Source organism: Manis javanica, chromosome 3 (assembly GCF_040802235.1).
Source record: "Manis javanica isolate MJ-LG chromosome 3, MJ_LKY, whole genome shotgun sequence".
Classification (NCBI taxonomy): Eukaryota; Metazoa; Chordata; class Mammalia; order Pholidota; family Manidae; genus Manis; species Manis javanica.
Window position 1 is genome coordinate 143,631,638 of NC_133158.1, and position 288,358 is coordinate 143,919,995.

General features: G+C 38.2%; 5 protein-coding genes across 27 annotated transcripts; 2 read left to right on the forward strand and 3 right to left on the reverse strand.

Moving 5' to 3' along the window:
* The first annotated feature begins 27,185 nt into the window (after positions 1-27,185).
* On the forward strand, positions 27,186-38,781 carry TRIM59 (tripartite motif containing 59). Of its 8 annotated transcripts, none has more exons than XM_036997852.2 (3): positions 27,186-27,293; positions 28,154-28,228; positions 35,631-38,781. In XM_036997852.2, the coding sequence occupies exon 3, from the start codon at positions 35,634-35,636 to the stop codon at positions 36,837-36,839; it is 1,206 nt and encodes a 401-aa protein (XP_036853747.2). In that variant the 5' UTR covers positions 27,186-27,293; positions 28,154-28,228; positions 35,631-35,633; the 3' UTR covers positions 36,840-38,781. The 8 variants fall into 8 exon arrangements, with proteins under 8 accessions (XP_036853747.2, XP_073088251.1, XP_036853750.2 ...); XM_073232150.1 differs by having other exon boundaries at positions 28,154-28,224; positions 31,675-38,781; XM_036997855.2 differs by having other exon boundaries at positions 28,154-28,224.
* A 248-nt stretch (positions 38,782-39,029) lies between these two features.
* Positions 39,030-73,119, reverse strand: SMC4 (structural maintenance of chromosomes 4). Of its 3 annotated transcripts, XM_017675942.3 has the most exons (25): positions 73,099-73,119; positions 72,889-72,987; positions 71,596-71,739; positions 70,552-70,728; positions 69,899-70,090; positions 68,205-68,381; positions 61,263-61,427; positions 60,898-61,025; positions 60,286-60,426; positions 59,431-59,581; positions 57,925-58,089; positions 56,826-57,059; positions 55,278-55,463; positions 53,898-54,059; positions 52,584-52,809; positions 52,425-52,504; positions 51,404-51,556; positions 47,965-48,091; positions 44,229-44,418; positions 42,734-42,878; positions 42,291-42,464; positions 41,685-41,867; positions 41,299-41,531; positions 40,642-40,825; positions 39,030-40,170 (listed from the first exon to the last, which is right to left on the reverse strand). In XM_017675942.3, the coding sequence occupies exons 1-25, from the start codon at positions 73,102-73,104 to the stop codon at positions 40,018-40,020; spliced, it is 3,975 nt and encodes a 1,324-aa protein (XP_017531431.2). In that variant the 5' UTR covers positions 73,105-73,119; the 3' UTR covers positions 39,030-40,017. The 3 variants fall into 3 exon arrangements, with proteins under 3 accessions (XP_017531431.2, XP_036853740.1, XP_017531432.2); XM_036997845.2 differs by lacking the exon at positions 69,899-70,090; XM_017675943.3 differs by lacking the exon at positions 73,099-73,119 and having other exon boundaries at positions 70,552-70,730; positions 72,889-73,028.
* Positions 73,120-73,344: 225 nt separating this feature from the next.
* IFT80 (intraflagellar transport 80) lies at positions 73,345-219,783 on the forward strand. Of its 5 annotated transcripts, XM_036997847.2 has the most exons (21): positions 73,345-73,501; positions 84,759-84,840; positions 87,306-87,528; positions 103,260-103,370; positions 104,820-104,888; positions 112,563-112,672; positions 115,954-116,043; positions 125,679-125,816; positions 148,754-148,933; positions 165,200-165,318; positions 168,888-168,962; positions 171,590-171,753; positions 180,103-180,167; positions 183,559-183,694; positions 184,786-184,933; positions 186,000-186,171; positions 187,115-187,204; positions 187,306-187,478; positions 195,920-196,043; positions 202,037-202,100; positions 204,588-205,026. In XM_036997847.2, the coding sequence occupies exons 2-21, from the start codon at positions 84,805-84,807 to the stop codon at positions 204,623-204,625; spliced, it is 2,325 nt and encodes a 774-aa protein (XP_036853742.2). In that variant the 5' UTR covers positions 73,345-73,501; positions 84,759-84,804; the 3' UTR covers positions 204,626-205,026. The 5 variants fall into 5 exon arrangements, with proteins under 5 accessions (XP_036853742.2, XP_073088248.1, XP_073088247.1 ...); XM_073232147.1 differs by lacking the exons at positions 202,037-202,100; positions 204,588-205,026 and adding an exon at positions 219,686-219,783; XM_073232146.1 differs by lacking the exon at positions 202,037-202,100.
* Positions 206,228-229,473, reverse strand: C3H3orf80 (chromosome 3 C3orf80 homolog). Of its 10 annotated transcripts, none has more exons than XM_036997923.2 (3): positions 228,319-229,473; positions 224,619-224,699; positions 206,228-213,744 (listed from the first exon to the last, which is right to left on the reverse strand). In XM_036997923.2, exon 1 carries the CDS (start codon positions 229,340-229,342, stop codon positions 228,644-228,646), a length of 699 nt encoding a protein of 232 aa, XP_036853818.1. In that variant the 5' UTR covers positions 229,343-229,473; the 3' UTR covers positions 206,228-213,744; positions 224,619-224,699; positions 228,319-228,643. The 10 variants fall into 10 exon arrangements, with proteins under 10 accessions (XP_036853818.1, XP_036853816.1, XP_036853812.1 ...); XM_036997921.2 differs by having other exon boundaries at positions 227,930-229,473; XM_036997917.2 differs by having other exon boundaries at positions 227,800-229,473.
* Positions 229,474-250,445: 20,972 nt separating this feature from the next.
* On the reverse strand, positions 250,446-258,394 carry LOC140848466 (uncharacterized). Its single transcript, XM_073232152.1, has 2 exons — positions 257,969-258,394; positions 250,446-252,915 (listed from the first exon to the last, which is right to left on the reverse strand). The coding sequence occupies exon 2, from the start codon at positions 252,852-252,854 to the stop codon at positions 251,298-251,300; it is 1,557 nt and encodes a 518-aa protein (XP_073088253.1). The 5' UTR covers positions 252,855-252,915; positions 257,969-258,394; the 3' UTR covers positions 250,446-251,297.
* Positions 258,395-288,358: the final 29,964 nt, after the last annotated feature.

The window sequence follows — 288,358 nt, forward strand, 5'->3', positions numbered from 1 at the left end:
CTGAATGTATTCCTTGTGGATTGTCATAAAGTTAAATCAGATAATTTACCTATGGATACAACTTTTTACATGCATATTTAAAAAATTGAAGTGAAAAAGATTTTGCTGAGAAAATATTTTGAAATGTTAAAATAACCTATCAGAAAATTTGAAATATTTTGGTTATTACAATAAGAGCTAGGAATAGGTTCAGTAGGTAATTTTTTTCCCCTGTGGTAACTATCTTGTCAATTGCAAGTGACATAGGCACTTTGGCACACATATATATGGAGGCCAGGAAGAAGAACATGTCAACTACATAACAACCTTAATTTTGTTCTTCAATGGTCCTTTCAGACCATCAATGGGATATGTTCTTCCCCTGATCTTGATGAAAATATAGATACATCTTCATAATTACACATCTTCATAATCTAAGATTGAGTTATAAAAATAATCCTGTCAGTCAAATTTGACCTACTTAGAACACTCTTAAGCTGAATAGTTTTGGATAATAGAAAGCATCCCAGTTTTATGAAATCCAGACCCTTGTTCTGTTGGAAATGTCATCAAATCATTGTTGGTAACCTGCCCACTAATCTGGCACTATCTACTTTTGTCAGGCCTACAGATGGATTGAGTAGACTTTATGAACAAGAATTCAGAAACTGGGACCCGAATGCAAAGCTTTATAACTCCCTAATAACCACGAGGAACCAGAAGCATTGAACTGTAGTTAAGCAGTCTCATGGTTGACGTGAAACCATACACGTCAGTTTCATGGTTTTGACAGCTATGTAATTTGTACTGAAAAGGAAAGACTATCTTTATAAATGCACAACTCATTTTTGGTTTCTGTCAAGTGGTGCAGAATGAAAAAACATGGGGGTCTCTTCAGTTGGTGCCTGAATTGCTATTAGAGAAGGAACCTTTTTTTTTTTTTGAGAGGGCATCTCATATTTATTGATTAAATGGTTGTTAACAACAATAAAATTCTGTATAGGGGACTCAATGCACAATCATTAATCAACCCCAAGCCTAATTCTCAACAGTTTCCAATCTTCTGAAGCATAACGAACAAGTTCTTACATGGTAAACAAATTCTTACATAGTGAATAAGTTCTTACATGGTGAAGAGTGCAGGGGCAGTCATCACAGAAACTTTCGGTTTTGACTACGCGTTATAAACTATAAACAATCAGTTCAAATATGAATGTTTGTTTGATTTTTATACTTGATTTATATGTGAATCCCACATTTCTCCCTTATTATTATTATTATTTCTAATAACATGCTGAAGTGGTAGGTAGATGCAAGATGAAGGTAGAAAACATAGTTTAGTGCTATAAGAGGGCAAATGTAGATGATCAGGTGTGTGCCTATACACTAAGTATTAATCCAAGCTAGACAAGGGCAACAAAACATCCACGGATGCAGAAGATTTAGAGAAGGAACCTTTTATCTTTTGTTTCTGGAGAAAACAACACGACTCTGTGAATATGGAAGTCAGAATCCTATATAATAAGAAAGGGCTAAGCTGCTGCCTATGGGAAAGCGAATAGCTGGGTTCTGCCCCTGAGGGAGGGCAATCAAAGAGAGGCCTAGAGCCACTGAGGGAGGCGACGGCAGTGTGCGGGAGCTGTGGGAGTCTGATGAAGCCATCACAAGCTAGCACACATCTCTGCCAACATTGTCCCACTGTAACAACCATCTTTTTGTTTAAGAGCAATAATCTCCAATTGTTCACCAACAGGTGGTGCAGACTGTGGCATTTGTTTCGAAGCGCACTGTAACTGCTAACAGGAACAAGAACATGTCAACTATATACATAGCAACCTTAATTTTGTTCTTTGATGGTCCCTTTAGACTGTACGCGATGGGGTAAGTTCTTCCCCTGATCTTGATGAAAATGCCAGCAGGTCCGACTTTTCTGGTCACTGTTTGGTAATACAGAGTCCCAAGGCCCTTTTAAATTGCAAAAGTTTCATTTCAGAAACCAGTCCCACTACCGAAGCTTCCACCTTCTCGTGAACCTGTAGCTCCTACCTGTTCCTCAGAGAGGCTCGTGGGCTCCCGGGGAAGGAGCAGGCCCGGCTTCTTCCCGAGTTACCTCCCGTCCACCCCGCGCCCCCAGGACCTCCCGCTCTGGGGCGGAGAGTGGAGACGAAGGCGCTCGCCAGCGCCGCTACGGAGACCTGGCTGGCGGCGTGCAGGCCGGCGGTGTCTGCAGCCGACTGCTCTGTAGTTCTTTGGAGACCTTGGAGGCCTTCCACGGGTTCCTCGGAGTCCCTGCCTGCGGACTTCTCATCTGCTGTCGGGGCGAGGGGATGGGCCCCCTCGGCTCCTGGGGTGCGCTCCCCGCAGCCTCCAGGGATGCTAGTACCTTTGGGGTTTCCCCGCAGGGGCCTGTTGACCCTCAGCGGCTCCTGGGGGCAGGACCGCTTGCTGCCTGCTCCCTGCTCCTTGGGGACACTCGCGCCTGGCGCCCTGCGGGTCTCAGAAGGCCGGCTAGCCCCAGGGCAGCAGCAATTCTCCTTCAGCGGGGCTTTCACCTCGTAATTTCCTGAGGATTTGATAAATGCCAGTCCACTCAGTCCCTCTAATGCTGGGCAGACATAGCTGAGCCCGTGTGGGGCTTGCAGTGAGGGGCAGACACGGGGGAAGAGAGGCAGGACCAAAAACACCCTTCTAGAGGGAGCCCTCCTGTAGGTCTGGGGAGAGGAAATCCCGGGGCAAAATACCTCTAAAAATCGAAATCAGTCAAAGGAAGAAATAAAGTTTAAAATTTGATATTGCTCACAAACTGCAGTCTGGGGCCGTTTCTCTCTTTAAGGCTCCAGCAGAAGCCAAAAACCGCCCTTCCCCTCCCCTCTTAGGTACAGATAAGCAAACAAGCCCTCCTGGCCCAGGTAATTATCCATTGATAATGGAGATGAACTTCTCTCCACCCCCTTGGAATGATGCAAATGCACTAAAGCCATATTCTTTCCACCTCTGAACGCCTATGTATATGTACTAAAGCCCCCCAACCCTTGAGCCTCTGCTCTGACAGTGGGAGGTTAAGGCCCCCTCACCTTTTCTCAGAGTTGCTGTATTCCATAAGCATCCCACAGTGTTTGGCCTCACAGTTCACTTTAGTATTTGATATTTTGTATCTTGAAGCTGCAACTGAAATTTTTAATACTAATGCCGGGATTGAAAGGAAAGGAGGGACACACAGCAGCAATTCACCGGAGAAATCCGCTTTATTAGGGAAAGGTGCTGGATTATATAGGAAGGGGCATGAGCTGATTGTGGTGTTATTTCTACGGGGCTGGTGGCTGTTGGCTAGGTGCTGGGATTGGGAGGGGAGCGAGAGGTGATTGGGCTTCAGGTGGCGCCGGCTGGAACCGAGGACCCTGAAGAGAAGCCAGAAGTTCGCCATCTTACTGGTGGGGGCCCTTCATTCCCCCCTTTCTCCTCTATGGGGTTGTGGACTTTGCTTTCTCTCTGACTGCTTCCTGCTGAACAGGGGCGGAGAAGGGAGTGAGGGCTTGAGGATTGGGAGGAAAGGGTTGATAGGACTCCCCACAGTAAGGATGAGTAGATGTGGACTCTTCAGGTTGGAAATCAATGAAGGTTCCCTGTAAGCATAGGTCGAGGACCTATTAATTCCAATGGTGCCAAGAGGATATGGGTGTCAGGAGCCGAGTGTCTGCGGCCATTGTTTCCAGGAACAGTTTCCAGCGGAGAGAGGGGTCCATCTCAGCATGTGGTGAGGAGGTTACGTGAGGGTGATGGATCTTCTGTGGCCAGAAGCTGGTAGTTCCTGAGTAAAAGCTGGTTGAAAGCTTGATTAGAGATTTTTCCGACTTGGGATTTGATGAACTTTATTATACAGGGTAAGAAGAGACAGGCGAGAAGAATGATTATTATGGGGCCTGCAATGGGCCAGACCCAGGTAAGGAGGGGGTTTGTTAGTATTGAAGAGAATGGGTTGGAATTGGAAGCAGAGTGGAGACTGGAGGCAAGGTCGGTGAGTTTGGTAATGTCAGTTTCTACAATGCCGGATTCATTGATGTAATAGCAGCACTCTTCCCGGAGGAAGACGCACGTGCCGCCCTTCTCTGTAAGCAGATCTAAGGCCCGCCGGTTTTGAAGGGTGACCTTAGCTAGCGAAGTGACCTGTCTTTGGAGAGAGGCTAGGGAATCGGCAGTGGATGTCAGGGCTCCCTCAAGTTTGGTGTTGAAATCTTTAATAGCCCATAGAGAGTGACCCAAGGCTCCTCCTGAAAACCCTGCCCCAATGGCTGAGGTGGTCAAAGAGATACTGACCATGATGGGAAGGAAAGCAGCCCTTTTTGTGCACCAGGGCAAGGGAGGTTGGAGCTCAAGGAATTCTGCCATGCTGTAAAGTGTAAGCTGTGGGATTAGGGTGACGAGAATGCAGGGTGTGCTGGAGTTGGGAGGCAGTGAAGTGCACTGGAGGGGGGTGGAGTCGGGCCTACACAGTGGTGGATGGTGAGATTATCTGCGTATTCTGGTTCCCATAGTGGTATGTCTGCCAGGGGGCAGAGGGGTTGTCTTTCTGCATGGAAGGAGTAGTTGGAAATATTAAGGGGCACGGCGGCCAGCAGTGGGCGCTGTAGTGATGCACACAAGAAACAATTGGTGCTGTTAAGGGTGTGGTTGAGAAAGATGGTGGTTTCCTGAATGAACTGTAATGAAGAGTAGGAGAAATGGGAAGAGGGGTGGGGATAAGAAGATGAAGAGGTGCCGTCAGGAGTTTGGATAATGACTTTTTCGGAATGTCTGCTATCTGATGCAACTTGAGAGATCTGGGAATGAGAGGGAACATACTTTCGAGAGATATGAAGGGTACCATGGGGGGTCAAGGACCCCCCATAGTAAACTGAGGCTGTGACTCCGGCAGCCCATCGAGAGTCCCAGGGATCTGGGATTGATAAGGAGAATGAGCCATTGGGATATTTCATGAAATGGTTGGAGGAGTAATACTGTGGGTACTGGAAGTTACCCATGTAGTGAATGGCGCAAGACCAGTAGGGACATCTCCTGTAGGTGTCTGGCCATCACCTGCAATAGGATTGTTTTTGGTCATAGAGGAAGCAGAGGTAGGGAGAATAAAGGTAGCTGTTAGTGAACACTTCGGTGGAGGGAGGAAAGTGGAGGTATAAAGGCTCAGAGCAGCTTTTCAGAGGGCAGTCTTGTATGGCAATGAGGGCAGTAACTTTTGTTTGATGCTGTGTGTAAGTCTGTCTGACTTTGAATCACCATACAAAGGAGGCTGGGGTGATGGGGAAGACAATAGGAATGAGGAATAAAAGCGAGAGAGCAGTAAAGGAGGAAAAAGTCATGATTCGGGTATGGATGGCAAAGGGGGTGAACGGGATTTTGGAGGAAAGAGGACAGTAAGGTCAGGAGTCTGGAGGGAGGGAGAGTCTGTAAACTTTTGTAGGTTAAGAGATCTTTTAGGTGATGTGGGGACAGAATGGTAAGGGGCGCCCTGAATGTCAGTCTATGTATGAGCTGCCTTCTGTAAGAGCTGTCTAGCGGCTAATGCTCGTAGGCAGGGGGCCCATCCCTGAACTGTGGGGTCTAATTGCTTGGAGAGATAAGCCACTGGGGCAAAGGATGGGCCATAATATTCGCATAGGACTCCTAGAGCTTGACTGGACCTCTCATGAATGTATAATGAGAAGGGCTTCGACAAATCAGGAAGATGGAGAGCTGGGGCTTCTACAAGGGCTTGATGGAGCTTAATGAAGGAGTGTCGGAGTGAGGAGGATAATGGTTCTTTAGGGGGGCCATTGCTGAGGTCATATAGGGGTCTTGCCAACAGGGAGAAGTTAGGGATCCACGCTCTAAAATACCTAGCCAGGCCTAGAAAGGAAAGGATTTCTGTCTTGCCAGCCCCACTACGGCGGGCTTAGGATGGGGGTTGTTTGTCCAGCCTCCCCTTCGGGTGGTTGGGCAATCAGATCCCCAGTGGCCCTTTTTGTGGCATCTGGGGCATGGGGTGGTAGGAGATCTGGGGGAGGGGCACGCCCTTGACCAATGTCCCTCTTTTCTGCACTTGAAACAAGCTCCTGGGGGGGGGCTTGTTTGTAGAGGAGCGCCCAGGTTGTGGTTTTCTCAGCTGGGCCAACATTTGGAAATTGGCCTGATCAGCCTTTTGTTTACAGCACTCTTTCTCCTCCTCCCGGTTATGGAAGACTTTAAAGGCTACTGTTAGGATCTCAGTCTGTGGGGTAGTGGGGCTCTGTTCTAACTTTCTGAGTTTAGCTTTAATGTCGGGGTAGCTTTGAGCTAGGAAGTATGTCATAAGGACGTGTCTTCCATCAGGCGTTTCTGGGTCAAGGCTGGTATACTGTAATAGGGCTTGAGTGAGTCTGTCTAAGCTACGTCCTGGAGTGGGGGGCGATAATTTTGGGAGGCCCACAGGACCGAGTCTGAGGGGGACTGAAGGGTTCTGGCTCAGTCTGTGGGGGAGTGACGCGGTCTAGCCGCGCCTAGTTGAGCAGGTCCTGAAGTGCAGAAGGGGGGCAAAGAAAATAAAGAAAGATAGAATCTGACCCACATGTCGCCAGCCAGCAGCCCAGCTGCTTGCCTCTGCCACTCTAGTTGGGCTTGAATTCATGACTCTGAGGTTAAGAGTCCCATGCTCTACTAACTGAGCTACAGCAGGGCTCCAGTTAATTGCTTATGGAATGCATAAGCAGAATGTCATTTGTTCTCCATTCCTGCCACATCGGCAAGTGGGGGAAGGGCATAGCTAGAAGCAGGGGCGGTGTTTCTACACATCCTCAAGGTCTCCCTATTTTCAGAGTGAGGAGTCTTGGCTCATCTTCGAGGACAAGATATGTTTTTGTGGACAGATAACTTCCAAGGACTGCACCTGTTGTTCTCTAGCTTGTGCTTTCCCATGCTGCGTTCAGACATGGGGGAAGGTGCTTTCCCATTCTCCCTACAAACATGTGAGAAGACAAAGGCCATCCCTAACAGGGGAGAAACAGGTGATGAGGGCAAAGACAGAGGAGGCCCCTGGGACCTAGTTAAAGGGGGGGCTGAAAGGCTCAGGCTTAATCTGCGGGGGACAAAGGTGGAGGAGGTGAGATGGGGGAGGAGATGGTGGGGGAGGAAGGGAGAAGGGCTGTTGTAGGAGAAGAAGGGGAAGGGAGTGAACGGGAGGCTTTTGTGGGGGTGTTGGCTTGCAGGCTAGGAGAACTTGGGAGGGGGCGGGGGAGAAGGAGGTGGAAAGCTTCGATATAGGGAATCTCCTTCCATTTTTTCAGGCACTGGCAGTAGTTAAAAAGATCGTGAGTGATGTTAGGATCAAGAGTTCCCCCTGCGGGCCATTGGTTGTTATTGTCTAGGGGGTATGTCGGCCAATCTTGGGAGCAATATTTACAGAGAAGTTTTGGTTTTATATCAGGCGTCATGGAGAGGGTAGCCAGATGCTTAAGCAGGCATTCAAGAGGTGAACTTTCAGGGAGGGATGAGGAGACTCCCATGGCTAAAGGACAGAGAAGGAGACAAATAGGGGAAGATGAACGGAGATCCTTGGACTGGAAGCAGACCGCAAGGAGACAAAGGGCATCCCCGATGATCCTTGGTGGTCTGTGGAAACTCGTTTATGAGTCGGAATTTCTTAGGAAGTGTGGGTCGTCACCTAGACTTCCCTAAGAAGGCAGAGTGCCGGAGTCACGAGGTACCTAGTGCTAGGAATTTTCAGCAGACAGAACAGATTTTGGTGGACAGAACAGAAGGAAGGGGGGGAAAGGGAGCATTCTCATCCGCAGAGGAGTCACCTTGTTTATGGCTGTTGGAGGGGGGACCTGAGGGTCTGCCGCAGCTGTGAAGACCTGAGGCGGGGATTTATGGCTGTCGGAGGAGGGGCCTGAGGGTCCGCCACAGCCGTGAAGGCCTGAGGTGGGGAGAGTTCCCTCCTCGTCCCCGAGCGTCAGGGCCTTGCCGGATGATCACAGTCAATGGCACTGCGATAGCTCGGGGAAGAGTGGCCCACCCCGGGGAAATTTTGCTTAAAAAGTTTCAGCACTGATGGAAGGGATGGTGAGTGTGTTTATGACTGTCAGAGGAGGGGCATGAGGGTCCGCTGCTGCCGTGAAGGCCTGAGGCGGGGATTTATGGCTGTTGGAAGAGGGGCCTGAGGGTCCGCCACAGTCGTGAAGGCCTGAGGCGGGGAGAGTTCCCTCCTCATCCCCAAGCGTCAGGGCCTTGCCAGACGATCATGGTCAATGGCACTGCAATAGCTTGGGGAAGAGTGGCCCACTCCAGGGGAAAACTTACCTAAAGGCCAGAGAGGAGTGGTGAGTGTGATGAGCCAGTGCTGGAAAAAGAGGACGAGGGCAAGCTGCTGCTGGTGTCAGGGGGAAGACGGGGCCCAGTTGGGGTGTCCCGTCTTCCGGGTTTCGGCACCAATGAAAGTAAAGGAGCGACACACAGCAGCAATTCTCTGGAGAATTCCACTTTATTAGGGAAAGGTGCTGGGTTATATAGGAAGGGACATGAGCTGATTGTGGTGTTATTTCTACGGGGCTGGTGGCTATTGGCTAGGTGCTGGGATTGGGAGGGGAGCGAGAGGTGATTGGGCTTCAGGTGGCGCCAGTGGGAACCGAGGACCCTGAAGAGAAGCTGGAAGTTCCCCATATTACTGGTGGGGGCCCTTCAGGGGTTCTTGTTCATGAAGGCAAAGAATGAATGAGCTTCACAAACACTCAAGGTAGGAGACCAAGGTACAGGTTTTTATTTAGAAATAAAGTGAGGAAAGAGCTCTTGTCTTATGCCAGGAGGGGACAAGAGAGCCCATGATGGTGCGTTGTCTAGGGGTTTTATAGGCAGCTGAGGATTTTTCGAGAACATCAAAAAAAGGCTTAGGGGTGTGGACTTGTAGCACCTGCCCTGTCCTCAAGGTGGGCTGGGTCATAGTCTGATTGCTAGGGCTGACAGTGGAGTCATGGGTTATGCTTATACCCTTGCAGAACACTCAAACATTCCAGGCCAAATTGCTCCTGGCCTTTTGACCTTTAACTAATCTCTCTGAAGATGTCTATATCTATACCTCAGAGAATTAGTGTGACCTTGACTTTGCATAATGCTTAGCACAGAGTTTCAGTAGGGACTTCTTTGCCCATTCTTACATTGCTCTGACTGTAAATATTCCACCCTGCTTTTTCTGGAGATCCTCACTCTACTCTGACTACACCCACGGTACAACAGCCATCTGAGGCAATGTAGTTTATTTGGAAAATCAGTTAGATTCTAAGATCTGGGCATAATACCTTACCAATTGGCCACAAATACATATAATTATTAGCTTTCCTAGCTATGTGAAGCTTAGTCTAGTAGTGAAAAAAACCTTTTTCCTGGGCCTGAGATCTGAAAGAAATTTGTTGCAGAGACATACTGATAATTGTTTTTATCATTGTAAGATAAATTATAACTGAAATAAGCAGGCAACAAGAGGCAACAAAAGGCCAGGAAGTTCATTTGAGTGCAATCCTGGGCGAGGTTCACCAGTCTGCGCTAATACAGGCTGGGGAAGTCACGCGCAACCATACAGGTGGGGAGTTTTTAAAGAAGATAGGGGGAGGCAGAGCATAGATTTACAGCAGCGTGAGGATTGGCTAGCCCAAGGCACATTTTTCAGGTTGGGAGGGGGGAGCAGCTGGGGACTTTGGCACGTCATCAGTGTCCGATGTGCTCACCCCTCCCTTCAGTGCCTCCAACCTTACATTTCAGCCTTTTGGTTATAATGGGCGCCAACTTTATCTGGCTACTTCTGCCTGAGGAGGGGTGGCGTGGGTAGGGTTGAGGCTGGTGGGAGGCCAGAGGAGGCTTGAAGGGCGAGTACTGATGTAACCACATGGTCTTGTTTACTTCTACTGTCTGACCTCTCTATCGGTGGTTGGAGCTTCTAGCAGATATGTTGTCTTCGTCTCTCAGGACAGATATATCTAGCATGATCACTCAGGCTTTGCCCTGTCTAGTACTCTAGTCAGGATGATGAGAGACAGACTGAGCCTTGTTTGTAACAGGCAGCCTGGATGAAAGAATGGAAAGATGAGCATTGGGCGGGACAAGGGGGTATCTTTCTTAGGAGTGAGAAGTAAGGTAGGTAGGAGAGGTGTCCGGGGGAACTTGAGATAAGAGAGTATAAGGGTTAGGGATGACCAGGTGAAGAGGGACTACAGCTTCCTTGATTATCTGCAGGTTTTGAACAAGCTGTTAGGTTCCCGATGGCTTCTTAACTGGAAGGATTGGAGTGTTACAGGGAGAATTATTTGGTAACAGAAGCCTTTGGGAAAGAAGATGGTTAATGATAGGTAGGATGCCCTTGCGATGGGCTTGGGAAATAGGAAATTGGGGTCTAGAAGGAGAGGAGGATGGGTCTTTGAGGCAGATGAGGACTGGAGAATGATGGCTCGACACTACAGGACTAGAGGTATCTCAGACTATCAGGTTAATGTCGGTCGATGGTACAGGAGGGTCTGTGGAGGGCTCAGGGCTACAACTTATATTGGCTAAGATGATGAGTGAGCTCAGTTGGGGATGACTAAGAGGCAGGGAGATAGAGGCACCAAGCTTGGAGAGATCTCTCCCTAACAAAGGGAAGGGACAGGACAGGATGACTAGAAATGAGTGGGTAAGAAGATGGCTCTCAAACGTGTAGGCTACTGGACCTGTCTCTAGAGGCTTAGAGGGGGTTCCCATGACACCCACAACCAAGACCTCAGAAGGATGTAAACGCCCATGAAAGGAAGGTAAAACAGAGTAGGCAGCCTCCGTGTCCACCAAAAAGGAGATGGACTTACCCACTACTCACAGTGTGGCCCTGGTCTCAGCAAGGGTGATAGGGGTGTTTGAGTCTAGGCATCTTCAGTCTTTGAGTAGGCTCAGCAGGTCCAGAGGGGAGTCCCTTAGGGGGTCTTGCCTCTCACAAGAGGAGGATGACCTTCTCCAACTGGGCACTCTACTTTCCAATGACCTCTCTTACTTCAAACTGGGCAGGGTTTAGTCAGTGTGTTGGTCAGGTTGGGGCATCTCTTTGCCCAGTGGTCTTCTTGGCCACACCGGAAGTAGGGTACCAGAGGCTCAGGAGCTCCAGACCAGTCTTTGGTGTGATGAAACCCCTGTCCTGCTGGCCGCAGGGCCACTGCAAAGGCTTGGGTTTAGGACACTGTCCTCCTCTCATGTTCTTTACCACGGGTATTAAAGACTTTAAAGGCCATGGTTACCAGGTCACGGAGTGGAGTTTGGGGTTCCTCTTCTGCCTTTTTAACTTATGTCTTATGTAACTAATACTTGTTCTGGTGAAATCTAGTTCTTTACTAGTTTAGGAGTAATAAAACAGTGACTATAAATGACAAAGAACTTACAAATGACAATGATTAAAGACCTGATGAGAGCTTACTGTAAGACAGTTGACATAAGGAAATTTGGATATTTTTCTAACACAAAACATTCAGTAACAAAGTTTAGCATCATTCCCCTTGACAGTGCCTTCTAGGCAATTTAGCAGGTAAGTTTGTATCAGAGAAATAAGCTAAATTGGCTACTTTCTCTAATTAGAAAAAAAAGCCAAATTGGCCAAATACTTTCTCTAATGAGAAAAAATTCTTCTGACATGTTCCAGGGGCCCTCTGGAAAATATCAGAGTTAACTAGAGGTAAAAGCACCTTTTTGAATTTGATTTTGGGAAGCTGTTAAAGTTTTTTTAAGGCATTTGTTTAAATAGAATCATAAGTTACTATGAAACAATACCTATTTAACTAGAATGACAAAAAAAGATTTTAAAGGCAAATACAGAAGGTTACACAGTTATTAGCAAAGCTTAGCTTTTAGTTTTTTCATATTAAGATCTCATTATATTAAATATTCAGACAACTCATTGAGACTTTAAGCATGAGAACTGTTTTGATAAAGCAATTAGAGAACCCTTTGCAATCTTTCACTATTAAGAGCAGACTAACAGTTAAGAAAACTTTGTTTTTACAGTGTTCTCCTTTTTTAAATAAATAGCTGTACTTTAGAACAATTACTTTCTTTTACCCTCAACAAAATGAATTTCCATTCTTTATACTTTCTCTTATTAAAACACACATCCTTTTAGCAAGTAGAGATGTTTTCTTCTTAAATAGCTTTAATTAGACCTCAAAACTATTAGGAACTTTAATTTTCAGTGAACACTGAGAAGTGGGCTATTGTAAACCATTGCACTAGCATTCTTTAGATTAACAAATTCATGAACACACTTTATAATTCCTGACACCATGTGCTTTACAGCATAATCTCTAAGCACAAAATATGTCTACTTAACTTAGCAAAACTTTAAGATTTTAGGTCACTACAAAAATTTTCAGGCTGCATGCAGGCACACACACTGCAATACACAATCACTAAGATGTTCACTTGCTACTCCTAGCTCACCCACTCCCAACAACTACACAGACCACTTACAAAGTGGCGGGTGTGGGAAGGGGTGTAGGGTAGGGAGAGAAAGGAGGCAGGTCTGTGCTGGGAGGAGTCTTGTCCGTGGCTTCCAGAACTGGAGGGTGGGAGGAGCATGTTCCAGTGGGGGAAGAGGGCGGTGAAGGTGGAAGGAGAAGGGAGGGGGTGGTGCAGCCACCAGAAGAGGAGAGGAGCAGGAAGACAGCATGGTTGAGAATGTAGGACTTTAGGATGGCAGCAACATGGGGGAGGAAAAAGAACTTAAAGATGGTGGCAGAGAGGGGTGGGGGTAGCAAGCTGAGAGAGGTGGGAGACCAAGTTTCTCTGGCAGATCTGAAAAGGAAGAAGGACTGGGCAGAGTAAGAGGCTGACAATCCTTAACTGGAGATCAGGCCAGGAGAACCCAGGTCATTGAACACTTAACATAAAGGTCTGGGCAGGAGTGCAAAGTCCAAAAAGCCTGCACATATGGGATTTTACCCTACTTTCTGCTCTGGTGGCAATAATTAGTCAAGTTGGTGAGGAGGCCAAGATAGAAGGTTCCCTCAGGGGGCCAGCGAGATTGATTGTCCAAGGGATACTGAGGCCAGACCTCAGAGCAAAGAAAGACTAGCTTCTGTTTGCGAACTTCCTGGGACAAATATAGAGCAGCCAAATTAGAAATGAGACACCGCAGCGAGGTCTGAGCCTCTGCTTTCGAGGGCTGGTTCCCCATGTCTGCATCAGCCTCCCAACTAATCCCACTGAGAAGAGCGCCCAGCATCCCAAGCACGCCAAGTCAGGGGAGACAGCCTAGGAGCCTGGGTGAGGGACGTCTCCCCCACCGCAGGGCCAGGGGTGGGTATCCTGGATGCCCGCAGCCAATGGGCTGGATGCCCCAACCTTGACATAGCTATGATTTCTAACGAACCAGGTGAAAATGGGTTAGGAAGGGAAACAGACCAGGGGAAACTGAGGGACTCACCAGAAAACAGTCCACACAAGTGGGGAGCAGGCTGAAGTCCTGGGTAGGGGAAGGAGGGCGCAGGGCTGCCGATGGCCAGTCGGGGCCCTGCACTCATGGTCCTTCCTGGGTTTTTTTGGCACCAAATGTAAGATAAATTCAAACCGAAATAAGCAGGCAACGAGAGGCAACAAAAGGCCAGGCGGTTTATTTGAGTGCAATCCTGGGCGAGGTTCACCAGTCTGCGCTAATACAGGCTGGGGAAGTCATGCACGACCAGACAGGTGGGGAGTTTTTAAAGAAGGTAGGGGGAGGCAGAGCATAGATTTACAGCGGCGCAAGGATTGGCTAGCCCAAGGCACAGTTTTCAGGCTGGGAGGGGGCAGCAGCTGGGGACTTTGGCATGTCATCAGTGTGACGTGCTCACCCCTTCCTCCGGTGCCTCCAACCTTACAATCATGATTCTTTGACAAATGAAAAACAATGTGAGATGAAAAACATTCTTAAAGACACAATGATATAAATTACCATCCTCTGATCATGAGAAATGGCCTTTGGATAGGCCATCAGGAAGTTTAAGTGTGAACTTGCTGTGTTACCTTGAGCAAGGCACCTCTCCTTTAGGCCTGAGTTTTTCCTGCTGAAAATAAGATAATCTCTGGGATTCATTCTCTACCTAGTTTCCTGTGAGTCTGTTTACCCCTCAACACTGTATCTGTGACAACTACAACCCATAGGGCTCTCAGTGGCACGATAAAGTGAGTTAAAAATTGTGGCCCACCTGCAAAAGGTATGTCTGTATATTAGCCCCAGAATCTGTGAATGTGACCCTATTGAGGAAAAGGGTCTTTGCAGGAGTAATTAAGAATCTTGAGGTGAGATCACCCTGTATTACCCAGGTTGGCCCTAAGTCCAATGACAAGTGTCCTTCTATGAGACAGAAAGGAAGACACACACACATGGAGGAGATGCCATGAGGAGGCAGAAGCTGAGACTGGAGCTGGGCAGCCACAGCCAAGGACTGCCTGGAACCATCAGAGTCAGAAAGAGGAAAGACACTTTCTTTGTGAAGTAAATAAGTCATGGGATGTAAGGCACAGCATGGTCACTATAGTTAATATGTTGTATATTTGAAAGTTACTGAGAGAGCAGATCTTAAAAATTCTCATTACAAGGAAAAAAATGTAACTGTGTGGTGATGGTTGTGAACAAAACTTACTGTGATGATCATTTGCAATGTATACACATACCGAATCATTGTATTGACACATGAAACTAATATAATGTTATAGTCAATTATATCTCAAAAAAAAGAGCTAGTGGCCAATAAAAGTGTATTGGCATTTGAAATAAAACAATTCTTAATGATAGACAATAAATGAAAGGGAAATTAGTTGGGAGGTCAACTACTACTGAACAGCAGGCATCGTTTACCCTTCCAAGTTGCACTCAAAGATACAGCTGAAAGGGCTGTGTGGAAATAAATTCTGTTTATTCTCTAGTGCTTAAAAACCATGTAGTATCTTTGAGACAGGGGCCATGAGCTTAGACAGAATAGGATGAGGGCCTCTGGAAAGAGCAAGGCAGGATATTTACAGTCAGAGCAATGTAACTACATGCAAGGAAATCCCCCTACCAAACTCTGTGTTAAACATTAAGCTCTAGAGTCATTCTTCAGTGAGATCAGTTAATATTCCCCAGATAAAGAGGAGCACATGTTTTTATTATGTTAATCATTTTTAATCATGTGTAAGATTCACTTTAGCATACTAAAGGTCCAGGCCTATGTGCTGTCTTTCCTCCTTCAGACCTGATGAGGTGATTTGCAAACTGGGCAACTAATTTAGCATGCAGACCCAGTTGTAAAGGATATAGTAAAAGGCAGGAAGGATTCCACCTTAAAGATAAGATTGTATTTTAACACCCAGGATGTTTAAGAAGTAAGATTCTTAACTTACTCTTTAGCAAACAATACCTCAGCCCACCGTAGGGGCTGGGCAGGTGGCCTTGTTTGACATGCTCCCAGACCAAGATGCTGGTGTCTCAGGTAGAAATCAGAGCAGGAAGTTGCTTGTGTTAACTGTTAATTCTAAATATTCAGGAACCACTTAACAAGTCCACACCCATAAGCCTTTATCCCCCAAATCCTCAAGTGCCTATAAAACCCCTAGAAAATGTACCACTACGGGCTCTCTTGTCCCCTCCCGGCATGAGCCAGGAGCTCTGTCTGTCCTCTCACTGTATCTCTCAATAAAAGCCTCTGCCCTGACTCTCCTGCCTTGACTGTTTGCTAATTTCATTCTTCGACTCTGCAAACAAGAACCCTGGCATCATTTTTAGGTACCTTTATGTATTTTTATGTGGTATAGGTATTTTTACATACTAATATCAAATTTGGACTCAAACTCAGTTTAAGGCAACACCAACATGATTGGTAGGTTTTCTGTCCACCGAAAATGAGGTTTTTCTAGATTGCCTCTCAGATCTCTTCCAATTTCAAATCCCTGAGCCTGTGAATTCTAATGTATCATATAGCTGGGTGCTTTTTTCCAGATAAAATGACTTTCTCTGAACTGTTAGGCAAATTCTCCTCGCTCATTGTCCTTGATTCATGCCACTGTACTCATGGCCCCAGTTGTGGCTGTGTTTTCTTTCCAGTTGTGGCTGTGTTTTCTTTGAGGTCCTAGGAATGAACCTCAGGCACCCTGTAACTTTGGAAAATCACTTTATCATAATAAATAATGTTCTCTTTATTATAATACTCATGAGGCCAATGGGAGACAACAGAGTGGTATCTGAAATGCTGTAGCTATTTAAACCCCAAGTCAGAAAGTGTTTTAGCTTGCCTACAGGGCCCTTTTCTGTGCTGAGGCCTCCTGTCCTGGTGTTTGAGACAGAGAATGTTTAAGCAGGGAGTCTGACTGGAGCAGCAAAGGTTTCATAAAATTCATATTTTAAAGCTACCTTTGTATAACCTATTAATAACTGCAAAAGCATATCATCTTTTGTCTTTTTCCTATATTCTACCAAAGGAGACTGGTACAAGTATATAGGAAGAGACCCAATGTGTCTGAACTTTCCCCCTTCCCACCTTTTTTTTGGTAGCTAGGCACCTTAGCACTTCAGATTTTTAAGCTTATGAATTTTAAGCATATACTTCTGTATCAGTTACTTCTTCCGTCAGTTTTTCCAGGCCAAAATTATCATCTGTAGAGGTCATGATTCAGTCTGAAAACCCACCTATGTCAAGTTGGCTGTCTCTGCTGAGGTCTCCTTTGGTTTGGTTTGGGAGGCTCCTATAGCTCTGCCACTTCCTGGTCCTGAAAGAGCAATCTTTGGCTTACAGAAGAGTCGGGAACCCATTGGCCTGTAAGCCGGTCTCCCTTTAGAAACAGATGTAGCTCTTCCTTATAGTATCACAGTTTCCTGGCAGTAGAACCTGAGTAATCTCTTTTGAGACTATTGGGCTTTTCTCTTTATGCTTCTTCTAAACATTCAGGCTCTTCCCTTAAGTGTTATTTTCCTCAATAGGCTGAGGCTTTTGAAAAACAAAAGCCAGTTAAGTCTAGTGAGAGCTACTTCTGCTTTCTTGGTACATCACTCTTTCAATAATTTTTCTTTTTGTTGGTACATCACTCTTTTTTTTTTTTTGAGAGGGCATCTCTCATATTTATTGATCAAATGGTTGTTAACAACAATAAAATTCAGTATAGGGGGGTCAATGCTCAATGTACAATCATTAATCCATCTCAAGCCTAATTCTCATCAGTCTCCAATCTTCTGAAGCATAACGAACAAGTTCTTACATGGTGAACGAATTCTTACATAGTGAATAAATTCTTACATGGTGAACAGTACAAGGGCATTCATCACAGAAACTTTCGGTTTTGATCACGCATTATGAACTATAAACAATCAGGTCAAATAGGAATATTCGTTTGATTTTTATACTTGATTTATATGTTGATCCCACATTTCTCCCTTCATTATTATTATTATTATTTTTATTTTTAATAAAATGCTGAAGTGGTAGGTAGATGCAAGATAAAGGTAGAAAACATAGTTTAGTGCTGTAAGAGGGCAAATGTAGATGATCAGGTGTGTGCCTATGGACTAAGTATTAATCCAAGCTAGACAAGGGCAGCAAAACATCCACGGATGCAGAAGATTTCTCTCAAAGCAGGGGGGGTGAGGTTCTGAGCCTCACCTCTGTTGATCCCCAATTTCTCACCTGATGGCCCCCCTGCGACTGTGCCTGTCTTAGGTTGTTCCTCCCTTGAGGAATCTTACCCGTCTCTGGCTAACCAGTCATCTTCCGGGGCCATACAGGGAAATGTAAAGTTGTTAAGTGAGAGAGAAGCCATATTGTTAGAAAAGGTTAGCTTTTTACTTCTTTGCAGATTTATGCCCTGTGGCTTCTATGCCCAGCACTTGTCTCAAGGTATCTTTGCCACCTGGAGGAATTATGATACTCGGTAAATTCGATATGAGGCACGAATTCTATTTAAGGGTTGTAATTAGGAAGGAAGAAGAAAAGCTATAGAGGTAGCATATGGAAGAAAACATGGTATTCTGTGTATTTCCTGTTCCCCAAAATGGATTGTCTCTCCCATTATTAGCACCCCAAACCAGGTGAACCTATATTGACACATCATAATCACCCAAGGTCCATAGCTAACATCATGGTTACACTTTTCTTTTTGTTATCATTAATTTACAATTACATTAAGAATACTAGGGTCCCCCCTTCACCAAGTCCCGCCCACAAACCCTATTACAGTCACTGTCCATCAGCATAGTAAGATGTTTGGCTTTAAATAGCTACAGCAGTTCAGATACCACTCTGTTGTCTCTCATTGGCCTGTGTTGCACAGCCCTCCCCATAGCCCTCCCCCACATTATGCATGCTAATCATAACACCCCTTTTCTTTCCCCACCCTTATCCCTTCCTTCCCACCCATTCTCCCCAGTCCCTTTCCCTTTGATAACTGTTAGTCCATTCTTGGGTTCTGTGATTCAGCTGCTGTTTTGTTCCTTCAGTTTTTCTTTGTTCTTATACTCCACATACGAGTGAAATCATTTGGTATTTGTCTTTCTCTGCCTGGTTTATTTCACTGAGCATAATACCCTCTAGCTCCATCCATGTTGTTGCAAATGGTAGGATTTGTTTTCTTCTTATGGCTGAATAATATTCCATTGTGTATATGTAACACATCTTCTTTATCCATTCATCTACTGATGGACATTTAGGTTGCTTCCATTTCTTGGCTGTTGTAAATAGTGCTGCGATAAACATAGGGGTGCATCTGTCTTTTTCAAACTGGGCTGCTACATTCTTAGGGTAAATTCCTAGAAGTGGAATTCCTGGGTCAAATGATATTTCTATGTTGAGCTTTTTGAGGAACCTCCATACTGCTTTCCATAATGGTTGAACTAATTTGCATTCCCACCAGCAGTGTAGGAGGGATCCCCTTTCTCCACTACCTCACCAACATTTGTTTTTGTTTGTCTTTTGAATGGAAGCCATCTTTACTGGTTTGAGGTGATATCTCATTGTGGTTTTAATTTGCATTTCTCTGATAACTAGTGATGTGGAGCATCTTTTCATGTGTTTGTTGGCCATCTGCATTTCTTCTTTGGAGAACTGTCTGTTCAGCTCCGCCCATTTTTTAATTGGATTATTTGCTTTTTGTTTGTTGAGGTGCATGAGCTCTTTATATATTTTGGATGTCAACCCTTTATCAGATCTGTCATTTATGAATATTTTCTCCCATACTGTAGGGTACCTTTTTGTTCTATTGATGGTGTCCTTTGCTGTACAGAAGCTTTTCATCTTGATGTAGTCCCACTTGTTCATTTTTGCTTTTGTTTCCCTTGCCAGGGAAGATATGTTCATGAAGAAGTCACTCATGTTTATGTCCAAGAGACTTTTGTCTATGTTTTTTTCTAAGAGTTTTATGGTTTCATGACTTACATTCAGGTCTCTGATCCATTTCGAATTTACTTTTGTGTATGGGGTTGGACAGTGATCCAGTTTCATTCTCTTACATGCAGCTGTCCAGTTTTGCCAGCACCATCTGTTGAAGAGACTGTCATTTCTGCATTGTATGTCCATGGCTCCTTTATCGTATATTAATTGACCATATATGTTTGGGTTAATGTCTGGATTCTCTATTCTGTTCCACTGGTCTGTGACTCTGTTCTTGTTCCAGTACCAAATTGTCTTGATTACTGTAGCTTTGTAGGAGAGCTTGAAGTTGGGCAGTGAGATCCCCCCCTTTTATTCTTACTACTGAGGATTGCTTTGGCTATTTGGGGTCTTTGGTGTTTCCATATGAATTTTTGAACTATTTCAGTTCGTTGAAGAATGCTGTTGGTAATTTGATAGGGATTGCGTCAAATCTGTATATTGCTTTGGGCAGGATGGCCATTTTGATGATATTAATTCTTCCTAGCCAAGAGCATGGGATGAGTTTCCATTTGTTAGTGTCCCCTTTAATTTCTCTTAAGAGTGACTTGTAGTTTTCAGGGTATAGGTCTTTCACTTCTTTGGTTAGGTTTATTCCTAGGTATTTTATTGTTTTTGATGCAGTTGTGAATGGAACTGTTTTCCTGATTTCTCGTTCTATTGGCTCATTGTTAGTGTATAGGAATGCCACAGATTTCTGTGTGTAATTTTGTATCCTACAACCTTGCTGTATTCCCATATCAGTTCTAGTAGTTTTGAAGTGGAGTCTAGGGTTTTTTATGTACAATATCATGTCATCTGCAAATAGTGACAGTTTAACTGCTTCTTTACAAATCTGGATTCCTTGTATTTCTTTGTTTTGTCTAATTGCTATGGCGAGGACCTCCAGTACTATGTTAAATAACAGTGGGGAGAGTGGGCATCCCTATCTTGTTCCTGATATCAGAGGAAAAGCTTTCAGTTTCTTGCTGTTCCGTATGATGTTAGCTGTGGGTTTATCATATATGGCCTTAATTATGCCGATGTACTTGCCCTCTATGCCCATTTTGTTAAGAGGTTTTATCATGCATGGATGTTGAATTTTGTTGAATGCTTTTTCAGCATCTCTGGAGATGATCATGTGGTTTTTGTCCTTTTTGTTTATGTGGTGGATGATGTTGATGGATTTTTGAATGCTGTACTATCCTTGCATCCCTGGGATGAATCCCACTTGGTCATGGTGTATGATTCCTTTGATGCTTTTTTGAATTCGGTTTGCTAATATTTTGTTGAGTATTTTTGCATCTACATTCATCAGGGATATTGGTCTGTAATTTTCTTTTTTGGTGTGGTCTTTGCCTGGTTTTGGTATTAGGGAAGATTCCCTCCTTTTCTATGTTTTGGAAAACTTTAAGGAGAATGGGTATTATGTCTTCTCTGTATGTCTGATAAAATTCCGAGGAAAATCCATCTGGCCTGGGGGTTTTGTTCTTGGGTAGTTTTTGATTACTGCTTCAATTTCTTTGCTCGTAATTGGTTTGTTTAAATTTTGTGTTTCTTCCTTGGTCAGTCTTGGAAGGTTCTATTTTTCTAGGAAGTTGTCCATTTCTCCTAGGTTTTCCAGCTTGTTAGCATATAGATTTTCATAGTATTCTCTAATAATTGTTTGTATTTCTGTGGGGTCTGTCATGATTTTTCCTTTCTTGTTTCTGATTCTGTTGATGTGTGTTGATTCTCTTTTTCTCTTAATATGTCTGGCTAGAGGCTTATCTATTTTGTTCATTTCCTCAAAGAACCAGCTCTTGGTTTCATTGATTTTTTCTATTGTTTTATTCTTCTCGATTTTATTTATTTCTTCTCTTATTTTTATTATATCCCTCCTTTTGCTGACTTTAGGCCTCATTTGTTCTTCTTTTTCCAGTTTTAATAATTGTGATGTTAGACTATTCATTTGGGATTGTTCTTCCATCTTTAAGTATGCCTAGATTGCTATATACTTTCCTCTTAAGACTGCTTTCACTGCATCCCATAGAAGTTGGGGCTTTGTATTGTTGTTGTCATTTGTTTTCATATATTGCTTGATTTCTATTTTAATTTGGTCATTGATCCATTGATTATTTAGGAGCATGTTGTTAAGCCTCCATGTGTTTGTGAGCCTTTTGCTTTCTTTGTACAATTAGTTTTATACATCTGTAGTCTGAGAAGTTGGTTGGTAGAATTTCAATCTTTTTGAATTTACTGAGGCTGTTTTTGTGGCCTAGTATGTGGTCTGTTCTGGAGAATGTTCCATGTGCACTTGAGAAGAATGTGTATCCTGTTGCTTTTGGATGTTGAGTTCTATAGATGCTTATTAGGGCCATCTGTTCTAGTGTGTTGTTCAGTGCCTCTGTGTCCTTGCTTATTTTATGTCTAGTGGATCTAACCTATGGAGTGAGTGGTGTGTTGAAGTCTCCTAAAATGAATGCATTCCCTTCTATTTCCTCCTTTAGTTCTGTTAGTATTTGTTTCACATATGCTGGTGCTCCTGTGTTGGGTGCATATATATTTATAATGGTTATATCCTCTTGTCAGACTGACCCCTTTATAATTATGTAGTGTCCTTTTTATCTCTTGTTACTTTCTTTGGTTTGAAGTCCATTTTGTCTGATACTAGTACTGCAACACCTGCTTTTTTCTCCCTGTTGTTTGCATGAAATATCTTTTTCCATCCCTTGACTTTTAGTCTGTGCATGTCTTTGGGTTAGAGGTGAGTCTCTTGTAAGTAGCGTATAGATGTGTCTTGCTTTTTTATCCATTCTGTTACTCTGTGTCTTTTGATTGGTTCATTCATTCCATTTACATTTAGGGTGATTATTGAAAGATATGTACTTATTGCCATTGCAGGCTTTAGATTCGTGGTTACCGAAGGTTCAAGGGTAGCTTCTTTAGTATCTTATTGTCTAACTTAACCTGCTTATTGATCTATTATAAACACTGTCTGGTGATTCTCTATTTCTCTCCCTTCTTATTCCTCCTCCTCCATTTTTCATATGTTTGGTGTTTTGTTCTGTGCCCTTTTGTGTTTCCTTTGACTGCTTTTGTGGGTATTTGATTTTATTTTTTGTCTTTATTTAGTATTTGGTTAGTGTGCTTTCTTTGCTGTGAGTTTATTTTCTCTGGTGACATCTATTTAGCGTTAGGAGTGCTCCCATCTAGAGCAGTCCCTCTAAAATACTCTGTACAGGTGGTTCGTGGGAAGCAAATTCCCTCAATTTTTGCTTTTCTGGGAATTGTTTAATCCCTTCTTCATATTTAAATGATAATTGTGCTGGATACAGTATTCTTGGTTCAAGGCCATTCTGTTTCATTGCATTCAATATATCATGCCGTTCTCTTCTGGCCTGTAAGGTTTCTGTTGAGAAGTCTGATGATAGCCTGATGGGTTTTCCTTTGTAGGTGACCTTTTTCCTCTGTCTTGTTGCCTTTAATACTCTGCCCTTGTTCTTGATCTTTGACATTTTAATTATTATGTGTCTTGGTGTTGTCCTCTTTCGGTCTCTTCTGTTGGGAGTTCTGTGTGCTTCTGTGGTCTGAGCAACTATTTCCTCCCCCAGTTTGGGGAAGTTTTCAGGAATTATTTCTTCAAAGACACTTTGCATCCCTTTTTCTCTATCTTCTTCTTCGGGTACCCCTATAATGCAAATATTGTTCCATTTGGATTGGTCACACAGTTCTCTTAATATTGTTTCTTTTCTGGAGATCCTTTTATCTCTCTCTCTGTGTCAGCTTCTCTGTGTTCCTATTCTTTGATTTCTATTCCATTAATGGCCTCTTTCACCTCATCTAGTCTGCTCTTAAGTCCTTCCAGAAATTTTTTCATTTCTGTAATCTCCTTCCAGACTTCATTCCTTAACTCTTGCATATTTCTCTGAAGATCCATCACCATGGTTATGAGCTTTATTTTGAATTCTTTTTCAGAGAGATTGGTTAGGTGTATCTCCTTCTCAGGGGTTGTCTGGACTATTTTGGCCTGGACTAAATTCTTATGCCTTTTCATGGCGATAGAGGTAGTTGTGGGGAGCTGGTGCCTGTGTCAGCTGGGAGAATGTCCCTTCTTGCTGGTTTGTGGCCTTCCTCTCCTGGGAGAACAGCAACCCCTAGCAGTTTGTGCTGGGGAGCTGTGAGCAGATGGGATCTCTGATTCTTGCCCAGCTGCCGTGGAAGTTCTGCCCAGTTGCTGTTGGTGTGGCCACTGCTGCTGTGGTGGAGTCATGCCAGAGGGGGATTGGGCTGGAGGCTGTTTATCACCATGAGGGGCCTCCAAGCTGTGCTCCCTCCCTGGGGGTTGGGGCGTCCGGAGTTCCCCGGGATTCCCAGCTACTGGTCTGATTGTGCCAGGGCACTTCCGTCCAGCTGTGAGGCCCCTGTCCCTTTAAGATTTTCAAAGGGCACTCACTTTTCTTTGTTCCAGGGGCCCCACTGCGGGGACCCACTCGCACCTTTTACTGTCCCGTTTTCCTACTATCCAGCACACCACGCACTGTGTGTTTGTGCTCCGCTGCGGATGGCTAAGGCTGGGTGTTTAGCAGTCCCAGGCTCCCTCTCCCTCCCCGCTCCGACTCCTCTCCTCTTGCCATGAGCTGGGATGAGGCACGCCTGGGTCCTGCCGGGCTGCAGCTTGTACCTTACCCCCTTCGCAAGGCGCTGGGTTCTCGCAGGTGTAGATGTAGTTTGGCTGTTGTTCTATGTCTTCTGGTGTCTCTTTTAGGAGTAGTTGTATTTGTTGTATTTTCAAAAATATATATGGTTTTGGGAGGAGATTTCCGCTGCTCTACTCATGCCACCATCTTGGCTCCGTCCCCCCATGGTTACACTTTTTTTAAAGAGAATATTTTATAGAATATACAGCATGTATTGCTATGGAAAGATATTCACAACATATTGTTTTGACTGGAAGTTAAAAAGATATCAGGATGACTCCAGTGTTTAAAAAGAAAATGTATGCTCATGAAGTCAGAATGGATATATACTACCATGCAACAGTGAGAATCTGTTATTGCTGGAATCTACATATCATATGCAACCTTTTCAGTAGCTGAATTGAGATTGATTCAGGAACTCACTGATACTGATGCCAGGGTTCTTGTTTGGGGAGTTGAAGAATGAACTTAGCAAACACTCAAGGTAGGAGAGCCAGAGACAGGCTTATATTTAGATATAAAGGGGAAAGAGCTCCTGACTTGCACCAGGAGGGGACAAGAGAACCGGGGTGGTGTGTTGTCTAGGGGATTTATAGGCAGTTGAGGATTTTTGGGAACTGCTAAAGGGCTTAGGGGTGTGGAGTTGTTAAAAGTGGTCTTAGGATGTTTGTCCTTGATGAGACATTAAGTCCTTTATAGCATGCTAAAGTGAATCTTACACATGATTATAAATGACTGGTATAATAAAAACATGGGCTATGCTGAGATACTCTCCTTGTCTGGGAAATATTAAGTAATCTCACTAAAGAATCACTCTAGAGCTTAATGTTTAACATGGAGTTTTAGTAGGGGGCTTCCTTGCATGTTGTTATACTTCTCTGACTGTAATTATCTTACCTTGCTTTTTCCAGAGGTCCTCACCCTACTCTGACTACACCCACGGTCCCTGTCTCAATACTACCTTCATTTATTTTGTATTGTGCTTAGTGTTTTTCTGTAATTTACTGCATAAGGGAGTAAGACCCGAATGTACTGGCAATACACAGAATCCTTGGCTCGTAGTTGTATTTAGCACAGTGGCAAATGACTTAAGTGTAATAAGAGGTGAAAGCTGTGATGGAGCTGGGTGTGCTTGGCAGTGCTTGGGCAGCTGGATCTGGGGTGGTCTCTCCTGGTGCATTAGGTGAAACCTCAACCCTGGCTGGGTTGGGTTTTTGACTCTGATCAAGAAAGAATTCTCAAACAGGTCAGGTGAGTGTAGGGAAGGAAGGAATTCATTAAGTGAGAGTAGTAGCAAATGGCAACAGCCATGCAGGCAGCAGAGAGCAAGGAAGAGCAGAGGGAGGAAAGAGAAGCTCATTGAACATCTGCTTGGCTTAGGGCAAATTCCTTGCCAATTCCTGAAGCCAGGGTCACCTGGTGTCATGTCTGCTTGAATCTGCACAGTTTGGGAACTAAGTCCCTACCACCCCAGGATCTGGGGGAGCCACAGAGCACTGGATGGAGTGAGATGATGTTTTGAAAACTTCCTGAAGCAAAGAAAGGAGATTTTGGGGTAGGCCACTGAAAGAGTATGATCATACAGCTGCAGTTCTTTCTGGGTCACCCAAGCAATGGGAACTTGCAAGTCCAAATCAGAGATCTCAGTAGCCCTTTCCTACTTGTCTGAAGTAGGAGATTGAAGACTATTGAGAAAATTGAATGAAATAGCAAAGCAACAAAGACGCTTACCACTGGAAGAGTGCAGAGACAAAACTCAAGTAAATTGAGCAGTGAGAAATCTTTATTTAAGGCAAAGCACGGGCAACCTCAGAGAGGAGGCATGCTTAAAGGCTTAGGATTCGGTCTTTCAAGGCTTTTTCAGAAGGGTGGGGGTGGGGGTACAGGTGGCATAGGCCTGACAGTTGGTCTCTTGATGTGTATCTCTGGTGAGAGTCATTATGTCATTATCCATAGTCTGTCCTCTAGATATTCTGTAAAATTAACTTAACGCAAGGAATTTATCGATCTTATTTTTCTCCAAGGTAGTGGTTACCCTCAAGCAGTGGGGACATATCATTTAGGACTGCTTGCCCTGCCTTAAGATGGGGTCAGTTAATGTCTAATTACCATAAAAGTTAGGAATCTTATCTCCTAACTCCCTGGTTTTAAAATGGAATCTTAGCCTTAAGACGGAGTCCCTCTTGTTCTTACTATACTATTTGTATCTCAGCATTTTTCATCATAGGCAGGAAAAATTAATCATGATGCTTGTCCCATGTCCCTGCCCTGCTTCAATGAGACTTGAAATAGCTGGAAAGTCTCAAGAAAAAAAGGGAAAAGAAACAGAACTGTATGCTTTCTGATTCTAGGGGCTTCAGAAGGTGAAATAGAGGAGAGAAACTGAATTGGAAGTCAGGAATTCTGTTCAACAGTCGTCATCTCTAGGCAATAATTTGGAAAAACAGCAAGGGGTGGGGTGCTGAAGAGGCACAGCAGCTGGAGGAGACTAGGGACCGAAGCAGGGCAAAAGTACTAAATGAATCCTAAGGTCCCCTAGCTCTTAGAGTTAGTTCTCTTTACAAGATAATTGTTAAGTAATCAGAAGCCCCCACTTCTGCTCAGCGACCTACTCTGGTAGACGCAGGTACCCAGATTCCGTAAACAAAAGGAACGGACTTGTCGTCTAGGGTGCGTGTGTCCTCAGGGCGGGTGGCGACTTCTCGGTACAAAGAACTTGAGTCACAGTGGAAGACGCTGCGCTTCAAACTGTAGAATTAGGATGTGCCAGCTAGGCTCTGTGGAAAGAAGTAGTCCTGTGAATTTTTTTGTGGAAATTTCGGCTGCCGCCAGGCCCCGCCTCTTTCGGGGCCACTGGCGCCATCCCGCTTCCCAAGAGGGACCCCAAGCCACAATGCGGCGCCCGAAGCGCCGCCACAAACTGAAGCACCCCCCGGCAGGCGGGCAGAGCTTCCGAGAGGCGACCGGCGCCTAATGCGCAGGCGGAAAACTGGCCCAGGCCCTCCAGCCCTGCCCAGGTCATCTCCGACCGGGCGCGCGGGCGCTGCCGACGGTTTACTTTCAAACAGCGGCCCCGCGCTCTTCCCCATTGGCTGATGCTGCGCAGCGGAGTGTTGCTGGGAGACTGCGCCTGCGTCCTGAGGCTCCGCGTGGTCCCGCCCCGCCTGGGCACCTGAGGTCCGGCGGGCGGAGGAGGGCGGAGGAGGGCGGGGCGCAGAGCTGCACTCAGCCTCGGCAGATATGACCTGTGGAGCTGCCTTGTCTCCTCCTCCCCGCGGTGCGTTTAAGGAGTTTCTCTTCCGGTCCGAGAAAGCGGCTCTGGCTCCCTCCTCTGTCCCGGCAGCACAGGCTGATAGACTGGGTGTGTTTGGGAGGGGGACGAGGGGCTTACGGTGGGAAGGGTGGGCTTGGGTCCCGCACGTTACCGCCTGTCCCGGGCGTGGGGGTGGGGCTTCGGGGCACGTCGCGATGCTGCAGGGAGGCCCGCGGCGCCCGGCGGAGCTGGTGCCCGCGGGTGTTCGGGGCGGGGGCGCCGAGGTGGTGGAGGACCGTGCGCAGGGGGTCCGGGACGTCTTGTAAGAAGCCTTCACTGAAGGGAAAGGCAGTGCTGCTTTTTTGAGCCACTTTGAGAGTTTTCATGAGACTTAAACAGCGGGTAGGTAATTATGCTCATTTCCCACATGTGAAACCTCAGTTCTAAGAGGCATTAGGTAAAACTGATCCACAGCACTTAAGTGGCAGGACTCAAAGATGAACAGACACATCGATGGGAATAACCTAAACTAATATTTAGAATTTGAAGCTGGCAAGATGTCACTACCGTGGGTGCGTCTTTTAACTTTAAGCAATCTAAAATGACTGAATGCTTTCACCATTGTTGGCTAGTATTTTCGAGAGCTCAGAAGATATTTGACGCTGTAAAAAGAGGGCCCTTGTGACAATTTATTTGGTCACAGAAATGTTGGGATTTTCTGCTTCTGCTCTTTCATCATCTGTTGATATTTGTCACTACTGCTATAAAAACACAATGAAAACGGGGAAGGTAAACATCGAAGACGGTGAAATAACCTGTGATATCGTATTGAATATATTTTTTGAGAATGTAATTCTAAAACATGAAAACTTTTTTAATTTTAGAATAAGAAAAAAAGAATCTTAAAAAAGTTGGAGAAGATAAAGTATAGTCTTCAAACCAGAAAAGCAACAAAGTAGGTAAGCTCTGGAAGATTTAGTGAATAGATAGTTTTCAGTGTATTTTTACTGAGTGTGTCATTTAAACTGTAAGATGAAATTTCAAATCTTTTGAAAAAAGATTTATGTTGGTATATAAAATTCAAACAATATAGGAGCATAACGTGAAAAGTAAACAACTCCCTTATTTAATCTAAACCTTAAAGTTAGTTACTGATAACTCTTTAGTACATCCCATAAATTTTACAAAGATGTGTTCATCTTAACTGACACACAGATGGTATCATTTTTATACAAATATCTGCAAACTGCATTTATTTCTTAAATTACCTGGACACCTCTTTACCGTACATTTACTTATTGATCTGCATTCTTTCTTAATGACCCGGTAGCTCTCTTTTTAAGTAAGGTGACATAATTTAACCAGCCTGTCGAGGTGAAATTTTGATTTTAGGTAATGTTCATTTTGACATTGCCTTTCAGCAAACATTGCTGAATGTTTTCCACTAAATGTATTTTCACTTTGAAAAGTATAAAAAAAGCAATTAAAACCTTAACTTCTCATTTCAGTTCCTGGTAATTCACATGAGTATTTTCTTTTCATTTGGAGTAACAGGTTGATGTCAAAATGCAGGAACAGTACAAATGGGCAGAGTTAAAATCATATCTGACAATAGGATTTTTTTTTTAGCTTGAAAGTGTTTTGGCGATCATTATTTTTGTATATTTATATGTATGAAAGTAAAAAATATTAATGTATACAGATGATACAACTATGGTATTTCTGAAGTAAGTCTTGAATTGCATGAAATGTACATTTTATAATAAGGCCACAAAGACGTGAGATTCAGTCTGGGTGATGACAACTCTTGAATTTTCCCAGACTTAAAAGCTGGCTCACACTATAAATCTTAGAGCAAGTCATCTAAATAGAAAACTTCTCCTGAGAGGTTGTCAGATGTAATGAATGTTTTATAACCATTCATGTTTAGAGATGAAAGGCAATAATGCATTAGTGAATTAAAACTTAAAAAAGCAGTTTACGCAGGAGAATGAGTAATGTTTTGGTACTGCTTAATTTTCCATCATCTTTTATCAGTGCTGACGATCCATAGTAAATGCCAGTTAGACATTTCAGAGGCTCCATAGGAAACGAGCCCTGTAAATCTGGGGAGAGGAAATCCCGGGGCAAAATAACTAAAAACCGAAATCAGTCAAAGGGAGAAATAAAGCTTGAGATCCGTTTATTGCTTACAAATAACGGGCCTTTTTCTCCTGCTGTGGCAGAAGCAAAACCGGTCTTCCCCCTCCCCTCTCAGGTTACGGATAAGCCCTCCGTTGCCCGGGTAAATTACCCATTGATATGCAGATGAACTTCTCTACACCCCTGAGGAATGATGCAAATACACTAAGGCCATACTTCTCTCCACCCTGGAGCACCTGTTGATATGCAGATGTACTAAAGCCAGGCGAGATATTCTGGAAATACTACAGTTTTACCCACAAGCCCTCTGGAGAAAAACTGCATAGAAAGTTTAGAAAGGAAGAAGTCTGGGTTTTTTTTGACACATAAACACAAACTTGTGAAGTAATTCATAAGTAGATGATTTGGTTTCAGGTTTCTTTCTGAAAGATTTTTTTATATTTATATTTCTGGGGGGTCTTTTAAAAGGGAAGCAGCAAATCTTAAAGTTAACGATTTTTACTAGGGCTTTCAGTACTCACTGGAAAATATCTTACATGGGTTATTTTTATATTACTTTTTTTGCTCTTTAAAATACAAAATAGTATAAACTGATTCTAAAATTTGGCACTGGAAAGGCTGGATTATTGACAAGTCACTTTAAATATGTTGGTTTTTTTAAATTGTAAAAATATACATAAAATTTACCATTTTAAACATTTTGAAGTGTACATTTCAGGGGCATCTCAAATTGTTGTACAGCCGTTACCAACATCTATCTCCAGAACTGTATCCTCCCCAAAATGGAACTGTACCCTCTTAGCTCCACATCCCTCCACCCTCGGGCCCCTGGCAACCCCCATCTCACTTTCTTTGTGGACTACCTTTTGGTATTTTTGTTATATGCATTTTTCACATCCACTGTAATCATACAGTTTTTCTCCACTGACCTAATTGAGTAATTTTCTGTTACTGAATTAACTTTGATCATTGTACCAAATACATACATATTCTTTTAATGCACTCTGGACTTGTTTTTACTAATACTGTGTTCAGGATTTTGTAACCATTTTTGAAACTGGTCTGTTTTTAATTTGTATTGTCTTTGTTGGGTGATGGATTCATGTTATACTGTCTTCAAAACAATTTGCAACTTCCTTTCTGTTTTCTGGAACAATTGAACAAGAAATTGTTTCTTGACCATTTGAAAGAACTCCCCAGAGAAGCTTGCTTCCCTCCCCTCTTTTTCAGAGTAATACTTTCCCAACAGGTAATTTTCTCTCTTGGTTTGCTGTATCTTTTCAGGTCAGTTTTGGCATTTGCAATGCCAGAGTAATTCATTTCTTGTAGATTTTCAATATACCAATGGTTATGCAAGGTATCCTCTGTAATCTGGCTTTTTCTCTATTTGGTTTATTTCCTTTCTTCAGTGCTAACTTTCTACATTTGTTTTTCCTTTCTCCTATTGATTAGGAATAGTTCTAATCTATTTTTGTATAACAAATTATCCCCAAACTTTGAAGCTTAAAACAACAAACATGAACACAATTTGTGTGGGTCAGGAATCTAGGAGCAGCTTAGCTGAGTGCCTCTGGCCCAACGTCTCACACTGTAGGATTTCACTGGACCTAAAGTGTTCTGCCTCCAAGCTCATTTATGTAGTTTGCAGGCTTCTTGCTTTGTGTGCTGGGCTGAGAGCCTTATTTAGTTCCTCACCACACCGGTGGAGCTTTGGTCAACTCACAGCGTGGCATATTGCTTCTCTCAGTGACAGTGATCCAAGAAATGGAGAACAAGAGCATTCCTAATGGAAGCAATGGCCTTTTGTTATGAAATCTTGGAAGTGATAAGGTGTCTCTGCTGCATACTGTTTCTGAGAAGGAAGTCACTAGCTACAGCCCACACTCCAGGGGAGGGAATTACAAAAGGGTGTTACTATTAGGTGGTAGAGGTTATTAAGGGCCATCTTGGAGGCTGCCTATCACAGCTAATGGCCTGCTTATTTAAAGAGCCAGCTTTTAGGTTTATCAGCTCTAACAATTACTGTTTTCTGATTAATTTCATCATTTATCTTTGTTCTGCTTCAACTGGGTTTCCTCTTTTCTTTGTTTTAGATGTATGTTTTTATACTCTTTTTGTTTGATAATGGAAGTATAGGGCTTCAGCTCTGCCCTGTATTTTTTTTACCTTACAGATTTTGCTAAGAGTATTTTTGTTTAACATAAATTACATCTTGGCTGGTACAGAATTCTTCAATCTTACCCTTTGCTACATTGTCTTTCAGCATTCCTTACAGCTTTGGAGATGTCAACTTCTAAGGAACATCGGAAGGTCTGCCAAAGATGGTTTTTTCACTCACATTTCTTGATACCTCATTGCTTCTCCACTTGGTCTCTCTTGTCAGCAATCTGGATTTTATAAATAGAGCTTGTGGCTCTAAGAGGCAGTAACCTGGCCAGGTTAGTTAAGGGCTATACCCTGGACTAGCACAGCATTACTTCTGCTGTAACTTGTTGGTCCAAACAGTTGAATGCTCTCCATAGATTTTTTTGGTGGGGAGAATAGATGTAATGGTTTGATGGCTGAGTACCACCAAAATCACACTGCAGAGGAGCATATGTGGGAGATAGTTGTCATGGCCATTTTTGGAAATTACAATCTTCCAAAGGAGAATTCTGAGACTGTTATATTTGTATTTGCCTTTTTTAGATACCTTAATTTTCTGCCTGGATGCTTGTAAGATTGTCTTTAAAATTTTATTATATTTTGAATTGCATGCTAGTAGTTAAAAGTAAAACAGCAGTGTTTAGGTTTGTAATGAAAAACAGAGCCCTAACTCTCACTTTTCCAACTCCCGATTCTTGCTCTCCAGAAGTAATCACTTTCATTTCTTTAGGTATTTGTGCCTGTATTTCTAAATATGCTTTAGTGTGATTTCTTGATTTTTCACGTTTAGGTGCATATTGACTTAAAAGGAAAGATTAAGGTTTAGTTGTTAAACAATGTCTCTTCATAGTTTGGGCTGTTGTAACAAAAATATCACAGACTAGGTGGCTTAAACAACAAATACTTATATATCACAGTTCTGTAGGATGGCAAGTCCAAGATCAGGATGCCAGTCTATTTGGGTTCTAGTGAGAACTTTCTCCCGGTTTGCTGATGGCCATCTTGCTGTGTTGTCAAGGGGTGGAGACCCAAGACTGAGTAAGTCCTTAAGGAGCAAGCAAGTCTTTATAAGATCACTAAGCCCATTTCTGAGGGCTGCATCCTCATGACTTAATTTATCTGCCAAAATCTCCACCTCCTAATTCTATCACATTAAGGGTTAGAATTTCAACATAATGAATTTTGGTGAGGACACATTCAGTCCCTGTAATCATGCTTTTTTAGTAAAAATCAATGTTTAATATTAAGACTAGTATGACACCTGAGCCATATATTCCTCTCTTCATGATTCCATCCCTTTTTAATTTTCTCATTACCTTTCCATATGTTCAGGCACATGAAATATTCTGTCAGTTCTATTTATTTACTTAAAGATGTTCTTTCTGGGTTTCTGTCTTCCTCCTCCAGAATGCTCTAGGCTTGCTGCAAAGTTGTCCTGGACTACATCCTTATCCTGGTGAAATAGCTTACTTTTTCTTCCTAGACTAGCTTCTTTAAGAGAAAGGGTAGGTGAGGGGTTGTTCACTTTTGAGACCCCTTATGTCTAACTATCTTCAGCCTACCATCAAAATTTCTTTTTCTAGGTATAGAATTTTAGATTGGAAGCCATTTTTTCCTGAGAATATTGAAGGCATTGGTTCATTGTCTTCTAGTCACCAGTGCTGTTGTTACATACAGCATAGCTAAATCCAAGATACTTATCCTAGAAAATATATATAGGTAAAATTTTTGCCCCCTGCCACCCCAATCAAAAAAGTCCTGGTTGGCTATGGAAAATTTCTGGTGCATAAATTTTTCTTACTTTCTGAAAGAGCTAGCTCCTAATCATAAACACCTATACCTTCTATTTCTCAGGCAACAACCAAAGCCAGAAAGTTCCTGGCTTTACATATTTTCAACCATGCTTTTGTTAACCAGTTCTGACTTCTCTTGATTTGTTGCTTACAGTCAGTTTCTAATAAATCAGCAGGACAGTAGTCTGAGGATAGAAGTTGTCTCAAGTTAGCCATAATTTCTGATTAAATTTTATTGAAAATTTTACGTACTCATAGTAATTATTGAGACCATATTTCCTTTAATTTTATATAAGCTCAGGACATGTCATTTTCTTTACAATACTCTCATTCTAAAGAAAATTGAGCTTCTGAGGGTCCCAAAATGGGTTCTCAGGGAAAATGTCATTTTCTAGCTTTTTGATAAAATAGGACTTTGGAGGGAAATGTTGGATTCTTTTAGGGTTCACTTTGGTACTCAAACATTAAACAGCTTTAATATTGTCTAAATTGAATATATGTCCACTGCTCAAACTTTGTTCCTTCCTTGAAAAATGCCATTATTTATTCCTTCATTATTAATTCTGATGTCACTGAAATACTCTGGGAAACATGTTTGCTTTTCTTGGCTAGTTTCTGTATGATATCAGAGCTACAGATATCTGATATACCTACAGAGATACATGGTAAAGTCATAAAATCTTTCTAACATGCATTTGATTGAGTTTACCTGCAATGAATGTCATCTTCTGTACTTGCCCAATGACTTTAGTTTCCTGGAATGCTTTACAGTTAAGTTTAGTCTCTTTTCTGTGGCACATCTTGGCTCATTAGGGTTCTGAATATTTGAAGTCTGAATAGAGTATTTTCTGATGAATTTTCCTGTTTAGCTTTTCCTGAGCAAAGTAGAGATTTTGCTATTTAAAAAAGCCCCCAAAACAAATACCTGACGTTTTAATATTGGTCTGTTACTGGTATAAACACTACCCTTACTATTGAGTAAATGCCTGTTATGTGTCAAGTTCTGTGCTTAGATATAATTTCTGCCCTTATTGGCAGACTTAAATTCCAATGCATAGTAAAATTACAAAATTAAAAAAAATAAAATCCAGTTAAGTGCTTGCTATAAAATGGAAGTGCAGGTTACAGAGAGATTAACTGTTTGTAATCTGGGAGGAGCTGGGTTCAAATAGATACTTAAATTTGATTTCCCAGTTGGTGAAGGAGCATAAAACTGAAGTCTAAAGAGGTTTTTATATTTATTAAAAGTACAATTATTTTCAGGTGTTTTCTCAAGCTTTTTAATCATAAAAGTTAGTTTTATAGAGGATTTGGTAACCTTTGCATGAATGACACTTGGGTTTTATGTTTTGCTTTTTAAGTTTCTTTAAACAGTGGAATAAGTGAATTTTTCTTTATCAGGGCTAAGTAGGTCCTGAGGATTGTGGCTTGCATTGAGAGTAGGTACAAAGGAAGACTGCAAGTAGAGTGCAAAACTGTAAGGCTTCTGTAAGTTGGAAATGTCAAAAATAGCTTTACAAGAGTTCAAGTTACCTTTGGGAACATACATTTGATGGGATGCTGCCTGATTCATCGTGAATCGCTTAATAAAGTCAGATCGTAAAAGAAAAAAAAGTTTTTTACCACCAAGTGTTTTAGCAGTCAGCAGTTCATATACAACTAACATTTCACCTTTCAAACAGATTATTATTGCAAGGACTAAATAAAAAATGCTTTTCCCTTTCAGATCTTCAGATTAATTACTTTAGAATATTATGCTATGCTGATCCTGGGCTTTAAGCATGGTTTTTCAATTCAAGAAGCTAAAAAATTTATCATAAGTTACTAGAGGAATTTAATAACTTGGTTTTAGAAACTATGGTTGAGCCAGCTTGGGAACATGGATTCTTTTGAATTAAACAAGTTAGGCTTGGCTTAGCAAAATTATAATTAATAGAAATGTTTAGTCTTGCATGTTCATTATTTTGCAAATGTTTGGTACAGAACAGTCATTGAGTAAACTTCAACAGGACACTTTGAATTTTAGTCTTCATTACACAGAAACATACTTAACTACATTTTATTACAGATGAATTAGGTTTTAGCATTTTTGTCTCAGCAAATAAACTTACAAATAATCATTCAGTATTACATACTAGAATTGCATTATTTAGAAAGCTACACATTAATAATTTCAGTAAACATCTTAATTATCTTTTTAAATAACCTCCAGACTACTAATAGACATAATATGTGTTGTCTCTGTTACGTGTAGACCTAAAATACTTTATTCTCTTGACAGGAAATGCACAATTTTGAGGATGAGTTAACATGTCCCATTTGTTACAGTATTTTTGAAGATCCTCGTGTACTACCATGCTCTCATACATTTTGTAGAAATTGCTTGGAAAACGTTCTTCAGGCATCTGGTAACTTTTATATATGGAGACCCTTACGAATTCCACTCAAGTGCCCTAATTGCAGAACTATTACTGAAATTGCTTTAACTGGTATTGAATCTTTACCTGTTAACTTTGCATTAAAGGCTATTATTGAAAAGTACCAGCAAGAAGACCATCCAGATATTGTCACTTGTCCTGAACATTATGGGCAACCATTAAATGTTTACTGTTTACTAGATAAAAAGTTAGTTTGTGGTCATTGTCTTACCATAGGTCAACATAATGGCCATCCTATAGATGATCTTCAAAGTGCCTATATGAAAGAAAAGGACATGCCTCAAAAACTGCTCGAACAGTTAACTGACACACACTGGACAGATCTTACTCATCTTATTGAAAAACTGCAAGAACAGAAATCTTATTCTGAGAAAATGGTCCAAGGTGATAAGGAAGTTGTACTCCAGTATTTTAAGGAGCTTAGTGATACATTAGAACAGAAAAAAAGAATTTTCCTAACTGCTCTCTGTGATGTTGGCAAACTGATTAATCAAGAATATATACCACAAATTGAAAGACTGAAAGAAATGAGAGTGCAGCAGCTTGAATTAATGACACTGACAACATCTTTACAGAAAGAGTCTCCACTTAAATTTCTCGAAAAAGTTGATGATATCCGCCAACACGTGCACATCTTGAAACAAAGACCACTTCCTGAGGTCCAACCTGTTGAAATTTATCCTCGAGTAAGCCAGATATTGAAAGAAGATTGGAGTAGAACAGAAATTGGACAAATTAAGAAACTTCTCATTCCTGAAATGAAAATTTCTTCAAAAAGGATGCAATGTTCCTGGCCTGATAAGGATGAAAAAGTGGAATTTTTTAAGATTCTAAACGTTGTTACAGTTACACTAATTTCAGTGATACTGATGTTGATCCTCTTTTTTAACCAACACATAATAGCCTTTTTAAATGAAATCTATTCAGTATGTTTTTCTGAAGTCTCTCTATCTGTTTACCAAAGTTTATCTAATGGTCTATATGACTTAAAGAGTATACCGTGTCACGCTGTATATTTACTGAAAGAATTCATGCGGAAAATCGTTTCTTGAAAATTCAAATCTGAATCCTCCAAACAGGCTTCTCCTGTAGAGCAGATTAATAGCTAAATGGAGAGAAACAGGGATAGCACTGATAAGTAGCAAACTAAACTTGACAGTTGCAACAAATATAAGCATATAAAAATATTCAAACCTTTCATACTTCTGTTGGATAACAATATGTCAAAGTTAGAAATAGAAGTGTCTGTAGTTGTCAGACACCTCAAAACCAGAATATAATTACGTTTGTATTAATACATTATCCCATTTTTACTGGCTTTGAGAGGTTGACTTAATGTGACATTTAAGCATTCTTACACCACTGTTGTCTTAGCATTATTATATATACTGCAGTGGTTGCCTTTGCAGTTCTTTATGTATATGTAGCTTTTAGATTAAAAGGTAGTAAAATCCTGAATGTATGTATGCATTTATTTTGATGTAGCTTAAAGCTTTTGAGTGGATAAGGATGGTGAGAAGAGGCTTTAAATTCAAGCATTTAAGTGTAAAAGTAGTAAGGGATTGTTTAAAGATGTTTTTGATTAAATATAACTGATCCATACCTAATGTGTTTTAGATAGATTTAAGAGCCCTAAAATGTTTATCAATGTACATTCCTAATAAAGCAATTGCTTTTGTTAGGGAACAAACACCTAATACTTGTCATATTTAGTGGTTTGTATAAATTTGTTTTTGGATTGTTTGACTCTTGTGACTTGTTTTTATTTAATCTTGTCAGATCAGTTCTTGTATACAAACTCAAACATGTTGCTAGAACAGTATCATATTGATAGTCCATCCTCATCAAATTTAATGTTAACTTTGTCTTAAAAATTAAATATTTTGCCAAACATTCCCCTATGCTAATTGCCAAAGTACCAATTTAATCTTATTTCCTTGAATTTTGCTTAAAAGGGAGGCTACCTTTTAATAAGTCAAATCTCTTTTGATTTAGTTCCCTTATTAACAGGGACTGGAATTGTGCTTTTGAAAGGGTTGCAAGAGCTAAGGTCAAAAGTCCTACAGTACAAGCTCATTTGCATTACAGAAACCCCAAAGTGGCTTTTGCTCTTCAGTTACATGTCTAGCTCTACCTACTTCAGAGACTTTCAGGTCAGATTAGGGAATGCTCCTCCTCCTATAGATTATATATAAATTAGTGTGAATTAATATGGCTGTATTTTAGGGTGCTAGTTATAATAATCTCCTGAGAACAAATCTTAAGGTGGTTGGCTGTTAGGCCAGTTTATGACCAGAATTAGAATACACCTGGTAAAGTGAACATTTGTGTGGGTAAAGAATATTTGGATGGTAGAATGGAGGTGAGGGAGGTATATATATAAAGCTATTGGGAAATACAATTAACTTTAAAGTTATATTGCTTTGATTACTTTAAGTATTAGTCACAAAAATACTATGTACTTTTTCTGAGTACATGTAAACACAAGTGCTGAAATTTGTTGTCAAGCACTTAAATCTCATGTTTCTGAAGTAGGTATTAACCCTCATTTTGTAGATGAGGAAGCAGACACAAAAGTAATTTTCCCAAGGCCATACATATAGCTAGTATATGGGCATATATTTCATGTAAGAGTTCATGGTGTCATATTGCCTTAAGAGGATTTAAAAAACCAAGATTTCTTATTGAATTAGGGCTTCTGATCTGATCATTTATAGCTAAAATTGAAGCATGTGCCTATTACCATTTTAGGTTTGACAGTATTTTGTAACTCACCAGTTTTTACTACACAAAACAAACTTCTTGATGAGTTTTCTGTAGTGTGCATGAAAATACTCAAGAATACAAATAGCTGGTCATTACATTGCTGCTGTTCCTTTGTATTTTTACCAGAAGGATGAAATTGTAGAATTTAAAGTATTTAATTCTGGAATATGTCTAAGTTTTATGTATAGCCAAAGTATGTATTTTAATAAACTCATTTTGATATTTGTATTGGGTGGCTTAATAAAGTATAAGTGGTAGCTTTGGAATTTTCATAATGGGTTATAAGTATTATCTATTTTAACTCTAAAACTTAATACCAAGCTCTGCTAGTACACTGGTTATTAAAATAAAATTAAGTATTAAATCTCATTCACCTCTACTCTCACCAATGAAAAAAAAGCACTTGGATTATAACTACAGCTTTTTCTAGTTACCTTTTCCCTTGCAAAATCTTGATTTAAAAAAAAATGTCCAACTTGAGTTTCATATCTTGCTTTATTTAGGTCCATGCTGATATATTCACATTTTTAATGGCCATGTTATGATACAAACCATCTTCACTGGATTTTTAGTACCTAAACAATGGTCCACTTAATAGCAAGTTAATCAACTCTTAATTCCTCAGAATCAATATCTAGAATTAAATAGCTAGGGTAAGGCTTTTTGATTCAATACCAAAATTCCTTCTGAAAACCAACATATTTCCAGTAACAGCATAACATTTATGAGCTGATAGTTTCAAAACAACAAAAACTGACAATTTGATAGGCAAATAGCATTTATACTGAATTAACCCCTATATAATTCACTCTATAACAACTGTAGTGGGTATTTTTCCTTTTCTATTTATGAGATAATTGTAGTTATGTTCTGACAATGTCTCAGCTTGCTGGCTCTCTTGGAAGTGTTTTAAATAATAAAACATCAAATTTTAGAAAAGCATGCATATATAAGATACTTAAATTCTCATCCTAAATTCAGAATGATTACTTAAAAAAAAGTTCCCAGGATTTGAGTAATACAGTGATTGTCTACATTAGGAAATAATAGTACTTGGCAGGTTTTTCCAGGGTAGGCCAAAGGTCCATGAGGGTACACTGTATCTTGGTAAGACGATCTAGTTTAGTTTAGAACTTTATTGTTCATCAAATAACTAACTTTTGAGTTTGATGGTAGCAATTTGAGACTAAGGGCAAGTCACCTGACCTTCCAGGCATCTTATTTTCTCCATAATCTGCCACTTACAAAATTGTCAGATTCTTACAACTCCCTTGAAGCAGGTACAGAGAATATCTTAATAGACTTGTAACATGTCTCTTAACAGTATAAAAGAAACCAGTTAAATAAGGTTCAGTTTAGGAATATGTATTTTATACAATTTATAATCCTTTACAAATAGAAAATCAGCAGTATGCTGAATCTATATGCTAGCTCAATTCGAGGAAATCCTCAGCATAAACAAGTTTAACAAAGTCCTTTAGATGCAATTTCTTTTGGGTTTACTGCAACACTTTTTGTTATATTGTATGTCTTGTAAATTCCAATAAGTCTATCTGAAATCTCAAACATATTATTTCGAAGAGAAATTATTATGAACTGGGCATTTTTTGTTTGTTCCTAGAGGGAAAGAGAAGAGATAGTTAGAAACACTTAAGTAATAACAGGTAAATCATACAATAAACATCTAAGCTTTACTTCCTTGAAATACTTTTTTGGTGGTAAGTTCAATAAGTTAATGTTGAGTGAACAGGAATGATAGCATGCATAATTCATGGAAATAAATTTGGATTTGAGAGGAGTTTGGTATTTTTGGAAGCATAGTTGCCTAGACGTCTTCTAGAAGAAAAGATCTAGGCAGGAGACTGGAGATTCCACCTGTGTTTCTGCTACTAATTTACATTATACATATTTAACCTTTCCAAAATGGAAATATTTGGTTCAAATAAAGGATCCAGTCTACTTTGATTCCAGAGGACACAGAGAACAAGGAAAAAGCTCAAAAGTAAGAAATAAGTAAAAGAATCCCACGTGTAGTATTTAGAGAACCCATAAAATTTTCAGAATGAAAACATCTACATGATTACTTACATATATATAAAATGCAACAATAGACACATTTTTAAAATCAAGGGCTGCATCAATCTCATCCATGAAATACAGGGGAGTGGGTTTGTAGTGGTGAAGAGCAAATACTAAAGCCAGTGAACTAAGCGTTTTCTCTCCTCCTGAAAGGTTGAAGATCTTCTTCCAACTTTTCTTAGGTGGTCGAACACTGAAATAATTAAAATTTATTAGTAAAATTACTTGAAAAGCTAAAAAAGTTAAAACTGTGATTTGTTTTCCATGATTACTTTTTGAAGTATTTCCCAGGAACTTCTAATTTGCTCTTCACAAAGCTAAACATTTTTGGGAGGATTGAAGACATAGGATCACCTATCAAAATTAATATTTAAACAGTAGGCCAATAAGTACTTCTTGCTATTTTTACCCATCTGCAGTGTAATTTTTTGCTTTCCAATTTTAAAATTCTGATGTTAAACCGATATGGCTAGAAAATTTAAAAAAAGATCATTGCTGCTTGTCCAGAATTTATGCTGTGAACTGCCAATATATAAACAAATTAGTATTTATCATCAAATAAAACAACTTGTATATCTACGCTTCATCCCACCCCTAAAAGTACAGTTTAGAGAACATATAGGGATATGTAACAGGGAGGATTCAAGACTCAGTATTATTACAAACCTGAACATGATTCCTTCAGAGAAAGGATCCAAGCTGTCTACAAGTTCCAGTTCAGCATCACCTCCCAAAGTAAGCATTTGGTAATTTTCCTTTAATTTATTGGTTATTATATAGAAACCAGCCATGAATTCATTAAGCCTTTGTTTCCGAAGATCTTCATATGCTTGTCTAAAATGATCTCTTTCACAAGTAATTTTGTCCAATTCTGCTACCCGTTGTAAATATAATTCTTCCTATAAAAAGAATATTATGAGAAAAATATCCACAAACATCTATTAAGTTAATAAATTTGAAATGAGAACACTACTTATTGTATAAAATTGGAAGTCACAATTTAGGTTAAGGACTAAAAAGAATTCTATTATACATCAACACTTCATTCATACCTTCTTTTTATATTCTGCAATGGCACCAAGGTTTGGTTTCATTTCATGACACCGGGCTTCCAAAAGGGCAATTTGATTTGTTATAGAATCTGGATTCTTAATTGCTTCAAGGTCCTCTGGGCTTAGAACAGAAATCTCTTCAAGAGGATTATCTTCAATGGGATGCAATGATATTTTTGAAATCTAAAAGTTCAGTTTAGGTAAGAGTTAGGGAAGGCACACTACAATTGTGTAAAAACTCCCAAAACCAAATCAATGACAACTTAACTTACTGAAATACATACTAAGGAGTACTGACTAATCATGTATCAACTATTTTTCAAAGGACTTCAAGAAAATTAGTAGTAGTGTTCCAGAGTGAATTCAGGTAGCCTTTTCTTAAATCTCCAAATCACACCTGAGGTGAAAATGTTGACTAAGTCTTAACCATTACCCAGATTTTTCTGTATATAATTTTTCATTATGTCCCCTTATAAACCAGAGAAGTAATTATATTATGGAACTAAGAATCACCACATACCTCAAACACACACAAAACAAAAACCCCAATTTTTTTTCATAAAAGAAAATTTAAAGTTATATTTAACTATAAGGTAACAATCTCACCTCTTTTTGCCAATATTTTATTTTAGAATTATGTTCAGCAATGTGACCATTTATTTGTTCAAGTTGCAACTTAATACTAAGTGCATCTTTTTGAAGGGCATGTTCATTTTCTTGAATTACTTTTAGTTCTTGAAGTAGAGCGCGATGTTCTTTCTGGATCTCTGGTAAGGTCTCCTAAAAACCAAGAACAACCGCTATAGATATGACCATCCCAAATAGAACAGGTATCCTCACATCACAGAGATGAAGTTGGCAAACATTCCCTATGCTTCTTCCATTTAAAAACAACAATTTACAGAAAAGCTACAAGACAGTACTCATTGTACAAATAAAATTAAATCTTAATCTGTTGAGTACATATGATGCAAAGCAGTCATGTCACATACCCAAATCTTTTAAATTGCTTCAAATACCAAGTATTCTTTCCCCTTTCCAAGTCTTACCTTTGCAGCATTTGTATTCTTTATGACCTCTGTTGCTTTGTCCTCAAGTCTTTTCAGTTCTGCTGTTAAGTCACCTACTTCTTTCTCAGTATCTTTTATTTCCTTTTCTGTACGAAAGACGGAGTCTTGTGCTTTTTTAAGATTTCTAAACAAGCAAAATATAAAAAATGTGGTGATGTTGTTATACTGTTTCTGAAAAAACCTACCAAATAACTTTTTGACAATGCAACTTTATTTTCTATTGTAGACTTAAAAATTTGTGATTTACGAAATCATCTTTGAATTGGTTTTTATATGTTTATATATATACTTATGGGATGTTGTATATTTTATAAAATTCTTAAGTAAAATTTAATGAAACTTCCTTATATAAGCATCTAGTATCATTCAATCTTAGACTATGTAGCAAAGTTATCCACTGGATTATTATATTGTCATTTTATGGCAGACTGGAGATTCTTCAATCTTTACACTCATGAAGCTACGCCTTCAAATAAATTATCTCCCAATTCAAGTCACCGGGGCAATAAGTGGTTCTCAAAAGGTGGGAAATGATGACTATTTTTCCCTTAATCAAGTGATTTTCTACTTTGATAAATGTGTTTAGACAAACTTTTTACTCCTAACATGAACAAATGGTTTATTAGTACCTTATCTTTGAGCAAAAGCATAATCATATAACCAATATGCAATCAATTTGTTATAATTTTAAGAAAAGTTAACAGCTTTTTACATTTCAGCATTTCATATACATACTTAACTTTAATTGTTTTACAAACACCAATAGTTTTAAATTAGTTCTAAAACAACAGCTATAAATGGATTAAAAACTTTTTGTGAGTTGGGACAATGGAATAATAGTTAATTAAAAACTAAGTTATCAATGCAATTAATTTTGCTGAGAGCTCATTCTTTTTGTGTGTGTGTGTGGCTGGGAGCCTTTTGCACCATGCTGATTCTGAGATGAAGGTCCATGTTAAGTTCAGATTAAGGGTTCAGAGTAAGCTACGTAAGATGTAGCCCAGCAGTTTCATAATATTATGGATGTCTAAAAGTAAATGCCTCTTTTAAGGCATGCCTTAATAAGAGCACCTTATGTACAAAAATGTACCTCAGTTGGAACTCTCATTATTTAAACTTAAGAGAGCTCATTCTTATCTCTAGTTCTTTAAGACCTAGATCCATTTAATCACCATCTATTCCTTTAAACCAGAGAAACAAAACTGATTTCTAGTCTGCACAACTACTGGGGAGTTATATAACTATGCTTTGCCAAAGCATACCTGTTTACTCATTTCTTAAGAAAAGCTGGTCATATGGTAAGTGTTTATTATAGGTTTCCCCTTTCTAAAGTCCTATTAGGTGAGAAATTGTCAGATAGGCTTAATAAATAACAGTAATAGAATCCTTTAATGGATGTTCAGTTTAAATATTAACCTCTTCCAATGTGAAGGTAGAGAAGAAGATAGGTTAGGGTAGTATATACATACTCTACCTGTCAGCAGTCTTGATTGCTACTTGGGCTTTAGTAATAGCAGAAGCACATTCATCCAATTGCTTATTTATTTTATCAAGTTTGTCTTGTTGGGCCTTGAGTTTATGGTTATTGATTTCTACAATGCTATTGTGTAACCTTTTAACCTCAGCTTCTACTTTACCAGCTTTCTCAGCCACACTGTCATATTCTGAAATAAAAAAATAAAGAACTTAGTGTTTCCAGACTGAGCATGACTTGTTAGATATAAATTTATTCAGTTAGTGACTTAACCGGATACATGCAAAAGAAATTTTAGACATTGGGCGGGGGAGGGAAACACCCTATGTCAAAACAAATGGTGTTAAAAACAATACATGGTTGAATTCCCTGGCTCAGCTGTGAACATAACATTTATTTCTTAATGGCTTCATACTATCAAGCTCTTTCAAATAATCTTTTCAACTTTTTTAAAGTCACCTCCTTGATAACTGGTGTCAGTGATTTTTATCCTTAGGCTTTGTGCCTATTAACTTGCCTATTGTGAAGAAGCTGTAATTATTTTATTCTGTTTAACTAACTTAAAGTACTCAACCACAAGGAAGTAAGGGAGACAGGAAGAATTTTGGCACTTTTTGTGACACAGAAAGAGAAGTTACATTTCTTGGATTCCCTTGTACCCAGGGTTCAGACAATTTAGGTCCACTCAAAACAATTCACATAACTTCAAACACATATATGATGAAATGAGGTATGTTTCTGCTGGCAAGTGGTCACAGAGAAATTTCCTTGGTGGCATTAGAGGTTCTGGTGTCAAGTCAAAAGCTCTGTGACTATCGACAGGCAGTGGCATTAACTTCCAAGTGTAGATTACAGTAGGTGCAATGTGCTTCTGTTGTTGGTAGTTGCAGTGCCAGCTTCCCAATTTGAGGTGATTTCTAATTATGGAAGAGGCATAGCTCCTTTGATGGTTCTGCAGAGTAACTCTACATTTGCTCTTCAATGTTCAATCTAGAATTTCTTTCTTCAGCCATCCTAATTATTCTGTAAACAACCTACTACTCTATTAAAAACACACACATTTGTACTACGCAAATCCCAGTTATATTAACCAAAGTGGGTTCTGTTTCTCTGTATTTGAATCAATCCTCACTATACAACACAGGAAAGAGAAAAGGTAGAAAAGAGGTGAAGAATTCAAGCTATCAAGAACACTTTCTAAACATAAACACTGAGCTAACTTAAGGAGATTCCCATAAAGTTCCTCCAGGACATATATGGGCATTTGGCACAGGAGGATGGGGGTAGGATTTGCTAGGAAATCTATCAGTCCATCATTTATGAGACCACTTGGCTCTTTAAAAACCAAAAACAGCCTCATTTTGGTCTTCTGGATTCCCTTTTCTCCTAATGATATTAAGCATACACATTTAAAAGTTCTAATATTGCCAGTACTACAACTGGTCAAAGATACTATATTTGTTTAAGGAACCATTTTGCTCAGTGATGCTCTCTACAGCTGAAATTCCCTTAGGCTACCTGCATGTTCCATTCACTTGGGGGTCAGGGCACCAGCTGCGGTAGGGGCTGGTACCTCGACTTACACTGGGAAATGGTCCAGGTATGCAGCTGGAAAGAGTTCCAACCTTTGAGACATTTCCTTCCATATTTTCATGTATCTACTACACATTTCTAATATCTACAATAGCATGTCTTCCACAGGAGTGAACATTGTGGTGTATATGTAATCTGTAATTTGAAGTCACTCTTCTATACCACCTTGCCCTCCTTTATTCTCTACATATTAGAGGTATCTTTTTAAAAGCTCAATTAATATAAAATGAAATATTTAGTTTTAAAGATGTCTGCAGAAATGGGTCATTCATATTAGATATTAACAGAGTCTCCTAGTAATAGCCACTGTTCCACGAGAGGAAATATATGTATGGAACTCCTAATAATAATAAAAGTCAAGGCTTCTTTTTCAAAGAATAAAACACAGATTCCTGCAGTCTCTGAAAGTGTTGCTATAAATGACAGATATACATTTTTGGCCTTTCAATTGACCAATATGTACCACTGAAGCAGTTACAACAAATACTGTGGCTATGCATGGGGAAAGAGGAGCAAGGGTGAAATCAATGTGCCTGCAAAAAGAAGGCATAAGCCTAAAATGAATGTAAGATGGAGAAATTGTCAGATGATATGACTCCCCTGTACATCACCCTCCAAAGGGCTATGTCACTTGGAGACATGGCCTGTAAGGACCTATATTATCTGGATCTTTCCTCCTTTACTCTAGTCACTCTGGCTTCCTTGTATTCTTACAAACTCCTAATCAGGAATATGAAGTCCCTGGCTCAGGGACTTTGACTTTTTCTACATTTTTATTGGACTGCTCTTCTCCCAAATATCTACATGGTTAGTACTCCATACTTCCTTTGAGTCTCTGTGCAAGTTATCTCCAGCAGAGCCCTGTCTCACCGTGTGTCTGACCCTTCATCCCACCCTGTCCTGCTGTCATGGCTTTACTTATCAGCTAGTACCACTGAGACAACATGCAATGTATTTGGTTTAGGTTTCCCATCTTAAGTGTGAGATCCTTGAAGAGGGACTTAATTTTGTTCACTGCTCAATCAACAGCTCCTAAAACAAAGCCTGGTCAGTAGCAGATTCTACTTGAGTGACTGCCTTAATATTAACAATGTAGATATTATTACCAAAAAATATTTATAGATTCAGACGAACATCTAATATGCATATAGTGGACATCTGTCTGTGTAACATCTTTTTTACCCCTTTCTTTTGGAAGAAACCTCATTTTTTTGGAGCACTTGGATAAGTACTACAACTTGAGTACAACTAGTTCTTTGGGATGGACCATTGGTATTTGCTTTGTCTCAAGAACCAAATTGTCTTGAGAGAACAACTCAAACAGGGGTCTTTCTTGGGATGTGAGGAAGGTTTACTCTATGTGCTGAGGTCACTAGCTGAGATATGGAAAGCCAGGAATGGGTGATCACCATAACCCATCATTCTCTCCTGCAACAAGATTCACATCTATCTATGTTCGACTGAAGTCAACATGGAAAGAGAAGCCAAGCTGCTTAAGTGCATTATCAGGATTTCGATTTCAAAGACAATTCTGACTGTGAACCTATGAATTCCTTTTGTTTAAATATTCTATTTTGGTAGCACACTTACATGTTTATATATCTAAGAGAAAAACTTCTGGAAGGAAAAATACATGTTCTCTAAATTTTCATATCTTGTTTTGCTTCAATATGTGTACCAAATATTTTCTGTGTGCTTTCACTTATGTGATTAAGTTTCTCGAGATCATCACTTTCCTTAAGCTATGAAACAACTACTATCTTAAAGGTTTCTTGTGATGAGCAGGCCAAAATATACCAAGTATGAAATGAAGAGCATGGGTCCTGGAATCAGATTGCCTTGGTCCTGAATGCCTATCCCACAACATGTTATGTGACCTTTGGCAAATTATAAAAACCATTCTGTGCCTAGGTTGCTTTACCTGTCAAATGAAGTATTTACTTTAATAGTACTTACTTTAATAATATTTTATAACCTTTTGGAATAATAGAAACAAGATAATGAGAGCAGTGACTTGCACATTAATATCTGTAGCTGCTAAATTTTATTCTATAAATTATCTTAAACATTTAAAACATTAAAAAAAACCCTTTGACAAAAAAAAAAAATAAGGAATAAGAAAAGCCTGTATCCTTAAACATACCTGTTTTGAAAGCACTAACATTTTCTTCCAGCAATTTCTGCTTTTTCTTATCAGGAGCTGTAGCAAGTACATTAGCTTCAAGTTCCTTAACTTGGACATTCAAATATTCTTCCTGCTCTGACAAACGCTACAGAAATGTTTTTACATTCAAGGTCAGTATTTTAACTTAGTAACAGTAACATTTTGAATAATAGAAAAACCCCAAAAACAAAATCTTTAAGAAAAAGACAAACACTAACAGGAAAAGGGCAAAAAACATGAACTGATATCAAATATGAAAATGTCCAACACTTAAAATGATATGTAAACTTATTACAAAGACAAGTTAAAAATCCTATTTTTTTCCTACATTAGAGTAGCAAAATTACAACATACTGAAGACTACCTAGTGTTGAAAGACTTGGAAAAGTAATTATTTACATATGTTACTAGAGGCATACCTTAGAGCTGTTGCAGGTTTGGTTTCTGACCACTGCAAAAAGCAAATACCTCAACAAAGTGAGCCAAATGAATTTTTTTGGTTTCTCAGTGCCTATTTATTTTTATCCCACACTATAATCTATTAAGTGTATAGCAGCACTGTACTAAAAAAGCTATACATATACCTTGATTAAAAAATATATTGCTAAAAAACTGCTGTCATCTGAGCTTTCAGCAAGTCATATCTTTGAGCTGGTGTAGGATATTACCTGCTCACTGATCAGGGTGGTGTTTGTGGCGGTGTCAATTTCTTAACAAGATAACAATGAAGTTTGCTGTACCAACTGATTCTTCCTTTCACAAATGATTTCTCTGTAGCATGTGATGTGTTTTGACAGCATTTTGAAAGACAGAACATCTTTCAAAACTTAAGTCAATCCTCTCAAACCCTGCCAGTGCTTTATCAACTAGGTTTATGTCATATTCTAAATCCTTTGTTATCATTTCCAATCTTCACACCACCTTCACCAGGAATAGTTCATCTCAAGAAATCACTTTCATTGCTCATCCATAAGCAGCAGCTCCATTCAAGTTTGATCAGGAGATGCAGCAATTCAGCCTCATCTTCAGGCTTCACTTCTAATTCTAGTTCTCATTGTTTCTACCACATCTGCAGTTCCTTCCTCCCTGAAGTCTTAAACCTTCAAAGTCACCCATGAGGACTAGAATCAACAACTTTCAAACTCCTGTTCACGTCGGTATTTTGACCTCTTCCCATGAATCATGAATGTTCTCAATGACATCTAGAATGGTAAATCCTTTCTAGGTTTTCTATTTGCTTTGCCCAAATCCATGATAGGAATCACTATGTATAGCAGCTATAGCATTATTTAAGAATTACATTGCATAAGACTTTAAAGTTGAAATGACTCCTTGATCCACTGGCTGCAGAGTGCATGTTATGTTAGTAGGTTAGTAGGCATGAAAATAACATGAATTTGTTGTCTATCTATAGCAGAGCTCTTGGGTGACCAGGTGCATTGTCAATGAACAGTAATATTTTTAAAGCAATCTTTTTTCTGAGCAGTGGGTCTCAACAGTGGGCTTAAAATATTCAGTAAACCACATTGTGAACAGATTTGCTGCCATTCGGGTTTTGGTGTTTTTCAGAGCCCTAGAATTTTCAGAATGGTATTTGAGCAGTAGCTTCAACTTAGTCATTCCAGCTGCTTTAGCCCCAAAGAGTCAGCCTGTCCTTTGAAGCCAGGAACTGACTTCTTCCTAGCCATCAATCCTAGAAGGCACCTTCTTCTAATATAAGACTGTTTCCTCTACATGGAAAATCTGTTATTCAGTGTAACCACCTTTATTAATTATCCTCACTAGATTCTCTGTTAACTTGTTGCAGCTTCTGCACCAGTACTTGTGCTTTTATGTTATGGAGATGACTTCTTAAACCTCATGAACCCACCTCTGCTAGCTTGCAACTTTCCTTTTGCAGCATCCTAACCTGTCAGCTTCCACAGAACTGAAGAGTTAGGGCCTTGCAGTGGATTAGGCTTTGGCTTAAGGGGATGTTGTGGCTGTTACCCTACCCAGTCCACTGAAACTTTCTCCCTGTTACTAATAAGGCTGTTTTGACTTATCATTCATTTGTTCAATGGAATAGCACTTTTAATTTTCTTCAGGAACTTTTCCTTTGCATTAACAGCTTGGCTATTTGGTACAAGAGGAGTAGCTTTCTTTTGGATTGTCAAAGCTTTGTCATACTTTCCTCACTAAGCTTAATCATTTCTAGTTTTTGTTTTAAAGTAAGAAACCTGTGACTCTTCCTTTCACTTGAATACCTAGATGCCATTGCAGGGTTATTTACTAATTAGCCTAATTTCAATAGTATGTCTCAGAACAGGGAGGGCCTGAAGGAAGCAATTCGGAAACTGCTGGTCGGTAGAGCAGTCAGCACATACACATCTATTAACTAAGTTTGCCATCTTACATGGACCAAGTCCATGGCACCCCAAAACAATTATAATAGTAAGCTCACTGATCATAGAAGACCACCATTAACAAATACAGTAATAAGAAAGTTTAAAGTATTTTGAGAATTACAAAATGTGACAGAGACACACACAGTGGAAAAACAGCACTGTTTTTCAACAGATTTGCTGGATGCAGGTTGCCACAAACCCTTCAATTTGTAATAAATGCAACACCTGTGAAGTGCAATAAAGTGAAGCACAATAAAACAAGGTATGCTGGTAGCAGTAAATGAAACATCCTTTTGAGGACAATTTGGCATTATGCAATAAATGCCTTAAACATTGTACAAATACTGGGTAATAATTGTAATTTTAGGAATCTAACCTAAGGAAATAATTGGGTGAGTGTATAAGAGTATTTTGAACATAGCAGTGTTCATAATTACGGAAACAGCAACTCGTGGTACAAATAAAATGCAGTAATTGCCAACAAAGTAAATTTACATTGGTTTGGAAAGAAAACTGTAATTTATTAAGTGAATAAAATTTAGTATGAATCATTAAAAATTCAAATGCATATTTAACATGTATATCCGTATCTACCATATACATGAACACATACATGCAAACTAGGCATGTTCATGAAAAGGTTGAAGGATATAAATGAGAAGTGAGGGTGATGTATTTTCTGAAAACTATTTTTGGTTTTGTTTTTTAATAAGATAGTGGCATGCATTGCTTTTTTGTAATTAAGAAAACATTCAACTTTGAAAAAGAATGAAAATAAAGGGTCATATGGTTAAAGGAAGACACATTTCTGTGAAGCACAAATGGAAATCAGGAATAGCTGTAGCTGAATCAACATTGTGGCAGGGCATTTATTCATTAGTACTTAGGGAAACAAAATCATCCCAAGACAGGCCTTCTACTTAGAAGGGAGGAGGAAGGGTCTCTATCTTAAAAAAGTAAGCAAATAGCAAAATGCTTCTGTCAAATTGCTGTTGAATTCCAGTGCTTTTAGTTAATACTGATAAGGGTACCTGGATGCTTGCAGTAAACTTTTCTAGTGTACTCCTCATTTCTCGTTCACTATGCCTTAACTTAACTACTGCTTCTTCCAGTTGTACTTTCTGTTCCTGGATTTGCACTGCTTTTTGAGAGTCTCTCTCCAACTGCGATTCCATTTTATTTACCTACAAAGAAGAGTACTAGTGAAATAGGTTTTCTCCAAGAGCCATTTCAGATTAACAGTAAAGTCAATTTATGAAGAATAATCCAAACTTCTGATCTTAAAGACTATATGGAAACAAAACACCCCAGTTCCAATTTCTAATCCTAAAGCTTAGGAGATGGTCAACTAATTTCTGCATCAGACAATCAGATGGGAAGACAATTTTAAGTGTTGTATAGTTACCTATTACTTCAACAAAGGTACACTATGCAATATTTAAGTGAAAGGATATAAACTATTTCAAAATATGGAAAAAATCAAGACACACCACTTCGGAAAAAATTAGGTATCCAGAATATTCAAGTGTATGTTTTTAAGAAAAAAGTATATACAGCATTCTGAGGGTAATAATGGAACACAAAAGTTTTCCCTGGATATTTGGACATTCTCATATACTTGCGAATAAAATGTTTTGAAATAAAATTTTGAAATATACATCAGAAGTTTCTATTATACTTACACTGTAAGAATTATTTTGAAGTAGAAAAAAACAATTATGTAATGCAGAATTATGAGAAAAACCAAATTAAATGTCAAACAGTTAAGAGAATGGTTGAATTATGAAATATCTGTATGATCCAAATAGGAAAAGATATATATGTTGAGCATATACATTCTAATTCACATGATTTATTCCTAGAACTTTAGTTTTACACAAAAACATCTCAAAGTTTATATATTTGTCATTTATAGAAAGTTCAATATACTTAAAATTTGAGCACAGTATACTTAAAATGGCTGAATTTTATATAGGTATATATATGTCAACAAAGCTATTTTATTATTTTGTATATAATTTTTATGTATGTTATTATTTTATATATGCTGACCTCTTCTTCAGAGATTTCAAGAACAACTGATGAACCCATCCTTCCTTTCATTACTTTGCTTCCACCACCAGTCATTGTACCTGGAGAACAGAAGAGTAAGATTTAGATGTCTCCCCCAAGATTAAATAAACTCAATGGCAGGAAAAAACCACTATTTACCTGACTGTTCTATGATTTGCCCCTGTAATGTTACCACTCGCCACCTTCTATCTTTTTGATATGCTACCCTTGTGGCTTGATCCAAGTTGTCAGCTACCAAAGTGTCCCGTAAAGCAAAGTAAAAAGCTTGGCAAATTTTCTCGTCTTTTACTTTTACTACATCAAATAAGCGAGGAGTATTTTCAGGAGTTTGAATTTTGGTCATTTTCTTTGCCCATACGGCCATCTAAAAGTAAAAAGTATGTATTAATATATAATTTCTTTTAGGTATCACATAAATAATCTACACATATAAAATGTAAGGACAAGTATACAAGGTTCTGATTATCTGCAAAATTCAGTATTAATTCACTTATTTTAAAAAATAAGTTATTGGAAAACTATATTCACTGATGACATGATCTTACACGGAATAAGAAATTTACACACACAACTATTAAAATTAATGAATAAAGCAAAGTTGCAGGACAGAAGATCAATATACAAAAATTAATTGTATTTCTACACACCAGAAATGAATCTGAAAATGAGATTAAGAAAATTCCATTTATAAGATTTTTAAAAACAGGAAACCTAAATTATCATATAATCAGACCTAAATAAACAGAAAACATCCCAGGTTTATGGATCGTAACATTTAATATTGTTAAGATTGCAATACTACCACCCAAACTGATCTATAAGGTTCAATGCAACCTGTATCAAAATCCCGGTTATCTGTACCTTTTTCTTTTTTGTGCAGAAATTGACCAGCTTATCTAACAATTCATATGGAAATTACAAGGATGCAGAATAGCCAAAATAACCTTGATATAAGAACAAAATTAAGACTCCTGGTTTCAAAGTTTACTATCAAGCTACAGCAGTAAAGGCAGTATGGTACAAGTGTAAGGATAGACATGTAGATAAATGGGTATGAGGTTTCTTTTTTGGGGTGATGGAAATATTCTGGAATTGGACAGTGGTTGTGGTTGAACAACCTTGTGAATGTACTAAAAACCCACTGAACTGTACATTTTAAAATGGTGAATTTCATAGATGTGAACTGTATCTCAATAAAGGTTTTATTTAAAAAAAAGTTACTGATTAAAGTTAGAAATGCAATTTACCAGTCACTCTAACATTGGAATGTATAGTCCTTTAAGGGAAGCATTTCAAGATTTTTTTCACAAGTATGTAACCCCAGAGCCTAAAACAATTCTTAAAACCTATCAGGTGTTCACTGAATAGCTATGAAGAAAAACCTAGGATGCAAAAATTAACACACACTTGGAACTTGAAAATTAAATTGCATGTATTATTTCAAAAACTCACCTTATCCAAACCTATGAAGGTTGCAACTCCAATATTTTGTCTTTTAAGGAAGTTTACACATTCTTGAGCTGTATCAATAGAATCAACAACAATGTAGTCTAATGCATGGCAACAGGATGAAATAGCAACATCATATTTTTCATCAATTGCTCCTAAGTCCCCCTAATGATTAAAAGGAGGGGGGAAAATCATTGTATAAACAGCAAGGAATTATGTACCATATCATTTCATTACTATTCCTACAGATTTTTTCAAGTCATTTTTAATTGAAAAAAAAAATTTTACTTTACACATGGTTTCAAAAAGCACAATTAACAGTACACACACACACAGAAGTTCCTTTAACTCAATCCTCCCCCTGCTTTGCAGAGGCAATGGTTACTAGAGTTTTTCTTTAACCTACCTTAAAAAAAAATGCATGGATACAGTTTGAATTTTTAATGAGCATAAAATGAAAACTGTTCTCATTGCATGAAAATGGTTAACATAATATGAAGATTTGAAACCTAAAATTACTATAAGCAAAATATAAGACTTTGAATTATTGAAAGCCAACAGATTATGTAAGTCCTGATGAAACACATTTGCCTGCTTATTAAAAAGTCAGCTATCAAGCAGCGTTCATTGACTAGCTTCCTTTTACTCAAGAGCAAATGAAACGCATCAAGTTGTTTATCTTCAAGAACATAAGGTAGGAGTTACTTGACATGTAGACATGGAAGCAATCATGTTCATTAATTTTCATTTGCCCTTCTGAATCATTCTCTCTTCTTCCTTCTACCCTGCTTCCAGAAGGCTAACTCAGGGACTACACCAACAGGCACCTTTGACTGTCTAGCTTTAGCCAATGTGAAGCACCTGCTAGTGATGGCAGGGTAGGAGATGAATTGGATTGAAATATTTATTTTCCCCATTTCCTCTTGGCCACAACTTACTTCTACCTTCAGGCTCAGGAATGGTTGGGTCTCCACTATTGTTACTGGGTTTTTACATATTCTCTTCTTGATTTACCTTAACTCTAGCCTCAACCTTCAGTGAAATGGTATAAACCAAAAATATAACTTAACAAATTCTTTTTAGAAAAAGAACAAAGTAGTTTTGGTAAGTTTGCTTATTGCTACTAGAGTTAGTTTTATTCTTGGTATTAAAATGATTATAATTATTTAAGACAAAGCAAAAGAAAAAAGCTTTTCAATATGAGATACATACCACAAAAAATTTTATCATGTCTGAGCTTAAGAACAAAATGTTTAAAAAGGAATGTTGTTTAAAACAATCAATATTTTATATACAGTGACACTCTATATACAGTTAAGTCATAAGAAAACTTGTTACAAGGTCTGAGAAAAATGTAATCATTTCCAAATACATCCACTTTACCAATCTTCCAAATATTCCTGGAATCCTGCCAGATTTTTTTTCTTGAATTATTGCATCAAGGACTTTCCCCCTACTTCGACTCATTGCTAAGGAACTCTTTGCTTCTTCAACTTTTTGGAAAAGATCACGAACCAAACTTTTGAAATTAATTTCTTCTTGTGTAAGTTTTTGAAGTTCTTTTTCCTTCTAAAAGTAAAAAATAAAGAAAATGAATCCCAGAAGCAGTTAGCCCGGCCACAGCACAGAATTAGTTGCAATGCCTCAAATGAGACAGAAAAGATCAACAATAAAAAATTGAACCAGTAAGGTGCCATATTGCAACTGCCAGTTTGATTTTGACAAATATTAAAGTTTTACAGAGGACACAAATTTTTGGGGTCAATTGTAAGGAATATAAGTATAGTATGGTTCTATGAGCAGTACATTGACAGAACAAGTAAAGATGGGGCTGTGGAAATTCCACTGCAGCACCACATAGTTATGTATAAATAAGTGTGTCCTAATTCTTCTGCACTAATCAAACAGACCATGGGCCTTCCACCATGTGAGGACAGAGAGAAGGCACCAGCTATAAAACAGGAAGAGAGCCCTCATCCAACTATGTGGGCATCCTGGTCTTGGGCTTCCAGCCTCCAGAACTGTGAGAATTAAATATGTTGTTTATAAAAACCAAAACCAAAAAACACGAAATAGACCTTGGTGGAGGACCCTAGATATGGGTGACTGGGCAGCGCTATACTGCTAACAAGAGAAGAACCACACATACACACAGAAATCCAACCTCTGTTTCTCAATATTTAAGTTAGGGCAGCCACACTTTTCTGGCTGACATTCTTCCTCATCTCCTAGCTTACAGTTATTACCTTTACAACCAGTCATACGTAAAAGCTCAAATTACAGATACCCAGTATCCAAATACACTGATTTACCAGGAAGATAGAAGTTGTCATTGGCTTAAGTTCACATTAAATTCTACATGGTCATGAAATCCCTGATGACCAGACTGCGCATTTACTAAAGTGAAAGACTTTATGAAATCCCTTGGGTATCTAATTCCCTTAATGATGGGAAGGGGAACTGATGAGTCAATTAAGCTAGACATCTTGATTAGTTTGAAATGATTTGCAGTACCAAAGAAACTATATAAATTCAAACCCAGAAAAAATACACTAAGGAAGTTGGGTTTGCATATTCATATGTATATTTGTGTTTTTCATTTATCCTCATAGAAGTTATCTACTCTTAGATTTAGGTAAACACAAACTTTTGTTAAAAATATTTCCATGGTAAATTATGGTGGTTGTGGCAGTGTTATTTGCTGTTTGATACTTCTGGGGAAGTATGTGGTTAGTTTTCTGATATTAATTCATGTCAGATGCAATACTGAAATACTAACCCCATTCATTTGTATGGGGAAGATTAAATGCACACACATGCACACAAAGCATATACCAGTCACCCCAGATGTTGAGACTAAAAATAAAAAAACCGATATAAGGCTGCGGTTGATAAACAATGTTCAGATAAAATGCAGAAGCAAATATTTACCTCCTTTAACTTGTGTTCAGTTTGAGGGAGTTTTGCCTCTATATCTCTGATAGCAGTTTTCCTTTCTCTAAGTGTCTCAGAAGCTGCAATTAGAGCTTCCTTTGCCTTACTTAATTGAGACACTGCAGTATTATGACGACTGAGATAGATATCAAGTTCTGATTGGGCTACATCCATCTTTGAACGTGCTTCATTTACCAATTTGCTGAAATCCATAAGTTCTTTCTCTCGACTCTGTTAAAATGTGACAGACTCTATTAAATCTGAAATACATGTTTTCAAACCTAAATTGAAATGAGAACAATACATTGTTTTTAATATGTGATTTTAATTAAAGAAAACATGAAATCAATGGACTATTATATCAAAAAAGCTGTAGTGAATATAAGCAAAGACAGCTAAACTTTGTGCTTGTAACTCTGTTGGGTAGGTTAAGACTTATCAATGACAACCTCACATTTGCTTGTTTTATTCATGAAGTGCTAAAATAACCAGTGGCTAACACTTACTAATTTCTTACTTTCTAGGCATTTTATATAAGTATTTATGAATTTTATTTCCACAGAGATTGACAAGATTGGTAATATTTTCTTCCTCATTTTGAGAAAGGTGACTTGGAGACATAACAACTTACACAAGAGTAGAGATAATAAATGACTGATACAGGACTTGAACCAAGAACTGACACAGTTTTAACCATAGTTTTAAACTATTATTCAAGAAGTACAGAAGCAAAGATCTCAACTAGTGATCAGTGTAGTCCCAGGTTTTTACAGGTAGCAACGAATTAAGTCATCAAGAAAATAATGAAAACGAAAATTTGATGATGAAAGGAATGGCATATATAACAAACTATTTGACATGTCATTATTTTTTGTTACCATTATAAATTGTCATTCAGTTAACTTTTCTTTTACAATGGAAAAGCAGAAAACAAAAATAGGGAGAAAGATACTATGCTATTTTTAAAAATGTTTGATACTAAAAGTCCAAACTTCTTTCTCTAATATTTCAGTTTTTACTATTACTACAAAAATAACTGTCAAGTTAAAAAAAAAAAAAGCCACTGAAATAAATAACAACTGAGAAAGATTCTTACTTCTTTTTCTTTCTGAAGACCTTGCGTTTCCTGTTTAAGGCTATCCATAACTTCCTTTAATTTCTGCTCTTCTTTCTCTTTCTCCTTTTCAAGGGCACTGTTTCTAGTTGTTGTCTCAGTTATGATATTCTCACTCTTGGCCGGTATACCTTTAAATTCTTCAACCTAAGAAAATAAACCAAATTAAAGTTACAGGACCATGTACTTTTTAAGGTTATCCAATACATCAATATTTGACTTATTTAAAAGTATTTCTCAGAGTATTATAGGTCTTTATGGTTTTCTTTGTAATAAGGTTTGAACTAGCTGGCTTTAACAAGGAGTACTTTACAATTCACTGAAATTTATATATTACCTCAGTCTAATGATAAATAATTCTATGAATTCCTAATTCGTTATGAAAGAAAATACTCCTGGCTGGGCATCAAGTCTTTCTTCCTTCTGTTTCATTTTTAGGCTTTATTATCTTTCTTCACCTATTAATATGCTCTGACTACATGGTATTTCCTAAATATCCCTCATAGTATATTACAACTTACTATAAATTACCTTCATACCCCTGGCCTTTCTCAAATCCTAATCTTCCACAGCTTTACCCTTCTAGCATCAACATGTAGACTAACATTTTACTCCATTAATATCTTCTGGTAATAATCACTTATCTATATTTGATCCCGAAAGTTTAATACCTCTGAAATAGTTAAATTTGGCTTAGTCTGTATACTATGAGGGTTATTCTCAAATCCTCTATTTTGTTTTTTTTCTGATTGTTTAGTATCAAAGCTCAGTATTTCCCAAAATGGTGTCATGTAAGATTTGTTACTGTACTGAGAAGAAAGTATTTTACAAACAATACATATGGAGAACACTTAAATAAGATAAAAAGGAAGAGCCTATATTTCATATATATTTACATGGTATAACACTTTTTTGGGGAAAGAGGGTTTAGGTGTCATATCTTCTAATATCTGATAGAACTATGAATGTTGTTACAGACCCCAAACTAATTGATTATTTGAGGCTGGCTCCTAGTAAGTTAGCTATTCTTGTCTAAGCTTCATCTTTTTTTAAAACCTCAGAATACCTTATCAACCCCTTGTTGTAAATTATGAGCTTCCCCTTTTCTCCTTTTTAAGGGGAATTACTGCTCTGACACTCTTAAATTTATCCTTATAGGAGGCAGGAACATTTTTAAAGGTCTACAATACATACCCAAAAATGTTTTCTTAAACTATTATCCTAGGAAAATCATTTATCAACAAAATAGAAGCACTGATGTCTTAAACGTTTCCCCAATAACATGTATCATAGAAATATAAGTTCTAAAGCTCAGTCAATGGATGCAATATTTCATTTTGGGGAAAAAGTCAGGTTCAGAGTACATCCTAAAACATTTAACATTCAGAATCCCAACTATCTTAGGTTATAAGGGGCAAGCATATCCATGAAAACTAGATCTGATATTCAGACATGAAATTTTAAGAATTTTTTTGCCCTAAAACCTACCTTTTCTTTATCTTTTTGAAGTTGTTTCTCCAGTTTTTTGGCTTTACTTACAGCATGTTTTAATTTTTCCCTAACTTGAACATCTTCCAAATCTAGCTGTGTAAATTTTTCGTTGTTTTCCTCAATAAATTTTGTAATTTTATTCAGTTTCCTAGCAAAGCAAGAAAAAACCATCAGTCACTATTGAGATATTCAGATATTTTAAAGCCATGTTACATATCCCACCTGGGACACTGGTTTCATAAATGTATCCAAGCTCTTAAAAGTAGGATCCTAAAGTGACCTGTTTTAAGCTGATCCTCCTCTCCCATCATATCTGGAAATGTGTAATTATGAGTTATTTTGGCTTTCTAAGCTGGATGGGAAACACTACATTTTCCAGTGACTATGATATCTAGGTATAGAAAAACTTTACCATTAAAATAAATAAAACTCATTTTAATGAAGACAATCACAAAGGTAAGAAAGATTGGTGTCATTGAACACTGGCTCGGAGAAAGTTAATGATAAAACTTAAAAAAATCTATGTAGAAGAACCCCAACTTTACCTCAATTAGATCTGTAGACATTCTTAAGACAACTAACCCATCAGGCTAAATGCTTTTTTTTGCTGTGATTTTGTGTTATTGTGTTCTGCCACTGGGGGGTAGCATCCTCCATTTTCTTAAGACATCAGTGTTGGGCATTCAATCTATTATAAAGAACTAGTGCAGGGCAATTAAGCTTTTTGTTTGCAAAGGGACACAATTTTTATGATGGCAAATGTATTACTGTAATGGAAGTATGTTTAAACACACACATATAATAAAGTTAACTAAACCTAAATACTTTTAGTGCTTTCCAAAAGATAATTACTTCTCTGCATCTTTTACAGCTTTATTCTTAGCTTCCATTTCATTTGACAGTATATTGCTCTTCTCATTAATTTCTTTGGTATCTTGATGAATCTTTTCCTTTCGAGTTTCCATTTCAGCAATTCGTTTCTGCAGATCATAACTTAGGGAGGAGAAAAAAAAGTCAGAGATATGTCATTTCTAAAACTGTATAACTATTTTAGTAAGATTACTTTAGAAACAGCTTATTTTAACTACAGTCAATTTACAATTAGCTAGGGCTTTTTGAGGTGGAGGTGGGTTGGAGAAGGAACCAACCCAGAGTCAAGCTAGAATTAGGAACAAATAGGTCACATATAAACAAAATTAAATCTATTACATGAATTAAAAGAATGTACTATGAAACTATTAAGTATATACTACTACTTATATTGGGAGGTGAAGGCACCTCCCAGTTAAAGTAGGATACTTAAAGTCAGCTTTAATACTATGTTAAACAATCCTAATTTAATGAATTCATCACATAAATGATTTTTAGAACTTTTCTCACTTCAGTCTTCACATTTCTCTAAGGAAAAGAGGGCTTTCACATAACATCAGAAACTAAAAAAACTGATAAAATTAAGATACTTACATGTAATATTGACAAACATGATTCTTTTTTTTAAATATTTCATTTTCCACAGTAAGAAATTCAATGGCTATGTTTTTCTCTCCCTCTAAGGCATCCTTTTCTTTTTCCACCATCTTAACTCTGTTTAACTACAAAAATTTAAGGTGTATAAAATGTTCAAATACTTCATATGTACAATCTGAGTTAAAAATATGCCAACATCGGATAAAAACATGTTTATCTTGTCAATAAGAAAAATGTAAAATTTAATGTAAAATAAATGTTTCTTCAATAATTATGATCTATCATAACTTGACTATATGACTCAAATTGTTAATAAAACATTCTGATTTACAACAAAAGTCCATAGAAGATTCAACATTCACCTTCTCTCCTCTGTGTTCATTTAATATTTCAACTCTTCGACACAAGACTTTAATAGGTTCATTTAGCCGTCCACAACCAATTATATCTTCTAAATATTCAAGCATACCCTCATCATGTTCAGTCTGGCCTTTTGGTTTCATCAAAGCAATTTGTTCAACTTCACCCTTTAAAAGAAGTCATATTTCACATTCATTGTGTATGGTTAGCTAACTCAATCTTATTTATTTATTTTTGTGTTGACTATCCTCTTTTATTTTCTTATTTTTTTTATTAAGGTATCATTGATATACTCTTACGAAGGTGTCACATGAAAAACATTGTGGTTACTACATTCATCCATATTATCAATTCCTCCCCATACCCCAATGAAATCACTGTCCATCAGTGTAGTAAGATGCCTCAGAGCTAACTCAATCTTAAGTGAGAATTAGGAACAGTCCATTAACAAACTCAATAGTAACGAGCAACTAAATTTGTAAATCAGTAACTTAATCAGATTTAGTAAGATACAAATAAAAATGTTCTTTCTACTGATATTCTCAAAATTTGAGTTTTAATTTTACATAAGGAGGTAAGAAATGTGTATTTATAATCCCTTACATAAACACTATGAAATTATCAATACACATCCACATATACACATAGTCAAAGATTATTCCCCACCAAGAATGTTCATTCAATATAAATACAATGTTAACTTTTCTATTAAACAAAATTCAAGCAATGTGTATATAATCTACAATTACTGTGGCAACATTATCAAACGTTAACAATAATATAATTAAAGTTCCTGTTCTAGAACAAAGGATTTTCCACAAGACCCTTCATAGTTAAACTGTAGCAGGAATCTTGTCCTAAGGTGGTATTAAACTTTCCTCATAAACCTGGTATTAGGAATTCCTCAATAAACGCTGGGCTTAATGAGGATGTTTCAAACTTAATGTCCTAACTTTCTAATAACAAAACCATTAAAGGAAAAGGAAATTACTTATTTCTCTTGGTAATAATAGAAGAAATCCAACTGATTGAAAACGAAAAGTCCTGGTGCACGTGAGAGTGGAAAACTTTTGTTTGCAATCATTAATATAAAACTTTAAGTGATTAAAATCTTAGACTAACATTAAATATTTACATTTATGGAGTTTAATTACAAAGAGAAAAGAAAAAAAGCCATAATCAGAAACAATGCTGACTGCCAGGCAGCCATTTGGTTTGATGGTGGAGAAAATTGTGTCTGAACATGCTCAGGCAAAATGCAGTTTACTTCACAAAAGTAGCCTGCTTGTACTCTATACAACAAAAGAAAATGGACAGGCACGTAGAAAAAAACCCCAACACCTTTTATATTTCATCAAAATAGCAGAGACGAAAAATATCAAGAAAAAAATTACATAAAAGAATACTTAAGTCTTTATCATTTTACATAGTCAAAATATTTATGACTGAATCTTAAAAATCTGGAGCAAACCTTGCTAATAACAAAGCATCATATTTACCAAGAGCAACCCTAAGTATAAAACATAAACATATTTTAAAGATAAAACAGATAATTTTAAAGTCTAATCACTTTGAGAGGCTTAATCTGCAATGTTTTTATACATCACCATCACTTTTCCACACGTTGACAGCATGATTATCAAAGTAAAATGTTACACAAAGCCTGTAAATTTTAGGTTCTCTGTAACTTTTAGTATGTGTGAATTAGTGTTTTAACTAGTGTTCAAACTACAATATGTACTTATATGTTATCCTGCTTTCAGTTTCCCAAATGTTTGCAGCAACAATTTAAGTTTTAGACAGAACTTATGCCTGGAAGTACGTCCAAGGTTTGGATTACAAGAGGACAAACTCCAGCCATTGAAGAAGCCAAGAGTTTTACTGAGTTTTCATCCATGCAGCATTTATCAACAGTGACACTACTGACATTTTGGGCTGGATAGTCTTTGTTGTGGGAAGCCAGACCTCATAGGGTGTTTAACCTCTACCCACTAGATGCCAGCAGCATCCCTTTCCCACCAGCTGTAACACCCCAAATTGTCTCCAGACAATGCTTAACATTCTGGGTGTGGGAATGTAAAAATTGCCCTAACTAAGACCACTGATCTTGAGGTTGTAGTTTATTTATCTCTTTTGGGTTTGTGTTTATAATCCACATAAAAAATATCTGACACATAATACACTACTTAATTCAAATATTTGAGCACATATTTTAAGACAAATGAAAAACTATGCCGAGAACCTACAAAATCTGAGTTAAATGGCCATATGGTATTATTTAAGTATACATTTCCAGATAACTGAAAGTTAGAATTTAGTGTAACAGTTTACACTGATAAAATATTCCTAAAAACATCACACTTTTTCTGGCCTAATTATTTACTGGAATACTGGAGAGGTGGATTATTGTTACTAGGGGAGACTACCTAGGCTTTGGGTAAACTTAGTGGTTGCTTTTTTTTGGTTATTTGTTCCTCCCTTCCTTGTTAAAATGAAGGATATACAGCCATGATTTCTTCTAACAAGGTTGCCCAGTTGGAAAATAATGTTAAAAGTCAAAGACAAGGACATTCATGAATCAAAACATAGTTGACCCTTGAACAACGGGTTTACAACAAACCCCCAGTCAAAAATCCACATGTAACTTTGACTCGCCTAAAACTTAACTGCTAATTAGCCTTCTGCTCACTTGAAACCTTACCAATAACATAAACACCACATTTTGTGTGTTGTATGTATTATACACTATATTCCTACAATAACATAGCTAGCGAAAAGTAAGTTTTTTCAAATGGTCACAAATCTCCAAAAATTTTTTTCCAATATATTTATTGAAAACAAAACCAACAAAATACATTAAGTGGACTCACACAGTTCAAGCCCATGTTCAGGGGTCACCTGTAGTTCCACCACAAGTCCTATATAATATTCAATTCTAGAAATACTATATGGCATTAAAAAAATCAGATTAGCATACTGATCAACAGCCTCTACTTGTCACTCGACTACTGGGCCAGCTGTAGTGTTCCAAGAGACAACCTGGGACTTTTCTTGTGGCTCTGCTCCTTGATTTCCTTTGCCTGCCTTACTGTGGGCTACTATTTGCTCTCTTCTTATTCCATTTCATGTTTTATGTGGGTTGACTGTGCCTACAGGACAACTTATTTTTCAGAAAACTTATCTATCCCATATGAAATGATAAAAAATATAAATATAGCTTTAATATAGGGCAGTAAGGTCAGTATATTTCATAAATCATTTTAAAGCATCAATATGAATTTCAAGTCACCCTCCCCTATCAAGGCTCCAAATCACAAAAAGTGGTAGTATGATGACACAAAAATGTTTCAAGTTGCTATAATGCTAGCATCTGAATCTTATCAGTTTTATAGGCCTCTACACTGTTATCTCTAGTTTCTATGGCTTATTTATGTATACTACACAAGGTTTTAAACAATTTTTTTTGCTGTTAATTACTACAGATTTCCTGTTATAGTCATACTATATTAGAGACCTTAAACAACTGTGGGAAAGATCAACTATGGTTTTTAAGAGTAACATAAAAATAGCAAACGTACTTCAAGAGGATATTTGTAATACCAAGGGCTTAAATCTTAACTTATCAAAGTGGGTGGCAAATCTGTGATTCAGTTATATCATTCTTTGATGTCTAATTTACGGGAATATAGCTTAAAAATCTAAAAGAAATGAATAGGTATGACACCACTCTATCCTTACTCAAATGGAAACCAAATTTTAGCAAGTAAGAATCCCAGAGAACTCAAGTATATATACAATTAAACTTTTGTTCCTAGTAAGGCCAGAAGGATTAAGATAAACATGGTGTTTGCATCAAAATCAAATGGTCCAGAAATGCTGGGCTTTGAATTTTTATTTTGTCTTAAAAACCTTTTTATTCTCTCCATTTTCACTACACTGTAAATTGTTTTTCATCTTTTTCTAATAAATTTTATTCTAATCTGGTCTTTGTGAACTACTAGAGGCCAAGAAACCAAATCATCAAGGTTAGTATCTGTCTAAAACACAAAGCAGATAATGCTTTAGTGATGGATTGTTTTCTATCTATTCTGGTTGCTTGGGAGTAGCTTCCTATTTTAATAGTTGAGGCTGTTGAACAATACATTTGAGTAACTGACATGTTATTCACAAAGCTAAAAAATTCTTTTGATATATAGCAGACTTATTTCTACAGGCTAACATATTAGAACCCAAATAATTTGTAAGTCATGCCACGCTTAGGAGAAGTACACTAGAAAAAGGAAGAAGAGATGAGTGGGTCACAACTCAGACCTAATGTAACCTCCAAATTACCAAACAATAAGAAAAACATCTTGATTCTTGTTTTAAATTTTAATTTAGGTTTTATAGTATAAAGACAAAAAGCATATGAAGCTGAAAACTTCAACACTAAAATTGTGTTAATTGTTGTAAGCTTTTAAGGAATTTACAAGAACTCAACCCAAACAGCAATCATTAATGGAACTTTAACATTTTCTGAAGGCATGTATAAATGTCTCTAAACTTTGCATCATTTATAGCATTTTAGCACAGTGCCTCATTCGGTACTCATTTGAATGGTCAACTGATGAAATTTTAAATGGATTCAAGTACTAGAACGACTACTTGAAGAGCCTACTAAGCCAACCAATATAAACACTGTAAAAAATTTTACTTTTACCGACTTCTAAAAGCGGTGTTATTTAATTTTAAAAACAAATTTTTACTTAACTAAATTTAGATTACTTAGGCTGTTAACCATTACCACTGGCCAGTCTATACATTTTATTCAAAGTAGTCACTTTTGTCTTGGATGGTGATATTTTATTCTGTCTCCAAGTTCCCAGCCTCCCAAATCATAGCTAGTATTTAAATTAATGTTATTTAGTGGGAGAAAAGGTAACAAAAACCACATTCTTACTTACCTTCAAATGCTTTAAATCTTTGTTGCAGGACTCTAAGATTTTTTAAGGAACTAAATACAATTCCACAGAAACCACTACCCCTTTCCCTCAAACTTTTAAATAGGGTTCATTTGTTTTACCTACTCCAATCCCTGTTTCTTCTTCCTAACACATGAGTTCCTAAGGTTCTTATATGCAAACTTAATCAAATGGAACTGAAATCGTTAACTTGGAAAGTTTACCATGATATTAAAAATGTCTTAATTGTTAAGAGGACATAAAAAGGTTAAGATTATTATGAAGACAAATTACACAAGCACCCTAGGTACTTCAGAAGCACATATTTAATATAAAGTTAACAATTTAAAAACTTACTTCTTTGGGAAGTTGTTACTTTATTTAGCTACCTTTATTATTGAATTGGGTACTGAGGCTACTACTGAATTATGTATGTATAGAGAGGTTGCACCAAGGAAAAAAATCATCCTTACAAGGATTAAAAGGGAGTCTACTTTATTTTGATGAGTCTTTGTACAGATTTACTACTTTGACTATTCCAAGGTGATGGCAAATAAAAAAAACATACACAAGCAGAGGTTCCCGCAAAGCAGTATTATCAAATCTGGTATTACAAAAGGACACAGCTTTTTACCCACAATTAACCAAACCAAATCCCAGAATATGAAAGTCCATAAAAGTTTAAAAAAAAAAAAAAGAAAAAGAAAAACAACACACACATTCACACAAAGCTTTAAATTCAAATTTATATAAATTCAAATCTTTTTTCTGCAGCTGATTTCTCAAGATTCATTTTTAAATAAGTTTGGGTAAAGAAATATTACAAATGTACTGTGCCTGGTAACAAATGATATTAATATAAGTCATTCCAAAATACTGATTTACCTTGTACATATACTATATATGTAATACTAAAAAAAAAAGTTGATGAATAAAGACTTAAGTGGAAATATGTGCTAATATTTTATAAGTTTGTTACTGGGAACATTAAGTCACCCTAATGAAGATTTTAGTATCAAATCAAAATTCCCAACTTAGTTTTAGAATCAGTAGCACAAGACACTGGAGGATATTAGCAGCTATTTCTACATTACTATATAGTTTTGCTTTTATTATGCTCTGGTGATTCTGGATAGGACACAGGAAAAACAGATAGCCTTAAATCAAAAAGTAATTTTAGTATGTCTGAGAAAGCCATGTTGTACATTAAGAACTTTTTTTGCAAAGTTAAGACAGAAAAAAAGGTAAGGGATTTTTCTTACCAAGCAATGTTGGTAGAATATATCCTTACTCAAATAAAGAATACAGTTTCTAACAAAATTCAGCTTTACACCAGGTACTTCATTTTATATCCTTTTAAAAAGACTTTAGAGTTGTGATACTTAAGAATGAAACATCAGTTACTTTCTAATCTTCCACCTGTACTGGTTCAAGAGAAGGCCATTCAAAAACCAGCTTGAGTAAGATTTTAGTTAACCATTCTAAATGTTAAGAAAGATTAAATTAGGTGCTCAGGTAAATTTGTCAAACACCAAGTATACAGTTATTTCTTTTTTTTTTTTGCTATATATTAGTAGAAGTATAAACAGATGTACTGTTAAAAGATAATGAATTTCATATAAAATGTGATCTTAAAGGGAAACACAAATGACAAATTGTTGCTATATCCCTGTCACGCTAAAGCAGCACAATAATATTGGTGTTTAATATTTATTTCACTACGCCAATATTTACGTGCTGCTAGAACGGAACAAGTCAGTCAGTCCATCTAAACATAAAATGACATCTGATGATGAAAATGCAGTTTTGAATGAATTGCCTTAAATTTCTAGAGCAGCAAATAATGATTCGCATCTTGACTGTCGATTGTAAACCATGATGTGCTGCTACAGTATTTTAAGGCCTCAAAAATACAGGATTCATCCTAGAGGGGAGAACCCCCTAAAGCTAAAAAAAAAGAAAGCAACAAGAATAAAAGAACCTGAAAGTGTTTAATGAACTCACCTGTAAGATTAAAAATCTATTATGGTCCAAGTCAATTCCATGGCTTCGAAGGAGATTCCCAACATCCTTAAATGTCTTTTTCTTCCCACTTATGTGATAGACAGAAGTATTATCTCTGTAGGCAGTTCTAGACACATAGAAGTTACTGTTAGGAATGACTTCATAATCATCCCCTTCCTGTTTTGAGGAAAAACAAAACCAGAAAACAACTGTTGGTGTTAAGCCACAGGTCTCCTCCAAATTTCATTCACTTCATATTGAAACTAGTCCTACGGATTAAAAATGTCAATTAAACATGCACATAAACTGGCAAGTTCTCAGAATTAACCTTAGCAAAGAAGAGATATTTTTCCAAGTTGCTTGATCCCTTCCTTGTAGATCATAAAAACCAAAAATCCAAACTAAACAAACAAAAAAAACAAAACAAACCCCCCCCCCACCTCCAACAAACCAAAAAACATTACTTGACTGAGAAGAGATGATGAAGTGAGGGCAAGAATCCTACCGTTTCCAAAACAAACTCAAATTATTAAACCATGCTGACAGATTAAATTACAGTTCATTAAAAAAAGCTGTGAGAGATGATTCAAGGAAAAAAGGAAGGAAGGTAGTAATACGGGTGATATGACTTAGTTTCTTTTTGATAAAGAATATGCCATTAATTTGAAGCAAAAAAAATCACAAAGAATTTAGTTGATAACTGCATTTTCCCATTTTTAAAAACTCACTAATTTTTTAAAAAATTAAAGCAAATGTACTTTAATATTAAAACTCACTTTCCCTTAAAAGCTATGTCATTTCAGAATTAGTTTTTAAGTTTATATGAATCAAATATAATAGGCAATGAAATGAAACCTCATTTACTGGCAATCTGTTTTCCAATTCAAATTGTACAATAGAAAAGTACTAAGAAAATTAAAATAGATGCTACAGTATAGATTTAATTAAACCCTTTATGTAAAAAAATTAAAAAACGAAGTCTAGAAGCCAAGTCACATCCCCATTTCACTATGTAATTAGTTTTCTGTATGTTTGGGTTCCAGCCAGTCATTTTTGAACCATGTATTTCTAAAGTTAATTATTAAACAGAAGAGAAAAAAAAAACCCCAATACCAATAGAACCGTGTAAATATCTAAATAGACATTGTACCTATAATTGTCTCCTTTTCTAGAAGACAAACATGTTAACTTGACCCTTCCTGCTATAAATCAGCTCTTCAAACTGAAGCAAAGTTCTTTCACATTAGATACAGTACTAACAACATTAAATTTAATATGAATTGAAAAAAGACAGATTAGTCAACTATTACATTTTTAAGTTTAGGTAATTTATCCCAAAGCAATAAAAATATACCTTTAAAAGCCAACCCAAAATTCATAGTAAAAGAACACCAACTTGTCACTCAGGATACTAAAACTGCTCGGTGTTTTATTCCAAAAAGGTAAGCACTACTATAAGCTGCTTTTTCATTTCCCTGGCTAAAAATTTTAATATTTTAATAGCTGCCACTACCACTCCTCAAAAAGAAAATATAAAATATGGTCATGGAGGTAATGAAATCAGTGTCTGTTTCACTTTAACCATGTACTGATTTTTAAAAGTCAATTTAAGCCAACAATAATAAAATATGCCATGTATTGAAATCCCTTTGTTCCTTACTTTTAGTTGCAAATAACTAGTCAAAGTCCCTTACCTTATCAATTATCTTTTGAAAATGAACTTCTACAGTACAACTCTGAATATCCTTGTGTTCATCAGAATTGTGTATTAGTACTGAGAGTTTTTTAGATCTTATTTTTTGTGCTCGATAGCCAAACACAAAAAGCATAGAATCAATAACATTGGATTTGCCACTGCCATTTGGCCCAATAATACAGGAAAAGCGCTGCATAAAAAGAACAGAAAGAAAAAAATTAAAGTTAAAAAGGTCATGCTAATACTAATAATTCTGATTTAAACTGTTTAACTTGCAGCAAACTACAAGTATTCGAAAGTTTTCATTGCTAGATCACACAACTGAAGATTTCTTACATCTTTTACCACAAGCGTTACCTCAAATAAGACCATATTCTATTTCCAATTCAGCCTTTTTACAAAACTCATTCTAAAAGTTAAGAGAAAAATACTCTTTCAAACAAAAAAACTCATCAATTCTATTCCGTGAGGAAAATTTGTAACTAAAGAGGTACCAAAGATAACCAGATGAACAAAAGCTAATTTCAGATGTTAAAAACACAGGAAACATACCCTTTATCATTAAACTACTGTAAATACAAGTTACAAAACTGAAACATCTTGTAATAAAGACGCATTACCTTACAATAGTTATTTCAAATGGTCAAATACCTTATGAAAAGGTCCCAGAATTTTTTCCCCAGCGTAGGATTTGAAGTTCTGGTTTACAATATGAGTTATCATAAGCCGAGGAGCTCCAGCTTCATTGGTCATTGCTGGAGGTGGGGGAGGCGGGATGCTATTCAAAATCTCTTCTAAACTTCTATTATCAGTTTCCTCACTTAAAGTCTCTAAGTCAAATGAAAGAAAAGGGAAGGCGAAGGAAAAAAGCCTGCATTAGTGCAATTATTTCGGAGGACTACTCTATTGCTTGCTAAACTCTGAAGATACGTATTTATGAAACCTAGGAATTTAAAAGTCCCACTTAAATACAGTATTTTAAACTCACAAGGGATAATCTTTCAGCTTTGTTTTATAAAAAAATTAATTCTTGAAAGAAATGCCACCAGTCACAAATTTCTATGGAAATATACTTTTTAGGCGTCAAAACAATCATTCGAAGCAAATCTGGGAAAATTACAACAGCCTGATTTCCTGCTTCCCGCTTAAACGGGGGGTTAAATCCTAAGGCTCATATCTTTTGAGTACCTGGAACCTCAACTGTAGACACCCACGAGCTCCAGTGGCACTGTCACAGGAGTTTCGTTGTCATCCAATTCCTGGACTCACAAAATCTACAGTAGTTTTGAGTAAATTATCACAATTTAAGACCACGGAGGTGAAGTTAGGGCCAAGCAACTTTTCATCTATTAATAGTCACGCGGATTCTGTCGGGAAAAAAGTCCTTTGGCTACTACTGGCTGACCATGCAAATTTGCGCGGAAATACAAGGCCACAAACAAATTCACAGCTGAAGCCATTAACTCGTCCCCAGTCCTACAGTACCGTTACTCCGAAATTGCACATAGAGCCCAATCTCTGAAACTCGCCAAATCGCTTTCTTCAGCTGCTCTACCGGACCAACCTGCGACCTTCAGACGTCAACCCCGCAGACCCTCCCGTCCGCGCCCAGTAACACCGGCCAGTGCTGAGCTGGGCGCGTACCCACCCGTGTCTCCCAGAGCACTTTCCTGCGAGTCTCGGCTGGCAACTCACCTGCGGAGGCAGGTGCCAGACTCCCGGCAGTGCCCGGCGGCGGCTCGGGTTCCGCTTCGCCGCTGATGCCGTCCGGGGACTGCGGCGGCTCTTCCTCTCTGCGCCGGGCGGTGGAGGGCTGGGTGCCTTTACGGGGCATGGTTGCTGGGCCGGAGGAAAGCCGGGAGCACGTCAGCCCACGGGCCGGAGGACTTGGACCGTACGAATCCCTCCAGCCCCCGCAGCGGGGAGGGCTGGGCCCCCACTCCGCCCCACTCAGAGTTAACTCCATCCACCCGTGTAAAAGAGTCCCATTTTTAAACCCCGCTCAACGCCAGCGGGTCTTCGGGAGAGAAAGCGCAAAATTTAAGTGTCAGGAAGGCGGGATTCTTTTTAAGTCCTAAGCAAGTGGAAAAACTTAGACGTGCCTGGGAATCCAGCACGGATAGAGCAGCTATTTAGGTTCTTTTCATTTTTTTAATGACTGCCCCCAACCCCCACAGTATAAGTGGATAATAATATTCTAACGTAATTTCTAAACTAAGTGATTTCCCGAAGTCAGCATTTACTTGAGATTCTCACGCTCTCGGGGCCCCAGACGCAAGCGCACAGACTTTGAGATAGGAGTTCGTTCGTGTTCAGGGTTGAGGAGCTATTAACTCTTCCTAGAAGAGCAACGACTAACCCGCGACTCGCCGCCCGCTTTCCACTCCCCGCCATTTAGCTCTTGGCGCCGCTGACGGCTCGGGGCTTCGAGGTTTCCTCCCCTACAGCCTGACCGGTAAAGGCGGCCGGAGGCTGGGGTCGACCACTCCCGACTTTCAAATCGGGTGGCGGCAGCGCCTGCTCCGCTTTGCACATCTTGGGGGTAACGGGGGTTTATCCCTTCGGGGCCCCCGGCGGAATCCCGTTGGACAATAAATCGGAAGCTCACCAGTACAGGCTCAGACCTGGCGATTAGTCCTTTGGAAAAAGAGAGGGAGGGGAGCCCGGGAAGCGGGAGACGCCCTTTCCCCGAGAGGGCCAAGTATCTCTTAGAAGAAATCCGAGGGGCTTAGAGTCTGCGTCCCCACCCCCCATACCCCCGAGCGGCACTTAAGTAGCCCAGAGAAGTGGCGCCCGGGAGCGGCGCGCGGGAGCCCGGACCGCCGGGGAGCGGCCGCGGGGGGAGGGGTGACAGCGAGTGAATCTCCGGGCGGCAGCCTCAGCCCCAGACTTCAGCTGCTCCGGCTCAAGGCCTCTACTTCCCAGGCGCCAGCGGACAGGGCAAGAAGTAAGAGTGTGACAACCTGAACAGAAAAAGAAGTTCTTTACCTGCCGGACAGTCCACTCAGACCAAAGTTGGAAACGGTCGTATAGCACCCCGTCTTCTACCGGTGTTTCGGCTCCGGGTCCTTCACTCGAAAATGGCGCCTAAAATACAAACTCGAACGGAAATTCGTTACAAATGCGCGCAATGCTTTCTGGGAACCACTGATTTGAAAAAAATGCGGCGATTATCCCCCCCATCACCTGGTCTCTTACACGCATGCGTTAACTCCTGGCGGGACATACGAGGCCGTGGTTGTGAAGAAGAGCAGAACAGTGTTTTCTCTGGGGCCTACGACAACACCACTCTTATAAAAATATTTAAAATAAAACAACCTGGAGAGTTGAGAAAGAGAAAAAAATAGAGCAGGGTTCCGCCCACAGCTGGAGGCGGGGCTCAGTCGTCCAATAACGTCTCTTATAAAGAGGGCGGGCTCGCTGAAAGGCTGGGTGTCAGGCCCCCTCGGGTGACGCGCGGCAGGCAAGTATCGCGATAAGAGGGAGTGAGCGTAGCTCTGGCAAGTCACTATGGTGACTGGGAGGTCCAGAGGCTTCATGATAACTGATCCCAGTTATCTGCTCTGTGAGAGCAATCGCCACTGCTTTCCTGGAATTTAAGGTAAATCCCTTCTCTTCTGGGCGTGGTGAGGAAAGGGTTTGGAAGTTATGGCCGTCCCTGGATCCCACCTCCTGCTTTGAGGGTGTGTGGTGCAAGGAATATCTCTTATTTTCCGACTCCCTGGGGGCTGTGGACCTGTGGATGTAGTTTTTGGGATGCTGAGGAGGAAGCCCCGAGTTTGGAAGAAATAGGACAACAAGGAGAACAGAAAACCTAGTTTGGTGAATGTTCATGTAGCACACATGTGAATAGCAAAATAATGATTTCGAGTTTGTTAGTATTAGGTCGTTAGTGCCACTATTGAAAGGGGGTTTGGGGCTTTTAAAATCAGTTGACGAAAAGACTCCGTAATGGAAGAAACGATTTGAAGATAGCATCTGATGAGTGTCTTTATGAGAAATTTTTCGATCAGCAAATATTTAAGTACCTTTTGTGTACAAAGCACTGTGCAAGGCATATCAGTTTATTAAACAAGTATTCCTGTTCCCAGAGAACTTCGTTTTGTTAGTTGGTATTTAACCTGGAATCGGTGGGTCTGGCGGTATGTGATTGGGCTTCAGAGGAATTTTAACTCCTCTCTCCCGAAATTGTATACAGAATTCTCTGTGTGTGTGCATACTTCAATTAGTTTTCTCAAAACTTTGATAAGATTCTTAAATGTAATCCTAATCCTTCACAATGTTAACCGTTGGTTGATTTGATTATGTCCAATAAGAATTTATTCAGTGACTCTTATGTACTGTACTTGATATTGAGAACTGGGAGTCTCTTTTTTACCCTCATTTAACTTTTGCATAGTTAGGGCTTGGCATACTAAAGCACCAATGCCTCTGCTTCCTGAAGGAATTTAACACGGTCATTCTAAGTAAATACTATGATTCTTGCCCTGAGGAATGTAAAGTCAGGTACAGTGATTCTCAAGAAGGGATGTGGACACTTCCTGCAAATGTAAGAATTTGGTGAAATTTGGGGACAGGTGTGGTTTGAATAAGCATTGACTTGATATTATAATATACCTTTATATTTAAAGCTGAAGAAAAGAAATTCTTATTTTCATAAGACAAACTACAGACAATAAAGCTCAACATTTTTTTGGTTAGTTAGGCATATCAAGAAAATGTAGCCATTTCTTAAAGAGCTTCTGGAATCTTTTGGACTTTCAAAGTTTGTGGAACACTACAAAATATGAGTTGGAGAGATAACAACCATGAAAAAAGCAAAGACTAGACCAAATTGAGTGTTGTATATGGGGGACAGAGCACGGTGTAGTAGAAAGATTTAACAGATAACAATCCCAATCCATCATTTTTAAGCCATAATGCTTGGACAATTTACTTCATTTATCAATTTCTCTCAGAATATTTATTATTAAGCCATCATATAATACCTGCTTCATAGGATTGTTTATGATAGTTCATCTAGCATACATGCTATAAGCATTTCTTATTGCCATTGACCTTAGTAGGGTATGCGCTAAGTATGAATAAAAGGATGTCAGGACAAGGTTATCTTATGGAGTGTTTTGAGAGCCAGATCAAGGATGTTAGATATGAATTGGAAGAAACACCTATTAAAAAAATTTTGAGCTAAAGAATGATTTGGTTAAAAAACATTAATAGTAGTTATGTGGGATGTGTTAAAGGAGAAAGAGACTGAGGTCAGGCATGGCTTAGATTATTACCATGCAGTCCTCCATATGAAGGTAAGGAGTGCCTACACAGTAAAATGGAAAAAATCCAGACATATCTGGGGAGAAAAAATCTATAGTTCTTGTAGATTTGGGTTAAGAGTCTAAGCCCTTAAGGTCAGTCAGGTACTAAATTTTGTTTGTGAATTCTTGAACTAATGATGAGGGGATTAGGGAGAAAGGTAAGTCACTGATAAACTCTAGTTGATAAATCCTAGTTTTACTGTCTTTGATAATTGGTGTAAATAATGGCAGGTCTTCATGCCTGATGAGAAAGTAATGTAATTTCAACAAATCAATAATTTGACTGATGGTTTTAGGTTTAACTGAACCTAACCATGTTCCACTCAGAACAAGTATTTTCAAAACAGTCTTAAACCAGATTGTGTAATGCTGTTTTTTAAGAAAAGATATTCATTACAAAGACCTACAGAGTAGACTTAAATCTAGAGTAAAAACAGAACCCTCAGAAGTGATTTGAGAAGAGATTAGGGTCACAAGAAATAAAACTTGATTGGTCCCTTCCAGTACTTTGGACATGTCTTATGAAATTAACAGAGCTTAATTATAAGAAGAAGCTGGTCCAACTGGAATAGATGAAGTTACAGTCACTGGAAAGTATAATTAAGTCTCATCTTTCTGGTCCAAAACCATCTATCTACTAACAACCATTATCTGTAATTTCACACAGTTTGAGAAGAGAACTGTCACTTTTACATTTTATGAAGAAGTAAGTTCAAAGAGAAAAATTGGAATTAGAATTAAAATCCACATTTGCAATTCTTTATGCATGCTTAAGTTCTGTCATCATTATAATAAAATGTTTTTTATCTGCTTTCAAATGTGGCTACATTTCATAGTCTGGATTTAAATTTGTGGGCAAATGGTTAAAAATATCAATCAAGTTTGTAATTATAAGTATTTCAATTAGTTAGATGTTAAATAATAAATAAAAATTGGTAAGCAGACATGAGTATGTAATTTGTAAATGCCTAGGGAATATTGTTGAAGATTAGTAAATTGATTATAGATACATGACAGATAGTAATGAATATTCCTCTTGATAATGTAAGCCCCCTAGTACATTGATCTTGTTGAACTCTCACCTGTCTTAACACAGAAAAAAATAGGAAGTGAGGCAGTTTAACAGATTTTTGGGGAAAGACAATTCTCAAAGATAGTTTGTTTTTATTCAGGTTGGGATTAGGAACAGGCAGTAGAGGTAGAAATATAGCTCAGGAGAGAGAATGGGAGGAAATAGTGTTTTGTGAATAGTTGGAACACTAAAAATAGATTCAATTTTTAAGGTTGTAAGTAAAAAGAGGACAACACCAGAAAATTTCAATTCTTTGAATCTAGGAAGAAGAAATAGTTATAATAATGTAGTAAAGTTTCAGGTAGGACTCTCTAGATTACAACTGATGGAAAACCCAATACAAGTTGTCTTGTGGAAAAAAAAGCTGGCCCCATAACCAGAAGGTCAGGTGAATATAACAAGATTCAGTGTTCAAAGAAGGACACCAGGATTTGGTTTCTTTCTTTGCTCTGATTTGCATTCCGTTGTCTTGGCATTATTCTCAGGTTCTACATAGTTGCCTCTGGCACCTCCAGGCTCTCCCTTTGCGGTTGTACAATAGCTATAGTAACTCCAGCCTCAAGTCTTCTAAAATTAAAGACAGTGGGTAAGGAGAGTTCTTCCCTATCATTTCCTGGGTCACCTGTGAAACACTTTCTGTGCAAAGGGAATGGAATGCTCTAATTGGCTCGAATATGGGTGTCATGCTGGCTCCATTCAAGCTACTGGGCTGATTGAGGAAGTGTGTGTTCCAAGGAGAAATTCTTTGTAGCTAGAAGAGTGAATATATGCACCAATTTTCACTAGAAATAATTAACAATTATTAAGTTCTTACTATGTTTCAGGTGCTTTACTGAACATTTTACTTATTTTATCTCATTTAATCATCATAACCAAGCAATTAAGTAGATATTATTAGCCCCATTTTATATAAGGAAGAAAACAAAGTACAGTAGCTGGAAGATCACAGTAAGAGTTTCCGTAAGATGGGGGTCAAGTGCAGTAGAGACTGCAAATAGAGTGGGAATGGTGATCTTTTATTTTTCCCATTGAATTGTATATTTTATTTATTTATTATTTTGGTATCATTAATATACAATTACATGAGCAACACTGTGGTTACTAGGTTCCCCCCATTAACAAGTCTCCACCCATACCCCATTGCAGTCACTGTCCATCAGTGTAGTAAGATGCCACAGATTCACTATTTACCTTCTCTGTGCTACACTGTCTTCTCCGTGACCCTGCACACCATTTGTACTAAACATAATACCCCTCAATCCCCTTCTCCTTCCCTCCACACCCGCCCTCCACACCCCTCCCCTTTGGTAACCGCTAGTGCCTTCTTGGAGTTGGAGTCTGTGTGTCTGCTGCTGTTTTGTTCCTTCAGTTTTGCATCGTTGTTATACCCCACAAATGAGGGAAATCATTTGGCACTTGACTTTCTCTGCCTGGCTTATTTCACTGAGTGTAATAGCCTCCAGCTCCATCCATGTTGTTGCAAATGGTAGGATTTGTTGTTTCTTTTTTTTATTTTTTATTTTTTATTAAGGTGTGATTGATATACACTCTTATGAAGGTTTCACATGAAAAAACAATGTGGTTACTACATTTACCCACATTATCAAGTCCCTACCCATACCCCAATGCAGTCACTGTCCATCAGTGCAGCAAGTTGCTAGAGATACACTATGTCCCTTCTCTGTGATACACTGTTCTCCCCGTGATCCCCCATACCATGTGTACTAAACATAATACCCCTCAGTCCCCTTCTTCCTCCCTCCCCACCCGCCCTCCCACACCCCTCCCCTTTGGCAACCACTAGTTCATTCTTGGAGTCTCTGAGTCTGCTGCCATTTTGTTTGTTCAGTTTTGCTTCATTGTTATACTCCACAAATAAGGGAAATCATTTGGCATTTGTCTTTCTCCGCCTGGCTTATTTTCACTGAGCATAATGTCCTCCAGCTCCATCCATGTTGTTCCAAATGGTAGGATTTGTTTGTTTCTTATGGCTGAATAGTATTCCATTGTATATATGTACCACATCTTCTTTATCCATTCATCTACTGATGGACACTTAGGTTGCTTCCATATCTTGGCTATTGTAAATAGTGCTGTGATAAACACAGGGTTACATATGTCTTTTTGAATCTCAGAATTGTATTTGGGTAAATTCCAAGGAGTGGGATTCCCGGGTCAAATGGTATTTCTATTTTTAGTATTTTGAGGAACCTCCATATTGCTTTCCACAATGATTAAACTAGTTCACATTCCCACCGGCAGTGCAGGAGGGTTCTCCTTTCTCCGCATCCTCACCAGCATTTGTTCTTAGTCTTTTCGATGCTGGCCATCCTTACTGGTGTGAGGTGATATCTCATTGTGGTTTTAATTTGCATTTCCCTGATGATTACTGATGAAGAGCATCTTTTCAGGTGTCTGTTGGCCATCTGAATTTCTTCTTTGGAGAATTCTCTCTTCATATCCTCTGCCCACTTTTTAATTGGGTTATTTGCTTTTTGGGTGTTGAGGCATGTGAGTTCTTTGTATATTTTGGATGTTAACCCCTTGTAAGATATGTTGTTTACAAATATGTTTTCCCATACTATAGGATGCCTTTTTGTTCTGTTGATGGTGTCCTTTGCTATACAGAAGCTTTTAACTTTGATGTAGTCCCATGTGTTCATTTTTGCTTTTGTTTCCCTTGCTCGAGGAGATGTGTTCAGGAAGAAGTTGCTCATGTTTATATTCAGGAGCTTTTTGTCTATGTTGTCTTCTAAGATTTTATGACTTCTAAGAGTTTTAGACATGACTTACATTCAGGTCTTTGATCCATTTCGAGTTTACTTTTGTGTACACCAGCATCTATTTTAAAACAGACACTGTAGCTGCTGTGGTGTGCATAGAATGTGAGGGGTTAGGAGGCCAAATAGGAGGCTATTGTAATTCAGGTTAACAGGTGAAGGCACCTTGGACTGGAGTGATAATAGTAGGGATGATAAAAATCAGATATTTAGAAAATAGAGCATCCATGTTTTGTTTTTTACAAATTGGATTTGGGATGTGACACAGTGTCAGGGATGATTCCAAGATTCTTGGCCTGTGCAACTGGAAGAATGGAATTGCCATTTACTGTGTGGGAAGAGCATAGTTAGAGAAAAGAACAGGGGTTTGATTTGGATCTTAAGTTTGGGATGTCTGTTAAACATTCAGATAGATTTGTCAGTTGGTTAGATATAAAAGATGGGTTTTCGGTGGAGGGGTCTGAACCGGAGATATAAAATTGGGAGTTGTTGCTACGTAGTCAATATATTTAAATTAATATTAAGCCCTGAAATGGTGAGATCTCTGGGTAAAATTGAAGTATTTCCAGACTCTCTAGCCTGGCTTTAGTTCATCTGCATATCAATAGGAGTTTCCAAGCGGTGGGGAGAAGTGTCATTTATATATCTATAGGTATTTACAGGGGCGTGAGAGGGTTTATCTGGACTGAGACAGTGGGTAGAGCTCTCTTATGCTACAGCCTGGTCAAGAGGGAGATGGGAAGACTGCTAAGAAATAAACGAGTTTCTTAACTTAATTTTTCCCATTGACTGACTTCGGTTTTAGAGGTATTTTGCCCTGGGATTTCCCCCCCAGAGTCACAGATCACCTTGGCAGTGTGCCCACAGTTTAAGGCTGGGTAATTCAGGAGAAAAGGTTGAAGATATTTATTCCCTCTGTAACTGCAATTCCTTACTATCCCTAAACTACCTTCTGAAGTAAATCCTAACACCCTTAGTGGGATTGAAAAGGAATCCCACAGAATTCCGTGTGATCCTAGAAAGTTTGCCTCTTCCTCCTTAGAAAACTCTGCATCAGCACTATAAACTACCTAAAAGAATGGTTCCAGGAAGAAGGTTACAAATTAAATTTATTATCCACCTTCCCTTAAGAGACCACTGGGATTATTCTATCATACCTTACATTCCCTGTTTACCTCAGTTTCACCATTCAAGACTTGAAATTCCCTGCATAAATTCATTATTAGGTTTAGCTGTTGATGACAGTAACTTAAACATGACAAGCGTTTATTCTCTGTTACTTAAAAGTCTGAGTAGACCTCTCACAAGTTGAAGAGTCTTAGCCCCATTCATCTTGTTGCTGTGGCCTAAATGCATGGGCAGTGTCACTCTTATTTTCCAAGTTTCTCTTTGACAGTCATGCTGTGATTTATAATTGTATAATAACTTTTATAGGAGGTAATAAAATGGCTTCTCTAGGTAACTCATTTACTTTTCATATTGACATTGTTGGTAAACAGTACATCCCATAGACTGAAAATTCCAGATTGGGCCACTAGATAGATGATGTTATAATATTCCTGTGTGGGTTTCAGAACTGTTAATGACTTAAGTAGCCACACATGGTTTGGAGGTCAGCTGGGAAATGTAGTCTTTATTCAGGGTGGCCTACCGTGTAGCATAAATTCAGATTTTCTACCACAGAAGAAGGAAGGAATGAATATTGGAGGATAGCCAGCTGTTTCCACTATTTCCCACCAGCTATCCCAAACTCTTAGGCCTTCCCCATTTAAATCCTACCACTCTACATTTTAGAACTCACAGTGTATCATTAGCCAAATCTGTGTCTATAACCTTTTCTGAATAATCTAATTCCTTTACCTTCTTAGTCTAATTTAAATCTGGTTGTTTCCTAAGGAAACTGCTTTTGCCTTGGCACTCTCAAATGGGGACTCTTTTTCTTCCCAATCTCCCATGTATCAAAAGGCCTTGCTTCTCATTAGTGTATCTGGGCTACTGATTTTTTTTTCCTTTCCTCTGTAAGATCCCTCAGTCCCTTTAAAACAACTCCTGCCAAATTAAACCATCCTCTACCCTGCCTTTTTGCAGTTATCTGGAGAGCTTTTTGCTATTTTTCCTCATTAAATGAATTTTTTAGCACCTGATTAACTGTCTTTCTCTCCACTACTATTCTTGTTACTATTGTTGTTCTCAGTGATTTAATATCCACAAATCAATCCATTCTATTCCCTGGCCTCTCAGTTCTTTGACCTCAACCACCCATTTTCACCGTCTTAACTTACCTCACCATCACCAATTATTTACACTTGCTCCCAAAGTCTGTTGTAAGCACCCCATTATCTGTATATCTTTGCTTGTTTTACTCTAGTTTAGTTCCTCTAGACTCTTAATGCTGACCATTTTTATTTTCAGAATTCAGTAGGACTTCTAGGCCATTGAAGCTACCACCTTTCCATGTTCTGCTAGTCTCATCTTAGCCTCTGGTTTGAATCTGATCTTTGTGCTGACAACCCTCAAATTGTTATCTCATTGACATCTCCAGCTATAACCTCTCCCTTGACTCCAGACTTGTATATCCAGTTTCTCCTTGAGTTCTCCATTCAGTTGTCTAATAGGCATCTTAAACTTAATATATCCAAAAGAGAATTTTTGATGTCATCCCTTCCAACCTGTTCCTCCTTCAGTCTTCCTCATCTCAGTAAATGGCAACTCCATTCTACCTATTAAAACTTTATATTCATTTTTGACTTTTTTAGCCCAATTCCTCAACAAATTCTGTGAAACCTTCTTTCAAAATATATTCACAATATGACCACTTCAGATAATTTTACCACTGTCACCTTCCTTATCCAAGCCACTGTCATCTCTCTTCTGCATTATTGAAATCCTGACTGATCTCCCTGATTCCAGTCTCGCTCATCCTTGATCTGTTTTTTTCCCTGATACCATCCATATTGACACTTTAATGTAAGTCAGATCATATCACTCCTTTGCTTGTAACCCTCCACTGGCTTCTCTGGTCATTCAGAAGAAAAAATGAAACTTTTATTTTGGTTTTCCTAGCCTTGGTGTGTTCTGTGTCCCTCCTCTTCTTCCCCAATTTTCTGCCACTTCCTTTACTCACTCTATATTAACCATACTGTCCTTCATGATCTGACGTAGCCTTAAAAGCATAACTTGCTGCTGTATTTTTGAGATTGAAAGGGTAATTGTAGGAGCAGGAAGGTCAGTTCTGGGTCTACTGCAATAATCGAGGCAGGGGATGATGGTAGCTTTGGACTATGATGGAGGTGCTGAGGCCAGATTTAGAGTATATTTTGGTAGTTGGACTGCCAGGGTTTGTTAGACACATTTTTTCCTCTTAAGCCCCATGAATATTGACCCACACTTGACCAAAAGAACTTACAAATGATTTTTAGTAGCAAAGGTATAGCTGCTCCCCTCTGCTACCTATATAAAGTTGTAAAATAGATCAAGTTATCTATACTCTAGAAATTTTCTTTCTGTTATCTACCTCCTTGCTAATGCCACTGACCTGTCAGATCCTTGGTGACCAATGCCTTTAGATAGATAAAAATGCCCCAATGCAGCCCTTGGGCAGCTCTGTACCCCTCAACTGTTTACGCTTAGTGCTACTTTTCCCTTATTCCTCTCTTAAGTCTCTCATCAGAATGCTCATAACCTCCAAGCAGATGGTCTCAGCTAAACAGGGCATGTGGAGAAGATTTTTCTGCACAAGGGAGAATCTTCCCAGTATTAGGATGCCACCTTTCTCTTTCTCTGATTCCTTGGCACTTTATTACTGGATGGCTGCAGATTCATGTCTCATGAAAAATACTGCCTTTTCTATTTACATGGGATTTATGATTTCTTTGGGGGAGGAATTATTCCTAATTATTATGGATTTCAGCAGTTTAGGGTATTTTGATGTAGGATATATCATGGAAGATCTTTTAAATTTTTGACTAATTTGTATATTCAGATAATATATATTTTTTCTTGTCTATTGTGTTGTCATTTCCAGAAGCAACAGTTTGTCTGCTTTATTTTTTTTTTTAATCCTTCTAAGCTGGATGAATTTGAATTACTATGAAAAGCAGCATTTTGTAAATGTTTTCACTCTTTTTTCCCCCTCTAATTGGAGAACTCTCATGGAAGAGAGGAAGAAACTTTGAGAGAGGTGTTAAAACTCCTAAGGGCCAAAAAGTGAGCCTTGGAAAATATGCCTGATAGAGACTGTATTCCTGCTTTGGCTGCTAAACTGAGTCATACTTTTGACGTTGAACAGAAATCTCCCTAAGCGGACTGGAAGAGGTTTCTGACCCTAACTGCATATTGGCTGACCATATGACTTCAGAATTTTTTCTGTGGTCTTAATTTTTTCCCCCCAGTCTAGCAAATTTAAGAATAGAATATGTGAAAAAGGTGCTTTGAAATAAAGCTATATTTAGCACCTTGCTGATCTAAAAGTTAAAAGTCTTCCTGGATTTGGGAGAAAGAGAAATTATCTAAGGGAGGCCCTCTGAATTCTTATCTCTACTCAGTACCTCCTTTGATGTAAGTAATTTTTTACTCAAAGGAGATTTTTTTCCTTTAATTACACTTTCACATATTTTTAATCTTTTAGGTTAGTGATGATGTTACTCAGAAAGAATTCCATAACTATAAATTGTATTCAGACAATTTAGCATTTTCTTGATTTGTATCTTTTGATGACATGGTTATTTGGAGCAGTATTAGTCTTCTTTTTCCAAATTTTTATTTGGCAATTACATTGTGATTTTTATGTGCCTTTTATAAGGAATTTATTATCTCTTCCTTGAATAACTCTCATTTTTCATATTGTCACCATGGCAACCATAACTTTTTGGGCAGTGTCTCTACCTCCAATAGAATGTAAATCTGAAATTGGGTTACTAGGTCGATAATGACATAATATTCCCATGTGGGTTCCAGAATTAAGGCCCTTAAAAATTAATGTTAGCCCTTGATCAGACCTTTGTAATTTATTCTAATGTACAGTTGACCTTTGAACAATGTGGAGGTTAGCTGCACCATTTTTCCACGCTGTGGAAAGTCCACATTAACTTTTGACTCCCCAAAAACTTAACTACTAATAGCCTCTGTTGACTGGAAGAAGACTAACTAATAATATAAACAGGTGATTAACATGTATTTTATATGATATATGTATTATATACTGTGTTTTTAGAATAAACTACAGAAAAGAATATGTTTTTTAAATTGTTACAAATCTTCAACAATTTTTTCAGTGCATGGGTCTACATATAAGTGGACCCATGCAATTCAAACCCATGTTCTTCAACGGTGAGCTGTATATACATTTAACAGGATCAACATTGATCTACCATTGAGGTGTTCTCAGTTTACAGAATCTTTTGACTTGGACTCAGGACAACCTTTGAAAATTATTTATCTGACCAGATTTAGTGGTGTTCTGCACTCAGAGGACTGTTTTAGGCAGGTTGTAGAGGACTATTGGAGTCCAACCCTCAAGGCTTCCAATCACACCAACTAGTTTTACTTCTTTCCATGTATTTGATGCCAGCAGGATTGAAGGTATTTGAGTATCCTTGGGTTACTGACATGTTTTATTTGCTTTTATTTTTTTGTGTGCATGTGTTTGTTTCTAATGCAGGTTTTGTATTTTCCCCCTATATTTTGTTTTTACAGTAAATATAATCAAGTGGTATTTAAAATTTTTGCTGAAAGTGGAGACATGAGACTGAAGATATCTCTTTTAAAAGAACCAAAGCATATCCTTTTAATGGTTATTTACCTTAGTGTGATAAATGTATTATAATATTTTTTAAAGTTTTCTTTTATTTTGTATTCAAGCTGAAATTTTCTTCTATTTTGTATTCTAGTTGGTTTTTAAAATTTCATCCCTTTAATGGTAATTTATCTAAATTGTTTTTGAAGTATTTGAGATCATGTGTTGCAAGTTAATTCTCCAAAGCAAATTATTTGCTCTAAATCTTATATTTAAATTCTTCTTGACATATTTCTTACTCTACTTAAGTACCATACTTCAGTACTAAAAAAACAGCTTTTGTTTAGTCTAGTAAGATCTTAAAGAGAACCTTCTTTTTAATCAAGTAATTTCTTTGCTAGTGTGATCTGTTATGTGATCTATCTATTTTCATTGAATTCTGCTCTATTTCTTCATACTCACGATAGAGTGGAGGATAAGCTGGGAAATCTGAGTGTCAGACCTTTATTATTTCATGTAGGAAGGTGGCAATTACAAATACTCTCTCAAATACATGACCCTGTATTTTGTCAGCAGGAATTCACAATTACATGTCAGGGAGATGTGACAGGTCTTTCTACCTTTATTCTTAGTTATTAAGACCAGTGCTTCTGAAAGTATCATCTGCAAACTTTATTGCAGGTCTATGAAGGCATAAGTATGAAAATTGAAAACAAGAGGTAAGAAATTTTCGGCAGTTGACACTGTCACAACATCCAAATATAAGATCATTTTTCTAGTAATTCTCTTTCATTTCATCTTAAAAATGTTGATCTGAAACAGATTTGAAATAAACATGTGGTCCTTCATCGGAGAAAGAAAAGCACTGATTTAGCATTTAATCAAACTTTTTGAGTTTATATTACCTTGTCTGCTCATTTTACCTTTTTAGTGAAAACACAGTTCTTTTTATTTCCCCGTAAGTCAGTTTTACTCTTTTCAAAGTGTGTCCTCATGAGTTCATGTTATATGCAATTTTACAGATTTTGACTATGTCCATTGTCTGGTTTTACCTTTTCAAGCTGAAGAATAAGTCTCTTTAGACTTTTAAAATCTGGCAGTCCTCACATTTCTCCCATAATCTTAGTTGACCTATTAGTTTGAAGATACTAATTGTGCAGGTCTGACATGTGTCTGTATAAGCTGAATGGTTTTTGTTTTGGCATGTGTGTTTATGGTGGTTGTATTTTCTCTCTTTTCCAGTTTTACCTAACATTCTCCCTTTCTAAAGGTTTTACCAAAATTGTTGAATGAGGCTGCAACAATTATATTGGAATAGTTTTTTCCATAACAGTCTAGTGATATCCAGTCCTTTTGTTTAGATTATATTGAGTCCTAACTATTTCAATGCCACTTCATTACCTATTTGTGCAGACTTGTAAGATCTAGCTATACTTTTTTTTTAACCTTTTTGGTTATTTGCTTAATCTATCATATTTTGAAGTATTGAAAAACATCTCAGAACATCCCAGAATATTTATGGCACATTGCCTCTTTTACCGTGGAGTTCACTGATTGTTTAGATAAGTCAATAAAAAGCACTGGTGATAAGAGGAGAAAGTAAAAGGATTATACAATAACAAGAGAACAAACAGCCCAACCAGGAATGATCTGATAATATAGAACTTCAGATATAAGAAAGAGAAAGCGTCCCTCATAAGTGATAAATTGAAATGCCTTCTGTAGATACACAATTCTGTTAGGGGAAGCAGCCTGTTCTGGTGGAGAAAGTTAAGGGCTGCTTGAGCACCTCAATTTATAGAAATCCTCCTGATAAATCAGAGACGGAAAAAATGGATTAAATAAAGAATTTTAGGGTTCGTAATCCAGTGCTGTGCACATTGTGGATGCAGTGAGTTGTAATGTAATTTTTTCCTGAATTTAATGTCAAAAAGTTTTGTATGATTTTAGTTTTAGCTATTAAGCTGTAGGTTTTTCCTAGGTAAATTGTTATTGTAATGTGTAATTTAAGCAGGTATTTTACTTTTAGATTTCAGTCTTCTTGAAAACATCTCATTTTTTTAACTTATCAAAAATAAGATGTTTATTCTATTAACTTAAGTGATATAGATGCATGCAAATTTAAAAAGCATAGTTCCCTTTTATCCCCACCTATTTCTCAACAGTTTAGTGTAGATTCTTTCATAAGACTTGTTAGTTGTCTTTGTATATCTTTTGGCCTTATTTATGGAATATTTTATAACACAATTTAGAAAATTTCATGTAGTCAAATCTTTTTTTTTTCTTTTGGCATCTGGATTTCTTGCTTCCCATTCTTCTTACATCTGTTTTAATAGATGCTTATTTTCCATTTTGTGGAAAAAATATGAAAGTCATAAAATGAAAAACACATTTAGATGCTTGAAATGTTTGACCCTATTTTATACTCTTCTTATAATCTGCAACTGCAAATAATTTTATTTATTAAGATGTAAGACTTTTTTTTGTGTCTCCTTAACATGGTGCCACATCAAGAATTAGTAAGCTGTGTGGGCTGGACTACTGCTGAAGAACTGTATTCATGTAGTGATGACCACCAGATAGTGAAGTGGAATTTGTTAACCAGTGAAACAAGTCAAATAGTAAAGCTTCCTGATGATATTTACCCTATAGATCTTCACTGGTTTCCAAAAAGTTTAAGCATAAAGAAACAAACTCAAGCAGAAAGCTTTGTCCTCACAAGTTCTGATGGTAAGTTTTTAACAAATGTTCTATGCTTGTCTTTGTATTTAAAATACATTATATATTAGTATGACTTACACTTTGAGTTGTTTTATAAAACTAATATTTGTGGATCTACATACCTTCATCTATACATTTTATGCATTTTCTATGTTGGTTTAGGTATAGGCTATAAAATTTTTATAGAAGAAAGTAAATTAAACTGGCATATACTGAGGTTTACTTTTCCCGTGCTCTCACAAAGTATTAAGCTATCATCAGTTTTGGTTTCTAATAGTTTTGAATTTAACTTGATAATGTAACCATACTAAATCTGCTTATTTAGTATGATACAACATCTCATTTAGTAAGTTATCTTTTAACTATAGTCTTTATTTTCTAGTATATGTTAATTTTCACTTACAGAGCATACTTTAATTTGAACTTAGTTTTATTATTGGTGAGTAAAAACCATGATTTTTCTACTTTTTTATTATCTTATTTTTTTTTAAATTTTGGCATCATTAATGTACAATTACATGAGCAGCATTATGGTTACTAGACTCTCCCTATTATCAAGTCTCCACCACATACCCCATTACAGTCACTGTCCATCAGCATAGTAAGATGCTATAGAATCTTACTTGTCTTATCTGTGTTAGATTGCCTTCCCCATGTCTGCCCCCCACCCCACATTATGTGTGCTAATCGTAATGCCCCTTTTTCCCCTTATCCCTCCCTTCCCACCCATCCTCCCCAGTCCCTTTCCCTTTGGCAACTGTTAGTCCATTATTGGGTTCTGTGAGTCTGCTGCTGTTTTGTTCCTTCAGTTTTTGCTTTGTTCTTATACTCCACAGATGAGTGAAATCATTTGATACTTGTCTTTCTCCGCCTGGCTTATTTCACTGAGCATAATACCCTCTGGCTCCATCCATGTTGTTGCAAATGGTAGGATTTGTTTTCTTCTTATGGCTGAATAATATTTCATTGTATATATGTACCACATCTTCTTTATCCATTCATCTTCTGATGGACACTTAGGTTGCTTCCATTTCTTGGCTATTGTAAATAGTGCTGCGATAAACATAAGGGTGAATATGTCTTTTTCAAACTGGGCTTCTGCATTCTTAGAGTAAATTCCTAGGAGTGGAATTCCTGGGTCAAATGGTATTTCTATTTTTAGTTTTTTGAGGAACCTCCATCCTGCTTTCCACAATGGTTGAACTAATTTACATTCCCACCAGCAGTGTAGGAGGGTACCCCTTTCTCCACAACCTCGCCAACATTTGTTGTTGTTTGCCTTTAAATGTTGGCCATCCTAACTGGCGTGAGGTGATATCTCATGGTGGTTTTAATTTGCATTTCTCTAATGATTAGCGATGTGGAGCATCTTTTCATGTGTCTGTTGGTCATCTGAATTTCTTCTTTGGAGAACTGTTTGTTCAGCTCCTCTGCCCATTTTTTAATTGGATCATTTGCTTTTTGTTTGTTGAGGTGTGTGAGCTCTTTATATATTTTGGATGTCAACCTTTTATCAGATCTGTCATTTATGAATATATTCTCCCATACTGTAGAGTGCCTTTTTGTTCTGTTGATGGTGTCTTTTGCTGTACAGAAGCTTTTCAGCTTGATATAGTCCCTCTTGTTCATTTTTGCTTTTGTTTCCCTTGCCTGGGGAGAGATGTTCATTAAGAAGTTGCTCATGTTTATGTCCAAGAGATTTTTGCTTGTGTTTTTTTCTAAGAGTTTTATGGTTTCATGACTTACATTCAAGTCTCTGATCCATTTTGAATTTACTTTTGTGTATGGGGTTAGACAATGATCCAGTTTCATTCTCTTACATGTAGCTGTCCAGTTTTGCCAACACCAGCTGTTGAAGAGGCTGTCATTTCCCCATTGTATGTCCATGGCTCCTTTATCATATATTAATTGACCATATATGTTTGGGTTAATATATGGATTCTCTATTCTGTTCCACTGGTCTGTGGCTCTGTTCTTGTGCCAGTACCAAATTGTCTTGATTACTGTGCCTTTGTAGTAGAGCTTGAAGTTGGGAAGTGAGATCCCCCCAGCTTTATTCTTCCTTTTCAGGATTGCTTTGGCTATTCAAGGTCTTTTGTGATTCCATATGAATTTTTGAAGTATTTGTTCCAGTTCGTTGAAGAATGCTGTTGGTATTTTGATAGAGATTGCATTGAATCTGTAGATTGCTTTATGCAGGATGGCCATTCTGACAATATTTATTCTTCCTACACAAGAGCATGGGTTGAATTTCCATTTGTTAGTGTCCTCTTTAATTTCTCTTAAGAGTGTCTTGTAGTTTTCAGGGTATAGGTCTTTCACTTCCTTGGTTAGTTTTATTCCTAGGTATTTTATTCTTTTTGATGCAGTTGTGAATGGAATTTTTTTCCTGATTTCTCTTTCTGCTAGTTCATCGTTAGTGTAAAGGGATCCAACAGATTTCTGTATATTATTCTTGTATCCCACAACTTCGCTGAATTCAAATATTAGATCTAGTATTTTTGGAGTGGATTCTTTAGGGTTTTTTATATACAATATCATGTCATCTGCAAACAGGGACAGTTTTACTTCTTCCTTGCCAATCTGCATGCCTTTTATTTCTTTGTTTTGTCTAATTGCTGTGGCTAGGACCTCCAATACTACGCTGAATAAAAGTGGGGAGAGTGGGCATTCTTGTCTTTTTCCCGATCTTAAAGGACAAGCTTTCAGCTTCTCATCTGTTAAGTATAATGTTCGCTGTGGGTTTGTCATATATGGTCTTTATTCTGTTGCGGTACTTGCCCTGTATACCCATTTTGTTGAGAGTTTTTATCATGAATGGATGTTGAATTTTGTCGAATGCTTTTTCAGCATCTATGGAGATGATCATGTAGATTTTGTCCTTCTTTCTGTTGTTGTGGTGGGTGATGTTGATGGATTTTTGAATGTTGTACCATCCTTGCATCCCTGGGATGAAACCCACTTTATCATGATGGATGATCTTATTGATGTATTTTTGAACTTGGTTTGCTAGTATTTTGTTGAGTATTTTTGCATCTATTTTCATCAGATATATTGATCTATAATTTTCTTTATTTGTGGTGTCTTTGCCTGGTTTTGGTATTAGAGTAGTGTTGGCCTCTTAGAATGAGTTTGAGAGTATTCCCTCCTCTTCTACTTTTTGGAAAATAAGGAGGATGGGTATTAGGTCTTCACTAAATGTTTGATAAGATTTAGGAGTGAAACCATCTGGTACAGGAGTTTTGTTTCTGGTAGCTTTTTGATTATCAGTTCAATTTCCTTGCTGTTAATTGGTCTATTCAGATTTTCTGTTTCTTCCTGTGTGTGCCTTAGATGGTTGTATTTTTCTAGAAAGTTGTCCATTTCTTCTAGGTTATCCAGTTTGTTACTATATAATTTTTTATAGTACTCTCTCATATTTCTTTGTATTTCTGGGGTGTCTATAGTGATTTTTCCTATCTCATTTCTGATTCTGTTTATGCATGTAGACTCTCTTTTTTTTTTCTTGATAAGTCTCTCTAGGAGTTTATCTGTTTTATTTATTTTTTCAAAGAACCAGCTCCTGCTTTCATTGATTCTTTCTATTGTTTCATTCTTCTCAATTTCATTTATTTCTGCTTTAATCTTTGTTATGTCCCTCCTTCTATTGACTTTGGGCCTCATTTGTTCGTCTTTTCTAGTTTCATTAGTTGTTAGTTTAGACTGTTCATTTTGGATTGTTCTTCTTTCCTAAGATAGACGTGTACTGCAATATACTTCCCTCTTAGCACAGCCTTTGCTGTGTCCCACAGATTTTGTGGTGTTGAATTGTTGTCATTTGTCTCCTATATTGCTTGATCTCTGTTTTAATTTGGTCATTGATCCATTGATTATTTAGGAGCATGTTATTAAGCCTCCATGTGTTTGTACTCAAATTTTCTTTGAGTAATTTATTTCTAGTTTCATATCTTTGTGATCTGAGAAACTGTTTGGTACAATTTCAGTCTTTTTGAATTTACTGAGGTTCTTTTTGTGGCCTAGTATGTGGTCTATTCTGGAAAATGTTCTATGTGCAGTTGAGAAGAATGTATATCCTGCTGATTTTGAATGGAGTGTTCTGTAGATGTCTGTTATGTCCATCTGTTCTAATACGTTGTTTAGTGCCTCTGTCTCTACTTATTTTCTGTCTGGTTGATCTGTCCTGTGGAGTGAGTGGTGTGTTGAAGTCTCCTAAAATGAATGCATTGCATTCTATTTCCCCTTTTAATTCTGTTAGTATTTGTTTCACATATGTAGATGATCCTGTGTTGGGTGCATAGATATTTATAATAGTTATACTGTGTTGCTGGACTGCCCCCTTTATCATTATGTAATGTCCTTCTTTGTCTCTTGTTACTTTCTTTGTTTTGAAGTCTGTTTTGTCTGATACAAGTACTGCAACTCCTGCTTTTTTTTCCCTATTAGTTGTATGAAATATCTTTTTCCATCCCTTTACTTTCAGTCTGTGTATGTCTTTGTGTTTGAAGTGAGTTTCTTGTAGGCAGCATATAGATGGGTCTTGTTTTATTATCCATTCAGTAACTCTGTGTCTTCTGATTGGTGCATTCAGATCATTTACATTTAGGGTGATTATCAATAGTATGTACTTACTGTCATTGCAGGCTTTAGATTCATGGCTAACAAAGGCTCAAGGGTAATTCCCTTACCATCCAACAGTCTAATTTAACCTACTTTGTATGCTGTTACAAACACAACCCAAAGGTTTTTTTTTTTCCTCCTTTTTCTTCCTCCTCCATTCTTTATATGTTAGGTATCATATTCTGTACTCTTTGTCTGTTCCCTTGGGTGACTTCTATTTAGTCTTAGGAATAGTTCCATCTATAGCAGTCCTTCCAAAATGTACTGTAGAGGTAGTTTGTGGGTTTTGTTTATGTGAAAATTGTTTAATCCCTCCTTCAAATTTAAATGATAACCTTGCCAGGTAGAGTATTCTTGGTTCGAGACCCTTCTGCTTCATTGCTTTAAATATATCATGCCACTCCCTTCTGGCCTGTAAGGTTTCTGTTGAGAAATCTGATAGCAGCCTGATCGGTTTTCCTTTGTATGTGATCTTTTTTCTCTCTTGTGCTACTTTTGAAAGTCTGTCTTTATCCTTGATCTTTGCCATTTTAATTATTATATGTCTTGATGTTGTCTTCCTTGGGTCCCTTGTGTTTGGAGATCTGTGCACCTACATAGCTTGAGAGACTATCTCCTTCCCTAGATTGGAGAAATTTTCCACAATTACCTCCTCAATGACACTTTGTATCCCTTTTTCTCTCTCTTCTTCTTATGGTACCCCTATAAAGTGAATATTGTTCCATTTGGATTGGTCACACAGTTCTCTCAGTATTCATTCATTCTTAGAGATTCTTTTTTCTCTTTGTGCCTCAGTTTCTTTGTATCCCTCTTCTCTAATTCCAATTTACCATCTCTTCTGCTACATCTAATCTGCTTTTAAATCCCTACATTGTATGTTTCATTTCAGATATGGAATTTCTTAATGATTGAATCTCTGTCTTAAATTCATTCCTGAGTTCTTGAATATTTTTCTGTGCCTCCATGAGCATGTTTATGGTTTTTATTTTGAACTCTGTTTCAGGAAGATTGGTGAGTTCAGTTTCATTTCGCCTTTTTTTGGGGTTTGTGAAATTTTGGTCTGAACCAGGTTCCTTTGACATTTCCTATTTCTATGTGGCACCCTTTAGTGCCCAGAAGCTCTAGTCTCTGTTGCTGCTCAGCCCCTAGAGTGAGGTTGGGGGTCATAGGGGAATAGCACTAGTGCCTGGGGGGAGGAAAGAGCTGTTTCTGATTCCTGTCTGGAGTGCCTGTCTCTAGTATCAGAGCCAGCGGGTCGAGCACACAGGTGTAAGCCTCTGTACTTTGTGTCTCCAGCTGTTGTATTCAGGGCCTCCCTCTGGCTGGCCTGACGCTAGTGCAGTGACTGCCGGATTGTGAGCCGGTGCCAGCAGGCCAGGAGGAAGGCTCAGCGGACTGCGTGTCACAGTGGGGGCCTTGGAGCTGAGTAGCCAGCCAGGGGGATGGAGCGCCTGAAGCTCCTCAAAGTTCCTGACTTGCTGGGCAGAGCGCACCCAGACAACCTTGTCCACCTATCCATTCTCCCAGGCAGCAAGCTCTGTGCAAACCCCGCCCCTTCAGCAGCCCTTTTGCTGCTAGGAAGCCTCTCAGACCGCCTGCCTTTCCTTTGTCCCAGAGCAGCCAGATGTGCATCCCCATCCTCCACAAATGTCTGGAATCTCAGTCTCTCAAGCACTCCACCTGTTACAGCTCCCCAAACCCACCAACTTTCAGAGCACCACACATTGTGAGTTTGTGCTCCAGAGCAGACCTCTAGGGCTGGGTGTTAAGCAGTTCTAGGCTTCCGCCCCCTACCTGCTCATGTTTCTCTTCCTCCCGCCTGTGAGCTGGTGTGGGGGAAGAGCTTGGGGTCCACTGGTTCAAGGCTTTGGTACATCACCCTGTTTCATGAGGTCTGCTCTGTTCATGAGGTCTGTATGCAGTCTGGTGCAGCCTTCTTTCCTGTTGCTGTTTTAGGGGTAGTTGTATTAACTATATTTTCGTACTGTATGTGGTTTTGGGAGGAGTTCTCTGTCTCACCTCTCATGCTGCCATCTTGAATCTAGGAATAAGTGATTTTTCTACTTTCTAAGGGAATGTCTTTCCTTTCATAGAAATAACTTGAACTGTTTTTGTCTGTATTACACTTTATCTCCTTTGTCAATTAGGGTACATTCATCAAAAGTAACAGAACCTTACTTGGCTAATTTATGCACAGATGGAGTTTTTTGGTTCACCTACTCCAGGGGTAGAGCTTCAAGTACAGCTGCGTCTGGCCCCCATTCTTACCATCTCTTAGGCTCTCTCCACAAGATGAGCATGATGGTTGGTAGCCAGCAGCCCAAACAAGGCTCATCCTACTAGAAAAGAAATCTCAGTAGAGAGAGTGCTTCTTCCTCAATATCTCTTGCAGGCAAGTTGCAGAGAGGGTCCTGGATGAGCTTGGGTCATGTGCTCATCAGTGAGTGAATCACTTTCAGCAAGAGAATGGGACATTGAGCTAGCATGGCTGGCCTCACACCACTGTGGAAAGGAAAGGAGAAAAAAGAGAGCTTTTGTAATCAGAACAGGGAAGGGATGTTATGGTAAACACACGTCAAGATTCTATTTCTTTTACAGACAGAACTTATGGTAGTTTTTTTTTTAACTTATTTTCTGAATCTCAATTAAATGAGATAATTTTGTGAAAGTACTTGGTATGGTGCCTGGTGCTTAAAAGATTGACTCTGAATCATAGCTAGAATTTAGTTAACCTCAGATGATAGAAATGAGGGATTGACTTAAAAAAGAAACTTAAAATTTTGACTTAATTTTACATTTACTGGAAGGTTGCAAGAATTGTATAACAGATTCCTACATATCCTTTATTAAAATTCACTAATTGTTAATATTTTGTCCTAATGCTTTATCATTGGCTCTCTCCTCTCTCTCTCTCTCTCTCTCTCTCTCTCTCTTTTTTTCTCTTACCCCCTCACCACACACTCTTTTCTGGAGCATTTGAGAGTAATTTATAGACATGCCCCTTTATGCAGAAATACTTCAATGCATTTTTGAATAAAGATTTTGTTGCATAACAATACATTGATCTAAATCAGGAGATTTAACATAAATGCACTATTATTAACTAATATACAGTTCATAATCAAATTTTAACAATTGTCCTAATGTTTTTTTTTTAAATTTTTTATTAAGGTATGATTGATATACACTCTTATGAAGGTTTCACATGAAAAAACAATGTGGTTACTACATTTACCCATATTATGAAGTCCCCACCCATACCCCGATGCAGTCACTGTCCATTAGTGCAGCAAGTTGCCAGAGTTCCACTTTGTCCCTTCTCTGTGATACACTGTTCTCCATGTGATCCCCCACACCATGTGTACTAAACATAATACCTCTCAGTCCCCTTCTCCCTCCCTCCCTCCCCACCTGCCCTCCCACACCCCTCCCCTTTGGTAACCACTAGTCCATTCTTGGAGTCTGTGAGTCTGCTGCCATTTTGTTCCTTCAGTTTTACTTCACTGTTATACTCCACAAATGAGGGAAGTCATTTGGCATTTGTCTTTCTCTGCCTGGCTTATTTCACTGAGCATAATGTCCTCCAGCTCCATCCATGTTGTTGCAAATGGTAGGATTTGTTTCTTTCTTATGGCTGAATAGTATTCCATTGTATATATGTACCACATCTTCTTTATCTATTCATCTACAGATTGTCCTAATGTTTTTTAAGAATCTGTTTTTTCTGGTATAGAATAACATTGCTTTTGTCATCTCTCTTAAGCCTCCTTTAATCTGGAGCAATTCCTCAATCTTTCTTTTTAGGATCTTCACAATTTTGAAGAGTATAGGCCTGCTATTTTTTTTTATTTTGGTATCATTAATCTACAATTACATGAGGAACATTATGTTTACTAGACTCCCCCCATAACCAAGTCCCCCCTACATACTTCATTACAGTCACTGTCCATCAGTGTAGTAAGATGCTGTAGAATCACTACTTGTCTTCTCTGTATTGTACAGCCCTCCCCATGCTCTCCCCGCCGCATGGTATACTTGCTAGGCCTGCTATTTTTATAGAATGTCTATCAGTTCGTTTTTGTCTGTTCCCTCATGACTAGATTCAGTTAATACATTTTTTAGCAGCAATACTTAGGGCATCATGTAGGGAGTTTCATGGTGCTGGTTTGATTCATTACTGGTGAAGTTAACTTTGAGTACGTCAGAAGGTTGTGTTCATTAAATTAGTCCACTGTAAAGTTACGATTTTTCCCTTTAAGTAAATAATATGTGAAAGGATACTTTCAGACTATGTAAAAATATTCTCTTCCTCCTCAAACTTCCTCCCACTATTTTACATTTATTATGATGATTCTTGACTGAATCATTTATTAGTAAGATGGTTGCCAAAGGATAATTTTTTTAAACTTTGTAATTCCTTCCATACTGATTAGTTGGTATTGTGCTGCAAGGAAGAGTTTCCTGTCTCCTGCCCCTTTATTTATTTGTTGAGTTATGTCAGATCAGACTCATATGTTCTTATTTTAATTTTTGAGTATCCTGCTATATGCTATAATAATTTTTTTTTATTTGATGCTAAAAATTGTTCCAGAATTGGCCAGTGGAAGTCCCATCAAACCAGCTCCACTGAATTTTTTTAGGGGAAGGTTATGTTTCCATATCATTTTTTGAGCACTTTACTGAAACAAGTTGTTCCAGGCTTATCTTGTATATTCCCACTCCCAGCCCCCAAATCAGCCATTTCTACAAAAGGTCTGTTCTTTTTTTTGGTGATTAATGGTATTTAAAAACCAAGATGAGAGTGCTAGGTGTGCTCAATTCAATGGAGTATTTGCTTCAAGGCTCTTTCAGAGGACAGAACTAAGGAATATGAACATAAATGTATATTGAAAAACATACAGCCATAAGGGGATTAAGGGGGCAAAATGACTAGTACACATTATGTGGGTGGGGCACACAGGGAAAGCAGTATGGCACAGAGAAGACAAGTAATGGCTCAATAGCATCTTACTATGCTGTGACTATAATGGGGTATGTGGTGGGGACTTGATAATGGGGGGAATCTAGTAACCACAGTGTTGCTCAGGTGATTGTATATTAATGATACCATAATAGAAAAAACAAAAAACAAAAAAACATACAGCCAGGTGGAGAAAGACAAGTACCAAATGATTTCCCTCATTTGTGGAGTATAACATCGAAGTAAAACTGAAGGAATAAAACAACAGCAGACTCACAGACTCTAAGAAGGGACTAGCGGTTACCAAAGGGGAAGGGTGGGGAGGGAGGGAGAAGGGGATTGAAGGGTATTATGATTGGTACACATGGTGTGGGGGTGGTCACAGGGAAGACAGTGTAGCACAGAGAAGACAAGTAGTGACTCTGTGGCATCTTACTATGCTGATGGACAGTTACTGCAGTGGGGTATGGGGTGGACTTAATAATATGGGTGAATGTAGTAAACACAATGTTTTTCATGTGAAACCTTAATAAAAAAATTAAGAAAAAAGAAAAAGTCATGACTCTGTTGCTGGCCCACTGTATTCCTGCCCTTCTGAGCAGATGGGTGCCAAGGGTGGCCTCTTGTCATCTTGTAGGTGGGGCTGGATGTTTAGTGGACTTAGAAGGTTCTCTGGTGGACACCACAATAGGTATTTCAAAGAAGAGTAAGTACAAATGGCCATGAAACATGATGAAAAATTCACCTTTTAAATTATCAAGGAAATGCAAGTCCAGTCCTAACAGTACTCAGCACAGAGTGAGCACTCAATTAATGATTTGTTGAGTAACAATGAAATCAAGACCACAGTGAGATACCAGTTAACATCCATTCAATGGGAGAAATTAAGAAGTCTTGACAATATCAAGTGTTGACGATATACAGCAACAGGACTGCTTTACATATTGCTGGTAAGCAAGTCAGTTAGTCAATTTGCCATTATCTTATGAAGTTGAAGACTTAACATTTCTATAGCCCAGAATGCTACTCTTATGTATGCCCAAGATAAACTTCTGCATGTGGATGCCTGAATACACCTAAAAGAATGTTCACAGTGTCATTGTTTATATTAACAAAAACCTAGAGGCAACCCACATGTCCACAGAGAAGTTTATAGACATAAGAACTTTAGTTATGTGCACAGAACGGGAGTGTCCAACAACAGAAATAGACAGCCACACCATGGAGTGATATTATTGTGAACTTACTCTCTGATCACCAGGTTAGAAAATTAAAAATTACCAGTAAGATAATAAAAAATACATTTAGAAACAAAACGCACAAAAAATATATATCTACAGCTATTTTTTCTTCCTCTCTCCCTTCCTTTCCTTTCCTCTTCCTGTCCTTTCCTCCTTCCTTCACTCCCTTCTTTCCTTTCTTATGTCTTTTCTGCCTTCCTTTCCTTCCTGTTTTTCTATACTAAAAACTGTGAGTTCATTCTGATACCACCAATTCTAATTCAACACCACAGGGTCAATGCTATTCTTCCTTTTTTCTGTACTTGGGAACAGTGAGGAAGCCTGGCTCCCATTATTCTCAATGTATTTACTCATTTGATCAATTCTACAATACATAGTAGATTGTTTCAGCATTTCTAATCTATACTACTGTAAAAAATTAGGATTCAATATTTGTTTACTGTTTTTGTCTTCACACTGAGGATATAGAGGCAGAATCTTGTGTTCAAAAGTTACTTGCATTTACTCCCTCCTTAAGTATTGTCATGTTATTCATTTAAAATAGATAAGTGTATTTATATTTATTTACCATTTAAGGTATCTCACCTCCCTGATCCCTGTTAATATGATTAATTCTGAAATATGTAAAACATTAACATGGGTGGTTCTCCAAAGTCAAAACTATATTAAAAAAACATACTCAGAGCCATTACCCACCCAATCCCATATACTCTGTTTCTATTTACTCCCTATAGGTAACCAATCTCTGGTTCAGGTGTATCCTTTCTGTGTTTCTCTTGGTAATAACAAACAGATACATATATGTTTTCTCATTTCACCTCTTTGATTACACAGAAGGTGGCATACCATATATTTTCTTTGCATTTTCCTTTTTTAAACTCAACAGTGTATGAGGATTGACTTTTATCTGGTGAATCTGGACAGTAAATATAATTAATCTTGATAATTTCTGCATCTGTTTTCCTGAATTATGAAGATTATTTAGTCACACTTAACAAAGAATAATTGCTTGGTCTCTAGTTTATACTGGCTACAGATAAAATAGTTTCTGATAGACTAAACATTTCTAAAGTAAGGCAAATGTAATTTAAGAGATAAATATGCAAGATTAAGGGAAAATATATTACGCCTCTTGAAAAACTGTAACATTTAATACTATTTTTGGGCTTGCTATATAAAAAAATAAAATAACATGCCACAACTAGCAGAATAGTTGAGTGTTTTCTCGTAAGCTAGGATGAGGACTATCTGGAATCTTGTGAAAGAGAGGAAAAGGATGATAGATTAAAGAAAAGAAGTGGAAGGGTAAGACAGAGCATCCAGAAATGAAAAAGAAATGTTCAGAAAAAGAAGAAAGTATCATTGCAAAGTGGTTGAGGGGTTTCCTGCCACATAATAATCTGAGGTCATTTTATGTATTAGTGCTATATTCTTTGTTATCCAATACTTTCAAATAAATCATTATTATGATTAAAAAAACCACATGAGATCTATTCTCTTTACAAATTTGTAAGTGTGCTGTACAGTGTTGTTACACAGTATCATACAGCAGATCTCTAGGACTTTTCCATTTTGTATGATGGTAACCTGATACTTAAAAAAATTTTTCCTTCAAGATTTAATCAGTTGCTTAGGGTTCTCTTTTCTACTTGCCACCACCTTTTTCCTTCTGATTTTCCTCCCCCCAGTGCTGGCCGAAAAAGTTACAGCTTTTGAGTTTGTTCATCACTCTTCCATTGTTCCCTCTATCACTCCCCTCCATCTTCTGTGTTAGTGGTAACATTCAAAAAAGATCCCTGGGATGTGAGGTGCAGGTCCTGAAATACAAAAAGCAGGTTTTTGCAAAGCATTTTGTGTCATCAATAATTCTCTCTTCAACATTGTTATCTCTTTTTGAATATTTCATGCAGCTGTGTGAGACATTTTAGAGGAGATCTTTCTAAATAATGTATTAGAAGAGTTACATTTTAAAAAGAGCCACATTATTTAAAATTGTATTAGGGTTGCTACTATGTAAAGGAATTCTGGCATAAAACCTTTTGTAAATCCATTTAACACTCCTTAAATTATATTTTAATGAAAGTTGGTTTTTTACACATTGTATTAGATACCTGAAAATAATCCCATGTTCTTCTACTAGTTAATATGTCCATTTTAAAATCTGACTTTAAAAAGAATTTGTGTGTTCTTTTTTTATCAGAAGTTAGCAGTTGCTTTTTGCAGCCGTCAATCATTTCTGCTGTTAAGCAGTCTGTGAAAGCACTTGTGTGCCCTTTTTCCTAACACCTTACTCTAATCCATGTCGTGTTTCTGTGAACATTTTTTAAGGCATCTCCAACTTAAAGAAATGTGTTTAATATAATTTTAGTCTACTTCCTTTGTTCTTATTCTCTTTTATAACATTTCCCACTTTTTAGTTTACCTTTTATTTAACAAGAGATTATTTACCTCAGGATTTAAACATCCATTTTTTAATCCAAATCATTCATTGTTTAATCAATAAATGAATCATATTGATTATACTCTCTTCCCTAACCAACCCCTAGTGAATAATTAGAAATATATTAGTTGATCTCTAGTTTTGGTCTTGCATTTTTAAAAGGGTATGTAGAAACGTTGGAGAGAAGAAGAACCAAATAGTTAAATGGATACTTACATGTTTTAAATTCAAGCAATTTGTAACAATCAGACACAATATGAAGGCCAGAGATTTATTGAGTGCCCAGTCTATGCAAAGAGCTGACTCTAGTTGTCTTCTATGAAGTCACAGGAAGCAAGAATAATTTAGGCACTTTGAGAAAGTCAGTATTGGCATTTTAGAATATCAATGATCTAAATACATAAAGTTTCTAAACTTTTGTAGGAGCAGGTTGAAATGAAATTTCTGGACCTTTCATTTCTGGTTCAAGAGTTATTTAGTTAATTGCTTTGGTGATTCATTCATTAAAAGTAACAATTGTCCAGTATGTGGATATTCTGTGCTAGGCAATATTCTAACACTTAGTGAAACAGACCTAGTTAAAGTAAGTAATGGCCACAGGATTAGCTCTCCACTTACTATATGTCATCTTTATATTTTCTTTTTTGACATTTTTTTCCCCTTGTATTTTTTCTGAAAAGCAGTACATTAAAAAAAGCATATCCAAATTAATTTTAAGTTAGTTTCATAAAGAGAGCAGTTCAATTAAAAGTAATCTTGTTACACTGAAAAATGACCCAATAGTAAATATAAAATTAAAAGGAAGTTATGGGAAAAAGTTGATGGTGTAAGTGGGTGGTTAAGTGAAGGAAAAGGGTAGCTTATTGTTGAGAGCCCAGAAAAGAGAGGTATCAGATTGAATGAGAAAGAAAAGAATATCAAAGTACTCATTTTTTTTAAGTTACTGAATATGACTACTGAGTTGGTTAAACTTAATAAATGCTGATTATGTAAGAGCATTACTGCAAATAAAAATATGACTAAGATATGGCTCCCTACCCTGATACAAATCACAGCCTAATAACGAATGCCATAACAGAGCTACAAATAATATGCACTGTGTGAAAAAGAGGGAATGACTTCATTGGTGGGAATGGGTAGGTAGTCAGTGAAATAACTTCAGGGTGCTAGGTGTTAAATGTTTTAAAGTTACCTTTAAAACATTTAATTTTAAAGTTCTGTAAAGTTCTCCAGAGGAACTTTAAAATTAAAGTTTTAAAGCCCTCTTAACAGCTGACTTAGGTATAGTTTTAATGAATTGTTAATATTAAGCCAGAATCTTGAAAAGCTTTAAGTCAAAAGTGAATTCAAACAATAAATCCTTTGAGGCAAAATTTGATTAAGCAGCCACATTATTATTCTACAGCAAAAAATATATGTACATTTTCATTTAGGGAAAAGTTTCTAATTTTACTGTACTTATTTTATTATGAGCTAAATATTACTAGACTTCATGATCTTTCAAAACCACACTGCTCTGCTCTTGGCTTCCTGTAGCACTTATTCTTGAACAGTTGATTTGTCCCTTTGACATCTGTCATATAGGTTTGCTAAGGTACTTTAAAGTTGTAAGGTTTTTGTATTTTGCCTATATATGTGTGAACTTTTTGAGGACAGCAACCAAGTAGCCTTCTTCTTCTTGTCTACTTGGTGCCTGGTGCGGTTTAAAAATCATAAGGCAAGTATTTTAGAATTTGGGATTATCAATTGTTAAATTAATTAAACAAGAAGGCCATTAGGCAGAGGTGGCTCTAATGCCTTGGGCTTATGCAGGCAAACTAGAATCTAAGCCTGAAAGTGCCTCAAGGTTATGAAATTGAAACCTAAGGACAACCAATCACAAATAGCCATCTAGGCGTTCAGCTATAGCCAATCTATGATTTCCTTACTTTGCTTTCACCTTTTTTCAATAAAAGTCTCTCCCTGAGTGCCAGTCAGTAGAGGACTCCTAACCACTTCTAGTTTGTAACTATCTGATTGGAATTGATTTTTGCTCACATGAATGTAAAAGTTTTAATATGCCTCAGTTTATTTTTTAACACCATTTAATTATCTTGGTTCCTTTCCTGTACACTTCTTCCAGATTTTCTATAACCTGGAAAAGAAAAAATGCAAGACTGTAAAACTCTGCCTAAATAGGTTTTCTTGACATTTCTCTTGGCCCCCTTTGACCATATCCCAGCAGTTTTATTGTCTCTCTGAACTACCATAGCATCACATACGTATTTCTATTATACCACTTGTTTCAAGGTTTTATAATTTTGTTTTTGTGCCTAGTTTCCAATAGATTTTTGTGTTCCTTGAAAGTAAAAATAATTACATATTCACTCTTTTGTCTCCAGTGCCTAGCACTCTGCTAACTAGACCAGTGGTAGGTACTCAGCAGATGTTTGTAAATTGAATAAATTAATAAAATAGATTTCTCAAGTCTAATTTCTTTTAGGTAAGTTTCATCTGATATCCAAGTTAGGAAGAGTGGAAAAAAGTGTAGATGCTCACTGTGGAGCAGTACTTGCAGGAAGATGGAATTATGAAGGAACAGCATTAGTTACAGGTAAGTTGTCTGCAAAAAAAGATATTTTAAATGAAATTTTTAAAGAGAAATTTCCGAAGAAACAATATTCATTTGGCTGTAGTGTCTTTCAATGTCTAATAGCAAATAATTGGCACAATATTGATCTAGATTACTATATAATGTAATTCAGAATGTCATTATTAGTTTTCTTATATGACTTGTATAGAATGTACTGCCAAAGAAAGCTTTGGGAATGGTCAACTATAGGGTAAATAAAAGTTAATAATCTTTAAAATTTTAAAGTTCAAAATATTTTCATTTAACTGACCTTTATTCCCCATCCATCTCCTGCCCTATTGCAAGGATTCTCATCTTCATCTATTGTATTAGTTATCTATTGTTACATAACAAATTACCTCAAATGTTAGTGGCTTAAGATAATAAACGTGTATTATCTCAAAGTTTCTGTGGGACAGGGAACACTTTAGCTAATTGGTTCTTACTCAGACTCAAGTTGGATGGGGCAGCAGTCATATGAAAGCTTGATTGGGGCTGGAAGATCTGCTTCTAAGATGACTCACTAATCTGGCTGTTGGCAAGAGGTAATAGTCCCTAACCACATGGATCCCTCCATAGGGCTGCTTGAGTGTTGAAGAACATGACAGCTGGCTTCTCCCCAAGCAAGTGATCAAGTGAGAGCAAGATGGAAGCCTCAATATATTTTACAACCCAGCCTTGGAAGTCATGCTCCATCATTTCCACCACATTCTATTAGAAGCAAGGCACTAAGTATAGCCCACACTGAAGGAGAGAGAAATTAAGCTTCACCTCTTAAGAGGAAAAGTAACAAAAAATTTGTGAATATGTTTTAGAACCACCCACCTAACCCCAGGGCCTTCTGTAGAACTTTTCTTGGTGGGCTGTTCCTTCTCATGCCTGTGTTTTCAACTTCTCCTTTTCCAGTGGTTTCTTTTCAGCATAAATGTGTTCACGTGGCATCCAGCTCGAAAACTGAGAAGAAAGAAATGAAAATCCCTTGTAGTAAATACCTCGCCCTAGCTACAACTTCCTCTTTCTTTCTTCCTCTTTTAGGCAAGCTGTTTGAAAGAACAGTCTACTCCTTCACTCCATTCAGTCCCAACTCATTAAAATTTGGCTGTCACTCTTATTATTACACTGAAAGCATTTTTCTTAGAATTTTAGATGGAGATTTTAGTGAAAATGAAAGCAGTATTTGAATAATATGCTCATAAGTCTTCTAAAATTAAAGGAAAAAATTAAAATTTTGGAAGTTAGGCTACTTTGCTAAAATTATTTCAAAGTTATTTCAATTAAAATTTGCAGTTATGAAGCATTGTCATTTCTTTAGAATGAATTGTCTGAATTTTAAATATGCATTAGTGTGGATACTGCTGATTTGTATATGCAAATTTAATGCTTAAATATTTCCTGTAAATAAAAATACCAAATATTATTTTCTCTCTACAGTTGGAGAAGATGGACAAATAAAAATATGGTCAAAAACTGGGATGCTAAGATCAACTTTAGCTCAGCAAGGTATGTATTGTAATAAGCTAAACTGTCTTAACATTTTCCTATAGAAACTGTCTAATATAATTCCTAAGACTGATTGTGGCCAGGTTCAAATTCTGAAATAGCCTATTTCTATTTATGCTCTTTCCTGTAATTTTCCATGTTGCTTGATGGGCCATGGTCACTGTTTCAGTTGAGCCAAGAAATTAGAAACACTCAAGGGCTTTTTCTTTTTTAGTGCATCTATATAAATGCAGTGGTAGGCTAATGGGTCTTTTACAAATAATTCTGAAGCATGAGCATCTAGAATAGGATTTGGTGTCTAGTTAGGTAAATAATAGTGATAAAAACATTTAAGAGTATCTCCTTCTTTAAAAAATCCTAATAATTTCACAATATTAATACCCTTTCTTAATTATGTTTTGCATTTGACATATACTAATGGAGGGGAGCAGACACCCTGTTGATCCAAACCTTGGTAAACTGTAATGACTTAAATTCAATCCCCTGGTCATTCCTGTTAGGATTTAGATTGCATATGACTTTTTTTCTGTGTATCATATATCGTATTTACTTTCTAATTAGGTTTTACATACGAACAGTAAAATAGTTTTACTGTTAAACTGAGCACATACCAGCTGATCTTCAGAGATAGGTTGCCAAAAATCTTACACTATTCTTCAGAATTATGAAAAGCAGTATTGTGAAGCATCTCCAATAATTGACTTCCAAGTTTTCAGATTTCATTTTTTAAACATTTACTCTTAGAATAGTATTAAAATAGTTACATTGCTTTAGCAACACATTAACCAAATTTTAGCAAAGGTAATCAGAAGTACTAGGTAATAGTTGCATCCTGAGATTAAATCTTTGCTACAGATAATCTCCAAGTACAATATTTATCCATGAGTAAACAATTTAGAGTACATAGAAGCATTCATGGGTGAATTTCAGTTAGAAAGAAGTGTCAATTTATTGTTACTTTAGTAATAAAATGTACCTTTAGAAAATAAATTTTGTCTTAATCTTCTAGTGGAATTTACTTTTGGCTTTATAATTTTTGGCATTCTCACTTCATGATGTCTGATTTACAAGCAACTGACAGAATTCTTCTAGAGAGCTGGAGCTACAGCCCTTTTCAGCTGCTGCTGCTGCTGAGACACATCCTTTTTTTTAATTTAATTTTTTTAGCTGAAGTATTGTTGATATACAATCTTATATTGGTTTCAAATATATAACACAGTGCTTTAACAGTTACACATATTATTAAATCCTCACCCCCCAATAGCACAGTTACTATCTGTCAACATAGAAAGATGTTACAGATTCATTGACTATATTCTCCATGTTGTACTACCATCCCCATGACCAATTTATATTATAATTGAGAATTATTGTGCCCTATTATCCACCCCCCAACCTTTCCCCCATGGTAACCACTAGTCACTTCTCAGGAGACACATCCTTTTTTATTTTCTTCGTTTTACTTAATTTGTTGTCTACAGAAGACACAGATGTTCAGAGAAATTCTGGAAGCTTATCTTACTATGCTCTATAGTAATCTGAATTCTTGCCTAAAATCCTTTGCCGGTACCCCTCTAAGGCTCCTTATGTTTCCTTAAATTCTTCCCAATCATCTCCTTCCCTTTTACTACCATTGGATCCACCATTTTGGACTTTCTGAGCCTAAAGCTGAAACTTAGAATCTAAGTTCTTTAATATAAATGTTGTTAATTGTACATGGTAGGTGACATAGTGTTATTAGTTCAGTACTACAGTTTACTTGTATAATGGGCCTAGAAACCAAATTGCTAATTATTTTACTCTTACGGAGAAAATACATTCAGAGTTCCCAAAGACAGTTTGGAAGCACAGTATGTTCATAAGTTATGGACTTTCTGTAAATCAGAGGTCACAAACAGATGGCCTGTGGGTTGAAACAGGCCTACTAGCATGGTACAGGCCCAACATTTTAAAAATTAGGACACTTCACATACAAATTTGGACTTCTTGTGTCTTTTGACAAAATGAAAGATAAGGCCTGCTTACCAGAATAAATACAGTGAGCTGGAGTTCAGTAGTGGCTGCTCCATTTTCAGTTGGATTTTAAGTTTCTCTCCTTTTTCTTACACTCCACTCACTTCATTCATTTTTGTTACATGGTAAAACACAACATAAATCTCTGAAGGGATTTGTGTTTGTAACCCTTGCTTTCAATAATAGTGATCATAAGTTTGTGATTGGTAGTATGTACTTTGCAAGAAGCACTTACATCTTTTTATTTTATTTTTAAGTATTATTTTTAATAAATAATATGCTCATGTAGTTCAGAATTGAAAGCATTAAAAAGGGTGTGAATTTATCTTTTAAATACTATTGCTGTCTTCCAGTCAAGCAGCTGGAAGCACTAAATCTTGCTTTAGTGCCTCCTTACCCTTTTCTTGTGTAGCAAATATGTTTTTATATATTCTTATTTTCTTTTATAAACAAGTTGCATACTGTATCTACCACAATGTACTCCTTGCTTTTTTTACTTGAATCATGAACTATCTTAGAGGTAGTTATACATCAGTGAATAAAAATCTTCCTAAAAGTTGTTTTCCAAGGTGAATGTACCATTTACATTCCCACTTGCAATATGTGAAGGTTCCACTTTCTCCACATCCTCAACCTTTGGTATTGTCTGACTTTATTATAATCATTCTAGTGAATATAAAGTGGTATCTCACTGTAGTTTTGATTTGTATTTCCCTGAAGGCTAATGATGTTGAGCATTTTCCTCATGTGTTTATTGGCCATTTGGATGTCTTCTTTCAAGAAATAGCTATTAAGATCCTTTGCATATATTTTTATTGGGTTGTCTTTGTTTTTGAATTTTAAGAATTCCTTTATATTCCAGATATATATTTGCAACTCTTTTTTTTCCTATTCTCTGGTGTTACCTTCTCACTTTCTTGATGATATTTTTTGAAACAAAAGTTTTGGTGATGTTCAATTTATCCTCTTTTTCTTTGATTGCTTCTGCTTTTGGTTTCATATTTAACAATCCATTGCCTAATCAGAGTCATGAAGATTTACACCTATATTTTCTTCTAAGAGTGTTATAGTTTTAGTGCTTACATTTAGGTCTATAATCCATTTTGAGTTAGTTTTTCTGTATATGTTTGTTTTGGAGCGGGATGGCTGTTTTTTTTTAAATTAATCTTTCCAAATAGATGGTAAACAGGATTCTCTTAAAAGCTAAAATATATATTATGTCATATAATATAGTTAATTATATATTCACATATCATATAATATTTTCCATCTATATTCCAAATAGCTATAATTTCCATGACATCAAATGGCTGTGAAAGAGCTGATCATTTTTATCCTATTTGAATCTTATTTGTTCTTCTCACTCAAGATTTATGTTAATCATGAGATTAATGAGCAAAATTAAATTTGGTAGATTTTCTTACTTTAGTTAACTTATTGTATATCAACTGAATGATTTTTTTTTCTATATTAAGATTTATCAATTTACTTTAGAAATATATGTCTAATTTTTGAGTGTTCATTTTTGCACCCACACTTTCATAAGACATAGACTCTTTTTGTTTAATCTCTGAGAAAAATAATTAGGGAAGTTAAGTTATAATGACATTAACACTAATGGAAAAATCCTTTATTATTTGGAAGGTTCGTTTAATTTATTAGAGACTGTAAGTTTTCAGGGTAATTATAAATCTGAACTGCTGAGAACTGAACGCTTGGCTCAATTAGCAAGTACAAGGTAGGTGGATGTGCCTCCTTTGAGGAGAAAAACTGTAAATTTTGGCACAGAAATGAAATAAGTCTAAATTATTATAAAATTTGGAATTTAGTAAATAATGTTGAAATCATCCTTTTGATTTTTACCATGTTTCTGTTTATTATACTTATTCCTTGATGAATAGAAAAATTTGTGAATTCATTTCTTGGTAATTGGAGCCAGATATACAGACAGAAAGTCCTGGTTATCACCTTTTCTAATACAGAAGAAGCACCCAAGTTTTTTTTGAAACATTGACTTAGTTTAAAAATGTTTCTTATGGTGCCTATGAGGAGTTATTTTTTCTATTAGAGAAAAATAATGTGTGGGCCAGGGATAATTATAATTAAGCCCGATCTTGTGTTACATTGTGTATTTTAATTATAGATTAAAATTTGAATAGTATGGAAACCTGTAAGAACTTTCTCCCACACTATATTAAAATGGAAGAATGGAATGATAAAACATGGAATCTGTCTGTAAGGCATATAGTAAAAGATGTAAACTGGAAATATAAATAACTGTAATACATGCAGAATAGGCTTATTGCTCTAAGTTGCTATGGGAGGACAGGAAGAGATTCATGCTTTGAGGGTAGAGAAAATATCAGAAAGGTTTCCTGGAAATACTGCAGCATCTTTTGACTGGGTTTTGAAGGATGAAGAAATTAAATAAGGAAATGAGCTTGTTGCTAATGGAGTAGAGCTAGAGGCAGTTAGACAATCAGTAGCATAGGGGCAGAACAACATAAGGCATGGAAGTCAGTTGAGTGGGGAGCAGACTTCTTGGGCCAGGGTGTAGGCTGTGTGAGGAACAGCACTGCCAGAGGGATCAAGATACTGCTGGTCTTGGGTGATAAATGAAAGGGTTTGGATTTTATTCTGTAAACAGACAATACCCTTTAAAAAAATGAGTAGTAGAGTAACAGGTAAGGGCTGTTTCTCTGGGAAGATTATAGCAGTAATGAGGATGGGGGTGGCCAGTAAGGAGGTCACTGAAATGTTCTGTACTGGTGTGCATTAAAGCTTGGATAGAGGCAGTGATGATAGTAGTTGAAAAAGTTCTCAGTGAGTGAGAGAAAAGGATACCCTTTTTAGGTAAAGAATTCAGAGGGGAGAATAAATGACGGAGGGTATGTGTGGAGGGATGATAGTGTTGAATATATAGAGTCTGAAGTTCTTACATGTCTTTGAGGCAAGTGGAAATGCTGTGTTAGACTTCAAAGGTAAAGGCTGAAATATTAATGTGAGAGTCAATTACAGAAAGGTGAAAGGTGAAGCTATGGATGAAGTTGAAATCCCCAAAGTGGCTTAAGATAGATACAGATGCCTTCATTTAAACTTCTTCTCTGTACTGACTCAGTGACATGCATAACTATGAAGTGGCTTCTTTGTGGAGTAAACCCACTTGATTACTTTTTGTTAGTACATGTTCCTATAAATAGAATGAAAGGGAAATAACTTGGTTTTTGAATTCTTAATGATTTGTCAAGTCTCTAAAATTGAGTACGTACTACCATGAGCAACATAACCAAATGGCTGCTTATTTCATACAGATAATTTCTATCAGTAGTAGCTAAAAGACAGTGCTTATATAGCGCCAGACTCTGCTCTGAGTACTGAATGTAATATAGGTCACTCATTGTAGATCTATATTACATTCAAGGCAAAGATAACTAATGCTTCATTGTAATAGTGAAGAGTTTGTTTTAAAAGCATTCTTAAAAACATGCAAAAACAACATTTTTAGGGGATACTTTTAGTATGAATGTGAAAAACATGGTGTATTTGACCATGTACTTCCTTAAAACAATTGAAATATATTTTTGTCTCCTCTTCTGTGGTTTAAAAAGCATTCAACAGGTTGAAAGAATTTAGATAATTTGTTTTACAGAGAGATAAGGGTCTGACATTTAACACAACCCCAGGTGCATGTGGTTTCTTAAAAAATGTCAAAAAGATCACATGATCTTAGTGTACAAAGTCAGAAAAACAAGATCTTTTTGAGTGTCTTAACTGAAATGGAGCATAAATAAAAATTCCCAATATAAATAGCAATAAATTATTTAATTATTATAAAGCTATTTTTGTTTTTTTGTCCAGTTCTTTTTAATGGTGGAATTAAAGACATCTTATTACATAATTTGCTTAACTTTTTGTTGTTAAGTTATTCAACCTGAAGGATATATTATATCCATACTGACTTTGCAAAGTGGAGTGTAGCACTGAGTGTAACCTATGCTTTAATAAATATGTTTTAGAAGACATTAAAAATACTACGGATTTGATTCAAATGTTAGTGGGATTGGTTGCATCATAGTAGAAATCATTATTTTCTTTATGAAGCTAATTCATCCACTTTCAATAGTGATCTTCATTAGAACCACTCAAACTGGAAGTTGCATAGTGATGTATCTCCTTTTGGAAAAGAAAACATTTATATATATATAGGACTTTGACACTTAACATTTTATTCTAAATATAAGGGATGAATATAATGAAGACTTCTCTTAGTTCTTGATGTTATATCCATTTCGAATATTGGTGATTGAGAAGATTAAACTAAGGAGACTTAGTTATCTTAATTAGGGATTATTTATCATAACTCCAATTTTTTTTTCACTGAAGGAATGTGGTTAAAAACCACATGTTGTAACAATGGGATTACATAACTTTATAAGCCTATTTTGTTTTATATTATAATACCTATTTCCTTAACATTATTATTGTTTAAAAATATGTTTTTTAAACAGGAAATGAGTAATCTCCATTTCCCAATAGGGAAGATAACTATTCTGAAGATTTTAAGGTTTATAAACAAGGAAATAGTGACACAGCTGACTTAATGGGGGTACAAATTCAATGTTAAAGAGGACAAAAGCATCCCTAACTCCTCATCCTATACCCCAACCATGCCTTTTACCACAACTGAAGGCCTAGAGTCACATCCTGTATAACTCAATGGGAGTTATATTTACTGAATTATTTCCTTGCATAGATTGTTTATCATAGTTCAGTATATACCCCAGAAAGTATAATTATACTGAATATATTCATGAAGATTTGATAATCTATAATTAAAATACATTTATTTTTTTGCACAATAATTACAACTATGCTAATGGAAATAAAGTAAAGGCACCTGTAATTCTGCCACCCGTCAAAAATGCTTTCCTTCCCTATTCCTTTTTAGTCCTCACTCAAAAACACATTTGAAATATCTGAGATTTTGATTTACATTTTCTGGGGAGTTAATTAAAGTTGAACTCTATTCATTTGGAGATTTATTTCTGAAGCCCAGGTTCAGCTCCTGGCTACTCCCAGAGAATATTCCAAGAGAATGTACTCACCAACTACAGAAGAAGTGCCTTCTGAGGTTGGCCATCTCATTGGCCATCTGTACAGAACAATCACTGATACAGAACATTCTTATCTGTCATTGACTGAACACGATATTTAGACCCAATGTATTATTACATCTAAACCAAGAAAGGCATGCTTCAGGATTTTTTTTTTTTGCACTAGGTCTAAACTAGACTTTCTAAGTCCTGTAAACCACTGAGAACTGCTCACAATTGATTTATATTCTGGTTGGGAAGAAAATGGCATGGAAGAAGTAGAGTGCCACTTGAACATAATCATTTATCTTACTGAAATTTATTCGCTGTTGACTATACCCCAAATACCCCAAATTGCTTTCTTGATCTTAACAACCTCTTGTGCAACATTATGGTTACCAGACTTCCCCCATCATCAAGTTCCCACCACATACCCCATTACAGTCACTGTCCATCAGTGTAGTAAGATGCTATAGAGTCACTACTTTTCTTCTCTGTAACAACCTCCCTTTTTATAAGGTGTAATAATTAAAGTTTATCAGTTTTATTTTCCTCTTTCTTTTTACAGGAACACCAGTGTATTCAGTAGCTTGGGGCCCTGATTCAGAAAAGGTTCTTTACACAGCAGGCAAGCAGCTGATCATTAAACCTCTTCAACCAAACACTAAAGTTTTACAGGTACTTTTCAGTTATTTATAAATTGTTACTAGTATCAGCTGGACTGCTAAGTGAGAGGTCACTTTCTTAGGAGTCAGTCTCTTTCTTCTGGGTGGTCTTTTTACACTCTGAGGCTTTTAAGTGTGTGGTTTTATCGGCCTTTATTACAGAACAGGGAATATGGTTATGTTTCCAGCAAGGTTCACTTTCCTCTTATTCCAACTCACATTATACCAGTAAGTCATAAATGTGTTTTGAGTCACTAAATTGTCACATGATTTGGCATGATAAGCATCTTTAAATTTATCAGAGTCAGACTCCCATGTATGGGTTTGAGACAAAACAGTACTAAATTAAACTTTATGAGGTTGTTTAGACTGTGATCATCACTAGCATCTTCCTCCTCCTCTTTATCATTGAGCTTTCTCTAAGACCCTAGCATTCTTTCAGTATTTTTAAAGTGGAGAGGGAGTTAATGTAATTTCACCAGTTATATATAAACAGAACTGGTAGCAGTTAAGACAGGTCAGAGTAAGTCAAATTAATGGAAAATCCTTAAACCTGTGCCCAAAATATATAAAGAACTTAACACCAAAGAAAACCCAAATAACCCAATTAAAAATTGAGCAGAGGACCTGAGTAGACATTATTCCAAAGAAGACATACAGATTGCCAACAGGCACATGAAAAGATGCACAACATCACTAATTATCAGGTAATGCAAATGTACCAGTACCACTCATGTACCAGTCAGAATGGCTAGTATCAACAAGACAAGAAATACAAGTGTTGGTGAGGATGTGGAGAAAAGGGAACAACCCTCACGCATTGCTGGGTGAACATAAACTGATGCAGCCACAATGGAAACAGTCTGGAGGTTCCTCAAAAAAGTAAAAATAGAAATGCCACATCACCCAGTAATTCCTACTGTTAGATATTTACCCTTAGAAAATAAAAACACTAACTCAAAAAAATCTTGACTCCTATGTTCATCACAGCATTATTTATAACAGCCATGATATGGAAGCAGCCTAAGTGTCCATCAATAGATGAATAGATAAAGATGTTATTTTGTACACACACACACACACAAACACATATATATATCCCATTAATATACATGAAACAAGTCAGAGAAAAAGGCAAATACCATATGATTTCACTTACATGTGGAATCTAAAAAATAAATGAATGAACAAATAAATTTGTAAGTACAGAGAACAAACAGGTATTGCCAGAGGGGAGGGAGGTGGAGGGATGAGAGAAATTAGATAAAGGTGATAAAGACAGACATCACAAATAAATAGGTTGCAGGGATGAAAAATACAGCATAGGGAATATGGGCAGTAATATTTTAAACATTTTGTATGGTGACAGATGGTAACTACACTTATTGTGATGAGCATTTTGTAATGTATATAATTGTCTAATCACTATGGTGCCACCTGAAAACTGATTTAATACTGTGTGTCAATTATACTTTAATAAAAAACCAAAATCTTAAATTTCTCCTGTGTTAAGTAAAATAGATGCTTAATAATTATTTGTTTTTACTAAATAAAAGAAAGAAAAAAATACAGTTTAAGTAGGTCAGTGGAACTTTGGGCCAACAGGTAGTGGAGGGAAGGAAAAATATCCATTGCCAAAATGCAGCTAGAATGGAGGCAGAGTTAAAGTATAATTAGTAATTTAATGCAAATTTTCTATCCTTTTGGAAAATTAAAGCTGCAGCAATTCTCCTTGGGCATAAACAAATACTCAAATTTGGATTGTTCAGAAAAAGAAATGATTAAATAATTCTTGCTTGTAGAATACAGTTCAAAAGTATATACCTCATTTCCCATAAGAGCTCCAGTGACTCTTCTAGAGACTCAGAACTTGGTTTTATGGTGAGGAGAATTTTGTTTATTCATCAGTGAAAATGTGGTATGGACTTACTATATACCAGACACTATGCTGGGTGTGAGATAGTCAAAGTGAAACAGAACATAGTTCCTGCCTTCTAGGTGCTTGTTGTTCAAAGGAATTTCATAAAATGTCTAATAGATTGAGAAATAATTGAAAAATGCTTATGTATTATATAGATATGTAAATATATGTAATATATAAATTGATATCCTGAATTATAGTGTAAGAAAAATTTAAATCATATTTTGTTTCCAACTTTTGGATATGCAAAAATTTATTAAAATGAAACTCTTGAGAATCTCTATGTATATTTATATATATCCACATCCATATATTGTTATTTTTATCCTTGGATTAATTTGGCAGTAAATTGTGAGATTATTGCTTTTAAATATATAGTATCAAAACATTCATTTTTAAGAGTATATTTTTTGTATTTTGAGTAAAGCAAATTATGAATTATTGCCTATTCTTATAGATTTGACCCTATTTTAGTTTTTTATTCTGTGTACATTAAGAACAGTAGGTTGAGATGGATCTATAGGGAGATCCTTTGAAATCATCACTCTTTGATATGAAGTTAATTGGCTCAGACATTAAAATGTACCTTATAGTCTTCAAGGAAACTTCTTTTTCAGTTACATTATTTTGCCTAAACATGTTGAAAGATAGCTTTTAATTACATGTGTGGTAATAGCTAATTGGACACATGAATTATATTTAAGAGAAAGAAGACATCCATGATTACTCTCCAGGTTGCCAATTTCTGGGTGACCTACATATATGTATGTATTCTATATATGTCTAAAATATGTACATATCTATAGAAAACATCCTTTGTTGTATGGTAAATGTAACAAAGGGTTCTTAGAGTAGTTCACTGACTACTTACTTCCTCTGGAGCATAAAGGAGACATGAAGGTAAAGAGAATGAAGCTTACTTAGCAAAATATTCAGAGGGGGTACTAAAGAAGATGTTCATGTACTGCAAGTTTTTTAAAAAACAAAAAGAGCAAACAAGAATGAAAGTATCAGTAATAAGATCAACCATACAAAGGGGAGCAAGATTTGGATTTACATTCCAGTGTTATCGCCCACATGTCAAGCTTGGAATAATTAAACAGTAAGTGATTTTTCATCTAGAGTCCAGGCAACTGAAGAAATTTATGAGGATGAAGGCTATTTAGTGGATGTCATAGTGCTAGGCATTTTCATTAGTTTAAATTAGAAATGAAACAAGGAAGTGATGTTATGTAGAATATCTATGAAAGGAAGAAAGGAATGTCCAAGGAGAGGACAAGAATCATTACAAAGAGGCAAAATGCCCTTTCTTATTAAAAAAACTACTCAGTGCACTTGAAGTTATAATTAATATCTTATTTTTTTTCTCATAGTGGAAAGCTCATGATGGTATTATTTTAAAAGTAGATTGGAATTCAGTGAATGACCTAATTTTATCTGCTGGCGAAGACTGTAAATATAAGGTTTGTAATGTTTGAATTTATCATCTGGTTGAAATAATCAAATTTAGGTGAAAAGTATTTAGCATATAAGAATATTCTTTTAGCCATATCTTTTAACTCTAATTTTTTTTTTGTTGTTTTTTGAGAGGGCATCTCTCATATTTATTGATCAAATGGTTGTTAACAACAATAAAATTCTGTATAGGGGACTCAATGCTCAATGCACAATAATTAATCCACCCCAGACCTAATTCTTGTCATCTCCAATCTTTTGAAGCATAGCGAACAAGTTCTTACATGGTGAACAAATTCTTACATAGTGAGTAAGTTCTTACATGGTGAACAGTACAAGGGCAGTCATCACAAAAACTTTCGGTTTTGATCACGCATTATGAACTATAAATAATCAGGTCAAATATGAATATTCGTTTGATTTTTTTTTAATTTAATTTAATTTTTTTATTTTTATTTAATTAATTTTTTTTTTGAGAGGGCATCTCTCATATTTATTGATCAAATGGTTGTTAACAACAATAAAATTCAGTATAGGGGGGTCAACGCTCAATGTACAATCATTAATCCATCTCAAGCCTAATTCTCGTCAGTCTCCAATCTTCTGAAGCATAACGAACAAGTTCTTACATGGTGAACGAATTCTTACATAGTGAATAAATTCTTACATGGTGAACAGTACAAGGGCAGTCATCACAGAAACTTTCGGTTATGATCATGCATTATGACCTATAAACAATCAGGTCAAATATGAATATTCGTTTGATTTTTGTACTTGATTTATATGTTGATCCCACATTTCTCCTATTATTATTATTATTTTTATTTTTAATAAAATGCTGAAGTGGTAGGTAGATGCAAGATAAAGGTAGAAAACATAGTTTAGTGCTGTAAGAGGGCAAATGTAGATGATCAGATGATCAGGTGTGTGCCTATGGACTAAGTATTAATCCAGGCTAGACAAGGGCAGCAAGACATCCACGGATGCAGAAGATTTCTCTCAAAGCAGGAGGGGTGAGGTTCAGAGCCTCACCTCTGTTGATCCCCAAATTCTCACCTGATGGCCCCCCTGCGACTGTGCCTGTCTTATGTTGTTCCTCCCTTGAGGAATCTTACCCATCTCTGGCTAACCAGTCATCTTCCGGGGCCATACAGGGAAATGTAAAGTTGGTAAGTGAGAGAGAAGCCATATTGTTTGCAAAGGTTAGCTTTTTACTTCTTTGCAGATTTATGCCCTGTGGCTTCTATGCCCAGCATTTGTCTTGAGGTATCTGTACCACCTGGAGGAATTATGATACTCGGTAAATTCGATATGAGGCACGAATTCTATTTAAGGGTTGTAATTAGGAAGGAAGAAGAAAAGCTATAGATGTAGCATATGAAGGAAACATGGGAGGATTGATTATTTCTTTGACATATCTTCTTGTATAGTACCTTAAGTATGTATAGGTTCTAAACTACTAACTAATTTGCACACACATATTAACATAATAGGAATACGGTGACATAAACAAAGCAAATCTATAATTACCATCCATCTCCAGTGAAGCCAAGAAAACCATTTAGGCACCCTAGGCATTTGTGAAAATTTATCTATGATATGATAGATATTGTCCAACTGTACTTGAACCATCAGACAAATTAAAGCAGCCCATTTCTGGGATCTGTTCACATCCCATATGTTCTTTTAACCATAGATAGTCTATAGTAATGAGATTTTGGAGTGCTACAACTTGCACCCCTCCCAACTCCTGGTTGAGTTCCAACAGTACAGATCCTGTCAAATTCGTTGTCGCACTGTATGCACATGCCAGCCTAGACATCTCCCTCCTCATTCCTATGGCAAGTCCAGGAGACGGTGGGCTGGATGCAGCCACAACCACAGCATCGTCCGGATACCTGTGGAGGCTTTTTGATGATCATCCCCCGGCACAAGTCCTCCAGAGAGTGCTGATGCCAGAAGCTCCTCCTCATATCGTATCTTAGTTCATTTTCTGGGTATCCAAGCTATGCCTTGATCTTCTGCATAGAAACAAACAGACCCTTTGCCCACACTTTGACATGCCCTCTATACCACTGTGCAGAACTCATTGGAGGTCAGCACACAGTAACTGCTTTTTTTTTTTTTTTTTTTAATTAAGAGAAAGGAATATTATCAGAAAAGAGTACCTCCATAGCTGATCATCTGACACCCTTTAAGTGATCAACATTAAGGATATTTAAAGCATGCGTTGATCTTTGATTTACCAATAGTTTTATCCTGTCAAGGAGTAATCCCCCTTTTCTTTCTGTCTTTCTTTCTTTTTTTTTTTTTTTTTTAATTTTTAATCTACACTTACATGAAGAATACTATGTTTACTATGCTCTCCCCTATATCAGGTCCCCCCTAACAACCACATTACAGTTACTGTCCATCAGCTTAGCAAAATGTTGTAGAGTCACTACTTGTCCTCTCTGTGTTGTGCAGCCCACCCTCCCCTTTCTCCCTCCCCCCCATGCATGCTAATCTTAATACCCCCCTTCTTCTCCCCCCCCCCCCCCCCCCCCCCCCGCTTATCCCTCCCTGCCCACCCATCCTCCCCAGTTCCTTTCCCTTTGGTACCTGTTAGTTCATTTTTGGGTTCTGTAATTCCACTGCTGTTTTGTTCCTTCAGTTTTTCCTTTGTTTTTATACTCCTCAGATGAGTGAAATCATTTGGTATTTCTCTTTCTCCGCTTGGCTTATTTCATTGAGCATAATACTCTCCAGCTCCATCCATGTTGCTGCAAATGGTTGGATTTTTCCACTTCTTATGGCTGAGTAGTATTCCATTGTGTATATGTACCACATCTTCTTTATCCATTCATCTACCGATGGACATTTAGGTTGCTTCCAATTCTTGGCTATTGTAAATAGTGCTGCGATAAACATAGGAGTGCATCTGTCTTTCTCAAACTTGATTGCTGCGTTCTTAGGGTAAATTCCTAGGAGTGGAATTCCTGGGTCAAATGGTAGGTCTGTTTAGAGCATTTTGATGCACCTCCATACTGCTTTCCACAATGGTTGAACTAATTTACATTCCCACCAGCAGTGTAGGAGGGTTCCCCTTTCTCCACAGCCTCGCCAACATTTGTTGTTGTTTGTCTTTTGGATAGCAGCCATCCTTACTGGTGTGAGGTGATACCTCATTGTAGTTTTAATTTGCATTTCTCTGATAATTAGCGATGTGGAGCATCTTTTCATGTGTCTGTTGGCCATCTGTATTTCTTTTTTGGAGAACTGTCTGTTCAGTTCCTCTGCCCATTTTTTTATTGGGTTATTTGTTTTTTATTTGTTGAGGCGTGTGAGCTCTTTATATATTCTGGATGTCAAGCCTTTATCGGATGTGACATTTTCAAATATATTCTCCCATACTGTAGGGTTCCTTTTTGTTCTATTGATGGTGTCTTTCGCTGTACAGAAGCTTTTCAGCTTAATGTAGTCCCACTTGCTCATTTTTGCTGTTGTTTTCCTTGCCCGGGAAGATATGTTCAAGAAGAGGTCACTCATGTTTATGTCTAAGACGTTTTTGCCTATGTTTTTTTCCAAGAGTTTCATGGTTTCATGACTTACATTTAGGTCTTTGATCCATTTTGAGTTTACCTTTGTATATGGGGTTAGACAATGGTCCAGTTTCATTCTCCTACATGTAGCTGTCCAGTTTTGCCAGCACCATCTGTTGAAGAGACTGTCATTTCGCCATTGTATGTCCATGTCTCCTTTATCAAATATTAATTGACCATATATGTTTGGGTTAATGTCTGGGGTCTCTAATCTGTTCCACTGGTCTGTGGCTCTGTTCTTGTGCCAGTACCAAATTGTCTTGATTACTATGGCTTTGTAGTAGAGCTTGAAGTTGGGGAGTGAGATCCCCCCTACTTTATTCTTCTTTTTCAGGATTGCTTTGGCTATTTGGGGTCTTTGGTGTTTCCATATGAATTTTTGAATTATTTGTTCCAATTCATTGAAGAATGTTGCTGGTAATTTGAGAGGGATTGCATCAAATCTGTATATTGCTTTGGGCAGGATGGCCATTTTGACGATATTAATTCTTCCTAGCCATGAGCATGGGATGAGTTTCCATTTATTAGTGTCCCCTTTAATTTCTCTTAAGAGTGACTTGTAGTTTTCAGAGTATAAGTCTTTCACTTGTTTGGTTAGGTTTATTCCTAGGTATTTTATTCTTTTTGATGCAATGGTGAATGGAATTGTTTTCCTGATTTCTCTTTCTATTGATTCACTGTTAGTGTATAGGAAAGCTACAGATTTCTGTGTGTTAATTTTGTATCCTGCAACTTTGCTGTATTCCGATATCAGTTCTAGTAGTTTTGGAGTGGAGTCTTTAGGGTTTTTTATGTACAGTATCATATCATCTGCAAATAGTGACAGTTTAACTTCTTCTTTACCAATCTGGATTCCTTGTATTTCTTTGTTTTGTCTGATTGCCGTGGCTAGGACCTCCAGTACTATGTTAAATAACAGTGGGGAGAGTGGGCATCCCTGTCTGGTTCCCGATCTCAGAGGAAATGCTTTCAGCTTCTCGCTGTTCAGTATAATGCTGGCTGTGGGTTTATCATATATGGTCTTTATTATGTTGAGGTACTTGCCCTCTATTCCCAATTTGCTGAGAGTTTTTATCATGAATGGATGTTGAATTTTGTCAAATGCTTTTTCAGCATCTATGGAGATGATCATGTGGTTTTTGTCTTTCTTTTTGTTGATGTGGTGGATGATGTTGATGGATTTTCGAATGTTGTACCACCCTTGCATCCCTGGGATGAATTCCACTTGGTCATGGTGTATGATCCTTTTGATATACTGTTGAATTCTGTTTGCTAATATTTTATTGAGTATTTTTGCATCTACATTCATCAGGGATATTGGTCTGTAATTTTCTTTTTTGGTGGGGTCTTTGCCTGGTTTTGGTATTAGGGTGATGTTGGCCTCATAGAGTGAGTTTGGGAGTATTCCCTCTTCTTCTATTTTGTGGAACACTTTAAGGAGAATGGGTATTATGTCTTCTCTGTGTGTCTGATAAAATTCCGAGGTAAATCCATCCGGCCCCAAGGTTTTGTTCTTGGGTAGTTTTTTGATTACTGTTTCAATTTCTTTGCTTGTAATTGGTTTGTTTAACTTTTGTGTTTCTTCCTTGGTCAGTCCTGGGAGGTTGTATTTTTCTAGGAAGTTGTCCATTTCTTCTAGGTTTTCCAGCTTGTTGGCATATAGGTTTTCATAGTAGTCTTTAATAATTCTTTGTATTTCTGTGGAGTCTGTCGTGATTTTTCCATTCTCATTTCTGATTATGTTGATTTGTGTTGACTCTCTTTTTCTCTTAATAAGTTGGGCTAGAGGCTTATCTATTATGTTTATTTTCTCAAAGAACCAGCACTTGGTTTCGTTGATTTTTGCTATTGTTTTATTCTTCTCAATTTTGTTTATTTCTTCTCTGATCTTTATTATGTCCCTCCTTCTGCTGACTTTAGGCCTCATTTGTTCTTCTTTTTCCAGTTTTAATAATTGTGATGTTAGACTATTCATTTGGGATTGTTCTTCCTTCTTCAAGTGTGCCTGGATTGCTATATACTTTCCTCTTAAGACTGCTTTCGCTGCATCCCACAGAAGTTGGGGCTTAGTGTTGTTGTTGTCATTTGTTTCTATATATTCCTTGATCTCTATTTTGATTTGTTCATTGATCCATTGATTATTTAGTAGCATGTTGTTAAGCCTCCATGTGTTTGTGAGCCTTTTTGTTTTCTTTGTAGAATTTATTTCTACTTTCATACCTTTGTGGTCTGAAAAATTGGTTGGTAGAATTTCAATATTTTGGAATTTACTGAGGCTCTTTTTGTGAGCTAGTATGTGGTCTATTCTGGAGAATGTTCCATGTGCACTTGAGAAGAATGTATATCCTGTTGCTTTTGGATGTAGAGTTCTATAGATGTCTATTAGGTCCATCTGTTCTAGTGTGTTGTTCAGTGCCTGTGTGTCTTTACTTATTTTCTGCCCGGTAGATCTATCCTTTGGGGTGAGTGGTGTGTTGAAGTCTCCTACAATGAATGCATTGCAGTCTATTTCCGTCTTTAGTTCTGTTAGTATTTGCTTCACATATGCTGGTGCTCCTGTATTGGGTGCATATATATTTAGAATGGTTATATCCTCTTGTTGGACTGAGCCCTTTATCATTATGTAGTATCCTTCTTTATCTCTTGTTACTTTCTTTGTTTTGAAGACTATTTTGTCTGATATTAGTACTGCAACCCCTGCTTTCTTCTCACTGTTGTTTGCCTGAAATATGTTTTTCCATCCCTTGACTTTTAGTCTATGCTTATCTTTGGGTTTAAGGTGTGTTTCTTGTAAGCAGCATATAGATGGGTCTTGCTTTTTTATCCATTCTATTACTCTATGTCTTTTGATTGGTGCATTAAGTCCATTTACATTTAGGGTGACTATTGAGAGATATGTACTTATTGCCATTGCAGGCTTTAGATTCGTGGTTACCAAAGGTTCAAGGTTAGCTTCTTTAGTATCTTACTGCCTAACTTAGCTCGCTTATTGAGCTGTTATATACACTGTCTGGAGATTCTTTTCTTCTCTCCCTTCTTATTCCTCCTCCTCCATTCTTCATATGTTGTGTGTTTTGTTCTGTGCTCTTTTTAGGGGTGCTCCCATCTAGAGCAGTCCCTGTAGGATGCCCTGTAGAGGTGGTTTGTGGGAAGCAAATTCCCTCAGCTTTTGCTTTTCTGGGAATTGTTTAATCCCGCCATCATATTTAAATGATAGTCGTGCTGGATACAGTATCCTTGGTTCAAGGCCCTTCTGTTTCATTGCATTAAGTATATCATGCCATTCTCTTCTGGCCTGTAGGGTTTCTGTCGAGAAGTCTGATGTTAGCCTGATGGGTTTTTCTTTATAGGTGACCTTTTTCTCTCTAGCTGCCTTTAAAACTCTTTCCTTGTCCTTGATCCTTGCCATTTCAATTACTATGTGTCTTGGTGTTGTCCTCCTTGGATCCTTTCTGTTGGGAGTTCTGTGTAATTCCATGGTCTGTTCGATTAGTTCCTCCCCCAGTTTGGGGAAGTTTTCAGCAATTATTTCTTCAAAGAGACTTTCTATCCCTTTTCCTCTTTCTTCTTCTTCTGGTATCCCTATAATACGAATATTATTCCTTCTGGCTTGGTCACATATTTTTCTTAGTGTTGTTTCATTCCTGGAGATCCTTTTATCTCTCTCTATGTCAGCTTCTATACGTTCCTGTTCTCTGGCTTCTATTCCTTCAATCGCCTCTTGCATCTTATCCATTCTGCTTATAAATCCTTCCAGGGATTGTTTCACTTCTGTGATCTCCTTCCTGACATCTGTGATCTCCTTCCGGACTTCATCCCACTGCTCTTGCATTTTTCTCTGCATCTCATCCCATTGCTCTTGCATTTTTCTCTGCATCTCATCCCATTGTTCTTGCATTTTTCTCTGCATCTCTGTCAGCATGTTCATGATTTTTATTTTGAATTCTTTTTCAGGAGGACTAGTTAGGTCTGTCTCCCTCTCAGGTGTTGTCTCTGTGATCTTTGTCTGCCTGTAGTTTTGCCTTTTCATGGTGATAGAGATAGTTTGCAGAGCTGGTACAAGTGACCGCTGGAAGAGCTTCCCTTCTTGTTGGTTTGTGGCCTTCTCCTGGGAGAATAGCAACCTCTAGTGGCTTGTGCTGGGCAGCTGTGCGCAGACAGGGCTTCTGCTTCCTGCCCAGTTGCTATGGGGTTTATCTCCGCTGTTGCTGTGGGCTTGGCCTGGCTGGGGCTGTTCCTCCAAAATGGTGGAGCCCCGTTGGAGGGGGAGCGGCCGGGAGGCTATTTATCTCCGTGAGGGGCCTCTGTGCTCCCTGCTGCCCAGGGGGTTAGAGTGCCCAGAGATCCCCAGATTCCCTGCCTCTGGTCTAAGTGACCTGTCCTGCCCTTTAAGACTTCCAAAAAGCACTCTCCAAACCAAAACAACTACAGCAACAATGAGAGAGGGAACAGAAAGAAAATAAAAGGAAAAAACACGCGATTTTTTTTTTTGTCCTCAGGTGCCGGTCCCAGGCACCCGCTCACTGGTCCTGCTGCCCTGTCTCCCTAGCACCAGGGTCCCTGTCCTTTCAAGGCTTCCAAAAAGCACCCACCCACTGGTCCCGCAGGGAATGAACACTCGATATTTTTTGTCCTCAGGCGCTGGTCCCAGGCACCCGCTCACCAGTCCCGCCGCTCTGCCTCCCCAGCACCGGGGTCCCCGTCCCTTTAAGGCTTCCAAAAAGCACTCGCCAAAAAGAGAGAAGAAAAGGGGAAAAACGCGCGATTTCCTCCGTCCTCAGGTGCCGGTCTCAGGCACCCGCCCACCGGTCCCACAGGGAAAAACGCGGGATATTCTTTGTCCTCATGTGCCGGTCCCAGGCACCCACTCACCAGTCCCGCCGCCCTGCCTCCCTAGCACCGGGGTCCCTGTCCCTTTTAGGCTTCCAAAAAGCACTCGCAAAAAAGAGAAAAAAAAAAGGGGAAAAACGCACGATTTCCTCTGTCCTCAAGTGCCGGTCTCAGGCACCCGCCCACCGGTCCCACAGGGAAAAACGTGGGATATTCTTTGTCCTCAGGCGCCTGTCCCAGGCACCCGCTCACCAGTCCCGCCACCCTGCCTCCCTAGCACCGGGGTCCCTGTCCCTTTAAGGCTTCCAAAAAGCACTCGCCAAAAAAAACCCGCTCCGGTTTCTTTCCACCCGCCGGGAGCCGGGGGGAGGGGCGCTCGGGTCCCGCTGGGCCGGGGCTTGTATCTTACCCCCTTCGCAAGGCGCTGGGTTCTTGCAGGTGTAGATGTGGTCTGGATGTTGTCCTGTGTCCTGTGGTCTCTATTTTAGGAAGATTTTTCTTTGTTATATTTTCATAGCTCTATGTGTTTTTGGGAGGAGATTTCCACTGCTCTACTCACGCCGCCATCCTGGCTCTGTCCCCCTTTTAACTAATTTTAGCCATATTTTTTAACTCTAATAGTTTAGAAAATTGTTATTTTATAATTTTAAGTGGTATTTTAAAGTGTTGGCTTTCTCATTGGCCAATCTCATTAACTTATATAGAATTTGATTTAATGAGCAGCAACATAAATAAAACTCCTATTTTTGTGACTATTCAAATCAACTCAGGGTTTTAAAAATTAACCTTACTGGTTCATTAAATTTTTTATCAGCTAGAGACCAAAATAATTTGTGAGAAAGAGAAAGATTTAATGTACCTATAGTTAGAGAAAATTTAATTGAAATAAATTCCTTTAGGGAAAGTTGATAGAGCACTTGGCAAAAAATTTCAGCAAAAAACTGAACATCTTAAAACTTTATTTTTATATTAAAAAAGTAAAGGTTTAAAATGAGTAGGTTTTATGATTAAGCAAAGATTTAGTAAAATCTGAAAATTATGACGCTATGATAAAATATTTTTTCAGACATTTAGGTTTCAGGGTCTACAGCTCCCACACCCTTTTGTGATAGACATGGAATTGCTAATATTATAAAGTGATGATTCCTAATTGTTTGATACCTTACTGGAGGGCAAACTTGTTTGTATAACGTAGTGACCATTATAAAATATTTCAAAATTTGCTTTTGTAGGTATGGGATAGTTATGGCCGCCCGCTGTATAATTCACACCCTCATGAGCATCCTATTACCTCAGTTGCCTGGGCTCCAGATGGAGAATTATTTGCTGTTGGATCGTTTCATACTTTACGCTTGTGTGATAAAACTGGGGTAAGTTATAATGGTGAGCAATCACAAATGTGCGTTCTTAAATGTAGTAATGTATAACACACCAGGTTCTCAATCTTCAAAAATATTTTCAATGAATGCATTTGTGTCTTTCTGATTTGTTGTCTTAATATACTGGTTCAGTCCATTCCAGATTTATGGGACTATACAAATTTGAACTCTACTATTTGTCTTTCTGGAAATACTTATTTTAAGCAAAATTGTAAAAGAAAGTAAAGTAGTTAGTTAAAGTATTAAGATTTATGTCCAATCAGTATGGAGAGTTCAGTTTTAAACTTTTTTCCATCGATATGTTTCATACAAAAATTCTGGTCACGTATTTCTCGTAAGGAATTGGTAATAAATTTTTTAAGTGTTCATTTCAAAACCAAAGGACTTTGGTTTTTGTCAATAATTCATGTTTGAATACATGTGAGATTTATTCCTCACAAGAGAAGGTACTCTTCATACAAATTCTATTTAGAACTTAGGCAAACAGCCAAGCTCCATAACATTCATGTAACTGTGCTTGAAGAATGAATCTTTTCATCAGAGTGCTCCAGAAGCAGCAGCTTTATCTGAGTGGGACTATTCCATATTATTCCTATGAGGAAATCTCATAGGATTCTGTGGCTTATTTTCCTCAAATCCAAAATAAAACAATTAACTTAGAATTTTTAGAGCTTTATAAATGATTTATTAGGTTTTCTGGTTACTTGTTTTTCTATCATATAGAATATAACATCCTCTGCCTGGCTTTAGAAGTCTGAATCCTGGTGCCATTAAACCTATTCAGTCATTACCCCCAACAATTCCTGTTGGCAGGGAGGATAGATTAGAGAGGAGGTAAACTGGAGGCAGGGTGGCTAATAAGAAGCTATTGCAGTAGTTCAAGAAAGTGATGTTGGCCTGAATAATAAATAGGGAATAGCAGCAGGGATGGGGAGAAGTAAACAGTTTCAGGAGAAAAATTCTTGCTATAAAAAGAAGAATCAAGAATAATGACATGGATTTTAATATGAGTACCTTACTGTCTGAGTGTTGGGCTGAAAATAATGCCCTCTTATGGTATGATGTAATTTGCACTGGCTTTGTGTGATATAATTTTTTTAGATTCCTGTGCAGTCATTACAATAACAAATCAAGTTACTTAAATTTCAGCATTTGTAAGTATCACCTGGGTGTTGCCAAAATATATATCCTTGGGCCTCCTTTGCAACATAATGAATCAAAATCTCAGGAGAGCAGGGCCCATGGAGTTGTATTTTTAAGAAGTACCCTGGTTGTTATCTTTATGAGGTGTTCCTCAGACCGTCCTTGAAGGAACACTTAAATAAAACCTGTTAGTGTTTGATATTCCTTCTCAGTTATGAAAGTAATTCTTGCCCTGCTATAGAAAGAATAATTTTAAATGAAATAGTAAATGATAATATAAGTGATAGTAGAGGGTAGTCTAATTGAAAAGATCAAGGTTTTTTTTAATCTTATGTTCCTTTATTCTGCTGACACTTCCTTAGCATCTGGGTCATTTAAAAATATTTTGGAACTATAATTCTTTTCATCTCTCTCATAATCTGTAATTAAACTTGTATAATTAATAGTAGTAATTTACCCAGGGTCATATTTTGGGGCTGAATTTCAGTATTAGATATTATAAGAATCTGGTCCTCAAGAAGTATCTGTATCCTGTCATTTTGCTGCAGGGAGAGTGTTTATATTATGTGACTAATGTGTGTAATGATATACTTTAATTATCTAAATTGATCCTTCAGAATAACTAGTTAAAAATACTATTGCAGTATTCACAGATTTACCAATGAGTTTTTATTTTGTTTCATTTCTGCTTTGCATATTTTCACATAAAACATTTGGAACTCTTTCATTCAGTTGTTCTTTTTTGCATGATTTTTATTAATCATTTAGTGTCAATATATATATTGATTTCTTCAAACCTTTCCAGAGGATAATTTGACATCATGTATCAGAAACCCAAGAAATTTACATTACATTCACCCAGCAACTTCAGTTCTAGGAATTTATCCTACAGAAATAAGAAGATAAAGAATGCTCAAAAGTATTATTGATAGTTTAACAAGAACAAAAAACAAAAACAAATGAAAACCAATCCAAATATCCAACACTAAAACATTCGACTTAATTATGGGATATACATTATCATGAATTACTATTTAGCTATTAAAAATGACAATCTGCTTTCATAATGCTATGAAAAGTTTATGTAAGGTATACATATAGTCAGAAGAAAAAACTAGTTACAAATTTTATACATACGATGGTCCTATTTGTTTTTTTTAACCTATTCCCCCCTTCCTTCCCCTGTGGCAACTACCAGTCCGTTCTGTATTTATAGTCTATTTCTCTATCATTTGTTAGTTTTTTTAGATTCTGTATGTAAGTGATATCATGTGATATTTCTCTTTGTCTAAGTTATTTCACTTAACATAATATCCTGTAGGTCCATCCATATTGTCACAAATGGTAAGATTTCATTTTTTTTAAATGACTGAGTAGTATTCTGTTGTATACCACATCTTTTTTATTCATCTATCAGACATTTAGGTTGTTTCCATATTTTGGCTATTGTAAATAATGCTGTGATAAACATAGGGGTGCATGTATCTTTTTGGATTAGTGATTTTGTGTCCTTGGGGTAAATTCCCAGTGGTGGAATTACTAGATCATATGCATTTCTATTTATAGTTTTATGAGGAACCCCCATACTGTTTTTCATAGTGGCTGCACCAGTTTACATTCCCACCAGCAATGTATGAGTTTTCCCTTTTCTCCACATCCTTGCCAACCCTGGTTATTTCTTGCTTTGTTGATATTAGCCATTCTGACTTGTTGTGAGGTGATACCTCATTGTGGTTTGATTTGCATTTCCCTGATGATTAGTGATGTTAAACATCTTTTCCTGTTGGCCATCTGTATATCTTCTTTGGAAAATATTTTTTCAGTTCCTCTGCTCATTTTTTAATTAGATTTTTTGTTTTTCTGGTGCTGAGTTGTAGGAGTTCTTTATATATTTTGGATATTAATCCCTTCTCAGATATATCATTTGTAAGTATCTTCTTCCATTCAATAGGTTGCCTTTTTGGTTTGTTGATGGTTACCTTTGCTTTGCAGAAGTTTTTTAGTTTGATGTAGTCCCACTTGTTTATTTTTGCTTTTGCTGCCTTTGTTTGGGAGACATATCCAGAAGAAAATGACTAATGCTAACTTTCAAGAGTTTACTGTCTGTGTTTTCTTCTTCAAGGCTTAAGGGTTCAGGCCTTCAATCCATTTTGAGTTTGTTTTTTTTTTGTGGATGGTGTAAGACAGTGATCCATTTTCAGTCTCTTGCATGGAGCTGTCCAGTTTTCCAACACCATTTATTGAAGAGATTGTCTTCAGGATAGTCCTATTTGTATAAAGTGTATGTGTCTATATATATGAATAGAAAAATAGTCTGATAAAATATAATACATTTTTATCTCTGTCAGTTGAAATTATAGGTGATTTTAAAAGTTTTTTTGCATATCTGTATTTTCTAAAATTTGTTTTGTGTAATTTTTAAAGAGGAAAAACTAAATTATCCCTTAATTTTATTTTGCTTACAAAAATCATTTAATTCAGCTTTCACTCCTTATTAAAAATGCTTTCTGAAGCCATTTAATTTTTTTAGATATATGTAACATGGAAAATTATTTTTAAAGTGATATACAAATGCCACAAGTCAAAAAACAAATTACCCATATAAGTACTTTATGCACATCTTTTTAAAAAATGCTGAGCAGACATTGCCCATGTGGAGTTTACTTGTTGCTAAGGCAGATATTAAATGATTAATTACACACAGTTTATTACAATTGTAATAAATTTTACAAGGAGGTTCCCAGTAACGGGAACTAATCTATTTGGAGGGTCAAGGCAAGTTAGTGTGATGAAAGGTAAGAGCAGTACTTAAGACATTCTTCGTCTTTTCTGCTTACCAAAGTGTTGTCAACTTGGAGTAGAAGATTTAAGTCAGCTGGTGCTGGATTCTTTCTCACACAATCATTAATATCCTGAAAAAACCTGCTAAGGCTCATTTTAAGAAGCAAGTATATATTCTCTTCAACCTGAAAATGTCACTCTTAAATGAAACTCCTTGTTTCTTTTTGTTTTGTAATCTATAACTTAAAGTTGTAATTAATCATAGTAATCATTTATCCAGGGCCACATTTTGTGGAGGAATTTTAGTATTAGATATAAGAATCTAGTCTTCAGGAAGGAGCCGTACCCTAACATTTGCTACAAATTTATCAGATTTCTATTTGGGGAGCCCTTCCTAAATTTTTAGTTGAGTGCAATGTTTCTTAATTAACATCTTATTAAAAATTTTTATCTAGGCTTCCTTGACAGAAATTGGATAGTAATTTTGTAGTACAAGCTTTGAAGAATGATGTTGATATAAACTTGTAGATTATCTGTAAAATATTAAGCCTAGAAGAAAGTTATTTTTGTAAACTTTTTCTTTTAATTTTTTAAAGAAATATTTCTAGTAGGGAGAAAAAAGCTTGGATGCTTGGAGGCTGTTAATAATAGATTAGGTTTTGGTCTGAATGCATTTCTTATTATGCAAGTATGTAACTAGGTTGATGAGAGGAATATTTGAAAAAGAAGACATTTTTATGTTTTTTGAATAAGAACAGTACTGCAACTCAGTTATTGTACAATTAATCTAGTATTCCCATTAACTTTCATCATGAAATTGGATTTGTCTTTTTAAATCTCTCACTAAGCTATAGGAAACTCTGGTTCCGGTTTATATTTATTTAAGCAGGCAGTTCCCTGTATTGGTTCAGAACTCGTCCTGGTTCACTTTTGTGGACTGTGTTCAAATATCAGTTTCATTTTCAGAGCCATTGCAATACTGTTCTGATCTGCCCTGCTTGTTTTCAACCCAGAGGCAGATTTGAAATCTAGGTAGTAATCCATACTTCAGTTCAGTTGTCATAGTTTACTAAGTTGACTCTAGCCAGTTGCATGTATGGGCTGCTTGATGGTGATCCAAGGACCTCAGACAAAGATTTAGAGGATACGTTTCTCCAGCACCCGCCTGTCTGTCATTGTACTCCGGCTCCTGAGAGTGGGAGTTGGGTGCTGGCCATTTGCTGTCAGCACAAACTAGGGCCAATAGGGTCCTCATCAGACAGTCTCTACTGTGCTCACTGGAAAGGGCCACAGCTGCTTATTCCAGGGCTAGAGTGGTCTGACAGGGTTCCACCTCCTTGTCCCTGCAGTACCATGTGAGGAAGTGAAAAGGGGTGCCACCTCTGCTCTTTGTGAGCACAGAGTGGGAATGTTCCATAGGACTCCATCCCACTGTCTCCACAGCATGCAGTATCTAGATGTGTGCCAGAGTAGGATAGTTATGTCAGAAAGGTCCTATCCTGCAGGACCCACCTCCAGCTGGTCTTTTGGCCAGAGAGAGTGGGCAATATTTGGTGCTTATTTTGTTTCACATACTACTTAGAGTTAATATTATATACCATTTTATATAAAATGGAAGAATCTTGCATCCATATAGTTCCATTTACATACTTCTCCTTTATGCTATAGTTGTCATAATATTTATGACAGTATGTATAATCTATTGCAGTATAATTTTTTCTTTAAAAAGCCATATTCATTTTAAAGACACTAAGAGAAAGAAGAAAGGTAGTCTTTCATATTTACCTAAATGTTTAATGTTTCTAGTGTTCTTCATTTTTTCCTGAAGATCCTACTTTCCTTCTGATATAATTTTCCTTTAGACTAAAAGTCTTCCTTAGGTATATCTTATAGTATGAATCTTCTAGTGATGGACTTTTTTACTTTTTGTTTATCTAAAAATGTCTTTATCTCCTCTTCATTCTTGTAGGACATTTTTACTGGATTTAGAATTCTGGACTGACAGATTTTTTTTTTCTTTCAGCACTTTATTTTTATTTATTTATTTATTTATTTGCAAGTCAGCAGTGTTTGTTTACTGAAAGGCCTTAAGTGGTTCCATCCTTTTTTTTATTTTTATTTTTATTAAGGTATCATTGATATACACTCTTATGAAGGTTTCACATGAAAAATATTGTGGTTACTACATTCACCCATATTATCAAGTCCCCCCCATACCCCACCTGTCCATCAGTGTAGTAAGATGCCACAGTCACTACTTGTCTTCTCTGTTCTATATGGTGTCCTCCTGAAAAGAGGCATTTACCTCTGGCTGCTTTGCAGATTTTCTTTGTCTTTGGTTTCCAGCAGCTTTATGGTATAGATTTTCTTTGTATTTGTCTTGTTTGGGGTTCTCTATACTTCTTGAATATGTAAATTTGTAATTTCACCAAACTTGGGTAAATTTTGGCTGTTATTTTTTTCAGATAATTTTTTTCTTCCTGTTCTCTCTTCTCTCACTAGCTGGAAGTCCAATTACAAATTCTTCAGAAGTTTGATATTGTCCCACAGGTCAACAAGGCTCTGTTCATATTTCTTCAGTTTTTTTTTCACCTCAGATTTCTAATTGGTTAATTTTTGTTGATCTATCTTCAAATTTACAAATAATTTCATTGGTCATCTCCAGTCTTCCTACAAGCCCTTCCAATGAATTTTAATTTCAGATATTATATTCTTCAATTCTAGAATTTCCATTTGGTTATTTTTCATAGTTCCTATTTCTCTGCTGAGCTTTTCTTTGTTATTATATGTTCAAAAACACATTTTCCATTAAGGCGTTACTTAGTAGCTGCTTTAAAATCATTGTCTGCTAATTCTAGCATGTTACCATTAATTGCCTTTCTCTTGCCAGTTTTCTTGTGTCTTTGTATAACTAACAATTTTGAATGGATTCTGAATTGTGAATAATACAGGGGAGAGACTCTGGATTCTGCTGTATTTCTCCACAGAGTACTGTTTTTTCTGCATGTGTGTTAATGGAGTTAATTTGGCTGAACTCAAAATTTAGGTTCTATCTCCTCTGTGGTGGGAAAATGAAATCTCTGTAACTTTTTTCTACTTTGAGTTTTCTCCTCAATTTCCAGCTGTTGTGGTCACCCTGAGCTTTGTCCTCTCATTCCGCTACCAGTGACAGCAGGTTTCTTTCTGAGATTCGGCCATCATGCTTGGCACCAAGTAGAGCCTGCTCTCAGGTGAAAGGTTGTAAAGAAATGGAAACGCACTCAATATGTTCCCTTCTTTAAACTATTGACTTCCCTCAAGTTTCTACATGCTTTTTAAAAACACCTTTATTGTGGATTAATGATTGTGCATTGAGCATTGACTCCCCTATACAGAATTTTATTGTTGTTAACAACCATTTGATCAATAAATATGAGAGATGCCCTCTAAAACAAAACAAAACAAAACAAAAAAACACCTTTATTGAGGTATAATTCAATACTACATAGTTTACCCATTTAAAGTGTATAATTCACTATTTTTAGTATATTCATAGGATTGTGACCACCACCACACTCTAATTTTAGAACATTTTCCTCTCTTCTAAAAGGAATCACATACTCATTTGCCATCAATCTCTGTTTCTCCCTACACTACTCCCAGCCCCTGGCAACCATTGTTCTACTTTGTTTTTCTATGGATTTGTATATTCTGGCCATTTCATAAAAATGGAATTATATATTATATGGCCTTTTGTGACTAGTTTCTTTCACTTAGCATAAAGTTTTCAAGGTTCATCCATGTTGTATCATATATCAGTACTTCATTTCTTTTTATAGACAAATAATATTTCATTATTCCAAGATAACACATTTTATTTATCCATTCATCAGTTGATGGACATTTGGGTTGTTTCAAACTGGTTTTTATGAATAATGCTGCTGTGAACATGTATAAGTTTTTGGTTTTCATTTTTCTTTAGTATATACTTAGGAGTGGATTATTGGGTTAAATAGTAACTTTTTTTCCCTCTAACTTTTTGAGAAGTTGCCAACTGTTTTCCAAAGTGGCTGTCTGACTGCTTTTGATTGCTGTCCAGTCTTCAAGTAGTTGTATGGGAGTGAATAGGTGTTATTTGTCAGAAGTCTGGTCTGATATCAGTACAATAACTGATAGCAGGTCTCTAACATTTTTTACATATTTTTTTACACATGCCCAGAGCCAGACACATACTCAGAAAAGACTTCAGAGGATCTAGGCTGTACCACTCACAGATCTTTGGGCTCTACACAAGCAGGAGGTAAAGACCATTGCAGACTTGTATGGGGCCTGGCTGAGTACTGAAGGACTACCCTGCTCAGAGCCAATTGGCAAAGAAGAGGAGAGTACTCTTTTTTTTTTTTCTTTTTGGCTGTCAGGTCATTAGATGACCACTAAGATAACAGAATGACCACACATGAATAGAATACAACCTTTGTAAAAATAGTTTGGAAAAGTCACTAAACAAATAATTGCAGCCCTCAGAAAGGGACATCGGCAAACCCTGGGGTGGAGGAGAATCTGATTTCCAAAGTTATCACATTATAATATTCAAAATGTCCATTTTTCAACAAAAATTACAAGGCATACAATGATGCAAGAAAGTATTCACAGGAAAAACGAAATAGAAGCCATCCCCGAGGAAGCCCACCATTGGGCTTATTAGACAAAGACATTTAAAAATACGTTCAAAGAGCTAAAGGAAACCATAGACAAAGAATTAAAGGAAACCAGAAGAGCAAGTCTGAACAAAAAGAAAATATCAATAACAAGATAGAAAATATAGAGAGGAATCAAATAGAAAATCTTGAAATGAAAAAAACGAGCAAAGGATAAAAGTGTATTGTAAATGCCCCCAGAACCCCAAAATATGTTCAGTCTCTTCAATGAGTTTCATGCAAATAAAAATCACTGTGTAATGCCATTTCCTACTCATCAGAAAATAGGAAAATGGGTCTCTTCATGAAGCATTGAAGGGAGTATTAATTGGTATAATTTTTCTTAAGTGTAATTTGGCAAAATCTATCAAGATCTTTGAAATATTTGGCACAACTGTTATACTTTTCAAGAAGTTTAAGAATGCATTGCATTTTCATTTGTTCATTTATTTTCGTACTCACTAATTTCTTCACAAATATTTATTCAGAGTCAATCTTATGTGCCAGGCACTTGCCCTAGGTGTTAAAGAACAGCAATAAACAAAATATCCTGCTTTTGAGAGTTTTCATTCCAGCTATGAAAGACTATAAACAAATAAGCTAAATGAATATGCAATATGTTACGTGGTAAAGGTACTATAAAAAATTAAGCTGGGTAAGGGAGATGGCATTATTTTATGATAATGGTGAGGGAATATCAATCAAATTAAATACATTATTGAATGGTTAGTAAAATAAATTATGATACAAGCAAAAGCTTATTGAATACAAATTAAAAGCCATAGAGTATGCTATTTTTTCCCTAGATTCCATAATAAATTTTATTTTGCCTTTGATTTTTAAGAAATGCATGATTGAAACATATAAGGTGAAAAATTTAAATTAACTTAGTTATTACAAATAAATAAATATAATATATTAATGGATTGCATATATTACATTAAATGGAACAGAATTCAAGAGAAAAGATCTGAATATATAAGGGACCTTTGGCCAGATTTTTATTTAGCTGACATTTTGCTTTTATTAACAGCAGGTGGTGCTATTGCTTGTGTAAGACACTTTGCATTTAATTTCTTTTCCACCTAGATTTAATTTGTGAACACACAATTTTGTGAATTGAATTCATTCACCTTGGCTAAAGATACATGCTTTTGAGAATCTTTTTGATCTTGTGTATTTATTTAGGGACAGTATAGAGAAGGGTGAGATTGGCATTTAGGAGGTACTTTTAGAAGTTATAGTCAAGTCATGTTTTTTAGTTTAAGTATCTCTTATTTCCCTGTTGGGAAATAATCTGCATGTCTAAGTAATTTGACAGAATACAGGTGGGAAGGAAGATCCCTTTCTTCAAAGGGATGTTAGCCCTTTAAGAGGTCAATACTTTGTGGCCGATTTCTCAGTTGTTCTTGTATTGTGCTGTCCAGTATGATTGTTTATTTTATTTTAATTTAATGTAGGAGTAGTATTGGCATGTTTGTAGAACTCTGGAGTCAAGACTTCAGTGGTGAATTTATAAAGCTAAAGAGCTATTCTGAGATTTCAGGTTCCTCATCTACAGAGTAAATGGGCTGATGTCTCTCCTTTAAAGCTCAGAATTCTGTACCATTTCTTTTCTTTCTTTTCTTTTAATTAAGATATCATTGATATACACTCGTATGAAAGTTTCACACAAAAAATGATGTGGTTACTACATTCACCCATATTATCAAGTCCCCCCCACATACTCCATTGCAGGCACTGTCCATCAGTGTAGTTAGATGCCACAGAGTCCCTACTTGTCTTCTCTGTGCTACACTGTCTTCCCCAGGACCCCCCACACACCATGTGCACTAATCATGATACCCCACAATTCCCTTCTCCCTCTCTCCCCAACCACCCTTCCACACCTCTCCCCTTTGGTAACCGCTAGTTCCTTTTTGGAGTCTGTGAGTCTGCTGCTATTTTGTTCCTTCAGTTTTACTTCATTGTTATATTCCACAAATGAGGGAAATCATTTGGTATTTGTCTTTCTCTGCCTGACTTATTTCACTGAGTATAATACCCTCTAGCTCCATCCATGTTATTGCAAATGGTAGGATTTGTTTCTTTCTTATGGCTCAATAGTATTCCATTCTGTATATGTACCACATCTTCTTTATCCATACATCTACTGATGGACACTTAGGTTGCTTCTGTATCTTGGCTATTGTGCATAGTGCTGCGATATACATAGGGGTACGTATGTCTTTTTGAATCTGAGAAGTTGTGTTCTTTGGGTAAATTCCAAGGAGTGGGATTCCCGGGTCAAATGGTATTTCTATTTGGAGGTTTTTGAGGAACCTCCATATTGCTTTCAACAATGGTTGAACTAGCTTACATTCCCACCAGCAAAGTAGGAGGGTTCCCCTTTCTCCGCATCCTCGCCAGCATTTGTTGTTCCTAGTCTTTTCTATGTTGGCCATCCTAACTGGTGTGAGGTGATATTTCAATGTGGTTTTAATTTGCGTTTCCCTGATAATTAGCGATGTGGAGCATCTTTTCATGTGCCTCTTGGCCTTCTGAATTTCTTCTTTGGAGAAGTGTCTGTTCATATCCTCTGCCCATTTTTTAATAGGGTTATTTGCCTTTTGGATGTTCAGGCATGTGAGTTCTTTATATATTTTGGATGTTAACTCTTTGTCAGATATGTCATTTACAAATATAGTCTCCCATACTGTAGGGTGCCTTTTTGTTCCTCTGATGGTGTCCTTTGCTGTACAGAAGCTTTTTAGCTTGATGTAGTCCCATTTTTTCATTTTTGCTTTTGTTTTCCTTGCCTGAGGAGATGCATTCAGAAAAAAAGTTTCTCATGTTTATATTCAACAGAGTTTTGCCTATGTTTTCTTCTAAGAGTTTTATGGTTTCATGACTTATATTCAGGTCTTTGATCCATTTTGAGTTTACTTTTTTGTGTGTGTATGGGGTTAGACAATAATCCAGTTTCATTATCTTACATGTAGCTGTCCAGTTTTGCCAATACCAGTTGTTGAAGAGGCTGTCATTTCCCCATTGTATATCCGTGACTCCCTTATCATATATTAATTGACCGTATACAATTGGGTTTATATTTGGGCTTTCTAGTCTATTCCATTGGTCTATGGATCTGTTCTTGTGCCAGTACCAAATTGTCTTGATAACTGTAGCTTTGTAGTAGAGCTTGAAGTTGGGGAGCATAATTTCCCCAGCTTTATTCTTCCTTCTCAGGAGGAATTCAGTACCTTTTCCTTGGGCATTGACATAAATTTTCTTCTTCTCATGAGTAGTGTTAGTGTGTTGTTTGTTTCCTTGTTTTTAATATAAGGTGGTTCTACAGGAAGAGGCAGCAGTGCACATGGCATGCCAGAAGAGGGAAAACTCAAGCAGTTCTGGAGGAGTGCGCCAATCCTGTAACTTCCAGCATATTCTACATTTTATTATAGCTGGATGCAAGTAGCAGAAACCATTAAGCAAAAAGGGGAGTTGTCTACAAGGTTACAGGAATATCTTCTAGAAACCAGGGCAAGGATGTAGAAATCAGAAACTGGAGTGCTACAAAAACACAGAAAGTGTTCCCTTTGTGTCTTTTGCCTCTGTTTCTGTCTGCATATCTCTGCTCTTTTTCCTTACAAACTGACCCCTGCTACTACCCCATTTTCTACTGAAAGGTCACCAGTGTTAATAGCTTTCTAAATTCCTCTATTCAAGAGAACAGCCAGATTGAGATAAGAATCTTAGTCCTAATTTTAATACCCCAGGGAAGGGGCCACTGACCCAGCCTAGGCTAGGTACCCACGCCTGGTCTAAACAGATTTGGGGTCTACTGTTTAAACGCGGCTGCCAGTACCCTAACAGAGTAACCTAGGGATTGCTGGTAAGGAGCCAAGTCCTAGAAAATAGAGGAGGGAGGCAATCAACCCAGTAGGTTAGCATTTGTGTTTCAAAGTCACGTTAGCCTAATTTGCCAGAAGTTTTCAGTTTAATTCCTAAGAGATTTTCTTTTTACATGAATGTTTCTGACTTAATAATGAAAATTACAATTTTATTTTCAGATGTGCAATAAAACCAGTTTTCCTAGAAACCATAAAGTATAAACCAAAAAGTAGGGGGATTGTGCTTCCTTTACAATATGAGATCCTGTTGTCCAGAACTGAGAACTTGGCAACCAATATAAAATCAGAGTTCTTTTACAGAATTTACTTTTCAGTGTTTTCAAAACCAACACCTAGTGCCTAGTAGGTGTTCCATAAATGTTACATTTTAGCTCAGTATTATGTTATGTCTCAAAATACTGTTAAACTATGAAAGCAAAGCATGAATATAATTTCAATAAAATAGGTTATGGGTGAAAGATAATGGCAGTGGCAGCATTTAAAAAAATTGATATATAACATAATATCTTATGTATACAGCTCAGTAAGTTTTTATGTATGTAAATACACAAGAAAACTATCACCTTTATTAATGTAGAAAATTATCAACAACCCAGAAACTTCCTCTGTGCCTCCCCCAACTCAGTTATTCCTCTTATAATAACTACTATTCTGACTTGTGCTACCATAGATTAGTTTTGCCTATTTTTGACCTTTACATAAATGGAATCATACAGTATCTTTACTTTTATCTAACTTTTTTTGTTTAGCCATATGTCTGTGGGATTAAGCTGTACTTTTAGGTATAGTGGCATTGGTTTTGAATCTTCTCAAATCTCCCCAAAAGAGAATACACCAAAATCCTCCAGACAGTAACTATAACACTACTTAGATAATACTATATTCCTACAAACTCCCAAATACAAGTGCTTTTCCAAGTACCACTGACAGGTATTTCTGGTGTCAGCATCTGTGCCTGAGTAAGCACAGGAAGGGCAGCCGGGCCTCTCACACCACGAAATAAGAACTCTCAACTTGCCAACTGGAAGTGAGAAACAGGCCAATATGAGAACAGCCACTGAAATTGGAAATAAATTTCTATAGGCCCCAATTCTGAGAGAGTGAAGTGGGACTATGACATGACCTGACCATGCCGGACCTGTCTGTGCCTACTGTACTCTTAAAACCAACAAATTCATATCCTTTCAGGACAAAACTGCACTGGAGAGAAATTGCTGGGAGTAAAATCCAGATTGCTCTGAACAAAGACAACTAAACAAAGAAAAGAGAAGTCTAGATAAGATTGGAGGAAAGTAGAAGATGCTGGTCTCAAAAATGGAATCTGTTTTTTTTTTTTTTTTTTAATCATCATGAGAAAGCAAGAGAAGAGAGGGCTCCAGAGCTATCCTGGTGGAACACTCTTCCTTCCCCAAAGTATAGCAAAATACATATTTCACTTAAGAATGAGCAGCAGTACATGGTCACAGTCAAATTATATAATGTTGTCAAAGATAGTGAAAGCATGCCATAAACAGACAAGCATTGCGGCCAAACAGCTCCAGACAAGTTGAAGGATGGTAAAAATATGACAAAGCTAGGAAATAACCATATGTATCAGAACTGAGAAAACTAAAAATGAGATAACTGGAGAAAGGGAGATTTTTAAGGAGAGATGACAGACTCAGGAAGGAATTATAAAATAATGAAAAATTATTACAGAAGTGAAAACAACCTAGAAGGAATAGAAGAGCAAATAAACATAATGCATAATAGAATGTGAAATGGAAGCAAGGATATGGCAAAAGAAATACTAAGTTTTGGTAGAAAGTAGTAGATATAGGATATAGGCAGAGAAGATCCACAGTACGTATAGTAGGAGTTTTCAAGGAGAAGCCCAAAGCAATGAACAGAAAAATACTAAAAGCTGTCATTCAGGAAAGATTTCCTCAAACACAGGATTTGAAATTGATACTGAAAAGGTATACCAGATGCCTAGGAAAACTGACGTAGTTGGCCAACTCTCGGATATATACTAATAAAACAATTTTATTAGTTTATTATTTGGAATTTTTTAAAGAAAAAAAAGTTCTGTGGGCATCCAAGGAAAAGACCAAGTCACTTATAAAGGGAAGAAAATCATGTCATCAGACTTTGATAGCAGCTTTTTATTCCAGAAAATAATAGGTTAACATAGTTACTTAAAGAAAGAATAGGTAAGTCAAAGATTTTACATCCAGCCATTCTGATCTTTATAAAGGTCATAAGCAAACTATAAACGTGCAAGAACTCAAGCAATGTTGTTCATATTAGTGTTTTGAGAAGCCTACTGCAGAATTAGCTTCAGATTAATATGACTAGGAACATAGTAAAATAAGTACTAACTATGAGCACTTGGTATATATTTATCTGTAGAACTAAGACAAAATGATGTCTTTGAAGGATCCAGTATAGTAGGTATTGGCTGTTGGCACCAACAACTGCAGAAATGGGGAAAAATGAGAAAGTATATGAAAGGTCTAATAAACTTGCTGATTGCCTTCTGGGTATTAACTAGGATTAAAATGATATTACTTAAAATCAGATAAGGGAAAAAGGGGTGGCGGAGGATATTTCCTAATTTTCATATTGCTTATAGTGGACAACCAATGGAAAAATGCCCAAAAAGGTGGCATGGGGATAAGGGTATTTTTAAAAGTAATTAGTATAAAGACAATTATTAGATTAAAAATAGAGACTTTCCTGAATACTAAAATATGTCCCAAAGAAGAGGGACAGCAAATAAAATAGACCGTGCTGAAAGCCTACATGAAAGCCACACATGTGTGCCCACAAATGCTATCAGTGACTGTGAAAGAATGCATATACTCATATACTACAGTAGATAATGTCTGCAACATTGTTAGGCGTATTTGTATCACTACTCCTACCCCTTTCTTAGTAAATGCTGGTGCCTACACACACACACACACACACACACACACACATGAAAGATGTATAAGGATAAAATATAAAGATGTAGTTATCTATATGGGGGAGGAGAGAATGTTGAAGAGGAAAGGGATAAAAGTTAGACTTTGGCTATGCCTTGTTTTACATATTTTTTTGGTAAATTTAACCTTGGAACCATGGAAATACTTTGCATGATTCTAAAACAAAATTGAATTTTTAGAAAGCACTTCCTTAAACTCAAAAGTAAATGGAACAAATGAACCTGTGTATTCAGTTGTTTGTATACCTACTCAGAGAAGAGCTATTTAAAGATGACTTTGAATGATTTGATTATCTGCCCCTTGTGCTCACAGTAGAGACTTAATAGAAAATTACCCTGCTATTTTGGAAAATAGTTTGGCAATTCCTCAAGATGTTAAACATCAAGTTACCAGCAATTCCGTTCCTAGATATGTACCCAAGAGAAATTAAAACATGTCCTCACAAAAACTTATGCACAAATGTTTATAACATTATTCATAAATTTAGCCAAAAAGCTGAAAAACCCAAATGCCTATCAAATGGTGAATGGAGAAACCGTGTTTATATCCGTACAGTACAATATTATTTGGCAATAAAAGGAATGAAGCCAGATATGTACTACAACATGGATGAACCTTGAAAACATTATGCTAAGTGAAAAAGCCAATCACAAACGGCCACATAATGTACTATTCCATTTATATGAAATGGCTGAAATAGAACATGAAAGTAGATTAATGGTTGCCAGGAGCTGGGGGAGGGAGAATAGGAGTGACTGCTAATGGGTGTGGGTTTCTTTTTGTGGTAATAAAACTGTTCTGAGATTAGTGGTGATCGTTGCACAACTCTGTACTAAAAACCCCTAAATTTTATTCTTAAAACAGGTGAATTTTATAGTATGTGAAATATATGTCAATAAACTTGTCATTTAAAAAAATGGGCCTAAGAGTCAAAGAAGGAAAAAAATTTAAACTTTTTTGTAACTGTGATATAGGTATTATTCTGAGTATTTATATTGGTTCTCATAAGAACTGGGATATTTGGCTAGATGAAAAGAGATACTGAGGTAAGATTGGTGAGGGTAAATAAAAATTCTATCATTCCTGGATTTGAATTGGAAATGTCAGTTTGAGTTCATGAAAAATTCCCTTGTTCTGTCCATTAAAAAGGCCTAGAAAAGCAATGATTAACTCTGGAACATTGAGCTCCTCCAGCATTTATGGGCTTTCTGTCAGTAGCATTTTCCACGTTTCCATAAAATGAGCCAGGACTCACTGAAGGAAAGGCAGATGCCAGATGTGGGTCAGGAAATATAAAATATGAATATGGAACATTTTGTCATGCTGAAAAACAAGAGAAGTGATCAAAGACTACCAGATTCTGTCAAAAACACTGAAAACTAAAAAATGATACTTGATAATATCTAGGAATTACTGCTAAATGTTTTTAGGGTTAATAGTGGTATTGAGGTCAGGTTTAAAAAATCTTTGTGTTTTTAGTGATTGTGGGGACAAGCACTACCTGCTTGTAAATCTTTTGTCCCTGAATAACCATGTGTCCACCTGGCCCCCCTTCTTTCAGTGGTATGTTAAGTATATGGTATGTTGATCGCCTGGGGCAGGCAAAATCCAGGCCCACTTTATCGATGGAAACATCTTACTGGGAGCAGACCCCTGGCACCAAGGTTTTGTTCCTTGGGGCACTGTTCACACAAGAGATCCCTTCTAGCAAAGCACATAGTCTTTGTCTCCTTGCGCCTGACATATATGTAGCCTTTGTCTCCTTACTTCATATAAACAGTTCCCTCCCTACCCACGACAGAGGTGTGCAGCCTTGCCCAACCAGCCACTCCTGGACTCCCTGTACATAAGTCCCAATAAACTCTCCCATCTCATATGCCATTGCCATGTCTTTTCCTCAGTCTTTCAAGCACTTTCTCATCAAGCATGCAATCGAACTTGTGGTCACACATTGATATATACTGAAATGCTTAGTGATGAAATGATATGATGTTAGGGATTTGCTCAAAATAATCTGGGCCATGGGGAAGTGGGTGGTTGTACAGATAAGATGAGAATTTAGCCATTGGTTCATCCTTGTTGTAATCTGGGTAGTGAGGGTTCATTATGCCAGTCATTCTCAAAGTATTGAGCACCACCTGGAACTTGCAGATCTTGGGCCCTCCCCTAGATCTACTGAATCAGAGACTGGGGCGGAGGCCAGCAATCTATTTTAACAATTTCTTTAGGTGATTCTAGTGCACACTGAACTTTGAGAACCACTGCTGAATGTTGTTATTTATGTTTGAAATTCTAATAATAAAAAGCGAAGAAGAAATTAGGTTGATTAATGTAAGAAACAATTTATACATAACTTTGAGGAGCTGGATTAGAGGCTAAAACAAAGGTTTGTAATTTTCTCAAGAGTTAGCAGATGAATTGGCAAAGTATTAACAGTGAGCCAGCTGCTAATAATAGTCCTAAACCAAATCACAGATTTTACTTTTCTCTGAGAACAGTGCCTCTAGATTAAGATCACCTAGATAACTTTAAACATACCCAGACCCCACCCCACAAAATTCTGGATTTATTGGTTGGGTTGCAGGGTGTCTTGCCAATGGGTTTCAGCCTTGGGCAAGTTTACTCTTGACTTGGTGAGACCAAAAAATGACAATGGAATGTTCTTGGGGTGAAAGGGTTTATACCCAGCTTTATTCCCATGGTGGCAGGTCAAGTGCTAGAATCCCGTGCACCTCAGAGGAAGTCTGCATGCAGCAAGCTGGTCTCTGCCTCTGGGCCTCTCTGCCCCCCCAGCCGTCTCAGTCTCTGTCCTCTGTGCTGCCACCACTTCAGCCTCTGCTGTCCTGAAGCCGTGCAGCCCAGGGCAGAGCTCTGTATATGGAGTCAATAATAACCTACTGCCCACATGTGTGTAGAGAGCTAGCTGATGAGGCTCAAGTGAGAATCCTGGCCATAGGAATTTTGATTTTCTCCACATTCTACCCCTCCAGGATTGTCGCCTCTCAATCTATGCACCCTCAATCTTCTTCAGTGGTCCTTGTGCCAGAAAGCTGGAACATTGTAACCAAATTCTACAATAACAACAGAGGTTATAACAATATACAAATAACAAAAGTTATGATACAGGTAGCAGAAATTATAATAACCCTCAGACCTGAGGATATCCATTGCCACCAAGTGGTCATCCTGGCTGTATTCAAACCAGTTCTACTCAGATGAGTTAACCAAAAGGACCATGGGTGGGCCTTACAGTACCCACCTTCTTCAGCCCCTGGAGGGCATCTCCAACCTCTTCAGCAGAAAGTGTTGCACCCAGGCCGGACTTGTGGTTCTGTCTCAGGCCTGTGCTTCATTGTCCTCAGCAGCCGGAGCTGCTGCTCTGGTTTCAATTGTTGCCACAGCTCCAGTAAGATTCTATTTGACTTTCCATCCAATTTCTCTCTGTTTGCTCCTGTCCTTATCAAACCAACCCATATCTGGGTCCTTGTGACCTTCCCAGGACCCTTTAAATGATTCCTCTTAGTAGCAGATCATATTTCCTTCTGTGCTTTCATTGCTTCAGCTTCTCCAAAGTCTGCTACCATACAGGTAACCTCACGGGCTGTCCCAAGTGAGGGGCAAGAATGGCCACTAGGGGCCCAAAGAGGGATGGGGGAGTTGTTTGAAGCACTGCATTTCTCATTCCTGCAGTAAAAGTGTCCTTATCTGGGCTGTAATTCTCTGGACTATAAATGGCATTTTTCATGCCTAACTTCTGTGACACCTGTTGGAGCTCAGCATACATCTGCCATGTAGCAAGGGAGGATGATAAATCACCCTGATTGGGCTACATAACCTGAAGAGCAGACATAATCCAATCGAGGAGGGAGGGATTTTCTGGAGTCTGGTGTACATTTTGTAGTTGCTGCCTCAGGGCTAGGTGAGTTGTCAGGGAACCCAGTTGTCCCATTTCTAGCCCAGACAGAATAATTCCATCAACACCTACATCTCAAAGACACAGGAACCAAGTTGATATTGCCTCTGAGGGCTTCTTCTGAAACCAGGAACCCAAGTCCACCAGCTCAGTCTGAGTATGGGGCGGAGCATAGAGTGCTTCACGACCTGGAGAGGGGGCTGCACCTCTCTTGGAGTTGCCCATGGACGCTGCATTTTTATTTTCTTTACTACCACCAGGAGGGCTTTTTACTAGCTTTCTTTCAAAAGAAGAGGAGCCAATGCCTCTGGAGCCAGCAGGGCCTCCATCCCCACCTGTTCCTCAAACCTTGGTTCCTCCTTCATTTCTGGGGCTCTCACACCACTACACCCTTCACTTGGCTCACAGCATCTCACAGCCTGCATTCTCGTGCTGCTGCTTCTCATGCTACCATTACATCCATTACCATTTCCACAGCACCTCGTAGTGACACCATTTCAATCCTCAACAAATTTTTTACCTCTTGTACAGCACCTCTCAGCTCTTGTGCTGCCTCTTCTTGTGCTTCCTGCAGGAGGACGTCTTTCTCCCTTATGGCCTTTCCTAACACTGTGAATAAAAACCATCCCACAGTTCTGGTGTTTCTTTAAGGAATTCCCTATTTTTTTTTTAAATTTTCCCCCTTGTTTCTTTTTTATGAAGCTAGAACTTACATACCATACATAATATTCTCCTTTGTAAGGTGCACAGTGCAGTGCTTTTCATATATAGTTGTGCAACCATCCCCATAACTCCAGAACATTACATGATCCCTAAAGAAGCCACACACCTGCTACTTGCTCCCAAATCCCCCAATCCCACCAGCCACAGGATGTCATTTCTGAATCCATGAAGGAATTCCCTATTTTGCCGAGGGCAACTTTACTGCCTCAGGTGTTGCCTCCACCTCTCCCCAGTCTTAGGGAGGGTCCCAGTCCTCTAGGAGGCCATCCACGTCAGACCACATGTCCATTGGGGGACATTTGAATGTCTCCACATCCTTAGGGGAAGCCTGCTGAAATACTCCTCCCATGAGGGCAGCCTGTACTGTTTCTTCAGTCTGCAGCAAATCTTGCCAACATCACCAGTTGTCTTGCCAGTGGGTTTCAGCCTTGGGCAAGTTCACTATTGATTCAGTAAGACCGAAGAATGACAATGGAACATTCTTGGGGTGAAAGGCTTTATACCTGTGGGGAAGTTGGAGTTCCTGTGGCCAGGTTCCTCACTGAACTTAAACTACCTGATGATGTGACTGGCCTGTTGCTAGGCTACCGCTTCCACACCTTTAGGCAATAAGCTATTATTGCACTATATAGAGAGCTTGGCCCAGTGCTCTGGGTGCAGGCAGAGATGCTAGAGCTCGACCTACTGCTGGGAGAACAAGCCGGGTAATAAACGCTTTCACCCCAAAGAACGTTTGCTGTCATTTTCTTTGGTCACATTGAATCCATAGCAAACTTGCCCAGGGCTGAAACCCATTGGCAAGATAATTGGCAAAGTTGGCAGGGTTCATTGTTGACCAAGGAAAAAGACAGGCTGCCCTTATGGGAGGGGTGCTTCAGCGGGCTGCCCCTGTGAATGGGGAGACAGTGGATTGTCCCCCAGTGAGTATGTGGTCTGAGGTGGCTTGCCTCCTAGAGGACTGGACCCCATCCCAGGACTGGAGGCAAGTAGAAGAGATACCTGAGGCAGTAGGGGTGGCCCTTGGTATAGTAAGTAGGTCTTTTGATACTGTTATATTCTTTGAAATTTATTTTAGTGATAAGTTGCTGTTGCAGATTTTATTTTTGTTGGTTTATGTGGACTGTGAAAAATCAGAGGAATACAGGTGATGATAATATTACCTAAACCTTTCTTTACCTTTTCTACTCTTAGGATCAGGCATCCATGGGTTCTCAATAAATATTTCTGTTTCATTTTAGTAAGATGTTTCTTTCTGGCTGACTTGGTTCCTTGGGTATTTTAAGATCAAAGTTTAAAGAAGGTGGTTTAAAATTATGAATCTGTAGTTTAAAAATACAATTTAAAATAAGCTCTCTTTCATTTATACCATAAAAATAGTTTAGAGTGAAAGAGAGATATGCCATAAGCCTGTCCTAGTCATTAAATATTATACTAACAAACTGAGTCTCATTTGTCTATACCAACTACTTTTAATCTTTATGTAAAATAGTAGCATGTAGTATTTAATAATTCTTGGTTGTCAAACACAAATAAATTAATTTCATTTTATTACCAAAAGCAGATTATTTTGTATCCTTGAATTCCCTAGTCTTCTATAGTATTTTAAAAAGATAACCTCAAGAATCATATATATATAATATAATATATATTATATATTCTTTTTTTGAACTTATTCATCTTGATTTGAGAAAATAAAGTTTGTAGTATTTTCTCTTGTAATACCACTGATGAAGCAAAGTTTATGGTTTGTTCATTACCTCCTCCTTGCTAACTTTATTATTGTAGAGGGCCTTTCACTTAAGCCATGAAGTTTGAAGAGGGTAGGAAGGGAGTTGATAAAAACTATCAGGCAATAGTAAGAATTATTCAACATTTTTGTTGATTTTAGTCTTGATTTGTAGTAGTGTTAGTGAATCTGTTCTATATTTTTTCCATTTTTCTCCTGATTTTTTGTGAGTGAGCTTATAGCTTATAATGAGTATATCTAAAAAAATAATGATGTAGAACAGAAATAAATACCCACCCAAGAGCCAAAAACAACTACAATAACAAAAATCAAGATTTAATTTCAGCATATTCAATGCTGAAATAATGGAAAGAGAATGTATATAAAATTAGTCAAATAAGTAATCATCCTTCTACACATATGTAATGAATACATATGTTGCTTCTGAAAAATGAAAGGACATGTATATAATACCACCTTTAAAATTTTTTGGTTTTTTTTCTTAGTCTTATTCACATACACTACAAGAATCTTTTATGTCCCAGTTGATGCATATTGATATCTGTAGATAACATGTTCAAACACATAAATTCTAGAAAAGCTTATACTTACTGCAGTATAAAAAAAAATGGAAAACATCCATTTGCCTATACTCTCATGATTCAGGATGTGTGTCTGAGAGAGTTAGGTTATGTGTTTAATTTAAATTTTTAATGGCATTATTGAAATAGTGTAATAAAATTTTTAGATGTAGTGACTATAGAGATCCTTAAGAATTAATAATAAGATGTGTGTTTCTTCTACAGAATCTGTATTTACTTGTTCTGTGTTATTACTTAAAAGTATGGATGTGAATTGAAATGGTATAGGTATTTTGCAGTTCTTAACAGACTTCATATACTTCTATCATGTTATTCTACTATGTACTTTAACAATTACACCTGTATCTTGCATTCAGTACACGGTGATTTTATTAAGGAAATTTGTCTTACTAATTTTAGAATAAAATACATTCTCTTAAAAATTAGTATGTTAACATGCTCAATTTAAAACCTCTTTAACATTTAAAAAAATAAATCAATTTTTCTCTTGTTCTTTCCTCCCCAGTGGTCATATGCTTTAGAAAAACCCAACACTGGCAGCATATTTAATATTGCATGGTCAATTGATGGCACTCAGATTGCTGGAGCCTGTGGAAATGGACATGTTGTTTTTGCACATGTAGTGGAGCAACGTTGGGAGTGGAAAAATTTTCAAGTAACATTAACTAAAAGAAGGACCATGCAGGTATGATTTTTGTTCCATGGTTGACTAAACCTGCTTCTTTTCGCATTAGCTCACTATACAGTATATGGAGTTATCCTGATTAATTGTACTTAAATAAAGTTTATAAAAAATTCAGTCATATTAGTGTAATAAAACTATACGTACTCATCATCCAGCCCCAAAAACCATCAATCTGTGAGCCAGCCTCCCCTATGCATGTCCATGTCTACTTTTCCCCTTCCCCAATTATTCTTAATTTTTTTTTTTGGCAGATAAAAGTTGGGTCATGAAAAAATGAGATTGAAAAAAAAAATAAGATTGAAAGATTCTGACAAGGGGATATGGAGAGAGAGGTGAATGGAAGAACATCTTTATTTTTATTTTTTAATTAATTAATTAATTGATTAATTTTTATATCATTAATATACACTTAAATGAACAACATTGTGGTTACTAGATTCCACCCATTATCAAGTCCCCACCACATACCCCACTACAGTCACTGTCCATCAGCATAGTAAGATACTATAGACTCACTACTTGTCTTCTCTGTATATACTACCTTCCCTGTGCCCCACCACCCCACATTATGTGTGCTAATCATAATGCCTCTTTTTCCCCTTATCCCTCCCTTCCCACCCACCTTCCCCAGTCCCTTTCCCTTTGGTAACTGTTAGTCCGTTCTTGGATTCTGTGAGTCTGCTGCTGTTTTGTTCCTTCAGTTTTTGCTTAGTTCATATACTCCACAGATGAGTGAAATCATTTGAATTTGATACTTGTCTTTCTCCGCATGGCTTATTTCACTGAGCATAATACCCTCTGGCTCCATCCATGTTGTTGCAAATGGTAGGATTTGTTGCTTCTTACGCTGAATAATATTCCATTATGTGTATGTACCACATCTTCTTGATCCATTCATCTACTGATGGACACTTAGGTTGCTTCCATTTCTTGGCTACTGTAAATAGTGCTGTGATAAACATAGGGATGCATACGTCTTTTTGAAACTGGGCTCCTGCATTCTTAGGGTAAATTCCTAAGAGTGGAATTCCTGTGTCAAATGGTATTTCTATTTTCAGTATTTTGAGGAACCTCCATACTGCTTTCCACAATGATTGAACTAGTTTACATTCCCACCAGCTGTGTAGGAGGGTTCCCCTTTCTCCACATCCTCACCAGTGTTTGTTATTGTTTGTCTTTTGGATGGTGGCCATCCTAACTGGTGTGAGGTGGTATCTCATTGTGGTTTTAATTTGCATTTCTCTGATTATTAGTGATGTAGAGCATCTTTTCATGTGCCTGTTGACCATCTGAATTTCTTCTTTGAAGAAGTGTCTGTTCAGACCCTCTGCCCATTTTTTAATTGGTTTATTTGCTTTTTGTTTGTTGAGGTGTGTGAGCTCTTTATATATTTCAGATGTCAACCCTTTATTGGATATGTCATTTATGAATATATTCTCCCATACTATAGGATGACTTTTTGTTCTACTAATGGTGTCCTTTGCTGTACAGAAGCTTTTCAGCTTGATATAATCCCAGTTGTTCACTTTTACTTTTGTTTTCCTTGCCTGGGGATATATGTTCATGAAGAAGTTGCTCATGTTTATGTCCAAGAGAGTTTTTGCCTATGTTTTCTTTTAAGAGTTTTATGGTTTCATGACTTACATTCAGGCCTTTGATCCATTTTGAGTTTACTTTTGTTTGTGGAGTTAGGCAGTAATCCAGTTTCATTCTCTTACACGTAGCTGTCCAGTTTTGCCAACACCAACTGTTGAAGAGGCTGTCATTTCCCCATTGTATATCCATGGCTCCTTTATCGTATATTAACTGACCATATATGCTTGGATTAATATCTGGACTCTCTATTCTGTTCCACTGATCGGTGAGTCTGTTCTTGTGCCAGTACCAAATTGTCTTTATTACTGTGGTTTTGTAGTAGAGCTTGAAGTTGGGGAGCGAGACCCCCCCCCCCACTTTATTCTTCCTTCTCAGGATTGCTTTGACTATTCGGGGTCTTTGGTGTTTCCATATGAATTTTTGAACTATTTGTTCCAGTTCGTTGAAGAATGTTGTTGGTAATTTGATAGGGATTGCATCAAATCTGTATATTGCTTTGGGCAGGATAGCCATTTTGATGATATTAATTCTTCCTAGCCAAGAGCATGGGATGAATTTCCATTTGCTAGTGTCTTCTTTAATTTCTCTTAAGAGTGTCTTATAGTTTTCAGGATATAGGTCTTTCACTTCCTTGGTTAGGTTTATTCCTAGGTATTTTATTTTTTTTGATGCAATTGTGAATGGAATTGTTTTCCTGATTTCTCTTTCTGCAAGTCCGTATTTAGCATATAGGAAAGCAACAGATTTCTGTGTATTAATTTTGTATCCTGCAACGTTGCTGAATTCTGATATTAGTTCTAGTAGTTTTGGAGTGGATTCTTTAGGGTTTTTTATGTACAATATCATGTCATTTGCAAACAGGGACAGTTTGACTTCTTCCTTGCTCGTCTGCATGCCTTTTATTTCTTTGTGTTGTCTGATTGCCGTGGCTAGGACCTCCAGTAATATGTTGAATAAAAGCACGGAGGTGAGTATCCTTGTTTTGTTCCCAGTTTTAGGGGTAAAGCTTTCAGCTTCTCGCTGTTAAGTAGGATGTTGCCTGTGGGTTTATCATATATGGCCTTTATTATGTTGAGGTACTTGCCCTCTGTACCCATTTTTTTTTTTGTTGAGACTTTTTATCATGAATGGATGTTGAATTTTGTCAAATGCTTTTTCAGTGTCTATGGAGATGATCATGTGTTTTTTGTCCTTCTTTTTGTTTATATGGTGGATGATATTGATGGATTTTTGAATGTTGTGCCATCCTAGCATCCATGAAATAAATCCGACTTGATTATGGTGTATGATCCTCTTGATGTATTTTTGAATTCGGTTTCCTAATATTTTGTTGAGTGTTTTTGCATCTATGTTCATCAGGAATACTGGCCTGTAGTTTTATTTTTTTGTGATGTCTTTGCCTGGTTTTGGTATTAGAGTGATGCTGGCTTCATAGAATGAGTTTGGAAGTATTCCCTTCTCTTTTATTTTTTGGAAAACCTTAAGGAGAATGGGTATTATGTCTTCTCTAAAAGTCTGATAAAATTCAGCAGTGAATCCATCTGGCCCAGGGGTTTTGTTCTTGAGTAGTTTTTTAATTACCGATTCAATATTGTTGCTGGTAATTGGTCTGTTTAGATTTTCTGTTTCTTCCTTGGTCAGTCTTGAAAGATTGTATTTTTCTGGAAATCGTCCATTTCTTCTAGGTTATCCAGTTTGTTAGCATATAGGTTTTTACAGTATTCTCTAATAATTCTTTGTATTTCTGTGGTGTCCATCATGATTTTTCCTTTCTCATTTCTGATTCTGTTTATGTGTGTAGATCCTCTTTTTTTCTAAATAAGTCTGGCTAGGGGTTTATCTATTTTGTTTATTTTCTCAAAGAACCAGCTCTTGGTTTCACTAATTTTTTCTATTTTATGCTTCTCAATTTTATTTATTTATTCTCTGATCTTTATTATGCCCCTCCTTTTACTGACTTTGGGCTTCATTTCTTCTTTTTTCAGTTTCAATAATTGTGAATTTAGACTATTCATTTGGGATTGTTCTTCCTTTTTTATGTAGACCTGGATTGCTATGTACTTTCCTCTCAGAACTGCCTTCACTGCGTTCCACAGAAGTTCAGGTGTTGTGCTTTTGTTTTCATTTGTCTCCATATATAGCTTGATCTCTGTTTTAATTTGGTCATTTATCCATTCATTATTTAGGAGCATGTTGTTAAGCCTCCATGTGTTTGTAAGCCTTTTTGTTTTCTTTGTAGAATTTATTTCTAGTTTCATACCTTTGTGACCTGAGAAGTTGGTTGGTAAAATTCAATATTTTTTAATTTGCTGAGGCTCTTTTTGTGGCCTAGTATGTGGTCTATTCTGGAAAATGTTCCATGTGCACTTGAGAAGAATGTGTATCCTGCTGCTTTTGGGTGTAGAGTTCTGTAGATGTCTGTTAGGTCCATCTGTTCTAATGTGCTGTTCAGTGCCTCTGTGTCCTTACTTATTTTCTGTCTGGTTGATCTGTTCTTTGGAGTGAGTGGTGTGTTGAAGTCTCCTAAAATGAATGCATTGCATTCTATTTCCCCTTTTAATTCTGTTAGTATTTGTTTCACATATGTAGGTGCCTCTGTGTTGGGTACATAGATATTTAATAATGGTTATATCCTCTTGTTGGACTGACCCCTTTATCATTATGTAATGTCCTTCTTTGTCTATTGTGGCTTTCTTTGTTTTGAAGTCTATTTTGTGTGATACAAGTACTGCAACAGCTGCTTTTTTCTCCCTATTGTTTGCATGAAATATCGTTTTACGTCCCTTCACTTTTAGTCTGTCTATGTCTTTGAGTGTGTGGTGAGTCTCTTGTAGGCAGCATATAGATGCTTCTTGCTTTTTTATCCATTCTTTTAACTCTGTGTCTTTTGATTGGTGCATTCAGTCCATTTGCATTTAGGGTGATTATCAATAGATACGTAGTTATTGTCATTGCAGCCTTTGGATTCGTGGTTACCAAATGTTCAAGGGTAGTTTCTTTGCTATCTAACTGTCTAACTTAACTCACTTAAGTTGCTATTATAAACACAGTCTGATGATTCTTTATTTCTCTCCCTTCTTTTTCTTCCTCCTCCACTCTTTATATGTTAGATGTTTATTCTGTACTCTGTGTTTCCCTTGACTGATTTTGTGGATAGGTGATTTTATTTTGCATTTAGTTAGTGTTTGGTTGGTCTACTTTCTTTGCTGTGGTTTTATTTTCTCTTACGACATCTATTTAGCCTTAGGAGCACTTCCATCTAGAGCTGTCCCTTTAAAATACACTGTAGAGATGGTTTGTGGGAGGTAAATTCCCTCAACTTTTGCTTGTCTGGGAATTGTTTAATCCCTCCTTCAAATTTAAATGATAATCTTTCTGGATACAGCATTCTTTGTTGGAGGTCCTTCTGTTTCATTGCATTGAATATATCATGCCATTCTCTGCTGGCCTGTAAGGGTTTCTTTTGAGAAGTCTGATGATAGCCTGATGGGTTTTCCTTTGTAGGTGATCTTTTTTCTCTCTCTTGCTGCTTTTAATACCGTGTCCCTGTCTTTGATCTTTGCCATTTTAATTATTATATGTCTTGGTGTTGTCCTCCTTGGGTCCCTTGTGTTGGGACATCTGTGGGTTTCTGTGGTCTGAGAGACTATTTCCTTCCCCAACTTGGGGAAGTTTTCAGCAATCATTTCTTCAAGACACTTTCTATCCCTTTTTCTCTCTCTTCTTCTTCTGGTAGCCCCATAATGCAAATGTTGTTCCATTTGGATTGGTCATACAGTTCTCTTAATATTCTTTCATTCCTGGAGATCCTTTTATCTCTCTCTGCCCCAGCTTCTCTGTATTCCTGTTCTCTGATTTCTATCCATTAACAGTCTCTTCCACCTAATCCATTCTGCTCTTTACTCCTTCCATTGTTTGTTTCATTTCTGTTACCTACGTCCACAATTCATCCCTTAGTTCTTGCATATTTCTCTGTAGCTTCATCAGCATGCTTATGACTTTTATTTTGAATTCTTTTTCAGAAATATTGGTGATTTCAGTATCACCAAGCCCTCTCTCTGGTGTTTGAGGGATTTTGGACTGAACAAGGTTCTTCTGCCTTTTCATGGTGATGGGAGTGGTCGCTGGCAAGTGGCGCATATGTCGTCTGGAAGAACAAAGTCCCTTCTTGCTTGCTGGTCACCTTGCCTGTCTCTGCTGCCTATGCCGGTCAACCACACACAGGCAGCAGCCTTTCAGTTAATCCCCTGGGTTGCCATGGGTGGGGTGGCCCTTGGGATGGCCTAGAGCAGTTGCAGGGGTTTTAGGTGAGCAGTGCATGTTTGCCGCCAGAGCAGAGCCACTTTGTGCCTTCTGGACTCTGTGCCAGTCTCCTCTGTCTATGTGGGTCAGCTGTGTGCAGGGGACATCCTCTGGGTCTGGGCCGGTTAGCCATGCCCAGGGAGAAGCCTCTGTGTGGTTGCTGTGGGCAGGGCTGCTCCCCAGTTGTTCTGCAGCGATGGCGAATCAGCCGGTTTGCTTGCAATGCCAGCAGGGGAATGAACAGCTGGCTGTTTATCACCTTGAGAGACTTCGGAGCTGTGTTGCCACTCATGGATTTAGGGTGCCTGAGCTTCCTTAACATTCCCAGCCTGCTGGGCTGAGTGTGCCGGGACTATTTTGTCCATCTGTTAAACCCTTGTCCCTTTAAGACTTTTAAAGTGCCCACTTTTCTTTTGTCGTAGGGGAGCTGGCTGTGGGAACCTGTTCACAGTCTTAGTCTTGGATTTTGCTTTTCCGTTCCTCTAATATCCAGTACACCATGCAATGTGTATCTGTGCTCCTAGTGCAGGTTACTAGGGCTGGTTATTTAGCAGTCCTGTGCTTCTACTCCCTCCCCTCTCTGATTCTTTTTCTCCCACCAGTGAGCTGGTGTGGGGGGAGTGCTTGGGTCTTTCCAGGTCACGGCTTTGCATCTTACCCTTTTCCGTGAGATGTTGAGTTCTTGCACATGTAGATGTAGCCTGGCTGGTGTACTGTATCTTCTGGTCTCTTTTTTAGGAATAGTGGTATTTGCTGTATTTTCAAAATATATATGGTTTTGGGAGGAGATTTCTGCCACCCTGCTCACACCGCCATCTTGAGCATCTCCCCGAATTATTTTGAAGCAAGTTCAGATCTCATATTTCATATATAAATTTTTCAGTACATACTGCTAGAAGATAAGGACTCTATTTAACATAACCGCAATAACATTACCATAAGTTATCACATATGCAGGACATGTTCAAATTTTCAGTTGTTTTCTACATATCAAAATTTTAGAAGTTTGTTGAATCAGGATCCTAAATGGTTAACATGTTGCAATTGGTTGATACCTCTTCTCCATTTCTTTTAGTTTATAAGTTCCCCTTCCATTTGTATTTTTACTCACAGCAGTTTATTTGTTATAGAAACTAAATTGTCCAGCAGAACTTTCCACAGTTTGAAATTTGATGATTGTATCATCATTGTGTTGTTTGACATACTCCTGTCTTTTCTTTATTTCTTGTTAATTAGTGGTCTGACTAGGTAATGATGTAAATACATACCTCTACTAATTAATCTGGGAACCAAAACATTTCTTGTAGTATTATATCTATGACAAAGAATGCATTATGAGTTCCAATCACCTAATTTGGGACACAGTTACTTTATTCATACAGCAGGGGCTAGCTAATATAGTACTGCTAAAATAAGTTCTAGCCTTAATTTTTAAAAGGCCCCAAGATGAGAATATATTTAGAAAAAGTTTTCCTTTCACAATAAAAAAGACTTATCCTAGCAATTAGAGGATTTTTACGCAGGATAAGAGTTTAAATGGTTTGTTTAATTCTAGTTGTCTTTATTAAAAAAAAGAATGTTTTTGTAAATAATCTTTCAAAGTTTTAGAACTAGTACCTTATTTTTATTTTTTAAAGGGGTTTTATTCTCAGTAATTATAAAACATTTGTATTATGTTTGTGTCATGTTGGGCCTATTCAGTTATTTTCTCAGAATACTTTCATTTACTCATTCGATAGATATTTATTGAGTGATTTCTACTTGTGAGGCATTGAACTATGCAATGGGAATACACTTGTGAATGAGACAGCTTTGGTCCCTAGTCTCAAGAGAACTCTTAGATTAGTATGTTGAAAATCTGGGTTGTGTTTTTTTAAATAAATTCATCTCAAATTGGTTTAAGGTAAACAGTGAAGAGAAAAGAAATTTGGTTTATGTGAAGTCAGGAAATAGACTGACTTGGGGCATTGTTGGATTCAGAGGCTTCAAAATGTCACTTTATCAGTTCTCTTTCTTGACTCCCTTTTTCTCCTCATTGGCTTCGTTATCACAAAAGCTCTCTCTATTTTGTGCACTTGGAAACCCCAGACTTACATTCTGTCAACTTTAAGTCAACAGAAAGAGTGCTTTTCCCATCTCACCGCAGTAATTCCAGCAGAAGTCTCAGCATTGGGTTTCATGTGCCAAGTGTAGGTCAAATGTATTTAGTTGGGAGTTGGGGACAGGGTGAGTAAACCCCATCTAAACCACTAGTCACTGAGAATAATGGAGGGAATTGTTCCCCAAAGGAAAACCAAGCATGTTTACCAGGAAAGATGGTGTTTGATTCTGGGCAGACAAAACCCAACATATCTACTACAGTCTATCCTTTGGCTGCTTAGCATTAATATTGTATTATTTACCTGCTGCTGCATAATAAATCATCTTAAAACATAATGGTTTAAGATAGCAACATTTCTGATTTCTCAGTTCTTGTGGGTGAGGAATCCCATGGCTCAGCTGGGCTTTCTGGCTCAGTGTCTTTCACAAGGCTGCAGTTAAGATGTTGGTCAGGGCTTTAATCACACCTGAAGGCTCAAATAAGGAAGAATTGGCTTCCTAGCTCTCTGACATGGTTGTTAGCAGGATTCTATCAAGTTCTGTTGAACCAAGATCCTTGTTAACTGTTGACTGGAGGCCACTTTCAATTCCTTGTATGTAGCTTCTCCATAGGACAGATCACAGCGGCAGCATGCTTTATCAGAACAAGTTGGTAAGAAGGGCCAGAGAGAGTATGAGCAAGCTATAAGTCAGTTTTTTCTAATCTGAAGGCATAAGTGACATCTCATCACTTTTGCCATGTTCTGTTCATGAGAAGCAAGCCACTAGGCCCAATCCACACACAAGTAGAGAGACTTACACAAGTATGTGAACACCGGGAGGCAGGGATCACTGAGGGCCACCTTACAAGCTACCTCCCATGTGTGCTTACCCTTATATACATACAATTCAGAAATGTGCTTAACTAATGCAACTATTCCATGTGCATTTGAAAACAAACCCATTTCCTCCCTAAAAGAAGATAACCTAGACTGATCTAGTTATTCCATTCAACTCTAAATCTATGGAAACTATAAGTAAATGTGAATTTTAATTATTCTCCTCCACCTCCTTTTTCCCAGTTTACAATGATGAAGGGGAAATAGGAAAGCTACATTAAAACAATTTGGGAAAGAGAAAGGAAAAAAACACAGTAATTACCAGGTCCATGGCTACAGCCCAGCTGGCCAGGAATATCCTGAGATGTCTTTGGTAGCAAGCGTTCATTGCTTGGTCTGTTTGGCAGCTCTAGTTTGCCCTTCTGGAAGAGCTCCTGCTAGGAAGGATTCCCTTTGTGGGGATTATATATTTTAGCAGCCCACTTAAATTTGTTGTGAGGTGGGATCATGGATTGCTTTAGGGAACAATCGTAACTTTTTATTCTCCTGGTTTAGAATTTTGCAGTTTCCTTTGAAACTCAGTAGGCTGTTGGTTGATTTGTGTTTCATTAACTCAGAAACCAGAGGTCATGTTGAATTTTAATTGTTATATCTAGACCTTGACCTGGCAGTTGCTATCTGGCAATAGGCTTCATTTCCCTGCCTGTCTCCCTGGACATCAGCTTTTGTATGACACAGAAACCTGGAGTAAGAAGGATTCTTAATCTGCCCCGTGCCCTCAGGCTGAACCCCAGTGGGTGATTCTTCCCACAAGGGACCATTAAAGTCCTTGTTAGGAAGAAGAGGAGAGGAGGTATTTCTCAGGTCTCAAGTTTAGCTTTTTCCCTTCCTGCCACTCTCATTTCAACATGGGGCACAGCTTGGCTTTTGTGTGTGTGTGAGTGAGCTCTCATTCCATTGATTTATCTGTTGAAATATAGTTTATATACCATATTGCATCAATTTTAGGTGAACAACTTAGTGATTCAATTATATACATTACTAAATGCTCACCATGGTGTCTGTCACCATACAAAGGTATAATATTCTGAGCTATATTCCCTATGCTATACTTCCATCCCTGTGACTAAATTATTTTGTAATTTGAAATTTGTACCTGTTTGACCTCTTCGCCTATTTCACCCATCCCCCAGTCTCTCCCATGGTAAATAACTTCTGTTGTCTGTGTTTATGAATCTATTTCTGTTTGTTTGCCAGTTTGTTTTGTTTTTCAGAAGCAAATATGATATTCACCTTTCTCTGACTTATTTCACTTAGCCTAATACCCTCTGTGTTCACCCATGTTGTTGCAAATGGCTAGATTTCTTTCTTTTTTAGGGCTGGATAATATTCCAGTGCATATATGTACCACATCTTCTTTATCCATTCACTTACTGATAGATACTTTGGTTGCTTCCATATCTTAGCTATTTTAAATAGAGCTGCAGTAAACATAGGGATACATATTTCTTTTTGAATTAATGACTTCCTTTTATTTAAGTAGATTCCCAGAAGTGGAATTGATAGATCTTATGGTATTTCTATTTTTAGTTTTTTGAGAATCCTCCATACTGCTTTCCCTAGTGGCTGCAGAAATTTGCAATTCCGCCAGCATTGTACAAGAATTCCCTTTCCTCCACATTCTTACCAACACTTGCTATTTCTTGTCTTGTTGATACTAGCCATTCTGACAGGTGTGAAGTGATACCTTGTTGTAGTTTTGATTTGCATTTTCCTGATGATTAGTGAGTTTGTCATCTTTTCATATGTCTCTTGGCCATCTGTATGTCTTCTTTGAAAATATGTCTATTCAGGTCCTCTGCCCTAACTTGGCTTTTAATAGTTGTCATAATATTTAAAGAGTATTTGATTATTAATACTTTGTCTCCCATAAAGAGAAAAGTTAGTAATAGAGTGATTTTGAGGATTAAATGAGATAATGTAAGTAAGACAGAAATAAATAAGTAAATGGAACCTACTGGCTACAGTTATATCTGTATTTGGGATTAGTTGAGTATTTTGGAAGTGTGGAAACATAATTTTTGGATTTATGTCAATCTGAAGAGTCTAAATATTACAGTCAGGTAGAAGTATTAGGTGATACAAGTATCAAAAAGTTAATCCTAGAGGTGCCATGAATTAAACAGAATAAATAAGCACACTTAAAAATTCAGCATAGGAAATTTTTGACATTTGATTTGCTATAGTTTTGAAATATAATGGCAATTATTAGAGTGTCTTTAGGATTATTGTGGCTGGGATGTTTTATTCCTATTTAGTTCTAGTGTACCAGAATCATAAAAGACAGAATTACTTTAGGCAAGATGAATTTTAAGATTTCTGTCTATAATGTGAATAATGGCAGAGACCTATTCAATTGAACTTGTAAATACTGAATTTTCCTAAACTTACGTTAACAGTCAGTTTGTTTCACTGGGTATCATGCTGCTATAAAGAAACTACCATATAACTTCCTTTAAAAACTTTTATTTCATTCCATTAGCTTGAAAATGTTTCTAGGAGAGGATGGCATTTGGGACCTTTTAAAAAGTCTCTGGGAGCTCAGACTTCTGGTGAAGATAGTGTCATAAGTTCACACTTGGAAGGAAGAGACGTACCTTTGGCTCCAAAGAGATCAATAATATATGAAATATATATTGTTTTAAAAAGGCTTTTCTGGACTCAAAACAAGATAATCATCTCTGTGGACCAGAAATGGAACAGAAATGCAGAGTGTGGATGAAGTCTCTGACCTGCTTGACTCCTGGTCCAGAAGCAGGGAGGCAAAGGCATGAGGAGAGTGGCTCCTGCTGACTGATGGACTAGAAATCCTTGCAGTGAGAAAGTGGCCTGATCAGATCTCTGTTTGAAATCAGAGCACTGGGAGTCTGTGGGATAGCTCTCTTCTCCCCTTCTTGGAAGAAGACCTAAAAAATCCTAGGATTTAAAGAGAGACCACCTCCAGTCATGGCCTGCTCAGTTCAAGGGGGCCCAGTCACCTAAGTGTTGTGTCACCTAGAGTTGTGTAGTACACAACCTGCAGCTTATGTCTGTGGCCTTGTGACAAAGGCCAGCCTTTTCACTGAAAACACTTTTCACTTTTTGTTCTAAATAAACATTGATTCCTGCCTATGTAAACCTGGTTGAGGCCAGTGTCGATCCTCTAGCCTTCTCAAGTAGAGTTGTTTTTCTTCTTTATGTCTAGTATTGCTGGGTCTGGAGGTTGGGTAGGTCTCTCTTCCTTACCCCTCACTGAGGATTCCAGACCACAATAATTTCTTCTTCCTAAGGAACTTCAGCTCCTTTGAAGTGCTTGCTATCCAACTATCCCTCTTTTTGCAGGCATTTCTCCCACTCATTGAAGAGTGAAGCAAATGCATCAGTGTCCTTTTCTTTACTACTGGTCCTGGTGTAACTCTGTTTTATTAAGACTTTAAAATATCTAAAAGATAAGAACTACTTTTATTTTAACATAACCAAAGAAATATTTCACATTCCTCCAGTTGTCTCCTAAATGTCTTTCTACAGTTACAGGTCCATTTCTCTGATTATTTTTTAAGTATATATTTTTATAGTTGGTTTGTATCAGTAAACAAAGCTCCACACTGCATTTAGTTAACCTATCCCTTCAGTCTTTTAAAATCTGAAACAGTTCTTCCTCCTTATTTATTTGTTTGTTTGGTTGATTAAAAAGCCAGGTCATTTGTTCTATTGAATTTCCCTCATTTTCCTGTTTGCATCTCTGGGGTAGATTATATTTAACATGTTCATCTAGCCCCTGTATTTCCTGTAGACTGAACTAGACTCAGAAGTATTAAGAATACCTTGTAGGTGATGCAGTGCACTTCCTATTGCATCACACGAGAGACATAGATCTGCTTGTCTCTCTTTTGGTGATATTAAGATTGTATGTTAAGGTGTTGTAAGTCTGATTCATCTGTCATATAGTTTCCCATTAGGTTTTACCTTAATATTTTTAGCAGCCATTGTTGATACTGCTCTACAACCAAGTTTCATAAGAGTTTGCAAAATGGTTATCTTGTAATTCTATCTTTCCCTCTGCATTTACTAGCTAAGATTCTTCTACAGAAAACTTGCTTCTATTTGGTTACCTGATGTGAAACAAATTCTGAATTATTTTTCTTTACAAGTCTTCATATAATGAGTTGACTTCCTAGTATGCCCAGTGAACTTGTTGTTGTTATTGTTTATGCGGTCATTATAAACTTGCAGATTTTAGCATTTTTGATGTATTTCAATCTGTTGCAGTCACTATTCTCTTTAATGCTCAGATCGTTCCATCTTTGGCTTCCTATGGTCATTTGAGATGATTTCAATAGTTTGCTTGCATTCCTGAGAAGATGCTTGAGGCTCCTCTTACTCATCTCCTGTTCCAGGCTTGGAATCAGCCATTTTTCCAAGAATGCAGTATTCCTATTGGAGAGCAATGTAATTTAGAGACCATGATCCAGGCCAGGTGCTAGGTGTGCTCATTGCTACTGGTTTGATTATTACTTATAGATAAAATGTATTGTTTTTTTTGATGGATGATACACAATCTTACATTGGTTTCAAGTATACCACACAGTGGCTCAACAGTTACCTGCATTATTAAATCCTCCCTCAACTAGTGCAGTTACTATTTGTCAACATAGACAGAATCAAAATATATTTGTTTTTGATAGATAAAAATATATGAGTGTATGGTGAGGTTTCAAATTTAAATGTAAGATTACCAAGTTTTGCTCTTGATTTTTTTATTTGTGGCCCTTTTCTTTTAAAAGAGAATTTTTGTTCCTAAAGACATTAATGGTGATATATATATATATGTGTGTATATATATATGCGTGTGTGTATATATATATATGTATACATATGTATATACATGCATGTATATACATATATATGTGTATATATATGTATATATATATGTATATATATATATTCTAAAATACTATTTAAAATAGTATCAGTATTAGTCTAATACTATGTTACTGAATATTGTCTAATATTTCTTGTTTTTTAAAAATGTAAATAAATCTATGTATCATCATATCCTTCCCTTTATTGGATAAAAGATATCATACTATACACACTGTTTTGCAGCTTGCATTTTTTACTTTAGAATCCTGGAGGTCACTCCACAGATCTCCCCCATTCCTTTTTATAGCTATATAGTATTAGATAGATGGATGGATAGATAGATAGATAGATAGATAGATGGATGGATAGATAGATAGATAGATAGATAGATAGATAGATAGATAGATAGATAGATAGATAGGTAGGTAGGTAGGTATGAATATACCATAGTTTATTCAACCTATCCTCTATTGATACATATTTGGGCTGTTCTCAGTCTTGCTCTTAACAATAGTGCTATATGTAATAATAGCTTTGTGTGTATGTTATTGCATACTTTTGCTTGTTTATCTTTGGGAATAAATTCTAGAATGAATGTACATAAATTACATTTATGTAATTTTGCTATCTCATGTCATGATGATAATCATTTGGTGTGGATGGGAGGTAGGGAGCAAATAATAAAAATATAGTATGCCTAATAGGTATATAAGTACTGTAAAGAAGTACTTATAAGAAGTTTGACTTTATCTTCCTATTTTTATTTCCATACCCATTCATTTTTTTATAATTAAAGTATCACTGATATGCAATATGAAGGTTTCACATGAACATCATTGTAGTTTGAACAATCACCCACATTATCAAGACCTCATTCCCCCATTGCAGTCACTGTCTATCAGCATAGTAAGATGCTATAGAGTCATTACTTGTCTTTTCTGTGCTGTACTGCCTTCCCCATGACCTACCTATATTGTGATTACTAATTATAGTGCCCTTAATCCCCTTTTCCCTCCCTCCCCACCTACCCTCCCCAGTCCCTTCCCTTTGGTGACCACTAGTCTCTTCTTGGAGTTGGTGAGTCTGCTGCTGTTTTATTCCTTCAGTTTGGCTTTCTTGTTATACTCCACAAATGAGTAAAATCATGTGGTACTTTTCTTTCCTGCTTGGCGTATTTCACTGAGCATGATACCCTCTAATTCCATCCATGTTGTTGCAAAGAGTAGGATTTGTTTTCTTTTCATGGCTGAATAGTATTCCGTTGCATATATATACCACATCTTCTTTATCCATTCATCTACTAATGAACACTTAGGTTGCTTACATATCTTGGCTATTGTAAATAGTGCTGCAATAAACATAGGGGTGCATATATATATGTCTTTTTGAATCAGGGATCTTATTTTCTTCAGATAAATTTCTAGGAGTGGAATTACTGGGTCGAATGGTATTTCTATTTTAAATTTTTTGAGGAACCCCTCCATATTACTTTCCACAACATACCCATTCATTCTTAATACTAGCCATCACAGTATACTTAGAAAACAACATTTTAGGGGAATTTTAAGAAATACTAACTTCTCAGTACAATTAATCTTTTATTTTTTACCTGTTACTATAATGTCTAATTCATTCTGGTATTGACTAGAGATTAGATAAATGTTAACTTGCCAAATATTTTTCTTAATTTATTGCAAATTGTTCATAAACTTCAAAATTTTTGGCTGAAGTGATTCTGTAATATCTTCCTCTGTTGACAGATAGTAACTGCACTAGTTGGGGTGAGGATTTAAGAATGTGGGTAACTGTTGAACTACTCTGTTGTATACTTGAAACCAATATAAGATTGTATATCAACTATACTTCAATAAAACATTTTTTTTGGCTTATACTGCCAAATGTTAAAATCCTTGCAAACTTTATTCTAAGCTTTTATAACAGTTTTGATTATCATAAGCATATCTCCACTTATTAGTTGGGACTTAGCTTTCTTACACATTAGCTCTATATTCTTACATATGGAAATACCTTCTCTGCGCTGCTTGGCTTTTTTACTATGCAGTTGGCTTTTTACTAATACTTCCTACTCTACTTTTGATTTTTAAAGTCACTGTATCTTTTTCTATGGAACTTAAGTTTTAAAGTAAAACCTAACCCAAAAAAGAGAGATTCTTACTATTTTGGGCAGAAATCATATAGTCTCTTTCCAACTCCTGTATGCGTTACTCCTTTGACTATATGTTAATGTTATAGCATTTTTCACCTTATTGCTACATTGCTCCATCATTCAGATTGTGTTTTGGGTTTGAAATCTCTAAAGGTCTTTTTCTGCTTATTTCTAAGAAGTTTTCTGTGTCTGTACTTTTTTTGGTTGATTTTTATACCTAACTACGTCATCTCATGCTTAGTTCCTAGTGAAATCTTTTTTTTATATAATTAGGTAATCAATAGTGCATTGAATTTGTTTTCAAAATCTTGCTAACTTATCTAATTAAAGGTTTGATATATTTTAATGTTGTTTGTTGGTATGTCATTTTTCCTTGTTTAGGTTCGTAACGTTCTTAATGATGCAGTGGACTTATTGGAATTCCGTGATAGAGTCATTAAAGCATCTTTGAACTATGCACACTTAGTTGTTTCAACGTCTCTTCAATGTTATGTGTTCTCGTAAGCATCTTGCATTTCTTAAAAATCCAGAGTTCTGTCTGTGATGAATTTATTTTCAGGTGTTCATATCAACCAATATGGTTGGTTTTATAATAGAAAATACCTTCTCTGAGATACTGTTTATTCTTACTTTACTACTAACAGTGCTAAGGAATTTAGTATAATTTTATTTCAAAGCCCAGAGAAAATTAAGAGCAGCTGATAAATAATGGGATAAGGAACTACCAAACCCCTGGACAAAGGGACAGCCAACAGCCTGACAGGCTGAAAGATATTCAGTAAGGACACAAGAAGGTATTTGGCTTGGTGTCAAAGAAAATATGTTCAGTATACTTTGTATTAAAAAGCAGGGAATGATTCAAGACATCCAAGAAACTTGCATCTAAGACTTGAAAAAAACATACTTGGTATTTTTAAAAGCGTAACTCTGTGTGCTGATAAAGGTTGAACTGGCCTTCTGGAAGCAAACAAACCTGATTTGCAGTGTTTACCAATATCTATGATGTAAATAGTTCTACCATGGCTAATTTCAAGCTGCCTTTGAGATGTCACTGAGAGCAGAATTGAGAAGAGATGCACAGTAGCAAACCATTATATAGCATTGTCACTATAGAGATAAATATATTTAAATAATCTCAAGTACACAGATAATAGTTAAAATGTAATAAAGTAATCTGAGAGTGATGTTTTAAGTATTTATCCTAGTTTTGAATATAATTTGCTTAATTATAAGTTTATAATTTAAATTTAAATAATAGCTTATTTAAGAGTTGGCTTGCAAAATTCCTGAAAATATAACAGTTGGTATATGGTGGCTCTAACATGCCACCAGTTGATTTCTCAACTATCCAGAAAACTCAGATAACCATTATGACACTTTCAAGACTTGTGAATAATAAAGAATTCTCAAAATTTGTATTTGTATTTATGTTATTATATGGTTATAGTGTAATTATTGAATGTAAAATTAAGGATAGAGACTATCTGTGTCTTATTCACTAGTGTATACCCAGTACTAGCAAAGCGCTCAACATGCAGTAGGTATTTAATAAATAAATAAATATTTTTGGATGAATAAATGAATTGAACACCAAGTGTAATGTTGTCTTGGTATCCAAAGCCTCATAACATAACACAAAGATATCCAATTTAATTAACAATAGTAACTGCTGCAACTGTATGTTATGAATTATCACTCAGTTATCAAATCTGCTACTAATCAGAATTTAGGATAACAGCCAAGACTGTAGTGATGAAAGGGGAGAAGCAAAAGAGAGAGGAGATAAAGAAACAAGAAGGTCAATTTTGTGTGACTAAGCAGGTCAATTTTTTCCTTACATGAAAGAGAAGGAGCAACAGTAAGAATTTGGGAAAAGTCAAGGAAGATACCAAGTTAACCATTTGAGAAGTAAGGAAGGGATTATAGAATGTGACAAAATCTCACAATCACTAAGTGCGGATGGGTATTTGAATAATCAATTTTCATGGGGTTGAAGAAAATAGAGATGATCTCTTCAATTTACGGTTTGTTTAAAGAAAGATAGGGATCTTAACTAAATGAAGGATTTACTCTACTGGTTTTAGTGGCAAGGACATAATATTTGAACCTGTAGGATTAGTATCATTATATGCTACTTGTATTAGAGAGGTTGCTTTTTAATATATTTACCAAAAGGTTAGCAGCTACGTAAATTTTTTTGTCACTTTACTTTGCTCATACCAGTAAATATGTGGCAAAATATAAGATTGCATTTCTTCTTTTCTGATTTAAACTTGCCTCCCCTCTCTTGTTGTCAAGCCATTTATATAATACTAAATACTTCTTCAAGTGAAATACCAGGGAGCAGTAGTAGGAATGAGGTAGTGCAGAGAGCTATCATCACCAAAATAAATTTTATTAAATTAAAAAACCTACTAGTCTGTTAGATAATAACAACTGTCATTTATTGAGCACTATTATACTGTCTCTTATATTCATTATTTAATTCACCCTGTGTGTTGGGTATTATTATTATTCCCATTTCATAGGAAGAAGAAACAAGATACACAGAATAATTAAGTAACTTTCCTTGGGTCAAGTTGCTTAACTTCTTTCCTAAAGGAAGAGCTGGAATTTGAATCCGAATTCTTGATAACTGTTGCCCCTTTTTCAATAATAAAAATATAATTTAAAAAACAAACATGCAAACAGTATGCTAGTTTATATGAAAAGTTCAAGAAAAAGAAAATGATATATTAACATTCTATGTTAAATTTTCATTTGATTTTTCAAATAGTTGTATAGAAAATACTCTTTTTCTATTCAACATTGTGGTTTATGGCATGTGTATATAACTTAGTTGTTAGAAACCTCAGATATTTTGTAAGGGTACATTAAAAAAATCTGGGAATCACAATTATTAGCTCCTGACAAAGAATGAAGGTTAAGTCTAATAACTGCGTAAAGGAAGCATGCTGTTACATTTTTTCTAAAGTACAAAAGTTCATTTCTTTTTATCATACTTGTGAGTGGGTATTACTTACTAATTATTAGCAATATATTCATTGTTTTGCTTTATGCATGCATTTACTTACTGAAATAGGTATGAAACTGCATTAGCCAAGAATACTTTCCCACTAGTGTGCCTACTTACTGCAACCTTCCCCTTCCTCCCATCTTCTGGATCTGAATATGAAATTTAATCTGACTTAAAGATTGATCCTATGAAAGTGATTGAGAAAAACAATATATGGGAGTAATAAAACATTTTAAACTGTGAAACAACTTCATTTGGAGATGGATTTTTCAGTTTTTAAGTGTTCTCTCCACCCATCCCTATCTTTGAGTCATATTACACTATAAAAACCAAAGGAATTATTTGTTCATTTATTCATCCATTTATTCAATAAGTATGGTGATAGCTTACATTTATGTAGTATTTTACAGTTTACAGAATGCTTTACAGATATCTTCATTCTGGCCAACAATAACTTTGGGAGACCTGTAGGGAAAATAATCATGTTCATCATGTTATTGTTATTATAGCTTCTGTTTGTTCAGTATCTGCTTTATGACAGACAGTTAGCTAGACAGTTTAGGTAAGTTGTCATTATCTCCATTTACAAATAAATTGATTCTTAGGAGTTTAATATTATTAAGATTATATGGTGGACAAAGTAGTGAAACCAGATTTCTAATCCTGATCTGTCTAGCCAAACCTATACTCTTTTCTCTATGCCAAGCAGCTACTATTTTTCAGATGAGAAACATTGGATGACTTGCTCAAATCACACAGCTAATAAATAATAGAACTTGAACTTAGGATTCCTCAATTCACATATTGTAATACCTAGAATAGGCAGTTATTGGTTGTTTACTATATATAATGCTGGGGACAGAGTCTGATTTCTAGTTGGATATAGACATGTAACTAAATAATTCGAGAACAGTGGGCCAAGTGCTATAATAGAAGTATATATTAAGTTACTGTGAAACTGCGACACTTTATTTGAAATGAGTACCTGTCTGCTTATTAAGAAGTATTTGATATTTTACATGTTAATAAATATCCATTTGATTTGTCTTTTAGTACGAAGAACTGGAACACACCACTTATATTCGATCTCAAAGAAGGAACTGTTAGTTTAATTCTGCAGGCAGAAAGGTAATTTGTTTATCATGTTCTGCTCTTAGGTTTAGGGTTAAAATAGTAAAGCACTCTTTAAAGTATGTCACTTTACAGAATTGGAAATCAGCTAGCCATTTGGAATCAAGCTGTTTCTACTACTAATTTTAAAAGACAAAAGTAAGAGAATGAATTCTTAGATTAGTGGTTCTGAAACTTTTTGGTCTCAGAATTCCTTTGCATTCTTAAAAAGTTTTTGGGGATTCTCTGTGGGTTATATATATCAATGTTTACTGTACTAGAAACTAAAATTGTAAAATTTAAAAGGTATTAAGTTATTGATTGATGAGAATAAAATTATTTCAAGTAAACATTGTAGACATCAGTGACATGAGAGAATGAGATTGAAACAGGCAAATTGGTATAAAGTAGTTCTGACCTTCATGGTCCCCTTTCTTCTATTCTGCTCTGTTTGTTTATAAGTATTGGTTGAAACTTGCTGATTTTATGAGCCACTATTAGGCTGTGACCTGAAGGTTGAAAAAGAATATTCTCTACCAAGACCTTCAGTGTATACAGGACTAAGAAACTCCAGGCTAGTTATCTAAAATAGGAGTAGCTATTACTCAGGAACCCAAACTTTTGCATGAAAACTGTCAATCAGTTTGTCAAGTACAGTGATACCCTACTGAATCAGAGGTCAGACTTATAATCCAATAAAACCTGGAATAAAGCATGAAAATATAATCAACAAATACCTAAAATAGCTACCCATGAAATTTTTGCACTAAAATCATGTACTTTATTCTCATTCCTTTACTCACCACCTTGGCAACTCTTAATAGTGTTTTTATCAGGTTTTGTAGCCCACAGCCTTTTATAAGTAGCAAACCAGAAGAGGAATGCTGGTGGGCTATTAGAGGCTGGCACAATGACAGGAAGAAAATTGACTGCCTGGCTAGAGAGCATAGAGAAAACTAAAAGCACCAAACTGTGTAGCTGAATAGCATTACTCTGATGTACCAACAGATTCTCCTGAGTATCAAAGCTATCAGTTAAACACTTTCTGAAGAGTATGGAAAGTGTTTATCATCATATTGATCACCTTGAATGATCAAGAAAATAATTGTGTCAAAATTTGTATCATCTGTTTAATGAAGTTGAAATATATGATTTACTTATTTAGTTATATCATAAATTTTTAAAATAAAAAAGACATTTACCACTTAAAATGTAAGATGTCAGCTATCTAAAAAATATTTCTGAAAATTTTTAACACTTCCAAATCAATTTATTTATTTCTGTATTATTTATAAACATTTTTATTGAGTATGCTCAGAGTAAAAGCATGTTAAAGACATAAATGATTGGGCGATTAAGAACAGTTTACTTGTTTCCTATTGCTGGCCTTATTTGTATGTTTAGAAATGTTTGCTCCTTGAAACATGTTCTTTACTCATAAGGAGGTTAAAAGCGACTGAGACTAAGAAAGGATATCTTGAATTTGATGTATTACTTTGTCAACATTAGCAAATATTGTTTTCCTAATGTGGAAGGAAGGGCCAGACCCTTCAATTAAATAAACCACACACTAATACTCAACTCTTAATTTGAGTACATATATTTGGTATTCATTATATACTAACTTTTCATTGATTTTGGTGTTTATTTCCTATCTGTTCCAATGCAAGAAAGAACAAATAGCAATTCCTGAATTATGAAATAGTTCTGAATCAAGGTTATTAAAATTAGTAAGGTGGACATACAGATGTGTATTCACTCTAGACTGTCTTTAAAACAGGGAATAATTTAAAGTAAATGTTCATCAGAAATGAGTTAATTAAGTTATGGTATATCCATACTTTGCTATAAGTTATCTCTATGAAGGTAGAATTGCAAGAGATTTTTTGCTTTCTCTGCATGATTTGAATTCTCTTTTGCAATATTCATAAATTTTCAAAGGAAAAAATAACAGCCATAAAATATTTACATTTTGCCTAAATAAAAAATTAACTACATAGAACCCTCTTCCCGGAATATAGCTGTCAACATAGCAAATAGACCCAAGTCCCTGCTACAAAAAATAATGTGTTTTTGGATATGAATACATTTACTGATAGTTACCATATTACTTGAAAGTCGAAACATCTTATATCTTAATAAATGCTGGCCCTGATGTTAATTTTTAGTTATTTTCACTGTTTTAGACTTTTTCCAGTACTTAGTCTTTAATTATCTTTTGTATAATCTTTAATTGTGAAATATGTATTAATACTGTTTCATGAAACAAATAGCAGCTAGCATTAAAATCACCATATTGTAAGTTATAAGATTTTCTTATAGCCTTTATATAGAGGTGCTTCTTTAAGAAAGGAAGGGAATTGCAAAAATAATATGAAAGGAGTCGAAATTTTAGTATCTAGAGTGGTGATTATGGACATTTTCATTTTCTCTTACCTCTATCAAAAAACAAACCTAGGAAACAAACTAAATCAATGTTGACTTCTCAGGTTGTTTTTGTATTTCATTTTTTATACGTTTACGTACTTACTATTTTAATTGTAAGATTTAGATTTTTTCCAAAAGATCAAGCATCCTCCAGTATAAAATGGAAATATAATAAACTCCTATTAGAGAGTATATTTTTATTCTTTTTTTTCTTTTAGACATTTTCTTCTTGTAGATGGTGGTGGTATCTATTTATATTCTTATGAAGGGCGCTTCATTTCTTCTCCAAAATTTCCTGGAATGAGAACAGATATTCTGAATGCACAGGCTGTGTCTCTAAGTAATGATACGATAGCAATAAAAGACAAAGCAGATGAAAAAAGTAAGTATGTTTTTATAATTTTCCATATCACATTTCCATGAAATTTATTGATATCGTGAAATTTTCATAAATTAACTTTCATTTTCTCATCTACTAACATGTGAACCTTATATGAGAAAATTCATAGTTTCTTAATTTATTCTAAGCATGAATGAAAATTGTTATATTACATACCCAATTGATGGAACAAATAGATATTGTCACAACATCAAAGCTTAGTGGTAAGGAGTATTAAATCTTTATATATTCAGTAGCTGTTGGTAGAAAGTTTGAATTCAGAATTGTTGATTTTAAAAATGTATGTTAATTTTTAGGTTTATTGATTTTTTAATATCCCCTTTTTCTTCATTTGGTAACATAGTAAATATTGTGCGTCACTGTTTATCACTATCTGGCTTATATATATATATTTCAGTAAGTACTTTTATATTTACATTTTTTAAATGAAGTAGAAAAGTTATGAATAATTTTAAGTTTTCATATAAAAAATCTGGACCACATAGTATTTATAAATAAATATAAGTGTATCAGATGTTTTGGAATTCTGTAGTATCGTGAAACTATTTTATTAAAGCCTTGCTGTATCACAACATTTATTCAACAAATATTATCAAGTATTTACCATGCACCAAATACTTTTCTAGAAGTTGAGGACACAAAAGTGAATAAGACAGTCAAATAAACAGATATAGTTAGCTAATGATACGTGCTGTGAAGAAAATTAATGCAGGGTTAGGGAATAGAGAATTCTGGAGGTAGGGAAGGAGAATGACTATAGGATAAGCACGTACAAGGGCATTTAAAAGGAACTGCCAGAAGGCTATGGGCTATGTCAGCATGAGTCAGTTAGAGAGTGGTGGAGGACAGGAATAGTTAAGCAGGAGCCAGATCATGTGAAGACTTGGCTATGGTAAGATGTTGGCATGAGAGAAAGAGAAGAGGCAAGCATATTATGCTAGGTTTCCATCCTGGATGAATAAGATGGAACTTGGGGAAGGAGGAAGTTTAGAGGACATTCACAAACCAAGAGTTCTGTTTTGGTCATGGTAAGTTTGAATGCTTCTTGGACATCCCAGCAGGGATGGAGAGTAAACTAGGATAAACAAGTCCAGGAGAGAACTGGGGACTAGAGATATAAATTTAGGAGTCAGTGGTGTACAGTTGGTGCCATGGCACTAAGGAAGTGTGAATAGACAGAGGGCCCAATATTGAGCCTGTCAATATTTAGAGATGGGTAAGAGGAGGAGCTGCCAGTGAGGTAGAGTAGGAGTGAGTTATCCCTAAAACCTAGTGGAAAAATATTAAATAAGTGTTTTTCTCTGTCAATACATACTGTTAAATGTTTTTCGTTATTGTGACATTATTTAAAAAAAGAAATCTGACCTGACTGTAAATTTTGTTAGTTCAGCCATGGAAGACCTAACTCAGGAGCTAGAAAACTGTCCCACTTTTTAATCTTCAGTACTTTCAGATAGCATCACCTCTCATAGTAGTAAGAAATATAATTCTCCTAAATGGAGCCAGTCTCTTTCTTCATTGCCCTAGGCTCTCTCTGAGAAAAGGCATTTGGTAATTGTTTTGTTTTTAAAAGACTTCCTTTGTGGCTAAAGAAGAGGAAAAGAGAATGAAATAAAATCAATTTAAGATGTGTCATTGTTAATAACAATAATTTGGAAATCAGATATTTGTCTTCAATAAATTTGAAAATCCCAGTGTGCACTATGTATTGTCTATACTTTTCTTAATCAACACCACATAGTTGAAACTATAATAAAATGCATGTGTTTCCAACTGAATATTCCTTATTCTCAATTTTTCAATAGTTAATTCACAGCTGAAACATTTTTCATCATTCTTTCATCCTTAGATAATTCATAAAACTTTAGAGCTAGAAAGAATTATGAACATTTTCAGAAATATGAATTTATCTGCCTATAAAGTATGTTTTGTGTTCATAAATTTTAGAGCTAGAAAGAATTATGAACATTTTTAGAAATATGAATTTATCTGCCTATAAAGTATCTGTTTTATGTTCATAAATTTTGATTGTTCAATAAGATAATCATGTAATTCCATTTTGCTGTGAACAGAAAATTAAAAAGACTCAAAATTATTATTGTAAAACTGACAAAATGAGAGGGGAGATATTTTCCTTATGTTTCTTTTTAAAAAAACTAGTATTTGTTGATGTCTAAATAGAGGTTTATGCTAAAAATAGGAAACAGTTGAAGTACCTGGAATCTTTAACTTGTATAATTTCCCTTCAGGGGACTATCCACATGTGAAACCAGTGGTTCCTTCCTAATTTAGAAGCTCCTCCTTAGGCAGGGTTCTTGTACCAAGCACGGTACTCTTTATTATAGTAGGAGCTCAATAAATCAATGTTAAATGGATTTGAATAACCCTTTGAGTAATAGATCAAATAGTAAAGTACTACTTTTGACTTCCTTCTTCTACCCATCCACCTTGTACAGACACACTGTGTTAGTGTGGGTAATTGTGCAAAATAAATGTCTGAGTATGGGGTGACATTTTGCAGAGTACAGTGAAGTTGGCAGTTATTTATGTTTAGAAGCAACTCTTTCAGGCCCCAGCTCCTTAGTTGTTTTTTCTGCCAGTTTCTGTTGCATAATAATCCAGGTCCAGCCTCTCATAGATCAGAACCACTTACAATTGTGGAAAGTAGATAAGTTCATACCTACAGTTCCTTATAATATGCGCAGTCAACAAAAAGATAGAAGACTTTTATTTAAGAAAAAAAAAAAGTTATTCGTTTGTGTATCTATAAAAATAACTGGGTTTAGGCAAGCCCAAAACATTTAAGTGGAAGCCAAATTTTTCTAAGTCTTGTTTCTATACTTAATTTAAAAGTCTTTTACAGTATTTTTCTTTTTCATTTTTCAGTAAAATTGGCAATTTTAGGACATAACTTACTGTGATGAAATGATTTCCTCTGTAAATATAGCTAGTGATCTGAAGCTAAGGTTGTTATATCCTGAGGTTTACTAACAGCTAATAATCAATATAGTAAAAGTGTGATCCTCTAGAATTTAATATCGTGTTGTTTTAGCATGATATTTTACCATTTTTATGATCTGTATGAGTTGTCTGTTTTTTTTGCTGACTACTCATGCCACTTTGGTCTTATCATGCTATTTCTGTCCTTTAATATTTGTGGTCTATGTGTGTGTTCAGTCATATAAAATTACTCCATTTGGGATGAATCTTGGGCTGGAGTAGTTTGGGAATTAAAGAGAGAATCACTAAAACACTCAAACAATCTCTGCACCTCCCCACCCAATACCTCTTTTTAAAAGAGAAAAGAACAGCTACCGATACTGTTGTCATGTCTGAAACTAGAAGCCTTTGGTGAAACAGAAGGGAGCAGAGGCAGCATTTGTTCCTGGCTTCCTCGATACATTACCTCCTATGACTTTTCCAACATGACCTACTTCAGAGCACCTTTCTTCAGAGAAAGGTGTGGGGTTGGAAATAGAGAACTTTGAATTATCATTCCTTAGATAGTGATTGATGTCATGAAAATAGATTAAATCAGGGAAAGTATACAAGTGTGAAAAGGTGACCTACAACAAAAACCTTAGGAACAAGGATCATCAGATAAAGAAAAACTAGAAAAAGAGAATGAGGAATGGTTCAAAATAGGAGAGAATCAGGAGAAAACAGTTTTATATGTTGCCCACATGAAAGTTTCAAGAAAGAAGATGGCCAAGAGCATCCAATGCTGCCAGGAGATCAAGACTAAAAATAGACTCTTGAAGACAAAAAATAGACTCTGATATGTCAGCATAGGTGTCATTGGTATTCACACAACAGCCTTTGCATCAGTGTAGTGATGTTGAGCAGCAAATTGTAGTAGTTTGAAGAGTGAGTAGGAGTTGTAAAAGCTGAAATGACTGTTGTTTCAAGAAGCTTAGCATTAAAGAGATGAGGGATTAATAGGATTACAGGCATACCTTGGAGATATTGCAGGGCTGGTCCCAGACTATGGCAATAAAGTGAATATTGAAACAAAGTGAGTCAAATGAATTATTTTAGTTTCCCAGTGCATATAAAAGTTATGTTTATACTATAGTCTATTGAGTGTGCAGTCACATTATGTGAAAAGAACAATGTACATGCCTTAATTTAAAAATATTTTATTGCTAATATGCTAACCATCATCTGAGATTTCAGCAAGTTATAATCTTTTGGCTGGTGGAAGGTCTTACCTCAGTGTTAATGGCTGCTGACTAATCGGCATCGTGGTTGCTGAAGGTTGGGGTAGCTGTGGATAGTTCTCAAAATAAGACAACAACAAAGTTTGCTGCATCTATTGATTTTTCCTCTCATGAGTCATTTCTCTGCAGCCTGTGATGCTGTTTGATAGCATTTTACCCATGATAGAACTTCTTTCAAAATTGGAGTCAGTCCTCTCAAACCGTGCCACTGCTTTGTCAGCTTAGTTTATGTCATATTCTGAATCCTTTGTTAACGTTTCAATAATCTTCACACCATCTTTACCAGCAGTAGAGTACATCTCAAGAAACCACTTTCTTTGCTCATCCTTAAGAAGCAACTTACCATCCATTCAAATTTTATCATTAGATTGCAACAATTCAGTCACATTCTGTGGCTTCACTTCTAATTCTGGTTCTTGTGCTGTTTCCACCACATCTGTAGTTCCTTCCTCCACTGAAGTTTTGAACCCTTCAAGCCATCCATGAGGGTTGGAATCAACTTCTTCCAGACTTCTGTTCCTGTTGATATTTTGATCTCTTCCAATGAATCACAAATGTTCTTAATGGCATCTGAAATTGTGAATCCCTTCCAGGACGTTTTCAATTTGCTTTGCTTAGTTCCATCAGAGGAATCACCACCTGTGGAAGCTATGGACTTACGAAATGTATTTCTTAAATAATAAAACTTGAAAATTGAGAAGACTCCTTGATCCATGGGCTGCAGAATGGATGCTGTGTTAGCAAGCAAGAAAACATCAGTCCCTTTGAACATCTCCATAAGGGTTCTTGGGTGACCAGATGCATTGCCAATAAGCAATAATATTTTGAAAGCAGTCTCTTTTCTCAGCAGTAGGTCCCAACAGTGGGCTTAAATTATTCAGTAGACCATGTTACCTGATGTGCCATCATCCAGACTTTCTTGTTCCATTTATAGACTGTAGGCAGAGTAGATTTGGCATAATTTTTAAGGGCCCTAGGATTTGGGGAATGGTAAATGAGCATTGATTTCAACTTAAAGTCACCAGCTGCATTAGCTCCTAGCAAGAGAGTCAGCCTGTCTTTTGAAGCTTTGAAGCCAGGCACTGACTTCTCCTCTCTTGCTATGAAAGTTCTAGATGGCATCTTCTTTCAACAGAAGGCAGTTTTGTCTACACTGAAAGTGTGTTGTTCAGTGTAGTCACCTTCATTAATTATCTTAGCTAGAATTTCTCAATAATTTGCTGCAGCTTCTACATCAGCACTTGCTGCCCTGTCTTGCACTTCCATACTATGGAGATTGTTTCTTTCTTTAAACCTCATGAACTTACTTCTGCTAGCTTTCAACTTTTATTCTGCAGCTTCCTCACCTTTCTCAGCCTTCATAGAATTGAGGAGTGTTAGACCTTGCTCTGGATTAGGCTTTGGTTTAAGGGAATGTTATAACTGGTTTGATCTTTCCACACCATGAAACCTCTGTATCAGCAGTAAGGCTGTTTTGACTTATTATTCATGTGTTCAATGGAATAGCACTTTTAATTTCCTTCAAGAACTTTTCCTTTGCATTCACAACTAGACTATCGAGAGGCCTAGTTTTAGCCTATCTTGGCTATTAACATGCCTTACTCATTAAGCTTAATCATTTCTAGCTTTTGAGTTAAAGTGAGAGATGTGTGACTCTTCCTTTCATTTGAACACTTAGAGGCCATTATAGTTATTAACTTATTTTCAATATGTTTGTATCCAGAGAATAGGTAAGCTTAAGAAGAGGAGAGAGGTGGGGGGAATTGCTGGTCAGTGGAGCAGTCAGCAAACACATTTGTCAATCAAGTTTGCTGTCTTATATGGGTGTGGTTCATGGTTCATGTTTCTAAAACAATTATAATAGTAACATTAAAGACCACTAATCACAGATCACCATAGTAAATATAATAATGACGAAGTTTGAAATACTGTGAGACTAACCAAAATGTGACATAGAGACACAAAATGAGCAAATGCTATTGGGAAAGTGGTGCTAGTAGACTTGCTGAAGGTAAGGTTGCCACAAACCTTCAATATGTAAAAAATGCAGTGTTTCCAAAGCACAATGAAGGAAAACATAATAAAATAAAGTATGCCTGTGCTTAAGAGTGGGGAAGAATTTTTTTTTTTTTTAATGAAGGTGACTTCAGCATGCTTTTGTATACTGAAAATGAACCAGAGGAAAAGGATTGGGTGAAGGGACAGAAGAAAGTGAGGATGGTTGCTAGAATAATATCTTGGAGAAAGCTAAGCAGGTAGAATGACAATGTATAGGTAAAAATTGTGGTAAGTACCAGATACTTATTCACCTGAAATTGGAGGATATGAAATGAGGCTCAGAGCTAAGTAACTTTGGAGATAAGGTGGGAGGAAATTGAGCTGTTACAACAAAAGTTACCAAAGGCTTAATTTTATGTAGCATGATTTTAAAAATTATTTATATTACCTTAATGAATATTTCATATCTATTTTGTGGCTTCTAAACAGTTTTTTTGTCTGTGTTATAACCAACTCTTGGTAATCTCTGGAAAATATTTAATTTCAAAATCACCTCCCCATTTCAGTAGGGGAGCTATTTCCTTCAGCTATCAGGAAGAGAAATCAATTGCTAACAGTTTAGAAGTAATGCTAAAATAATTGTGATCCAATTAAAAAGTAATTATTTTACAGAATGCATTTATTTGCGTGTATTTTTTAACTCTAAAAATTAAGGGGCTTAGTGGAGATATGGACAGGACAGTTCTGGAACTTCCCTCAGGAGTTTAAGGAAATTCTCAGACTGGAAACTAACTGAACTCCCAAAACAAACATTTGTGACAAATAGAGGTGAAGAACTTACCAATACTGAATCCAAAGTTCTGAGGGAGGCAAGCCAAACATTCTGGTACTATGGGACTTTTGAGTTGAATATTCTACAGTAGGCCATGAATTTGAATTTTTAATATAATAATGATTACTTAAGGAGGTTCTCAGTTTTTGATAATTAACCTGCTTTTACTTCAACTGAGTGTACTGCAATTCAGTTCTAATGCTAATTATCTGGAGTTACTTCAGACTCCAAAACTTAAGGGCGAAGTCTTCCACTAAACCATCCTTATTTCAGACATAATTTGCAAGTCTTGAGGGATCCCCAGGTAACCTTCACTTCTGAGCAACTGGTTACAAATACAGGGTTTCCCATGATCCCCTCAGGTTCAGTAATTTGCTAGAATGACTCAATTCAGGAAAGTGCTATATTTATGCTTATAGTTTTATTGTAAGGCGGATGCCTTATAGGATGTAGGGTGATGCCTGGGGACTTTTGTGGACTCTATTTATGAACTCAGGGTGGTTACCCTCCTAGCACTTCAGTGTTTCACTAACCAGGAAGCTCCACTGAGCTTCAGTGCCCAGTTGTTTTGTTACATGACTAATTAGGCATGCTTAATTAAATCATTGGCCATGTGATTGAACTCATTCTCCATCCCCAGAGGTTAGGGTTGCGGGAGAACTGAAAATCCCAGCCCTCTAATAATGTACTTGGTCTTTCTCATTACTAGGCCCTCTCCTGAAGCTATCTAGGAGTTACCTCATTAGTGTAACAAAGACACCCCTATCACTCAGGAAATTCCAAGAGTTGTTGAAGCTCCCTGTAGGAACCCAGTACAAAGACCAGACAAATTACTTATTATATTATAGTAGTGTACTGACCACAGGGAACTGAACAGTACATAACACATTGCCTGGTATTAGAGTAAGCACTTGACACATTTTTCCTTTGTGAAATAAGATTGTGATGTTATAATGGTCTAAATCAGAGTTATGGAAGTTATAAGTTACATCTAGATTTGGACTTGCCATTGTTGATCCTATGGAGGAGTGATGCCATACCATGAATAAGAATTCTAGTTAGGAAATGTGTTTAGGAAGAAATATTCATTTCCACTGTTTTCATAAGAAATGTGATCCCATTAATAAGTAGGAATTTTATGCTACTACTCTTCTTTGCCAATAGATACTCTATGGCCAAAAGAATTAAATAATTTCTCATTTGGATTATGATAATTCTTTTGAATTTTACCAATAGAAATTCTACTATAATACATTAACCAATGATTTTTTTTGTTTTAAGTAATCTTCCTCTTTGAGGCATCAACTGGAAAACCATTAGGTGATGGGAAGTTTCTTTCTCATAAGGTAATGGACATGAGCTATTTCTAATGTAAATAGCCACTATTTATTTCTTTTTTAAAAATTAATGCTTTCATTTTAAGGAAGAAAAGAGAAATTTTATATTTAAAACAAGTGTACATTTTACGTAGAGTATTTTGCCTAAGAATATCATTAAGACTAAGCAGTAGTAAACTCTGTAATAGGAAGCTATGTATGCAAATTAATGCAGTTTAAAAATCTGACTTACATGTCTATTGTCCTACCTCTTTACTGCCTTTCAATAAAGTATTGTCTTGATTACACTTTTAGCACATGTCAGTAAAAAAGTGTGTTTATATTCCTGTAAAATCTTGTAGTTTTCCTATTGACCTGTTGTTTTCCAGCATTTTCTTTAGGTTTTAAGCCTGTAGTTACTGAAAAAAATTAATTCTTATAGAAGCTCAAAACCCCTGAATTGTGAATTGTTTTTTTGGTTTCTGATTTTTAGCTTTAAAATAAACAAAGGAGCACATTTTGTTGAGCTATCCTTCTAACAAGTGATATATTAGGTTCTGAAGATGCTTTTAACTTTACTGTTCAACACTGCTATTGCAGTATTACTCTATATTTTATTTTCTATTTTTTGTAATTATTAGTTTTACATTTGAATAACAAATACATTCATATTGTTCAGAAAAGAAAGAGCATTAAAAGTACAGTGAAAAAGTCTCCCAACTATACCTGTTCTTCATCAGTATAGTTCCTTTCTACCAAATAAGAAAGCACTATTATCTGCTCATATCCTTCCAGAGATTTTTTAGTGCATATACAAACAAAACTGATAGATTCTTTTCTCCCTCTTTTACAAAAATATAACATATTTCTGGAGATCTTTTCCTATCAATAAAGTGCTTCCTTTCTCTTCTCACCATATGGCATAACATTTTATGGACGTACCAGAATTTATTTAGCCTGTGTCCAAATGTCCAAACATTTAAGTTGCTTTGCTATTACAATATTGCCAAGATGATTTACTTTGCATATACATCTTCTTGCACATGTGTTAGTGTATCTGTGGGTTAAATTCTTGAAATGTTTTTGTTTGGTCATAGGATAAAAGCATTTTTAATTTAAATAAATATTGTCAACTAATGTAAAAAATAGATCATATCAATTTATGTTCTCATTAGTAATACATGAGATACCTGTTCTCCAGAACCTCTCCATTTTAATCATTTAAAATTAAGGCTATATAAGCAGAATTTTTCCTTCTCTGGAGTATTAGCATATAAAAAGGGAATAATTTCCCATCTTTTCAAGATGCAGTCATTATTTTTGTTAGTAGAATTGAAATGAGAGTCATTTAATAAGGTTAAATAAACATTTTAGTGTGATAATCTTTTTCCAGAATGCCTTTCCTACAATTTCATTATTGTAAGAATGGAGGTGACTTCCTCATTTAACAGTTAATTACAAAGCACATTTTTATCACTTTGCCATGTATATAATAGAAAGGATTTAAAAATCTGGCATTGTGTGGAAAAATAGAAAAAATCAATCTAGTTATTTTATATTGAAGATATTAAAGGCCAAGATCTTCCCGAATGAATAACAGAGCCAAAAATCGACTCAAGTCTGTGTTTTATTAAATGAATATTAACATGCAGGAAGGTTTAAAATGGGGGAGCCCTGCTGCATGAAGAGGAACTAAGAAGGAGGGAATGTCTTTCCCACTATGGACTTAGGCATTATTGCTATTGTCCATCTTTGATTTTGAATTTCTTACAGAAGAGAATCATGTCTGTTTAACAGTGTTTAAAAAATTTGCTAGGTATTTTTGATAGTGATCATAAGTAATTCTTTATAGTAATTCAGTTTCTCTGAAAGGTTTCCATTTTGAAAATACTTAAGAGTTATGTCATGTATACTTTGATATTGTTCAGGGGGAAATTTTTTCCTCTGTCATTCAAGGTTCTTCTCACTTATCTAAGGATCAAATTGACATGAGACAGATTAACAGGAGAAAATAAAATTTAATTTTGTACACATACCTGAGAAGACAAGAAGGTAAAATGAAGTATATATGCCATCCTGCGCTAAGGAATGGCAAAGGAGCCTGGGGCTTCACAGGGGAGAAGGACAATTCATAGGGCAGTAAGAAGAAGAGCAAATGTTTGGTAATTAGATGCTTGCCCTGTCATAGAGATGGGTCATTCAGATAAAATTAATCTCTGATGATAACACTTATTTTGGGCAAAATCCCAATTGAGGTTTTTCTAGGTAGTTAAGAGAGGGGCAAAAGGTTCTTTTGAGCCCACAGGGTCTCCATTGTCTTCAGCTCAAAATACTCCAGGTGCCAAACTGACACATTTTGGAGTGGCCTGACCTGGCCCCTACCATATACCTGACACAAAATTCTTTTCTTCCTTTAAATATAAATTACAGTGTTCCAAGGAGAGGAAGATTTTTTTTTAATGTATTATGAACTGGTATATGGTTTATCCTGATCCATCAACTTGGATGTAAGGGTATACATATGTTTTGTTTTTTAAAAGTGTTATGATAGTATACTTAAATACCAAAACTTGATGGAGTGATCATGATTCTTGTTAAATTCACAGATCCTAGCAAGTCTTCAGACATAGTAAGCAGCAAATAAATCCCTCTATTATTGAATTGAAATCAATCTGTATTGAACCATTTCTATGTTATAGGGAAATTCATTTCACTAGTTAGGATAACAGTCTAATAAATTAATGCAGTATGCCAGAAATACTTTATTATTGTGGACAGAACATTAATCTTTCAGTCAGAAGTCTGGGTTTTAAATTCTAGATATGCTTGTTACTAGCTCTCTGAGCAAAATCACTTTATGGCTATGTATCTTAGTCTTCTCATCTGCAAAGTAAGCTAAGTATAATATCTGCATCACAAGATTGTTTCTTATTGCACAGGAAATGTGAAAGAATCATAAAAGGCTCTAAAAATATATTTCCACAAATCTATTCTTACAAATCTTGAAAATATAGGTAATCTACTGAGAGTAAATTTTGATATGAAGAACTTTCTAATCAAAATAGACCTCGCAGTTGATACGTGACTTGTCTCACCCTTTCACCCTGACTACTGAAGGTAGAGCAGGAGAAAGGATGGAAATGTTTCTCAGCTTACAGTTTCAAAAATACTACATTATATTGTAGTGTTTTAAGGGGCATCTTTCCCTTGTAAATAAAACAAAGTAACTGCTCTTTAGCTTTTGAATTATTAGTATATTAGTAGTTTAAAATTATTTAACAGGAACATTTTATCATTGTAAGTAGGACAGTGATGTTTAATTGAGCTTTAAGGAAACAAATGTTCTTGTAATTAAATAATTAAAATGGTCTGATGTCAATCACTAAAACTAATCCAGTATTTTCATTTTTTTAAATTTTAGAATGAAATTTTAGAAATTGCTCTGGATCAAAAGGGACTTACCAATGATAGAAAAATTGCTTTCATTGATAAAAATAGAGACCTCTGTATTACCTCAGTGAAACGATTTGGGAAGGAAGAACAAATTATCAAACTTGGTAAAATAATTGTAATAAATTTACAATTTTGATTACTTTCTATTTTTTAGATTTACTCTGTCATATATTACACTAAATAGCTTTTTTCTTGAATAAATCTATGACTAATGCTTTGCTCTTACAACATTTCTTAACTATGTAATGCCATTTAAATAACAAGTCTTTAGCTGTAGCTAAATTGACATTGCAAGAAAAACTTGCAAATTAAAAATATAATGGTTCCTGGGGGATAAGAGGATAGGCAAAACAGGTGAAAGGTATCAAGAGGCAAAAACTTCCAGTTATAGAATAAGTCACAGGGATGAAAGGTACAGCATGGGGAATATATTGAGTAATACTGTCATAACTTGGTATGGTGACTATACTTATCATGGTGAGCATATTGTAATGAATATAAATGTTAATCATTGTGTTATATACTTGAAACTATTATAGTATTAAGACAGCTGTACTGCAACTAAAAAATACAATGATTCTATGTAAAATATTTCCTTAAATTTTTAAGTGAATTTTTGTGTGTGTTTTCACCGTTATATAATTAGAAAATAGTCATACCTACCAGAAATTACATGGGGTTTTGTATGCCCGCTGGCTGGTTTTAGAGGTATATTCTATTTGTTTTCTATTATAATGTTTTTATTCTTTTTTTTATTAAGGTGTCATTGATTTACAATCTTATGAAGGTTTCACATGACCAACATGTGGTTACTACATTCACCCATATTATCAAGTCCCCCCGACACACCCCATTACAGTCACTGTCCATCAGCGTAGTAAGATGCTATAGACTCACTACTTGTCTTCTCTGTGCTATACTGCCTTTCCCATGGCGCCCCCACATTATGTGTGCTAATCATAATATCCCTTAATCCCCTTCTCCCTCCCTCCCCACCTCCCCCACCAACCCCTTTTCCCTTTGGTAACTGCTAGTTCCTTACTGGAGTCTGAGTCTGCTGCTGTTTTATTCCTTCAGTTTTACTTTGTTGTTATACTCCATAAATGAGTGAAATCATTTGATACTTGTTAGAAGGTATATTTTTAATGCTTAGATAATGTAGCTAATTGTATGTTATCATTCTTTTTAAAATAAGGAACAATGGTGCATACTTTGGCATGGAATGATACATGCAATATCCTTTGTGGACTTCAAGACACTCGATTTACAGTGTGGTATTACCCCAACACAGTTTATGTGGACAGAGACATTTTGCCTAAAACATTATATGAAAGGGATGCAAGGTAACATTTCACTGCATGGAATTGTTTATTGTACTAAATAAAACTAATAGAGTGTCATGTTTTTGTCTCTAATTTCAGTCCTCAAAGTATCTTTTACTTTACTCAGTGAATTAAATAATTTGTTCAGCTAAAGTTAGCTTAATGAGATTTAAGTGATGGAATTGAGTTGAAAGTATTGCATAATACTATTATTTATTTATTTATTCTTTATATGAATATATCTTTCCTTATGTGAATGTAATTTTCAAGCTTAATATTCAATAGTAACTTGGGTTATTTTTTTTTTCAATGTGATTTAGTGATTTTACTGTAGGCACTTTTAAAAGATTTTTCAGTGATACACAACCTTTATTCTGTTCTGCATTATCTTTGACCTTAAGACTTTCAGGAATATGTCTTTAGACTTGAATTTCTAAATTAATATTAAACAATATATATATAAGGTTACTGAAAAAATTTTTATATGCTTCAGAAAATCAATTGCATTTATATTCCTTAATTCTCTAAGAAACAGTAAGGAAGTCTCTCATTCTTAACAAAACAGGGATACAAAAGCTATTCAACTCCAAACCTTAGCTTAACTTTCAAATCTATTTTGAGTTCATTTTTTAATGTTCAGGTTCACTACTTAGCAAAACCAGAGGCATCATTTAAAAAGTATTTAAACTAATGAAGAGAAATCAGTCTCTTAAAATTCTTTTTTTATTATGAGAAAATAATCTTGGAATCAGCTTAATTTTTAATGGTTTATACTTTTAAAAGCTGAAGCTGAGTGATGTAATCATTTGTGTAATTTACTTTATGACTTAGAAAAGAAGATCATTTCAAATTATTTTAGGCATAGCTCTCAAATATGTAATAATTTTTGCCACAGTAAACTTTTATATATTTTGCTCTAAGTGTATATGGCAAATTAGATTCAAATGTTAATTTGAATATATACATTATCTCTGGAGCATTTGGGAGGTTGGAGACTTGATATATATATCAGGGTCAACTCCCCAAATTTAATACACATGAAAAATTTTGCTCAGAACATAAATTCCACTTTGCTTTTTTTCAACAGTGAATTTAGTAAAAATCCCCATATTGTGAGTTTTGTTGGAAATCAGGTAATTATAAGAAGAGCTGATGGCTCACTGGTTCACATCAATATATCACCATATCCTGCTATTCTCCATGAGTATGTAAGCAGTTCAAAATGGGAAGATGCTGTAAGACTTTGTCGCTTTGTTAAGGTACTTTACATTTCCGGTCCATAATTGTGTATATATTGTGTTTTAGTTTACAAAATATCTTTGTGCAAGATGAAAAATGATAACAGCTAAAGGCTGAAAAATGGCAAATGAGATCACATCTTTTTTTAATAAGTGAAGACATGAATGATACAGAAGGATAGATGCTGCTGTGTTCTGAAGAAGGTATAATTAAAATGAGTAGTTTCTCTATACTGATGCATATAAAAATTTCCTGTGGAACTTTTTTTAGTAGTCAGATTCCCAAGTTGTCCTCCCACAGAGATTCTAGTGTATGAGATCTGGGGTGGAGCCTGGGCATATTTTAAAGTTCTTCACGTGATTTGTACAGCTAAGGTTAAGAACCTCTGTTTTAGATCAGCATTTCCCAACCTGGTTGAATTCAGTGTTTTCCAAACATATTTGACCATAGAACTCTTACTTTATATTGGTTAATATCTTATAGAATACATTTTTGTGAATAATTTTTAGATGTTTTTCCTTACCATGGATTGTTTGTGGCAATCTGCTATAATAGCATTGTCTAAGAACCTCATTATTTCTTTGGTCCTCCTGTAAATGACATTCTTTGACATCTCATCAAAAAGACTGGAGATAACCTTGAGTTGTTAAAAGTATATTGTAAATTCAAAAATAAATCTTTGGTAATTAAAAGTGAAAAATTTCAAAAAATTTATTCAAAAGAAATTCCCTATGTGTTATTAATATATCTTAACAAAGTAGCCACCATAAATTTCCACATTATTAATTTATTAAATGATTAGTTATTTCAGTGCCATGCTCAATAGTTTTTAATTTTTCAATTAAAATATAATCTTATATAATATAAAATATCTTATAGTAATCATATGTATTTTAGATTAATATTTATTTTAAGGCAGTTCAGCCACATAGTTAAAATAATTGTTTTTGTATTTCATTTTAGGAGCAAACCATGTGGGCTTGCCTAGCTGCTATGGCGGTTTCTAATCGAGATATGCCTACTGCAGAAATAGCCTATGCAGCAATTGGTGAAGTAAGTAATGTTTACATATGTGTGTATGTTTGTGTGTTTTCCTTACCATCTAATTTGTTGTATTTATTATTATCCACTTCAAATATTTTTTCTATTTTTAGATTGATAAGGTTCAATATATCAATTCCATAAAAGATCTTCCATCTAAAGAATCAAAAATGGCCCACATATTAATGTTTAGTGGAAACATACAGGAGGCTGAAATAGTACTTCTTCAGGCTGGCCTTATTTATCAAGCAATCCAGATCAATATTAATCTCTACAACTGGGAAAGGTAATAAAAATGTTTTTCATCAAATCCAAAACCTGGTTTATCTTAATATGTTCTTCTATTTATACTTAATAAGTTATATTTTTCACTGTACTTACTAGTTTGCTAACATGACAGAAGGATGTCTTCACATTTACATTTGTGACTAGCTTGCCATTTGTGAGGAGCATGCCTTTTTGGAATCATGATTGATTAGAAGTTGGGATGTGAACAAGATAAGAGAGTCTAAAAATCCAAATTTCTGATTTCATAACTGGGTAGATGGTGATAATAATATTAGCAGATTTGGAAGGGAATATAGTGAAGTGGTTGGGTTAGATTTGAAGTATTTGTGAAGAGATATGTGATAATAGTTGAATAATGGACCTGAAGCTCAGGAGAAAGATTTGAACTGGAGATGAAGATTTAGGAGTTATCAGCAAATGAATCATAGTTGAAGCTAGAAGAATGAATGTAATTGTCTGGTGAATGTGTGGAAAAAGAACTACATTTATGGGATGGGTGAAAGAAGAAAAATCTGAAAGACTGAGATAAAGCAGTCGGGCAAGCAGAAAGAAGAATCAAGAAAGATTTGTGATGCTAAAGAAAAAAGATGAGAGGATTTGTAATGAATGTTCAGTAGTAACCCTTCCCCACTAGATTAGGCTTTGGGACAGATTGCTTTCTGAGACAGTGGCATGGTGTTTTTCTCTGTGACATTAGGTTTCCCTATTCATTCTCTCAGTTATGGATCTCTCAGTGAACAAGGTTGAAGTGTTTATACACACGTGAAGTTACTATGTTATAAAATTGGCATGATAATTTTTCCAGGTTCAAAATGTTTTCCATCATCTTTGTCTCTTCCTGGGCTCAAAAATAACATACAAGTCTTTCAATTACAGGCCCCTTACTTATAATTCCGTTAGATTAGAATTTTATAGATAACCTATTTCTATCTTTCCCTTGAATAGAATAAATAAAAATGGCAGACAGTTAATTTTGTCCCTTACAAATTATAATCTATTTAATGTATGCAGTAATGATGTATACTCTTCATACAATTCAGCCACTCTGTTTCTATCCTTTATTTACACAAATTCACTGTCATTGTTTAGCTGTAGAAAGGATACAAAAGATGTTTTTAGTTCTGCAAACATATATAGGCCATTGTCCTTTTCCTCAACTTATGTATAATTTATACATTTTTAAAGTAACTAGTTTGGAAGGAGACAGTATGAATAATATTGTTAAAACTCTATAGTAAATAACCAGTAGAAAACTGTATATATCATTACTAGGTTATGAGTTCCATGAGAAATAGGGAAGAATTGCATTTACAGCATATATTCAACTTTTATTTTTGAGAAAAATTAATGTTGATAAATATTAGCCACTTCTATTTACATAGCACTCTGAACACTATACATATAGCAAATATTTCTTTAATGATTTTCACCTTAAAAGGGTTACAACCTACTTAAGTATACCATTTTTTTAAATTCATAATAGTAAGTCCTCTATTTATTGAATGCTTTGATGTGCCAAGGACTATGCTAAACACTTTCCATATATTACCTCATTTGGTCATCACAGCATTTCACAAATGAGGAAGTTGAGGCTAACTCATAAGTAAGAGGCAGATCTAGGATTTGAACCTGAGCCTTCTAGTATCAAAGAGGACCTGAAGTTTCTAGTATTACCAAGGAGTTAAATATGTCCTGCTGGTACCATTACTTACATTGTTTCTTTTTGGATTGCTGTTTATCCCTTTCATTATTTATCTTTGTATGTATTTACATCATTTCTTCCCTTTCAGATTATACATTTCTTGAAGGACAGAAACATTTTACATTGTCTATAGATAACATTAATATTCATGCTCTTAATGTTCAGGCAATACTTAATCATTTTGCAGTGCTCCTCTACAAGCACTGGCTTTGAGTGTAGGTGTCATAGCAGGAAGATGAGCTTATTTGCCTCTGATGGCTTCAGTTTATGGCCTGTAATACAGCCTGCTGGACATTTCATGTACCTCTTTGACCTAAGTGAAAATTACCTTTTCCCAGAGGATACCCCTGCTCTACCAGTCCCTTCAGGTGGAGTCAGAGTCTTTCTTACTCCACATTTCCTTAGAATCTGGATGTGAGTAGAGTTGGTGCCTTTTTGCCTCCCCCATCTTTGCGTCTCACAAAATCTCTGATCCTTTGAGACTTTGTCATGTGACCACACTTATTCTCTGCTGTAACTTCACATCTTCCCTACTCTCCCTATATCCTGCTCTCTCTGCACTTGCCTTTCCCTCTCAGTTTTCAGCACATGACGCTACCTTAAGATATTAGATCACAGGGAGAGGAAAAACAAGGGGGGCAAAGAGAGTGCAGTGGGAAGGAGAATGAACACTGGGTGCTCCTCCATTTCTCCTATCTACCTGGCATCTCCTTTTCCTGTGCTTCTTGCTTTTTATCTAAACTATAAACCAATGGGTTGGTCCAATGCTGGTAGACTTCTGTGTCTACATGATAAGATGATAAAGATCAGGAGCATTGATACAGGATTCTAATTACTACTTATACACTTAAGACTCCCAAATATGCATCTCTCTTCTAGCCCTCTGCCCTGACCATATTTACTTCAAGAACACAATTATCCATCTGACTACTCATCATTTCCACTGGGTCTCTCAAATATCGGAGTTCATATTTATATATCTATTCCCTCATAATCTTGGTCCATTTCCAGAGTAGTCTATCTTTTCAGTCTACACAAAGCTGGCAATTTAGGAGTTACTTTTGATGTTTTCTTTACGCTCCTTTCCGCCACACCAGCTATCAATCGTTTTTCTTCCCTAATACCTCTTATACTCATTGACTTCACTTCCAGCACCCTGTCTAAGCTGGCCCAAGTTTTTATTGGTATAACATTATCACTGATCTTTCTGCATCTACTCTGACCCTTGTCTGTCCATCTTTTTACACCGTAGTCATAATGATCTTTTCATAAAGGAGATCTTTATCACTCTTGATCAAGGTCATGCCACTCTTGATCTCTGACTCACTTTAAGTGAAATCCATCACATTTAGCATAAATATCAAGGACTATATAAGAAGTGACTTTAAATACTCAGCAGAAGTAATTATAGTAATAAAAGAAAATTTCAAGAAGCTTTTATATATTATCTTCATTTCTAAATTATACAGATATTTCTGAAATCATTCAGAATATTTGTTCCTATCACATATTCATTCAGCCAGTATTTGTTGAGTGTTTGCATATTTAGATACTACATGGAGTGTCAGGCATATTTAGATACTACATGGAGATCTTAAAACAACAGCAGTCTTTTGATGAAATGTCTGGTCATTTCAAATGTGCTTGTCCCAAAGTGTTGTTGAATGGGAAAAGGGCAAATGTAGTGATTTGAGAATAGGGGCTTTGGATTCAGACCTGGGTTTGATTTCCAGTTCTGCACTTACTAGTTTTGTGATCTTGGACAGGTTACTGAGGCTCTGTAAGCATCAGTTTCCTTATGTTTATTTTTTAATTAAAATTTTTAAAGATTTAAAAATACATTCAAAAAAATACATACCACTTTTATATTTTAATAAATGAAATTCAAATATCACTTTAAAGTATTTATTTTTATTGAGGTACATACAATTAAATGTACAAGTCTTATGTACAAGTTGATAAATTTTGACATGTGTCTACATGTAACTACTGCCCAGATCAACATGTCATTCTCCCTAATTTTTCCCCCTTCCCCTGTTATACCCATCCCCCGACCCTGTTTCCTTATGTTTAAAATTGTGATAATAACAAAACCTCATGTTTCTTCTTAAGATTGAATAGTGTGTTAAAATATCTTAGCATACATATACATAGTAAGCCTTCAATAAATGGTGGCTGTTATTCATTCCTTATTTATTGAGTGTCTCTAATCTGAGAGGTTTTATGCACTGGAGATTCAGCAAATGAGCAAAATTACAAAGTTCTGTGAAAACAATTTTGATTCTAAATGGTATGCCTAAGATGAAAAGGTAGAAGTAAGAGGAATAGATGTTTGGATCCAATATAAGAGTCAATTTACAACTGCATAATCCAAAGAATAGCCTACCTAGAGAGAATAATCCCTATCTGTGAAAATATTCAAACATAGGATGAATGATGAAATTATGTGATTAATTAATTCATTCATTCATTAATAGAATTCTTGTGTGCCTATCTATATATATGGTGGTCTTTTTAAAAAGATCTCATTTTTCTTCACATGTATTTCTCTTTTCTCCTGGGAGTAAGTAAGTAATCCTTATAAACTAAGACTTCCAGAATTGGTTTATATTATCAAATAGTGTTTTAAGAATTTGGGGGTAGTGTTTATATTCCAAGGAAGGCTGGCAGGGCTTGATTTGTCTGTGTCTTTTAGCAACAAGGTAAGCCCACATTTCTTACCTGTGTAGACAAAAACTGTACCAGATGGTAGATGGTGTATGGAGAGGATGGGGTGGTGATTAAGCTGCCTGATAATATGGGTTTGCTGAGTTTTAATTACCCCTCTCTAGTTCAAGAGTCCAGCAGGGAGTGGGATATATAGTTTGAGAGGTCCTAGACATTGAGGGAAAGCCACTGGAAAAATTAATCAGCCTAAGGAGAAGCTGAGGCCAAAAGTATGGCTAAGATTACCTATGAGAATTTAAAGAATGAAAAAAAAAAGGGTAGCAGGCAGCTCTCTCTTGAAACCAACACTTAATGGTCCAGTTTAAGAGGAGCATTTGGCAATAGAGATTGAGGGGGAACCAAAAAGATGGAATTTTAAAAACTGTTTACTATGGCAAATGTCAAAAATATACAAAAGTCAAAAGAATAGTGTAATGAACCCCCATGTATACATCGCTCAGCTTTAACAGTTATCAATTTGTGAATAATCTCTACCCTCCTCCACTTCTCCCCCACCATTTTTTTTTAAATTTTGGTATCATTAATCTATAATTACATGAAGGACATTATGTTTACTAGGCTTCCCCCTTCACCAAGTCCCCCCCACATCCCCGTTCACAGTCACTGTCCATCAACATAGTAAGATGCTGTAAAATCACTACTCTCCCCCACCATTTTTTAAAAGCAGATCCTAGTCATCATATCATCCATAAATATTTCAGTATGTATCTCAAGTTTTTAAAAAAATCTAGCCACAATACCATGATCATACTTAAAAAAGTTAATGATTATATTCAGTGTTCTTATGTATCTGTCTCATAAATGTTTTGTTTTGTTTTATTTTATGGTTGGTTTGATTCAGGATCCAAAAAGCATACATATATTGTGATTGATTGATATGTTCTTAAGTTTCTTTTAACCTATACGTTCTCCTATGTCCATTCTGTGTTCTTACAACTTATCCATTGCAGAAACTGGGCCTATAGAATTTCCCATAGTCTGGACTTTGTTGATTGCGTATTTGTGGTATCATTTAACATGTTCCTCTACTCACTGAATTAGCTGTAAATTGGTGCTGAACCTAGAAACTTGATTAGGTTTAGGTTGTTGTTGTTTTTCTCCCTTTTGGTAAGTCTCCATCAGAGGTGGTAGTGTGTATATTTCTATAATGACTCGTTGTCTATCTTTTTGTGATGTTAGCAGCCATTGATGATCATTGTGTAGATCTATTAATTAATTATGGTAGTACTCTAATTCTATCCTTCTACAGTTCTTGAAGGATAGAGGTTAAGCACTGAGTGCTAAATATATTTAGATTGCTTATGAAATCCCTGAATTTCTAAATTTGTTTAATCCTTTTGAAGGGAACAGATTTTATTTTGCTAATATATGTTATTCCATTTGAGAAGCACAGTCTTGCTTGTTTGTGCTTTTGTCATTCATATTTGAATTTGAAAACTGCCTGAAACATAATAGGATGCAGCCCTTGAAGAGGTGTAGGTAAGCATGTAGTCTACCTGACATTCACTTTGGACATTTGGTGGTAGTCTGTTCTTAAAACCTGGAGTTAAGAGAGGTAGAAACTAGAAACTGCAAGTTTACATGTTGATCCTTTATGTAAGTATTAATGAAAGTAATTTCTCTACTTATACCAGTTATATAAAGTAATTTTGCTTCATTCAATTTATGCAAAAAAATCATATTTTGAAGTTATAACATCTTCTTATATAACTTGCTTCTATTTAAAATCAGAGACGATACATGGATTTATTCCAGCCCTATCATCTAATGTCACATTTGTTGGTTGCCAAATAACCATTTTAAAGCTAGAGACATAATGTTCCTATAACTCTTACATAATTTGGAGTGAATTCCCTTCTAAATTTGACAAGGAAACTATTTTTTCTCCAGTGTGTGCTTGTTGAGTACTTTAAAATAGCATGTATTATTTGAATGATTACCTTTAGCCATTTCTCTTCAATCAGATAATACATATAATAATGACTCTAATGATAGATAGGATAGTATCTAAATGTAGGATTGGATAGCATATTCCATCCTTTCAACATAATTCAGTGTGTTGATGTTCCATAACAAAGTATCTCTGGAATTTTTGAAAAGTCCCAACCCAAAATGGATGTTCATGTACTCCCCACTTAGAACGCTTTTAGTTTTATGCGATCAAGAACTCCTTCCCCACCACGTACAATCACAAAGAAAGAACAGGAAATGGAAAAGGTGGCAAAGGGGTGGTTCACCAGAATCTCCGCTCACACATACACTGCTGGAATCAGAGCCATAGGGATATATAGGGGGATGATAGGGAAGAGAGTTAGGAGAATTAAGGCATCTTTACTTCTATTTCTCATCTTTTGAGCCTCTATAAACTATTTTTTGTCTTCTCTTATCTACCACTTTTCTTCCTCTATATTTCAGTACCTCTAAATTCTTTTCTGTATATCACCTTTTTCTCTGAAAGACTTAAAGTCACAGAGGAATGAGGAAATTTTATGTGACGGGTAGAAAATACTGACCCTTGGTGGGGATTTATAATGTGGGTAACTGTTGAACCACTGTGTTGGACATTTGAAACCAACATAAGGTTGTATATCAATGATACTTCAATAAAAGTAAAAAAAAAAATACTGACCCTTGGATTTAGCAATATGATTTATGTCAACATGTTTTTTATAAGGAATCATTGTGGTGCATTATTATTTGTATTACAGAAGACTTACATTCATAATCTTTTCATATTAAATCTTTAATACCTCTCTTAATTGTCAGTTAATTGTTAATTAATACACATGGCATATCTAAAATACTTTTTAAAGTGACTATTTAATTTAGGTCAAACCAAACAAAGCATGCTAAGAATGAAAAAGATATTCCTACCAAAAAGTTACGTGTTGCAAAAAATCTAGTTAGTAGTCAGTCTTGTCTAAAATAACGTATTTATAATAGTTGGCTCTGATAAATCATGACTGGCCTACTCAAAGGCATATGTTGTATTAGAAAGCAAGAGAACTTGGGTAATGTACTTTGACTGTTAAGAGGGCTATTTCCCATCCTTTAAAACAAGATGACAGTGATCAGTGTAAGAGAGTTATACTCTGCTGGATTCTTCCTGACTCAACTAATATGAATTATGCATAGGATCATGGGCTGAGATGCTGTCCAAAACCTACATACAAAAATAGATCTGGAACTGAGGATTAATCTTTTCATTTCCCTTGAAATTATCAATATGTAAATTTTTGTCTTTGGTGTTGTAGCACTGATTTAAGCAATTTATTTAGTTCTTGTCTGCTATTTATATGAAATATTACCTTAAAAATAATATAGTTGAATAAATTAATACATATTAGTTGGATTATAAAATTTTAATGGTTATTAACTTCTAAGAATCAAATGGCAAAAGGCATTTTGTCAGATATCCTTATATCTTATTTTCATAGTAATATTTTTAATTTGCTGTGTTAATAACATAAGGATATCAGTATTTAGTTGAATATTGAACAGAATAAATTATTTATAGACTTAGAAAAATGGTCAAGAAAATTGAACCACTTACACTGGGGGGTAGTTCATTCACTTGAGTTTTATTATGATTTCAATGAATTTTTCAATGCACATTTGCATACATATAGTCTATAGTACTATCACACAGAAATGAAACCAGATCTCCCTTCAATAAATGTATAGGTTGTAGAGAAAACTGACTCATAAATAATAATTAGAATACACTATAAGTAGTGCTGTAATAATAGTATACATAAAATGTGATGGAGTAAAGATAAGATAGTGGCAGTTTATTTCTACAAGGGGAGCTTGTCAAGGAGAAGAGGTCATGTTTTATCTGGACCTTGAAATACAAATAGGAATTTACACAATGTAGGGAATGGCCCTCTACTTGAGGTGTAAGTGGAGAGAACAACAGATCATTTGTCCAGCCCTCTCACCCCAAAACTACTCCCCATAGAGGCTATAATACAAGCAATACTAATAATCTGTTTTATTTCTCATTATAGGGCACTTGAATTGGCTGTAAAACACAAAACACATGTTGATACAGTTCTTGCTTACCGTCGAAAGTTTTTGGAGACATTTGGTAAACAGGAAACTAATAAACGATATTTGCAGTATGCAGAAGGTGTAAGTATTATACAGTATTTTGTAATAATGTAAATGCTTTATAAGTATATATAATATTCATCTAAATGAGCAAATTTGAATAATTCATAAATTCTTAAAAAATTACTTTTTACTTATGATGTAGTCTTATTTAGACTATATAATTACCTTATAAAACTTCTTTCTGGAATCTTACAGCCATGTTTGATTAGCTCAAGTCTATTTTCATTAATATTCAATTTATGTTAAAGTAATATTCAATTTATATTAATTGTAATTTTTAGATAAACAGTGTAAATGGCCAGGAGAAAGTCTTGCAACTCCTAATTTTGTCCTCCACCAGCTGTCCTGTTTGCTCTATGGGAAATAGATAAGCACAGAGGGCCCTGGCCAGAAAATTACACTTTCTCATTTTGCAGAATTCCAGGGAGCTAGTTTGCATCTTGAGAGGTGTCTAACTTAGGTAAACTTCACTGCCTAGAATCAAAGGAGGCTAAACCTTTGCCTCTCAGATTCCTACCAAAATCTCAGATTGTATCACTCCAATTAGAAGAAAGTCATTCTGGTACATATCAGCCCACAAGGAGAGCCAGAACTGAGACTGCTTGGGTGTCTGGAGCAGAACTGATTGTGGCCAACTTCCAATACTTCTAGACTCAGACTGCAGAAATAGAGCTCACTTCTAGCTATGCAGAATTAAAAGACTTGTAATCCCAAGACAGGGCCACCTTGCTCCTAGTTCTATGAACCAGTTGATTTCCTTAGCCTTTTATTCATTCATTCATTCAAAATATGTTTACAAGTACTCACTTTGTAGGTCAGGTACTATACTAGGTATTGAATCAGATACGGTCTCTCTCTTTGTGAAGCTTATAGACTATTGGGAGTGCTCCTCCTTGGAAACAGAATAAAATGGAATGTTTTGATCCATCGTAGTGGACAGAATAAATTTGAGAAACATTGGGAAGAGGGAAGAAGGGAGGAAGAAGGCACCTACAACTCCTACTAAAGCCACTATTATCCATTTAACATAGGAGTTGAAAAATTTAGTCATCCCCTCCTGTGGAGGGAAACTCCCAGTTCATCCCTACTGTAAGTCTTTTAACTGTGAGACTCCTTTTCTGGTCACACAAAACACTTCACTTCTAGTCACCAAGTATGTGTGTTTTTCTCCACATCAAGCAATTCTGCAACACTGGGTGGGGGAGGGGTCCTTTAACTGAACTCACTCAATTCTGACACTATGGGGAGAAGCATCAGATTCCACAAGTAAAGAGGTCAGTCTCACAAGAGTGTTCTGCCACCCCATCAGACTACATTCCGGTTCGCAGACTGATGGCAGCCAGCGCCCGAGTGCTCAGTGGCCCCGAGGATCATCACATCACTCCAACTTTGTGTTAGTTTTGAAAATATGATATGTTAAAACTGAGCACCCACCTTAAATTTATTGTGTCCTTTTTAAGCAGATTAATATTAGTGTGCTTTCTCTTCATCATCCTTGTCTTCAATTAAAAAAATATTTTCACATAGGGTGCTTTTGAGGATATAGAAAATACAGTTCTTACCCTTAAGGAAATTATAGTTTAGATAGCAAAAACTTAACACCGCTGCCTTCTTTCTCAATATAAATGTATTCAACTGTTACTAAAATGTAATGCTTCAATCACAAAAGTAGCAGAAATCTTAAAGTGGAATAACCAGAGCACATGACTTTTGGTGGTATTTTGTTCTTTTTTTCCTGAAACTATATAGGTTACTTTGAGTCTCTATGGCACTGTATTCTAGTATCTGCCTTTTTTTCTTCATAAATGTCATTTGGAATTTAAGTAGAAATCATATAGCAGTATTTTAAGATGAAAATTATTTTTGACTTAAAAATTCTCTATCTAAGCCAAAATTGTGATTATATAAACTATTTGAGAATTAAGAGTTGTATAAAAAAAGATTATTTTTAAAAATTAAGAAACTTATTCTAGATATGTGGTGAATCTAGTGGGCTCACAATGCATAACATGTTAAAGCTTATAAGAAATGACAAGTTTGATACACAGTCATACTTATGAGTCCTGAAATGTTATTTGGGCACTTCTAGTTTAAAATATGTTAATCTGAGAGTAGTATGAGGTAGACTGTCTTCTAAGAACCCCCCACTAGAGTTATTGTACCTGGTCTATAATAGCATTCAGTAAATATTTGTAAAGTAATTTGTAAGTCTGGCCAACAAAATTCACTACAGGAATATATTCAAGTTACTGAATACATACTCTGTGCAAGAAGGAAGTTGAAGACCAGGAAATGTTTAAAACATTATGCTAGGAGAAAGAAAAAAAAGTGAGAAAAACAAAGTAACATCTCATAAGCAGAATTTAAGAAAGTATAGAATTTTGAAGAAGATTCAGAAGAGTCAGCACTCTAGTTCAGACAAACCACTTTAGGCATAGCTGCTACCTAAGCTGCCTTACAATCTTCTCAGTCCTGAGATACAAAACTCAGGAGAGAAAATACTCAGAGATTGTTAAGTGATAGTTCATTTGCTGCATAGTTACCTTTCATTCATTCAATATTTCTTAAGCAATTCCTGAAAACAATGTACTCTCCTTGGCACTTGGGATATAATAGTAAACAGCAGACACTGATCCTGACCTTCTGAATCTTATAGTCAAGTGGAGGTGGTAATTATATAGTTAGTTATTAATTTCAATTGTGATAATTGCCTTGAAGGTGGTGCTATAAAACTTTATGAATGGGGAACCTGACCTAGGGTTTGTGGGGGATCAGCAAAGACTTTTCTAAGCAAAACAAGTGGTATTCAAACTGAGCTCTAAAGCATGAGTATAGAAGCTCACTAGGGCTGCGGGTGGGAGTGGGGATGGACATGTTCCAGGCAACAGGGAAGGCTGTGAAGTGGGAAAGAGTAAAGAGCAAAAGAGAGATTGATTCAGGTCTTTCAGAAGGCAAATTAAAGGTATTGGACTTTCTTCTAAGGCTTATGTGAAATCATTGAAAGGAAGTAACATGATCACTTCTGCCTTTTAAAATCTTGATTCTAAAAATAAATAGAAACTTACAGTTGTCATAAAATTATCTTGAGTAGGATTTTGTTAGGCAGTCAAAGGATATAATAAGAGAATGCAGGGATCTTGAAGAATGGGTAAAGAGTTCCTAGTAACTGCTCTGGGTGGTTGGAATATTGGTTGTGTTGGTACTGAATGAATCTTTTTTTTTTTATTAAGGTATCAGTGATATACACTCTTATGAAGGTTTCACATGAAAAACAATGTAGTTACTATATTCACCTGCTATTTCATCCCCATATACCATTAAAGTCCCTGTCTATCAGTGTAGTAAGATGCCACAAAGTCACTACTTCTCTGTGCTACACTGTCTTCCCCATAACTCCCCCCACACCATATGTACTAATCATAATACCCCTCAATCCCCTTCTCTGTTCCTCCCCACCCACACTCCCACACCCCTTCCCTTTGGTAACCACTAGTCCCTTCTTGGAGTCTGTGAGTCTGCTGCTGTTTTGTTCCTTCCGTTTTGCTTCCTTGTTATACTCCACAAATGAGGGAAATCATTTGGTACTTGTCTTACTCTGCCTTACTTATATCACTGAGCATAATACCCTCTAGCTCCGTCCATGTTCTTGCAAATGGTAGGATTTGTTTCTTTCTTATGGCTAAATAGTATTCCATTGTGTATATGTGTCACTTCTCCTTTATCCATTCATCTACTGATGGACACTTAGGTTGCTTCCATATCTTGGCTATTGTAAACAGTGCTGTGATAAACATAGGGTGCATATGTCTTTTTGACTCTGAGAAGTTGTGTTCTTTGGGTAAATTCCAAGGAGTGGAATTCCTGGGTCAAATGGTATTTTTATTTTTAGTTTTTTGAGAAACCTCCATATTGTTTTCCACAATGGTTGAACTAGTTTACATTCCCACCAGCAGTGTAGGATGGTTTCCTTTTCTCTGCAATCTCACCAGCACTTGTTGTTCTTAGTCTTTTCTATGTTGGCCATCCTAGCTGGTGTGAGGTAATATCTCATTGTGGTTTTAATTTTTTTAATTTGCATTTCCTTGATAATTAGCGATGTGGAGCATCTTTTCATGTGCCTGTTGGCCATCTGAGTTTCTTCTTTGGAGAAGTGTCTGTTCATATCCTCTGCCCATTTTTTAATAGGGTTATTTGCTTTTTGGGTGTTGAGGCATTTGAATTTTTTTTATATATTTTGGACATTAACCCCTTGTTGGATATGTCATTTGCAAATATATTCTCCCATACTGTAGGATGCCTTTTTGGTCTGCTGTTGGTGTCCTTTGCTGTACAGAAGCTTTTTAGCTTTGATGTAGTCCTATTTGTTCATTTTTTATTTTGTTTCCCTTGCCCAAGGAGATGTGTTCAGGAAAAAGTTGCTCATGTTTATATTCAGGGAATTTTTGCCTATGTTTTCTTCTAAGAATTTTATGGTTTCATTCAGGTCTTGGATCTATTTCAAGCTTACTTTGATCTATTTCAAGTTTACAATAATCCAGTTTCATTCTTTTGCATGTAGTTGTCCAGTTTTGCCAGCACCAGCTGTTGAAGAGGCTGTCATTTCCCCATTGTATGTCCATGGCTCCTTTGTCTTATATTAATTGACCATATATGCTTGGGTTTATATATGGGCTCTCTAGTCTGTTCCATTGGTCTATTGTTCTGTTCTTGTGCCAGTACCAAATTGTCTTGATTACTGTGGCTTTGTAGTAGAGCTTGAAGTTGGGGACTATAATCCCCCCTGCGTTATTCTTCTTCTCAGGATTGCTTTGGTTATTCAGGGTCTTTTGTGATTCCATATGAATTTTAGAACTATTTTCTCTGGATAGTTGAAGAATGCTGTTGGTATATTGATAGGAATTGCATTGAATCTGTAGATTGCTTTAGGCAGGATGGCCATTTTGACAATATTAATTCTTCCAAGCCATGAGCACAGGATGTATTTACATTTATTGGTATCTTCTTTATTTTCTCTTATGAATGTCTTGTAGTTTTCAGGGTATAGGTCTTTCACTTCCTTCGTTAGGTTTTATTCCTAGGTATTTTATTCTTTTTGATGCAGTTGTAAATGGAATTGTTTTCCTGATTTCTCTTTCTGCTAGTTCATTGTTAGTGCATAGGAATGCAACAGATTTCTGTGTGTTAATTTTGTATCCTGCAACTTTGCTGAATTCAGATATTAGATCTAGTAGTTTTTGGGTAGATTCCTTAGGGTTTTTTATGAAAAATATCATGTCATCTGCAAACAGTGACAGTTTAACTTCTTCCTTACCAATCTGGATCCCTTTTATTTCTTTGTGTTGTCTGATTGCCATGGCCCTCCAGAACTGTGCTGAATAAAAGTGGGGAGAGTGGACATCCTGTCTTGTTCCCGATCTTAGAGGAAAAGCTTTCAGTTTCTCGCTGTTAAGTATGATGTTGTCTGTGGGTTTGTCATATATGGCCTTTATTGTGTTGAGGTACTTGCCCTCTATACCCATTTTGTTGAGAGTTTTTATCATGAATGGGTGTTGAATTTTGTCAAATGCTTTTTCTTGGTATTGAGTCTTAATACTATGTCAGTAGACTTTATAGGCAATGAGAAGACTTGGAGGTTTCTTGAAGTTTCAAGAGAATGACCTGAAAAATAACTAGAAACCAGAAGAGGGTCTAATATGAGAGATTTTTCAAGGAGCATTGGTCATTGAGGTCCAGGGAATGCTCCCACATCAGGGCCTTTGCCTCACTTTGTCGGTGTGCTCTTGCCAGGCATATGCACAAATTCACTCACGCATCTCCTTCAGGTCTTCAACTTCTCAGGGAGGCTGTCTCTGAATATTGTATTTGAAATACATAACCCACCCACTGCAGCTCCACCCTTGACACTCATGATCTCCTTTCCCTGTTTGCCAAACTGTTCAACCACTTCTGATGTTGTGTATATATATATATATCATCCACTATTAATTGCCTTTGTTTATCTCTCTATGAAGACAGTGATCTTTATCTTTTTGTTCACTGATGAATCCTTGCATCTAGAACAATCCTTGGCATATGGTAAGCACTAAGTATTTGTTGATTGAGTAATTGAATCATACAAGTAAGGTATATAGAATGAGGAATGGAAATACTTGATAGTGGCATTAGGGGAAAGTTTATAAAGTGTCAGGGAACACAGTCATATTACAGTGATCTGAGGAGAGAATGAGAGTCAGGAATAAGAAGAAGATGAGGGGACTGGCTGCAGGAAGACAGAATAGAGAGGGAAGCATAAAGAGGAGCACTGTGTGAGGAGAAGGGGACTGAACATGTAAGTAAGCACTGATTACAGATGTCCTATAGGAATCAAAGGAGATGGGGTCAGGGATTTAAGTGAAAAGGTTAGCATGAGACAGAAGGGAAAAACAGAGATGGAAACAGATGTAGGTAAGTTTATGCGAAGAAGGAGATTAAGGGAATTCAGGCCTGATGGCCACTAAATCTCTAAAGTAGGAAGCTGATATTCAGCTAAGAGTAAGGGAGATAGGGTAGAGGATGGAGAGCCATTTGGCATGACTTTGAAATTACTTCCATGTGAATAAGAATTTACCAGGGACTAGAATAAGAAGTGCCAAATAGTATTGACTTCCTATAATGGAAGAGATTGTGTTTTAATGTAGAAGTCACTTGACAGCTGTCTTGAGTATATCCTTATCTAAAATTCACTATTAAAAATACTCAATTCCAAGGACTAAATTATTGGTAGAATGCTGTCCTAAAACTGGATAAATGCCACAGTTGAAAGTGAAACATTTATTTTCAGTAGGATAGCTATCAACTGACACCCTCATTTGTAATTAATATATATGTCATCAATTTACTTGATGGACTTTTGGTACAACAGAGCAACAGTTCAGTGTACCATCAATATATGGTTTTATTGTGATCGATTGGGAAACAGGTAAGTCAATTTAAGGCTGGAAGAAGGCCAAAGGCATTCATCAAGTCTTGTCTTTCTCTTTACAAATGTTTTGTTAGACATGGAAATGAGTGTTTTGCCATTTAAAAAATATCAAGTTCTAGCCTGATTGAATAACAGGTCTTTCAAATAATCTAAGGTTTGCTCTGCCTTCCCAGGAGCTGTCACTTTCATCTTAGCACAGACATTTATCTTCTGTAAGAGGGATTCTTTTAATTTATTTGTTTTATATGTTATAGACAAGTATATGGAATTATTAGCTTTAAAAAAGTGACCAAAAACATCAACAAATTACTTCACAGAAATACAGGTGAAAGATACTAGAAATAAAAAAGAACCAAATATTTAATTCCATCCACTTCCAGCACAAAATAAAAGAGGCAAGAAGTCCTGTCAAGGTTAAATTAATCTCTCCATTACTTAAGATTAATTAGTTCAGGCAGCCAGTAGTACCTCAGTCTAGTTTAATACTACTTATTCCACTCAGCTGCCATATGTGGAGGTGTAACCTATTCACTTCTTGTTGTTGTTTGATAAATATTTTAAAAATTGTTTTATATTGAGGTACATACAATAAAATGCACAAATCTTAGTATATAGCTTAATTAATTTTGACATGTCTATACACTCATGTGACCATCTCCCAGAACAAGTTGTCAAACATTCTTACTAATTTTTGGAAACCTATTCACTTTTGGCTCAGTCTCTGGAGTTTCAGGTTTTTTCATAGTAAATCCAAGAGAATCTAGGACCCATTCTTTTCCATATTTTGGCTGAGAGGACACAAATTCCTAAATTAGTGATCTCCAAGCTTGTTAAAACAGTAGAATGCTTTTTCCAAAAAACCTGTTCATAGAACTCAGGGCAGAGTTCATTCCTAACACCAAGTTTAATGAATGTAGAGGAAGGGGCAGGGGGGAGGGGCTGCATCATGGATCAAAGGGAAGGAAACAAGACAAAAATGTTATCACTTCTCAGTGATTCTTTTTAGTCTCCCAGCCTTGCTTTCCCACTAATTCCTCTATTATCTTTTCATCACTGCTTAACCCTCATCATGGCTTTATATTACTTTAAGAGTTGTTGCAAAGAAGCCTGTAGGCTTTTGCACTGTAGGCTTAGGGGAAGCAAATGCTCCCCTGTCTTTCGTCATAGCTAGGCTTGTAATAGAAACATCAATATATAAGCAGTGAAGAGCTGACCCATTTGAAACAGGGCCTCATGGCCAGAGCCCAGTCCATTTTCCTCTATTGGGAGCTCTTGAGCAGTCACCTTCTCCCCGCTGTTCCTGAGGCACCCATGCAGAACTCTAAGTCTCCACGGGACTGTTTAGATGTGCCTTTTATAAATTAGCTACAATTGGATTTCAGTCTTTTGACCACTATGAGAGTCTTTGCTCTTTATTGTGGTAATTGTCCTGTTTGGTCTTACACTTAAAAGCTGTTTTTTTTAAGCAATATTTTTCTTAATTTTTATGCCATCATTTCTTAATTTTTTGGAAGTCATACATTCTATTTTTGTTTACTCTTGATTACTTTGGATTAAACAAAAATGTTTTATACTGTGTAAGCATGTTTCTTCTATTGCAGCTCCAAATAGATTGGGAGAAAATCAAAGCCAAAATTGAGCTGGAAATTACTAAAGAACGAGAGCGATCAGCAAGCAGTCAGTCCAGCAAGAGCACAGGTCTAAAGTTCTAAGTACCATCCTTATCTTTAAGAAGTTTTACCTTTTGAAATCAGTTCTGATTAACCAAGTAAAAGCATGTTTTCATTGCTAAAGAAAAAGGCAGAATTTTTAAGTATAAGTACTTGCTAATATTTAATACTAAAACTACATCCAGAAAGATTAAGCACAAAATAATTGATATAATTCCATCTTTTATATTTTTTATTCCAATAATTAACAAAATATTTCCATATGATATACTTATGTGTTGCTTATGTTCCACTTTTTTATTATCTTATCCCTGAATATTGAGCATGAACAAATATTAATGTTGATAATAAAACACTGAACTCTTTAAAATATATGTTACCATTAATTTCTATTTGACCTCTAAATCATAAAGTGTCTCAAAAATTTATTTATGCAACAAAAATACATGAAGATGGATTTAAGAAAATACATAACAGTATATATACTTGTACACCAATGTTCATAGCAACATTATTCACAATAGCAAAAAGGTGAACAAAAAAAGATATCCATCAACGGATGAATGGATAGACAAAATATGGTATATACATATAGTGAAATATTATTCAACCAGGAAGGACATTGTGATACACACTACAACATGGATGAATCTTAAAAATATTATGCTAAGTTCAATAAACCAGACACAAAAAGTCAAATATTGTATGATCCCACTTATATAAGGTACCTAAAATATGCAAGCTCTTTGAGACAGAAAGGAAAACAGTGATTGCCAGGCACTGAGGGGAGGGGGAAATAGGGAGTTATTGTTTAATGGGTACAGTAGTCTTGTTTGGGATGAATGAGTTCTGGAAATAGTTGGTGGTGATGGTTGCACAGCACTGTGAATGTACTTAGTGCCACTGAACTGTACGCCTTCAAATGGTTGAAGTAGTAAATTTGTTATATATATTTTACCATAATTTTAGAAACATATCCAGAATAGGCAAGAATTATTTTCCTCATTCCTCTTCTGACATGAGAATATTCAGACACTGGGCCCTGGGGTCTGAATTTGTGAAAATCTCCCTGAGTGGTAAACCTGTTTGACTAGCTTTAATTTAGTATGTCCCATAATTATTACCACAAAAGCTTTTTATCATTTTCTATGAAACCATTTTTACAAAAGGTATATTATAGAGTGGGTATATGCAAATACATGGGAAAGTGATTACCTCTCACCTCCATATTTTTCTATATCCAGGTTTCTTTTATGAAAGTGTTTCTCTCTTTTCAACATACTCCTTTTCTTTTCTGGAATGTCGGAATAATCTGTTCTTCATCCAGATGCTGGCTACCAGGGTGTGTTCAGTTTGTAAAATATAATTGAGCGGTTTCTTTGTAAGTTGTACTTTTAAGTTTGTATATGTTTTCTATATTATGGTAAATTTCAATAAAAAGTTTAAAAAGAAAATGGTTAAGAAGGTAAATTTTATATTACATGTATTTTACTACAATTTAAAAAAATGCAGTGAAATATGTCTGCATTCTAACAACAATTCTCTGATACCAACTAGGCATCTTAGGATTCAATTCAGTTCTGACACTACCTAGAGTTAGTGTCAGGACCCAGTAGTTGAGGGACAAGGTCCTCAACTAGACTGCCCTTATTTCGATTGCCAGCCACAAGTGGGGACCCCAGGATACCCACACTTCTGCCTGACTTGGCTCCAAATTTGGGGGTTCCTTTCACCCCCTGTAGGTTTGATAGTTCTTTAAAATGACTCACTGAACTCACTGAGATGCTTTACTTTTGACTATAATTTTATTATAAAAGATACAGCTCAGGAACAGCCAAATTGAAGAGATGCATAAAGCAAGTTCTAGGAGAGAGGAGAAGGCTGGGTGGGGAAGCAAGGAGACACAGAGTTTCCATGCCCTCTTCTTGTGCAAACCGGGTATGTCGTCCTCCCAGCACATCCATGTGTTCACCAACCAGGCAGCTCCCCCAGGCCCCTGCTATCCTGAATTTTTTTCAGGGTTTTATTATGTAGGCTCACTTGATTAAATAATTGACCCTGTGATCTCCAGCTCCCTTCCTCTCCCCAGAGATCAGGTGGCCAAAAGTTTTAACCCTCTAACCATGTGATTTTTCTGATGACCCGCCCTACCCTGAAGCTATTAGACACCCCCCAACATACACACACACACACACACACACACACACACACACACACACACACAGAGTAACCTTGTTAGCATAACAAAAAAAACCTTGACTCAAAATATTCCAAGGGTTTTGGAAGCTCTACCTTCCCCCCCTACCCTTCACCCCAGCTCTGAGACCAGATACATTCTTTATTATATCACAGGCCACCCCTGGCCTTTGGCCACAGGATCTTTTATAGCAAAGGAACATTACTGACTGAGTATAACAGATACAGCAACATTTGGACGAGTCAGTGTGGGGTGAGGATAGGAAGCTATTAAACTCAATTTCCCAATACATTTAACTATCAATATCAGTATTATAATCTTTCCAGCAATGTCAGTGTTATAGCATATTGCATTATGGTAGATATAACCTGAAAAATAAGTCAAAAGATATTGACACATTAGTAGAACTCCATCCTGTCTCTAATAATTAATCCAACCCATCATCATACTGGATGGCCAGAATATCTCTTAGGACAAGGTTCACTTAGGTTTGCAGGCTTCCATTTGATCTTATCAAGTTCCAAAGCAGGAGTGGTCTCAGCAATAAATGGCTTTACGCTTTCAGGCATCTGGTATACTGAGCTAAAAGACAACATCATCTCTTGCTCTGAGCTTCCTTCCAAGCATTAATATTGGAATTCCCTCATCGCATAACCCATTTCTTGATTTCATTACCCTTAGCTACTATTCCTCCTCTCCAGTTTATACCCAAACCTTTTCATCTTTGGAAGGACATTATGTTCGGCCACTGTGCTGGTCTAGACAGCAGGCAACAATACTAGTCTGGCAAGTGGCTTCCGCTCTGTCCACTCCCATTCATAAAGGGGTAGGGTTACATAGGTACAAAACTAATGGGCTCTTTCTGCCAATAAGCAATATTACTATATTCTTTGTAAGCTCCAATATTGCCAGGGGAGGTGAAAGCACAACCCAACCCCCACAGGCCCTTAGAAGTTCTGACATACAGGATTTTAAAACAGTTACAGTTTGTTGCTTAGGAATCATCTCTGCTTCCAACAATCTAGTTGCAGCCTAGGACCACTGCATCAGGTAGGAAAAAGAAAGTTATGGTTATGTAGGAAAGAAAAAAGTATAGTTGTCATACCAGCATCCTCCATCTGTAGGCAGAATTGCATGATTGATTCACCAGCATCACCCACCCTCACCCCTAGATCCAGAATAGCAGAGGAATTTATTTAGTGGGGACTCCACCCCAGCCCCCTTATGTTGAGCATGAGCACACATGAAGGCATGCAAGCCAGCCCTTCATGCATATATATCTTCCCATTTTAGACAACCAGTGTTTCGATAGCCCCTTCTAATTCTTCTGAAGAAGATAAAATAGTCGTCCATTATCTGTGGCTTTACTTCCCATGGTTTCACTTACCTGCGGTCAACAGTCCCAAAGCAGATGATCCTCCTAATGTCACATCAGCAAGTCAGTAGTAACCTAATGCTTTGTCACAATGTCTGTGTTACTCACCTCACTTACCTCATCTATAGGCATTTTATCATCTCACATCATTACAAGACAAGAGGGTGAGTATATTTTGGGAGACCACATTCACACAACTTTTATTACAGTATATTGTAATTGTTCTATTATAGTATTAGTTGTTGTTTATCTCTTACTGTGCCTAATTTATAAATTAAACTTTATCACAGTCATATATGTATAGGAAAAAATGTAGTATCTATAGTATATATGTAGGGTTTGGTACTGTTCATGGTTTCAGGCATCCACTGGGCTTAGAACATATCCCCCTCAGATAAGGGGGGCTACTGTCTATCTCTGCCTGTTGTTGATCATGATGGGCTATAAAGTGCATTCCTGGTCTGAAGAAATGGGTGCAGTATCTTCTGTTCCAGTTCTTTTAGGTACCCTGAGCATTTGCACAGCTATGTCTGGGGCCTTTCCCCAGGGAATCTTCTCCTCAGCCACTTGCATTCTCTAAATCTCTAAATCTTTCTTGTTGGCAGACAGAACAGCTCTTGTTGGCTCTTTGTTCCTCAGAGCTTGCAAGAGGAGTTTGTCTAGATTCAACTCATCTCTGAATTGCTGCAGGCCCCCAATGTCCACTTGTTTGATGAACCCAGGTGGCCATCTCAAGTGACAATTCTAATCACTTCCCAATGCTGGAAGGGGATTTTCAGAAGGGCATTTATATGGCCTACTTTAATGCATCCCTCAAGTTCCCATAGTGATTCCCATATAGGCCAATCTTGCACTGCCCTTCTGCTTGACCATATGGCCAGGCCATTTGCTGCTGCCTATGAGTAGGTAAAAACCCAAACAGAAGGGTAAACAGCATGCAGCTCACCAAATTGTTTTTACTTTTTTTGATCAGAATGATGGCCTTCCAAACACTGTTGTCTGTTCATGTTGAAAGTGCCGTGCATAAACCAAGCAGCTATTTGTTAAGTCAGCTGAGAACTTTTTATAGGGCACCATCCAAGAGATGACAGAATCCTGCAGCTCCTCACATGGTTCCAAAGTCAGTCCTAGGGTAAAAACTCATGAATACTTTGTAACTTTGTGTATTCCCCTGGTAGTGTGTTCCTGAACAAACCACTTCCACCTTATTATGGAATTTTCTGGGCACTGTCTGACCATCCAAGATGACATGGGTATGTCAGGTCATATATTTAATGTCCCACAGAGGGACATTTTCAATTAATGTCTGATAGCAAGCTATTTGCCTCGCGAATAGAAATCTCCTAGTCCAAACTCCCAAAAGTCATTGCTGGGAGGCATTTACTGGCTTTTGACATAATCTTCAGTTTATGCTCCACACACAGCTATTGTATAGAAGTGTCTATCCTAGAACAGTAGCTTCTATAATGTGTGGGCTTCAGCAGTTTTATTCATTCCATTATTTCCATTTAGCATGTCTAATGGATTTGACTTGAAGGAAGGATTTACATGCTTTCTGTTTTACAATACTAGGGGAATGCTCTCCAGTCAGACGTGACATCCATCCCTCTAATACATTGAGGTAAAAGAGTCATAGCTACCTCACATAAACCTTGGTCAAATATACCAGTTTTTGTCTAGACTGTCACTTCAATCCCATCAACTCTTCAGTTTCCATATGCTCTCAATATATTTGTAGTTCCCACTTGAAATTTACTAACAGATTTTAGTATAACTACAGTGCATAGGGCTCCCGGGTCAAAGCGTCCGGGAATCTTTTCTACCTTTGACCATTTTACTCACAAATGTGCACGAGACTTTCAGTGAGGGGTTGAGCCTAGTGGCAGAGGCTCTTTTGTCAGTCCTTATCTTGATTAACCTCCCTATTCTCTTAGGCATTTTCAGGATGTTTCTCATTGCAATCTTTGCCTTCTGATTTTTAAAATTCTTCCAAATAGGGATAAATAGAGCAGACTTTTGGGGGAACTTTTAATGTTGGAGGCCCAGCAAGGGGTCTTCCCAAATTTCAGTACTGCTATATTGAGACTATTATTTAAAACTCATCAATGTCCATTTTATTCATCCCATTTCTTAATATCTGTCTAAATATTTCCACCCACTGAGATGAGGCCCTTGATTTTCCCATCTGTTTCTCCCAATTTTCTTGCTACTCTAATGTTCTTGGTATTTGTAAATGAGGGTTTCATTATAGGAAGTAGAGGGAGCAAATACAATAAAGTGCTCCCACACTTCAATTTGCAACAGTAAGATTACATGAAGCATTAAGACATCATGAGCACACCAGGAACCCCAAGGACAAGGCATCCCCTTAATCATATCATTTATCATAACCTGGGTAAATTCAGTGGAATTTGCCTGGGTAATAGGCATATTCAATGGATGAATATTCCAAGCATCATAAAGCCAGTCCCCCTATGATTTCGATATACAGCATATCAGCTGCTTTATCTAGAGTGTCCCACTTGGCATTTCTAGGGGAAGTTGGTAAGTCCTTCTCAGGGTAAACACACTCTTTACAGTAGCTTTTATTCAGTCCACCAGGCTGGCTGTTCCTTGGAAATAACCTACTGTATGTCTGAATAATGTACAGCCACCTGTGACTGTTCTGTACTGAGCTGTGGGTAGTGCATCAGCCCAAACACGTGCTGGCATTCTGCAGCATTCATAACCAAAGACACTGCCCCTCCGTTACTCTCATGACACATTTCAGTAAAGCTTCTTTAGGGAGCCAGTCATAACTATGCACAAAGCGAGACAAGTCCTTCACACCATACCTTCTGATTTCAGTAGTTTCTTGGTGCTGCCCTTACCCCACATGGACTAACTTCTTGGTGACCAGAGATCTTGGAGGCATTTTCTATCATGCCAGTGTAATTTTTCCCTTTGGTGGCAGGTCTGAGGCAAGTGGCCGCAGACCTGATCTTGGTTCCGGGTGAAGAGTCACCCTAGCATTCTGTTTTACTCTCATTTTAGCAATTACAGATGGCAATAGCCAAGGGATTGTGTGCTTAATATATTCCTCATTGTTTCGCATATCCAATGAGCCAACTCCTTGGGAGTTGAGTGTATCAGCATTTCTAAGTTTCCCTGATTGCTCTTACCTTTAGTAACGAATTGCAGGGCAGTTGCAGGTTCATACCATGAATGACTAGGTAACCATTTAGGAGCCAGTGGTTCCTCACCCTGGCTCTCACATCCTTTCTCCTCCTAAACTATGTTCCATGCATCAGGGCCATTCTAGTGAATCCCACGTTTTTTGACACTAAATACATTTTAACAAGTCTCATGCCAACTAGATAATCCTACAGTTCAGCTTAATTATGACACTAGCTACCTAGAGTTAACATTAGATCCCTTAAAGAGCAAGTTTCCCAACAAGATAGCTGTTGTTTCACACACTAGCTGCAAATGGGGTCCCCAGACCACCCTCACTTTTGTCTAAATTTGCTACAAATTTCGGGGTTCCCATGACCCTTCTTTAGGCTTGATGATTCTCCAAAACAAATTCACTGAAATGTTGCACTTAATGATTGCAGTTTTATTATAAAGGCTATGACTCAAGAAGAGTCAAGAGGAAGAAATGCATAAGGCTGGGGATTGGATGGAATTCAGAGCTCCTGTGCCCTCTCGTGGAATCTGGGCACATCATCCTCCTAGCACATCAATATGTTCACCAGCCAGGGAGCTTCCCCCAGCTTCAATGTCCCAAGTTTTTTTTAACTTACATAGGCATGCTTGATGAAATCACTGACCTTGTAATAAAACTCAACCTCCAGCCCCTCTCCCTGGAGGCCAAGTGGTGGAAAAGTCTAGCCTTCTAATCACCAGGAAAGTTTTTCTGACCACCAGCCCCCATCCTGAAGCTATCTAGAGGCTCCTAGAGTCACTTCATTAGTATAACAAAGATACACCTAATACTCAGGAAATTCCTAGGGTATTGGAAGTTCCATACTAGGAACCAGGGACAAAGACCAGACATATTCTTTATTATATCACAATATCACTTTCCCAATCAGACTGAATGCACATTTATATGTCCTTTTGTCTTACACTTTAAAAATATCTATTATAAAAGCTTCTCAGGTGCTTTAACACTAATAGTTTTATACATTTTGGGATGGTTTGTTAGAATTTAGAGTTTTTATATGTATTTTGTATTTTGTAACATATGGAGACAGGGACCCTGGGTTTATAGACAAGAGTACGGTGAGGGCCTCCAGGAAAAAGCAAAGCAGGTTAATCAGCCAGAACAATGTAACAATGTGTGAAGAAACCCCTACCAAAACTCCCTGTTAAACATTAAGTAAAGTCAGAGTCATATTAATTCTCTAAGGTAAAAATATCAAATGAGGAATATAGGCATTCTTCAGTGAAATTAGTTAAAACTAAAAAGCCAGGAGTAACCTGGCCTGGAATGTTTGAATATTCCCCAGATAAGAAAATACCTCAGCATAGCCCATGTCTTTATTGTGTCAATTAAATCATGCTATTGTAAGATTTACTTTAGCATGCTAAAAGGCCCAGCTTATTTTTTTACTTTACCCAGATGCTACTTTTCTTCCTCTAGCCCTAATCAAATAATTTGCAACCTAGGAAATTAATTTAGCAAGTAAGCCCAGTCATAAACAACATAGTAAAAATAGAAAGAATTCCATCTTAAAGATAAGATTGCATTTTTAAACCCAAGAAGTTAAAAAGTAAGTTTCTTAACATACTCTTTAACAAACATAATAGCTCAACCTGCCTTGGGAGCAGGACAGGCAGGCTTAATTAATATGCTCCCAGACCAAGAAGCTGCTATCCTGGGAAGAAATCAAAGCAGTAGATTTCCTGTTAAGCTAACTTTTCAGAATAACCTGGAGGACTGATAAGAAACTTAGTGTCTCTTCAAAGATAAACATTTGGGAACCATTTGGTAGGTCTGCATCCCTACCCTATCTCTCAACTACCTATAAATCCCCTGGACTTACACACCACCTTGGACTCTCTTGTCCCCTTCCGGCGCAAGCCAGGAGCTCTTTCCTCTTACTTTATATCTAAATAAAAGCCTCTCACTTGCTCTCCTACCTTGAGTGTTTGTGAAGTTCATTCTTCGACTCCGTGAACAAAAACCCTGGCATCAATGTCAACTAGAGAAAATTGTCGATACAGAATATCTGGAACCTGGCCCTCTTACAGATTAACGATATTTCTAGGGCATGATGATACCCCCAACAATGTTTTGTCACAGATAGTATGGGATGTAATATGGAGCGTAAGTCATGATAAGGAATAAACAGCTTTTAGAGCAAATATATTTTAGAAAATGGTTTAATATAGTAAACAGTTACTATGACCATCAATTGAAGAATATCTTCAAATATCTCATTCTGTACTGTCATTGGAGAAATGGAGGCAAAGCTGAAAACAAAGGCCTTTTATTTTGGGTCTCAATTGCAATTCGGGAAGCACAGATCCTGTAGTAATAACCAGAAAAGTGTCCTATTAATATAGGGAAAGCAATGCGTTTTTATGAGAAAAAAGAAGGGGGGTAATTCAAGCATTAGATAAAGAAGAGAAGAGAAAAAAACTGTTAATTTGGTGATAACCAGTTAAACTGCTTTTGTTTACTCTCTGATCTGTGTACTGGTGCTATTAAATAAAACTATACTTAGTTTGCATTAGTTAACTCTTTCGTCATTATGAAGTTCTTATCAGCAGTATTATGGTGTGAACACCAGTTGTTCTGCTGGATATTATGAGCAACTGCTTGTAAAACTGACCAATTCTGGCCCAGTTCAAGAGCTCATTAGTTAGAAAGGAACATGCAGGTTCAAAATGGAGTCTCTCATGTCCAGCAATTTTATACAATTCCACAGTACATAAGGGAAATATATACTTTTCTGAAAATGAATTATGCTGTATAAATCTTGTTTAAATATCTCAAACACATTTTCCTTATAAATTCTTACACTGAAGAAAAAAAAAGCCAGAATTTACAATATACACAGCATAAAAGGTAATATGCAGTAATAAAAATACATGGATTTTTATTTGTCCTGCAGATTTTATTTTATCTGTAGATAAGATTGTGGCAAAACCACTTGTCAGTATTTCTTTAAATACCACCTGCAGAATCCAAAGAGAAGGTGATGAAGCAACTCTTTAAAAGACCCATCATTATCTTCTCCTTGCCCATAGCCTATGCATCTTCAGTTTCTCCTACTCAGTGGTAAATGACCTTTGGGCCAGAAAATTTGTAAGTCCAAAACCTTATGTAGCCTCTAACAGAGTCGTTTGTTATTCTGCCTGCTTTACTCTAAAGCTACTCTGTTACTACAACTTGGCTTGAGCAGCTGACCAGCACTGCCTGCCTATCATTTGCTTACAGTGTACCATGCATAATTTTAAATGTAGTGATTTCTAAAATGGACCATTTCAAAACAATTTAGAGCAATTCAATTTTTCAGATATTTCCAGATTTTCTAGATTATCTAAAATGCTCTCTTAATAATCTACTGTAAATAACATTCACATTAAATTTTTTAATTGGAGAAACACTTAATAATGTTATGGAAATAAACTGAATATAAAGTAGCTGTAAGCTTATCTCCATTTGGGGAGTATCATCACCAAAACAGAGTGTTTAAAATGGCTCACTCCAGAAGCAATAAAGCGTCTACTTGATGCATATTTGCTTGCTCTCAAGTAAGGCTGTATCAGAGAAGTTATTCATTTAGTTAGTGACAAATAGTGTTTATACTTCTACAATTAGTTAATAACTAGAATTTGCAAGCTAAGACACCCCGTATGTCTAGCATTAAATGCTAGAATGTACTCTCATAGAGATTAATACTTACAATGTGCTAGAGGATTAAATTAGAATTTTTATATACCCATAATAGAACCTATGGCCAATTTCCCAGTGTTTTCCCCTTGCCTCTCAACATCTATCACTAACATAATATTACTTTCTCTTCGTTTTCTGTGTTCTTAAGGTAGATGCAAATAAGCACAAGATGCACAAAATGTAATCTTTTTTCTCCATCTGCTATCTGTTTTTAAAGGTCTGTATCATAAAACTTACTGCCACATAGCTGTAGCAGTCATCTTAAAAAGGATTCAAGACTATAATGTATTTTTCCTGGACTTAAAATACTAGATAGCATTTACAACAAAACTAAATTTTTATCTTCTAAGTCTAATAACATTATTCAAAATTGTTAGAAAAGCAGTTACAACAAAAAAGTTTTTAATTCAAAAATAAAATTCCTTTTTGTGGCACTTGTCTTCGCAGAATAAAATCTTTTTTCCTCATTTTTGATGAGTACCTACACTTTAAATGGCAAAATCCATTTATCAAACATGTGATAGCATTTACAAGCATTGCGTGTGAGCCAGACTGTGGCCTAGGCCCTGCTGTAGATGACACACAGAGCACTGAGCAGAACAGAATTCTCCCTGCCTATCATGGTGCAGATGTTTTAATGGGGAAAAGATGCACCATAAACAAGCAAGCAAAATACATAGTGTTTCAGATATTAATGAGTAAAGACAAAGCACAAAGGAGACAGAAAAATGACTGGGGATGTGGTTTTAAATAGGGTGTAATGAGAAGGCGTCACCAAGAAGGCGCTATTTGAGCAAACTCTCTGAGGAAGTGATGCTCAGTTTAAATTTCTTCTAAATAACATACAGGAAAACCATCAAATAAAATTCCTGTTATATGAGCTTATGTTAACTTTCTTTAACTTAATTTAAAATGTGCTAATCTATAACAGTAACTCTGCATGATTTTGATTATAATGATTATAATTATCATACATGGCTTACCTGTGAAAAGAAGTTATTTACATAGTCATAATAATGTAAACACTAAATATTTAACCGAATAATAATCATTCAGGTCCACAATCTGAAACCCTTGGGCCAAATATGTTTCAGAATGCAAATTTGTTTAAATAATATATTCAAAAAATTTTTATAACATAGCACATCTATCATTTATTATAGAGCATTGGCAGAAAGGTCTCAGCTATCACACCCTAATGAATTGTATCAATATTTCTGCAGTGCAACACCTGGAGATTTACATTAAGCAATATGAATAAAGATTAGAAGTATTTTCTTGTCAGATTTTGCTGCTAAATGAATCAGGTTGGGTCAATTATGAAGAACCTTTTTGGATTTAGATTTGTGGGTATGGGATCATGGATTTGTCTGGGAGGAATTGGGGTGCAAGTGTTGGATGGGATGAGTGGTAAGGTAAAAAAAAAAACCTCAATTTTCATTTTATGGTATAAAGGCAAAAGGTAATACCAAGAAACAAAAACAAAAAATCAGGAAATAATAAACCTGCTTAGCAATGTGGCAAGAAATACCAAAGAAGCTCGCTAGAGGAGCTGAAAGTGGTTGCTTCTGGGGAGGGGGAGATTGGAAAGAAGACATCCAGTCCTGCTGTTTTTCATGAGTTTCATAGAACCATTTGCCTACTTAAATATGTGCATGAATCATTTTGATAAAAACAACTCTTAAAAGTGACTGAGTGGGAGAAAATATGCCAACTGTATATCTGGCAAAGGACTTGCACTAGAATATATAAAGAACTATGAAATGTGACAGTAAAAACAAGCAATCAATAGAAAATGGGCAAGAGACATGAATAGACACTTTACCAAAGAGAATATACAGCTGGTAAATTATGTACATGAAAAGATGTTCAACATCTTAGCCATTAGGCAAATGCAAATTAAAACTACAACAATCAGAATGGCCCAGATAAAAACTAGTGATAACACAAAGCAAGCAGAGAAAATGGATTGTACATGTATTATTGCTGGTGGGAACATAAAATGGTAGCCATAAGGAAGGAGTATTGCAATTTCTTGCAAAACTAAACATACACATATGATAAAACGCAGCAGTTGCACCCTTGGCATTTATTTATCCCAGAGAAATGATAACATATTCATGAAAAAGTGGTACACAAATGTTTACAGTAGCTCAATTCATAATAGCTAAAAACTAAAAACAACCCTAACATGCTTTAGTGGGTGAATGGTTTAACAAACGGTGGTACATCCATATCATGGGATACTATTCAATAGTTAAAACTATTGCTACACACAATTTGGGTAGATCTGTAGGAAATTATGCTGAGTTAAACCAGAAACCTCAGAAGGTTACATACTGCATAATTCCATTTATATAATGTTACTGAAATAACAAAATATGGAGATGAAGAAAAAATTAGTGGATGCCAGGGGTTAAGGATTAATGAGAGGGAGAGGGTGGATGTGGCTATTTACACTATAAAGGGTGATGTAACAGTTCTGCATCTTGATTATGGTGGTGGTTAGCTACCCATGTAATAAAACTGTATAGAAGCTAAAACTTAATTGAAAAATAGTATTACATATATTCATTTTTATATGTGAATATAAACACATGTTGTAAAATATAAAGAGAATATCTGAAAGAATACTCACCACACACTGGTTGAATCTCAAGTTGGAGGAGTGGGCAGGGATTGGGGCTTGAGGTGTTTAGAGGGAACTTTGTTGTAATGTTTTCTTTTTTTAATAATTAAAAGGAAGTTGTATTTGTTATTACCTGAGTAATCGAAAATAAAAGCAAAAAAGGACTGGAGAGTTCTATACATTTATTGGAGTATCTCAATGTAGTGGCATGAAGGGGATAAAGAAGTACAAACAGCCAATTATAAAATACTTTAGTCACATGGATGAAAGTACAGCATAAAGAATATAGTCAATGATTCTCTAACATTTTTTTATGTTGACAGATAGTAACTACTCTAGTTGGGGTAAGCATTTAATAATGTAGATAGCTGTCCAATCACTATATTGAATACCTAAAATCAATATAAATTATGTATCAACTATGTTTCAATTTTAAAAATATGGATTTTTTAAACTGTATTTTCTCCAGTGTGTTTATATTGTAATATGGTTTTATTACTGATTCTTTTCACTTAGTGACATATTATAAACATTTTTCTATCTTAATAAGTGTTTTTATCACATCATTTTAAAGGCTGCAGAATGTGCCTTTGGGTGATGGAGCAGAATGTATTTAATCAGTATCTTGTTATTGGATAAGTGAGCAGTTTTCAATATGTCACCATCACAGCAGTTATTCAAAGGTTGCCTGTAACCAAATCTTTGCACAGAATCTTGATTCTTTCCAGTGGGGAAACTGCTGAATCAAGGCTATGTACATTTTGAGGCTTTTGATAAGCACAAAAAGTCTGCTTTGATACATTCTGGAATTTAGGGGATCCCAAACTCACTCTAAGAAACTTTTTCATAGCCTCCAAGCCAGCACTGACCTTTCCTGTCTCTCAAATCCATTTGCAGTGATACTGCCAACCACCTCATATATAGTCGTTAGTGGGTGCCAGGCTCTATCTAAGAGCTTTACCCTCTGATGTCTTACCTTTTTGTAAGAAGAAACTGAGGCAGAGAGAGGTTAAGTAACTCAACTGAAATCACAGCCTTAGAAAGCAGTGGATCTGGTGTGGCTAACTTAGCCCCAGAATCTTTACTGTCCACTGCTTCTTGGAAAGCATTCCTTTTTTTTTTTGAAGCAGAGTGAAAGTTTTATTTAGTTACTTAAAGAGGGAAGTGCAGCAGGCAGCCTTAGCAAGGAGAGTCGCCTTGAAAGGTTTGGAGAGACAAAGTTTAAGATTAAAAGGTTACACACTTAGAAAGTGCGGACGACCTCAGAGAGAGGAGCCTCCTTGTTTTAAAATTGAGATATAATTGACATATAACATTGTATTAGTTTTAGGTGTACAACATAATGATTTGATACATATATATGTATATATATAGTGAAGTGATCATCGAATAAGTCTAACATATAGTCACAAAGTTTTTCTTTTTTATGATGAGAACTTTTAAGATTTACTCTTAGCAGCTTTCAAATATATAATATTGTTAACTATAGTCACCATGTTGTACATTAGATCGCTCAGGACATATTTATTTTTATAACTGAAATTTTGTTTCCTTTGACCACCTTCACCCATTTCATTCTGCACCCCCCAATCCTGCCCAGCTCCTTAACACTGGCAATCAACAATCTGTTCACCCTATCCATGAGTTCCACTTTTTCAGATTCCTCATATAAGTGAGACCACAAGTATTTGTCTTTCTCTGCCCAAACTATTTCAGTTATTACAATGTTCTAAAGGCCCATCTATACTGTCACACATGGCAGGATTTCCTTCTTTTTTATGGCTGAATAATATTCCTGTGTGTGCACATGTGTATATCACATCTTTATTCATTCATCTGTTGATGGACACTTAGGTTGTTTCCATGTCTTGGCTATTGTAAATAATGCTGCCTTACCTTCCATTCCTCCAGAAACTTGTACCCTTCTCTGCTCCTACAGCCATGAAGGCCATTCTCCAGGACCCACATTCAAGGCCACTGCTCCAGCCTTGTCCTCACCTCATCTCGAAATCTCAAGATCTAGTGTCCCAACCTCCTACTCCGATGGCCTATCTTTCCAGCTCTTCCTACCTTTCTCCCAGTGCACTTGCTCCTCACACCAAGATGTCACACTCTCAACCCCCAACTCCCCATTAAGACCGGCTGACAGGTTTTCTTTTTTAAATAAAGTTAATCTTTGTTTTTCACAACAGGGTTTCTATTCTTAATTCAAATCATTAATATGCCTGGGATTAACTGGAAAATTTTTTGACATTCCACAAATTTATCTGAATTTCACACAAGAACCCAGTGTCAACCAATGTGTATACAATGGCACTTAAAATTCATTTTTTTTTGTCCCAGGGATGGTGTTAAGAGCTTTCTGTACATAACCTTAAGACGCATCACAACCATCTCAGGTACTCTCCCCACTTTACAACTGAGAAAACGGGCTTAGATAAGTTAAGCAGCTCGTTTATCGTCACCTAACTAGTAAGTCTAGAGTCCAGAGATTGACCCAGACAGCCCAGCTCTAAACCTCTACATCGTTCCATATGAAGTCCTAACAACACAAGAAATAAGCAATCTTAATGTAAGAAGCTATTTTTGTCCTTGCTTCAATATTACTGGCATTGAGTATTAGTTGTAAGGTTAAGCTCTGGTTCTAATTTTTATGCTCAGAGTATGAAAACTATTTTGTTTCTTTTTAAAAGTATTGGACAAGATTTACCATCTATTTTAAAGAAATGTTTTTCGAATTTAAAAGTTAATGAAGTCAGACCAGGAAGGAGGCACACTTGGAGCTGAAGAAATTGGCTGAATGAAATGGAAAAAACCATTATCTGAGTTGTTTTTGTTGACCATTTCCGGTTTTACCTAGGTAACATTTCTTCATTCCCACAAATAATGTTTGAGTCATTAAAGGTTCCCAGCCCAGATTCTGTTGTATTTTTAATAACAGCTCCTTAAACAGCAAATAACAAAAGTTACCTTATTTCATCTGTGAAAAAGTAAAAAGTAATGCTAATGTGACCTATGCAGCTTCAGCCACAGCTCTAATGTTAAGATAGTCTGTGAGGCTAAATTAATGGAATATTGAAAAGTTCCGTGGTTAAGAGTGCCAGCTCTTGAGTCAGTGGATCTGCCCCTGGATCTTCTGGTGACCAGGTCATCAGTCACACGACTTTGGGCATATTATGCAATCTTCCTGGGTTGCACTTTTCTCACCTGCAAAATGGGACTTATATGCCTTAGCTTTACCTGTGGTGAATTTTAAATGAGATAATGTACGTAAAATGCCCAGCACAGTGCCTGGCACATGTAAGCATTCATTCAATGAATTATCATTGCCATTATAATCATCATGATAGCAAATGAAAAGTGTCACCCCCACTGCAACTGCCAAGCTTAAATCTAAAATTTTACATGTGTTTATATTTTATTCTTTGGAAGAAAGGCTACCAAGTCAAACCAAATTTTAAATCGGATCATGCTGGAAATGATATTTAACTTATTGAAGTGAATTGCCAGAACTCAAACACAGTAAGACAAATTTTAGGAATTAACTTGTGGGATTATTAATCATAAGTAGATTGCAGATGTTTATTAAAGTAAAATTTTGTGTCCACAAAAAGCTTAGGAGTATTCCAAAGCAGAATCCAGAAACTGTAGAAACTCTAACTTTAGAAACTCCTGAAAACACCTGAAGAAAAGGCAGCTCCTGTGGAAGACTTGGCAGGTATCAGAGAGCTCCTGGAAACACCAAAAGGAACAGGGACAAATAAATGGAGATAATTTCCACAGAGAGCTTAGGAGCACGCCAAAGCACAAACCACAGGCAGCAAACACTTAAGAATCCTCACCAGAAGGATGAGGACAGCTAAAATAAAACCAGAACCGACGGAAAACATGCAGTCATCAGAGAGCTCCTGCAAACACCAAAGAACCAGAGGAACAAATAAATGATGATAATGTACACAGAAATCTGAGGAATGCTTGAAAGAAGAATTCAGAACCAGTAGAAAGATGGAGGCTGCTGAGAACACCTAAGGTAAAACCCTTGGAAGCCTTGCAGTTATCAGAACTCCTGCAAACACCAAAGAACCAGAGGAATAAATAAATGGTGCTGATGTCCATAAAAAGCTGAGAAACACTCCAAGGCACAAAACAGAGTCAGCAGAAAAATCTAAGTGCAATGCATAGGAGACTTCTGGGGACAACTGAGGAATAAGCAGACTAGGTGGAAGAAGATCTGACAGGCATCAAAAAGGTTTTAAAAACACCAAAGCAAGCAGTATAGCCAGAGAGCAAAAGCTACCAGAATGCTCTATGTCCCAAGTGGAAACATGGAAAAGGTGAAAACCTCACAGGTATCAAGGGATTGTTTAGGATGCCTAAAGGAAAGAAAGATCCAGTGGAAGACCCAACAGGAACCAAGGGCCTTAGGAAAACTCCACAGCAAATTGTGGATCCAGAAGATAAGACAATCAACAAAAACTTGGATCTCTCCCAGCAAGAAATGTCAGTCAGCTGAAATGACATCAAGAAACTTCTGAGAATTTCTGTGGAAAAACCTGGACCCATAGAAGACCCATTAGACACCAGCAAACAAGACTCCTAAAGAAAAGGGAAACCAAGTAGAAGACTTGGCAGATGTCAAGAACCTCAGGACAACTCCAAAGCAAAGAGGTGAGTCGACAGAAAATCCTACAGGTGTGAAGAAGCTTAAGAAAACCGCAAAGGTACATTTGGTGGATGGTCTGGCAGACGTTAACAATACTTATGGCAACTCCAAATTCTAAAAACTTGCTCACAGGAAACCCTTAGTAAGGATTCAGATACATGAGAGAAATTACAATAAAAACCTAAAACATCTATAACAAAAGATGTGAAAATATTGCTCAAGAAGAACCAAGTAATAGAAAAAATGTTAGAACATACACAGAGTGTACACGTTTTTCAATCAAAAGATGTAGAAGACTATACAAAACTTTTAAAAAATTACCAAACGGAAGAAAGAAAAGAAAAATGAAGTTGTAGACTTCTTAGTCTGCAAGTATTTATGGCAGAATCCAAATAAAAGATACGATGCTTGCCTACAGTCAATTTGAAGAAATGTTTGACTCTGAAAAAAAATAAGAATAGACCAGGAGATGTTCTTGACCAGGAGTCAAGAAAAATGCTCTTGTAATCTTAATGAATATGAAACCAAAACTAATGCCCCTGAAACTGAAGGTGTGGCCAAAGAACATACGAAATAGAGTTAGTCAAACAACAAGACCTACCCTAAGAAAACAATAGAGATTTTCAAGAATCTAACTATTTGTCTTGTCAAACAGATAAGTGTGCAGAGATGCATGTAAAGAAATATGGGCTTAATTTTCAAGAAAAGCCAAGTCAGGGAAATGTCCCTTTATCCCAAACCCAGGTACAGAACTGATACTAAACTCAAGAGTCTCAGCTGCTTACATCAACAGAAAAGATTCAAAGAAAAGAATGATGAAAAGAATCCTGTGAAGAGCTTCCAAGAGAAAAACTCGGCAGAGGGAACTATGACATAAAAGACAGACTGTAACATCAGAGCAAGAGGTAAAACTGGTATAAATCTACAGGAATCTGATACAGCTGCAACTATGAGCTGGTTCACCAGGGGTTCTGCACATGGAGAAAGGTGACAGACCAATGAAGAGTTTGCAAGAAGAAAGTTAAATAGACAAATTAAGATACTTTAAGGAACCAGGAAAACAATAAAAATTAATTTTTATCTGGTAAAATCTTTGGTCAATAAAAAAGAGAAAATTCACATAAACCAAAATAAAATAGGAGTAAATCCAGAAGATTCCAATCCTTTGATGAAACAAGTGCAGCCAACAAAAAGGCAGAAGACAAATTCTGAAACAATACAGTAGGGATTCTTCAAGATAATATAGAAGCAAGAATAAAAGAAATGTGAAGTTAGAGGTATCTTCAAATCTACTCAGTAAAACAGATACCACACCAGAGGAAGCTGAAGAGGAGCCCATGCAGAAAATCCGTGAGAATGTAAAAATGATACAGCTATCAATTGTAAATTACACTATCTTTGAGATCTAGAGGCTGGAATAAGGTCTTCCCTACAAAGATGGAAGGATTTCATCTTTTATCTAGTATAACAACAAAGTGTCTGTGAGCAAGAATGAGGAGAAAAGTTAACCATTCCTCAGATAAAATGACAAACACAGAGGAAACCACAAAGATGCCTGTGAGAAAAAAATCTAAAAGCAGGAAGATACATAGTCAATGGAAAAATAACACACTTGAGGTTTGGAAGCCAAAATAAGGTTCTTGTCACTACTATGATGCAAGGGTCTAATTGTTTGCCTTTATAAATACAGCAGAGAACACTTCTCTAGGGAAAGATGGGGAGAAAACTGCAGACAATACCTCCAGAAAAACCCAGGTGAGGGAGCAAAAATATGAGGTAAATCATCATATATCATGTTTGAGATCTAGAAAAATTAAAATCCTTGCTAGAGACATGCATTACTTGTCCAGTATAACAGAGAATTTCTCAATACAAGAACAAAGAGAAATGTGTTCATAGTGCTGTAGTGGACAAAAAGGAAAAATCACTTGGCTAACAACTGTACACTAACCACTGTAAACTACAGAAGTGAGATGCAGAAAGGAAACAAAGGAAACACTTGAAAAATACTGTTTTACCAAAAAAAGAAAGAAAACTGTGCAAAAGGCCAAGCCATAACCAGTGATACTAAATCACAGCAAAGATAACTCGGGAGCTCGAAGGGTTGTGTGTGGAAGGATATGTCTACAGAAATCCAAATCAGGATAAGAACAACACACAAAGAAGGAAAATAAGAACTAGAAGATATTAAGACAATGAAGATACTTACATAAATTGAAGAGGCAAAAGAAACGATCATCTTTAGTTTGATGGCAAGCACAAATTTTTGCCACAAAATTACAAGTGAATTCTGTAAGTAAAAGAAAATAAATTAGGTTCTATATGTACTTAAACAAATTCAAAGTACTAGTTTTGTTTGACATTTTATTATTTTGTAGGCAAAATTTAAAAAAAGAATTAAGACATCCTTTCCGTCCATAGGGTAGAAAGGATGTCTTAATTTCTTGCAATTAGACAATCACTGATTCATTATTTGGTTGATAAACTACCTTCCCTTACTCCACCATTTATTACACTTTTCACCAATAGATGAAAGGAGAATGACAAGTAAATCATAAACTGGTGAGGTCAGATATAAACTTGCCAAATACTCTATTATTGATAGGCTGTCTGCAACTTACAGAGAGAGAGTTAATGTTGGGCTGCTCAAAATAAAGCAATTCATCATTGTTTCAATCTGGAAACCCAAATTAATTATGATTCATGAAATTTTTACAAATGCAGAATATTGTATAAATCTGAACATCATATTCATGTTTATCACATGTCACTTTCAGCCCTGAATTGTTTCCTTTGTTAATTCCACTTGAGAGAAACTGTATACACGAAGTACAACACTAAGGTACTTAGCATATTGCCTTTTAAACTGTTGAGGCCATTTCCTTAGTATTCCCTTTGGCCTTTACAATTGAATCTTGTTTTCCTTATATAGTGCACCTCATGCCCTTTGGCATATATGCCAATGCCATTTTCCATGGTGGAAGCACACTTACATTTGCAGAATGTGGCAATTAATGGCCTCATAAAACTATCATCCTATCTCAAGAAGGCATTTTTCCCCTTGGCTATGCTATTGAATGCCAATAACAAATTGCTTTTAAGCAACTGGTGAATATATATATATATACGTATATATGATTTAGAAATCAATCATGTTTCTCACATTTTGGGGGGATTCTTAACATACCTAGCACTATTATTTCCCTACTCATGAGAAGTCAGTGAAAATAAAACATGCTTGAATTGTCTTATTATGTGAATTAGCATGGTAACTGAAAACCAGGAGTGAAGGCTCAGTTAGCACTGGAGAGCCTGGCACTCCCATGGGGGTTTGGTTAAGATGTGTATGTATGTATGTAACAGCCTTGCAAAAAATCAGTCACAGACCACCTATATGTGGTCTACAAGTATATATAAAAGAATATTAAAAGTAAGTAAAATCAGCATCTCATCATGAATTATTTTCAGGTGAAGAGAACTATTTTCTACTAGTTGTATGTAATAACTTCCAGGTCAAAGGTGTTAGATTGAACACCCAGACACTGCCCTTAGTGCTTAAATAATGTTTCTGCCCAGGTATCTAGTGCTGTGAACACATAGGTTCTGTGTGTATTAACATGGTATGTCATATTTGTGTGGGTGTTACCATGAGACATGTTCATTTATTGCTAACAGAAATAGTTTTAAATGATTTTTTCCCCACAAAATTATGCCTGAACAAAACGTTGCTAGGTAAATCAAGGAACTACAAGAAAAAAAGTGAAGTCCAACTCATTTTTATTGGACTGAGGGATGCGAATAAAAGCTTGTGTGGTATGTAGAAAAAAAAACAAGTGTAAAACTTGTAATTTTAAAATTCACTAGGCTCTCATTGCATGATTGGTGTCACATTATAGACGGCCTTAAAAGAATTTTAAGGAGAGAAATGTTCCATAGTTGATACAAGGGAAACATATTTGACTCATTTTAAAAGTATATTTTTACAAGATTCTGTTGTAAAGTTCAAGATGTTCATAGTAACAACATATAGGATATATTTTGTATATGGTACTTGAATATTTATGTTGATGTTTCAGATATGGGTGAATTTTAAGAAGTATCTAAAACAGTATACCCTCAAACAATAAATCATTTAAAAGAATATGGCAACTTTTCAGTTTGTTTGAATGGTGGGTGGTATTGATAGCCACATGTAACTAAAATTTATGGTGTTTGAGCAACATTTTTATATGTGATCATTCAATATAATGTTCTTTCATTAAATCTTGTGCCATTTTCAATTGATAGAGCCTCAACTGATGCCTTTTCCAATTCACAGCTTGAAATTGCTTTTAAATGACAAAGATAAACATTTCATATTTTAATACACTACCATATAGACACAGATCTAATACAGTTTGTACAGAGCAATATTTTAATGTTTTTCTATGTTTTAACACATTTCAAATTATTTTCTTTAATGACAGGGTCATTAGCTTCTAGAAGCTGAATAAACCATTCTCTTCTATTACAATTCAGACATTTTAAGATTTCTCAGAACTGTCAGACTTTTTCAATCAGCTTTTAAAAATTTAAAGTAATCAAATAACTTTCTTTTAATACAATTCAGATATTTTAAGATTCCTCAGGACTGTCAGACTTTTTCAATCATAAGAACAATGTTTCTAGATACATGTGTGAGGTCCACAAGTGTAATCATTCGTAATGGAATAGTCATCTGTCCCCAAGCAAAGAAACCTTTATAATTTTTCTTTTCTTTTCATGATAATTATAAACTGTAATAATTACATGGTCTACAATGTGTATATTGTACATAGACAATGTGCACATGTACATTATACATAATGCATTTTAATATATTACTTTATATTACCTTTTGCTTAAAAGACATTTCATAGAATGGTAGAACTGATACAATAACACTTATTTTTTTCTTAAGGTAGGTTGACTGATTCCTCCTGTAGTACATTACTTGCACAATTATGGCTCTAAACAAAAGTTACGAGGCACAAATTCTTATGTTCTGCCTCATGTTTGTGGAATGTATTCCAAATAAAAAATGGAGGGGAAAGTGCATGACATCATGCTTCATGGTATGGCATATATGTACCAGTCATTTTTACATATAACTATGTGAGGAATGATAGATTTAAGACCTAGACTATAATGTAGTTATAAAAAGTTATATATTATGCCACAGTACTAAAAATAAAATATATTCTTCTCAAATAGTGAAAATAAGATATCCTTCATGTTTTTTATGTCACATATATTTTCTCATTTGACCATGCCTCTTGTTTTTCCCATTGTAAATGAAATAATGCCCAACATTTTATTAAACAAGAACTACAGAGTGTGAGCAATTTCTGGGCCACTGATAAAAGAACTACCTTATCATTAGTTGAAGAAATACCCTCCTGAGGTGTTCAATCCATGGTAAAAATATAAAAATAAAAGACAAATAAATATAAATATCTTCTCAGTTATTGAAAAATCAAAAGCCCAACTGTATTTTATTACCAGTATGGTCTTGGATATACATAATTGCTGTATCTTGAATTGGTACAGCAGCTAACCAGCTATCACGGGCGACCCCCACCGAAGTGAGCCATCAGCTGTGACTGCGCTTGGCTAGGAAGACACAGAAGGGGTGTTTGGGTTATCCGCCAGGAGGGATTCGATCACACCGAGGTGCTGCTCTCCCAGACCTGAGCGCTCCAGTGTCCAGTGGCGGCTCGCCCCTCCGGCGCCTCGCCCTCCGCCCATCCTGGGGGGCCGCGACCTGTGCAGGGGAGAGGGAACGGAGTGGAACTGCGTCCTTTCCCCCTCGTCCCCTAAAGGTTACTGCCCTTCTCCCGACGCTCTCAGGGGCTCACGTGTTCTCTTTGATTCGGGAAGCAGGCACTTACGAGTGGGTGAACACAATCCGAGGCGAGGCTGAGGGTGGGCACGTCCTTCCAAGTTGCGCTCCGGGCTCGTGCGCTCTGTTGCCCGCGCCGCGCGTGCTTAATGTTTCCTTGAACCGTCTTAAACGTAGGGAAACTTAAGATCCCGGGAAAGCGGACGTTGGAGGGGGTGGGAGGATGACCCCAACCCAGTCGCAGGGCGATTAGGCCCGGTTGCCAGGCGGGGCCTGAGGCAGTTGGTGGCTGCCACCGCCGCCCCGACCGTGGCGTCCCACACGCAGCCCCCCAGCCCCGTCCCGTCGCGCGGTCCTCGAGCGGCCGCGGGCGCTCATATGAGCGGGAAGCGGCCCTCGCCGCCGTCGGACTCCCCGGAGCCGCCGCCTCGCGGGTGGCCGAGCACCGACACGGGCAGCACGACCTCCCCGGGGCTGAGGTGCTGTAGTCGCATGGACTCCTCATAGGTTGGCAGGTACTTGACTTCCTCGTAGCTGGGCAGCTGCAGGAAGACCGGCGAGACTACGCGCAGCTCGTGCTCCGAAGCGCAGGGTGGGGCCGAGCGCCCGCCCCGGCCCCCGCCGCCGCCGCCACTGTCCAGCAGCGAGTCCTGGGAACCCGCGGCCGCCTCGTCGCGCAGTAGCGCGGGCGAGGTGTCGTCGTCGTCGTCGGGCGGCCCCGCGGCCCCCGGCGGCCCGGGCCGCGCCTGCCCGCGCGGGTACCTGCGTGGACTGGGGCAGATGATGCGCTGCAGGAAGTAGCCGATGGCGAAGAGCACGAGCAGGATGAGCAGCCCGGACAGCTTGCGGACGAACCAGCCCACGTTGTCGAGGAAGGCGTGCAGCGGCAGCTTGCAGCAGCGCACCGCGGTGGCGTTGGCCGCGTCGCAGCAGCGCTCCCGCTCGCCGCACGCCAGCTCCGCGCAGCCCCCGCCGCCCCGCGAGGGCGCCGCCAGCGCCAGCAGGAGCAGCAGCGGCGGCAGCGGCGGCGGCGCCACCGACAGGCCCTCGGCCGTGACCGCGGGGCCCCACATGGCCGGCGCAGCCCGTCGCTCCTGTCCGGGGCGGGGGGCCGGGGGATCCGTCTGTCCGCGCGTCCGTCGGCCCCGCCCCGGGCGCTCCGCTCGGGCCCCGCGCGCCGCCTCCAGTGCCGCCGCTACCTGCGGCCGGAGCAGCCCTCACTTGGCCGCGCTCGGGCGGAAGGAGGAGCCCGAGGCGCGCCGCAGCCGTGGGAGGCGGTGGCTCCGAGCAGCCTCCGGAGCTCTGACCTTAACCCCGCGCCTAGCCTCCCGGGCCGGGCGCGGGGCGTCCGGAGCCGCCCGAGACGGCAGAGGCGGCCTGCGCGGCGCGGCCGCGGGCATCTTGGCCGCGGCCGGCCGCGCTCTCCCAGCCCCCGGTCACCGTCCGGGCCTGGAAGGGTTAAGGCTCCGCGCCCAGCCCGGGGGCCCCCAGATCTAGATGAATTCGGCTGCCGCGCACTTCCCCGCCAGACGGGCGGGGGCTGTTGCTCGCGTAGGTGTCTCAGTTTTAAGTGATTGGATTTCTCCAGGAATGTTATTTAAATTGACTTGCGTCTGGGATTCGCTTACCATGCCTCTTGTGATCTTTCTGATTAAAAATGGATGATGGCCATTAATGGCTAGTGCAGTCCCTCAGCCGTCCCAGAGCTTGGGGGTGGTAGGGGCCCCCGGGTGGTGGGGGCCCCCGGGTGGTTCTGCTTCAGGCAGATTCAGGGCCCGGGAAGCCTGGCCACCTGGGAGAACTCCAGAAAAAGAATCCCCCCAAGAGGCTCAGGTTACCGCACCACCGGAGTATTCCCAGACGTGTACAGGAGACTTCCACCAAGGTGACCCGAGCTGACCAAAGAGACGAGAGGGGGCCCATTTTTCCCCAGCGACTCAGGTCATAAGCCCCCATCGCACCCAAGGCACAGAGCAAGGATTTGGGTTTGGGGGTAGTAAGAGGCCTCTCCTCTCCTCCGGCATAAATAACACATCTGTGAAATGTCAAAGGGGAGTTGTAAGTGGATGGCAACGTTTCTGAGAATTGATCTTCATCTAAGGGGTCTTTTTAAAAGGTTATTCTTGTTTACAAAGTTTGTCTTTTAAAGGGAATCTGATTAGCACGTGGGGTAAAGTACCTTTCCTTGAGGTCACTACTCCTGGGGGAAGCCCCTTAGCAAACAGGGAACATCCATAGAGGGATGGCAGTTAACACCCTCCAGGACCCTAAGGCCCAGTATCCGGTGGTGCCTTAAGCAGCTCCTTAGAGCGACATTATGGAGAAACGCATTTATTAGGCAGGCTGAAACGGACAATCATCTTTTTAGGATTAGTGTTTATTCAGCCTCTCATCCCCTAAACACTAGTACTGTGACAGAGAAATTAAACGGGAAATTCCAGTCATTAAGAGAAAAAAGTAAAAGCAAAGAAAAAACATAGAGACACATGATTCAGCTGTTAGCTAAAAGAAAGATTTCTTTCCCTATAAATCACACAGTATCTCCTGAAAGCCTTAAGGACCAAGGTTAGGGGTGGTGGCTTGATTTAAATAGGTCATTGCCCCACCTAAATGAAAACATTCAAAATATTTCTGCTGCTGGGAACGGTTTACTTTGCCTCACGCTGCAAAACAATCTTTTCTTCTCATGGAGAATTTCCTAAGTATCACTGAGACAAGCTGCTTCATGTGAAGTTTGTTGAGCACAGGCCCCCTCTTCTAAGCTCTCCTAAAGCCACACGGTTTCTGGGGGGTGGCCAAGGTCTATTTCTCTGTAGAGTGGTCTTAAACCTATTTGGTAAAGCCTGATTAACAAGAGGTTTCAAATTGTAGTAAGATAACAGGATGGAAAGGATTCATTTTTAAACAGTAACAATTGTATTATTCTTTCATTCACCCATTCTTTTGCCAAATTTACATTGGACATTTTCTATATTCGAGGAACTCTGCTAGATGCTCATCATTATAGAGACAAAAAAAATTCCTCCCAAGCGTAGAGTAAACCTAGGTCTGCACTCCCAACTGCTACTAAATGGAGTAAAGGAGAGATTCCACAGAGGGACACAAATGGCAATTTCCTCTCAGTCATGACTGAGTCTGACTTTCCCCAAAGAAAAATAAAATTAATGAGTTTCAAACAATCTCAAGGAAGAAGGCAATTCATAGGCTTAAGATGGGCTATGAGTATGAAGTTGAAAAAAATATAAAGACCTCAATGTGCTTTTATTATCTGATGTTTAAGGATTTCTACTAAGAGTAGTAGGAGCAATGGCAGAACTAAGAGTTTTATGGTTGATCACACATAGGTGAAGGTACCTTGCTTACTGTTATTTGAAATTACTGAACAACGGCATTTAAATTGTTTAATTTCTGTTTGCCTCTAAGGAGCTAGAATTTGTAGAATATCAGGGCACAGTAGAACAACATAGATCTTACATAAAATAAGACAACAAAGAGCTTGTATAAAATAAAACCTATATGAAAACAAAGAAAAGGATGAGGTCTGCAAAAAGAGTTTGGATTGGATTTTTATTTGATTCATTTATTTCCAAATTGATAACCCCAAAGCATCATCTATTAAAGACCCTCTACAGAAACTGGCGCCTCTTTATTTCTGCCCTGATCTCTCAGTCTCACTTAATTCATTTTTATTTGCAATGTGATTTATTGTGAACAACCTTTTGAAGGAAAGAAAAGAAACTCTATAGCTTTAAAAGCCCCAGAAAAGACATGCTCTTCATTACTCAGCATCCTTATACTTTATATTTAACACACAAATGAATGGGGTTGACTTAGCTCCCAGAAAGTCATAAATTCAAGCACTTAGGAGAATGGAATTTAATTATACATTCCATAGAATAATTGAAAGATAAAGATCACAGTGCAAAAATCAACAGGAAATTTTATTTTGTTGAAATTGGCACCTAATTGTGTGTAAATACATGTATGCAAGAGAAAAAAACAGATGGAAGGAAGAAGGGGACTTTTGTCCAAAAAGCATGGTCTTTTGGAGTATATAGCTTGGTAAAAATTAGGAACATTAACTGCTTTATCTTGCTATAGTGCCAGGATATTATCTTTTGAAAATTTTATCTTCCTCATTCATTTACCCTTGCATGAATGAATGCTAAATTAGCCGTGCTTTTCAACGTTTTAGAATGGAAGAAAGTAAACAGAATGCAACAAAACTGGCTGCTGTTTCACCTATGCTTGTGAGAGCTGACCTGCTAGCTGGAGAAGGACCGCGTGGCCCCGCCATGTAGCTTTCCGTTCTATCACATGATACCTGGTCCAGAGGGAATTTCTCTCTGATGCCTCCTGACTGTAAGCTGGTGCCATCGAGCCTGGGAAACAGTAGCTCTGTCCTTTCCATGTCCCTTCTTCCAAAGATGTAAACACGGCATTTGAGACATAGTAAGCCAGCCAGTCTTATTCAGGGTGTGCAGTGTATGTATTTCCTTACTACTTATTATTAAAATTGACTTACTAACCTCCTCATTTTATGGTTTCCTCCATTTGCAATATGTCTTCCCTGAGAGGCAGTAAGTTAAGGGTTTTATTGTAAGTAGCATATATTTGCATAAATGTGTCTACTTAGAAATGATTTGTGATCTGAAGTAATCTGCTTTGAAGTTCTTTTCAGATCATATTTCTTTCATCATGTATTTAACAAATATTTAGCAAGGGCCCAATCTGAGCTAGGCATTCTGCTCTGTTCTGGGGATATTTGAACTCAAACTGCTCCCTGTCTTCAGGGAGCTGACCGAGGAGGGGTGAGAACAACAGACACTAGTGTCAAATTATGAAGCATGAATCCCAAACAGTAATCAACAATTATACATGAGAAGGGCAGGATACTCTGAGCTTTTACACTGGCCATGATCTGAGCTGGGCTGGCATGGGGTGGCAGCTGGAAAGAACTCCTTTCAGAAGGACAAGGGGAAGCAGAAGGGTGTGTTCCAGCAGAGGAAACTTCGTGGGGACAAGTTCCCAAGGGGGGATACCCTTCCCATATCATGGCTTAGCTTGGGCAACACCTGTGTGATTTCTAACTCAACGGTGAAGACTCTCCTGGATTAACTTTAAGTAGAGTCAAGCCATCCCCACAGTTCAATTTTAAACCAAACTTGTTTCTCTGCAGGGCTCTGTGATAGGGTGTGGGACTCAAGTCACCGCTGCGGTCCTGCTCAGCTTCACCTTGGAAACCAGGGGAGTTCCAGCATGTTCCCTGTTCTCTTCCCCTCCATACCCCCGACTTGGAGTGGAGTTTGAATCTCTTTTCAGCTCTATGAGTTGTCAGCTTGCTGACAAAGGGTGTTCTTAAGCCAAATTCTGGCAGTAAGAGAAAAGCCAAAGTGAGATGGTGTGCATCTTTTGTTCAAATTAGGAGCAAAAGGAAATAGAAATCTTTCTCCCATTCTTGAAGTTAGAAACAAAAGGTTGACTACTTTCAGGGCCTTTATGAGAATAATATCTACATTTATATTTGCCCTCTCAGCTTTTGAAATCACTTCTGCATACATTGTTTTGTTTTCTCTTTAAGACATTCCTGTAAGATGGGTTGACGTTACTATCATCCCTTTTCCCAGCTGAAGAGAGGTTAAAACACCTGAATCACAGAACAAATTGGTGGCAGTGCTGAGACTGGAATCCAAGTCTAGTTAAAGGGGTGGGCAAGCATCTCACTCCCTCACTGACTTGGGCCTGGCCAAAGGGACCCCTATGCTATGCAGGGGGTGGGGTGGGGACTTGTCTTCCCTCTGACCACTTTTGATGCATTCGATGCAGTCCAATTATAAGGAAAATGAGAGAGTCAAGCTGGACTACTCTAGATCATGAATATGAGATTCTTCTGAGGAAATAATTTCTGTCACTTTTGTGGTCACTTTCAGTCCCATTAATAATGGTTTAGGTAATAATATGACAGGCCAGCTATTCTTATATGCATTTCTGCAAACAAAAAGTAAGTTCCTTTCCTTTGTGACATTAAGTTCCTTACACATGCACTAAGCCATCTAATAATGCTCATCAATATGTTCCTGGTATATGCTCAGGAAAAAAGGATCTATTGGGTTCTGAAACATGAACATATAATATTATTTATCACTGACTTAACCTTAGCCCCACTCATGCTTTTTTAAAGTTAGGATATATTCATCAGTAGGTTGATGTACCAGCCAAGTGCTCACCTTGGCAGAAAAATCATACAGCATGAAATTATTTCATAAGGTAAAACACTTTTATGCTCTATTATTTTAACTTGAAACTAGTAATATACTCTTTGCTTCCCTTTCATTACAAGGAAAAATTCATTGTTAATACCTCCTTCTGAATGTTCCCTGTAAACTCAGATGGAACGTGAAGTGTCTGTTCTTGCTCAGCACCTACCCCTGACTTTACGGTTCCAGGTCAGCAGGGCTAGTGACACTGAGTCCAGCCGACCACTAGTGCCTGCATGGGGCTGTGGTGGTCCATCTGCCCTGCCTCCTGCTTCTAATATCAAATGGCAAGGAATAAATGTCTTCCAACACACATGCCTTAAAAGATTGTGATTATAGTTCAAATATCCAAAATTTTCCTTCACAATTTTCATTGTAGATTTATCCAACTATGAAGTTTAAAAGGGACTTTTGAGTATAATATTTATATTCCTTCTCATTTTTATTTTCCACTACTTTCTGACACCCTTTGCTTCAATAAATAATTGCCTGATAGAGCTGTTCAGGCTTCTGCTCTAGAGACCTGTCCCTTCCTTTTCTCTATAGGTCAAGACCGTGTAAGACTCAGCTCCAGAATCATCTCCACTCCAAAATGCTTACTACCATCCCCAAACCCACCTTCTGCACTGGACGTCCTCTTTTTCTCCTCTAGGAACCCCCTTAACACAGTCGTCCATTTGTGGCAATTCTCATTTTTCTACCTCATATTTTAGTGGTTGTGTACGTATGATCTCAGTCTTAGGGTTTCTAGAGATCAGCCCCGAGCAGTAGGCTCTGTGGGTTTCCCACCTTGCTGTGTACTGGCTTCCTTGTGATGCCTTTGGGAGGCTCACCTGAAGGGTTCCCCTGCACCTCCACTACCTCCCCACCCATTGCTATATTGTTTGACTGCAACTCCTCCCTGCCTGTGTGGGCTCTATTAGAAATTCATGAGGCTAAGTTTTCAAATGTTCCTGTAAGTGAGCCATCTTTGCATAGTCCTGATGCACTGTTAGGGCATTCTTCTTACCTCCTGCACCAAGGTTTGGCTTGCTGAGCGTGCATTACAGAGACCCCTCTGTTCCTCACTCCATAGGACAGCCCCATGCGTGCGGCTCAGCTGAGACAAAATGAACCAGTCCAGGTTGGGAGCGCATCCATGAAGAGCTCACAGGGCTCCAGAATGCCACGCTACTACATGCAGGGCCTCTGCCTGGGCAAACTTGTACGTATACGGTGCTGGATGCATTATAATGGACTTAATTCCTAGATTTAGGACTCTGTTTATATTTTCTAGATGTACCCTTCTCTTGAGTAACAATTCCATGGTTTTGCTATCTGCAGACGGAAGTAATTTACCTCTGTATTCTTCTTTCAAGCAAACAAAGAATTTCGCCTTTGTTATTGTGACCAGGAATTTAGAGAGCAAGTCTTTATTTACCTAGTGATTTGCCTCCTGAGGCCCATATACTCCAGCTACTGGAAGACAGAATTTTCACATTTATACTGTTAGTACCTGGACTAGCCTTAGGGCGTTTTTGCTTTTAGGTCCATTTCTCAACCTTTACAGCTCTGTGTTGTATCGCAGGAGGGCTGATCCCTAGAGGGTACATACCCCTCTTACTGGGATTCTGGCAGGCTTCCACCTGGGGGAGATCGGAGGAGTGGGGGGAGAAGTTGGGGTAGGAGCTCCAACAGCGCTCCCGTGGTTCCCGCGGACGTGCCTGCTGTGGGCGACCCCAGCCCCTAGGCTCCTGTAAAACTGCATCGTCCAGGCTGCGTCCCCCTCTCCTGGGGTTTTCTCAGCTCTTGTATAACCAGTTTCTTGAATTTAATTTATTTCCCTCTGTTTTAAATACTTAGATTGGTTTGTGTTTCTGGTTGGATCTTGACTGACACAGTGCCCCCCAACCACTTTCTTCAGCTCTAGGGATGCAAAGAAAACACATCCATAATTCCTCTGATGCTATAGACTGGAGGGCGTGGTGCTCCCCCACTGCTGTTGCCTAAGACTAGTCCCTCCTCTCCCATCCATCCACATGGAAAAGTTGGCCTCAATTGCTAGTGACAGTAGGCAGTGTTAGTACTGCTTTGTGATCTTGTGCCCTTAATCTCTGGGTCTGTTTCCTCATCTGTGAAATAAAGGGTATAATACACCTTCGTGGTTTGTTTTGTTGTGAGGAGTAAATGAATGAATAGCTATAGACTGCCTGGCACCCTGCACAGTGAGCTCTGAGTAAGTGTTGCCTATTACTATTTAACTAAAAAGAGTGCATTATCTTTTCTTGCCTGTTAGTTTGATTTTGAAAATGGTGAAGTACAAAGCTAATTTGTATCATTGATTTGGTTAGATTTGTAACTTGTCTTCCCAAACCAGCCATAGACAAATGGAACCCATTAACCTTGTAGAATTTAATATTTGGCTCTGAGGTTTATCATTGGCAATGCTATAAGAATTAGCCACATAAGTTTGTAACTGCATTGGAAAATGGTTGGAAACATTATGTCTCCTATGAAATTCTCTTGTTTGAATGATTACTTTTAAAATTCAGGCCAAAAAAGCTTGTGTTCCTTACAGCCCTGGTCAAGCTTTCTTTTTTTATCATGAATATATAAATATGTAAATAGCCATGAATCCTTCCTTGCTTTGGTTGCTGGGTTGCTCAGAACTAAATTTAAAGTTTAGTTACATTTGTGCCAATCCCTTCTTCTCCTCCACCCCACATTTATGTTTTTACTTTAATATAGCCTTGATTTTCTAATTCAATTTTTTTGTTTGAGTCCCTCTTCATATTTTGCCATTTACAATTACCTTATAAGTTATAGCAAATTCTTTGTGGGATAAAATGTGACATAAATAAATAATACTGAATTTGTAGAGTTTTTAGAGTATGTTGTGAGCTTTCCATCAAGATATTATTCTGTGCCCCATTCTGCATCTAAATTCCTTTAGAAAATAATCTCAGTGTAAAAATCACACTCTTAGTAGCTACATTTTCTCAGCATAGCATGTCTCAGGGAGTTCAAGTGGTTTGGTCACATGTCTCAGTCATTTTTTATTTCAGAATCAGTTATAATAGCCTTTACAAAAGTCTCATAGAGGATGAATTCTATGAGGTGTTAGTTATTCGGAAAAATGATTTTGTGGTCAAGTAAGTTTGGGAAATGCCCAGGTACGGAAAATTATGTGAGCTGCACTACTTCAGGATTTTTCAGAGCCTTTAATGTGTGAAGGTACATTGTGAGTCTCTAAGAGGGAAAAATATAAAGCAGCATTTCCCAATTTATGTGACCAAAGAACTCCCTCCACACCCCTCTGCTGTCATTCTTTTTTTCTTGACTGAAACTCTAGTTAATATTTTAAGGAACTAGTATTCTCCAATATAGGCTGATTTCCATGGACTGAGTTTTGCTGACATAATGAAGACACTCTCTATTTTTCCACATGAAAATCTGAAAGGGCTGTTCACCATCAATTAAAAGCATTCCTATGAATGATGAGTCATGAAGATTTATTAATTTAAAAAATTCATGTAATCATAATAATAAAACTAGATTGTTTGAAAATAAATGCACACTTTTAGAGCCGGGCCCTCAATGTTTTTGCTTAGTCTACTAGTGTGGACAGAAATATAAAATCAATGATCATCTCACTAAGGTTACATTTAAACTGTTCAATATTGTGGAGCCACGATTTAGTTTTAGACAGTGAGATCAAAATTGAGTCTAAGAATAGAGTGAAGGGGATCAAGTTGTGAATATGAGAATTTTTTAAATGACATGCTTGGGAAATACAAGTAATTACTTTTGAGAGTCTTTCCATATATAAACCTCAAACATGAGGCATAATTTTATTAAGATTGACAAGGCTAATCTATAATTAAAGCAGTTTGGAAAGACATTTAACAGTGATTTACTTTTTCTTAAAGCTGAACAAAATGGGTACTGCTAAGTGGAACCATCTAATTGTACCATACTGGCTCTCTGCCTCTGCTGGGTTCTAGAGAACACAGTGGTGCTAGCTCCAGAATTCGAGATTCCTCTGTTTACAAGGACATTTATTCCCAGACAACAACCCTCTTCCAGCATGATTTTCCTACCATAACCAGAATCACATTTGCTTAACATTTCCAAAATGCTTGTACATAAGTCATCTTGTTTGTTATACCTGGATGGATCCAGTAGAATACTTGGATTACCAAGTATTAGTGGGGACAATTATGCTGGGTGGTTAGGAGTTCAAGCCATGAAGTCGGACAGATCTGGGTTTGAATCTGGTTCTACCATTAGCTCCTAGTTTTGTAACCTTGGTCAGGTTGCCTAACCACTCCAAGTCTCTGATTCCTCCTGTATAAAATGGGAGGAATGATAGAATCGAGTTTATATGGTTATGAGAGGATTAAATGAGATAACCCAAAGTGATTGGTTCATAGGACCTACTCAGGAAGTACATTATTTTAGAGAGCATAGAAGAAAATGAGGTTCAACAAGAGTAACTTGTCAAGCAGGGTTGTAGAAAATGAAGAGCTAGGATTTAAACTCTGATCATGTTAGTCTGTAGTGAAGCCAGAAGAGCTCTGTGCTTGGGGATCGTTGCCTGCCTGCTGAGCTCCCTGCCGACGGAGCCTGGCAAGGACCTGGCACATGATCTACCAGAGCATCAGAAGAGATGGTGTTTGGGGTGGTGGGAAGTGCACGACTTCTAGGCCGGTATGAGTTCAAATCCAGATGTTGCCACTTAGTAGTTCTGTGAAATTGGGAATATGATACCTCTCTTCAGGATCATTGTGAGAATTCAGCGAGATGATGTTTGCAAAGGGGCAGGTACATGATTAGCTCTTGATAGATGTTTGTCATTGTTGAGAAGTGACATGGGTTTGGGAGGCCTCTGTGTCTTCCCACAGAGAACGGGAATGGCCCCAGTCCTTGCCCAGTGGGATGGAGACTTAGACTCATGTTTATTCCCTCTACCCAGATAAAAGGAAAGAGATAGAAAGGCCTTCTCAGCCCTGTTATTTTTTAACAACCTTGTTTATAAACTTTATCTGCATAATCCAAAATGAAATATTAAAGCCTCTTAATAGGCTCTTAAAAGTAACATTTTGGCAAGCTCTTCTGAGCATGTTTACTGCATCTTGGGTTTGTAGTTACAGTAAGTCAATACATACTTCTAGATATAATTGCAAGTTTGCACTTAAATACTAGATGCTTAAAAGAACATCAGAAAATGGAATTGTCAAGTAATGCCCCACTGACATTTGATATTTAACTAGTGTTGATTGGAGTAAAATAAGCATTTAGGTGTTATAAAAATGGTATCTTGAATGTGAGCCTGGCAAGGAAGACAAGGAGCAGAAGCAGAAAATACTCCCCTGGAGAAAAGGTACAGTTCTACCAGAGGGGCAATGTGAGCTGGAGCCTGAGGGAGGAGTGGGCGCAGGGAAAGACACAGAACTGCCGCCATCATAATGTAAGCTGAGTGCAGCCAATTCTACAGTCTAAAGAATAGGAAAAATGCAAGTATAATGGATTGAATGTGTGTTTTGCCCCAGAAGTTATATGTTGAAATCCTAATCCCTGATGTCAAGATAAGGATATGAGGCTTTGGGGAGGTGAGTCAGGCTTTGGGGAGGCTGTGCCTTTAGGGCTGGGATCAGTGGCTTTATGACAGAGACCCCTGAGAACTCGCTCACTCCTGCTAACTGAGGACAGTTGGCAGTCTGTGACCCTGAAGAGCATCTTAAAGGAAATCAACCAAGCTGACATATTACTCTTAGACTTTCCAGCCTCCAGAACTGTGCGAAATAAATTTCTGTTGCCTATAAACCACCCAGTCTGTGGCACTTTGTTATAGCAGCTCAAACTGACCAAGACAGCCAGGGTGTGAGATACATATAACTATGAAATTGAGTAGGTCATTTAGTTTTCCGCAGGCCTACGGCCATCACCCTGCTTCCCTGCCTCTTGCCTCTCCTCCACAATTCCTCACTCCGGTATAAAAGCAGAGCATCCAAATTCCTTCAAGACTGTGGCATATGGTATTTTCCAAAGATAAGGGCACTGATTCTTACATATGTGACATTAACATTATCTCCGTTAATTGCTGCTGTTAGTGGTGTAACTAAGTGTGAAGACAGTACTATAAAGCTAATAGCAGTTGATAAACATAGGCTTTACATAAGTGGTTAAAATATGGTCCCTGGACTAGCATCAGGTTCATTTGGGAACTTGTTAGAACTGCACATTCTCAAGCCCTATCCTAGATCTACTGAATGACAACCTCCAGGTTGGGCCCAGAAATCTGTGTTTTATCAAGCTCTCCACATGATTCTAATACACAAACTTTGAGAACCACTACTTTAGAGAACATCAACACTGTAGATTTTTTTTCTTTTGATCATCAGACCTGAAAGATATCCTAGATTACAAGGTTGTACCTGCTCTTCCTGTGTTTATTTCAATGTTGTAAGATTACTTTGGAATCAAAGATCATAACATCAGAAACCTAAGGAACTTATGTGAAATTATGCGAGTTGTACTTTCAACAATTTGAAAACTGCAAGTTGAGGGAAAGTAGCAGCATTTTTGAGAGGCAGGGAGGTGCTAGGAAGTCTGGGAGCCTTGCTCCTCTGTCCCATCTCTGCCATCGCTGACCCTGAGACCCTCTTGGTTTCCATTCTGGGAAATGACAGAGCCGGGTTTGTTCTGTGGTTCTTAACTTCTTTGGAGCCGTGGTCCCCCTGGAAAGCTTTGGTAGCTGGGGTCCTCTTCCTAGACGTATGTACATGTACTCACACGCCCGAGGCCCCAAGCAAGCCCTGGGTGAGATGGTCTCTCGGAACCTTTCCAGCCCTGGTCTCCTTTAGAGTTCTGAAGCTTCTATGACATAGACAGAAAGGGAAAGTCCATTACTTAAATTCTGGAGAGGGAATTAAGAATACTGCCATCTTCCACAATTCTGGCTGCTTGTGTCACATGCTGCCTTCTAAGAGCACCTTTAATATAGTTTAATTAATCTAGTTAATTAAATAATCACAATTTGGTAAATGGTTGGTCTCAGGGTAGAGGAATGAGCAACAACTCATTCTCAGCTTGTAGATGGGAAAAAAGGCCAAGAGTTCATACTTTATTTATGAGGTAAAACATAAAAGTGTTGCATTTTCTTTGAAAGTTTAAGTTTTCGTTTTCATTTTTGACAATGTTAGGCAGGAAGCGGCCAATCAGAACTCTGGAGCTATTTGGTATAATTATCCTTCATCTGCTAATTTCTAAGCAGGAAAAATATGATGAAAATGAATTTCCGCACAGCTGTTGATGAGGCATAATGGCAAAGTAATCATCATAAAGCTAATAATCAGAGCAGGGCTAACATTTGGAAAGTTATTGTTGAGTAACCAGAAGGCTCTAAAAGCCAAAAACAACATTCAACTAACTAGAAAATTACAAACCCCCCTACTTTTTTTGTCTGCAATTCAACATCAATTAAACAGAAAAGGAAAAGCAGTTAATTACATCAATTATGAGGTTAACATTCAACAGCTCAAACCTCCATGATAAACAAACCACAATATTGAAAGCTTTTTTGAAAAATCAATAAATAAACAGCCATCATACTAGGGAAAGCTGCAACACATTTAACAACATGTCAATAAATTCTAAAGAAGCCTTGTACTTGGATCCGCTCAGAGCCCCGCTGCCTGTGCTCGCTGTCCTAACACGCACTCCCTCGGGCAGGGTTCCTGCAGCCTGGCGATGTGGCCGGACGGCTATTACAGACCTCCACTGAGGAGTTCTCTGTGACTGCACAGCTCCCACTGGAAAACAGATGAATGAGCTCACAAATGGGACAGCATGTAATTTCAGATGTTGGTGAGGATAACAAGGAGCTGCTTAGTATGTTTGATGACTGAATCACTTTCTTATGTCTGTCATCCAAAAGCCTAAAGTCATTGGCATTCATGGAAAGTAGAGCTGATGTGGAGGCACTCCAAATGCAGTAAGGGAAAAATGAGGTACTTGGCCATCTTTTACTGTGGCAACTCTCACTTTATAGTACCATCTTCACACTTAGTTATGCCACAAGGTCTTCTGGGATTCTAACTACAAACCATTGGAAATCACCGGAGAGCTACGCATGGACAAAGGTGAATGTATACTAGGGACGGTGGTGGGATGTCCAGTGGTAGAGAGAACTGTGACCCAGGGGCATATTTGTTTGTGGTCTCAGCATCCTTTGTTGTTTTTTCTCTACCTTTGCCTTCTCTCACTTTTTCTATCTTTGAATATGTTTCAGTTCCTTAGAATTTTCTCCCACTGTCCTGGGTGGAAGCTCTGAGCTTCCTCTATCAAATGAACTAGGGTGTTTCCCATGATCTCAGGTCACTCCAGGCAAATTTTCTCAATATAACCATCCCTACGCACCAACATCTTCTTTTTATTTTTCCTTTAAAAGTAAGTGTGCACTTTCAAAAGCCATGGAGCCTCATACTCTGGCCACCCACTGCTTTGAGACCACCCACATGCTCTGACATGTGATTTTATATTTTAATAGAAGATTGGATGTGGTTTATGAAGTTATCTATCTCCTTTTCCATCACAAGAACAAGACAACTATTTAATCTCAATTCCTCAGGAGATAGCATTCTTCTCATGTGGGTAAAATTCCATAATGTTAAAGTCAGTGCCTTACAAAGGCACTTACCACAAGACTTTACTTCCAGGAAAACTCCAAATTTCTTGTGCTATGAGTGTTGGTCACCTTCACAGGAGAACAGGCATGATCAAGTATCACTTTGATGAGCATGTCACAAAATCACTTTGAAACTGCACTGTGAGATAAGGAGCATCTAGAATTTCCCCCATGGAATCACTTTGAGGAAAAGAAAGAAGATAGAGAAGCTCTAACTGTGGGGAGAATAAATAAAAGTGAAAAGATGATAGGAGTTGTGGTGGGCACTGATTTAGCAGGGGATATGCAAAGGGCTCTCTTGAACACCGTAGGTCAGTATTTTGCCTCAGTTTTGCACACAAGTTATGGGCCTCGTATCTTTCTCTCTGGGTACAATTGAAGCCAAGAATCATGGTTCCTCAGGACCAGATAGATGTTCAGTCCTACCCCAACGCCCCCACCATTCTTGGCTCCGGGAAGATGGTGAGCAGTTCCTATATACCCGTCTCTGAGATGGATCTGCTTCCCTGCCTGGTGTGGATTCCTGGCAGTATGCTTAGAGGTTCTGAGGATATAAATGAGGGAAAAGGTTCATTCCCCATATTCTTCCCAACCACCTATACTCCTACCCCCATATTTCAGGACATCTTTATTAATGTCATTGTGTAGAATTGGCTGAGATTGACTAGGATGACATTACTGTGATCTTGGGATGTTAAGATTATTGATAGTACTCTAAGTCTTACAGAAGCATGGGAAGTTTGCCAAAGGATGTCATCAGAGCTACTTACTAAATCTTTGCTTCTCTAAGTCACCAAACTTTAGGTGCTGGGTGGCCTCATTTTAGCTTCACTGAATTTCCCTAATTTCACCTGCTACAGCCCAAATTAGACTCTCAGCCTCTCCTTCCCTTGCCTCCACCAGGAAGTTGGTTGGTGAGATACAGGGGAAGGAAGGGTCGCCGCTGTGGTGTAGGGAGAAATGGCAGGGACTTGCTTTGACCCAGTAGGAGAAAATAACTCCATGCCATTCTCTACATGAGTTGGTGTCATACAATTAAGACAATTTGACAGATTGATCAGAACTCAGAACTCAGGCCAAGGAAGCCAAGGCCAATCACTACACCAGTCATCCAAGCCTGTCAGTGGGCCAGGGACAAGGCCCACCCGTGGAGGAGACAAGGAGAACAGGACGGAATCACTGCAGGGCCAGACACGCCCTCTTCCCCAAACTTTCATGTCCTTGCAGCCATCACTACCCTCAGTGAGGGTCTCACTTTCTACTTTATTAGGAAAACAGAAGCCAAACTGAAAAGTGTCCTGACACAAGGCCTGTTCCCCACAGTTTCAGGGGAGGAAGTGCTCTTCCTCCTCTCAAAGTGCAGCCTCCCACTTCTGCTCCATCCCAGGTGCCCTTTCACCTTCTCAGGGACCTGTCTTGTTATTTTTCCTTGATTTCTCTCTTCTGAATCTTCAACCCTCTCCCTGTTTACTAGATTACTGCCATCTGCAGTGATGTTAATACACTGATAGACATGTCCTTAAAAACAAACAACCCCCTCCCTTGAAGTCTCCCTCACACATCTCTCCTACTGCTTTCACATTTCTCTTTCTTAATACCAGCACAGAAGATGAGAATGGCAGTAAGGTGACCTGGGAAAGGTAGCAAGAGAAGAAAACACAATTTAATTGCTAGAACAGATTAGATTTCTCACTGCACAGGAAGAGGGTGTGGTGGTGGGTACATGTAGATGAATGAGGAGGGATGTTTATTCATTTAACAAACATTTAGCGAGCACCTACTATCTGCCAGATCCTCTGCTAGGTGCAAGGGACAGATGATGGCTAGCACTCTGCCTCTTCCATGTGAGTGTGGACACGTGGGTATAGGAAGGGGACTTGCAGGGGAAGTGAGGAAGTCAAGGCGGCAGGAAAGGCTGCCCCCTGGCCCCAGCAGCACAAGCTCTCAGGCTTGTATAAATGGCTGCTAGGATTAGGGTCTCTGAGATCATATTTCTTAAGAAAGTTCCTGAGGTTTATTGAGCCTCTGGCTGCAACCCTCTGCTCTCAAATTTCTACCCTTGAGCAAACTAGGCTCTTACTTAGCCAGCTTTGGTGAGGCTGGTTGGGGTCAGCTGAGTATTCATGCAGTTTTCCAAGAGCCATAACCTTACTAAGTAGCTAAGCAACAGATGATTCTGTCAAAGTGTAGGCCTCCTACACTTGAGAACCTCCTGTAGCAGTAAAAAATATGGCTTCTCCTGGTTTAAGAATAAAAGTGGTTTAGGCATAAAGGCCATTTTCAAACTAAGGAAATTGTCTCTTGCTCTGGATCTATGCTCCTCAGTAAGACTGAGGAGATGTGAAGATTAAGCATTTCTTGTTAAGACTTTTGCATTATGCCTCCTTTAAGGAGGCTGGTGGGCTGCAGACAAGAGTTTATGTGCCTGGCAGTGGTGGATATAAATAAGGGAATTATTTATTTCATGCATCAAGGAGTTCCAGGGTGGGCACAGGGTGAACACCGTGGGCCGTGAAGACCCCAAGGGTCTCGGCTGCTTCTCTCTTCCTGCTCTACATTGTCTTCATCGTCACATCAGCATTTGGCTCTTGTCTACTTGAATTTAATATGGTGGCTGCAGCCCCAGGCATGACATCTATATCACAGACAGAAAGAAAATTAGAAAGCAAAGGGCAAGATGCCGAAGGGCATGGCAGCCAAGTCATTCTCCTTTAAGAAGCTTTCCTGGGATCTCCACCTAGTGAGTCCCACTTATATTGCATTGGTCAGAACTGGGTTGCATGAGCCTCTCAGATGCAAGGGAGTCTGGGCAGGAAAGTATCTTAATATTCTAGCCTTTTATGAGAAGAAGGGAAGGGAAAATCTGGCTAGGAATGACTTTGGGTGGCTCACTGTGTCTGCACACACACCAAGTAGCTATCTCTCTGAAGCAGGGTATGTTAGATGTGCATTAGCATACCTGGGGAGTTTTAAAAATCAAAGCCCAAGCTACCCTCAGACCAGAATTAGAATCTCTGGGTGGGACCCAACATTAGTAATTGTTAAAGCTTTTCAGGTGATGCAGTGTGCAGCCAACATCTGGAACTACTGCTGCATTTTTATTTTTTTTAATTTTGGTATCAATCTACAGTTACATGAAGAACGTTATGTTTACTAGGCTCCCCCCTTCACCAAGTTACTGCTGCATTTTTATGTTTACTACTATAAAGGATGCCTGGAACTTTACTTTTGACCTGATTCTCATTGGAAACAAGTGATGATAGATTGTAGAATGTTACAGGTGGGCAGGACCTCAGTGACCCTAGAACAAGATTTTCTCAAGGTCAGATATATATTAGTGAACAGTTTGGGGTGGGATTGCCAGGCCCCCTACCTCTGCTTGACTTTCCTGTCACATCCAGTCAAATGCACTTTGAGCTATGTGGCAGTTTGGGAGAATTTAACTTTGATCCCATCAGCACTGAAGGTTGAGAACAGGTAACCTGCAGCTTGGGCTGTAGCTATCCCTTCTCTATTCCAGTAACAATGCTCAGCCTGAAATTCAATCTGGGATGAGTGTGTAATTTAAATGTTCATTTAATCTAGAGACTCTTCTCAGTAAATGGGATGCATAGGAGCTTGAATTCCTAAGGCTTTCTCCACCCAGGCCTCCCTTACTAACCTGCTCCAGTGCAAATCACCGGGTATGCAACTGCCAAAAAAGTCCAACGGCAAGTGCCCTGCATTCATCTGGAGGCTCTGTCTTCTGGAGCCAAACAGCTGGTCTATCTGACCCCCGGAGGGGTTGATTAACATGGGGTTTTCCAGACTGTTAGCATGGGAAACAGCCTTGCAGAATACCCCTCCAGGAGCTGGAGTGACATGCCCAGGGTCATCCAGCCTATTAGTTGCAGTGCTGGAACAACAGCACCAGCCTTTAGGTTAAGTTGATTGGGTGTTTTCATATAGCAGCAACCCAACAAATGTGACCAAAGATACATTGGTGCCTAATTATCGTCCTCTAACTTCATAGCATAAATGTTTAATTCAGGACCCAAACAAGTCTGTCTTGCAGGAGTCACTCAGCAGAGAGAAAAGTGTATCTGCATGTGCATATCCCAGGCTGGCTGCTGCTTGCCCACGACCCCGGGAGCCACTGCCAGCACCTTGTCGAGGCCTGGCCTGTGGAGGTTCCCACTAGATGTTTGTCCATCTGAACTGATCTTTGCAAGCCTTTCACTTTGCTGCCCATTATTTAGAACACCTCTTCAGGACCACATGATTACTACCTATTACAGTTAGAGCAAAGCAACGAGAAATCAGCTCTTGTTGGGATTTATGTGAAAAAGACTTATAGTAGCTGGAAGTCACGCCTAGACTGATGAGTGTTTTACGGTAATGTGCTCTCAAGTTCAATTTCTTAAGTTCTCTAGGTGATACAAAATGATTGATTCTGAAAATGAATGCTGAAGAAATAAATTGATTCCCTTGAAGTAAGCAGACCATTAATTCTTGACCTTAAAATCTCTAAAATGTTTTAAAAGGAGTTGACTTAGCAGTTGCTACATTTTATGGAATTAACTCTTTTTCTCTTCTTTTGCTAATTTATTATCTTACTGGGGCTTGTCCACAAACTTCATAGTTTCTGTAAAAATAGGGTGGAGCTGGCTCTATGCCACACATGCAGTCCATGGCTGGAAGAAAGCCAAGTGGGGGGAATTAAACCCATGGACAAGCTCAAAGCTCCTTCTAGGCCACCTTAGAAAATGGCTGGTATTTTGGCTACAGTTCTAGCTTGATCTCATTAGTGAGGCTGATTCAGTTCTACAGCAGTCCTCAGGGCAGCCCGGTGTGACCCGCCATAGCACAGACTCCTGGCTTGGCTCGTGCATACCCGGCCGGGCTGAGAGGGTCAGCCTTACTCTTTGTGGAGACTTGCCCCGGCTGCCACTGCACACGAGCTGGTGTGTGGGCCTGAGCTTTATTCATGGAGTTGCTCATTTCTTCATACATTTATTTACCTAATGTTTAGTGGTTGTCTGCTATATGTTAGCAGGCCTGTCCCTAACATTGGTCAGGTTCTGGGTGACAGAATAATTGGAGGCCCATATACCATATATCAAATTTTACATTATAAATCAAATTAACATACTGTTCAATAATAAACCCTCATAATGACTTGCAAAACAAGATTCAAATGTAAAGTTCTACAGCTCCTTGGAATTGTGTATTAAAATTTGGTGGCAGTGAGAGCTCCCTTGCATCCCCAGACCTCTAATCCTCAGCTGGAAACCCCCCTTTGTTCTCTGCATCCTGCCCGGTATGCCCAGCAGTCTGAGGCACCGCAGCTGCGTGTGCTGCCCCATGGCCACCCATTGGGGCCTCACAGCAGGGCTATGGTTTGCCCTCTGGAAGATGAGGCCCATGCAGGCCCTGGAAGTGGGTTTAGGGCCATGTGGCCAGGGAATTCCAAGTTCTTGGGTACCCACAGTGTAGTCTAGAAGATACGATCGGATGGCTTAGCCCTTTAGACTCCTCACCCCACGGGAACGGCACAGCTTCAGGGACCCAAAGCAGGCCCTCAGGACTTTAGTTCAGGGCCTAGGGTAAGGCTCTTGGCTGCCTGGGTGTGAGGCTGGTCCTGTGAGTCAAGAGTTGGGAGGCAGCAATGAACAGTTTCTGAGGCTCCTTGCCTAAGTGAGGGAGACAAAAATAAGCAAGTAAAGATGAGTGGGATGAGGCACATGAAGGCACTGAGCTGAGTGCTGAATACAGAGTGACTGGTAAGTGCTTAGGGTGGCCAGCAAAGGCCTCTTCGGGGCCATGACATCCACACAGAGATCCAACCATTTGGAAGTGCTTCCCAAGCCAAGGGAGCAGAGAGAATGTAAACGCCCAGAAGCAGGAAAGGGCTAGTTAGTCTGCGGAACGGGAAGGCCTCCAGGAGAGGCAGAGGGGAGCTGTTTGGTGAGGCAGCAGGGCCCATGGCATGCTGGGCCTGGAGGAAAGAGAAATGGCCCGAGACTTAAGAAAAATGGCTGGAGGTTGAGGTTCTCTGTGCACTAACTGGCTGTCCCTGAGCAGAGCGTGTCCCCTGTCCTCTGTCCCCTCACCAGCACACTCACGATGCTTCATGCCTTACTGCCGCCTCAGAGCACTGCTGCCCCTGAGGCTGGACACTAAGAAGAGCAGTGATGAGCAGCACACTATCCCGTGGGCTGTTTCTGGGGCTCTTGCTGGGAAATGTTTGACAGTCACCGGGAGTGTCTTGTTGCAGCTTACATGAGGGATTGTTTTCCAGGCAGATGCAAGGCCACCCCCCTACTTCTGCATGAGCTCTGAGCCTGTCTCATGTGCTGTGTGCTCTGGGGCCAAGTGCAGGATGCCCTGCAGGCCACGGAGCCCCCAATGTCTGGACAAAGTGGCTCTTCTGTAGCCCTTCCTCCACCAAAACCAGGTAAAACCCAACCTCCCCCAGAACATTCTCTGGCCGGGGGCTTGAGCAATGACTGACTCAGCTCCAGGCCTCTGAACCAGGATGCTGGCAGCCCGCTTGGTACAGGGCCACCAGACACCGACTGGCCTAGGCCAGCATTGCGTCTTCCATCCATCCACTCCTGCTTAAGGATGCTGCTCAGTAAGAGGAACCAAACACCGGCATTAGATCCATGCATTTCTTTCATAGGTCACGGTCTATAATTTGCCTTTGTGAGTCATCTATTACCAGTACAGATTTGTTTGACTTCAACAACAATAGCTACTGTTTGTTGACCACTTTCCGTATGCCAGGACCCACACTGAGCCCTTTAATCTCACAGCAACCCAGAGAGGGAGGCTCTCATTACTGTTGAGAAAATGGAAACTTAAGAGACTGATAACTTCCTCAGGGTCAGATACCTGGGATTTGAACGTAGGTTGACTCCAAAGTGACACCTCATCCCAGTGCTATAAAAACATTTCAACAGCATCAGCCGCAGCAGCTTTTGAGCAGTTTTGCATAATTTTCATAATTTATTCTTCATAACAAGTCTATGATATAGGTGTTATTATTATTATTATCATTTTGCTTCATTTTCAAGGACACTTAGGTACATAAATTTTATTGCTCCTAGGTAGACTGTTTTTGAAATAAACATCTCTCACCCAGAGAGGTCAGCTGAGGCTGGGTGAGATGCAGCATCTTATCCAAGGCCACACCACCAGGAAGTGGCAAAGTGGGGACTGATGTTGCGTGCCCTGTCCTCGCCGGCAAGAACAGCATGCAACAACAGCAGGATTCTTCTGCAGAAAGCTTTATTCTTCAGCTCTTTGTGAAACAAATGAGTTGGGCAGGACCCAGAGGGGAAGGAGAGGCTTGCTTATATAGTTCTCATGCTCTGACCTGGTTGGTGCGGCTCCATATGCCTTATTAGCATAACAATTTGGTGGGTCTCATTGGTCCTTATGCCAAGGCGCAATTAGCATGTAGTTTAGTGGTATGGGATGATTTGTCATTAGGAAGTTCGGGGCCTTCCGGCTGCCCTGCATTGGGCGCTATTTTCTGAGCGCGGCTGCCAACATCTCCCCCTTTTTTGTCTAACAGAAGCTCAAGGCGGAACTTGCCAGCAGAGGCGGAGACAGAGGCCTGACCTCCATCATACTTCCTGATGCCCCCTTTTTGGAGAGGGGTTCTGGGCATCTACCCCTATGCAGTCAGGCATGCCTCTCAGAGGGGTCCAAGACCTCTTGCAGTGCTTTGCCTCGCATCCTCTGGCTGGCGTTGGGACCGCTTGGTACAAAGGGTTTGGACCTTTTTTCTCAACCCTCTTGCACCATGAGCTTCTTAAAGAAAGCTGTGATTAAGCATTGAGGTACTCGGGCCTGGTGCAGTGCCACATGGGCTCAGGGTGCAAGAGCTACCTCAAGCTAAAGCTGAGCTTCCTTCTTAAGCATATTGAGCCACACTTGGGGAGAGGCGCCAACGTCTATCGCCATTAGGGCTTGAGCAAGGATCACCTTGTCCTGCTTATGTTGGTTGCGGAGTCTGCATAACAACCAGAGTAAGAGCATGAGACCTCCAAGCAGGAACACGCCCATCCCAGCCATGCCCGCCCACTCCTTGACGTGGGAGAGAGCTCTGAGGAACTAGGAAGAGAGTCCTTCCGCTACGGAGATATCTAGACGGGTGGAGTTGATGTGGATAATTTCTCGCCGCAGCTCTTCTAGTGTCCCATCGAAGTCTTGGGACCAGTTTCCTGAAAGATACTGGGACAGGTCTCGTGACAGATTAGCTGCCCGTGTAAAATTTTCATATTGAATGCTAGTGATGCAGAGGGCACGATATTTCCGCTCACATCCCAATTGGGCCATTTGCCAGAGCACCTCTATTTGTTCCTCCACGAGATCTATGCGTTGATTGAGGATCATTATTCCTCCTTTCAGTTTGCCATCAAGTGTGGACTGTTGGTCCAGGGCAGAAGCTACTGAGGCTGCAAGGTTATTGAGCTCTGTAGCCGATTTGATGGAGGTGTCTAAAGCTATACCAGCGGCGGTGGCTGCGACCGCGGTTGCGGAGATCAGGAGCACTATGGCGGCTGTAACACCGAAATCGCGCCTTTCTCGAAACAGAGTCATGGTGTTAGGGGCGTCTACGGGAACAGGGACCCAACGGGGGATGCGGACTACCAAAGCATTGGTAAAGTTACGCGCATCCCAACACTGAGACAGAAAGCAGGTTTCATTGGAGCAGGAGTCAAAGCTACTATTGGATAAGATAAACAGAAATGGGGGGTATACGCATACTGGAGAAGGTGGAAAAAGGGAATTAGGTGACTCTGGACCTGATTTTGCTGAACACGTGTAGTTCTCGTTGTTATGGGTCATGATCATGTTCCAGTGTGCGCGCATGTGGTTATTCTCGCACCAAAAGGTGATATTTTTTACACCGATTCCCCCACCCTGGAGGGCGGAAAAGGGGGAGAGGTCAGTACACGAGCCATTGACTCCACACAGCATCCATTTATGGAAGGGGTTCATGCTCAGCTGCTGACGAAACTCGCCTTCGAGCACCTTTACTGGCCACCAAGCCTCATTGGCTGGCCGTCCCTCCATATCTGGGGAGATGGTAAACTCCTGCCTCTCAGTTGCCCACGTTACTACAGTTGACTGACAGTCAGTCCAGGGCCACAGCTCTCCCTCATAGTCGCCTACACAATGGGAGGCATATTTGGGTTGACGAGGCCTGTTGGTGGAATTGTTCCTGGGAGAGTGTACAAATGTGCCATTGATCCAGAGAACCATCTGGTGGATAGTCATGTTCTTATAGGGCGGGCTCCCTTCCTTATTAGGCCCTTCAAATTTAGCTGACATAATGGGGAGGCTACTGGCCTCTAGAATTATGTCACTGAACCATCCGTATTTCCTCCGTTTCAGGGAGATACAGCCAGCTAGATTCTGAGTGGTGAAGCATAATGACCCATTAGTTACGAAGGATCGGTTTTCTCCCAGGGGAGCTACTAGGGTGTCTTTAACTAAGTAGGGCAAGTTCATACTAGCATTGGTAGTGAAAAAGCGCGGAAAAACGGCTGCATTGAAACGGACAGGCATAGGCTTAGGAAAGGCAGACAGGATTCCCCATCTCAATACTCCCTGAGTCGGGGTCTCCAGTGTCAGGAGCAGGGTCAGGAGGTACAGCGAAGTCATCTCCTTTGTTTAGGACTTTCCTCGTTAGGCGCTCCGGGATCCAGAAGGGATTTTCTTCACCCTGGGGGAAAACACACACAGCTCCCCTGGATCTGATTATGATTGGATCCGGGCCCTTTCATTGGTTAGATAACACGTCCTTCCATTTTACTAGTTCTTGTGGGTCTTTTGGCCACTGATTATGGCGATCCGCTGCTGTATGGCCTTGAGCATCCAGATTCAAAAAATTTATAGTGAAAAGTGCTAGGGCTATGGCAGTTTTTGGTGTGGGGGGTATATCTTCAATTCCCCCTTTTTGTTTAAGTAAATAGGATTTGAGCGTGCGGTTCGCGCGTTCCACAATCCCTTGACCCTGTGGGTTGTAGGGAAGGCCAGTGATGTGTTTGATTCCCATACGTTGACAAAATTGAGCAAATTTTGTAGAGGTATAGGCTGGGCCATTATCTGTTTTCAGGATTTGTGGTAAGCCCCATGCGCTCCAAGCTTCAAGACAGTGCTGGATGACATGGGAAGCTCTCTCTCCTGACAATGGGGAGGCAAAGATGACTCCTGAACAAGTATCCACGGATACGTGTACATATTTAAGTTTCCCAAAAGGTGAAAAATGCGTCACATCCATTTGCCAAACTTGTAAAGGCCTAATACCTCTGGGGTTGATCCCAACATGAGGTGCGGGAAGGAAGCTGCAGCAATGTTGGCAGCTAAGGACAATGTTCTTAGCTTCGGCCCTGGTTATGCTAAACCGCTTGCGCAGCGTTTCGGCAGTGACATGAAATTGTGTATGGAATTTTGAAGCTGTGGTGATAGGGTCTAGCAGGGGAAAAGCTATATTTCTGGTTGCGAGGTCTGCCAGGTGGTTGCTTTGAGTCATAGGCCCGGGAAGGCCTGAATGTGCTCTGATATGAGTTATATACAAAGGAGATTGCCTATGAAGTAGTGCTGATTGTATCTGTTTGAACAAAGTGGCTACTGGGCTGGACGCTTTGATTAGCCCGGCCACTTCTAGAGATTTGACTGCATTAACTACATAACAGGAGTCAGACACAATATTTAAAGGTTCAGGAAAGATTTGTAGGACCTCTAAGACTATGCGACATTCCACTATTTGTGGAGTGTCAGGCGTGTAGCCTTTTGTCACAACTTTGCCATCATGGACATAGGCACCTGTGCCTGTCTTAGACCCGTCCGTGTAAACTGTTTTTCCATGAGGCAGCGGGGTTAGGCTAGTGACCCGAGGAAATACTAGGAGATGATTTTTGGCGAAGTTGATGAGGGGATGTTTAGGGAAATGATTATCAAAGGTTCCTGAGAAACTGTAAGCAAGTATGGCCGAATCATCATTCATAGCACATAATACTTGTATCTGTTCTACGTTGTAAGGGGTTATAATTTTAGCTGGAGCCTCTCCGAAATGTGTCATGGAGGTTTTTACTCCTCTCAAAGCAAGTTTGGCCACGGCTGCCGGATAGTACTCTATTGTCCTAGCCTGAGAGGCTTGGGGATGGATCCAGATCAGTGGGCCGTGCTGCCATAAAACTGCTGTTGGCAGCTCCGGGGTGGGAAGGACACACAACTCAAAGGGTTCATTCAATTGAACCCTATTTAGCTGTGCTGTCATCAAAGCCTGTTCCACTTTGCGAATGGCTTGTAATGCCTCAGGTGTGAGGGAGCGCGGTGACGTTAGTTGTGGGTCTCCTTCTAGGGTTTTAAATAGTGGAATCAATTCAGTGGTGGGTATCTTTAAGTATGGGTGCAACCAATTAATATCCCCTAGGAGTTTTTGGAAGTCATTCAAATTTCGCAATTGATTATGTCTTATCTCAAGCTTTTGGGGGCAAATTACATCTGTGTAAATGGTTGCTCCTAGGAATTTGCTAACACTAGATTTTTGGACCTTCTCGCTTGCTATATTCAGTCTCCAATTTTCTAGGGATCTAGTGAGATCTATATATGCTTCTTCTATTTCCGCTGGTTGTGGGGAGCAAAGAAGGATGTCATCCATGTAATGGATGATCTTTAGCGTGGGATAGGTCTTACGAATTGGGTCTAGCGCTCGCTGAACGTACAGTTGACATATGGTGGGGCTATTTGCCATTCCTTGAGGGAGGACCTTCCACTGAAATCTGGCATCGGGTTGTTCATGGTTAATAGCTGGCAAAGTAAAAGCAAATCTTTCCCTGTCCTTGGAGCTTAGAGGTATAGAAAAGAAACAATCTTTAATATCTATTATGAGCACTTTCCATTCTTTGGGTAAGGCAGAGAGGAGTGGCAGTCCCCGTTGTACGGGTCCAAGCATTCTCATTTGAGCATTTACTGCTCTCAGATCATGAAGCAACCTCCATGATCCTGACTTTTTCCTGATTACAAATATGGGTGTGTTCCATGGGGACACAGAGGGTTCTAGGTGTCCCACTTGGAGCTGCTCTTGCACTAAGCAATGAGCTGCTTCTAATTTTTCAGAGGATAGGGGCCACTGAGGAACCCATACGGCCTCCTCTGTGAGCCAAGGTATGGGCATGGCATCTTCAATGGCCCCTATGAAAAACCCAGGCCATGACGGTCATTCTTTACTTTGGGCAGGATGGGCTCTATGCGTCCCTGTTGGTGTTTCCCCAGCCCCTTGCCAGGGATGTATCCCATGTCCATCATCATGCCTTGGGCAGGGGTGGAGTATTCATTAATGAGTTTGAGGCCTAAGTCTCTCATGACATCCCTCCCCCATAAATTGACTGGTAGAGGGAGTACATAAGGGGTGACTGTACCCTCTTGTCCTTCAGGGGCTCGCCATTTCAATGGTTTGGCACTAATTGAAGGGCTTGACTCATATCCTAAACCTTGTAATGAATGTGAGGATTGGGTCACAGGCCACTTGGAGGGCCACCAGGTTGCAGAGATAATACTTTTATCTGCTCCAGTGTCTAGGATTCCCTCAAAGCTCTTTCCCTCTATTTGAAGAGTTAATTTTGGTCTGTCTGCTAAATCTAATACTATGAAGGCTGAATCCCAGTCAGAGGAGCCAAAGCCCCTTTCTCCCCTCTCCGTGTTGGTAGCAGGATAATTGGCGTGGAGACTAGGTAAAACTAAGAGCTGGGCTATGTGGTCTCCCGGGGATATAGGATAGATTCCTCTGGGAGCCGAACACATGATTTTTACCTGTCCTTCATAATCTTGATCTATAACTCCGGGATGAACTACCAGGCCTTTCAATGCAGCAGAAGAGCGCCCTAGGAGTAACCCAATGGTATTTGGTGGTAGGGGGCCTTTAAAGTCTGAAGGGATAGGCTGAACTCCCATCTGTGGAGTCAACACTATTCTGGTGGTGGCACGGATGTCCAATCCCGCGGAACCTGAAGTGGCTCTCCTTGGGGGGCCTGGTTGTTCCCGAATGACACTTGCGTGCTGGTTGCCCCATATATTTGCGGGCCCTGGTGACGGGGGCCCCTCTGGGCATTTTTTGGCAGTTCTAAGGGTTTCCCTTCTATATCTTTAATAGACCGGCACTCATTGGCCCAATGCCTGCCTTTCTTACACTTAGGGCACAACCCAGGGGTCTTTTGGGTTGTTTGCTCTGAAACTGGGCTCTTGCATTCTCTCTTTATATGCCCTAATTTCCCGCATTGAAAGCACTTTATATTTCTGTTAGCGATCCTGGCTTGTTTGTGGCTCTGCAATATGGCTGCGGCTAGACCCGCATTGGTGAGTGGTCCTCCTATCTCTCTACAGGCTTTTAGCCATGCACTCATTCCTTTTTGTTTCCAGGGTGTAATCGCCTGTCTACACTCTTTGGTACATTGTTCAAATACTAATTGCTCTACCAGGGGCATTGCTTGTTCCTGATCTCCAAATATTCTGCCTGCGGCCTCCATCATACGAGCGACAAAGTCAGAAAATGGCTCGCTCAGCCCCTGAATAATTTTTGTGAAATTGCCTGATACTTCTCCTTTGTTGGTGAGGGCTTTCCATGCCTTGGCGGCGCACGTGTTTATTTGTGTGTATACCTGTAAGGGGAAGGCGGTCTTTGGCCCGTCAGCATATCATATGACCACGCAGGCTGTCCTTCGGCCGCATTTGCGCGTGCCTGGGTCATGCTGATATCATGCCACAATGCCTTCCATTCTATGTATTGCCCCATACTAGAAAGGCATGCCTTAGTTACATATTGCCAGTCTGCGGGTGTCATGGCTGTCTCTGTTAATCTCTCAACTTGTGCTATGGTATAGTTAGCACTGACTCCATAAGCCCGAACGGATTCTGCTAACTCCTTAACTTGTTTATGGCTCAGGGGCTGGTGAGAGCGTACGCCATTATCCTCAAATACAGGAAACATTTGTCTAATTGCCTGAAGAGTATCTGGGTGGCAAAAGGAGAGTGCGCCACTCACGTAAGGTGGCGGGGCAACGGGCGTCGGGGGACACCCTGCTTTCATTTTTTCCTTGGTCCGCTTTTCAACTTTGCTGGTTCCCTTACTTCTGCACTCTGCGGTTTTATTCTCTTCCCCTTCCTCTGCGGACGTTAATTCCTCCTCAGATTCCCTATTGGAGAGTTGGAGGTCCCTCAACTCTTTCCAGGGGTATTTACTATTTTCTCCGAGGCGATCGTCACTCGCTTCTCGGGGCTCTTTCGCTTTTGCCCTAGGCGGGCTTTCTCCCTCACTCTGAGGTTTCTTTACCTTCGTTTTTGTGGCCTTTTTTCGGCCGCGCGTGCTCTCTGTTTCCCGTTCCGTTTCTGACATGCTCTCTTGGATATCTGTCAATGCTCTCTGACCTTCTTTTATTACCTTTTCACATCTCTCATCTTGCAGACAAGCTCTAATCAGTTTCCAGAGGGGCCTGGTGCCTCCCCTCAGGCTACCCTCCTCCTCCTCTCTATCAAGATCTTTCCCCAGTTTGTCCCAGCTCGGGATTGAGAGGGACCCTGAACAAATGAACCAGGGGGCCACACGGTCTATCTCCTTCACAAAAGATCCTAAGACTTTGCTGGAGACCTTCAAGTTTCGCTCTTTGAGAGCTGTCTGCAGTGCCGTGACTAATGACGGTGCATTCCCCATGGTGCCTCCTTATTTACAGAGAACCATCAACCATCATCCTAAAAAGCAGGGGCCTCTCGGAACTTACCCCTCCGGGCTTTCTTCTGACCTGCAGTTCTGAATCCTCTCCAGATGTCTGAAGGGTCCTCCCTGTGCCGGTGATGTTCTGGTCCCCGGGTTTCGGCACCACTTGTCGCGTGCCCTGTCCTCGCCGGCAAGAACAGCATGCAACAACAGCAGGATTCTTCTGCAGAAAGCTTTATTCTTCAGCTCTTTGTGAAACAAATGAGTTGGGCAGGACCCAGAGGGGAAGGAGAGGCTTGCTTATATAGTTCTCATGCTCTGACCTGGTTGGTGCGGCTCCATATGCCTTATTAGCATAACAATTTGGTGGGTCTCATTGGTCCTTATGCCAAGGCGCAATTAGCATGTAGTTTAGTGGTATGGGATGATTTGTCATTAGGAAGTTCGGGGCCTTCCGGCTGCCCTGCATTGGGCGCTATTTTCTGAGCGCGGCTGCCAACAGACTGAACCTGGGGTTAGCTTATATTCCAGTGGGGAAGCAAACACCCACCCAGTACCACACAAGTAACTTTCAAAATTTAGTTGTAAGAGCTAGAAAGGTCACCTGTCTCTGAGGGGGCCCTATAGGTAGAATGAATGACCAGGAATGACACTGTTCTGGTGAAGGAAAAAAGGGAATTAGCATGAGGTGAGAGGTGGTAGAAAGGTGCAAGCTGGCTGGGGCTATGTTTGCAGAGGCCCTGAGACAAGAACTTGGGGTATGAAGGGCAGAGAGCAGGGCGGTGTGGCAGGAATGGAGGGTGCAGGGGACAAAGGCCTGGAGGTAAGTAAGGGCCATGTAGCATAGGGTAAAGATTTTTCATTTGAGCCTAAAGTAAAGCCGGAAGTGCAGACATGTGTTATTAGCAGGTGATATTTTGGGAGATTCAGATGCCTCTGTTGCTCCTTCCTCAGCTCCTTTCTCAACTCCTTCTCCTCCCGACATCTGAAATTACACCATTGATCACAACCGTTGACCCCTCCCACAGTGCCCTGTGGCAATGCAGGAAGCACTCTGGGCCTCCTGGAGTTGGGGAGGGCTGCCTGCAGAAGCAATAGGAGCTGTGGCGGGGACGTGAGAGCGGCCCGCAGTGCTTGGAGGAGGCAGGGCAGCCCCAAGTGTCTAAGTGTGGAAAGGAAGCTGGAGCGATGCGGCAGCAGCAGGGCCCTGGGCCTGCTGTATTCCCCAGAGCGGCCTTGACTGACAGCTGCACTAATTGCAGATTACATTGCTGATACATTATCCATATGGCTGAATTGATAATGTTTTGGCAGCTAAATGCTTTATGACTAAAGACTCCCAAGGTGAAGGCAACCAATTAGGAGAACCCATGGAAGACACTGTGCGTCTCTCTCTCTTTGTGGGCACGGCTGTGTGTGGGTCACGTGTCTGTGCTTGGCCCCCTGCCCTCAGCGCCGCCAGAAACCCCCCACCAGCCCCGTGCCACTCCTGCCTCTCCCTGGGGGCCTTTGGTGGAGTTTCTCTCCCATTCTGCCCCTCAAAGCTTCATGCATGGCTCCAAAACCATTGGTAACCAAAAAAGGCTTTATCTGCAATGAATCTCTAACTCCAAATTCTGTGGCACTGAAACATCATTCATTCATTCATTCACTCATTTATTTTAATAAATAGCATTCATTAAATGCCCACTGTATCTACTACAGCTAAACATACACCTACCCCACAGGACATCAGTTTCACTCCTGGGTATTTACTCAAAAGAACTGATACATTCATGCAATGGGATACCAGTCAGCATTAAAAAGAACAAATGACTAATACATGCAACAATGTAGATAAATCTCAAAGACATTATTTTGCGCAAAACAAGTCACATACTAAAGACTACATACAGTATGATCCTGTGTATTAGAAGTTCAAAAACAGGTGAAACGTATCTGTGGTTTAAGTCGGAGTGCTGGCTACCTCCGGGGAGGAGGCTGGTAACTGGGAAGGAGCATGGGGAAGGGTTTCGGGGTGATGACTTTTTTTTAAAACCTTCATCTCGGTAGTGGTTACACACCATCTGCACATGCAAGAATTCATCAAGCCTTATATTTAAGACCTGTTCACTACCCTGCATAAGCCATGCCTCGACTTTTAAGGACTGTGCACTAGCAGGGCCCTGTGCGGTGAGCTGGACCCTGGGGCTTCAGGCTGCCACTGCTGAGAAGAGTCAGTGGCTGGCAAGGGGGTCTGGAGCAGCTCCCCTCTGAGAGTCCCTAAGGGAAATGGGCAGACCTTGGTGGCAGCGCTGACTCAGGGCCTCCGGGTACTCAGGGCAGAGAGGAAAAGCTGTTGAGGCAGAAAGAAGATGCCTGTGGCGGCCGTTGCTGGGGGCCTGAGCAGAAAGCTGACGCAGGGTGGTGCGAGGGGGGCCTGAGAGGGTCCGCAGGCAGGAAAGAACCTCACTTCATCATTGGTCAGCGATTCCGAGCTGGGAAAGTTGCAGAGCCACAGGCAGGCCCAGAGGCAGCGGCCCAGGGAGCGGAGGAAGGGGGCCATCTCCCAGGAGATGACACGTGGGGGAGCACACAGGGAGCAAAGCGTGCCTCCTTTTATTTTTGGATGTTTACAAACATTCTCGCTTAAGGCTAATAACTCTGTGACATGGGATATATTAGCCCCGGTTGACAAACAGGAAACTGAGAGCTAAGGGACTTCCCATGATACGCTGAAGGCCACCCAGCTGGTGAGGGCAGCGTTCAGCCAGGGCTGTGACCCGGGACCTGCCGCCCAGCCGTTACACCCGCTGCCCCAGCATCCGGGAAGTGTGTACCCAGTTTGATTACTGGTTATTGCACCCGTAGGGGTGCATGTATAAAATGGCTTTCTTTTTCTAATATCTGCCCCCATCTCTGCTCTGCTGTTGAATCAAGGGCATTTTTGATGTCATCTCAGTCCAACTCTAACTCTGCATCATTTCAGTTATTAAAATAGTGTGACCCAGTTATTCAAACTCAGTCCTGTTTGTTTTAAGACTCCAACCTCATACTTGGTTCAAACCTTTCCTCCTTCCCTAGGTTTGGGATCACCTGGTGTCCTTAGGGGACTGGCCTGTATGAGGTGGCGTGGTGTGCCCGCATCTGCCTCCTCTGCCGGTGCCGTTACCGGGGAGGAAAGCGGCCTCTGGAAGCAGCACCCACATCGGGGTTTGCGCCCCTTTCTTTAGGTTGTCACCGCTGATCCAGCTCCATTGTTGGCAGCCCCTCATGCCCGTGGCATTCCACCACGGCCGTGGGGGCACCTGAGTCACACCTCTCCCTGTGCTCTTCAGCTGCTCAGAGATCTGCTAGTCCTGCAGCTCCAATCTCCTCCTCTCTCCCGAGCCTCCATAACTGGGGCCCATGGGCTTGGATCGGATCCCCCTTTTATACATCTGAGGCCTGGAACTTGGGAGCAGCCCTTGCCCTCCTCCCCCCTGCCTGCCACGCCACCTCACCCCACTGCACCCCTTGCCCAGCTTGCAAGCCCGTGGGCAGGTTGGGAGCCCAGGAGCCAAACAAACAGCCTAAACAGGAGACAAGATGTCATTCGTCACTTCTGGGATAGAACCCAAACTTCATGAGCGGGTCTTTTTAGGACCTTGTGGGACCCCTGCTTCCATTTTGTGCCCTCCATCTTGAATATGTATGTCCCCTACATGACCCCTGCCTCCATTTTGTTCTGTGTCCTCCATCTTGAGTAAGAAGTTTCCCGCTCAAGCCCCGCCCACTCCCACAGAAACCATGCCCAGCAACCCAAGACCCTGACCCTCCTCAGCCAATCAGCTAAGGTCACAATAAACCACCCCCCTTGGAAAGCCCTGAACTGTTCCAAAAGTATAAAAGCAAACAGGGAACTTTGTTCAGGGTCTCAGATCGAGTCCTGTGTTCTGACGGGCCACTGAGACCCTAGTTCCGACTAGCAGTAAAGACCTGTTTTGCTCTTGCATCTCACGACTGAGCCTGGTGACTACGGCTCCACACGGGGGACTCACGGAAACGGGCCACAACAACCTCCTTTCTTAACTACAATTCTCAGTCATGAGTCCCTGAGGAACTGTAACAAAACAGCACCCACGCCCTTTTGCCCTGAGGTGGGGAAGAAAAACCACTCATCCTCCTGAGTACAGCTCTGCCCCCAAGGCAGCCTCCATTCCTCACCTTCGTCTCCAACTCCAGGTGTGTCTGTGAAGGAAGCCGCAGGCCAGCTCAGCGGCTGGGGGTGTCTCCTGTCTGGAAGGGCCCTTCTTTGAACTAAGTCCTGGAGAATTTAGTACTTTAATCCACAGTGCCTCTACCTAAGGGCTTATCTCTGAACTCTTGGGCAGCCTGCAGGGGCAGGAACTATTTCAGTCCAAACTCTCCTCAACTCGCAGTCTCAAGTTCGCCGCCGCCGAGAGCCCTCTGTGTGGAGCCCTCATTCCTGCCTGAGGTGGTAAGGTGGCTTGCTGCCCTTCAGCACCCTGTTGTCATTCTGCGTTGCTTAGGAAAGGCCAGTGCTCAGGGGATTCGACCTGTCGGAAGGATCCTTGCAGAGCCCCTCTCGCCCAGCCCAGGCAGTGGCAGACAGAGACCATCAAGGTAGCAGTGATGGCTGTTTTCTGTTCAGGGACTGCAGTGGGGTAGGGAGTGGGGATCAGTGTTTTGTCACTAGTTTCTTGGGACTTAATGGAAAAATTGTTATTACTATTGCCCCGAACCTAGTGGTGAAAAATAACAATCATTTTATCATGTTCACAGATTCTGTAGGCCCAGGATGTGAAGTGGGTACAGCAAGGATGGATTTCCACATCTGGGCCTCACGTGGGGGGCCTGAAAGGCTGGGGTACCTGAAGCTCCCACTCACATGACTGATGCCTGGGCTGGGAGTACTTGAGGACTGTCACTGCCAGCTGCCCATTGACATGCCTATTCTCCATTGGCCTGCACGTCCTCACAGCCTGACAGCCTCAGAGGAGCTGGATGCACATCTTGCATGGTGCTTTAGAGCTCCACGTCTGTGCCACTCATCTCCCCAAACCACAGACCTTCCCTGATCAGAGGAGAGGAGCTAATGTTGTGGCCACCTCTGGAAAACACAACTTGCCACAGGCACCCACCCCCTGCTCAGCCTCTGCGGTTCAGATGCCAGCATGGCAGGTGAAAGGCCACTGCATCTCCAGACAAATGCACACCCACTAGGGGATTCCTCTGCCTTGTTTCTTTCTAGTGAGTTTTAGACTCACAAACTATCTGAGGCGTTCTAGAATGTTAAGAATAAAAATTATTGTTCAGTCTTGTTTTCCAGATGTTCAATGCTCACAGGAAGGAAGGCTCCCCACAGACTACTTGTTACAGTTCCACTAAGCTCTGCCTCAAGGAAAAAGCCATCCCAGGATCTAGGGCAAATTGTTATTTCTGTGATTCCCTAATCAAAGAGGCCGAGTCCTCAGAACATTATTTGGAATGTCTCCAGTGGGACAGCAGATGTCTGAATCTCTCAGCCCCCTCATGTGTGGCGATCGGGAAGGGGTCATTTATGTTCCGGGGAGCTGGGCAAGGGCAGAACTTTTCCCTCTGAATCATGGAGTTTCCAAAGCTAGAAAGTGAAGTTGATGAGGTCCAGGCAGCCTCGTAGGGGGTCCAGATAAGACGGGCAAACTTGCATTGAAGTTGTGATTGAGCCAGACATCTGGGAGATAAAGAGGAATGAGTTGGGGAGTAAATGGAGGAAGGGTCTAGAACTGTGCTGCCCAACAGGATAGCCACTAACCATGTATGGCTATTTAAATTAAATTAGTTAAATAGAATTAAAAAATTCAGTTTATTGTAAGTTCTAAACAGCTACACGTGGCCAGTGACGGCTGTATTGGGTGGCACAGATTATAGGATACTTGCATCATCAAAGAGTTCTGTTGGGCAGCGTTGACTCTAGAACAACTGCCTGTAACAGGCAGCTTGTTTCATGAACCAATCTTATCATGATGGGTGGAGGAGGATGGAAGGTGTGGGGTGGTCAGCTGAATGTACAGGGCCAAGAACATATTTGATTTTCCAAAATAACCCAGTCATCGGAGCCAAGTCACACACTGGATCTGGAGCACTCAACGCTCAACAGTTCTTGTTGAACTAATGAGTAAGTGAGCTGGGCAGTACCATTTGGTGGTGGCAGAGGATGGGGAGGGAGACAGAAGCATGTGTAAAGCAGAAGAGTTGAATTTGCTGTGTTAGCAGATCATTAACCAAATGAAAGAAATTCTGAAAGCAGCCTGTCAGAGATGTTTGGAGTAGTGTCAGCAACATTCAAATTACTATAAAGACTCTCAAGGTAAGTGACTTGAAAGGGACCACATTCAACTGGCTGGTGTGTGACAATGATTAAGTCCCCCTGGACACTCTGGGCTTCTTCGGTTTCCTCAACTGTAAAATGAAAAGTCAGGACTACCGACCATCCCAGCTCTTTCTGGGTGTCTACAGTTTGGATATTTAAACTCTACTATTATCTTTATTAAAAGAGCTGGATTGTCATATCTCAGAGTTGCTATGAAAGTGGAAAAGAATCAGAGAGGAAACAAGCATTTTCTCATGATGTAGGTTTGAGTACTTGGTACATTCACTTGGAAAACTGTTGGGGAGAATTTCAAAACCACATCCAAGTTGGTTAGCAACGTCTACCACGAGGGTGGGGCAGGGGCACCCGCGCCACACCTGCCATCCCATGTTATGTACTGCTCATCCAACACCCATTCTAAGCACTTTCTCCCTGTCCAGGTCTCTTGGGAATGCTGAAAAAGCAAAACATTTGCTTCTCCAGCTTTTCTTGCAGCTGAGGGTGGCCTGTAACACAATTCCTGCCTGGGTGAGAGTTCGCAGCTATGGCAGCCATTTTGTGACCAGGAGAAAGCTTAAGAGAACCACAGAGATGTTGCCTCTGCCTTTGGGGAGCTGCTAAACCACTGTCGGCAGCTCCCTATCTCGAGACATCTTGTTAGGTGAGAAAAATGTTCATTCATTTCAGCCCTCAAAATTTAGGATTTCCCTTACTTACAGCTGAATGCTTTCCTACTACATCCTAGATCACACACCTCCCTTCCCAGGGGCAAATGTGAATGCCTTTGATAAACTTTCAGTCTTACATCTCATTCAACTTCCTACCATGGAGGGATGATCCAGATCCTTCCTTCTGTGAGATTTTGAATTTATGATATTCTAGTTGCTGAAGCTCCAGAGACTTACTCCTTCATTCATGACACTTGGTGAATATGAAAAGCCTGAGCAATGGGAAGAACGCTGACCAGGATGTCAGGAGGCATGAGTTCCAGACCCAGCACTGCCCCCACCCGTGTGTGCACAGGAAGCCCTCGGCCACTCCAGACCTCGGCTGCCATCTGCAAAGCGAAGGCTGCATCAGGAAATCTCCAAGGTCTTTCACCTCTAGCTCCTATGCATGCTGATGAGAATGGAGGCAAACGTGGTTGTTTTTCCTTTTATTTCAAGCTGATCCCTAGGTATCTGGCTTATTTTGACATCAATACACTCCAGTGAATACACATTGCCAGAATTCACTCTTGGTGAAGAATAGTGTTTGTTCATGCTGAGGCAATAGTTTTTTGGCAAGGAATAACCAAGGAGTCTTGGGATGAGACAGTCCTTGGATCAGACACAGGGCTCCATTCTCAGAATGCTATCCTGACATTTCTGTTTGCTTCTGTTCTGCCCTTTGTCAGCCTGATATTTGATATTTGCATTCTGGATTTGGGAACCTCCCCCACTTCCTGGATTTCTGCATACTGGGTTTGTCCTGCTCCCTTCTACTCCCCAATTCCTTCTTCATTTCTTTTCACTTCTGATAACTCCTCCTCTTTCTTTATTCTCAATGCTTCTCAACCTGAAATCTGCAGGGTGAGCCCTGCTCTAACCACAGATCCCATTGGAAACAATGGTATTACCGAGATGTGTGTCTGTAAGCAGCCCCTCAACTTCCTCTTATATTCCATATTAAGAGCTCCAGTCCCCTCCTTGTTATTGAGCAAGGACTGGGGTGCTAATTATGTCATCTTCCTCCCTACCCAGGTTCTCAGGGGTGGCTCGTTATGTTCAGTTTGATCTATTAAGTAACTGTCTTGTAAACATGAGTAGCCAGGGAAAGTCCTTTCTAGTCGTGCCCCTGTGGACTTTGAAATTCAAGTTATGTTAAGCGGTCAAATGATCTCAGCAGTATGATAACATTTCTATAGCAACTTCCCCAGGCTCATGCAAGTCAAGCATTCAGGCACCCTGGTTCCACCTCTGAGGTGTGGAGCAAAGAGCTTATCTCCTGACGTTTAAACACCTATCAGCTGTCCCCATGCATGTTTCCATTTCCCCACTTGTTACTAGCCAAGGAGGAGAACTGACTTTAACAAGTCATATGAAAATAGTCATTATGCATGACTCAATTTATCCTGTTAACAAAATTCATTTAGCTGGTCCTAAGTCTACATGGCAATGGATCTCAGACTTTGAGTGGGAGACTCTCCATCTTCCTGGGGAGTGTAAAGGAGACCTTGCCTCAGCATCCGGTTGTCCCTGCTCTAGTCCTGTGGGCCTTGACTCATACTTACCTGCCCTGATCTTCAGACCTTCAGTGCCTGACTTCCCTTTGAACTCTGAGTTAACTGCCTGGATTTCTGATCTGTTACCTGGCCTTTAATAACAGCATGCTCTTTTACACTTGAGTACTTTCATCTCCAATCTCTGTGTGTTGTGACTCTGATAATTTATCTTTTTATATTATTGCCTGTTTTTTCCCCCAGTGCTAATATTTCCCTGTGTAGCCCTGCTCACTATAACCCATTACTCAGCACAAAAGCCAGACATGACATATATGTATACATATATAAAATTCAATAACAGGTTAATAAATGGTCATCTCAGAGACTGGTTAACATTTCAGAATACAATGTAAACTCTCACATTAACTCAAACACAAGGTAATGAGCGTAGTAGATTAGTTTAGATTATCTAAATCAATCTTAAAGAATAGAAAAGAAAACTAGAAGTGCAGTCACACTCTACTGGGTCCATGTTAGCTGTCCTTTACCCCCTCCTGTGTGACATCCTCAGAATATCTGTACAGGGGAGGTGGAAGCTACTTATTAATACTGCATGATTATTAGAAGTAACTCCTGCAGAGTCTTCAGAAGGATGCTCAAGTCTTGCTTAATATATATCTGATCAAAACTTTAAAAAATTTAGAATTAAGTTATACAGTTGGCTCTTGAGGTACACATTTGAATAAGTCACATATTCAAAGACCAGGGGATTTTCTTTCTGGCTTGGAAGCCTCCCATATCTGGCTCTGCAACCATTTTAGAAGCAAGATGACTCTGCAAGCTGGAACTAAACAAAAGGGATGTGAAACATTCTGCTGCCAGCAAGTATTTCCTTTTAAACTATGAGGAAAGGCAGTTTCAGCACTTCCACAATATTGTGATACTTTTCATTCCCAGATTAGGCGATTTCTTCTGCTAACAAAGTTAGATAATGTCCAAAAGCACACTAAATTGCTTAACTTCATTAAATGTTGAAAAATACTGCAACAAAATCACATCAATGCCATGATATTGTCCCAGTTTCCATACTTTGTCTTGGGTATACCATTCAATGTCTTTGTTAATGTGTGTGTGTAAAAATAACAATGAAGATTATTTGAACCTAATAATATTTTGTCACACAACAACTGATTAATGTTTAAAATAATAAACATGTCTTTTCACTTTGCTGCAAAAAATAGTGAAAATCCACCTCAATCCACAGCACCACACCAAAGGATAACCTGAATTGCTCTTCCTAACACATGGTATGTATGGAAAAACCACATCTCGAATTGCTGAAATATATAAATTAGTATAAGACCTGTGATTACATTTTATAAGCCTGGAAAGATTTAGGACAAGGAACTGATGTAATAAAAGCAGTAAAAATAACATTTATTTTATAATGAACAGATTTTCTAATCCAGAGTTTTAAGCAGCCACATTTCTCAGGCAGCAGTAATGCTATTGCCATGGATTTTTCAGAGAACATTTCACTTCATCGTTATTTATAACTTAGCTCAGCCTCTTTCTATTATTTATATTTAAATATAGAAAGAAATCTTTTCCCATTTCTCTTTCTTTGGCTTTTTCTTTTCAACACCCACACAAATCCATGAGTCATAAATGGGAGTATGAAAATGAATGGTCCCTGTTGCCCCAGAGCACTCTCTGGCTGCCCATGCGAATGTTTATGTTATAATTGTCAAGGTGAGTTCAAACTACAAATGGAACAATGGCATGTGAATTCCATTCAGAAAAAACAGAAATTATGAAGTCGGCACATGTTCTTTACATTCTATATAAAAAATCATTTTACATGCAATACATCCATTACTGAATTGTCGCATAAATATTGTAAAATATGCATAACTAGGTGGAATGGGGTAGTGGGAATCCAGCTTCTAATCTCAGCTCTCTGCTTCCTGATTAGGTGATCTGACTATGCCCATCTGTGAAACAGACATAATCATGTCTCTGTTGCCTCCCCCATAGGGTTGCTAAGATGGTTGAATGTCATAAAATATGTAAAAGTGTTTTGTGAACAATAATGTGTATCATAATTTTAGGATATGTTTAATACATTTTCTTCAGCTAAATTATAAGCAGAAGAATGGCAGGGCAGTGGAATGAACTGACAGATTATGAGTTTGCTACTGCAAACATGTTTAATGTGAAACTTATTCCCCAAGGACCTGATAATGAACTTTGTCCTGTAATACAAAAAGACATAATTGATCACCATAAGTCAACTCCAATTCAACCTGAATGATCCAGTGACGAGTAAGCAGCAAGCATCCAGTACAGAGATCTATTGCTTTTGCAGCTGAGCTCAGTTTACTTATATCCAAGAGTGAGCTGCTCCTGCAAAACTCCATCTCAATGATCCTGCATCTTATAAAATCTTACAGATGTCATTCCATCAGTCTTCATAGTAATATCTCTGTTTTAGAGGTGGAGAAATTGAAGTCTTGAAATAACTTCCTTATTAAACTATGCATAAAATTTGTCACAATTCTTTTTATACTGCATTAGTATTGTAGTTGGACAAAAGTTAGAGTATTTGAATTGCTTTTTTTTTTACTGTTAACTGAGATGTGATTTACCAAATGTAGGGGTAAAGAGGTAAAACATGAAAACAATTTCAGTGGATGATAACATGCATGGTAAACATTCCAACAATATTAAAGAATATATACTGTCAAGTTAGCATCCCTGCCAGGTCAAACCCCACAAGTACCCAATTCCCTTCACTATAGGAACATACTCTTACCAACCTAGTGAGTCTATGCTCAGATATGTAAGCATGCACATACTCTTTTAAGAACAAAATAAAAAGGTAACGTAACAAGCATGCTATTCCAAATCCTTTTTTACTTACCAGTATGTCTTGGAGGTAGTTTCACAGCAATTCTTACACATTTTGTTCCGTATTTCATTAAAATGCAAAGCAATTTATTCAATGTTTGAATGTACAGTAACTTATTTAACCAGTTCCCTATGCATGAATAATATTTTGCTGCTACCAACAATGTTGAGATCCTTGAATGTACATTCATCTGTACCATATTTTAAAAGCAAAGAATTAATTGATACTCTCCAATTTCATGTAATTCAAATATGTTACAACTAAATGAGAAAAAAAGAATTAGCCATTAATTTTCTAAGAGTGGGAGAAAAACCTCCAAATTGCTTTTCAGCCAACTGAGAAAAACAGTATTGAATGCAATAGTTTAAGTAAATTTGACCTTCTGCTGATTAACATTTGGATTTCACATCTGACACCCAAAGCAGATTATTCTGCAGCCAACTTCAAGTGAAACTGTACAGTTTAGACAATAGCAAACTTCCCATACAAAGTAAACAAACCAATGTCACCCTCAAAATGAAAAAAACATGGAGATTTTGCTATTTGCTAAAAATGAATTGTAGCAGAGGAGAAGTATGTAAGAGATGACAGCTTTGTGAACTGAAAAAAAAAAGCGGAGATTTTGCTATTTGGATTTGCTTTTAGGGTTCTGCTGTGGCAAGTTTCATGACGTAACACAATTTTACAAAAATTATGTAATGCCTGCCATTTTCTCTGCAGTGGCGTAAGCACAAGCAGGAAGGCAAAGGTAAGTCTGTCAACCTGAGATTTGCAGCGGACTCTTGCCTTTTTAAAGCAATTTTGCTGAGATATAATTTACATACTGTAGAATTCACATTGTACATTGTAATGATTTTTAGTAAATTTAGCGAGTTGTGTGACCATCACCACATGTTTTAGGCCATTTTTGTCACATAAGTGATACTGTTTGTGTCTGCTTACAGTTCATTCCTATCCTACCCCAGCCCCAAGCAGCCATCCATCTACTTCTTGCCTCTAGAGGTTTGTTTATGTTAGACATTTAATATAAATGGAATCATACATGGCATGGTCGGTTTTGACTGGCTTCTCTCACTTAACATAATGTGTTTAAGTTTCATTTGCATTATAGTGTTATTAGTGTTTCAGGTCCTTTTTATTGTTGAATAGTATTCCATTGCATAAATGGACATACATATTTTGATCCACAGTTCTTGTACCATTAGGGAAAAATAATGGATTTTGTCTGCAGAGGAATCTGGTCCTCATTTATAAACACAGCATATCTTAGCATCTCTGTTTGCAAGCCATTGCATTTGCTACTGGAAAGAAAGCATTAAGAAAACCTGTATTTACTTTGGAGAAATAATTCAAGATCAGTTTTTATTCTTGTTTTCAAACTACCTGTCCCATTCATTGAAGCTGTAATTGAGAATGTTGGCAAGGGAGAGGCCCTTGCCAAGGATGTATAAAGAGGCCACCAAGGATGGAGAAGAAAATACATTTTTCTAATTTTTCAAAAACGAAAGCTTTGGATCTATAATAAGGCATCCAAATGATTGGAACACTATTGTCTCAAAATCTGGTACCCAGCTATTTTGGAAACTATTAAAATCACCTCTTTCTCTACCTTACTTTATCAATCTATTCCTTCTCTCTTCTTCGGCTTAGTAGAGTGATGAGCTCAGCTTAATGTATGAGCAAAAAGGAATCAAAAGCGGCTAATTAGAAGAAGAACAGTGCTAAGTGTGCTTGTATATAAATGAGCATTGAATGGGGGCACGAATGGTCTCAAGTCCTTGTTCTTCTCTATTTTGAGGTCCTGCACTGAAGTTGGAGTCGAGAAAAGGTGGATTTTATTTTTGGTTTATCACTCAGCCACCTTGAGGAAGCTACACAGTGGTTTTGTGTCTTAATTTTCGTCTTTGTGAATCAAATCTTAGCCATCCCAGAAGCCATGGCCGTGGTTTCTTGGCTTCCAGGTGAGGCGGCCCTGCAAACGAGCCTGGCAGGGGAGGTGCTGCTTTCCCAGCATCCCTGTTCTCCCCGCTGCGTGTTGGGACCTCTTGGTGGTTGTATAGCTGACACGGAGAGAGAATGGAGAGGGGACTATACCACATACCCATAGTATCAAGACCCACCACAGAGTTGTCACCACACCCAAATTTATTCTGAACTTCCCTCTAAAATGTGAGGGATCCAGGCTAACCAGTTTCCCTGCATCTGTGGCTTATTTGTGGCCTCAGCTTCCCTTGCATTTTCTGCATTGTTCACCTGCTACAGTCTTTCTTCTTTGGATACATTGTTTATCTAACTTTTCAGGAAGAGACATATTTGCCTAAAAATGAATTGTACTCATTTTTATTCCAGTTAATTCCAGGATGACCATATGTGCTAGTGGGCTTGAGACATTCTGGGTTCTGGTCCCACTCTGTCTCTTACTAAGGGCCTCCTCTTTTGAAAAGCCTGCTTCCCAGAGTTTTTGGAGGGGACAGACATGCAATGTGGCATAAAATGGAAATGAAGGCTCTGGAATTTGTGGTGGCTCCCTGTAAAGTCAGCTGTTTTAGCAATTATTTATCTTACCTCTTTTGCTTTTATGGCTACATAGTTTCCGAGGCCTGATGGGAAGGATGGAGTTCTCTAAAGATGAAATGCACTTAGTGTCTCTCCTTTTTTCAACAGCCAAACCAGTATGATTTCATAATGATTCTAATTTCTTTCATTGGCTTAATGGCTGCATTTCCTACCATGGATAGAGATGCAGGTATAAATGTTTTTTATGGCCTTTTCCCATTGGCCACATTTTCAATTTGTAATGCCTCTCACATTTTAGTTAGAGGTCTCTCAAGGAAGATTTCTAATGTCCCTGCTCGCCAATGACCTGCGGCAGAAGGAGGCATTGACAGCAAGCCAGTCATAAAACTGCTGCCAGCAAATGTGGCAGCAGTTAACAGACTGAGGGATTAGAGCTCTGCTTCAGGCTGTATCCTTTCTACTCCATTTCTGACAGGCGTTGCCTCTTCTGCCTACTTAAACAATATATTGTTTTCTTTTGGTATCAGAAGTGAATAGGTGCCTTAAATAATTCAAACAATCCAGAAATGCATAATTTAGGAAGTCAAAAGTTGTCGTTATTCCTTCCTGGTAACTACTACTAAGGGTTTGGTGATTATTTCTCTAGATTTAAAAAATGCATATACTAACATATGTATTAATTTCAAAAGTAAAATCAAATTAGACACAGTTCTGCATCTTACATTTCCACTTGACATTCACATAACATCTCTTTGCATATGAGAATTTTTTCTCAGCTTTAAATTTATCTCTTTCTTGTTAAAAGCTCTATAGTAATGAATGATAAACCACACTTTAATTAGACTCCTACTAAAGGATATTTGTGTGGTTTCTAATATTCAGTATTATACAATGTAGTGCAATAAACATTTTTGTTCATATTATTTTGCAGGTTTGTGCAAGCATTTTGGCTGTGTAAGTTCCTAGACATTTCTGCCTACTCTTGAATAATGCTAACATTTTAACTGCAAAGTAGAACAAAGTACATTGCATTTTATGATTGGAGTAACAACTGGTGTATGAAGGAAATTTGGTTTTATTATTGGAGTAACAGCTGGTGAATGAAGGAAATTTGGTCAAACTAAAGCATGAAAATAAATTGTGTGGATCATTTTCCATGTTTCTTGCCTTCTTGGTTGTAGAGAACGTAACGATTCCTAATCCTGCTGGCTGATTTCTTGGATTCCTGGTTCATAGGGGAAATGGATCTGAGATGACAAATTAATCTGGTCTGGAGCTGGTGTGATTCCATTCATTACTGGAGAGTCACTGTGGCCCAGTAGGTGATAGGTGGGTCTCTGTGGCCAGCCTGCCTCATCTCATGTCCTAGCTCAAGCTGCTAACCTAGTGAACTCATTCGTGAAACCAGAGGCAATGACAATGCCTACTTCATAAGATGAGGGGGAGAGTCCCTGAACCTATTAAGCACTGAGAGCTGTATGGACACATTATAAGTGCTCACAGTACATGGTAACTGTCAATGATTAGTACCAGAAAGAGCTAACCATTTACTGAGCACATGGTGTGTCCAAACAGAAGCTTGTCTGAAAGCAAAATAACTACAAAGAAAGGGGAACAATATGAATAGGCACTTCATATATATTGTCTACTTAATTTCCCACAAACCTCTGCAAGTTAGGTATTGCCATCCCTACTTGGCAAATGAGGAATTTGAGGATTTGAAAAGCTGGAATACTCTACTAGGTTCTGCCGCCAGTCACGAGAGGGGCGGCGCCTCCCCGGCAGAGGACGGCGCTCTCTGCACGTGGTGAGGTCGAGCCATCGGGGTCTCGCATGTGAGCGCAGCAAGAGGAGGATTCCACCTGAACTCTTCAGGGTCAACCAATGGCGTATTCAGAACCGTGGTCTTCCTCCAGTAGCTGCTGATTAAGAGTGCCATCAGTAAACTTTAGTACACAGTATTTATAAGGAAACCCCGTTTTCTGTGATGTTGGCTGTAGTGAAACTAAGAGTTTTGTGAGGTGAAAGTACTAGACTGTACTTCATTTCTCCTTGCTCACATGGGTCCTCAGGCTGCAGTGACACACTTTCTCAGAATCCTTTGCTTCCCTTCTTCATCTCTGAAGGCCCCGCAGGAGCCCCCTGCTCTGAGAAGTGTCATCGTGGGGCGGTGCTGCTTCTTCCTCAAAATTTTTGCCCCTCCTGGAGCAACAGCTCATATGGCATCGTCTGCGCTCTGGTGAGTGCCTCATGCATCTGCCTCCCGTCTTTGGACTTGATCGCCTTGAGGAAAGAGTCCACAACTTACCCTTTTTTGTTCAACACGTTTTGATTAGGCCTCTACTAAATGCAGTCTGTTTGTGCATGGGATCCAATCCCCTCCTGGGTATTCAAGATGGCACTCTTCAACTGACCTTGTCTTCCCCACACCACTGATTCCCGCTCTGTGCTGAGCACTCCCGTCAGTGCCCAGGCATGCGGTAGTATCTCTCATGTGGAAAAAGAGCTTCCCTTGCCTCAAGCTCACATCTAGCCCTAGCCCCTATTTCCCTGCTCTGCTTTGTTGAAATGCCCCTGGGAAGACATAATGGTACTGAGGTGTGACTTCCTCCCCTTTCTGTCCCTCTCTGACCCACTGCAATCCAATCAGCCGTTCATCTCCACCACTGACTGGAACCACTCTGGGCCAGGTCACCAGTGACTCCCTCCTGGTCAGCTCTTCCCCTATGTCCTCTTTCATGTGCTCTCAGCCCCACTGGGTGCAGTTTGCCACCTCTTCCTTCTTGAAAGACTTCTCTGAATTTTTACAAGCTCATCGGTTTTTGTTTTTTGTTTTTTTGGTATCGTTAATCTACAATTACATGAGCAACATTATGGTTACTAGACTTCGCCCATTATCAAGTCCCCACCACATACCCCATTACAGTCACTGTCCATCAGCATAGTAAGATGCTATAGAATCACTGCTTGTCTTCTCAGTGTTATACTGCCTTCCCTATGCGCCCCCCCCATTACATTATGTGTGCTAATCATAATGCCCCTTTTTCCCCCTTATCCCTCCCTTTCCACCCACCCTCCCCAGTCCCTTTCCCTTTGGAAACTGTTAGTCCATTCTTGGGTTCTGTGAGTCTGCTGCTGTTTTGTTCCTTCAGTTTTTTCTTTGTTCTTATACTCCACAGATGAGTGAAATCAATTGATACTTGTCTTTCACCGCCTGGCTTATTTCACTGTGCATAATACCCTCTAGCTCCATCCATGTTGTTGCAAATGGTAGGATTTGTTTCTTCTTAAGCTAAATAATATTCCATTGTGTATATGTACCACATCTTGTTTATCCGTTCATCTATTGATGGACACTTAGGTTGCTTCCATTTCTTGGCTATTGTAAATAATACTGCAATAAACATAGGGGTGCATATGTCTTTTTCAAACTGGGCTGCTACATTGTTAGGATAAACTCCTAGGAGTGGAATTCCTGGGTCAAATGGTATTTCTATTTTGAGTTTTTTGAAGAACCTCCATACTGCTTTCCACAATGGTTGAACTAATTTACATTCCCACCAGCAGTGTAGGAGGGTTCCCCTTTCTCCACATCCTCACCAGCATTTGTTGTTGTTTGTCTTTTGAATGTTGGCCATCCTAACTGGTGTGAGGTGACATCTCATTATGGTTTTAATTTGCATTTCTCTGATGGTTAGTGATGTGGAGCATCTTTTCATGTGCCTATTGGCCATCTGAATTTCTTCTTTGGAGAAGTGTCTGTTCAGATCCTATGCCCATTTTTTAATTGGGTTATTTGCTTTCTGTTTGCTGAGGTGCATGAGTTCTTTATAGATTTTGGATGTCAACCCTTTATCAGATATGCCATTCATTAATATATTCTCCCATAGTGTAGGATGCCTTTTTGTTCTATTGATGATGTCCTTTGCTGTACAGAAGCTTTTCAACTTGATATAGTCCCACTTGTTCATTTTTACTTTTGTTTCCCTTGCCTGTGGAGATATGTTCATGAAGAAGTTGCTCATGAGTATGTCCAAGAGATTTTTGCCTGTATTTTTTTCTAAGAATTTTTTGGTTTCATGACTTACATTCAGGTCTTTGATCCATTTCAAGTTTACTTTTGTGTATGGGGTTAGACGATGATCCAGTTTTATTCTCTTGCATGTAGCTGTCCAGTTTTGCCAACACCAGCTGTTGAAGAGGCTGTCATTTCCCCACTGTATATCTATGGCTCCTTTATTGTATATTAATTGACCATATATGCTTGGGTTAATATCTGGACTCTCTATTCTGTTCCACCTGTCTATGGGTCTGTTCTTGTGCCAGTACCAAATTGTCTTGATTACTATGGCTTTACAGTAGTGCTTGAAGTTGGGAGGTGAGATCCCCCCTGCTTTATTCTTCCTTCTCAGGATTGCTTTGGCTATTTGGGGTCTTTTGTGGTTTCATATGAATTTTAGAACTATTTGTTTCAGTTCGTTGAAGAATGCTGTTGATATTTTGATAGAGACTGCATTGAATCTGTAGATTGCTTTAGGCAGGATGGCCATTTTGACAATATTAATTCTTCCTACCCAAGATCATGGGATGAATTTCCATTTGTTAGTGTCCTCTTTAATTTCTCTTAAGAGTGTTTTGTAGTTTTCAGGGTATAGGTCTTTCACTTCCTTGACTAGGTTTTTTCCTAGGTATTTTTTTTTTGATGCAATTGTGAATGAAATTGTTTTCCTGATTACTCTCTCTGCTAGTTCATCGTTAGTGTGTAGGAATGCAAAAGATTTCTGTGTATTAATTTTGTGTCCTGCAACTTTGCTGAATTCATATAAATTAGTTCTAGTAGTTTTGGAGTGGATTCTTTAGGGTTTTTATGTATAGTATCATGTCATCTGCAAACAGTGACAGTTTGACTTCTTCCTTACCAGTCTGGATGCCTTTTATTTCTTTGTTTTGTGTGATTGCCATGGCTAGGATCTCCAGCAATAAAAGTACGGAGAGTGGGCATCCTTGTCTTGTTCCCAATCTTAGGTGAAAAGGTTTCAGCTTCTTGCTGTTAAGTATGATGTTGGCTGTGGGTTTGTCATATATGGCCTTTATTGTGTTGAGGTACTTGCCCTCTATATCCATTCTGTTGAGAGTTTTTATCATGAATGGATGTTGAATTTTGTCAAATGCTTTTTCAGCATCTATGGAGATGATCATGTGGTTTTTGTCCTTCTTTTTGTTGATGTGGTGGATGATGTTGATGTATTTTCTAATGTTGTACCATCTTTGCATCCCTGGGATGAATCCCACTTGATTATGGTGTATGATCCTCTTGATGTATTTTTGAAATTGGTTTGCTAATATTTTGTTGAGTATTTTTGCATCTATGTTCATCAGGGATATTAGTCTATAGTTTTCTTTTTTTGTGGTGTCTTTGCCTGGTTTTGGTATTAGAGTAATGCTGGCTTCATAGAATGAGTTTGGAAGTATTCCCTCCTCTTCTATTTTTTGGAAAACTTTAAGGAGAATGGGTATTATGTCTTCTCTAAATGTGTGATAAAATTCAGCAGTGAATCCATCTGGCCTGGGAGTTTTGTTTTTGGGTAGTTTTTAAATTACCAATTCAATTTCATTGCTGGTTATTGGTCTGTTTAGATTTTGTGTTTCTTCCTTAGTCAGTCTTGGAAGGTTGTATTTTTCTAGAAAGCTGTCCACTTCTTCTAGGTTATCCAGTTTCTTAGCATATAGATTTTTATAGTATTCTCTAATAACTCTTTGTATTACTGTGGTGTCTGTTGTGATTTTACCTTTCTGATTCTGTTTATGTGTGTAGATTCTCTTTTTCTCTTAGTAAGTCTGGCTAGGGGTTTATCTATTTTGTTTTTTTTTTCTCAGCTCTTGGTTTCATTGATTTTTTTCTGTTGTTTTATTCTTTGCAATTTTATTTATTTCTTCTCTGATCTTTATTATGTTCCTCCCTCTGCTGACGTTGGGCCTCATTTGTTCTTTATCCATTTTCAATAATTGTGAATTTAAACTATTCATTTGGTATTGTTCTTTCTTCTTTATATAGGCCTGGATTGCTATATACTTTCCTCTTAGAACTGCCTTTGCTGCATCCCACAGTAGTTGGGGCATTGTGCTGTTTTCATTTGTCTCCATATATTGCTTGATCTCTGTTTTAATTTGGCCATTGATCTGTTCATTATTTAGGAGCATGTTAAGCCTTCATGTCTTTGTGAGGCTTTTTGTTTTCTTTGTACAATTTATTTCTAGTTTTATACCTTTGTGATCTGAGAAGTTAGTTGGCAGAAATTCAATCTTTTTGAATTTACTGAGGCTCTTTTTGTGGCCTAGTATGTGGTCTATTCTGAAAAATGTCCATGTACACTTGAGAAGAATGTGTATCCTACTGCTTTGGGGTGTAGTTGTCTGTCAGGTCCATCTGTTCTAATGTGTTGTTTAATGCCTCTGTGTCCTTATTTATTTTCTATCTGGTTGATCTGTCCTTTGGAGTGAGTGGTGTGTTGAAGTCTCCTAAAATGAATGCATTGCATTCTTTTTCCTCCTTTAATTCTGTAAGTATTTGTTTCACATCAGTGCTTCTGTGTTGGGTGCATAGATATTTATAATGGTTATATCCTCTTGTTGGACTGACCCCTTTACTTTATCATTATGTAACGTCCTTCTTTGTCTCTTGTTACTTTCTTTGTTTTGAAGTCTATTTTGTCTGATACAAGTAATGCAGCACCTGCTTTTTTCTCTCTATTGTTTGCATGAAATATCATTTTCCATCCCTTCACTTTCAGTCTGTGTATGTCTTTGGGTTTGAGGTGAGTCTCTTGTAAGCAGCATATAGATGGGTCTTTCTTTCTTATCCATTCTATTACTCTGTGTCATTTGATTGGTGCATTCAGTCCATTTACCTTTAGGGTGATTATTGATAGATTTGTACTTATTGCTATTGTAGGCTTTGGATTCATGGTTACCAAAGGTTCAATGGTAGCTTCTTTACTATCTAACCATTTAACTTTAACTCACTTATGCTATTATAAACACAGTCTGATGATTGTTTATTTCTCTCCCTTCTTATTCCTCTTCTTCAACTCTTTATATGTTAGGTGTTTTATTCTGTACTCTTTTGTGTTTTCCTTGACTGCTTTTGTGGATAGCTGATTTCATTTTTTGCCTTTAGTATTTGGTTGGTCTGCTTTCTTTGCTGTGTTTTTATTTTCTCTGGTAACATCTATTTAGCCTTAGGAGCCATCTAGAGCAGTCCCTTTAAAATACACTGTAGAGGTGGTTTGTGGGAGGTAAATTCCTTCAACTTTTGCTTATCTGGAATTGTTTAATCCCTCCTTCAAATTTAAATGATAATCTTGATGGATACAGTATTCTTCGCTCAAGGCCCTTCTGTTTCATTGCATTAAATATATCATGCCCTTCTCTTCTGGCCTGTAAGGTTTCTGTTGAGAAGTCTGATGATAGCTTGATGGGTTTTCCTTTGTAGGTGATCTTTTATCTCTCTCTGGCTGCTTTTAATACCCTATCCTTGTCTGTGATCTTTGCCATTTTAATTATTATATGTCTTGGTGTTGTTCTTTTTGGGTCCCCTGTGTTGGGAGATCTGTGGGTTTCCATGGTCTGAGAGACTATTTCCTTCCACAGCTTGGGGAAGTTTCCTGGAATTATTTCTTCAAGACACTTTCTATTCCTTTTCCTCTCTCTTCTTCTTCTGGTACCCCTATAATGTGAATATTGTTCAGTTTGGATTGGTCACACAATTCTCTTTATTATCTTTCATTCCTAGAAATCCTTTTATCTCTCTCTGCCTCAGCTTCTCTGTATTGCTGTTCTCTGATTTCTATTCCATTAACAGTCTCTTGCACCTCATCCAGTCTGCTCTTAAGTCCTTCCATTGTTTGTTTCATTTCTATTATCTCCCTCCGGAATTCATCCCTTTGCTCTTGCACATTTCTCTTCAGCCCCATCAGCATGGTTATGACTTTTATTTTGAATTCTTTTTCAGGAAGATTGGTTATGTCAGTCTCACCAGGCCCTCTCTCTGGCATTTGAGTGATTTTGGACTGGACCAAGTTATTCTGCCTTTTCATGGTGATAGAAGTAATCACCAGCAAGTGGCATGTGTGTCAGCTGCTAGAACAAAGTCCCTTCTTGCTTGCTGGTTGCCTTGCCCTTCTCCACTGCTTGTGCCGGTTAACTGCACACAGGGAGTATCCTCTGGGTTAATCCCCTGAGCTGCTGTGGGAGGGGCAGCCCTCAGGATAGCCTAGTGCATTGGTGGGGATCGCAGTTGAGCTGCGTGTGTTTTTCTGTGAGAACGGCACCCCTTCATGCCTTCTGGACTTTCTGATGGCTTCCTCTGTCTGTGCCAAGCACCTGCACACTGGGGGAGCCTCTGGCTCTGGCCCAGTTAGCCGTGCACTGGGAGAAGACTCTGTGTGGTTGCTGTGGGTGGGGCTGCTCCCTGGCTAGTCCACAGCAATGGCAGGTCAGCTGGTTTGCTTGCAGTGCCATCAGCAGGGAATGAACGGCAGGCTGCTTATCACTGTGAGGGGCTTCAGAGCTGCATTGCCACCCAGGGGTTTAGGGTACTTGAAGTTTCTTACAATTCCCAGCCTGCTGGGCTGAATGTGATGGAACGATTTTGTCCACCCGTTAAACCGCTGTCCCTTTTAGACTTTTAAAGTGCCAGCTTTTCTTTTGCCCCAGGGCAGCTGGCTGTGGGGACCTATTCATAGTCTCAGTCTCAGATTTTACTTTTCCATTTCTCTAATATCCAGTACACCATGCGGTGTGTGTCTGTGCTCCCAGTGCAGATTACTAGGGCTGGTTATTTAGCAGTCCTGCACTTTCACTCCCTCTCCACTCTAATTCTTTTCTCCCACCTGTGAGCTGGGGTTGGGGGAGTGCGTGGGTCCCACTGGGTCACGGCTTTATATCTTACCCTTTTTGTGGGATGCTGAGTTCTTCAGATGTAGATATAGCCTGGCTGTTGTACTGTATCTTCTGGTCTTTTAGGAATAGTTGTATTTGTTGTGTTTTTGAAATATATATGGATTTGAGAGGAGATTTCTGCTGCCCTACTCATACTGCCTTCTTGAGAAAATCCCCATCTATTTTTTATGTCAAACATAAGAAATCTTTTCATCACAGTTCTTGCCTTTCCACAGTCCATTATCTCATTTATCTTTACTTTCTTTTTGGCTGAAAGCACAAAGTCTGGTATGAGGGAGATCTAATGAATTTGTATGGCATTACTTCATACACACATGAAAAAAATATATATGCAGATGTTTTTTTAAAAATCGAACAGATGAATTAGTCAGAAATTACTTAAAATTGTTCCATGTAGGGAGAGGGAGCCAGTGGAGAGGAAGGAAGAGGGACGGGAATAGGATTTCTTTAAGTATGCCTTTTCTAATGTTTTAACTTTTGAACTTCCTAAATGTTTAACATATTCAAAATACAAACTTAAGGGCATAATAAACAAACCCTAAGATTAAATAAAAACAGAAGCAAATTAATCTAATTGTATATCAAACTGATAAGTTGGGGAAAAAAATTAATTCAATTAAGTTTTGAGCACAGCACTCTGCATTTTCTTAGTGGAGTACATTCCAAGAACAAGAAGAAATTTTGGCAAAGAAATTTTGGACTTGACGGTAGATTTGTGGTTACTACGGTATTGGTGATATAATTTTGAAAAAATCTTGTGTTAGTGTGTAGATCAAGTTAATGAACATATTAATGCTTTTATGAGCCAGAATTTTCACTATGAGTAAAGAGAGACACACAAACAGAGTGGGGGAAGGCTAGGGTATTGGATGTGAATGGGAGGTATTGAAAAACTGTGTGTGTGTGTGTGTGTGTGTGTGTGTGTGTGTGTGTGTGTGTGTGTGTGTATGTGTGTGTCCTGGTAAGTATACTGACAAACCTAGAAACCAGGACATACACTTGTAGAAATGAGCACATTAGAGCTCAGGTCTTGGTTTCCGAATACCATTTCCCACTAAAAAGAAACAAGGTTCTTTGGAAAAATGGTCCATTCAATGTGGGGGCAGGAAAATTCTGCTGTGTCAGAAAGTAAGAAAATGCTCAAAGACTAATGGGGTCATGTCAAAAAGCACAGGTTGAAGGGAGCCCCATAGGCCACAACTGACATTATGAGCATCCAAAAGAATGATGGCAGTAACGGAATGATAGCATATTGAATACGAGAATTTTTGAGGGTATAATGATAGTAAATAAATAAGGGAGAGAAAGGGGAAAGAAAGGGAGAGCTTTTCTTCACAGTAGAATGCCAGCTAATAAATGAAAAACATATGAGTTATAAAGTCATTTTGCAAACTCTGATTTAATAATTTTGTGAAGGGTGTTAGGAAACAAAATATTCACATGGTCTCATGGTATCACCACAGATTACTTATTAATTCCAAAGGGGAAAGTATCTTTATGAAAGATCTGGCCAAAACCTTAACCAAATCATCAAACTTAATACCATGAATAGTGAATGGTCCAGCATAATCCAGCCTTATGTTCTTCCTGATATGATACAATAAGAACTACACAATGTTATCTGCTGAATATTTTTGTCAAAAATGTTTAATTTGAATCAAATCCTAAAGAGGCAATCAAACTAACCCAGAAGGCAAGATCTTCTACAACACAACTGGATTTTTCAAGAAAATCAATGTCTTCAAAGGCAAAAGTGGGACAGGGGAGTCTTCTAAAATAAAAGAAACAAAAATGACATGGCAGTTAAAAAGGCACCTATAAAATCTTTTAGAAGACAATGGAAGAAATTTGAATAACGACTGTGTATTAGACATACTATTGAATTAAAATTAATTTTCTGGGAGGAGGAGAAATGGGAACGTGTTCAATGAGTATAGTTTCAGTTTTGAGAGATGAAAAATTTCTGGAGATTACTTGTACAAGGTGCGTATACTTAACACTACTGAAATATATACTTAGAAATGGTTAAGATGGTAAATTTTATGTGTTTTTTTTTACCATAGTTAAAAATTTTTCAAACCCTTAAAAAGTAGTTTTCTGAAGTATGATGATGTTATTTTGGTTCTATAGAAAAATGTCCTGTGTAAGGAGATGCATGTTGAAGTATTTAGGGATGAAATGACAGGCTAGCTGCAACTTAATTTCAAGTGGTTCAGCAGGAAAAATAAGTGTGTGAGCTATGTTAAAAGAAGGATGAGGAAGCAGCCAAATATTAACAAATGTTGAATCTAGATGCTGAGTATACAAATGTTCATTGTTCTCTTCTGTCCTCTTTTCTATACATTGAAAAGTCCAGCTAAAATTTTGAAAAAAAAATCCCCTTTTCTGAAAACTGTATCCTTTTTAATTTGTATTTCTTTCATGAGTCAGGTTAGACATTTTTCCTTGTGGTGATATACTAATTGCTATTTTAATTATGTGACTGGTCTGATATGACTGTTTATTCTTTGGGGTAACCCCATATCAAATACTTTCTTACCTACGTACATGAGCTCTTTGTAAATAGAGATATTAAAACCCCATATCAAATACTTTCTTACCTACGTACATGAGCTCTTTGTAAATAGAGATATTAAAACCCTGAGCTGTATTCCTGCAAATACCTTTTTCTCCAACTGTTTCTCTGTTACTGGAGAGCCTGGGTCTAGTCTGGGTCCTTTCTCCCTGCTCTCTTCCCTGAGGGATCTTACTTTGTTCACAGCTTTATGGGTCATCTATATGCTCACAATTTCCAATTTTAGACCTGTGAAACATGACCTCTCTCATGTATTTCAGTGACACCTCAAGGGCAATGGCCATCTAGTGTCCAGACACTGACTTCTACATACCACTCCTGACTGAAAGGAACCAGGTTTTCTCAGACAAATGGCTAATTCCATGACAGAAGCGGGGAAAGCCCAGATGATCTTGCTGTACCAAAAAGTAAGGAAGGGTGCAAAGGACACTAGAAACCCGTCAAAACGACACAGTACTCATCTTTACGGCACTCCCAATGGTCCATTCTAGGACAATCAGAGCATCAAAATAAATAATGTTAGTAATAGAATCAGGTAGGATCCACGAATTCACATGATATAAATCAGGAAGTGGCTTTTCCTATCAAGGGCCTGGTGATAAGTATTTTAGGCTTAAGGAGCCAGGCAAGCTCTGTCACAACTATTCAACTCTACCACTTAGCACAGAAATGGCCACAGACAATACAGAAATGCATGAGTGGTTGCATTCCAATAAAAGTTGATTTAGAAAAACAAGTAACAGCCTGGATTTGGGGTCATAGTTTGCCTACCTCTGCATCTAAATAAACAAATGAATAAATAAATGGGGAGGAGAGAAAGCTCTTCGTCACAAGAGAATGTCCACTAACAAACAACAGAAGGAATGATGGAGTTAAAAAAAAGCACAATGTGGCAGCCATCCTAGTAATTGTTAATTCAGACAAGAAACATCAATGGATGCTAAAAATGGATGCATGAAAGAAGGACAAGGAATGGATCGCTTATTCAGTTGCAGAGTAGCCCCACATCAAATACTTATTAATCACACAGGTTGAAGATGTATCTGTACACTGGAGAAATCTTTGGACAGTATCTTAATCAAATTATAAATGTTACTAACACAAGTGATGAGGCAAATCAACACCATAAGCCACCTGATAGGCTGCAATAAGCATCACTCCTGTGATATTCCTGCCAAAGATGTATGATTTGGGTCTATATATGAGGACACATTAGACAAATCCAACAGAGGGATACTTTGAGTGAGTCCAAGAGATTTGGAGGCTGAGGGTCACAGTGTGACAGTGGCACATGCTTGGGTGGATAACACGTTGCAGGTAGGCGTGAGATTCCTCACTGAACGACACTGTCCACAGGCTACATGCTGGGGGCTGCTGCCCAGTGTCCTGACCTGCAGGACTATCAACGGGGGTCGACGATCTGGAGGAGAGAATTGAAAAAAAAAAAAGAATGGGGCAAGGGACACAAAGAACGACCAGCAAGACAGGGTGTCTGATCAAGCTGGCACAGTTTATTGTTTGCAGGCTCAATTTATACAGGTTAGCAAGTAAGGGGTGGGTCAGGAGATAATTGGACTTTAGGTGGCGCCGGCGGGGAGGTGTAGAGGGGTGATTGGGTCTTGGTTGGCGCCGGAGGGAACGGAGGACCCAGAAGAGAAGCGGGGAGTTCGCCATTTTGGGGGTGGGGGCCCTTGGGAGGGAGGTTTTAAGGGAGGGGCTTTCCCCTGGGGCAGAGGGTGTTTCTCGATTAACAAAGGACAGAAAAGGCACATGCTGTGAGGTAGCCTAACCACTAGCTCTAACCTAGGAGTTCACTAAATTCACTTCTTGGCAATAGGGGAAAACTTGTTTCTAACACGTGGATGGGTTCATTGTTGCTGACTTTACAGGAAAGATTTTACTCAAACGTTGCTGTTGTCTTAAGGCTTTTGTGACCTAATCTGCCTAAAGGCCCGCAGATTTGCTCCCAACATCTCCCCCGTTTTTCTTATATTGGAACAGCAAGCCTAGCTCTGGCTGGGTCAAGGCCTGTGCCTGTCTTAGGTTGTATGGCTGAAGGAAATCCTTCCCGTCATGGGGCTATAGTCTTCTAGCGACTATACCCTGTCTTAGGTTGGTATTCCCTATACAACCATATCTTACCCGTCATTGGCTACCAGTCTTGACTTGATTTGTTGTAAGAATTGATTTTTTTCAGTGAGAATTCTGTAAAGCTGAGCACTCCAAAAAAGGGGGGGGTACAGGGGTCTGATCCTCAGTGGGTACCTGGCATATGGGTACCTGGCGTGCGAGGAGAACTCCTTTAGTCTTACAGACTGTGCTGAAGAGAAGGGAGTTGCTTGATTACGCACGAAATGTCCTTATTTTTTGAGGAGAGGAAGATGCTGGACACAAACCTCTATGCAATCAGACATGTCCCTCAAGGCAGGTTTTTCGCTGCCGTTACCCTGGGTACTCAGCCAGCTTACTCAAGGACTCTTAGAAGAGTCATACTGACGTTCATATCTGCTGGAGGAGGGAGCGTCCTCATGATCGCTATCACGAGCAAGTCTGTGATAGTGGACTTGAATAGGCTTGCCAACAAGGGTGTCTATTTGCTTTTTTACAAGGCTCGTCAAATGCTTAAGAGTCCAAGGGCTGAAAGACAAGAGCAATATTAATCCTATGAGGGGGCCTAAGAGAGAGGGCAAAAGTGTAGTGAGCCATGGAGAGGTAGAGAACCAATTTTTATACCAACTTTCACTCTGCTCTCTTTCTATTCTTCTTTTCTCTAACCCTTCTCTGACCCTTCTCATACTATCTCTAACAACCCCTGTTTTGTCAGCATAGAAACAACACTCTTCTTTTAGGGTGGCACAAAGCCCGCCTTGCTGCAGAAAGAGCAGATCTAGCCCCCTGCGGTTTTGGAGAACTACTTCAGCGAGGGACGAGATCAAATCTGTCGGGTCAGAGATTCCTTTTTGCAATTCTTGGATATCTTGGTCTATAGTGGCACTGAGTTTGTGATAGCAAGAGTTAGAAAGAACTAGGGAAGAGATGCCTGTACTGGCACCTACAGCCCCTAGGCCAAGCAAAACAGCAATAGTAACAGCAGTAATGGGTTCTCGGCAGGAGCGTTTAGGGAGGGAAGGGTCTGAAGATTGTTCCCAGATATGGAAGAACTCGTCAGACCGGTAGTAAATAAGCCTGGGTATAACTTTTACAAGAACACAAAATCCATGTTCTTGTAATACGGGGTTGTAGACACAGGGGGTGAGTCCATCTAAGCAGGCCCACCAAGCGTCATTGGGGGGAACAATATATTGGGGTCTCCGTTCAATGGGGAAGATTTCTCGACAGAGGTGGGTGTACTCATGAGGGATCATTTGAGGAATGTTAGTTATACAAGTCCCGTTACCGACCACTTGGACTAAGGTTAGGCCTTCCCAACTAGCGCGTTCCCAACAACAGTTGTGAGTATCATTGGAGGTGGAGAAATTGCCAGGGATGGCAACGCCTTCATAGAAGGCGGGGGAGGAGAGATAACATAACCAACATTCGGCGGTAAGCTCAGGGGTGGTGGAATTAATACTAAGAAAGGTTTGATTTATGAGGGTGAAGACAAGGTTTTTAGAACTCGCAGGAGCAGGCACTGGCGGTGTAGGGGAGGGTTTAAGACTACTAGTTGTGAAGCTATGTTTAGGTGAGAGGGTGGAGAGCTTTGGTGAGGGAGGGTGCTTCCCACCTAGGACTGTATTTGGGCCTATGGCAACAGAAGGGGTGGCAGGGAGCTCTTTAAGGAGTTTAATAGTAAAGGTGATGCCTTCATCATAATGGTCTTTATATAAATGAAGGCCCCAAGTGTATCCTTGTGCCCAGTTTGAGGCTTGTATCCCTTTTTCAGTGAGTGTGATAGAGAGAGGATCGCACCAACCTTTGGCCCTATTTTCAGGTTTGCACTTGGGGAGTATTTCAGGGTATTTATGCCCCTCAAAAGGGTTGTGGGAATAATTGGCTTTGACAGTGATAAAGTCCTAGGAAGAAGAGGGCTTCCAGTAAGTATCTCCTGTAGTCTCACCCCCATGATGCACAATAATAATCTGTCTTGCCTCCGCATTTATGAAGGAGGTGATGGGGCCGGTGTTGCCCAGGGCAAACATAAAAGGGATATGACCTAAGAACTGACCGGCGCCCCAGTTCAGAGCACCCAGGGTAGGTGAGACCTGCACGAGGGATAAAAGGTGCTTCACTCTGCTCGAAGAGATGTTCTACTCCCCAAGGGGCTCCTGCACCAAGGGCCAGCTTACAGAGATCGGGCTGTAGAATGTTTGGCCACCAGACGTCTGGTGAGGTTTGAGAGTGGGACCAAACAACGTCTCCTCTTTCAGACAGCACTAGCCAGGTGTAGTTCCAGGGGAAATGCCGGGACTTCGCGGGTGGTGGTGCTGGCTGATGACTCAGAACTGTAGTCGTGATCAGGAGAATGAGGATTGTTGGCGACTACATCTGCAATGGAAGGAGAATTTGTCTCAGGCGGAGAGGGAGACTCCCGTCTGGACAGTGGTGAGTTAGCAGTTTTAACTAGTCTCTCAGGGAGCCATCGATGCTCAGAGTTTTGCTGGTCATAAATGCAGACGGACCCTCTGCCCCAGATTATAACAGGATCAGGACCTTTCCATGCGAAGGTCAGTGGATCTTTCCATTTTACTAATGCTTGAAGCTCATTGGTTTTTGGGTGCCATAACCGATCAGCAGCTGAGCGTCCGTGGGAGTCGAGCGTCAAGAAATTAATGACAAACAAGGCATGGCTAAGTTGGTTATGGGGGCTGATAGTCGTATACATGAGGGGATTGTTCTTGAGGCGGGAGAGCGTGTTTTTAAGTGTTTGATGAGCTCGCTCTACAATTCCTTGCCCTTGGGGATTATATGGGATGCCTGTGATATGTTTTATCTGGAAGTCAGAACAGAAGTGCT

Bases quoted from the DNA above. Each gene is read 5' to 3' on its own strand.
- TRIM59 (XM_017675945.3), top strand. The intron at 28,225-35,677 runs GTAGGTAAGCTC...CATTTGTTACAG, and splicing joins CAAACCAGAAAAGCAACAAA to TATTTTTGAAGATCCTCGTG.
- SMC4 (XM_017675942.3), bottom strand. The intron at 55,464-56,825 runs GTAAATATTTGC...TTTTACTTTTAG, and splicing joins CTGAACACAAGTTAAAGGAG to AAGGAAAAAGAACTTCAAAA. The intron at 42,879-44,228 runs GTAGAGTATGTA...TTGCTTGTTTAG, and splicing joins GCAATCAAGACTGCTGACAG to AAATCTTAAAAAAGCACAAG.
- IFT80 (XM_073232146.1), top strand. From the start codon at position 84,805: ATGAGACTGAAGATATCTCTTTTAAAAGAACCAAAG. The intron at 184,934-185,999 runs GTAACATTTCAC...TTTTTTCAACAG, and splicing joins TTATATGAAAGGGATGCAAG to TGAATTTAGTAAAAATCCCC. The intron at 186,172-187,114 runs GTACTTTACATT...ATTTCATTTTAG, and splicing joins GACTTTGTCGCTTTGTTAAG to GAGCAAACCATGTGGGCTTG.
- C3H3orf80 (XM_036997923.2), bottom strand. From the start codon at position 229,342: ATGTGGGGCCCCGCGGTCACGGCCGAGGGCCTGTCGGTGGCGCCGCCG.
- LOC140848466 (XM_073232152.1), bottom strand. From the start codon at position 252,854: ATGACTTCGCTGTACCTCCTGACCCTGCTCCTGACACTGGAGACCCCG.